This window comes from Ceratotherium simum, chromosome 3 (genome assembly GCF_057802395.1).
Source record: "Ceratotherium simum simum isolate JZ-2026a chromosome 3, ASM5780239v1, whole genome shotgun sequence".
Classification (NCBI taxonomy): domain Eukaryota; kingdom Metazoa; phylum Chordata; class Mammalia; order Perissodactyla; family Rhinocerotidae; genus Ceratotherium; species Ceratotherium simum.
The window spans coordinates 20,048,066-20,336,423 of NC_141902.1; the positions used below are offsets into that span (position 1 = coordinate 20,048,066).

Genomic DNA, 288,358 nt, shown 5'->3' on the forward strand with positions numbered 1-288,358 from the left:
CAATTACTATGGACTTGTTAACACTAAGCTATGTTTTAAAATTATTTTGGAAAAGCAAATTTTAAATTTGTGGGTTATTGAAAACCACTATTACGAACATAACGATGCACAGATTTGTAATGAAGATCACACAGACACACACACACGCACACACACATTTTTCCCCCAGAAAATTCAAGAAATGATGGAATAACAAAAGCCTATTTCATGAAACACATATTATTTTGGCATCAATGCTTTGGTAATTCCTGATGTTTCTCCTGACAATAACTCAGATTGTTACAATGAAGACTGTGTGTTTGATTATTTGGATACCTGTCATGCATAACTGGAGGGCGGCTGTAAAAAACAGGATTAATCAAAGTAGGATTATAATTTTCTGCAACACCTGTTTCGACCAGCTGCCTCTGATTGTAGATTCTATTCTTCTAGTCCTCCCAAATTACACAATAAAGCAATTTAGAAATCAGTGGAGAGTCCAGTGTCACTGTGCCAGAATAGAAGTCAAACGCTAGTGCAGAGGAACCTGTGAGCTACCTGATTTAATTTGTTTAGATTATTCCAGAAAGAGAAGAACAAGCAGATGATATTATATATTGGAATATCCCAAAAAAGTTTTTGTTTTAAAATTTTTATACCATTTGCTTCTTTTTTCTTTGTTGTTAAATTCAATTTGATTCAAGAAGTAATTGATCACTTGTGAAATACTATGAGTTCTATAAGTGAAGTGTGTGGCACAGTGTCAGTCCTGAAGCTTACAGTGTTGCTGGGGAAACAACAGTTTAACAGATAGACCAAATATTCCAGTTTACGCGAACCTAAAGATGTGAGAAGAGAACGATGAGTGAAGAGGATAGGTAAGTAAGATTTCTTATGTAAAGAGCACATTGTATGCATTGGATGGACCACACTGAAATGGAAGCAGCGCCACAAGGAGCATGTCTTTGCTCCTGACATATTGGCATAATTGAGGGTCCACTGTCACAAATAATTTAAAGTGTATTAAAATATATCGAAGACTTCTGCTATATGTATGAGATCTATGACATACATTATTCACTTTTCTGTGTATGTGTGTATGTAAAAGGAGAGATACATGTATATGAAAGTGGCAGAATTAATAGTCGTATATTTCAATTTAAAAAATTTGACCCCATCCATTAATATGCTTTTAAATGCCATAATGTTAAAATGTCAATCTTCAATTTATCTTGTTTACTGGTTTCTTTGTGCTTCATATCTTAATTTAATTTGGAAGTAAACAAATATTCTCAAGTGCCTAAACCTACTCTTCTTCTGTTCTGAAATGAACCACATTCATATTCTTCCCTATAGTTTGAAATATGAACTAATATAATTGACTCTTTTAATATAATAAAAATGCTAATTATCTAGTTAAGAAAAACAATGATTGGCAAAGAGATGGATATATTCAACAACTGAGCTAAGATTTTACTTTAGCTCACTAGATTAGTATTTGTTGTGACTTCTACTATAAAACTATCCCTCCTTTCTTTTATTAGCCTCAAAGGGTGAAAATGAAGTATTGTCCTTAGCATAAATGCATTTAGAATTCTTAGTTTCTACCTATAGTCACAAGTACTGTGGACTACGAATCCAGTTAGTTGTGAATTGAATGCATGGGGTTACAGTTAAAAATGTAATTTTGAACAAAATTCAGAAAACTCAATTTTCAGCTCTACTGTATTTTCAAAAAATTAAATTAATGATATAATTTTAGTTGTATAAATTTTCTTGTTTATCTTTAAGATGACTAACTCAGACTCCATCATATACTTCTTTCCCTTTTTTTTTTTTATGAGGAAGATCAGCCCTGAGCTAACATCCGTGCTAATCTTCCTCTTTTCTTTTTAGCTGAGGAAGACCGGCTCTGAGATAACATCTATTGGCAATCCTCCTCCTCTTTTTTCCCCAAAGCCCCAGTAGATAGTTGTATGTCATCGTTGCACATCCTGCTAGTTGCTGTATATGGGATGCGGCCTCAGCTTGGCCAGAGAAGCAGTGCGTTGGTGCGCACCCGGGATACGAACCCGGGCCGCCAGTAGGAGTGCACGCACTTCACCGCTAAGCCACGGGGCCGGCCCCATCATATACTTCTGATTTCCGGACACTTTTATAAATTAATTTTAAGTCCCAATATAAGTAACAGACTATAACTGAAAATAACTTTCTTCAACTAGAAATCAGTAACATAATATGTTTGGACCTGTTTAGGCAGCATATACTTAGCTTAGTTGTTAATTACATAATTAATTGCATTAGGGAAAATCCTGGGGTAGAGTGGAAAGATAACTGCACCCAAAGTTGTAAGACCTCTGTTGTTGGCTCCCACTTTTTACTTTGGTATTCGTTCCGCATACATTCTGCAAATATTTGCTGAGTGCCTTTCACATCCTTTCGTGTGCAGTGCACATAGTCAAAGCAATGTGTGTGCGTGTGCACACACACCCGTTAAGTTCTGTTTTCCTCACATGTGAAAAACGATTGGACTTGAATTGCTTTAAGATTCTCTGCATTGTATAATGGTGAACTCAGAAAAGGGTAATCTTTTAAATCTTGTTGACAAATTAAATAACAATAATGTATCTGGATGCATCTCACAAGAATGCTTATGCTCCACTCAAGGATCCATGAAAAGAGAGACAATGTTAAATGAGTTTCCAGAGTAATATATAAAGGAAATGAAATACAGAATATCGTGTGTGTGTGTGTGTGTGCGTGTGTGTGTAAGCAAATGCAGGGTACACTAAAGTTTAAAAACACATCATCATTTCACTGATATATTTTCTTATTCATTCGTTTCTTTATTCACTCGTACCATAGTGCTTGGTACTGCTAAATGAAAAGGACGAAGCCCAGCAGACTGGTGCCAGTACATAGAGCTCAAATAGGAGGATCTCAGCTGTGGTTGACACATCTATCAGTTAGCTCATTCCTACATTCTCCAAAAAGGTTTACTTCAAAATGTTTCTGCTTTCAAGTTTTTTACCAAAATATGCCATCACTTCCTCTTAGCACTCTCAGCAAATCACGTTTTTTTCTAGTTTCAGCCAAAATTAAGATCTGTTAGGTAAACATTTTCTCAAATTCTTAGGATATCATATCTATAATTTCTAGGTTTTTTGAATTTTTTCAAATTAATTTAGTATAGAATGCCTTTTTTGTAAAGGTACCCCTGATAATGGAAAAGATCAATCTTCTTCATTCCCTGAAAATTTTAGATCCTGGTCATGCTAACTCTCTCCAATACTTTCTTTTTTGTTGCTGTGTGCTTGTGCGTTTTAAAATTTTTTTTATTGTGGTAAAATATATATAACATAAAATTTACTATTTTAACCATTTGTAACTGTACAGTTCAGTGGCATTAAATATATTCACATTGCTGTACAGTCATCACCACCATTCAATCCATCTGCAGAACTATTTCATCTTCTCAAACTGAAATCCTGTACTCATTAAACAATAATTCCCCATTCTCTCCTCCTTTTAGCCCCTGGCAACCACCATTCTACTTGCTGTCTCTATGAATTTGACTACACTAGGTATCTCATATAAATGGAATCATACAATATTTGCTCCTTTGTATCTGGATTATTTCACTTGGCGTAATGTCTTCAAGGTTCATCCATGCTGTAACACGCGTCAAAATTTATTTCCTTTTTAAGGCTAAATATTATTCCATTGTATGTGCATACCACATTTTGTTTATTCATCCGTCAATGGACACTTGAGTTGATTCCACCTTTTGGCTATTGTGAATAATGCTGCTGCGAACATGAGTGTACAAATATCTGCTCAAGTCCCTGCTTTCAACTTTTTCAATATACCTAGAAGTGGAATTACTGGATCATACAGTAATTCTACCTTTAATTTTTTGAGGACCCTCCATATCATTTTCCATAGTAACTGTACCACTTTTCATTCCCACCACCAATGCCCAAAGCATTCCAATTTCTCCACATCCTTGCCAATATTTTTTATTTTAGGTTATTTTATTTTTAATAATAGCCCTCCTAATGGTTGTAAAGCGGTCTCTAACACTTTCTGCCATGAATTTTGTTTATTTCAATATCCACTAAGATGACCTTTTAAAATAATTGTCCTTCTAGTTCCTTCCGAAGATCTTGTTTATCCTCTTTCTTTAGCTGCTCATTTTTATGTTCCTAGTCATTACCAATGACTACAACCTCTATGTGGTCTTAATCTAAACATCCCAGTCTCTGCCTTCCACCTTCTACCTTTTCAGCTCACTCCTACTATTTCAAGTTTTAAAATCCTGTGACTCTACTGGATCTATAATTTATTGACTCTATCATCTTTTCCTGGCCTTAATCCCCTGGGTAGCCTCACTCTTCTTCTTTCCTATCTTCAGTTTCACAGATAATCATTTATATCATTTACAGTATATACTTTTCTATCTTGATCTCCATTTGCTTTGTAGTTCTCACTTGCCAAAGCCAAAATCCTGTAAAATCAAACTCTCTGCCTTTGTAACGTCATCTGGGAAGGTAAACGTGACTGAGTTAAAACATACAATCATGTTTACTGGTCTAACTTTAAATTTGCAAATTCTAGTTTCAAGTGGACCGTTAAAGGTACCTATCAAACTGCTTATTTTCTTTGTCCATTTATTCTTTTATTCTCCAAGATGACTATCTTATAACTTATCTTCTCTTACCTCAAATTTCCAATATTTGCCTATCTTCACTCTCAGTTCATGACTTTAATTCTTAGTTTACTAAAATCTAATAGAATATGAGTTCCTACAACCATAACCACCTCCTATGTGCATCTCTACCCATATATTCTATGTGATCCTATGGATAAATTCCCTTTGCTTCCAGCCCAAGTCAACATCTTCACCAGGGCACTAAATCTCATTCCTTCTCACCTCCTCCTGTTCACTGTTCCACCAAATATCCCATCTCTTTCTTCAGTTATTTTCCCCCACAGTAATCAATCATTCCCTACAAGACCTATCATTTCTCTCATCTTCAAGAGCAATGGCAACAAACGTTTCTCTGGTAACTCAACACTACTCCAATTACAATCCTGTTGCATCTTTTCTTCCCTTAAAACAACAACAAAAAAAAAACTGAAAAAATTTCCCATAAACTATGCGCCCAATTCACCTCCCATTCAGTTCTTAAAAACTCCAATCAGGCTTTTGCCCCACCACTCTTCTTATCAAGATCACTAGTGAATTTTTCATTGATAAATACACAATAGGTTTTCAATCCTCATCTTGCTTAGCCTAACAGTAACATTTGATGAAGTTGATCCTCCTTTCATTCTTGAAATACATTTTCACTTGGATTCTAGTAGACTTGCCAAGATTAAGAACTCCCTCTTTGGTTGCTCCTTATCAGTCTCCATTGATGATTCTTCCTAATCTTGATGATGTCGAAACATTGGTGTGACCCATACATTAGTTTTTGAATCTCTTCTTGCAGATACTCTCACTTTGTTTGCAATCTCATTCATACAATTGTTTTAAATACCACCTACATTCTGATGAATGCTATATATCTTTATACTTAACTTCTTCTCTAAACTCCAAACTTGCATGTTCAACTGTTGACTTGACATCTCTGGAAGTAAAATAAGTATTAAAACTTTATGTGCTCCAAATTGAGATACTAATAGTCATAAACACCTTAATCCCCATGTTTGATCCTCTTGCAGATTCCTCCATTACAGTAAATGAGAAGTCCATTCTTCCTGATGTTTGGGCATAAATCTTGGAGTTATCCTTTGAGTCTTTCTCTTGTACTGCATATCCATTCATCAGTAAACCCTTTAAAGATATCAGACTGTGACCACTTCTCACAATGTTGACTACAGTCCCCCTTGTGTAAACCAGCAATATTTATTGACTGGATTATTGCAATAGTCTTTTAACTGGTAAGCCTTCCCCAGCTTAAGATAAAAACATTCATAGTGATTATTTAAAACACAAGCCAAGTTTCTCCTCTACTCAATACCTTTTAGTGGGAGGTGGGATTCTGGTATACTGTAGTGAGGAGCTTAGCAAATACTCTCCCCAGATAACTATAAAGCTAGACAAAATTATCAAAAATAGTCATTTTTGATCTCTAGAGATTGACCAAAGTGAACAAGAAACTTAGAAGCATTTATTAATGAAAAACTTCTGATCTCCAGGTAATAACAATGAGTGTCTGTGGCTTTCTTACCTGGTGCTGCTCCCATCCTCACCAGCTTCTAGGATGGTAGTTCTACCAGGGTGAGGCATGCTGAGAAAGCCAGTAGCTTTATTTCTAGAAGGGTCTCACTTAATTTAGAACAGAATTTGGAAAAAAAACTGTGAAAAAGTTATGCCTGGTGGCATTGTCAGTAAAAGTAGCAATCTCAGTGGCAGGAAAACATGGAAGACTAGAAGTTATGTTAGCCTGAGATTGCATTACCACTTGGGACAAGAAATGGACCATCACACTAGCCAACTATTTAATAGGAACATCCTGAAAAAATGGCAGCTATATAGATAATGATAGACTTTCTACACATACATGTCTTCCTTCTGTATGGATATGCAGGGAAGAATGGAGAGAGTCAAAGCTGTCCACATATTCTTAGCTGAAGAAGAGGCTCCATACACAGGCAGAGGAGACACATACAATCCACACACAGATCCATCAGGAAATATTAGGTATTCTGTTGGCTTGAGATATTTAAGGACAATAACTCACCAATCATTGGTTGACTCTCAAGCTTTGCATACAGGGGGACAAATTATAAGAATCCAGACTTAAACAAATAAACGAAGTGGAGACATCAGTGGCTAATCCCTGCAAAGGAGACAGCCGCTGCAGAATTAGTCCTGATACATTTCTAAAGCAGCAAGCAAACAAAAAGCAACAAAAACAGTTCTTAACTGGAGGAGGAGTAGAATCCAGGGTTGTTACAATATATTATGTAAAACATCCACTTTTCAATAATAACTTACAAGACATGAAAAGAAATAGGAAAGTGTCATCCACACTCAGAAAAAAAGCAGTCAATACAAATACCCTTCGAGTTGGCCCAGATGGTGAACTTAGCAGACAAAGACTTAAAGAAGCTATTATAACATGTTCAGTGATGTAAAGGAAACCATGTGCACAGGAAAGCATGATGACATTGACTCAACACAAAGAGAATTTCAATGTAGAGATTGAAAGTATTAAAAAAAAAGTCAAATGGCAATTTTGGATGTGAAAAATATTTTGGATGTGAAATTTAAAAATTCAGATCTGTCTAAATAGCATATTTGAAATGGCAGAAGATGGAATAAAGTACTTGAAGACAAACCAATAAAAATAATCAAATGTCCTAGAGAAAAAAAAATGAAGAAAAATGAACAGATCCTTAGAGACCAGTGAGACGTGGTCAACATACGTGCATTAGGAATCCAGTAAAGGGAAGAGAAGCGGGGGAAGAAAACTACTCAAAGAAGTAATGGCAGAAAACTTCCCAAATTTGGTTTAAAAAAAAAAAAAGTGGTCTACAGATGCAAAAAGTGCAACAAACTCAAAGGATGATTATAAAAATAAAGATATCCGTATGTAGACACATTATGCTCAACTGTTTGGGAGAGAGGGAGCAGGCGTGGGAGAGAGGTTGAAAATCCTGAAAGCTACAAAAGGAAAACAACCTTTCAGGTAAGTGGAACAATATATTCAAATTACTGAAAAAAATGTTATTCTGGACTTCTGTATCCAGTAGAGCTGGTATGATTTCCTTCATTAAGTAGTAGATAATAACAACAATAAACAAACACATAGGGACAGAGATTGGATTGGTGGTTACCAGAGGGGAAGGGGGGAGGGAGGAGGGTGAAAGGGATAATTCGGTACATGTGTGTGGTGATGGGTTGTAATTAGTATTTTGGTGGTGAACATGATGTAGTCCATGCAGAAACAGAAGTAGAATGATGTACACCTGAAATTTTTGCAATGTTATAAACCAATGTTACTGCAATAAACAAAAAAATTAAAAAAAAAAAAAAGAAGTGAAGGTAAAATAAAGACATTCTCAGTTAAAGACAAGAGAATTTGTTACACACAAACTGCTTTACAAGAAATACTAAAGAAAGTCTCTTCTGAAATGTTTTTACGTTAGATATCTGCAGAGCTTCCTTTAAGTATTTTCTCAAATGCCATATTATCACTGAGGCCACGCCTGGAAAACCCATCTAAAATTGCAGTATCCAACCTCTGACATTTCCTATGCCCCTTCCTTACATCATTTATCTCCTGTGCAGTATCACTATGTGGGTGATACAGGGCTCCTGGTTATGGAGGAGGCAGAGAAAGGTAGAGAAGCAATCTAGGGGAACAAACCATGACTATATCTTTCCAGGGGATTAGCATTGGGCTTATTGGCCAATTATGACATTAAAAAATTGATTGTGAACATCTTGAACTTCTGATTTATTATTATTTTAAAATAAATGTGCCAGATTCTTAAAATAAATGTATCGGAAATTATCCATCTCAATGAATATTGATGGCTTCAAAGTAGTTGCCTTCCAAATCTATACATTTAATCTAACAATCACCTCTCTTACAATTTTTGAAAATTTCCTTTTTGCATTTAAAAAAAAATCTGTGTTTCTTTCATCTGAATGCATTAAAAGCATTGACTTGGAGGATAAATTACTTATTTTGTAAACAATGTCATTATAACAAAGCTAATTAATAAAGTGGGTGATCATTTTAGGAAATTTGTTTTTTTTGTGGCAAAAATCAGGGAACCTGTAATAATAAGACTGATTTTCCAAATCCCATGTAGAAGAGATCATTCTATTCATAATTAAACAACTTTATATTATATAGTCATATTACATGAGACAATATAGTATCCAGAAAAAAATAACTAAAATTTTAATTCACCATATATTGATATGGCAGAGAACTCTAAAGATTTAAAGTTTATTTGTGTTAATGTAAATTTTCACTTTCCATATCCATTAAATTTTAACCAGTATTCTGATTTGAAGTGTCTCTTGGTAGTTACAAGTATAAGTGCCTTATTAACCTTTTGGAACTCATTAATGAGATAACATAATTAAGCTGTGTTTTGATAATTAATTAAATGTGTATTCTCTTGGTGGTTTAACCAACAACCCTTTTAAAAGGTGAAATGTTACATCTCTATTGTAAAAATGCATTATTTCTTTGTACCATTCTTCTTGAGGTAAGAAATGATGTTGGTCATATGATAAAAACTTTTAAAAGGAGGAAGATTTGGGCTTGAATGTTGTTTCTTCCTCTTTGTAGCTGTATAATTTGGTTATGTACATAATCTTCCTTATACGTAAAATGAGGATAAATGAGATTCGATGTCTTAAAGAAAGTAGTGTGGGGATTAAAGTATATATTAAATGTAAAGCTCTTAGAGTACTGCCTGGTTTTAATTTTGTCTTCATTTTGTGAAAAGGACAGAACGGTAAATATTTCCAGACTCCACAGAGATTGAACTATATAGTCCAGTTGTGGAAATGCTGATATTTATTTTCTAAACATCCTTTCTCTCATAGTTCCAGTTGGATTAAATTTAAATGACTACTAGTTTTTTCCTAGTGGCATACATTTAATTGGGGAGAATGAGTGAATAAATTTAAATTGAGAGTAACAAATTTACTTTCTTCACTTGGAAGTAAGGGAAGAATAAGTAGATTTTATTTAGTTTATCTACTCTATTTCTAAATAATTTTTCTTTTAAATTTACTTTTCTAGATAAAAATATCTTAATGATAAAGTTGAGATCTCAAAATGAATCATTATATAAGCAATATAGCATTATTAAAATAGCCATAGACTAAGAAACCACTTGATTTAGAATCTAATTTTAGCTCTCCTCCTGCTTGACTTTGGACAAGTTATAAAACATCCTGGGATGCAGCTTCCTTATCTGTAAAATGGTAAGATAATTTCTAAGACCCTTTTCATGACTAACATGCATAGTCTTTAGGAACATGGGTTTTGGACTAAGAGACACCAAGATATTCTAGATCTGTTACTAATTTAAGTAACCTAAGGCAAGTGGCTCAACATACTTGTCTAAGCCTCAGGATCCTTATTTGTGAAATGTGATTAATAATATTTTCTATCACACAGGTTTTGAGGATTAAAAGAGATAATGTATGCGAAGCATTTAAAATGTTCTTAAAGAAACCTAAACTAAAAAACTTGTTTTAAAATACCCATTATGATAATGACAATACATTGATTCCATTAGCTGTAACTTTAGCCTTAATTTTTTATGTCCACAACATAGGATGAATAACAACAAAAATACTCATTTTTTTCAGATGACCTAAATGTGAACGAAGTTGGCAAGTTACCTATGGTGTAGAGTAGGTTGGACAATTATAATAGTTTTAGTAAGTATGGTATTAATGGCCCTGAAATCTTGATTTTTTTGGATGGTAATATTGATCAAACGTATTTTGGTTGATAAACGACCAGGTTTTAATTTCTTATTTCTAATGATGATATTTTTGGAATTAGTTACTTTTAACAAAGTCATTTCATAAAGACATGAGGAAAGCACTGGTAATAATAGCCACTCTCTCTTTGTGAAGCTGTGCATTTAGGAAAATATCCAGGTTCCCTCACAATGGACTGCAGAATTAGTAACTTGGATGATTCTGTTGAATGTATGATGTTCTAGTGTTCCTCTCTCTGTTTACAGACAATAAAGAAATTACCAAAGCTAATACAGAAAACAATAACTTATTTCCATGTAATACGTAATTTCACTTTAAATTCTCTAGAAATTTTATTATGCTTTTTTATTCTAACTACATTAATTATTGTTGCAAACCTATAGCAACATAATAAGTACATGGCTTTGTTTAAGACATGTATGTCACTTTCATTCATCATTCACATCCCTGAAAATCATGAATAGCAGTAAGCTAGTTTAGACACTTACCATGGTTCTAGAGACATGGTGTATATATTTTGATGTATATATTTATGTATAAAATTATGCATATGCATACATATATATTCCTTTCCTCCCACCATATCTACTATGATTATATCTAACAGAATCTGTTCAACTTACAAAGGAGAATTTTATGAGATTCACCATTCTTTATAAAAACAAAAATAATCAAATTTTAGAAGTTTGATTCCAAGGAACTATAAAGTTTCATTTGATTATACATTAGATGAGCATCACCTTTATTATGATTCCTACTTATTTTGTGCATCTTTCAATGTAACTTCTGGGAATCAAGCTTCCTCTATTTTCTGCTCTCACTTTGCAAATTAATATGAGGTTAATAAAGATGTTCACAAAATCCCAATTCTAATTATTTAGTTATCAGTACCACTGATTTCCTTGGAGGCTACCAAGCTAACTATTTCCTTTCTTTATTTTTTCATTAAATATCAATATAGTTTTTCTAAACTCTAAATTGTATTTTTAACAATATCTAGCACTTCATTTATTCTTTCAAAAAATTTGGAAGTTATATGTAGAGTTTAATGATTTATTATCTTATTTTAATATAGTCTCAATATTTTAGTTAGAAGCATATTATATGAATCTAAGAATAATCCATAACCTTGGAAGATATTTAACATTTTAACATAAAGAAACATTGTACCTAGATTTTTTTATATTGAAAGATTTATGTTGAAGGAAAATTATTCTAATTTGTAAACCCTATTATTAGTTGCTACCTCTCCAAAATAATATAAACGATTGTTAATCTAAGAATACATCAAGTCCATGCTTCGTGATTATTTATTGATATTGATTAAATTGGATAATTTAAGCTAACACTTCCAAGGTAAATTATTTCTTCTAATACATAAATGTGATATATTCATTATTTTACTAAAAATATCCTCACATTTTAAAAAGAAACTGATCCTCATAGTCATAAATATCTCTTCATTTCAAAAAGCATTATATTTAAAAGCAATATTTTTCTATAATACCACAATAAATAATTTAGCTGCAAATATAATATCTTTAATGTAATTTTTCAAAAGTAACTTCCATCATAATAACCAAGATGTTATTTTATATTATACAGGCATTCAAAAAATATAAACTAGAAGTTTGAAAATAGTGTTTTTAGTTCCTATACTTAGACTATATACCAAACTCATACCAAAATTTTACCAGTTTTTGTCAAACTTGTGGTTGAAAATATAGATAAAGAAATTTGAAGTTATCATTATAAACACAGGTATAATTAGATATTTCAATAAATAATCCTTTGGGGAATTAAATATAATTTTTGTAGATCCACTTTAATACACACTTTCTAATTCTAATCAATAGACATTAGTCCTTATTATTAATGGCAAATACAAATATTATTTGTATTACTTTTTAAAAGTCAGGTTTATTGAAGTATAATCCATATACAAAAGAATTCACGCTTTTATGGTGTATATTTCAATGAGTTTTGATAAATATATAAAATTGCAAAACCATCATCACAATAAAAATGCAGAACAGTTTCATTAAAACAAAAAGCACATACATGCCATGTTAGAGTCAAGACTGTCCCCCAAATCATAATCCTTGACAAGCTTTTTTTTTTTTTTTTTTTTTTGTGAGGAAGATCAGCCCTGAGCTAACATCCACGCCAATCCTCCTCTTTTTGCTGAGGAAGACTGGCCCTGAGCTAATGTCTATTGCCAATCCTCCTCCTTTTTTTTTTCTCCCTTTTTCTCCCCAAAGCCCCAGTAGATAGTTGTATGTCATAGTTGCACACCCTTCTAGTTGCTGTACGTGGGACGCCGCCTCAGCATGGCCAGACAAGCGGTGCAACAGTGTGCGCCTGGGGTCCGAATGCGGGCCCCCAGTAGCAGAGCCGTGCACTTAACCACTAAGCCACGGAGCCAGCGCTCCCTGACAAGCTTTGATCTCTTTTCCTCCCTTACAGATGTGTTGTTTATAAAATGTCAAATGAATAGAATCATACAGTATATAACCTATTGTATCTAGCTTCCCTCACTTAGCATAAGGCTCTTGAGATGTATCCACATTGTTGCACATGTCAGTTCATTCCTTTTTCTGGCTAAGTACTATGCTATTTTATCGAGGTCCTACCATTCTTTTATTCAAACAAATTGCATTTATGTTTATGATCCATATAAAGTTAATTTTTATATATGGTGTGAGATGGAGATTCATTCTTTTCCATATGATTATCTGTGGCAGCACAATTGTTTGTAAGACTATCATTTTTCCCCATAAACTTACACATTTTACCACACCATTTGATCATATATTTATTGGCCTACTTTTGAACTCTATTCTGTTCCATTTATCTAAATGTTTATATTCATGTCAATAACTCAGTCTTGATCATTGTATTAAAATCATAACAGGCAAGACCACCAAGTTTGTTCTTGTTCAGAATAGTCTGCGTTATTCTAATCCTTTACATTTCCACATAACTTTTGCAAACAGCGGCAATCTTTACAAAATGTTTGGTCTTATTTTGATCAGGATTGTGTTAAATCTCTCAATCACAATTGGGAAAATTGGCATCTTAATATGGAATATTCAGATTCTCTCTATTTAGGTCGTCTTTAATTTTTCTCAGCAATGATTTGTAGTTTTCAATATACAAGTCTTTCACATATTTTGTTAAATATTTGCTGAAATATGTTGAAATTTTATGTTACTATAAATGATAAATTTATTGTCATCTTGAAATGCTCATTGCTACTATTTAGAAATGCAATAGATATTTGTATATTGACATTGTATAGCAAATTGTACTAAACATATGTATTAGTTTTATTAGTTTAAAATTTCTTTTTGGATTCCTTGGGAATCCAAGGAATGTTGGAAATCATCTTTCTACAAGAGAGATTTATTTTTTTCTTATTCAATCTGTATGCTTTTTAATTCTTTTTCTTGCCTTTCTGAAATGACTAGAATCCATTATAGAGTGTTGAATAGAAGTAGTAAAAGCAGACATCCTTGTTATTCCCAATCTTAGGAGAAAACATTTTGTCTTTCAGTATTTTAATTATGATGTTAACTGTGGGTTTTTCATAGATGCCCTTATCAGGTTTAGGTTGAGCCCTCTAACTCCTAGTTTGTTGAAAGTCTTCCACTCCTTTTAATTAAGAATGCATGTTAAGGGGCCGGCCCCGTGGCTTAGCAGTTAAGTGCGCGCGCTCCGCTGCTGGCGGCCCGGGTTCGGATCCCGGGCGCGCACTGACACACTGCTTCTCCGGCCATGCTGAGGCCGCGTCCCACATACAGCAACTAGAAGGATGTGCAGCTATGACACACAACTATCTACTGGGGCTTTGGGGGGAAAATAAATAAATAAAATCTTTAAAAAAAAAAAAAAAGAATGCATGTTAATTTTTTACAAATGCTTTTTTGGCATCTTTTGAGCTACGCATACTTTTTAAAATTTTTAGTCAGTTGATACAGTAAATTACATTGATTTTCGAATGTTGACCCAACCTTACATTCCTAGGATAAGTCCTATTTTGTTTATTTATATCCTTTTTATATATTGACAGATGCATTTTTCAAATACTTTAAGACTTCTGTATCTGTATTCATTAGGAATTTTGGTGTGCTGTTACTTTTCTTTTAATTATTTGATTTTAGAATTAAGTTATGTTAAGATTCATAAAATGCATTGGAACAGGTTCTCCTATTTTTTGAAGGATATAAAATTGGTTTTATTTCTCTCCTAAATGTTTCCTAAAATTCACTGCTGAAGATATCTGACTCTGGAGTTTTCTTTGTTGAGAATGTTTTTAACTATGAATTTAATTCATACATATGGAGCTATTCAGAGTATCTCTTCTGGAATGAGTTTTGGTAATGTCTTTCAAAAATTAGTCCATTTAATTTTCATTCTTGAATTAATTGGCATAAAGTAGCTCATAGTATTCTATTATTATCTTTTTAATATCTGTAGAATCTGTAGTGATAGCACCTCTTTCATTCCTGATATTGGAAATTTGCGTCAACTTTCTTTTCTTATTAGTCAAGACAGAGAATTTGGTTTCATTGATTTTCTCTGTTGTTTTTTTCCCCATTGATTTCTGCTCTTATCTTTATTGTTTCCTTTCTTCTGCTTCCTTGAGTTTAATTTGCTTTTTCTTTTCTAGCCTCTTAAGTTGGAAACTTGGATCATTAACCTGAAACCTTTTTTACTTTTCCATTGATAGCATTTAATGCTTTATTTTTCCTTGTAAAAGTGATTTATCTGCAACCCACCCACTTTTATAAATTCTGTTTTAATTTTCATTCAGTTCATAATGCTTCAAATGGAATTTCCCAGATACATATTTGTTATTGACTTTGAGTTTTTTGTTTTGCTTCCATGTAAGAAATCATTTTATATATTTTTATTCCATTTGAGGTTGTAAGGATTTGTTTTAAAGCTCAGACTATAGTTTACTTAATGGATGTTCCATGTGCACTTAGAAATAATGTATATTCCTCTCTTATCAGATGACCATTCTACAATTATCAATATTATAAAGTTAGTTAATAATGCTGTTCATGTCTTCTATATCATTACTGAATATTTTATCTGTTTGTTCTATCAATTACTGAGGTGCGTTGAAATATACAATTATAATTATGGATTTGCATATTTCTCCTTTAATTTTGTAAATTTGAACCTCTGTCATTGTGTATATACACATTTACAGTTGTTTTGTGTGTTTGATGATCTCATCTCATTATCATTATGTTGTTGATACCTGGTAATTTTCTTTTTTATGAAGTCTACTTAGATATAAATGTAGTCACCAGCTTTTTTTGATGAGGGTTTGCATACTTTTGCCACCAAACAGGGTGTCTCTTAGTCGTCTCATCAGTACTTGGTGGAAGACCATTAACAACAGCTTATAAATTTTGTTTAGGGACTCCTCCTAGCTTTCACAATCGTCATGTTGGCCCATATTCTACTAAGGATTCTCTAAAATTTCAGTTGCTTTTGTCTTGCCTACGTTTGTGGCTTCCACCTCCTCCTTCCATGCTCTGATAAAGGTGAAATAGTTCTTAGGTCCCCTCTGTCCTCAGAGGGGCTTATCAATCTTTAGAATTCCATTCATTTGTCTGCCTCACTAGCTCATTTCTATAATGGGCTAACAAATGTCATAATTTTATAGATTATCTGGGATTTTTTTATTGTTAGAGAGAAAATAATGGCGTTTTTTTGTGTGTGGATTTTTACATCCATAGTGGAAGCAAAGAAACAAACAAAAATACTCTTTCAAAATAAAATTATCCTATTATGCAGTATATTTGAATCAAGTACGTTATCTTAGTAATTTTCTTTCTCATATATTAAAAGTTGAATATACTAGCAGTAAAACTCAAGAAACTGTATGTTCATAAAGAATTCTCCCATCAACACCTTTAATCTATTTGTTAATAATATTAACAGCTAACATGTCTCAAGTGCGTACTATTTGTGATATACTGTACGTATTACATTCACTATAAGTATGTTATCTCATTCTATTCCACTGAAGAAGTTCCTATCATTATCCTCACCTGATGTATAAGAAACTAATACTTATAGTTATCAAACCTTTTGCCTATGTAGTTATTAAACGGCAGAGTTAAGATCTGAACCTGGGCAGTCCATCTCCAGACTCTAAGTATAAAATAAAGACACTGTGCTGGCCTACAGAGGAAGAATTTAGAAAAGGAGGTTTTTGACTTGGGTTTAAGTAATATTAGTGTAGAGACACATTTTTGTAATTAGTTGAGACCCATGTCTTTCCAACAATACAAGATCTGAACATTTAACTTTGTGTCCCTTCTTCCCAGATGCCCTAAGCAGTGGCATAATAACACAGCATGTATTCCCATGGATAGAGGAAGAAAAGGAGCTGTAAGAGAGCTTACTGTTTATTTTAATTAATGTATTGGGACCTTGGATTATTATCCTTTGTTTTTGATTCCTTAGCTATCAAATTTGGCCAACTATTTTTTTTTAACAGTGACATTCAAACTTTTTTTGTCTACTATTTATGATAAGGCATACATTTTCACTCATGATCCATTTCGCCTCTAAATCAGTAAATACATATATAATAAAGGCTTCTGGAAATAGCAGTTCCTTTTCCACATGTAATGCATTATTCTGCGCCATTGTAGTTCATTTAAAAAATGCTGATTGCAACTTAGTTTATTTTTTTTTATTTTTCTGTTGAGATATAATTGACTCATTCTCTGTAACACTGTGTAAGTTTAAGCTGTACAATGTGTTGATTTGATACATTTATATACTGTTGCAATTTTGATTACTACTGTAGCATTAGCTAACACCTCTATCACATCACATAATTATTATTTCTTTTTTATGATGAGAACAATTAAGAGCTAATCTCTTATCAACTTTGAAGTTTATAATACAGCATTGTTGACTATAATCACTATGCTGTGCATTAGGTCTCCAAGACTTATTTATCTACCAGTTGCAAATTTGAATCCTTAAACAACACCTCCTTAATTCCCCCAGCCGCTGTCCCTGGAAACTACCATTCTATTCTCTGTTGTTATGAGTTTGGCTTTTTTAGATTCTACATATAAGTGATATCATACAGTATTTGTCTTTCTCTGTCTGACTTATCTCATTTAGCATATACCCTCAAAGTCCATCCTTGTTATCACAAATGGCAGGATTTGATTCTTTCTCATGGCTGAATAATATTCTATTGTATATATACACATCTTCTATATTCATTCATCCATTGACAGACACTTAAGTTGTTTCCATATCTTGGCTATTGTGAATAATGCTGCAATAAACATGGGAGTGAAGATATCTCTTCAATATCTTGTTGTCGTTTCCTTTGGATATGTATCTGGAAGTGGGATTGTTGGATGATATTGTAATTCTATTTTTATTTTTTTTAAGGAACTTCTATACTGTTTTACAAAATAGTGGCTGACCCAATTTACATTCCTACCAACAGTGTACAAAGGTTCAATTTTCTCCATATTCTCACCAACACTTGTGTCTTGTCTTCTTGAGGATAGCCATCCTAACAGGTGTGAGGTGATATCTATCGAATTGTGGATTTGATTTGCATTTCCCTGATTATTAGTGATGTTGAGTATCTTTTCATGTACCTGTTGGCCATTTGGATGTCTTCTTTGGAAAAATGTTTATTTAGTTCCTATGCTCATTTTTTAATAAGATTTATTTTCTTCTATTGAGTTGTATGAGTTCTTTATATGTTTTGGGTTTTAATCCCTTATCCAATACGTGGTTTACAAACCACTCTTTAGGATTCCTTTTTATGTTGTTGATTGTTTCTTTTGCTGTGTAGAAGCTTTTTAGTTCGAGGTAGTCCCACTTGTTTACTTTTGCTTTTGTTGCTTGGGCTTTTAATGTCATATGCAAAAAATCGTTGCTAAGACCAATGTCAAGAAGATTCTTCCCTATGTTTTCTTCTCGGAATTTTGTGGTATCAGGTCTTATGTTTAAGACTTTAAACCATTTTGAGTTCATTTTTCGTGAGTGGTGTAAGATAGGGATAACAGTTTCATTTCTCTGCATGTGCCGGCCTAGTATTCCCAACACCCTTTGTTGAAGAGACTATCCTTTCCCCATTGAGTGTTCTTGGATCCCTTGTAAATCAGTAGTTGACCATATATGCAGGGTTTATTTCTGGTCTCTCTGTTCTGTTCCAGTTTATGTTTATATTAGTTACATCATATAACTACGCTTATAAAGTGCCTCTCATATAGTCCGTATATAATAATTAACTTTCTTTCCTCCATTATTTCTTCTCTCCATCCCTCCTTTCCTTCCTATGTATACCGTATGTCTATTAATATGTTATCCAACTTATCAGCTTGGCTATTTTAGATGATCTGACTGGATAGAAAGGCAGCTTTTTTGCTCAGTTGTTTTTCCATCATTGTATCCTTCTCTCCAGCATCTTCCTTCTCTCAACTTCTGTTCGTATTGCTGAACATCATAGGAAAAAAATACTACTTTTTATGTGTTACGTGGCCATTCTTTGGTCAAAAATAAAGAGTATAAAAAATTGAGCGGCCAATCATGCTTTGTTTTGTTTGTATCACTAAGAAATATACTTTATTATAAAAAGTTTTTACTCCTCAAATGTCTGATTTATATTTTACTGAGCTATTCATAAAGATAAATTTCACAGAATAGAGTTTGCTGTAACTTTATAAAATTTTGGTGAACCATACTTATGTGTGACCTTCAATAATATGGTAATTTATTTAAATGTGCTTTACTAATTAAGAATATTTAAAATAGGAGTACACTTAAATTACTCTTACCAATTATCTATGTAAGAAATTATTGAAATGATCAATTACCATAATCAACAATCATTACTGAAATAAGATAATAAGCATCTTCAAAATACCATCTGCCTGAATTTTTTAAATGTTTTTTGGGGGGATTTAAATTTGTTTATTAAGCATTTTCCTTTAGAAGATTTATGGAATGTAATGTTTACACTGTAACGCAAACCAAATATTCTACTAATATCCCTAATGTTTTTGAGGTAAAAATGATAAGAATGTCAAAAAGGAATAGATGCATTTTCTATTTCAAGTATGAATTTTATCAACCTTGTGCTTGGAAATGGAAAGAATGTCAGGGGATCGTAGTCCCATACCCTCCATTCAGGCAGTTCTAATAATTAAAGGCAGATTGTTGGGAATTTTTCTCCAAGCTCTTCAGGGACCCAAATGTTGTGACCTATATCATTAGCCACTTAGCTATTTGTCCCTTAGTCAGTGAGTTGACGTTTTTCTTCTGACTATCTAGTGGAATCTCTCTCACTTTTAATGCATGATGTCCTCTTACTCAGTGACTATCATTACCATTATCATAATAAACATCCTCTTACTCAGTGACTATCATTACCATTATCATAATAAACAATCTTTCATATATTCCAAAGCAGCGATTATATCGCCAACTAGCCTCCTCTATTCTGAGCTAACCAATGTATTATTTATTTTCCTATCTTATGGACTTTACCCATTTACCCAAAGTATTTTTTTTAATTTTTTTCATATGTTTTAATGAGTAAAGTGACTCAGACTGAATAGTGTATAATTCATGGACAGTACAGCAAACAGGTATCATTCTATATATTTGAAACAATATATTGACTGCTATAATATAAAACATTTGGTGCTTCCAAAATTGTTGCAAAGGAGCAGAAGTCATGGGACATTACTGGAGAATACCACTTCATACAATCCAGAGCTCAAAAAATTTCCACAGCCCCCACACTACCATCAAAACCTCTCTCAAGAGCCTTGATCCTGAGTCTAGACAGGGATTTTGAATGTGCCTGCTGCAATGCCTCCTAGCCCTCACATGTCCACATCTTTGACAGCTGGCATCAAGAACAATAAGAATATGGCCTCGTTTCACTTCCTCCTTCTAAATCTCACATGAGTGCCTCTAATGGGTGAAATTTAATTTGCAAGTTAGGGTTAAGTCTCTTAATTTGTGAAGATAAGAAAAAAATATACAACAGTTGGAAAGAAGTGTACTGGCAAGGCAGAGCCATGGCTAAACTGAGACAAAATGAAGAACACAGAGTCAAGAGGTATGTGGTTAATGGACATTCCTCTGACATAACGCGTTTAGCTGAGTTATTATGTTCAGCAGCTACTATTTGATGTCATAGAATATTAATGGGCTAGAAAAATTCATGTAATGAACCAATGAGTCTCCTATATTATATTGACATCATTCTACCATTTGCCAATTGTATTAGCTAATTAATTTATCAGGAAAATAGACAGTGTACAATTAAGATGTTAGTGCAAATTAGTGGAAAATTAATTCCAGAAAGATAAAATGAAATAATAAAATATTAGAATAAAATATGAGCAAATATTTATGTAATCTTAAAGAAATAGGCCTTTCTAAGCACCTCATTAAAACTATAAAACACGGGGCCAGCCCAATGGCTTAGTGGTTAAATTCACATGCTCTGCTTCGGCAGCCCAGGGTTTGGAAGTTCAGATCCCAGGCACGGACCTACACACTGTTCATCAAGCCATGCTGTGGCAGCATCCCACATAAAAAATGGAGGAAGATTGGCACAGATGTCAGCTCATGGCCACTCTTCCTCACCAAAAACAAAAAACAAAAACAAAAAAACACCCTATAAAACACAAAGGCAAACACTGGAATTGATGGCATTATAAATTTCTCCTTAATATTGAAAGTGAATCAATTTTTGATTGTTATTAAAAGACAATCAACAAATTGTAAATGAGTTTTTGAAGTATAGTTGGAAAAGACTGACTACCCTTCATATATAAATCACTTTTCATATTAAAAAAGAGAATATTGCTCTTAAAAGACATAAAGTTACAAAGAAGAAATAAATGCACAAATATTTTGTATTTAAAACAGTTTAAATCTCAATAGTAATAACACATATACAAGTTAAAAAATAGAGATACTTTGATTATTTTTTGAAAAACACATATATTATATGGTGGGTGTTAGAATTGATAGAACGCAATTTTGTATTTATATGGAAATAATTTATAGATGAACTCTTTATGGAGGTATAGTTGACATTTAACATTCTATTAGTTTCAGGTATACAAAATAATGATTGTATATTTGTATATATTGCAAAATGATCACCACAATAAGTCTAGTTAACATTGATCACCTACATAATTACAAAATTGTTTTTCTTTTGATGAGAACTTTTGAGATCTACTCTCTTAGCAACTTTCAAATATATAGTATATTTATATTATTATAATATAGTGTTATTAACTATAGTCACCATGCTGTATATTACATCCCCATGACTTACTGATTTTATGACTGAAAGTTTGTACCTTTTGGCCACTTTTACCCATTTCATTCACCCCCCACCCCCCTGCCTCTGGCAATCACCAATCTGTTCTCTGTATCTACGAGCCCTTTTTTTTTTTTTTTTAGATTCCACATACAAGTGAGATTCAAGTCTTTAATCCATTTCGAGTTAATTTTTGTGTATGGTGTGAGATAGTGGTCCAGTTTCATTCTTTTACATGAGGCTGTTCAGTTTTCCCAATACCATTTATTGACGAGACTGTCCTTTCCCCATTGTATATTTTGACTCTTTTGTCATAAATTATTCGACCATATATGCATGAGTTTATTTCTGAGCTCTCTATGTGTTCCATTGATCTCTGTGTCTGGTTTTGTGCCAGTACCATACTTTTTTGATTACTATACCTTTGTAATATAACTTGAAGCCAGGAAGCATGATGCCTCCAGCTTTTTTTCTTCTATCTCAAGATTGGTTTGACTGTTCAGGGTCTCTTGTAGTTCTATACAAATTTTAGGATTATTTGTTCTATTTCTGTGAAAATGCCATTGGAATTTTGATAGAGTTTGCATTGAATCTGTAGATTGCTTTGGGTGGTATGGACATTTTAATGATATTATTTCTTCCAATCCATGAGAATGGAATATCTTTCCATTTGTGTCTTCTTCAATTTTCTTCATCAGTGTCATATAGTTTTTAGTGTACAGGTCTTTTACCTTCTTGGTTAAATTTCTTCCTAGGTGTTTTATTCTTTTTGATGCTGTTATAAATGGGAATATTTTCTTACTTTATCTTTCTGATACTTTACTATTAGTGTATAGAAATGCAATTGATTTTAGTTTATTGATTTTGTATCCTGGAACTTTAATGAATTTGTTTATTAGTTCTAATGGTGTTTTGGTGGAATCTTTAGGGTTTTCTATATATAATATCATGTCATCTGCGAATAGTGGTAGTTTTGCTTCTTCGTTTCCAATTTGGATGCCTTTTACTTCTTTTTCTTGCCTAATTGCTCTGGATAGGGCGTCCAATATTATGTTCAATAAAAGAGGCAAGGGTGGGCATCCTTGTCTTGTTCCTGAAGTCACAGGAAAATCTTTCAGCTTTTCATCATTGAGTATGATGTTAGCTGTAAGCTGTCATATATGGCCTTTATTGTGTTGAGGTATATTCCCTCTATACCCACTTTGTTGAGAATTTTATCACAAATCATTGTTGAATTTTGTCAAATGCTTTTTCTGCACCTATTGAGATAATCATATGACTTCTATTTTTCAGTTTTGTTAATATAGTGTACCACATTGATTGATTTGTTGATGCTGAACCATCCTTGCATCCCTGGAATAAATCCCACTTGATCATTATGTATGATTCTTTTAATGTATTATTAAATTCAGTTTGCTAATATTTGTTGAGGATATTTGTGTTTATGTTCATAAGGGATATTATGCTGTAATTTTGTTTTCTTGTGCTGTCCTTGACTGGTTTTGGTATCAGAGTAATGTTGGCATCATAAAATGAGTTTGGAAGTTCCCTCTTCAACTTTTTGGAAGAGTTTGAGAAGGATTGGTATTAATTCTTTGAATGTTTGGTAGAATTCACCAGTGAATCCATCTGGTCCTGGACTATTGTTTGTGGGAGACTTTTGATTACTGATTCAATCTCCTTACTACTAATCAGTCTGTTCAGATTTTCTACTTCTCCATGAAACAGTATTGGTAGGTTTATGTTTCTAGGAATTTACTCATTTTTTTCTAAATTGTCTAAAATATTGTCTTTCTCTCTGTATGGTTCTCTTTATCTCTCACTCCCTCTGCATATATACAAATACGCATAAACAAATAAATATGTGCTCAATACAAAGAGAGGAAGGCTGGAAGGCTGTACATCAAAGCATTAGTGGTGTTATTTCTGAGAGTTTGAGCCATTTCCTACTTTTTCTAATTTCTCTATTATTTTAACTTTTATTAATTTAATGTGTACTCCTTTGTCAATTAAAAAAAATAACTTCCATTTTAATGAAAGTTATTCTGGAATTATTGAATAGAAAAGAAAATAACCTAATCAATGAATAATTCTACAGGCCTATCCTTTGAAGAAACTAGTAGACAATATCAACAAATCCAATTAAATAAAAATAAGAGCAAAAAAATATCAAATGTAGGAGAAAGGAAATATAACAGATATGATAGACATTGCAAAAATATTAAAAAATAACACATTTTTAAGGTAATAAAGTAGAATATACCTATACATTTTCCCTTAAATTGATTCAATACAACATAAAAAACTTGAGCAATAACTGTAAATATTGATACAGACATTGTTAGATACACAAATGGTACATTACATTTATAGGAAATTATTTGAAAAATTTTATGGAATAGACTACATTTCCTTTTAACAGTATAGAAGAGCAGCACTAGGCAAACAGCTGTATGAACACTATTATAACCTGATTATTGAGCCTGACAAAGTTAGCAAACACATAAAAAAATAACATGGTAAATGTCATGTTGGAAATAGCATTTTAGGAAAATGGATTTGGTTGAAAGATGTGAAATTATGTGGGAGAGGTTAAATTAAGAGACTAACTAAGAGTCTCTGAAATAAAACTGAATTGTATGAAAAAGAGGAATAAGAGAGGCATTTTGAGAAAAGACACAGAACTGGAGAGTAAGACATTTGACTAAATTCTGCTGAATAAACCTGGACAAATCACACATCCTCTCCATGATCGGTTCAAATACAAATACAAAATCTGAGTTGCACTAAATGGTTGGTTTTACAGTTGAGTTCTCAGAGTTCCAAGAGCTCTATGGTTCTGGATTAGTATAATTACAACTGTCTTGGTGTTTGTGTTGGGTGGGGGACTAAGGTGAAGTTGAGGGGTGAGACAGAGTAACTGAGGTTTCCATTCCAACCTCAGCCAAAAAAGTCAACTTTTACTCATTTTATGTGATATATTTTTTTGTATATATAATGTTTTTGTTCTGTTTTGTTTTGTTTTTTTGATGGTCTATTCTTTCCTGCAATAGTCAAAAGTGCAATGATGGAGATACTGGCTACAGTTTTCACAGAAGAACAATTTTTATTCCCTCTTGAAAGCCCTCATTTCACCCCCACTCTGTCTAATAACTTACCCACAGCTTGCTGAACCTGCTGATACTGAGGCACTTATATTTTTGTATTTCTGTACCCTTTATGTTTTCTTGAGCTCTCTCCCTTTTCTGTCTCTTGCCTTTGCTCTCTTTCTTTTGGCACAGGTGAAATAATTGGACTGATGTGACTCCTTATTTTGTAACATAATAAAACCTGGAGTTCATGTATGACCTCACTTTGAATATATTTTATTAGTTTCTCCCTCATCCTCCATTCATTTCTTGTATCCTGTAAGCAACTGCTGTTTTGTTTTAATTTTATATTTTTATTATTTTTCCATTCATGTTTATAATTATTTCGTTACATTAATAGATAACCATGATTTTAAGGAAAAATGATACTCTAAAGCTAATAATCTACTTACATATTCCCACCTTTGTTTTCTTTTTATCTAATCTTTAATGTTTATTCTAATATCTACTTCTATATTTATAAAAAAATATTCTTCAAATACTCTTTTTGTTGATCAATTTCAGACTTTTTTAAATTGATTTCCTACTATAGTAATAAGAATTTAGCTTGTTGAACCACCACCCTGAAGTTCCTACTAACCTCCCTTCCTCCTGCCTATAAAGTATATTGCAATTTGTGACCTGTTCTATTTTCTCCAGCATTTTTTGTGATCTTCTCCATGTCCCTATTATCCTGAAATTTCGTGATGAAATGCCATAGTGTAGTAGTGTGGAACTTCAGGGGCACTTGAAAAATCCTTTTTATCTGAAAACTAATGTCCTAAGAAATTTATTTAAACTCTTTCCTTAATAATTTGCTCTCGTATATTTCTGTCTTCACATTTTCTGTTATTCAGCTTTTGATATTCCTGGCTGATGCTATAATTTCTTTAATTTTTCTCTATTTTCCATTGATTTAATTTTTCTTCGAATTTTAAATATTATTCCTCAACTGAACCTCCTTCTTAAATGTGCATAATAGGGCTTGTGAGTAGAAGGTTTTAGTATAGAAAATTCTCTCTGACTCTTTTCATTGGGAGTTCTACGATTTCAGTGTCATAGGTCTTTGTCTTGGGCCAGTCTGCTTCTTCAAAAAGGAGGATATAAACTTGGTTTGCAGAATTCTTGGAACGTCATGGCATAAGTGGCTAGGGGTGTTAATGCTGGGAAAAAAAAAGGGACTGGATGATCTTTAAATTCTAGAATTCTTTGTCTCCAAATATTAAAGCTAGGTGAATGATGGAATGAAGCCACCCTAACAGAAATATGGAAATTAGGGATTGAAACTATTTTGAGAGCAAGAATAACGCTCACTGTTGAATTTGAAGTGATGTTGAGAAATCAAGTGAGAATATCTGTCAGCTGGAAATAAGTATGGGTGCATGGGTGTTACTTCAGTAGGACTAAATTTAAAGTTAAAAAGATGCTATGTTTATCATTAATTACTTATGGCTATCTTAAGCTGTGTGTGACTTTTTTAACAGCTAACAGTTCATTTTCAGTACACGCTGATGTCTTAAAAAAACAAAAACAAAAACAAAAGCGTGACTGACGTATTTCTCCTCTTAAATACATGCATAATATTCTGATGGTCATTAATAGTAGATATTACCTCAAAGTACTATCTTTATCTAATTATAACAAAACAATGGAAATACTAGAAAACAAGGTTTAAAATAGAAAAGGCACTGGCAAATTAGTGCAAAGACTGATCCACTTAAGCTATTAATGTAAAGACTATGGAGCCTTATTTTCACGTGAAGTGTTTAGTAGACTCGGAACATCAGGGCGGCATGCACAGAGAACATTCTTCCTCAACAACGAGAATTATCCTCTGCATTTGGCCACTGTTACAGTTTAGATGTTCGCTGTGATGCCATCTGTTAAGGTTGATTGTGCAGTGACCTTAGGCAGTCTGAAACCTGTTCAATTGAGCCCATATATAGAGTTCTGAGTGGGAACCAGGAGGACAGATGGTAGGGTTGGAGATGAGGAACTTGTTTGTTACAGCTGATGAAAATCGTTCTTCTTGCCAAAGCCATTAAATGTGATATCCTTGGCACAGCATTTCTCAACAAATAGGGTGTCCCGCTTGGTGGGTTGGCTGCAGGTGAACTGAAGCATTCAACAGTCTCTGACTATTTAGGTTTGCCTAGTTCTTCACTTTTACATCCCTGATATCCTAAGATTAAGTCAACATTCAGCAATGGGACACTCGGTGCTCAGTTAAGTACAGCATTTCACATATATAGTTTTTAAAATATACATGTGCGATAGGTGGTAGAAACTAGACTATAATTCTGCAGCTAATTAAAAGAGTTTATAAATACCTTCAATTGAATGGAACCAAATAAAGAAGAAAAACTCTTATAACGAAACTGAATAAAAAGTTTAAATAAATCAACTCACTTTTCATATCCATATACATGTATCATTAAGACTTCTCAATCCTAGTTGTTTAAGAAAATGGATTAAAATCATTTTATAGGAAATAAATGCACATGATTGGCCAAAATAATTATTGCAAAGTGGTTTTTACAACTTAGCAGAAAATTTTGCCCACCACATAGACTTTCCCTCTCCATTTTGACAACCATAAAATGCTACTCCCTTATAGAATTCATATCTAAGCTTTGTAACTAAAGGGTAATTTTAAAGCATTTTCTTAAGCAAAAGGTATTTAAAAATTCAAAATTTAATATGAAAAAAGTGAACAATAGAGATTATATCAACTTTTAGAATTAAAAAGAAAACAAAATCTGGAAGTGCCTTTCAATAAACAAATCTGTTTCCTTAGAGGTTTCACCTAAAGCATATCAGACATATGTCTTATTTTAAATATAGTTAGGGAAGTAATATGACAACAGTCTAGGGGTAATATATTTCAGGAGTCTGTATTTAAAAACATACATATGCTACCAAAGAAATACATACTTAATTTTATTGTTTATATAAATACCTTTACATTATAATGTAACTTTTTTCCCCTTTAATGAGTATATCTTGGAGATCTTCCTGTTAGCCCTCTGAGTTCTTACCTCAGTCTTTTGAACTGCTGCATTCATAGTATCCGTAGGATGTATGTCATGTAATTTATTTAGCCAGGTGCATGTGAATGGACATGTTGCTTGTCTTCAGTAACTTTTCCTCTTCTTTTGGTTATTATTGACCATGTTGCAGAGATATTCTTATATATGCTTATTGTGCCTTATTTGAATATTTTCTATAAAAGATACATAGAAATGTGATTTTGCTGTAAAAGAATATGTGAACATTTAATACTGATGTTTTACTATCTCCTGCTCTATCAATTTTAAACTGCTAGCAGCTGTGTGTGAGATGACTATTTTCCTGCAAAGTTGCAAACAACTAATCTTAACAAAATGTTTTGATTTTTGCTAATTAAATGTATGAGAAAATATAATCATTGTTTTTATTTGTATTTCTTTATTAAGATGAATATGTTGGTTTTCCTTCTTTAACTGATTAATGTGAGAGAATACCCATTTATTCATTGTGTGTGCATATTCAAAAGTTATCTATTGACTATCTATTTCGTATTAGACATTGATTATATAATGGTGAGCAAAGTAGACAGTGCCTGACTTCTCAGAACTTATAATGCAATGAAAATGTTAAAAAATAAATCAGTTTTATTGACAATTAGTACCTTATTTATAATTATTTAATCTTCTCCAAGCCTATGGATAATTCTATTACTTATTCTGTGATAACTGTGACTTTGCTGTTTTCTGCCCTTAATTCTAAGATATTTTGTGATTTTATGGTTCTACTCAAAGAACAAGGTCTCTATTTTATATTTTATTAGCAAGCAAAACCTCTAATTAGTATGTTGTTTTAATATTCATTATTTTCCTAATTTGTTTCTGTATTTTATGTTTTTCTTTCTCTAGATCCCCTAATTGAATGCTTTATTAATTAATTTTTTCCCTGATTGTGTTTTTTATTTTAGGTTTATTGTTAAAAATTATTTTTGGGGCCGGCCCCGGGGCTTAGTGGTTAAGTGCATGTGCTCCGCTACTGGCGGCCTGGGTTCAGATCCCGGGCGCGCACCGACGCACCGCTTCTCCGGCCATGCTGAGGCCGCGTCCCACATACAGCAACTAGCAGGATGTGCAACTATGACATACAACTGTCTACTGCTGCTTTGGGGAAAAAAAGGAGGAGGATTGGCAATAGATGTTAGCTCAGGGCCGGTCTTCCTTAGCAAAAAGAGGAGGATTAGCATGGATGTTAGCTCAGGGCTGATCTTCCTCACAAAAAAAAAAAATTATTTTTGATTATAAATTTTCCATTGAAAGTTTGGTTATTTTGTCCTCTAAATTTTTATTCAATTTTCTGCTCAGGGTCTCTCTGGAGGTTATGCTCATTATATATGCGCATGCTGCAGTCTGAAGGGGCAGGAGGATCAATTCCAAGAAAAAGGAAGAGCCAGTAATGCCACACGGATTCTAATGACCTAGTCTTCAAGACATATACCATAACCCTGCCTTATTCTGCTCCTTAGAAGCAAATCACAAAATCCAGTCCCTGAAATACCAGGAGGCAGGGATCAGAAAGCCCCTCCTGGACACTAGCTCCCAAAGTGTATATGGAAATTTTGTTTTTCTGAATTTTGTGAGAATAAGTTGGAGACGGTGTGCTCCTTTACCCCTAAATATTTCAGCATGTAATTCCAAAGAACAAGGACATTCTCTCACATAATAACAGTACCTCCGTCAACATCAGGAAATTTGATATTGGTATAGTAGTATTATCGTATCAGCAACTCTAGCCAATATTTAGATTGCATCAATTGTCTTAATGATTTCCTTTACAGCTTTTTTAAAAAAATCTAAGATGCAATGAATAATAAAGAATGCAGAGGCTGGCCTGATGGCATAGCGGTTAAGTTCAGCATGCTCCGCTTCGGTGGCCCAGGGTCGCAGGTTCAGATCCAGGGCGTAGGCCTACACCACTCAACAAACCACGCTGTGGCAGCGACCCACATACAAAATAGAGGAAGATGGGCACACATGTTAGCTCAGGGCCACTCTTCCTCAAGCAAAAAGAGAAAGATGGGCAACAAGTGTTAGCTAAGGGTCAATCTTCCTCACCAAAAGAAAAAAAAAAGGAATAAAAAATGCAAAAATCTAAGATACAAAATTCATTTTAGTCATGTCGCTTTAGTCTCTTCTAACATAGAATACCCCTCAATTTTTCTTTGTTTTTCTTAGCCTTGACATTATGAAGAGTAAACGACAATTACTTTGTATACTGTCTCTCAGTTTGGTTTATCTTCTGTTTCTTCATTACTCCATTCAGGTTATGCATTTTGGCAAGAATACCACAGAAATGATGTTGTTTCCATTTGGAGACACATGATGTCAATTTGTCCCATTAAAATGATGTTAATTTTGATCACTTTCGTAAGGTGGATATTGCCAGGTTTCTCCTGAAATTTTATTATTTCTTTCTCTAATAAATAATTTGTGGGTAGCTATTTTGAGACTATGTAAATATACTGTTCCTCATTTATTAAACTGCCACACATTAGTTTTACTATCTTTGGACGGTTCTCTAACTTCATCTACTACTATATTTGTTACAGTAAGGAATAGTAAAGAAAAGTGTTCTCTTCTCCCACGTTTACTTGATTTTTCATGCATTTGTTTATATCAAGGTAGATTCATATCTTACCATTACTTATGTTGGGTTCTAATATGTTCTAATATTCATTAGTGCAATTTTTTATCCAATTTCTACAAATTTAGCCAGTGGAAGTCCCTTTAAGGTAACTTTTATGTCCTCTTTATATTTCTAGATCATCCTCGGAGCACTTTCTAATTTTCACATGCAAAAAGTTATTCCAAGCTCATCTTGTACTTACCCTCTCTCTTAGCCCTGAAATCAGCTATTTCTCCAAGGAATCCTGGTTCTTTTTGGTGAAATGCAGCATTTAGTAAACAAATGCTAGATAAGTTTAATGGTACTTATGTGTCATTTTCTCTAGACACTCAACAAACAGACCTAGGATATACACATATACATTACATGTATTAAAAACCATGATTTTATACTAACACATCACCTCTGATGCCAAACAGCACAGAGACATTCCAGTATTCTGCTTTTTCATATTTGTAACACTTTTTTCCAACTGCAAGAGACTTGGCTCCCATAATCCTTAGTATATGTAATTATTTGCTCAGCTGATAATACACAAAAAATAGTTTCAAAATTTTTAAACATACTACTCTGACAAGAAAACCTACTCAATGGAGTTCAATGTTTGTTTTCAGGGGTTTTGTTAGGTTAAAATTATATAAAGTGAAATGCACAATATTAAGCTTACAATTTGATAAATTTTACAAATGTATACATCAGTATAAACCACATCCTTTTCAATATTTTCATCATTCTAGAAAATTCCTCTTGTCCTTTCTGACTTAGTAACAACCACTGATATGTTTTAGAACTTCATATAAATGAAATCATACTATACTCTTTGGAGTCAGGTTTTTTAATTTTTCTCTCTAGCATGTGTTTGAAATTCATCTACGGTGTTTTGTGTTTCTTCTTTTTATTTTGAAGTAGTATTCTGTTGTACAAATATACTAAAATATGTTTATTTTTGGACTTTTGTGTTGTTTTCAGTTTTTCTATTGTGAATAAACCTGCTATGAATATGCTTTTACAAATCTTTTTTTTTGTGTGTGTGAGGAAGATTGGCCCTGAGCTAACATCCATTGCCAATCTTCTTTTTTTTTGCTGAGGAAGATTAGCACTGAGTTAACGTCTGTGCCCATCTTCCTCTATTTTGTATGTGGAATGCTGCCACAGCATGGCTTGATGAGCGGTCCATAGATCCGCGCCTGGGATTGAACCTGCAAACCCCAGACTGCCGAAGAGGAGGACATGAACTTAACCACTACATAACCAGACTGGCCCCTTACAAATCTTTTTTGTAGGTGTATGTTTTTATTTCTTTTGGAAATGTAACTAGGAGTAGAATTACATGGTCATAGAGTAGAGGCATGGTTAATTTTATAAGAAATTGCAAAAATGTTTTCTAAAGTCATTGTACTCTTTTACCCTCCCACCAATAATATATGAGGTCACTCTATATCTTTGCTAAAAATCGTTGCTGTCAGTCTCTTTAATTTAGCCATTCTTGAATGCATGCGGTTTTATGTCTTTTTTGTCCTAGTTTGACTTTCTCTGATGGCTAATGGTATTTAGCACATTTCTATGTGCTTATTGGACATTCATACATCTTTATTTATAAACAGTTTGTAGAAGTCATTTTTGCTTATTTTTAATGGGTTTATTTGCTTTTCATTATTGACTTGTAGGTGTTCTTCATATATTCTGACCCTAAGTCTTTTGTCAGAATATATGTTGTAAATATTTTCTCCTTCTCTATAGCTTGAGGTAGCAGTTGGAATTCTTAATAATAATAATTATAATAAGATAGTTTATCATTTAGTGAGGACTTGTTATGTACCAGATGCAACCAGGTATTTCTAATAAGTGCATTAGAAATACCATGTCATGTAATCTTCAAAGTATCAGAAAAATTCTGAAAATTTAATTGAGAATATTATTTTTCATTATTAATCCAAATTTGGTTTTATATTATTTTAGTTATCACTTCTATTTTCTCGTAATACTTTTTTTTGTTTAAAAAATTTTCAATTTATGTATTTTTGAAAGAATAGAATTCTTCTTTTGAGAATTTTTCTCTTTTTAGGAAATGGTAAGCACATGGAATTTTCATGCTCATAGTTTTTTAATCTTGTCTGTATTCTGAAATAATTTTTCATGCCAATCTTTACTGTTTCCATTAAGTATTGTTTGCGTTAAGTCCATTGAGTTTGTTTTCTCAACAATCATGTTTTTCATCTGTATGATTCTCTTTTCTTAGTTTTCTTCCCATAACTTCTCTTTTTATATTCATGTAATTTCCTTTTGAATCATGTTGAAAATGTGAACTCTAGGACAGTTTTTTTCACTTTTTTTGGTAAGTTCTTTTCAAAAAGGGGCAGTTGTTAAACTTTTTAAACTCCTGAATCAGCCTGCTCCTTCTGTTAGAAAAGGGTCTACGATTGCACAGAATTTGGAATTGATGTGGATTTAAGATTAAGAATCTTAATCTTGCACAGAGAAAAGGAAAATGCAATTTTCTAATGATTTTCCATCTGCTGACGGATTTTGTAGTCTGTACTGAGTAAGGAAGGATACATAGGCATGGAGAATATTTCTAAAGTATTTTATCTTGTCTTCCAAGATTACCATAGAAGCTTAAACTAAATAATGTGATAGTCCCCCTTTAACTGCCCTTAACAGGCAACATCCATGGGAAGGCTGAACATTTATAAGAATGTTGTTTATAGTATGTGAAAGATGTAAGTACTATTCAGAGTAGGGTTCAGAATCTATCCAAACTAGCGTGCTTAGAACAATTGTTATAGATTCAAATGCAACAGATTCCAACAGATCCAATATTTGCATCCCACTCCCTGCCTTTCTTTAGTATCCAGCTTCTTGCACCCTGTTCTGTAAGTCATGGGCTCTGTCATTATCTTAGGAATAGCAGAAAAACAAACTTATTCAGAGTTAGAAAAAGATGCTGTGGACAGACATCTCTCTGGGATGATAAGATCCTCCCCCTCAGGCACACGGGTTTCGAGTATAATCTGGATTTCAAAAACCTAGACTTCAGCACCCACTCTGACTCAAGTCAGCACTTTTATGTAAGCTATACTACGACCATTAGCGAGGGTTAAAACCATATTTAACCTTACAGTTAAATAGGAGATTTGTGTAGCTCGAATGCTTCAAATTTAAAGAGGAAAATAAATGGAAAATAATCTTGACAGTAATTTTGCTTTATTATTTCTGAGATCCAGATGGCTGAGAGAAGTGAGCAGACTGTAGGAACCACAGAAGTGTCTTTGTCTCCGTTTTCTGGGTTTGGTGGGAGTGCTTACTAAAAGAACAAGGCTTAGCAGGAATCGCTCTCTGCATGAGATGATCCTCAGTGGAAGACTAATTCCTGGCATCATAGACCCCTGGTGGGATCTAAATCTTATGAATTTCCAGAGACTAGGAGAATTGTGTGTCTCCAAAGGGTCCTCCAAAGGACCCTACAGCCTTAACCTAACCCTCTGAGTTATGGATTGTCAGCTAATCGCTACTAGAGTCTCTGTCCTTGACTGTAGCTATCTTGCTTTTTCATAGGAGGATGGTTTTGCATTAACCCATTATCTGTTGTTTGAATATAATCTCAGCTGCAACCAATTGTGCCAAAAATTCCTCAGAGGTTCTGACTTGTGGAAGGTACTCAGCCACAGTTTTTAGTTCTGGAACAGAGCTAGAAACTACTTGTGTATTTGGTTCCACTGGCAATAAAATATAGAGATTACACAGCACAAATTCTAAAATTTGACCCTCTACATTTGAATTCAATCTCTGCCAGTTATTTAGCTGTGTGGACTTGGGCAAATTGTTAAACTTCTCTAGTCTTTATTTTCTATATTTGTGAAATGGGGATAATAACTATATAATAGAGTTATTGTAGAGATTAAGTGAATCTACTGAAATATTTCATATATGTATATGTTTATATCTATCAGTGCCTAGCACATAGTATATGTTATGCATTTACTATTTTTATCATTCCCACTAGAATTTGAGTTAACAGAACATGTGGACCTCCACTTTCAGCTCCAACAGGTGAAGAGAGCTTGGAATAAATAAAAACATACACACACACACACCCACACCACCTAGGCATATCATATTCAGACTGCAGAAAACCAGAGAGAAAAAGAAAATCTTGACGGTAGCCAAGGCAAAACAAAATATGTTAACTATAGAGGAACAAGGATAAGAATTACATCAGAATTCTCTTCAGAAACCATGCAAGCAAGAAGAGAGTAAAGTAATATATTTGAAGTGTTGAAAGTAAAAAAACAAAATAAAATAACAAACACAAAAAATTCTAGAATTTTGTATCCGGTGAAATTATCCTGCAAAAGTGAAGGAGAAAGACTTTCCCTTTCAAACAAAAATTGGAGGAATTAATCACTAAGAGTCTTGCCCTGCAAGTAATGTTAAAACAAGTACTTTAGGGAGAAGGAAAATGATACAGATCAGAAATTTAGATCTGCATAAAGAAAGGAAGACTGTCAGAGAATAAATGAAGGTAAAATATAATCTTTTACTTTTCTTATTCTTAATTTTATCTAAAATATAACTGTTTAAAGCAATAACTGTTGCAATGTACTGTGTAATTATGTCATATGGATAAGTGCAATGAATGACACCAATGTCACAGGGATAAGAGGGAAGAATTGGGGATACTCTGTTATAAGGTGTGTATACTATATGTGAAGTCATAAAGTATGTTTGAAGGTGGACTTAATTTAAAATGCATATTGTAAACTCTAGGGGAAACAGAAAAAATTTAAAAGCATAAATGCCATGCTAAGAGAGCAGATACAATTGAATCATATCAAACTCTTAATTAAATCTAGATAAAATTGAAAAAAGAATCAAAGAAGAAATGCAACAAATAGAAAACAGTTACAAGATGGTAGATATTAATCTGACTATCTTAAAAAGCACTATAAATGTGAGTGATCTGAATGCAGCCATTCAAAGGCAGAAATTCTCAGATTGGATAAGCAGGTTCTCTACAAAAAATAAAAAGTCTATTAAAAACTCAGATAGGTTAAAAATAAAGAGATATAAAGATACATCATGCTAATACTAATCAAAAGAGAAGAATATGCCCTTACTGTTACCTTATCCAGAACTCTGGCATACCCTTCTTTCCTTTGACATCAGGGAAAAGTTACTGATGTATCTAGTATCATCTTTGAAGCTATGCTTCCTCCTTTTCTTTTTTTTTAATAACATCATCAGGATTACTCACAGTTGGTTTTCTGATCTGCTTTTAAGAAATTGCCACATTATTCTTCCTTGTTTTTTCTTAAGCTTAAAATTTCTGCCTTTTTGAAGTCTGATTTAACCACTTTCCATATGTAGACTAGCAAGAAGTTTTAATAACTGTGATTTCAATGAGAGTCAACAGTGCGACATGGCTGCCAAAAGACAGCTAATACATTATTAGGTTTTATTAAGAGAAATGTAGTGTTCAGAATAAAGAAGGAAATAGTTCTACTGTTTTGTCCATTAATCATATATCATCTGGAGTATCATTTTCAGTTCTGGGCACATTTGCTATTATTTGGATATATGAACATAAATAAAAAACACGAAAAAATAGAAAAAAAATGTTCATTTGATATTTATCTTCCAATATACTTGTATCAAGTATAGTTTTAGGATATAAAGTTTAGTATATAAAATCCAGTATACTTCTTATCAAGTATAGTTTTAGTATATAAGGTTTAGTATATAAAATAATAGTTTACAAGGTTTCAGAGATGAGTATGTTCATATGGGTAATTCTGAGATATGTAAACATTATATACAGCGCTGTAGAAAATCCCCAATTAACTTTCTTTTTTGATTTCTTCTTTGACCTATCGGTTATTCAGTAGCATGTTGTTTAGTCTCTATGTATTTGTGAATTTTCCAGTTTGCTTCTTGCATTTGACTTCTAGTTTCATACCACTGTGGTCAGAAAAGATGCTTGATGTGATTTCAATCTTCTTAAATTTATTAAGACTTGTTTTGTGGCCTAACATATGATCTATCTTGGAGAATGTGCACTCGGGAAGAATGTGTGTTCTGTTGTTTTTGGATGGAATGTTCTGTATATATCTGTTAAGTCTATCTGGACTAATGTGTTATTTAAACTCATTGTTTCCTTATTGATTTTCTGTCTGGATCATCTATCCATTGATGAAAGTCAGGTATTAAAGTCCACTACTATTATTGTATTGCTGTCTATTTCTCCCTTCATGTCTGTTAATATTTTTTTTATATATTTGGGTGCTCCTATGTTGGGTACACAGGTGTTTACAAATGTTGTATCCTGTTGTTGGATTGACCCCTTTATCACTACACAACCCCCTTCTTTGTCTCTTATTACAGTCTTTGTTTTAAAGCCCATTTTGTCTGATATAAACATAGCTACCCCAGGTTTCTTTTGGTTTCCATTTTCATGGAATATCTTTTTCCATCCCTTCATTTTAAGTCTGTGTGTCCTTACATCTGAAATGAGTCTCTTGCTGGCAGCGTATAGATAGAGTGGCTAAATGGATTTAAAAACAAAACAAAACAAGACCTATGTCTTTTGATTGAAGAATTTAGTCTGTGTACATTTATAGTAACTATTGATAGGTATGTACTTATTGCCATTTTGTTAATTGTTTTCCGGCAGTTTTGTAGTTCTTCTGTTTCTTTCTCCTTCTCTTGCACTCTTCCTTTATGGTTTGATGACTTTCTTTAGAGACATGCTTAGATTCCTTACTCTTTATCTTTTGTGAATCTACTATGGGTTTTTGCTTTGTGCTTACCATGAGGCTTACATATAACGCCTTATATTCATAATAGTCTAGGTTGATACCAATTTAAGTTTGAATGCATTCTAAAACTCTACTTTTTTCCTCTTCCCCCTCCCACATTTTATTTTATTTTTTTGCTGAGGAGGATTGGCCCTGAGCTAACATCTGTGCCCATCTTCCTCCATTTTGCACGTGGGATGCCACCACAGCATGGCTTGATGAGTGGTCCATGCCCGGGATCCAAACCTGCAAAGCCCGGGCTGCCAAAGCGGAGCACATGAACCCAATCACTACACCACCAGGCCAGCTCCTATATTTTTGATGTCACAATTTATATCTTTTTATCTGTGTATCCCTTAACTAACTACTTAGAGTTATAGTTATTTTTTACTATTTTTGTCCTTTAATTTTCATACTAGCTTCATAAGTGATTATTAGTCCATCACCTTTACTATATAATCACCTTCTCCTGTGAGATTTATACTTTTATATATTTTCCTTTTACTAATTAGCACCTTTTCTTTTTAGCTTAAAGAAATCTCTTTAACATTTCTTGCAAGGCTGGTCTAGTCTTGATGAACTCCTTTAGCTACTGCTTTTCTGGAAAACTATCTGTCCTTCAATTCTGAACGACAACTTTGCTGAGTAGAGTACTCTTGGTTGGAAGTTTTTTTCTTTCAGCATTTTGACTATATTGTGCCACTCTCTTCTAGCACGCAAAGTTTCTGCTGAAAAATCAGCTGATAAGTCTTATGAGGGTGCCCTTGTACATAATAAGTTGTTTTCTCTTGCTGCGTTTAAGATTCTCTCCTTGTCTTTAACTTTTGACCTTTTAGTATAATGTGTCTTGTGAGTCTCTTTGGGTTCCTCTTATTTGGAATTCTCTAGGGTTCCTGAATCTGGATGTCTGTTTCATTCCCCAGGTTAGGGAAGTTTTCAGCAATCATTTCTTCTGATAAGTTTTTTGCCCTTTTCTCTGTTCTCCTCCTTGGACCCCTATAATGCAAATATTGGTCTGCTTGGTGTTGTCCCATAAGTCCCTTAATCTATCTTTACTTTTTTTAATTCTTTATTCTTTTTGCTGCTCTGATTGGATGAGTTCCAGTGCCATGACTTAGTTTACTGATCCATTCTTCTGCTTTATATAGTCTGCTTTTGAATCCTCTAGTGCATTTTCCAGTTCGGTTATTGTATCCGTCAGCTCTGTGACTTCTATTTGATACTTTCTTCTATTTTCTGTCTCTTTGCTGTAGTTCTCGCTGTATTCATCCATTCTTCTCCGGCGTTTGGCGAGCATCTTTATGACCGTTATTTTGAACTCTTTATCAGGTAAATAACGTCTCCATTTCATCAAGGACTTTTTCTGAGATTTTATCTTGTTCTTTTGTTTGGAAAAAATTCCTCTTTTTTTTCATTTTCCTTGACTGTCTATGTTGGTTTCCACGCATTAGGTAAAACAGCCACCTCTCCCGTTAGTGAAGGATTAGCCTCATTTAGGAGATGAACATTGTCGTTTAACTCTACCCTAGCTCTTGGTTATCTCTCAAATCTTTGTGATTGTCCAAGCAGTCTATTTTATTTTTAGTGTCTCCCAGTAGTTGAAGGTGTGCCAATACCTGTCAAATGTACCAAAGGTGAGGATCTCAGTCAGCACCTAGATTTAGGCTGATTGGAAGGCATACCCTCGGGCAGCAGTTTTTTAAGTATGCGAGTATGTACAGTCCTGTGGGACAGCAAACATAAATACCACTGGCCATCAGATCCAGGCAATTTAGAGGTGTCTCCTGGGTGGCAGTTGTCAAAATTGGGGTGCCAATCATGTCTGCAAGTTCCTTTTTGGAAGATACCAGTAACCTGGAGCAAGGCACAGGGAGAGTGCAAAAATGGTTTTCTCAGCCTCTGTCTTTAAAGTGCACCTACGCAGTCTTCTACATGTGTGCCAAACCAAGGACTGCCCTCAGGCAAAAGTTCCTGGACAAGCAAATAGGCCTCTTTCACAGAAATACCTGGAATGTGTTTCAGTCTGCAGTGTTTCAGTCTATGCAGCGGCCTGGGGTGGGTAGTCTGTCGCGAACTGTCTCTCCCATTGTTACAATCCTATGGGACAAGCCCCCCTGGCCACCAGGGCCAGACAATCAAAGGGTATCCTCTGCATGGCAGCTGCAAAAATCAGGGCACCAGATACATGTAAAAGCTCCTTTCAGGAGATACTGGCACTCTGGAGCACAATAGAGGGAGAGTGCAAGGATAGTGCCCACCCGTCAAGGTGTCTGGAAAGGATTACAGTCAGCCCTTAGATGTGTGTTTTATTAGAAGCCTGCCACTCAGGCAATAGCTATGAAGACAAGCTAATAGGCCGCTTTCTCAGAAGGACTAGGTTTCCCCAACTGTTGCCTCTTGCTGAGCCCTGGTGGTGGTAGCCATTTAAAACTCTTTCTCCGTTGGTTACAGTCCTGTGGGACCCTTAAGCATAAGCTCCACTAGCCACCAGAACCAGGTGGTAATCTCCAGGTGTCCTCAGCGTGGCAGCAGCAAAAACTGGGGCACTAGAGGAGTTCACATGCTCAGTTCCGGGAGATAATGGTGAGCTGGACTGAGGCAGAGGGAGAGCACAATGATAGCATCTGCCAGTCTCCATCCCTGGAGAGTATCCCAGCAGCCCCCTAGATGTGCGTTAAATTAGATGCCTGCCCCTCGGGTCAATGCTTTAAGATAAGCAAATAGCCTCTTTCACATAAAGTCTGGGCACCTTTCAATCAGTTGCCACTCTGCTGGTACCTGGGGTAAGTGAGTTAAGGCACAGGAGCCCTTTAAGAGCTGTTTCTCAGTTAACTATAGCCTTGTGGGTCTCTTGGATGTGAGCCCTGCTGGTTTTCAAAGCTGGATGTTTTGGGGGCTTATCTCTCAAGTGCAGGTCTTAAAAGTTGGGTGCCTGATGTGAGGTTTGAACTCTGCACTCCACTCCTCAGGCAGAAACTCTGGGTTTTGAGTTTCCACTTAATGGTGGGTTGCCACAGCAGGGGTGAGTTTATGGCGAGATTGTGTCTAAGCTTCTCCTACCTGCTTTGAGGTGGATTTTTTCTTATTTGCATAATGTGTAGATGTCACTCATCTAGTTTTTAGCTTTTTTTCCTGAGGAAATTTTTCCATATATAGTTGTGGATTTATTGTGTCTGTGGGAGGAGGTGAATTCAGGATCTTCCTATCTCGCCATCTTGAACTGGAACTCTCCTCTATTTCCAATTTTGAGTAGATTATAAATTTATAAAAGCAAATACTAAAATAAAAATAATATTTTTGCTTGTGATACTTTTTTAGGTGAGGTAAAGATCTAATTTGCTTCTTTGACTGTCTTAAGTGTTTGAGGTACAAAATATAATAGAACTCTAAGGTGTTAGTGTAACAGACTTTAGTTTCAACAAATAAAAAGCTAATTTAAAACTTTCAACAATTAAAATAACATTATAAATAAATAATTTATAAAGAATTCTGAGCTTGATATAGCTATTTTAAATATATTCTTTTAACCTTGAAACAGAAATGCACAATTTCAATCACATAAATTGACCTATGTAGAAACATCTTAGAAGTAAGACAGAAGGCTGAGTAAGTGCAGGCTTGTAGGTAACCTGATAAAATAAATGAAATTTTATATATAATGAAACTAGGGAAAAACCATCCCATGCCATTGTTTCCAAAAACAGGTAAAATTCTATCCCGTTTTGACTTAATGGAAAGAAAACACTGAGACTTATCATAATCTTGTCTAATTGCAAACTCAGCACAGTGTGCAAAATGTGGTTAATAAAGTTAAAGACCTTAATAATAAATCTTCATATTGAGTGATAAGGGCTAAACGGCCACACATAAAATAGGAACTACCCATGTTTTGTTTCTACTAGTAGGGTGTACTAGGAGGGTGTACCAGGCTAAAGAAGGGATTGATTAGTCAGAATTAAATGATTTTTTTATGTGTAACATACATATGAATGAGTTCACAAGTCCTAAGTGCATACATCAACGAGTTATCATAAACTAAACATACCAAGGTAACCACCATCGTGTCAATAAATAGAACAACCAGCATGGTTGAAGACCCCTATTGCCTCTTCCCAAGTTCTGCATCGTCTGTCCTTCCAAAAGGAATCATCATCATTTTGACTTCCAGTCACAGATTATTTTCTTTGTTTTTTTGAATTATACACAAATTAAATTTTACCGAATATATTCTTTTATGTCTTTTTCAGTTAGTATTTGTGATATTTAATCATATATGTGATATTTATGCATGTATGAAGCTTGTTAACTTACATTAGTGTATGATATTCTATTGAATATAACAATTTTTTAATCCATTCTCCACTCAATAGAAATTTGGGTTTTCCCCAAATTTGGGCTACTATAAATAACAGCAGTTTTATATTGTATCTTGTATGTATTTCTAGGTATTTGATAATTTTGAAGCTATTTTAACATTAAAAAATTTTAACTTTTATGATTTTTGACTGAAATATATGAATACTATCAATTTGCTTATGGACCTTGTGTTCAGTAATCTTGCTGATCAATTCCTTGTATATTTATTTGGATTTTATACAAAAATAATCTTATTGGTCTGCAAATAATAGAAGGCTATTTAAAGTCATTATACATTTAAAAAAATTTTCTTTCCTTATTACCTGAGTATGACCTCAAATGCAATGTTGAATAGAAGTGGTGACAGGTAACATTCTTGTCTTATTCCCAAACTTGGAGGTAACATTTCAACATGATGCCATTATACATAAATTCTGATGTAATTGTTTTGTAAATACTCTATACAAGATAATAAATTTTCCTTCAGGCAGTCTATTTTTGTTATCCAGTCTGTTATTGGATATAATATATCTCCATTTCTCTGAATGATGCTGAGTGTCTTTTTATATTTTGTTATCCCAGTTTAACTGCGATGCTCCTCCTTGTGATTATTTTGTATTCATCCTGCAAGGAGTTCATGATACTTCTTTAATCTGTGGCTAAATTTTTCTTCAGTTTTGAAAAGAAATTTGTCATTGTCTTTTCAAATATTGTCTGTGTTCTATTCTGTCTCTATTGTCATTCTTTTTTAGTTCCCTGTGCTCTGCCAAAATTCACAATCCCGCCTTCTGTCTTCAAACATGTTAAACAGTTATTGTAAAGTTAATTCCTAATACATCCAAAGCATATCTAGAATATCCAAAGTAATATTTACATACCCAATATATAATATATACATATTCATTGCTAACATATGCAAAAATTTCTAATATACCCAGTTTCAAATAAAGTCAGTTTCTAATATACTTGGATTTTCTATGCACCTGTTTCTGTTGTTTGTTTGTTCTCTTTGTTTTCAGTATGTGATGTGTTCTTTTTTCCTCATCTGCCAAAAATTAGCAAATTTTTGATTCAACAAATAACATTGCGTAATAAAATGTAGAGAATTTGATCATGGATCATATGGATCCCTGTTCTGATCATGTTAGTTTTTTTCAAAACCAATTATTTAACTTTTGAATTGCATTAGCCTAGGAAACTAGCTATTCTAGATTACCTTAATCCAAAGCTAGTTTTTTTCCTTTCCTGTGAGAGCTTGTCTGTTTCTTGTCCAACCTTTCTCCTGTGCTATAGCCTTTATAGGGGCTCAAACCAAAAACAGATGGGGATTTTCCAGATTTCTTCCTTTACCCTTAACTCCTAGGATGAAGCCTTTACCTGAGAGTCTTCTAAATTACCTTTTCTCCTAGAGTGGAGAATTTGTAGGATACTTATTGTTCACTTATTGCCATGAGCCAGATAAAAGTTTTATTCAGTTTCTCAGTCTCTAAGTTGCCCATTCAAAATGAGCAATGGGTAAATGTGGAGTCAAAAGCCAGGCTTCTCTCTCTGGACTTCTTTTTTCTCTTCTAGATATTAGCCCCAGAATTCCTCACTGAATTGGTAGCTCTCATTTTCCTTCAAACGTATTAAAAATATATTTGCCTAGTGTTTCTAGTTATTTTCAGTGAGGAGGTTGGTTCAAACCACCGCTTAATCTACCATTATAGGCGAGTAGCTTATATAATTTTTTGTGGCAGTATTTCAGTCTCCTGAAGACCTAAAGATACACTTTCACCAGAGAAAAGCCTAAAGTTGATAACGCCAGCTCACAGCTAGAAGACATTCACTCACAAGACTACCGAGAAATAGGACTGCACTCTGTTCTACCTCTAGTCTGGTTAGCTTACTCACCTTGTTGCTTGGGAAAAAATAAGTCCCAAGGGAGATCTTTGATGAACCCAAATACTGTAAAAATCTGAACATACCTGAGGAGAAACTTCATGGAAAAAACATTGTGCATAGACTTTGATTGTCTTCTCTGATAGCTGCTTCCTCAAGTAGCTAAACAGATGAACAAAGAATTGCAAGCAATAGTAACAGATTTAGAAGACAGTAAAAGACAGATTTGTTGAAAGAAGAGTCTGCTGCCAGAGTACTGGTAATTAAATAAACATTTCCATATTTTTACTGAGTCATGTTATAAGCATATGTGCTAGTCTGAATGGCCTAAATTTAGCCACAGTAACAAATGACACCCGTATCCTCATAGCTTATTTTAAAAAAATAGTCATATGCCATGAATAGCTATATTCCTGTTGCATACCCAGCATGTGTCAGCTGGAGTCTTTTCTCCTAGTCACTTAGAAATTCAGACTGATTGTGACTTCATTTTGAAGCAAGCGTAAGAGGATATGTCTATTAATGTTTCCTTGGGGGGGCTGGCCCAGTGACATAGCGGTTAAGTTTGCACACTCTGCTTCAGCAGCCTGGGGTTCACCAGTCCGGATCCTGGGTGTGGACCTACACACCGCTCATTAAGTCATGCTGAGGCAGCATCCCACATAGAAGAACCAGAAGGATGTACCACTAGGATATACAACTATGTACTGGGGCTTTGGGGGCAAAAAAGGAAAAAAAAAAGAGGAAGATTGGCAACAGACGTTAGCTCAGGGCTAATCTTCCTCAAAAAAAAAAAAAAGAAAAAGTAAAATATTGCTGTTACAAAAAAAGGAAAAAACATGTTTCCTCGAAGAAATGGCATACATTAAGTCTCCTTAAATTTCATTGGCTAAATCAAAATCCCGTCATCACACACAAGTTAAAAGTGAGTAGAAGTTCCATCTTTCCATATGTTTGTAATGTAGTGTGATGAGAATATTTAGTGACTGGTGGGCGGACTGTGATAGTCACTAAAGCTTTATACCAAATATTTCACTCTCTCTGCTTTCCAGGCCCTAAATGGGGCCTCACTCTTTGAAATTAGATACCGTGGATGGCTTCAGTCAATGAACTATGAGTGGAAGTGATATTCAGGAAAATGCTTAAATGCTTTAATCCAGTAAGCAATTTTCTACTCTTTTCTTCTCTCTCCTACGATGTTCCAGGTAGATCCACCCACTTGCATCCAGGGGTGAGGATGACCGAGTTCAGAGCCTCAGCTCACATTTACTGGACCTGTAAGATGAGTTAGAAATTATTCTTTGTTTTTAATAGTTACTAAATAATTGTTTTGTGTTGACTGTTACTGCAGAATAATTTGCCTATCCTGACTGACTCAGCATATAGTGTAATATACCCTTGTATGGCATTAAGAGTATTTCAAACTGACAAAATGTAAATTGAAAAGTATAAACGTTAATTGTTATTTAATAATTTCCTTCTTTGATTTGGAAGTAAAAAGCTAAAGTCCTTTCTCCCATATTCAATAGTCAAATTTAGACCTTGCTTTCCTATTTTTCTAATTGCATTATGTAGTGTTGAAATAGATTCTTTTTTAAGGAGTGTTTTTTATTTTCCTTCAGTTTTATCATGAGAAGCAGCCGCTTACGGGGGCCGGCCCGGTGGCGCAGTGGGTAAGTTCGCGCTCTGCTGTGGCGGCCCGGGGTTCGCTGGTTCGGATCCCGGGCGTGCACCAACACACCGCTTGGCAAGCCATGCTGTGGCGGTGTCCCATATAAAGTGGAGGAAGATGGGCACGGATGTTAGCCCAGGGCCAGTCTTCCTCAACAAAATAAAAGAGGAGGATTGGCCGATGTTAGCTCAGGGCTGATCTTCCTCACAAAAAAAAAATAAAAGGCAGCAGCTTACTAAACTGGATACTTGCAAACAAGGATAGGATCTTAGCACAGTGATTTTTTAAAAAATAACAATGCACAGGACCTTTTTTTTTTTTTTGGTAGAATTACTATGATTCAATTTTATCACGTGGACCAAGACAGTCTTAACGTTTCCTTCAGTTTAGTTAAACTTCATACAGACTTCTTCATGACTCTGAGCCCTGAAATACCTAGTTTTAGGGTATTTATTTATAGACTTGTAATTGTAAACACTTTCTCCGTGCATTTAACATCTAGGTCCATCTTTTTAAAAGCCTTTTGCCAGTTTTAAAATCCAGGAACATCTTTCTCAAGGACCTGGGAGCCATTGTGTCGAAATGTAATCATCAGGGAAGATAGCTCCCTATCTCCCAGGCTCTGTTGGGAGGGTAGGAGTCTAACTTGTATGGGTGCCAATTAGCAAACACAGATGGCCAAACCCCAGAGAAAAATATTTGCAAGTTTGGGACTAACTCAATGTGCTTGACCTAATCCATTGAGAAACTTCCTCCCTAACATCCCCCAATACTTGTCCACTGGCCCATCCCAGCCGTTAAAACCCCTCCCATCAGTGGGCTTGAGTTTCAGTGGAGTTGGGTTCAGACTGCGTTCTGGCCTCTCTTCTCTATTGGAATAGCCTTGAATAATGTCTGACCGATGTAATTTTTGCTTTGACAATATGTATTATTTATTTACCCATTGCATTGCAGCCAATATCTTCCAATTGCAGCCCTATTTTCACGCTATCAATATTAATTTAGTAATATTTACAATTCCCCTGAGAAAGATTCCTCTTTTTTCCTCCTCTTATTTTAAACCATCAGCAAACATCAAGAAGAATGAGAAACAGAAACTCCATCATTTGCGAAAATGGGAAACACCCATAACCGTTAAACTCCGCATATATTAAGAAGAATTTCTAATTGCAATGAATATGTGACTGGGATGAGAAAGGGCACTCAGAAAAGTTGCCAGTGGCTGAACACCTAAGGCAGAAACAAAAGATGATGGTACTCTCTAGGGGAAAACTAAATTATCATTACCTGAAATAATAAGTGTGTGCCTATGTATGTGTGACCTAGTGTATATTTGTGCATCTGCCATACACATATAAACCTTGGACCATATTAGACTTTACTGTGAGTTAAAGGCACTGCCTTATTTGGCCTTTAGCAGGATTGTTCCAGTCCCACCCCCCAAACATTCTCCATAATATTTATTTTACATGAAAAATGTAAATAGCAGAAAGGTCTCTTTGGTATAACATGATTTTCTCAAATAAACTTAAAAGTAGATATATATTATAATAGACTACCTTAAAGTATGCATTAAGAAATAGCCTCAACTCTATTATTTTATGTCTGTATTTTGTAACTTTGTTTTCATTTCTGAAAACCAACGTCAGTTAAAAATCAGGCCAACTGTTATTTGTCAAACGGGATTTTCAAAACTCAGTCTCACTGTTTAACTACCAAATTTAATCATACATATGTAAAAATATTTTTGTACAAAAATAATTAAAGCATTTATATAAGTTGCAATGTCACTAAAAAAATTTTAAAAGCTTTTAGTCAATAATTTCAAATATTTCTTTTGCATCACACATTATTAAACCATTTAATCTATATGTAATATAGCAGACTACAGTTTGTGAATCTAATTCATCAAGCACAACTTTGAATTGTCTGTGGTAGTTAATTACTATAACCAAGATGTAGCAATTTTAATGTAAAGCAGTTCCCAATGAATAATGCAATTAATACCTTAAGGTAACAAGATATATAATTCAAGAACTTCATCTATGGTCAGGCTTACTAATTTTAAATAGACTACATGAAAATTTTCAGATGTGTCATAACAGAAATAAGACAAAAACTTTTATCATTGTCACAAATAGTCTAGTTAGTTAAGTGTATGCAGTTTGCATCTGGATTGTTTTTAGCTGTGAAAGAACTTGTGAGTCAATGTTTTTCTACAATTTGGTCTTTATGTTCCTAAACACAGCTTCAATAAATTAAGCAATGGTATATCTAGTTAGGTTTTTATTTGCATATACCTGTTTTCATATACTTATTTCTACTCTATTCAAGAGACTGTCTTTCATAAATTCATGTTGCTTGAAGAAATAAATGTTCCTAACTTTCCAATAGAAATATGTATCAGTCAGGGTTCAAAAAAACCCAACAAACAGAATCACTAAGAAATTAAATAGCTAGCTGGATAGTTAGCTAGATATGGATATAGATCTAATACAAATATAATATAAATACCTATAAGTATCTCTGTATATCATATTCAATGTCAAAATTTAAAGACAAGGAGAGAATCTTAAAAGCAGCAAGAGAAAACAGCTTGTTATGTACAAGAGAACCCCATAAATCTATCAGCAGATTTTGCAGCAGAAACTTTGCAGCCCAGAAGGGAGTGGCATTTTGTAGTCAAAGTGCTGAAAGTAAAAAACTTCCAACTAAGAATACTCTATCCAACAAAGTTGTCATTCAGAATTGAAGGACAGATAAACAGTTTTCCAGACAAGCAATAGCTAAAGGAATCATCATGACCAGACCAGCCTTACAAGAAATATTAAAGGAAATTTTTTAAGCTGAGAAGAAAAGGTGCTAATTAATGAAAGGAAAACATACAAAAGTATAAATTTCACTGGACAAGGTAAGTATATACTAAAGGTGATGGACTAATCACTTATGAAGCTAATATGAAGGTTAAAAGACAAAAGTAATAAATATAACTACAGTAATTAGTTAAGGAATACACAAGATAAAAAGATGTAAATTGTGACATTAAAAACTCAAAATGTATGGAGGAGAGTAAAAATGTAGAGCTTTAGAGTGCATTCACACTTAGATATCTACTTAAAATAGACCCATAAATATAAGTTGTTATATGTAAGCCTCATGATAACCACAAAGCAAAAATGTAAAGGAGATACACAAAAGGTAAAGAGAAAGTATTCTATGCATACTACTATAGAAAATCATCAAATCACAAAGGAAGACAGCAAAGAAGAGGAAAAGAAAAGAAGAATTACAAAACAACTACAAAAGAATGAACAAAATGGCAATAAGTGAATACCTATCAATAATTACTTTAAAAGAAAATGAACGAAATTCTCCAATCAAAAGACATAAAGTGGTTAAATGGATAAAAAAAAACAAGACGTATCTGTGTGCTGCCTCCAGGAGACTCAATTCAGCTGTAAGGACACAGCAAGACCAGAAGTGAAGGGATGGAAAATGATATTCCATGCAAACGGATACCAGAGAAAGATGGAGTGGCTATAATTATATCAGACCAAATATACTTTAAACAAATTCTGTAATAAGAGACATTACATAATAAGGGCATTACATAATGTTAAAGGGGTCAATCCAACAAGAGGATATAACATTTGTAAATATTTATCTGCCCAATATAGGAGCACTTAAATACAGAAAATATTTTTTTTTTTTTTGTGAGGAAAATCAACCCTGAGCTAACATCCATGCCAGTCCTCCTCTTTTTTTTGCTGAGGAGGACTAGCTCTGAGCTAACATCTATTGCCAATCCTCCTCCTTTTTCCTTTATTTTTTACCCCCCCAAAGTCTAGGTAGTTATATGCCATAGTTGCACATCCTTCTAGTTGCTGTATGTGGGACACCGCCTCAGCATGGCCGGAGAAGCAGTGCATCAGTGCACGTCCGGGATCCGAACCCAGGCTGCCAGTAGCGGAATGCATACACTTAACCGCTAAGCCATGGGGCTGGCCCTAGAAAATAAATATTAACAGACCTAAAGGGAGGAATAGACAGCAACAGAATAATAATAGAGGACAATTAATACCCCTTTTACATCAACGGATAGATCATCCAGATAGAAAATCAATAGGGAAACATCAGCCTTATGTGACACATTAGACAAGATGGACTTAATAGATATATACAGAACATTTCATCCAAAGCAAAGAAATACACATTCTTCTCAAGTGAACATTCTGAGGATAGATCACATGTTAGGCCGCAAAACAAGTCTTAATAAATTTGATAAGATTGAAATCACATCAAACATCTTTTCCAACCACAATGGTGTGAAACTAGAAATCAACTTCAAGAAGAAAACTGGAAAATTCACAAATATAGGGAGATTAAACAACATGCTACTGAACAACCAATGGGTCAAAGAAGAAATAAAAAATTACCTTGAGACAAATGAAAATGGAAATACAACATCCCAAAACTTATGGGATGCAGCTAAAGCAGTTCTAAAAGGGAAGTTCATAGTGATAAATGCCTACTTCACAAATGAAAAAAATCTCAAATAAATAACCTAAATTTACACCTAAGGAACTAGAAAAAGAAAAGAACAAAGAAAGCCCAAAGTTAATAGAAAGAAGGAAATAACAAAGATCAACATGGAAATACATGAAGTAGAGAGTAAAAGAATAGCAGAAAAAAGTCAATGAAACTAAGAGATGATTTTTTGAAAAGATAAACAAAATTGACAAACTTTTAGCTAGATTCACAAGAAAAAAAGAGAGAGTACTCAAATAAAATCAGAAATGAAAGAGGGGATGTTACAACTGATACCACAGAAATACAAAGGATCATAAGAGATTACTATGAACAATTATATGCCAAAATATTTGATACCTGAAGAAATAGATAAATTCCTAGAAACATACAACCTACTAAGTCTGTATCATGAAGAAATAGATATCTGAACAGACCAATTACTAATAAGAATACTGAATCAGTAATCAAAAACCTCCAACAAACAAAAGTCCAAGACCAGATGCCTTCACTGGTGAATTCTTCCAAAAATTTCAAGAATTAATACCAATCCTTCACAAACTCTTCTCAAAAATAGAAGAGGAAGTAACACTTCTAAACTCATTTTACAAGGCCAGCATTACCTGGATACCAAAACCAGACAAGGATGCCACAAGAAAGGAAAATTACAAGCAATTATCCCAGATGAACACAGATGCAAAAATCTTCAATGAGTATTAGCAAACCAAATTCAACAATACATTATAAAGGATCATACACCATGATCGATTGGGATTTATTCCAGGGATGTGAGGATGGTTCAACATTGACAAATCAATCAATGTGATATACCACATCTACAAAATGAGGTATAAAAATCATATGATCATCTCAATAGATGCAGAAAATGCATTAGACAAAATTAAACACCCTTTCATGATAAAAACTCTCAACAAATCAGGAGTATAAGATATTACCTCAACATAACTGAGGCCATATTTGACAAGCCCACAGCTAACATCATTCTCATGGGTGAAAAGCTGAAACCTATTCCTCTAAGACCAGGAACAAGGTAAGTGTGCTCATTCTCACCTCTTCTATTCAACATAGTGCTAGATATCCTACCCAGAGCAATTAGGCAACAAAAGGAAATAGAAGGCATCCAAATTGGAAAGGGAGGAGTAAAACTGTCACTATTTGCAGAGGACTTGATGTAATATATAGAAAACCCTAAAGACTATGAAAAACTGTTGGAATAAACAAATTCAGTAAAGTTGCAGGATACAAAATCAATATACAACAATCTGTTGCATTTCTGTACACTAATAAACTATCAGAAAGAGAAATTAAGAAAAAAATCCCATTTACTACTGCATCAAAAAGAATAAAATATTTAGAAATAAATTTTAGTAAAGAAGTGAAAGACCTATACACTGAAAAATAGAGAACTGATGAAAGAAGCTGAAGATGACCCAAATAAATGGAAAGATATTGCATACTCATGGATTGAAAAAACTAATATTCTGAAAATATCCATAGTATGCACAGATATCTACAGATTCAATGCAATCCCTATCATTCCAAAGGCATTTTTCACAGAAATAGGTAAAACAATCCTACAATTTATATGAAATCATAAAAGACCCTTAATAGCCAAACCAATCCTGACAAAGAAGAACAAAGCTGGAGACATCACTCTACCTGATTTCAAACTATATTACAAAGCTATAGTAATCAAAACAGTATAATTTTGGCATAAAAACAGACACATAGATCAATGGAACAAAATAGCCCAGAAATAAGTCCACACATACATGGTCACTCAATTTACAACAAAGGAGTCAAAACATACAATGGGGAAAGGACAGTCTTTTCAACAAATGGTGCTGGGAAAACTGGATAGCCACATGCAAAAGAATGCAACTGGACCAGTATCTTACACCATCCACAAAACTTGACTCTAAATGGATTAAAGACTTGAATGTAAGACATGAAATCATAAAATTTCTAGAAGAAAACATAGGTGGTACACTCCTTGACATCAGTCTTGGCGATGATTTTTTGGATTTGACAACAAAAGCAAAAATAAATAAGTAGACTATATCAAAATCTACTATGTTTCCATAGTCTGATAAATTAGATCTTTCATAGGCATTAATTACTAATACTTGTCTGCATATTGGTATGGAAACATAATTATAGCAAAAGAAACATAAAAGGAAAAGTTAATTGTGCATGTCACACCAAAATTATGTAGCTGTACACATTTCTAGCAGAAATGAATAGATTTCACAGTGACGTTTTATATGGGATTGATTTCCACGCGGAAGAGTCTTGCACAAAATTTTCAAGGGAAGGTTAAGGTAGGAATTTGCAGAAGAAGGATACAAAAATGGATGGTGTTAGGGCTTGTAGGAGGGAAAATACCCTTTGTTGGCTAAATAAAAACTTGGACTGGAGCTTGCAATTATATGCTAGAGAACTGTGAGTTTATGTATTTGCTTAACATACAACATTTGACTGAAATGCTATATACATTCTATCCATTCATAATTATTTTTCATCCCCATTGAGGGGTTCTGTCCTGGTTGACACAACCTGAGAACTAATTTTCTGTTTATAGGAAACAAACCAAGTTAAATCCGACTCTAAACAATAATGTAGAATTATTATTGTCTTTGTTTAGAGTAAAGTTGGAGCTGAAATTTCAGCTTAGCTTTTCAGCCTTTCAGATTTTCAGGTGCTTTCCACAGTGCTCCTTGGGGGCCCCCATGATTTCATATTTCAAAAGTCAGTCAAGAATTTGAGGTGAGTTTGTACGTCAATTTTGGAACTCCATTCTCTGAACTATCTTCCTCTCTGAGCATATTCTTCCTCAATTTTCAGGCCTTTTGGCAGCCCCAGATTCTTTCCTCTGATGCCTCAGCCAAAACGATTAGAGTTTTCTGCTTGAATTTAGCTGACCCATTCCATGTGGACTGAGGAATGCGCTCTACACCATATAAATATAACTCTCACTCTGTTTTGTTTCCTTCTTTCAAAGGTCAAATCAACTCCAATTTCTGCCAGAATTTAGTTGCTCTTCAATGTCTTCAAGTAGTTGAGTTTTAAAATATTTTGTCCAGAGTTTACAACTATCAGAGAAAGGTTTAGTCTGATATAACCTATTCTTCTATTACTAGAACCTGAAATGATTTTTAACTTTGAAGATATTATACAATTGCCTTCTGAATTCTATTTTTGCAAATGAGCAATAGATTTCAGTGTAATTATCATTTTTATAGGCAAGTTCTGATTGCTTTTTAATTGCTCTAATTTTCATTGGTTTTCTTCAATTCTCCTGTAATGTGTCTAGCTTTAAGGTGTGTGTGTGTGAGAGAGAATGGAGAGAGAGAGATATGACTCAGTATACTGCTTCAATCTCAGGACTAATTTCTTCAGTGTTCTTAATTATTCCTTTGAATATAATCTCTCCCAGTTATCACTGTTACCTGTTTTGAGAATCAAATTATAGCCTTATAACAGGTCTCCAAACTTCTACCTGCCTTTTCTCAATGGTCCACTCCCAGTATACCAGCTAGAATGATCCTTTAACATAAATCAGTTCTCAGATTTCATTTCTTTGCTTTTGGAGACCCTCAGATATCTCCATAAATAATTGAATTATTTTATAATCTTACAATTTATTACATGATATGGTATCTGACCCCATCTTCTATTCCTGTTTCTCACCATCCCTCTAATCCGACCTCCTTGCTCTTTGTGGAACGTACCATGTATGCCCCCAACATAGGGCATTTGCTCTCATGCTTCCTTCTGCCTGGAGTACAACTATAATAGCTATCCATTTGACTAAATCCCTTAGTCCTTTCAATATTGTTTTCAAATTTCTTCTCAATGAGTCCATTCCTGAACACCCTATTTAATACTGTAATTGGCCCCCGCTCTCACATCTGGTTAAGATACAAACTTCACACCGGTAGGACTTTGTCTGTTTTATTCACAGATGTATCCAAGTGCTTTGAATGGAGGCTAGCACATAGGGGAATATAAACATCTATTGAATAAATGAATGTGTGACAGATCTCCTCAATCTATCCACCATATCTCTTTACTGTTCTTCTATAGTTTTCATATCTATCTGTGTTGCATTCTGAGTGATTCCCAAAACTATCTACCAATGGTCTAATTCTTTCTTCTCCTGGATCTAGACTATTGTTTATATCATTAAAGATATCTAAAATATTTATAACTATTTTTACAGCAAGATTTTGTTTTTTTCTTCATGTTTTACTTTTGTTACTTACTCTTGGTTTCCATTGCATGTTATTTCTTCTTGTGGATGTTAAATATACTTAATTTATCTTTCAAACTGTTTTATTATATTTAGTTCTTGATGTGAGAATTATTCTCCTTTGTTTTTATAAAACGTTTCTTCTTAATAGTGGTATTTTTCATAATGTGGTTTGTCATTTTTGACTGTGAACGCATCTTTAGAGGAGTTATTTTGTGTGGAATTACTATGATTTCTGTGTTCTAGTGGCATTTTTATCACCCCTACATGATTGTGCTTACTTGCTACTGCCTGGATTCTGTGTTTTTACTCAATTTCTGAACTGATTTTAAATAAATTTATTTGCTTGAGATAACTAAAAAACACATCCTCGCTTTAAGCAAATATGAGGAAAGATCCTCTTTTACCTTTAAAATACCATCTCTTTGCTTCTGAGGTTAGGGCAAGTTTCGCTAGCACCCTTCTCTTAGAGGTTCAGTCTCTACTCAATTCTCTCACTTCCAGTCCTTGTAAGCCTATTTCTCCCTGATACGTGGTAATTCCTGTTTTTTGGTTTCACACTTGGCTATGTATTTTTGAAATAAAGTTTATTTTATTAAATATTTATATGTGCTTGAAGCTTGAGGAGAACTTTTCCTCATCAAAAGTATGCAAAAATTCTCTTCACAGTAAGTCGCCTATTTAGCTATATATTAAGTTGTAGCCCCTACTACATACCCTTGGCACAATATACTGCAATCACACTAAACTCATTCTCAAAAACATCATGAACATTCTTTCCTTTATGACTTTACATGTGTACTTTACTCGTCTTGTAATTGCTGTCTTTAATTATCTTTTCTAAATTCTTCCTGGAAAACTCATATGTATCATTAAATACCAAAGGAAAAGTCTCCTCTGTGGAGGCATCACTGAATCTCCAAAGTAGAGTTAATTGCTCTATACCTGCAGAGTCTACCCTCTAAATCAGACTGTCTATACCCTAAGAGCAGAAAAAAATGTTATGCTTTTTCCATAACTGCTCATCACAGTTACTCAATAAATAATGAAAAAAATATATATAAATCAATTTTTGGATGCAATTTTAGGAATAGCCCTTCTTCCTTCAAATTTTAACTATTAGGGAATATGTGCTGTTTCCAAAAAGAATGTTCTTTGGTATGCTCTAGCTGTTGTCATGTGTGCCTTTCTCTTTCTAGCAATTATAAGCATGAATTAACTCTCAAACATGAACTCAAACTTTAAATAAAGGATAAGATTTCTATATCTCCCCAAAACTAGAGACAAGAGATAGTTGCTGATTATTCTACCTCTATACTTGTTATGCACTGTGCAAATACACTAAAGAGAATCACAACTCTAATTTTATCCAATATTAGCAAAATTAAATGTCTGCTTTAAAAAAATCCCAAAAGGCTTAAATTTGGATGCAATGTAAATCTATAGAATTAGACTATATTGCCCCCAAATATAGAGACATGATATATAGGTTGCCATTTTCAAGTAACAGGAAAATCAAGCTCTTTTTGTTTTAAATACAAAAATATTAGCTACCTTCTCTAATGATAAATTTGTTTCATAGGAAATTTTAACTTCACTTTAAAGTCGTCTCTTGCTCCAGATGAAAAATGAAATAACTAGGTACAAAAGTTATGTTTTAAGAATTATTCCTGGGGCCGGCCCCGTGGCTTAGCGGTCGAGCCCGCGCGCGCGCTCTGCTACTGGCGGCCTGGGGTTCGGATCCCGGGTGCGCACCAACACACCGCTTCTCCGGACATGCTGAGGCGGCGTCCCACATACAGCAACTAGAAGGATGTGCAACTATGACATACAACTATCTACTGGGGCTTTGGGGAGAAAAAGGAGGAAGGTTGGCAATAGACGTTAGCTCAGAGCCAGTCTTCCTCAGCAAAAAGAGGAGGATTGGCATGGATGATAGCTCAGGGCTGATCTTCCTCCCCAAAAAAAAAAGAAGAATATTCTTAGGCCACCAATGTAAATGCACATTTCATTTTACATAGTAAACTCAGAGTGAGTTTGAAGAGAAGACTTTTGATTTCTTTGGACATATCTCAATGCATAATATCATACACATAATGAAGATTGACATGTAGGCTAATGATGATGAAAAGGGGTTATAACTACTGTGCACTCAGGCATTTCCATGGAGTAACATCAACTTAAATATCTATAAATGGACATTTTAATTTGTCAGTTTTTGTAAAATGACTAATATTCAATTTCTTGTCAATTAAAAGCTATCTTATTCAAATCACTACGTTTGTCACATACAGTCAAATTACTATATCTATGTGTTTGTGTGTGTGTATATCTACATACACACAGAATCAAATCAATAACTGAATTGTGAAAAGGAGGAGAAACAAATGTGGCTTTTTCCTACCCACTTTCAAACTGATTCTCAAGTTTATCACCACTGTAGGAAAGTGAGGTGCTAGACTGTTTTGAAGTCTAGTTTGGAGCACTTGTCTGGGGATTTCTCTCCAGGGCCCTGGGTCAGAACCTAGAGATAAGTGTCAGAGAGAACAGAGGAAAGATCAGAAAGCTGAAGATACTGGGAAGAAGTTGAACTACAGAGATCTTTGAAGCTGTGAGCAAGGGTTCTACAGACTCTACTGAAGGCCACCATTTTCCCTGGTCCCTCAGAGGCCAAGAGAGAATAGAATGGATGTACTGAGTTGTCCCTGTGAATGGGAATTAGTGGAAGTCAAGTAGTGGAAGAAATAGGATATTTTTATATTATGCTATAGGAATTTGTGCTTCATTGATGAGGGCAATACAAGAAAATGCTAATAACATAACAGTAGAATATGGGACTTCAAAAAATTAGAAAGAATATAGCATAATTACAATTTGATCAAACCATTATTTTTTTTAAAAAAGTGAAAAAATACTAAGAAAAAGTTTAAACATATATTTAGATGGTAGGAATAAATCTAATGTGTGTCATTATATCACGTGTGAAAGGTTTGAATTATTTTACTGAGAGAAAAAGTTGCATAGCATTAAAAAACAAACTGCCGTTCTGTACTCTTACCAAAAAAAAAAAAAGACAGGTACTAGAAAATGTTGAAAATGAGGAGATAGATGCACAAAAACTCCTAGCTGCCCTGATTTCAATTTTTGTAATATATTTTATAAACAATATCAGAAGAAGTAATGGTTGAATAATTCATGATATGTTGACACTGTAGAATATTGCACCCATTATAAAAATAATACGTGCTATATTACTGATTTTGGAGGATGTTACATAAATATTTTTAGTAAGAAATACAAGATTCAAAAAAGTATTCATATTTGGTCCTATTTGATACATAAAAAAAACTCCAGAAATACTAAAGATATTTACAGATTTTGTGGAAACATATGAAAGACATAATCACAGTTGTTAATATGGGGTACCTGGGGATGAGGTTAGTGAACCACTGAAATTAAAAAAAATAATAATAAATTTTTTAAAATTAAAATTCTGTCCTAAAAATTGACTAGCTAAACTATTTAAAAGAAATGCAATCACAAAAAAATTAAGATAGGAAATTTTAGGAGAGAAATAAAAAATACAAACAAGAATCAATGGAATTTTTAGAATGGAAAAACATAATATCAGAAATAAAAAATAAACTAGGTGAACTAAATAGCAGAAAAATAATACCTACTTTTTAATTAAAGTGTTTAATTCATTAACATTTAACACCAAAAATTATAAAGCAAATATTAACAGACCTAAAGGGAGAAATAGACATCAATACAATAATAGTAGAGGGCTTTAATACACCAATTTTATCAGTGGATAGATTATCAGACAGAAAAATCAATAAGGAGGCATTGACTTTTAATGACACCTTAGACCAGATGGACTTAACAGATATATACAGAACATTCCATCCAAAAGCAACAGAATATACATTATTCTCAAGTGCATATTCTCCAGGACAGATCATATGTTAGGCCACAAAACAAGTCAGTGAATTTCAATTATAATTATATCATGCATCTTTTCCAAGCAAATGGTATGAAACTAAAAATCAGTTACAAGAAAAACTAGAAAATGCACAAATATGTGGAGATTAAACAACATGGTACTAAACAACCAATGGGTCAAAGAAGAAATCAAAAAATACCCTGAGACAAATGAAAAGGGAAATACAACATCCTAAAACTTATGGGATGCAGCAAAAGCAGTTCTAAGAGGGAGCTTGATAGCAATAAATGCCTACCTCATGAAACAAGAAAAATCTCAAATAAACAACCTAACTTTACACCTCTAGGAACTAGAAAAAGAAGAATAAATGAAGCCCAAAGTTAGTAGAAGGAAGGAAATAACAGAGATCAGTGTGGAAATAAGTGAAATAGAAACTAAAAAGATAATAGAAAAAATAAATGAAACTAAGAGCCGGTTTCTTGTCAAGATAAACAAAATTGACAATTCATAGCTAGACTTATCAAGAGAAAAAGAGAGAGGACTCAAATAAAATCAGAAATGAAAGAGGAGACCTTACAACTGATACCACAAAAATATAAAGGATCATGAGAGACTACTGTGAACAATTATACACTAACAAAGTGCACAATCTAGAAGAATAATGGATAAATTCCTCAAAATATGCAACCTACTAAGACTGAATCATGAAGAAATAGATATCTGAAGACTGATTGCTAATAAGGACATTGAATCACTAATCAAAAACTTCCAACAAACAAAAATCAAGAAGCAGATGGCTTCACTGGTGAATTCTTCCAAACATTTCAAGAATCAATACCAATCCTTCTCCAACTCTTCCCAAAAATATAAGAGGAAGGAACACTTCTAAACTCATTTTACAAGGCCAGCATTAACCGGATACCAAAAAAGGACAAGGATGCCACAAGAAAAGAAAATTATAGGCAATTATCCCTGATGAACACAGATACAAAAATCCTCATTAAGTATTAGCAAATCAAATTCAACATTAAAAGGATCAGACACCACGATCGATTGGGATTTATTCCAGGGATGCAAGGATGGTTCAACATTGACAAATCAATCAATGTGATATACCACATCTACAAAATGAAGTATAAAAATCATATGATCATCTCAACAGATGCAGAAAATGCATTTGACAAAATTAAACACACTTTCATGATAAAAACTCTCAACCAACCAGGACTAGAAGATATTACCTCAACATAATTGAGGCCGTATATGACAAGCTCACAGCGAACATCACACTCAAGAATGAAAAGCTGAAACCTATTCCTCTAAAACCAGGAACAAGATAAATGTGCTCACTCTCACCTCCTCTATTCAACAGTACTAGATATCCACTGAGAGAAATTAGGTAACAAAAAGAAATAGAAGGCATCCAAATTGGAAAGGAAGAAGTAAAACTGTCACTATTTGCAGAGGACGTGATATAATATATAGAAAACCCTAAAGACTCTACCAAGAGACTTAAAATTCAGTAAAGTTGCAGGATACAAAATCAATATACAAAAATCTGTTGCATTTCTATACACTAATAAACTATCAGAAAGAGAAATTAAGAAAACAATCCCATTTACTATTAAAGTTTAGTAGTTTATTTTATCGAAAAGCATAAAATATCTAGAAATAAATTTTAGCAAGGAAGTGAAAGACCTATATACTGAAAACTATAAGACATTGATGAAAGAGCTTGCAGATGACCCAAATAAATGGAAAGATATTCTATGCTCATGGATTGGAACAATTAATATTATGAAAATGTCCATACTACCCAAAGAAATCAACAGATTCAGTGCAATCCCTATCAAAACGTCAATGCATTTTTCACAGAAATAGAACAAACATCCTAAAATTTTTATGGAATCACAAAAGACCCTGAGTAGCCAAAGCTGTCCTGAGAAAGAACAAAGCTGAAGGCATCACACTCCCTGATTTCAAACTGTATTACAAAGCTATAGTAATCAAAACAGTATGATTTTGGCATAAAACAGACACATAGATCAATGGAACAAATAGAAAGCCCAGAAATAAACCCACATATACATGATCAATTATTTTATGACAAAGGAGTCAAAAATATACAATGGAGAAAGGATGGTCTCTTCAATAATGGTATTGGGAAAACTAACCAGCCACACGCAAAAGTATGAAACTGGACCAGCATTTTACACTATAAACAAAAATTATCTCAAAATGGGTTAAAGACTTGAATGTAAGACCTGAAGCCATCAAACTCATAGAAGAAAACATAGTGGTAAACTCCTTGACATTGGTCTTGGTGATGATTTTTTGGATTTGACGCAAAAGCAAAGGCAACAAAAGCAAAAGTAAGCATCAAACTAAAAAGCTTATGCATAGCAAAGGTAACCATCCACAAAATGAAAAGGCAATCTACTGAATGGAAGACAATATTTGCATACCATATATCTCACAAAGGGGTAATATCTAAACTATATAAAGAACACATATAACTCAATAGCAAAAAATCTCCCAAGCAATCTTGTTAAAAAATGGTCAGAGGATCTGAATAGACATTTTTCCAAAGAAGACAAACAGATAGCCAACAGATTCACGAAAATAAGTTCAATGTTACTAGTCATCAGGGAAATGTAAATCAAAACGACAATGCTATATTACCTCATACCTGTTAGAATGGCTATTATCAAAAAGACAAGATATAACAAGTGCTGGCAAGGATGTGGTGCAAAGGGAACTCTTGTGCACTGTTGGTGAAGATGTAAATTGGTGAAGCCACTATGGAAAAAAGTATAGAGGTTCCTCAAAAATTAAAATTAGAAGTATCATATGATCCAGCAACTCTACTTCTGGGTATTTATCTGAAGAAAATGAAAACACTAACTCGAAAAGACATGTGCACCTCCATGTTCATTGCAGCATTATTTTCAATAGCCAAGTCATGTAAGAAATCTAATTGGTTCATTCATGGATCAATGGATAAAGATGTGGTGTGTATATACAATGGAATTGTATTCATCCATAGAAAAAATGAAATCTTGCCATTTGTGACCACAGAGATGGACCTTGAGGGCATTATGCTAAGTGAAATAAGTCAGAGAAATCTCACTTATATGTGGAATTGAAAACAACAACAATAAATCTCAAAGATACAGAGAACAGATTGGTGATAGCCAGAGGGGTAGGGGGTGGTGGGTAGTCAAAATGGGTGAAGACGGTCAAAAGGCACAAACTTCCAGTTATAAAATAAATAAGTACAGCATGGTGATGGTGGTTAATAATACTGTATTGCATATTTGAAAGTTGCCAAGAGAGTAGATCTTAGAAGTTCTCATCACAAACAAAAACTTTTTGTTAAGTATGTATGGTGACAGATGTTATCTAGACTTATTGTGGTGATCATTTCACAATATATACAAATATTGAATCATTATGTTGTACACTTGAAACTAATATAATATTATATGTCAATTATATCTCAACAAAAAAATGAAAAAAAATTAAATAATTCATTAACATTTAATATAATTATGACTCTGGATGAATTTAGTTTTAATTATTTTATTTTTTGTTTGCTATTTGGCCCCTTATTCTTATCATCCTCCTCTGTTTTGTTGATGTTTTCAAAAACTGGCTTTGCTAATTTTCTCTGTTGTTTGTTTTTGTTCTGCTCTTTATTATTTTCTTCCTTCTAATAGCTTTGGGTGTGATTCATTATTTTTCTACCTTTTAAAGTAATTTTAGGACTTTTTAATGACTTTTCTTCTTTTCTAATATAAGCAACTAAATCAATAAATATGGTCATTGAGCATAGTCACGAGAGTTCCTTCAAAGTACTTGCCTGGGTCACCTCACATGTGACCTTCATTGACGGTCTTTTTCCTTGAAAATTAATCATATTATTATGCCAAGTACTTTTGAATTGTATCATTTATATTTTGAACGCTTATTTGTGGAGACTCTAGCTTCCTAGTCCTCCAAAGAGTGTAGATGTTTTAGTTTTAGTAGACAATTAACTTTCTTAAATTCACTTGGCAACTTCTGTCTTTCCTTTGATGGGCAGCAGTTAAAGAATCAGCTCTATCATTTTTGCCTTAGGTTAAGCTGATTTGAGTCTGCTTCAACACTAAAGTATTCGGAGCTCAGCTAGAGAGTTAGGAAGAATTTATACATAACATTTGGGCTCTTCTCTTGATCTCTCTTTTTTCAAGTTACTCCCTCTTCCCTTTCTAACTATTCTAGTTGTTCTTGTCTCTGTCCTCTGGTCTTTTAGATCTGAAAATTTTAGGGTGTACTATCTGAGTTTTAGTACCCTGCATCATGCCACAATTATTGTCTACCCTCAAGAAAAAGTCATAACTTGGGAAACTCACCATGTGTCAGATCCTTCTTCAAAATTTAGACTCCCCTCCAAAATCTACCTGCTTTTTCTTTTAAGACATTGTGTAGTTTCATTTTGTATTTTTTCCAGAGTTTTTATTTGTTGTCTTTTAGAGAAGTTGCTCTGTTGGCAATACTCCGTGATACTAGAAACCAAAATCTGGGAGCAATTCTTTAAAACTACCTTTTGTGGAGAACATGGCATTTTCCCACATGAATTATATAGGAAATAATAATAATAAACTAATCTCATCATCTAACATCTAAACTTATTGACTTTTTTTTAATCTATTATAAGGTAATCTGAGTATTGATTTTTTTCCAAGTGGCAATAAGAGATATTAAAGCAATGTAATCTGGAAAGATGATGGGTTTGCTAATTCATTTGCTATTGGAAAAAATATAGTTATGGTCTCTGTAGTATAGAGCTACCTATATTTCTTTGGAACAATGTTGGAATTCTCATTTTTACCACAGGAGCTTAAATAGTAAGTTTTAAGATGAAACATCACAATTATATTGCAGTTTAGATATTCCAATCATTTGCATTAATACAAACCACATATAAAGTTGAATTGAATATATGTAATAAAATATATAGTCAATTAATATGTAAAGTGATATAAGAAAGGGAGTTCTTGGTATACTAACATATACTCTCATATTTAGACCCCTGTAATACTACTCAGTGTTATGTTCAAAGTTATCTAGAAGATAGATATAATTTGTAGTTATCATATGCAAATACATAATTGTTAATAGAATATTATTTGAGAATAGTTTTATTTTAGTGAATATTTATTTTTGTAAAATATTAAATTTTACCATTACATATGAAAGACTGAGTTTCTATTTCACATAGCTAATAATTTTCAGTTTTATGGCAAATTATTCCTTATCTTATAATAATAATTTCTTCATAATTTAAGATAATGAATCAAGATAAAAAAATGAAGAAACTATAAGCCATATTTGGGCATAAGGGATTAAATTGCATTACTAAATTTAAGCTATTTTAATAAAAACATTTTCAGGGGCATTTCATCTATTTTTATATTTAATTCTGTTCTAGTGGAATACAAAGTGGCATCATGGGAAAATCAGATGGTTTAAAGCCATTATGTGGGGAAAATAGTACATTCATCTTTATTTGAGATTGGAATTTTTTAAAACTTTATTTCTTTCAAACTAAGATTATTTATAGTATTGTGAGAATGGGAATGATTTACTTTCTCCTTAGGCAATATCGCAAATGGCAATGACAAAGTTGGGAGAAACATTGTTGCTTTTAGTAAGAGCTTTCCAAAGGACAGGCTTATGTCAACGACAGATCGGTGAACTAACTGAACGAAGCGCATTGTTACTTGCTCAGACATTGGTTGAATGTCAGCCAAAAATATTGACACATGTCCACTGAGTGCTAAGGACCAAGGGTTAAACACTCCGTACATAAAATGGCAGTATGTTGTTTTAAGACATAATTCGAGTGAATTGTACTATTTATAGCATCTTTCTTCAAGTGGTGGTTTTAGTCACATCCCAAATGTGGCTGTTGCATTCAAGTTTTTTTTGTTAATTGCATAAACAAACTCTTTCCCCTACCATTATGTATGAATTTTTCAGCTCACTAAGAATAGAAATTGAAAAACCTCAAAATTTGCCTTTTTGTTGTGGTTTCCGGCAGATGGCAAAAAAACAGCAATGAAAATAAATTGGGATGTTTGGCCACAAGATAACATCACCACAGGGGGAATAGAGAATATAAATTTCTGCTCAAATTGATATAATAAGAAAGGCTTAATAGGCAGATAGACTTCAGCTCCACTATAAGCATTCTTGCTAATTGGAAATGGAGTTTAAGTTGCCTGGAATAAGGTCAAGTTATGTGATCCAAACATAATGGTGTGTAACACTTGAAAAAAACAATCTGCTTTCTAACATGACAAGAATGATTTGCAGATAATAATAGAGGGGAAAAGGCCAGTCTTTTCAGATACCCTTGACTTCACCTAGGACAAAAAAGAAATCGCTTCTGCTGCTATGAGCTACTTACTTTCTTCCTGGTCATTATTGCTTAGTTATATTTTAGTGATGGAATCTATCATTACTGACTTTATTGACATTAAAGTTGATTTATTTGTGTGCCTGGTGAATAAAAACAGCATTATGCCTGCATTCACATTGCTGAGTACTTGAGAAAGCAACTGTAGACCAACTTAATTGTCTTTTGCTGGTTCACTTACCCTCTAATCTCAGTTTGAAAAAAAAGAAAAGTATTACTCCTTTACCAAATCAAGTGATAATGGAGAACTGCTAGCCCTAAAGTGTTTGCTTGTTGTTGTTGTTTGATGTTGTAGATCAAGGAATTTAAATTCATTTATAGTTTTAAAATATTACCACCAGAGAGCCATACTTATTTTAAACGGAATTCTGTATTTAACTCCTTGCCAATTGTTACTTGGATACCAGAATTTGGTAAAAGGTAAGTAATAATTTGTGGCCAAACATCCCAATTTACTTTCATTGTTTTTGTTTTCTTCCATCTGAAAACACATACAAAAAAGGTCAATTTTGAGGTTTTTCCATTTCTAATATTAGTACAAATAAACAAATATGTATTCACAACTAATTAGTGACATTGTTATTGTTTAGAATGAAATTATTAATCTGTCAATACTTGGCTTATTGGGTAACTGGATGTTTCATCTCCTACTGTTAGTTTTTTTGCGGGAAGAAAAATAAATTTCTAAGAATATGCTCAAAGAAAAACACCCCCAAGCTAGCCAGTTCTGAAAACATTGGTAGATTTCTTAATAGACTTGACAGTGAACACTGATATGATATAGAGAAGTTATTTTAAAGTTTTGTTTTAGATTAAAAGTGAGGCAGCTGGGATGACTGGGATAGCCATTAGACCATAGTGCAAGAGTGACTGCCCCTCTTCCTTGCTCGCTCCCATTTTCTTTCATAGACATTTCCTTTATTAAGATTTATTCAAATGTAATTCTGTCTTGGCATCTGCTTTTTGATGGACCAGGACCAACTTCTCTACTATGCAATATTGATTTCAAAATTCCTAAGGAAAATCATAAGACTAATAGTGATATTAAAAAATTATTTAACTAGCACAGTACATGCATAAGCAAGTTAAAGTGCATGCCAATCCATCAAAACAGCTGTAAAAGACTCTGATAGCTGAACTGGGGAAGAGTGCCTTAGATGGGAATACATATTACTGTGAGATTTTAGAGTAAAACTTAGCAGGAAATATGGAACTAGATGATTTCTAATATTCACTCAAGTGATAGAATTTTATGAGCAACACCAATGTTATTTTTGCATAGTATTAATACATTTCAAGGAAAGGCTACTTTGATGTAACTTGATTTTATTGTACATTCACTTTCTATTGTGCTTTAAAGGGTCTCATATTTAGTGACCTATCAGCCATTTCTCCATACACTCAAATATAAATCTTTTTATTACATAGAGAAAAAGGAGAAAGAAAAAAGAGAGAATGAGAATGAAGGAGAGAACTAAAACAACTGCTTAATTGATATTGAAATCCCATTTTCTTAAATCCTTGTTTAGTCCTCAGAACAAAGCTGTGTCTATTGTATAAATTTCTAACGTCATTTCAATTTTTTATGAAATTTCAATTTTCAGGTCATGACACCTGAGAATTAGGCATACACAACATTCTGTAATAACACAGAGTCCATGCTGTGAGATTAGACAGAACTGGTTTGAAATCTTCGCTCTGATTTAGTAGATATGTGGCCCATGGCAAGTTACTTAGCTTCTCTATGCCTCATGTTCCTATAACTAAAATGGGGAAATAATATTACATATTTTTAGATCTGTTTTGAAGACTAAATGAGGTATTACATGCAAAATGTAGAGCATAATAACATAATATGTGTTTAATGCTAGCTGTCATCATCATCATCAACATCAACATTATCATCTACAACATCATCATCATTGCATTATGCCATCTAGCTGAAATATAACAAAGAATATTAGTCATATTTGCCAGAAATCTGAAGGTCTGAGCAGGAAGCAACATTCTTGCCTGCATTTGAGACAGCTAAGGAGAATAGTTACTCTCAATTTATAATAGACAATATGTCAGGTTCATTTTTTCTATTTAATGAACACTTTTTTCTATTTAAAAGAATCCCTAGTCAATTTCCAAAGAAATGGTATTACAAATTTTTATTCTTGCTGGTTTAAACTTAAAAAAAATTTCCAAGTGATTTATGTCTGAGAAGGAGAAATGTAGGCTGGCTTTACAATGAACTTTCTTAGGTAATTCAAAAAACTTTGGCAAGTATATTAGTTCATGGCAGCCGGAACACTGGAAAATAGAATCTTCTGAAGAAAACGATTCATAGGAAATTATTTTTACAATCCTGGGGTTTTGTAATGCTTTCACCTATAAATAGTGTAAACATTATTGAGTGTCTAAGACACATAGGCTTTTAAGGAACAACATAACTAGAAAAAATACAAATTTGAATGAGGAATGTGGACTTTTCTATTCTATACTTATAAAGGTTATATCTATTATTTTTTGGAATACTACTTATGCTTTTATGTAAAAAAGTAGTCTTAATTACTTGACAAGCACTACCCTATGATCAAAACTCTGTTTAATCTTGAGCCAAACCCCCAAATTATGATTGTGTCCTAGATCTTCCTTTTAAACTTAAAAGAAGTTCTAAGGCTGTTATAGGTTACTTTGTTTATTCTGTTGTAGAATGGCATTGGGCTTGTAGACTCTAAACTCAACAGAACTGGTATTAGTCCATCAGAAGACTGCAAAATCTAGGGTGATTTAACTTTTTTGCTGGAGGTTCCCAGTACTGCAAACCAGACTGAACAGCTCCAAATTCCCAAAGGCTGACTTGATACTGCCTTAACCTGTAAGGAATAAATTACCATTCTCTTTGACATAGTTTCACACTTGGAAACTGAGAAGCTAGGCATGTCACTGAATAATTGACCTAAAAGGAAACATACATAACAAAACAACAATCAATATTCACATTTTTATTAATTTCTTCATTAAACATTTTTTGGATATTTCATATATGAAAGGCATGGTGTTAGGCAATGGGTATATTTTGTTGTTGAATTTGGCCTATTTTTTTCTGCTAAACTAACACATATGATAACATAATGTGTATGAAATAAAGATCAGTATGCATTTGACAAATATTTATCAAGTATCTTTCACATTAGGTCCATGGAATTGAAAAAATTTGTGAATCGTGCATAGATCTTGCCCTCAACTTAAAAACAAGTGAATGATGAGATAAGACACAAATATACTGAAAGCAACACAAAGTAGGCAATAATAATTGCTGTAAGAGAGGTACTTAACAGGATGAAGAGGCAGAATACACATGAAGAAGACTTTGTGGAAATGCATAAGAATGGTAAAAAAGTAGAGATGGAAGAAAGCATCAGCTAGTTTGTGAAATACGGATGGTATGGATGCTCATGGCATACGTGTGTACCAGAAATATCATTTAATTAGAGTACAGAATGCATGACACTATGTATGACTGATCATCAAGGATTTCATCCAAACTTCACCATCATCCTGAAATATCACAAAAGATATACTAAAAACTCTGTAAGAATTCTGTATTTTATTTTGTATACTAATAGGGAGACACAAAAGGTTTTTGTAGATAGTAATAGCATAATCCGAGATATGCTTTAGCAAGATTAATCTCGTAGCAGTGTGTTGGATGAAACTGGAGAGGGTAGAAATTAGAGGCAAGAAACACAAGGAAATAATTATTATTAAAACAAGGTTAAACTTGGGTGATGGTAGTTCCGTGTTTCATGGTTTCACATTTTAACATCTCTGAAGTAGATGTTTTCGAGGATGTATAAAACAATAATCCTCTTGTAAGTATTGGCATCTAGATTAATAGTTTACATGTCTGTATCTTCCAAAAGCAAGAAAGATATAGGCTCTAACCACTGATCCATTCTCAGCCACTTCACCTCGGTTACCAGGAGGAAAATATTCCACCAAATCTTTCAAAATCCTTCTAGGCAGTGATACCAACGGATAGAACTGGAGACACAATACTGACATGCAATTAACTATAAGACATAGATTAAAGTGCATTGGAGAAGCAATAGAGATCAGTTATCCTGAGGTGATATTATGCATGCAGACTAAATTTAAATCTTTTATACATAATTCAAATTATCGTCTCATCTTGTCTATGTGACACAAAATGCATCTGCCAATTCCTCTTGGATCTCCCCCCAGGTTGCCTCTAGGGAAACCTTGACAAAATGTTACCTGATTTTAATTATTCCATACTTATTCTCATTGTTATATCATAATTATGCAAGAGGTATTGCTAAGGTAATAGAATTCTACCTGCTTAGTCTAATCTTGGTTCAATTCTGTTCCATTGTGCCCAAGTCCGACTGTGTTTTTGTTTTATACAATTATTAAAGTATGAAGAATATAAACATTTATATTTTCCTCCTTATTTTTCTCTTTCTAGACATGGTCTTGGTCACTTGTATAATTCCCTGGAGTTCACTGATGTCAAAAAGACTAACCCTGACACATCCCCCCATTCTAATATAACAAATTCAAGTTTTGAATACTGTTTGCACCCAACATTCTCCTATTTTTAACATATCTTAAAGAATAGAGACAATTGTTACTTGGTTTCATTTATTTTTCATTGTATTATTTTACTGTCTTGTCTGATTACTAACACTAGAGTGATGTTAACCCTATTTTAAAATTATTCAAAATAAATTACAGAAAATGTCTTCCAAAGAATTCCCTTCACACCTCTGGAAACAATATCTTTTGATTACCATAAATAATTTTGATCTAATTTTTTCCTCTCATTGTTGTGAGAGTGCCAGTTACATTCTTTCTAAATTTCCTCTAAATTTAAACTTTCTTGCCACTTTGCTTTAGTAGATGGATTTTATCATTTACTTGTTGTTTTTGGTTACTCTGAAGTGTCAAAAAGAAGGTTTTAACCAGGACAACTAAAATGTCCTTATATTTCAAGATAAGAAGAAAAATAATTTTCAGTTTGAACACTTTGCAATTAATTGCATTATACACTCCAATTACCACTTACTAAGAATACCTAAGTAGATTTCAGTTAAACACATAGAAATGATATCCTGGGTCTAAAAACTAGGATTTTCAAACTGAAACATACAATAGACAAATTTGAGAAATGGAAGGTCTCTGCTAATTTCAAAGTTTATGTTTGAAAGATCAAATGTAAGAAGTAGTTCAAATCACAAAACAAAAATACAATTATACTTAAATAACAGTGGAAAAGATAAGACTTAGATATAGATACAGGAGACTTACCATGTTAAAAAGAAGAAACAGGAAACAAAAGAGGAAACCATATATAATAAGTAATAATTTCTTTGTGAAGAACTCTCTGTTGAAAAATGATCAAAAATTATCAAAATGATCATTAGATCAAAATGGCTTATCAAGATCTGGGAAACATTGGTAGATAAATATATATGCCTCAGCATTTTATGGTATAATTCTGGTGTGTGTGTATATGTATACATTATATGTATGTGTATGTCTCTATGTATATTACCAGTACAGATTTCCTACAAAGGAAAATTAATCAGATAGTATCAGACTTCTTATCTACAAATCTAGCAACTAGAAAACAGTTTGGAGCAATTACAGACTATTAAGACAAAACCATACATAGTCCATATATCATTCACTTGTCAGAATAAACATATTAACAGACATGAAAGGGTCCAGAGAGTACCCCAGCTACTTCATCTAAGAAAAATCTTGATAAAGAATTCTAAACAAACTACACATGAATTAGACCAGAGACCTTGAAGTAGAGAAGAAGAAGATGAGATAAAACACTGATGGACAATATAGTTCTACCTAAATCTATAAAAGTATACTCTCTTAAATAAGGATGCTTAAAAGGAAAGAAACATATTTTAAGAAAAATTCTAATAATAATAAGTAAATACCCTAAACTGTCTCAGGATCACAGGGAACAATGATATGCTTCAAATGTCTTATTTGCAAAGTAATGGGAGAAAAGGGGGAATGAGAACATATTCTAAAATGTGTATCTTATTTGAGAGGAAAGCAAAAAGAGCAAACAGATTAAAGACTTTGTGGGGGAAATAATCGGTATTTTCTTACTATGTAATAGTAGAGAAATATATATTTTATGATGAACATCATGTAGTTCTCTTGGTTAAAAAGGGAGAAATTCAAGGGAATAGCAACTTGATGAAATCAGTGAAGAATAAATTTAAGGGAATAAAAGGAAAAAAATCCTTAAAAAAGTGACAAACAGAGTAAGATGAAACAAAGAAATTCTTTTAAACTAAATAAGAGTGGCCTGAAATTTCCAATTGGAAGATGGAACTTATTGGGTTAAGTTTAAAAACAACTCAGCTATAAGCAACAGAATGAAAAGCTGGAGATACAGAAAGAGTGAAAATGAAGATACAGACAAAGAGATACCAGTTAAACGCAAACAAAAAAAGCAGCAGTGATATTAATATTGAATGAGATGACATTGAAAGATAAAAGTGATAAAAAGGTATATAAACCTTTTCCATTAGCAGTAAACATAATATTCATTCATTTATTCAGCAAATATTTACTGTGTACCTACTTTGTGCTAGGTAATGTTTCTGACACTGGAGGTACATCTGTGAAAAAGAACAATCAAACAAACAAAATCCCTGTCCTTAGGGAGTTTATATAATAATGAGTATCACCCGAAAGTGGATTAAAGATCAGATAGAAATTTATTTGGTTTAACAACAAAATAATCTGGGGGAAGGTAGAGCTGGTATTGCTTTAGTGGTTCATCATAAAAATCATGTGGTCATCTCAACAGATGCAGAAAAAGCATTTGACAACATTAAACACTGTTTCATGATAAAAACTCTCAATAAACTACAACTAGAAGAAACTACCTCAACTTCATACAGGCCATATCTGACAAGCCCAAAGCAAATCATACTCAGTGGTCAAATGATTAAAGCTTTTCCTCTAAGATGAGGAACAACATTAGGGTGACCACCCTCACCACTACTAGTCTACATAGTACTAGAAATCCTAGACAAAGCAATTAAGCAAGAAAAATACATAAAAGGCATCTCAATTGGAAAGGGGAAGTTAAATTGCCTGTTTGCAGATGACATGATTTTATACATAGAAAACCCTAAACATTCCGCCAGAAAAAAAACCTAGAACTAATGAATGAATTCAATAAAACTGCAGGACACAAAATCAATATTCAAAACTCTGTTGCATTTATATACACTAATTACGAGCTACTAGAAAGAGAAATTAAGAAAACAATTCCATTTATAATTGCATCAAAAAAAAAAAACCTAGGAATAAATTTAACCAAGGAAGTAATTGATCTGTACACTAAAAACCATAAGACTTTGATGAAAGAAATTGAAGACAGATAAATGGAAAGATATCCTATGTTCTTACTGGAAGAAATAACATTATTAAAATGTCCATACTATCCAAAGCCATCAATAGATTCAATGCAATCCCTATCAAAATTCCAATGATATTTTTCATAGAAATAAAAAAAGAATCCTGAAATTTGCATGGAACTATAAAAGATGCAGAATAGTTAAATCAATCTTGAGAAAAAAGATCAAAGCTGAAGGTACCACACTTCCTGATATAGACTACATTACAAAGTTGTAGTAATCAAAACAGTATGGTATTGGCATAAAAACAGACACATAGACAAATAGAAGAGAATAGCCCAGAAATAAACCCACCTTTATACAATTAGCTATTTTTTAACAATGTTGCCAAGAATACTCAATGGAGAAAGGATAGTCTCTTCAATAAATGGTGTTGGAAAAACTGGATAACCACAGGCAAAAGAATAAAAGTGGACACCTAAATATTCATAAATATCCTCAAAATGGATTAAAAAAGTAAACCATAATTAAACCATAGATTAAAGATGTAAACCATAAAATTCCTAGAAGAAAAAGTTCCTTGGCACTGGTCTTGGCAATGATTCTTTGGATACACCAAAAGCTCAGGCAACAAAAGCAAAAATAAATGATTGAGACTAATTCAAACTAAAAAGCTTCTGCACAGCAATGGAAACAATTAAATAAATGAAAACATTCCTATAGAACAGGATAATATTTGCAACCATATTTCTGATAAGGGGTTAATATCAAAATATATAGGAACTCAAACAACTCAGTAGCAAAGAAATAAATAACCCAATTAAAAAATGAGCAGAGAAACTGAATAGACATTTTTCCAAAGAAGACATACAAATGGCCAACAGGTATTTGAAAATGTGCTCAATATCACTAATCATTAGGGAAATGCAAATCAAAACCACAATGAGATATCACCTCACACATGTTAGGATGGCCATTATCAAAAAGAAGAGAAAACGAATGTTGCCAAGGATGTGGAGAAAAGGGTATCCTTCTACACTGTTGGTGGGAGTGTAAACTGGTGAAGCTATTATAGGAAACAGTATGAAGGTTTCTTAAAAAATTAAAAATAGAACTATCATGTGATCCAGCAATCCTACTTCTGGGCATATATCCAAAGGAAATAAAAATCAGTACCTCTAAGAGATATCTGCACTACCATGTCACTGCAGCATTATTCACAATAACCAAGACATGGAAACAACCTAAGTGGTCATTGATGGATAAATGGATAAAGAAAATGTGATATACATAATGGTATATTACTCAGTCATAAAAAAGAAGAAAATTCTGTCATTTGAACCAAAGTAAACTATGGTTGCCAGGGGCTGGGGGGTGGGGAAAATGGGGAGATACTGTTCAATAAGTACAAACTTTCAGTTACAAAATGAGTAAGTCCTGGGAATCTGATATAGAGCGTGGTGGTTATAGTTAATAATATTGTATTGTATGCTTGAAAGTTGCTAAGGGAGTAAATCTTAAGTGTTCTCACCACCCACAAAAAAATGTGGTAACTATGTGAGCTGATGGATGTGCTAATTCACTTGATTATAGTAATCATTTCACAATGTATACGTATGTTAAATCACCATGTTGTACACCCTTAAAAATCACATGGTACAACCTAAATAATATACAATTTTTGTTTGTCCATAATACCTCAATAAAGCTGGAAAAAAATAGAGTATCTTTCTTGTTACTTATTTATAGAAACATTTACAAAAATGGCAATAAGGAAAATTTTAATCATTTTTAAAGTAGAGATTTTATAGCCCCTTTCTTTGAACACCATCAAATATAATTAGAAATGCATAAAATAAGACATACAGAAGTCGTTACTGATTGGAAATTTTTTTTTTTAATTTTTTGTTTATTGCAGTAACATTGGTTTATAACATTGTAAAAATTTCAGGTGTACAACATTGTACTTCTATTTCTGCATAGATTACATCATGTTCACCACCAAAATACTAATTACAACCCATCACCACACACATGTACCGAATTATCCCTTTCACCCTCCTCCCTCCCCCCTTCCCCTCTGGTAACCACCAATCCAATCTCTGTCTCTATGTGTTTGTTTATTGTTGTTATTATCTACTACTTAATGAAGGAAATCATACGGTATTTGACCTTCTCCCTCTGACTTATTTCACTTTGCATTATACCCTCAATGTCCATCCATGTTGTCACAAATGGCTGGATTTCATCGTTTCTTATGGCTGAGTAGTATTCCATTGTGTATATATACCACATCCTCTTTATCCATTCGTCCCTTGATGGGCACTTAGGTTGCTTCCAAGTCTTGGCTATTGTGAATAACGCTGCAATGAACACAGGGGTGCATGTACCTTTACAAATTGGTGTTTTCAAGTTCTTTGGATAAATACCCAGCAGTGGGATAGCTGGATCATATGGTAGTTCTATCCTTGATTTTTTGAGGAATCTCCATACTGTTTTCCATAGTGGCTGCACCAGTTTGCACTCCCACCAGCAGTGTATGAGAGTTCCCTTCTCTCCACATCCTCTCCAACACACGTTGTTTCCTGTCTTGTTAATTACAACCATTCTGACGGGCGTCAGGTGATATCTCATTGTAGTTTTGATTTGCATTTCCCTGATAGATAGTGATTTTGAACATCTTTTCATGTGTCTGTTGGCCATCTGTATATCTTCTTTGGAGAAATGTCTGTTCAGGTCTTTTGCCCATTTTTTAATTGGGTTGGTAGTTTTTTTGTTGGTAAGATGCATGAGTTCTTTATATATTTTGGAGAGTAAGCCCTTATCAGAAGTATGGTTTGCAAATATCTTCTCCCAATTGTTAGAATGTCTTTTCGTTTTGTTGATAGTTTCCTTTGCTGTGCAGAAGCTTTTTAGTTTGATGTAGTCCCATTTGTTTATTTTTTCTATTGTTTCTCTTGCCCGGTCAGATGTGGTGTTTGAAAAGATGTTGCTAAGACTGATGTCGAAGAGCGTACTGCCTATGTTTTCTTCTAGAAGTTTCACAGTTTCAGGTCTTACATTCAAGTCTTTAATCCATTTGGAGTTAATTTTTGTGTATGGTGTAAGGTAAGGGTCTACTTTCACTTTTTTGCATGTGGCTATCCAGTTTTCCCAACACCATTTGTTGAAGAGACTTTCTTTTCCCCATTATATGTTCTTGGCTCCTTTGTCAAAGATTAGCTGTCCATAGATGTGTGGGTTTATTTCTGGGCTTTCGATTCCATTCCATTGATCTGTGTGTCTGTGTTTGTGCCAGTACCATGCTGTTTTGGTTACTACAGCTTTGTAGTATATTTTGAAATCAGGGAGTGTGATACCTCCAGCTTTGTTCTTTTTTCTCAGGATTCCTTTAGCTATTCGGGGTCTTTTGTTGTTCCATATAAATTTTAGGATTCTTTGTTCTATTTCTGTGAAAAATGTTGTTGGAACTTTGATAGGGATTGCATTGAATCTATAGATGGCTTTAGGAAGTATGGACATCTTAACTATGTTAATTCTTCCAATCCAAGAGCACGGAATATCTTTCCGAAATTAAAAGCAATCTCTTATGTAACACTCAGATCAAAGCAAAAATCGAATGAGAAATTAGCATATCTCTAGACAGCAATGGAATGAAGGAAAATTTCATGCCCAAAATTGTAAAACAAAGAAAAGCCTGTACTCAACTGGTAATCTTTAGTTTAAATGCCTTCATTATGAAAAAGGGGGAAGTCTCAACATAAAGAAAACTGATATTTGTCTTAAATTAGAATTAAAACAAACCGAAAATAACTAAGAAGGAAGATTTAATAAATTGTGAGTAAATAAAATAGAAACAGTAAAAGTGGTAGATGAAAATATCATGTATGAGAGATTAGTTGGAAAAGAGAAAATGGGGGACTGCAAATATTTTAGAAATCAAAGGAAAAGGAAGCGTCTGAGAAGGAACAGTCATGGAAATAAGAGCAAAAATTAGAGAGCCAAAGAAAGAAAAGGGAGAATGTGAGGACAAGAGAAGGGCAAGGATGTAGGAGAACATAGTTTCATGGGGGAGGTGGACGAGAGAGGTTAGGGCTATTTGAGAGGAAATTATAACCTAGTAGGAAGACTCTATATCATAAAATGTATAATAACTTATGAAATATATTTATACCAGTAGCTATTTTATGATGGATTAGAAATATATTTTTGAACAAAAGTATTAACATAATTTTCCAAATTAGAAAAGTTCGTAGGTAACCTTATATCCTCCTCCTCCCCCGATATATATTTTACTTCATGTATTGGCAAGAATTAGGATAATAGTTGTAGTGCCTTTACTTTGGAACAGAGAATATTGTATTAGAATGACTCGTTGAAAAATTATTATGATCATAATGGTAATGAAATTACATGAAATATGTATACTTCATAGAAATAGCATTCCCATCTCAATTCATCTTTTATAAATATTTGTCAATGTTTCAGAATAATCAGCACATTCCTGACTTAACTATAACTAGAGTGGTCAAGGGAGGAAGTGAAATTATCCTTAAACAGTCACTGACCAAAATCAACTAGCCCACCTACAACACTAATTAAATGGCTGGCCTTGTGCAGTCAGCAGCCCTTTGTATGCACCTAGGATGTCAGAAGAGTGAGATATAGTGAAAAAATATGAACTTTGGCATCCAGCTAAATTCCAGTAAAATGCTGGCTTACGCCCTGATAAATTGAACTTGAGCAATATGTATAATTTACAAGTCTTGTTTTCCTTATCTGTAAAAGAAAGATAATGACCATATCACAGAGCAACTGTGGAGATTTAAGTAACTGATCTCTGTTGTCTCTAGCACACAGTAGGTGACTGATAAATGGTAATGGCCTTTTTTCCCTCTGGTGTATGGGGAAGTGTAAGATGTTGTCATTGATACAGATTTGGGTTTTCATAGGGAAGGAATTTTACAGTGTAGAGGAATGACAATATTCCCCTTTATAAATATAGACCTCTATGAAAATATTGTAAATATTAATAAAACACAGTATCTGCATTTATGTAGGGTCATTAAGGAGAAAACAGATTTGGTTCTGTTTTCTTCATTGCCCTCCTCAGTTCTAAATTTTCTTTCTGATTTCTTCTACTCACTTATTTTAAAACTGTATTGCCAATTAAAGCCAAATTTCAGCCTTTTTGTCTTTGAAAGCCTTGTACAAGATTGCTCCAAATCCCTGCCTGCCTTAACTTGGTTTGGTGTCAGTGTCACCTTAGCATTGACTGTGCTGTGATTTCTCCTGCTTGTCTTACCAGAGAAGATGCATTTACCTGCATTTATTAGACACCTGCTAATTACATAATCTGTGGGAAAAGATCCTGCCTGACATTTTGTTCTCTGGCTTGGTTGAGTTTCTCTTGCGCCTTCTTTAAGCAGTCATTCAGTCACTCTTCTTTATCTCTTAAGAGTTGTATGGGGACTCTGCATAAGAGGAAGTCTATATAAAAGAAAACTTGTTTTAACTCAACTCCATAACTTCTGTTAGTCTTTCTAATCTCATTTTACAGGGAGAGTTTACTTTCTAATTCATGTGACCCTTTTAAATAATAATGTAAAAAGATCTGATCCAAAAACTGTTTTAAACTACAAAGTTGTGGAGTTTTCCAGAAAGTTGTAGTCTTAGTTCATTTCTGTAGGAGTTTACAATCACTCATGAAGATGCCAGGGAGGCAAAAGTAATTCTTTGCTAATAGCACAGTGATATTAACAGACAACTGTCACAAGGGTCAAATATAATCATCTTACAAATTCTGTCATTGTATTATATTGGCAGTGGTCCTATAGCAGAGGCTACCAACCTCATACCCCGCTTTGTAATCTCAGGTCTGTGATACTCACCAGGCATTATTCAGTGGCAAGTTAGGATGTTGGGTGAAGTGTTGATGAAAATCCACAGTAATAAAAATCTCACAGATGTGAAGTCAATTACAGTATCAAGTGAAGTTTGTTATGAAGAGATACTTGTTATTAAAGTATCCACGCCTCAACAAGGCTGACCTTCTCAAATGCTAGCATGTCACAAGACATGAGATTTAAAAAAAAATCCAATAACAAGTTTCCCCACTGTGGTTTCAATTGCCTTTTCAGATCTCCCACAGTGTTCTGTTTCAGTGTGAGATAATGCAGATGGTTCTGGTCCTCAGAGGGTCAAAGTGCCTTGTATCACACTAGAGTAATCATAGAAAAGATTTCTACCTTGATCAAATTATCCAGATGTGTTTTTACTCAAATCTTTACTCCATTTGGCTTGCATAGACAAAGTTTTAAACTGCAGAAATTGAAAACCTTTTCATTTTTGTATTTTTCCTAATAAAATGCCTCGTATATGGTAGGGGCTCAAAAAATAGTTGTGCCCTTTTATTGAGGAAGTTCACAAGAAGACTCGAGTCATTTGACACCTCATAGTATTGCGTGAAAATAAGCATACGTATACCTTAAAATGGATATGTTCTGTTCTTTCTCATGTTGGAAAAGAACTTTCTTTGAAAACTGAGAGAATTGGTGAGATGTCACCCAGAACACCAGGAACCTTACCCATCAGTGTCATTTACATGCTCCTCTTCAGTGCCACCCTAACAAACCAATGCATATCTTTATTGTAACCTTTTCATACTTTGTAATATTTATCAGTTTACTGTTGTGAGTCTCAACTATATTCTAACAATTTGGAACAGGGGAGATGTTTTATTTTCTTAAATTTTTGAAGTTACATGCCCAGCCCACAGTAGTCACTTCATAAATTTTGGTTAAAAACCAAAATATTATTAAACAAGAAAAATATTTTTTGAATAATGTTGAACAAGCCCAGGAAAAAAATTATATTTTAAACTATGAAATTCCATGTCTATTTCACTTATTTGCTGAATAAAATTATTTGTTTTATTATACAAAAAAGTGAGACTTTTAAAATATGCTAAATAGAAATTGAAGAAACTAAGACTATGACAAATCTGAAGGATTTTTAACATGGCATCTTAGCTCTTAAAATTTGGAATGCCACTCGTTTTAGTGAGTCCAGGCTGTGCTATAACACGATACCGTAGACTGGGTGTCTTATTAAACAACAGACATTTATTTTTCACAGTTCTGAAGGCTAGAAAGTCCAAGATCGGGGTGCCTGCAGATTAGGTATCTGATGAGAGCCCTCTTCCCTGGTTTACAACCAACTATCTTCTGGTCGTATCCCGCATGGTGGAGAGAGAGAGAGAAAGCTCTAGTCTCTTTCTCTTCTTTCAAGGACAGGAATCCCATCACGAGGGCTCCACCCTTGTGACTTCCTCTCAACCTAATTACTTCCCAAAGGCCCCACCTCCAAACATCATCACTCTGGGGGCTAGAGTTTTAATATATAAATTTTAGGGAGACACAACATGCAGTCCATAACAACACTAGATTAGAGTGAGATACATCTGGCTTTGAGCGTGTGTGTGTGTGCGTGTGTGTGCGTGTGTTTCTGTCTAACTCTTTCTTCTTAGTAGTTACTGTTATAAAGCCCGGAGTAGACCTCCCAGTAAACTCCATACGTGTAGCAGCTAGTTTGAAGTCATAGGATAATGAGACTCGATTCTCTTCCTCTTATAAATCCAAATACCTTATTCAATTCTGTCAGAGCCATGGATTCCAGAAGGCACTAACTAAGCCTGATAAAATTCCACCTACAATTGTTTACTATCACAGAACAATGCTTTTCTCTTGGCTATTGTTTCATTATTGTTGCTGTTCACTTCCTTGTGCTCATTCTCCAGTTTTTCTAAAATGACATGCTATATGTATAATCATAACAAATTGAAGGCAATACAATTACAGAGGCAAAACCTTCCAGTAATTGTCCTGAGTTATACAGTTACTATTGTCTATATAACCTGAGCACAAAAATTAAAAAAAATTAATTTTTAACTCACTGTGATTTTTTGAGTCTGAGCTCCCTGTCTCTGATGAGAAGTAAAGAACATATTCTTGCCATTTTGGAGTATGCACAGTCTGATCCAGAGATATTTTACTATTTGGATGTTTAGGAGATAAAAGACACTTTTGATTTACCGCAACTTCAGCATTTGTCAATCTTGTTGGGGCATTTTGATCCAAAGCAAAAGAAAAAAATTTTTTTCTAAATCTTCTTTGAGAATTACTAAGATTAAATTCTAAGTGGACAGAACAGTGTAGTAAATGGAAGAAACTTTCACAACGAAAGAAAAAATTTTAGGGCTAGAGAAAAAAAAGAAAAGATTGGAATGCAACCTTGCAAATACCTCCTTACCTAGGAAAACTAATGACTTGTGCCAGATGAGGAATAAAGAATTTCAACTTCATTTATTACTGCGATTTACCTCCTAAAAGGATGGCAGACTGGTTTAACATGCAGTCAGTTACGAATGCAACATCAATAAACAAAACTCAAATTCTCCCAGATGAGACATTCACATACGGATGCAGGTGGAGGGTGTGAAGAGATATACAGAGCTGACGGGTACCTCAAAGTAATAGTTTTGCAGAGAAAAAATCCCCCTCACATACAAAGGAAACAAGTGTTAAGGAAGAAAATAGGAGGTATATACTATTTTCTATCTCTACAGATGTTTAAAAGAAAAACTCTTCTATATGCTTTTAGGCATTGGGAAACAAGTTATATAAAAGTTATTACAAGTGAAATAAAGTAGATATTGGAGACTTCTGTACATCTATTTAATCTCTATACATCTTCAACTTAAAATGTTGAACAGCTATATGGCTGGCATTTTGAAATTAATGTCATCATTTGTAAACTTGGAAGGAGTATTTGGTAAAGCATTTTAAAATGCCTAGAATTGCTTTTAAAGAAATATTGAGATAATGATAATGATGAGAATGAATTATTTTTGAATTTAATAATATACTAAATGGTAGTGAATGATAATTAGGTAATAAAAAAACTCATCTCTTTCTATTACTTGTTTTTAAAGGGCAAAAAAAATTGTAGACACCTGAATGAAGAACAAAGTTTTATTATTTATTACATAGTCTTGACACTTTGAGAACTGAAATATACCAAAATCACAGCATTTTTGTCAGCCATGATCCTCAAAAATTGGGAAGAGCAAAAAAAATGTATATGTGTGTGTATATATACAAATATATATGAATGTATATTCATATTCGTATATACAAATCGTTTTATGTTCATTTATAGTCATTGAGTATCTCACAAATAATAAAAAATAGTAGATTTGTTTCTTGAGCGCTTTTTTTAAAAGGGAACATCCAATTTCAAATCAATTAGGAATTGTTTCATAAATTAGGCTAACTCCTTACTCATGCTTTCCTACATTTGTGAAACAATAAAACCCATTTGCCTCTATCTCCTTGAACTCAGTCTGATAAGTTTGAATGGAAAGGCAAGCCTCAGACACAGGCTGTTTGTTAGCTGTAAGTTGAAATGCACTGAGACCAGCACAGCTTTTGGTGGGGAGAGCCTGTGGAAAATATCAAGTTGCTTATCTCTAGACATTGCCAGGCCACGGTGAAACACAGGGCAGGGCTCCCAGATGCCTTTGCAGAAGCCCCGGCAGTAGTAAAGGAGAAAGAGTCCCTGGTTCCAAGGTTGTTTCATCCTGAAACTGAAATGTTTTCATTTTATTCTAGCTGAGAGAAACTGAGTGTTCTTTCTAATAAAGGTGGGTGTTAAACTCAATTAGGAAAATAGTAAAATCAATCTGGGAGAGAAAAATTTGACAGGTATAGCTTTGGCTGATAGTCTGAGGTAGTAAACTGGAATAAGCAGGAGTCTAAGGAAATAAAAACCATTCTCAGATCTATTTCTCTAACTTACCATCCAAAGGTATTCTTACATGCATTTCTCAATCCACAGAAATGAAAAGAAAAGGAGAGAAAGAAAATTGCATAAATGAGCATTTGAGTTTGGTTTTCTTTGTATTTCTGCAGAAAATTTAATTTACGTAGCACCTTTTTCAAGTTATCGTGCGTGTTTCTTTGTATATTTTTTTAACTAAAAGAAACCAGATGATAAGGTGTGCTTTTGTTAACACTCTAACTTCGGCTTGTGAAATAATTTTGATGTTTCAAAACATATTTGAATTTTGATGTACAAAGCTTGTTAGTGTAGTTGGCCAAAAAGAGGAGCCTGCAAAATTTCCTCAAATTCTACATCCAAGGTAGAGAAAGGAAGCCTATCTATTCTGTAGCACTGTTCCTGTCACTCTTTGCTGATTTGCATGCTGCAAAAGCCCTGCATACAGGCCTCCATATTTGGTGAATCACAAAGTCCCTGTCCTAATCAATCTTATTTTCATCAGTGGTTAAGATAATATGACAATAAGTCAAATTCTAGGTCTCCAATTTGGAAAACTAGCCATGCAGCACACTGCCACAAGGTGGGAGTAAAAGGTTTGATTGGCTTAAGAACCGGCCTTTGCTTTTTGTTTTTTTTTTTTTTGTCCCCTCCAGCTCAGTGTGAACAAAGACATAAAACAGGCTTGCTTTAACCTTGAATGAAATAACACTGGTTATTTATACCTTGTTGCTAATATGCATACCTTGAGAATTGGAATGCATTTCACTAAAATTTGAGGATCAAATGTAATAAATACAGATGAAGAAAGTGATTTAATAGCGATTTCTTTATTTCCTTTCTTTATTCCTTGCCAACCTTAGTGCCTTTTTCAAACTATATTTTAAGGACTATAAGTAAACGATTTGAACATAAGTGCTGCTAAAACATTCCCCATTTTATATAGATGATAATATTACTAATTCTCTGTACTAATGAATATTTTGAAGATAGCCTCCCCTCATAAATTTTTCGTATCATTTCATATCTGCATAGTAATGAAAGCAGCCATGTAAATGGTAACAATAAATTAAACAGTCCAAAAAAAATATATAATGATCTTGACCTTTCTGAGGAGTTGAATGATTAAAATGAGGTTTTAAATATTGCTTATTCTAGAATAAATACAACGCAGGGCCACTGCAGACGATTCTAGTGCTTTTGCTTGCTTTGTGTTTGAATAGATGCACTAGTTATGCTTTGTGTGGTGTGTGCTTATTCAATTCTCTTTGAAATACTGAATTCAAACTTTGCAATACAATGTGTTTATGTTGGAGTTGTAAATACACGTAAACACACACAAGGCATTTGAGATAGAATCCCTGACACTTAGGCTAGCAAGATGAGACATCTCAAGGCAGTTGAGACTCACCCAGGTGACAGTGACACACCCAAGGGATCCTGAGAAGTGCTAAATGGAAAGGGCTGCCATATCCCTTGAATAAAAAGACCTAAAAATTGAGAAAAGCCATAAATTGGCTTGCCAATTTCAATTCCTTGCCTCTTGCTGCATATGAATAAAGAGTGGGCTAAAGGATGGCACTCTTGTCACTACTACTGATGTTAAATTTTCTGGAAAGATTTACCCAAACAGGTCTTTTTAACCTACTGAGTTCTGAATATACAACAAATCTAAGGCCACTTTACTTATATAACTTTTTTCCATATTTCCCCCAGTGATAACAATGACAAAAAAGACAAAATAATGCCTTAAGGCCATGCAATTGATGCTTTGCTGGACCAATGTGCAGAAGCTCAAATAAAATAATACAAAGATCTCAAGCATAAATTTTGCTGTCTCAAGTCTAAAAAAATGTTACATTTATATATTAAAAAACTTTTCCTGACTGCATGGATATTTTTAAAGTTTAAGACACATGGAGAAAAATCGATTCACATAATGAAATACCACCTAGCATATACGAGGTGATTTGGGATGTTGTACTATAAAAATTCACTTGAGTATCTCATAGTTAATGTTCTACAAGTCACTGAGTACTGTGATCTCATGACCTAGCAGATATGATCTATTCCAGGGTCACTGTTTTCTCTCCTAAACATGTAATCTGGAGAATTGGCTGATTGAAGGAAAGAACAATCAGCTTTAAAATTTTAGTGAGTGGCTGGGATTGATTCTAGGTAACTCAGGAAAGATTAAGAGCATCAAGTGTTAACTGCTGCTTCAAAAGGAATATTATACATAATCTGACCACTGGATTCTCTCTAAATCTGACATATTCTTTAGTATCTACTTACCATGTTTATTGACCCTAAGATGTCATTAATGGTAAGATGTACCATTATTTTATGTTCACTAAGAAAGAAAAATATTATTTGTTAAAATATGATCTGTCATTAATTGCAAGATGTATATGCATTTCAGATATATGAAAATCTAAAAAGAAAGAAAGAAAGAAAGGCCTTAGAAACCATCCAATAAAGTCACTGCTAGAGCCTGAAGTAGAATCAGATTTCCTTGGATTGTTCTGAAGTCTCCCGTGTTTTGTCTGAAACACCTCATTGGATAGGAACCACAATGGTCTGTACTGACGTACGTGTGAAATGATGGGGGATAGATTCCACAATGGGATTAATTTCATTTTAATTCAAAAGTTTACCACGATGTCTTAAAAATTAAAATTTAAGAAAGTAATATAATGAAATGTCCAAGTGTTTAAACTTTCCATACAGGAATCTCATTTTATGTAACTAAATCAAAACTCATTTATAAAGCACAATTTTAATGTATTTGAAAAACTTAATGGTCTTGGAATCAGGGAATCTTGGAGCTAGAATTAGCCACAAAGGAGTACTACTTGTCATATTTTGGTTTCTACTAAATAGTCTCTTCTAGTTCTGCTTTTTACATGTGTGCATGACCTGTGTAAGCCATATCATTATCTCTTGCATGTCAATTAACATTTGTTGTCTACAACATTTTAATTCCAATTAATTATTAATCAAGTAACATATCACTTACTGAACAATATTTAGGAAAAAGGGAGCAAAAACATTTAGCTTTTAAATTCCATGCCCTGACATAAAATTGCATTATACATCCCAGAGAAAACTTATAGTAGATTAGCCATCATTTAATTGGTTTAACAAACTATAGATGATTTACTTATATGAATAAATTCTTTAACAAAATGCCTAAAACATCAGAGCACTTGTACCCACCTAGATATAGTTAAGTGCAAAGTCAAAAGTGGAAGAACCCAGGGAGCTGAGTTAATCTGAAAATTGGATTTTCCTATTGTGGTAAAAAAAGAACACAACATTTGCCTCAAGATGTCAGAGGAAAAATAGCCACCATTTTACATCATTGGTATTAGTGTTTTGATTTGTTATGTGAAGAAAAATATATTCTTTTTATTTATATAAATTCCTATAAAGATATTAGGTTATTTTCCCCAGTATCATAATTGATTCATCCACCAGAGGTTGCAATAGGGCTTTTTGCAGATGAAAGACAATTGGAAATAGCAGGACTGTGCAGAATATGAGAAAGCTAGCCATCTATATACTATCTGCTATATACCTACCTATATATATTCATATGTAGAACAGATCAACTATTAAGTGAAAGTGACAATTCCCTTAGATATTAGATTTGGCTTAATCTAATATTGAATGAAAAATGAATTAGCAAAACACAATCACCTCATACTTATTTTAAGTTCTTGTTCAGATGTCAGTTTTTTTTTAATCGCCAAGCCTGACTTTCTAAAATTCCTTTTAGATTTTTTCACCACTCTTTTGAATTTCCAGAGGGCTAATTTTTATGTGAACCACATTTTATCTCACCAGTAATTTCTGGCCCCTGTGGTCTGAACATGTGAGAAACATTATTTTTTGCAGCAAGAGGACAGAAGAGTATTCCAGCATACCCTGGGAAGACACATTTAAAAGAGATTCTTTTTTATTTCTTTTTATGCAAAGTATTTGTGAATAAGTACACATGCTTTTGCTGAAAAGAAAATAAAAATTTGGTCCCAGCCCATACTCTCAAGTCATTTCCTTATTGCGAATTATCATACAGATTGAGTTGTTGGTATCAAAGCACATTTGAATTTTTTTGATAAAAAGCTCACATCCAATTCAATAGGAGATATGAGATACATTTTGTGCTTAACAGCGTTTCTCTTTAAAAGTGCAACTGTAATGAGCAATGCGATGAGAAGACAAAAAAAAAAAAAAGCCTATCAAATGTTACAGCAACCAGACACAAATTACTCTAATCAGAAATTCTGCCCTGGACAAAGGAGAAACGCAACACCGGAAGCGTTAAGTTTATATGTGTACACAATAGCACTTTTGGATAGCTCCCAGAGGCATAGGGCTTACTACATCCAAAAAGTACCCACTATTAAGGTGACATAGGTCTTGTCCCTTGAGCCTCCTTAAAGAAACAACAACTGTTCAGTAGCAGTGTAACAGATGTTAAAAAGAATCATTAGCAATCTAAATGTTTTTCTGAGCAGATGTCCCACTTCCGCTGTGGCTAACTTTGGGGTGAGCGGAGTGGGAGGCAGTGAGAATGGTGGAAAGGATGAAAAGATGACAGGAATCAATAAAAAGCAGATTTTCATAAGAATTACTCACCTAATTATGTCAAAAAAAGGATTGAGGTGTTGTGTTTTTTTAATTGCTGCTGCTTGATAAAGAAGGAAGGTAAACAAGCCAAGGGAAGAATTAAAACCCACTTTGCTCCAATGACTTAGCCCATAGCTTTGGATCAATGAGAGGAAAAGAGACAAGCAGTGTATAGAGAAATTTAATGCTAAAATTGCAATTGTGCGCTTTTCAATAGATATCAATAGGGAATCAGAGGCTAAAAAAGAATGATTGAAAAGAATGAAAATGAGGAAAACCAGTCCACCTGTGAGATGAAAGGAATAAGAGAAGTTATTAGATTAGATGACTGTGGTTGTAACTTTATTTCCTTGGGGGCAAAGATGGGAAGATTTTTCTCAAGCATTTTTTTCCTTGAATTGCCTGAGCTGGGAAGGGTCCTCTATGTAGAGAATTTGCAACCTCAGAGTCCTCATTCAAGTCTTTCCTTATTTTGAAGTTAGCTTTCTTCCCAAAGAAACCAGAATGTAAAAATATATGTTAATTAATTATTCACACCTTCAAAGAACTTTTCTTTTAGTGTTTGAGAATAAAGGGGAAAAGGTACTGGAAGAATATAATCTTTCTTATAATTTTAGCTTTCAAATAAGTAAGCAAAATAATTATAGGCTATAGTAAACTCATGGTCATTAATAACATAGGAAACTCAGTGAAACTATAAATTCAGCATTTGATGTATTTTATGCACCATGAAATGCATTTAATAACAGTTTGACTTTGTGCATATGTTCCCAGATATCCGATTCAATCATTTTAAGAAAAGATTTTACAATACAAAATTATATGACAGCAACAGAAATTATTTCCATAATTAACCGAACATTTTTATACACTTAAAATGTGACTATATATTGGATTTGTGAAAGTCGAAGAACCTGAAAAGCAAATCCCAGTCTGAAACATAAATTCATATTTACTGGGTATATACTACCATTTCACTTTTTTCTGTCTCAATAATAAAAGGTGTGAGGACAGAGGATCATGCTAACGTCGTATTGGGGGAATAAGTAGTTTTAAACATCAACTTTGAGTGGCAAATGACATTTATTTATGCAATTACTCAACAAACATTTATTGGAAACCTACTCTACACCAAGAAGCATGTTAGATGCTAAGAATTATGAAGATTAAGAAAATGTTGTTACTACTCACAAGTGGTTCACATCTAATGAATGAGAGACTCAGTCCCTGAACAAGGTAATACAACAAAAGTCATGCACTTGGGGATTTAGTGAGCCCTGAGAATGCAATGGAAGCTATATTCCTACTCGAGCCAGTGAGGAAGGACTCAGAGAGGAAAGGAAGTTTCAGTTTTGGTAGTCAACTGAATTAAAATTAGCTGAAGGTTTTGTAATTCATCATAAATAATATATTGATTTAATTAAAACACATCCACCAAACACCTCAAGTTTGGCAAGATAACTTGCCAAGATATCTTGGCAAGAAAATTTCATTGTTTAAATTACAAAGTCCTCAGGGCCGGCCCCATGGCCTAGTGGTTAAGTTCGGTGTTGCTCCACTTCAGTGGCCTGGGTTCCGTTCCTGGGCGTGGACGTACACCACTCCGCGGTAGCCATTTGCCGGCGTGCCACATACAAAGTAGAGGAAGATTGGCACAGATGTTGCTCAAGGTGAATCTTCCTCAGAAAAAATAAATAAATAAATAAATTACAAAGTCCTCTACGATTTGCAACTTTCCTATCTCTCCAACGTTACCATCCTAATTTACAAAAGATAATGCAAAAACCACTCAATTACTCATCTAATGTGGAATCCTAATAAGGCATGGTTTCTGAAACTGATAATTTTTTTAAATGTAATTAACTGGAGAATAATTTAACATTCTTAAAAATGGTGCTTTAGTAAGAACTGCCACAATAATAACCATCATGCTAATAACAGCAACAGAAGCAAACATGTAAACAATACTTAGCATGTGCCAGGTATCCTTCTAAATGCTTTACGTATATTAATTCATTTTATCCTCACAACAGCCCCATAAGGTAGGTACTGCTATTATCTCCACTTTACAGAGAGATAAACTGAGGCAGAGAGGTGGGTGTTACTTGTCCAAGGTCACGTAGCTAATAGGTGGTGGAGTTACATTTAAAAGCCCGACCTGGTTCTAAAGTCTGTGCATTTAACCATTTCACTGTATCTCTGTGCCGACTAAAAGATATTGAAATAGAAGAGGAAAAATCCTCTATTGAAGGTAAATGTGGGTGTGAGGAGAAGAAAAAAGGGTGCAAGAGGAAGTCTTCACCCTATAATATTAAGCACTAGGAATGTCTCTTAACCATTGTCATTATTTAAAAAATAAATACAGCAATGCAATGTTTAAGTAAAGGAAGAATATTTTTAGACATTTTAAGCCACTTGACTAAAGAAAGAATATAATAAAATACAAGTTCTTTTAAAGTTAAAAATGTGTGGACAGGTCCTAAACACTGTTTCTGTTCTCTAATCACAATTCCTTGAAAAGAAACTTTGGATCTTGAGATGAAAAAAGATCTATTTGGTCATCTTGTCCATCTCACCGCCAGTAGAGAATTGCTCCCGACAGTAAAGAAGTTAACTTATTGACAGCACTCTTTAAGCAGCAATTTACCAGGTGAATCCCTAAAGGCAAGAATGACTTCTCTGGTTTATCTTTGCCTTCTTATCATCCGTATAGTTAGCAGACCCATTCAATCTTCTCTGCTGGATGAGGAAAGGGGACAGGATTCTTGAAAATGTTTCTAAACTACAGTAGATTAAAAAATGTAGCTTATAGCACTTTAGTTTAATCTAGGAGCATTGCTCTTCTTGCGTATTTAGGCCAGCGTGTGCACATGTGTGTGCACATTTACATATGAGGTACTTAATAAAATTCTGCAATATCAAAATTTATTTTATAAAATAAGTTCAGTATTCTATTTAGTGAATAGGAAAATAAAATGTGTAATGAGCTGACAAAGGAAATATGAGAAAATGAATGGCTCCAACACGTTCTGAGAAAAGAAGTCTCATATTCAAAATTGTTGATTAGTCCTTTAGAATGATAAAAAATCAGAAATTTACCCAGATTCCTTCTTTCAGTTCAACTTTGGTCCTGCTGTCATCGTTCTCTCTATGCATATTCTGTGGGATTATTTTACGTAAAGCAGTTGCAAAGAAGTAGATTTGTTATGAACTGTTCAACTAATACTAGTCTCTTTAAATTTCAAGACCCGCCCCCTATTTTTTTTTGGTGAGGAAGATTGGCCCTGAGCTAAAATCTGTTGCCAATCTTCCTCCTTTTGCTTGAGGAAGATTGTCCCTGAGCTCATATCTGTGCCAGGCTTCCTCTATTTTGTATGTGGAACGTCACCACAGCATGGCTTGATGAGTGATGTGTAGGTCTGCACTCAGGATCTGAACCCGCGAACCCTGGGCCACTGAAGTGGAACGTGTGAACCCAACCACTATGCCACTGGGCCTGCCAAGATCCTTTTTTTTTAAAAAGGTAAAAACAGTACCTCAGCCCTCTGACTGGATGGTCTAATCTCAATGTTATTGCTTAGATATGTCTGGTTTTAACTCCCACTCACTGCTCTTCAGAAAGTATGTTAATAAAAGAGTCATTAGTCTATACAGTGGAACGAGAAGCTATACATATACTATATGAACTAGCAAAAAGGCTTCTTGCTTCAAAATATATTCTACTCCTGCCTGTTTTTGAACTAGTGCATTATATCCAGACACCAGCAATATATGCAAATATTTTACATTGATCCTGTATCTTGTATATGGTAGACACCCAGGCTACTGTGTAACATTAGCAGAGAATGAAAGAATCTCAGAAATAATAGAAGAGAGATGGGGCAAGAGAAAGGCAATGGGCAAAGGGTTCTTCTGGAAAGGTATAGTTCAGATGAGTTTCAGAGGAACGAGAGGAATGATGAGTGGGGGAAAAGGAAGAAATGAGAGTGTTAAGAAGAAAAATAAAGGAGAAAAAATTTTTTACTTGTATTTCATTTAGTACTTGACATGAACGCCAGGAAGTACAGCCATGAGATGGTGGACATCAGTTACCGAAAGGTTCATACTGAGGTTGTGAACTTTTCATTTTTGGCTTTAAAATACTCAAGGACTTTGAATAAGACTGCAATGACTATAACCTGGGACATCTCCTTCTCTCCCTACCTTCACCTAGCATTTGGTTACTAGAATAGGATTGTCCCTGGCTTCACTGTAAATTGCTCTTGCATAACTACATAATAAACTTATAGTCTACAGCACTTATTAACAGTTTCATGCACTTAGGGAATCGTTTCAGAAGTAGCGTAAAGATTTTTATGCCATGGAAATATTTGTTTCCCAGTGGTTCTTTTTCCATTTCTTCCAGGGGTCATTGCAATAGCATCATCGTCTCTCTGTGGTCTCTGGACCATAATATAGGCTTGTCCAAAGCAGAAAGAGGGAGAAAAGGGGAGAAGTTGTAAATTGATTTCTGATGTCAATATTTGCTACCATTCATATTTTGGTAATAATCGAGAAGAAGGGAGCAAAGATGACTCCACTTTCTTGCCTTATGTTAAACCAGTGTCATTAAGTGAGGCAACACATAAAGAAGGAGAAAGAGGTGAAAAGTACTTAATTTCATTGTGTATATAGTGTGAGGTTCCTGGAAGATATCTAGAGATAGATTTCTTACGTATATTTTACTATGGTACTAAAAAAAGAGATGATGATACAAATTTAGGAGTCACCAGATGCAGGAAAGAACTGACAATCTGTGAGATATGAAGTAGTTTATAATGAACCATTACATTGAAAATATTTCAGATCAATTTTTATAGTGCGTTAGTAAGTATTCAGCTTCAAGAGAAGGACACATAGAGGCTGTATCTGGCAATTTTAATAACTGGAAGGTTTTCGTAATTGTTTTTTAAGAAGATTACCCATAACTCTTTTAAAAGTCACAAATTCAGTGGAATTTTCTCCAATGTTTACTTTTCAAAAAGGGAAAATGATAGTCGTGTTACTGATTTTGCTTTTAGTGACTACTAGGACTGGGGTGCACCTTTTTTATTTGGAAGAGTGATAGGACATGTCACTGTGCTTTATTTGGAGTCACTGAAAATTCATATTTGCCAATTCAGTATGTAAAAACCCCATGAGTAAATTCTCTATGTGATAAACTGAACGTGGGGAAGTGAAAGCAGCAATGATCAAAAACTCTTAGAATTATATGATTTCCTGTACTGTCTGCCATCCATTTGAAAGAGGGCCTCTGGAAGTGCACCAAGGTTAAATCTTAAGTGAGGCTATAAATCTAAGCCCTGGTGTGTACTCTATAACCTAATGAGGAGAAGAGATTTGTTTTTAAAATGATTCCTGTTTGGAGGAGATTGAGTTCAACATTAGACCTTGCTTTCTAGATAGGAAGTCAGATGCTGCTGCTGAGGTAACAATGTCAGCCCTGGTGACCTCCCCAAAACACTGAAGGAACAGAAGACTTCCTCTTTAACACTTGCTGTGTGATTGTGGGTTCAAATCTTTTTCTTTTTCAATCTTCTCGGAGGTTAAATTCCAGTTTTGAAATTGTCCTATCCCTTTGAATCAGAGAGCTGTCTTACCCTTGGTTGCTAAAAATGAAAGTCAAAGTCTTTACCAGATTGAATGATATGGCTATATCTGGTTCATCGTAGACAATATTTAGCTGATGCCATTGTATAGTGGTCATTGGTACCCTCTCTGTCCCACGTCTGGCTCCATTTTTAAGATTTCTATAAAATGCAACATTGTTCATGTTGATCCATTAAACTATATATCTGCATAACATCTACTAGTTTCAGCATGGAAAGGTGGTGAAGTCCTCACTAGCCAGTCATCCTCTTGAATTAGCCATAAACTAGCAACAGACAACCAGTATGGCTCATCTCGCCCAGAGTCCCATAGCCAACATTAGGGAGCCAACACCCACTTCCACACTTGGATTAATGGGTTTCTTAGCATTATTGAAAACTAGTTCATGGTAGCAAGTAGAAAGCTGTGCCCAGTAGTGTATGTGCTTAACAAGTGTTTGAGCAGAATAAAAGGTGGGCATCTTGAACCAGCGCTTCACCTTTGATAGCATATTATCACTAAAACAAAGAAAATGACATTTTACGCATTCACAGTTAGGCATTAGATTTGTATTTTGTCAACAAAATCAAAGAGTTATTATGCGATAATTTGGTATTTTTGGTCTTATGGTCCTTTTCCTTCTTAAAACAATTTTTTTTAAATATAAACTTTTGTAAACTCTAACAGGAGTACCTAACATATTAAATGTAAGCACACCATTTACGCTCTAGCATAATGTGTAGATACTAAACAGCACCTCAGCAGATGCGTGCCTGTATCTATTCCTTTCAAAGAGAAAGAAAAATACCTCTTTTAAAATTTATTTATTTCTTGTCCTTTTGAGAGAAGTAAAAATGTCATGTGAATTCTGAGTAGGAGAAAGAGCACCTGATGAGGAGTCAGGAAAACTGGGATCGAGCCAGGCTTCTCTTTGGATTGTGTGGCTTTGGCCCAGTCTCCCTCATGACTGAATTCATTCACCTATAAATTTTTAATCTCAGGAATCGTTCAATAGAAAATTATCAGGACCCCTTTTCTGTTACCTCTGATCTACACGTCTATTTTCATGGGGAGAGATTGTCTACTCTGAAGCCAAGTATTTATGATTCTGCCCAAAATAATTACCCAAGGCAAAACACCTCTATAAAAATTCTAGTTTTGGTCAATTTGCAAATACTGTGAGAAGGAAAGACAATCGCATTAAATTTTGTGCTTTGTGTCATAAATGGCTCCAGTTGGCAAATACACGTTAACAATCATTATAATCTAAAAACTCAGTTCCCTTTCAAATATGCTGATGATTAATTGAATTTGAATATCTGGAAAGTTTAAGGTTTACTAACTTAGTCCCCATTTAATTAAAGAGAACTTTGTATGCATAACCCTGGACATTAAGAGTGTGCAGACTGTACACTATTTTTTTTTTTTTACAAAAAACCTATTGTCTTTCTCCTCACTGATTTAATTTGACAGTTTGTATGGTGAACGTAAATCTTTTTTTCTATGCTCTTTATACATACGCTTTTTTGTTATAGACATTTTTCAAAGCAGATAGTTTTATATTTATTTCTTTTTATAAGGTGGGGATTGCTCTGCATGAGAGCCATTCCTGTCACTGAGCAAATGTATACCTGTGAATCCAATCTGGAGTGAGAGGGAGGAAAAACACAAAAGGGAGAGAATATAAAGCATATCTGTGTGGAGCAGAGGACAATCAATTAGATTCACTTTCTGTTCTACATTCCAGTCACTTCTTTAAAAGAAAAGAAGCACATAATACCATGGCAACAGTTAGACCTGCAGTCTGTTATGGTATATAATCATTAAGAGGTCTTCAGGCTCGCCTGAAAATAGATATGACAAAAATTCACAGTGGTTGCACAAACTCCCTACATTTATGCTGATTAAATGACAAGTTTGTAATGTACAGGTGTCTTATTGCCACGGGAATGCAATCATACAATTCCATTTTAGAATTCAAGGGCTTTTGAAACATGCTGCATGATCGTTAGCTGGGCTGCAAGCTAAGATTAAATTGAAAGGGTGGCATGTAGATTTTAGAACATGGTGTTGACATTTACTGGCCAATCACATTTGGCAACACTCCTGCCTGACAGCAGATGTTGACCTTTCAGCTTTCCCTATCTGCCTTCACGCATTACCTGCAGAAATTAACATATCTCTGCTTCTTGCTCTATGCTGCTATTAATGTCATCTGGGAATTGAGATTCATGAATTCAGTTATTACCCAGGCTTGAAACCCATTTTATACTCTAAGCACAGAACTAACAGCTCCTGGGAGCTGGTATTTTTGGATGTGGCTTCAACTACCTTTGTGGTTGAGGGATAGCTAGAAGCTATGGAGTGAAAAATGTCATAGGGAACAAGAGGAGAAATAGACAGAGGAGGATAGTTTCAAGGAGAATGCTAAGGGCCAAATAATTGCAAATATATGGGATAGAAGAGCTTAAAACACGAAAAGGGTACATTTTAAGTAAGTCAAATAATGGTGTGAGTTTCACTTCTCTTGTTAACTGAACCATGAAAATGATACCCCTTGGAGTCTGTGTGCAGTGAGCTTCAGGGTTTACTCCGCAATGCCTGGGGCCTCTATTATCTATGATTTAGGAGAGAAACAATCTGAGATAAAGATGTCATAGGTAGCCCTTAGGAGTTCTGTGCATAATTGTGAGCCACATTCTGTAGTGCTGCCTTCTAAATAAAAATCTTACCATTTTCTGTATCTTGTCAGATATTTTTTGTTCAGTTTTTCCTAAGCAGAGAAGCTCTGCTTCTTAAATATTTAGAGGGGACTATTCAATGGGGGAATGAAATTCTGATACATTATTTTCTGGGACAGGAATTAGCACTTCCTATAAGTCCTGTTAACACAGTTATCATTACAATGAATCATATCTCTAGAAATTGGAGGACAAAGTTATGACATTGTTTATCAACATTTGCAGACCGTAAAGGAGGACTCTGAATTTTGCTTAACCTTTTCTCGAGGTTAGCTATATGGATTTAGTAAATTTCCTGTCGTTCTGTCTTTTAAAGTCCTTGGAGAGCATCTATGAAATATCTTAGTCACGGTTCTGTGGAATCTAGTCTTTTGAGATACAAGCAGATGCATTTATCTCAAATAGGAATTGATTAACAGAGCTCAAGATGTCACCAATGAGATATGCATGTACAGGCTACTTCAATGGCATTGCTCTGACTTACAGCAAACATTCTGTGCTGATTTGAATGTTTCAGCCATGGTGAATTTTCCAGCAGTTTCTCTGAAACCAGCACCTCTTACCGCATAGATGAAATACTCAAGCAGCATGATTTGAAGGGCCAAGACCCACCCTTTAAAAATAACTTTCCAACTCAGTTCCACTGTGCTTAAGGTTCTATGTTTTGAAATTACTTTATATGTATGAATTAATATTTTCCCCAAATTGCTTAATGCAAAGAAGTGCTCCTGGGATGGGTGATAACAGAGTTACTAGTATTTTCATGTGAATAAATTGGCCTGGTTTCTTTCTTGTTTGAGAGGAAAGACCAGTGAAGATACATATATCCAAAGGCCAGATGGACATCTCCACCTGGATATCCCATAAACGCCTCAAATTAAGGATGTCCAAACCTGAACTGGTCATCTCCACCCCACCTCAATCATTGAATTTACTTTTCTTCCTATACCAGAGAATGTGAGGTGCACATTCATCTTTGTTCTACATAGACCATTTGGATCTTATCCTGAGAGAAATTGAGAAGGATGGTAAACAAGGGAGTCATATGATAAAACGAGCATTAAGAAATCATCCTGAATTATAGGCTGAAGGATTGGATGGAGATGAGCTGAGCGTGGGAAGGACACAAGTAATGGAGGGACATCTGGGATGTTATTGTAGTAACCCAGAGTGATGATTTTCTTAAACAATTTAGTAAAGTGGGATCCTGAGAAGTGTCCAGCTTGAGATTAAAGAAGTCTAAACGGAATTTGATGATATATCTAAAGGGTGATATGGGTAAGAGAGGAGTAAGGAATGATTTCCCAGATTTTGTTCCTAAAATGCAGTAGCTGCTGCTGTGTCTCATTGAGGAAGAGGACACACAGAAAAAAAAAAATGTGGGGAAATATGTTGACTTCATTTTTAGACATGCAATTTTGAAATCCTATAAGCTAACCAGCTGGACCTAATTCTTTAAGCTCCTCTACCCACATATGTTTTTCACAAAACACCACATAAAATGGAATCTCCAGCATTCTTTTTATTCATGGTCCAAATTGGAACTTGCTTATTCCAGGGCCTCCTAGAAGACAGCCAGTGTAGCAAAGAAGGGCTTGGTTTGTGAAATGCAAAGTAATTGCGCCCAAGTCCCTGCTCTGCCTTTTGCTTGTTGCGTGATCTTGGATGAAATACTTTACATTTAAATTTCTTTATCTTTAAAATGGAGTTGTTTAAACTCATATTGGCATATAACAAACACTCAGCTATGGTACCATATGTTTCTGTTTTTTAATACTCATTTTATTTTTACTCATGGATAAGACCATCTATGCTCCCACAGGTTGCCTGGGCAGTTCCGCTCCATTTTAGGGCCCTCCACCTTGCTGCTCCGCTACCCTCAATCCACAAAATAACACTTTAACAGGATTGCATGGGAACTAATCTATGCAACCAAAGGTCAAAGTAAGGAATACAGATACTGTAAATGTAGATTCTAGCCCATTAAAACTCGATTGCTTATTGAATCTATCCAAGTGAGAAAATTACTCTTCTGTATGCAAGTTTAAATTTTATTGTTGTCATTATTGTTTTTGTCCTATTTTTCCACTACATAGTACTAAGGAGAATAGAGATAACATAATTTTATAGCAGGAATGTAAAGACATTCTTACAATATATGGATCCCAACCAATTGTTGATTATATATGATACTATAGAGATGAACTGTAATCATATTAATTTGCCTTTAGAAGCTTCTACAATATTTCTTCTAACGAAAATGAGCCCCTCCTTACTTTTCTAGATCTCTTAATCAGGATGGTCCTACAAGAGGACCTGATTTTGGAAGACAAACAACAAAGCACGTCTATACTAAAGCAGGGCTTTAGATAGGTCAGTGTTTCCTAGGATAAGAAATTATTGGGTTTGCGCGATCTATGTCAGAGAGTAATTAATTAAGAAGCATTTATGAACAAATGCCCAAAGCGAGAAATGACATAAAAATAAAGTACTTGGGTTAAATTTTCAAATGTAATTTAATTAATTTTTGGAAGTGAATTTTCAAAGTGTCTAATCCATATAAATGTTGAAATATATAAAAATAAATTGTGTTTAACAAATATTTATTCAGTGCCTATTTTAAGCCAAGTGGTAGAGAAGGGAAAATCCCTTCCTTTCTTCCCACATTTCTTCATTCTTCAGCAGAAGACACGTTTCACATTTCTATTCTCTTTCGCGTGCTTCTTCCACACTGTCTACCCCCTTACTATGTTCACACAAAACCTGATTTCTAAGATCAACCACATTTTACTAGTGTGGTTACTTTGCCTTAGATGTTAAAGCCTATCTACAATCTCTCTCTTCTGCTTTGTGTCCCACAAAGAGCAAGCTGACTTGGGCAAAGCCTGATCATACCCTATCCTCTTCTATCTGTTCTCTGTTATTCACCCAAAACAGAGTGAAAAGGTGATGCCAGAGTTGCTTAGGAGACTTGGCTGTCTTAATTGTTAGAGGAAGGGGAAAGAAGGATAACATAGCCTAAACAGCAATCTCCTTTCCAAATTTACGGCAGCTCTGCATTAGGAGGAATGGAGTACTCCCCTAGCACTTAATAAAGAGGTATTTTGCTTCCATTTGATTACTGTTCTTTGAAAACAGCGTTCTCAGCAGAGAACTCCTAAAATAGAAGGGTTTAGTGGTAAGAACATGAAAATCTCTCCTGAAACTTGTTATCCACTGTGTTTTATCCATTGTTAGGAAGAGACGTCCAAATCCAGTGGAAACAGATCAGCAGCTTATTCCCAAATTTCTCTACTTTTTTGTCTGAAAATCATACAAAATCACAAAAAAACAGAGTGGAAAAATATAAACTAGTTCTTCAATGAGACTAGTACGTGGAGGAGATCCACACTTTAATTTAATTGTGGTCAAAAACAACTAAGCCCAGGACAACTGAGGCGGGCAGCCACAATTGTGTAGCAGTGTGCTAGGAAAATCAGGGTATATGTAGGGACCTAAGGTTGAGAACAAACATACTCTCCTAGAAAATATGTAATTTCTGAGTCTGAAGTGTTGTGAGACAGATTGAATTGAACAGTGTTCAATCTCTGGGGAAGTAGAAGCAGAGATAGAAGAGGTGGAAGGAGTCTGGGGTCCAAGGTTTGACTCTTGGAATAAAGGAGTGCCTTTAAAAGTAGAGGGAACACTTGAAAAAAGAGAGTATCCCCTTTCTTAGCCCAGAACTTGAGATAACTTAAGAATAGAAGGTCTCCCAGTCCAGATAAGATCCTGAGTGAGAGGTAAAGGTTACATGATCACACAGAGCAGCCATCTTTTAAAGAACGTGTCATTATAACAAAAGAAGAAAAAGACCTTGAACAGAGAAACTTGATAAAGTCTGTGGCCCCTTCACCATTTCAATGACATATATTAATATATGACCTAGGGAAATTCAACTAATTCAAATAATAAAAAGTATAAATACAGTATCTCTAAAAAAGATTTTACAAGAAAAATGGAAATAATAGCATTCAGACACCAATGAATAAAAGAAAAACTCACTAGAAGAGTATTTCATTGGAAAGGCATACAAAAAGTACAGGTCAAATATTCCAACATGACTTAAAAAAATACACTTTAGTCAAATCATTACTAAGAAGTAAGACTTCAAAACAGAAATACAAGCACTCAGGGAAGATATTGCTAGATAACAGAAAGAAGAAAACATTAAAATTTAGGGAAATAATTGAAAAAATAAAAAGGCAAAACTTTTTCAGAAATTAAGTCTAAATTGAAAGAGGGAAGATGGAAAATAGACTCCTGAAAAGCACAGAAAAGAATTTGAGAGGTAAAATCGAGAAAAACTGAAATGAAAGAAATGACATAAATGATTAATGATTAGGAATATGAATTTCAGAATATAGTCAAAGTCAAAGAAGATTGAGTTACACACAAGTGGAATCCACAAAGAAGAAAACTAAAACAATAAAAATAAATAAATGCAATTCAAACATTTTCCTTAAAAAATATGAATCTACATATGAAAAGGGCACAAACGTTAACCAAACTGAAATATATTCTAGTAAATTTAGTAGGTTTAGGAAAAAAAAAAGAATCCTTAGGGCAGCTAGAAAAATAATATAAAATTTACTTGTAAAGGAATGGAAATCATCCTAACATCAGATTTCCTCATAGCAACATTTAATATTATAAAACAGTGGTGCAACACCCACAAGATGCTAAGGAAAGAAAATGTGAGACAAAGGTTTCAGAACCAGCCAATCTCTCCCTCAGTCATACAAGTTATAGACAAGCAGTTTTGAACCTGAAACATAGCACATAGGAAAGTCTCTGTAGGATATTGGAACATCCTCTAGTATGTATGATTAAGTGAAAAAAGCAAGTTCAGAATAGTGTGTGTGCATAAAATATATTACATTTTCATAAGAAAGAGGAAGACTAGAAGTGTATATTCATATGTGTTCACATTTGCTTAAAGAGACTCCAGAAGGATGTACCCATAAACTAATGAAATGGTTATCTGTGGAGGTGGAGGATGAGTTGGAAACAAGGTAGAAGGGGCAGAATGAGACTAAGACTTTGCAGTATATACTTTTCTTACATTATTGTGCTTTTTGAATCAGATAATGTATTACTTGTTTTGAAATTAATCTAAATAAAAGCAAAAGCAAAATTAAAAGTTTTACACAATTTAGAGAGATAAATAGGACATACTCTGCTCTCAAATGGCATCTATGTAATAACAAAAAAAGAGGTGATTACAAATTATTATAATACATGGTGAAACAAAAGAACAAAATACTATGAGATTTCGTAGGATGGGTAGTCATATCAGGGTAAGGGTGATAAAAATATTCTTAAAAGAAAATTAGCATTTGAGGAGGATCAGCTTCACGAGTATAAGACCTCTGCTGTTATTTAGAAGGGCTCTGCACTTGATTTAATGCTCCATTGTTGTTATCTTGAAATTCTAAATAATTTTTGAACAAGTGGTCCTATATTTTCATTTTGAACTGGGCACCACAAATTCTGTAGCCAATCCAATGCTGGACTGGCTACAGAACATTTCCTCATTGTTCCTCATTGCTAACCAACATTTCCTCCTTAACATTTCCTCATTGTTATCCTCTGAACCCTAAAGTCTCTGAGAAGCCCTCTGGACTAATACATAGGTGTGATAAAAAGGAAAGCAAGAATATGAAATATTATGATTCATATTGCTTGGTAATTCTGATTATTATGATTTCTATTTTAATATGTGAAGCCTATTTTATTGTTTTTTTGTGAGGAAGATCGGCCCTGAGCTAACATCCAATGCCAGTCCTCCTCTTTTTCTTTTGCTGAGAAAGACTGGCCCTGGGCTAACATCCGTGTCCATCTTCCTCTACTTTATATGGGACGGAGGCACAGCATGGCTTGACAAGTGGTGAGTGGGTGCATGCCCAGGATCTGAACCTGCAAACCCCAGGCCACCAAAGCAGAGCGCGCACACTTAACTGCGGCACCATGGGGCCAGCCCCCCTGATTCCTATTTTAAAATCTTCGTTACCCATCCTATATAGAACTTGCACAATATGATGTGGTAAATGACTATAAACAAATACCCCAGAGGTATTTGTTATTCTAACAATGGAGATTAGAAAGCAGGGACTCCCAAATTTATATTTAGGTGAGACATAGGGGCAACAATAGGATTGGAAGGGGTGTCTCTGCTGGATTTCTTTCACACTTGTATTTGTTTAGTGACCAAGACCACCTTCAAGTCCCCTTCAAGGTTTAGTAAACCTCAGACCCTATTGCATCATCTTGAATAAAGTCTACCTTGCCTCCTTAACTTTGTCCTTTATCTGGACAATTATTGCTTTGATACTAGCATTTTACCGATGTTGAGAAAATGTCTGTTGTCCATGTCAAAAATGATGTGCTGACAAAGATTATGGTTTTGTAGAGGGGATGTGGAAATGGGGCTAAAACTTTATTCCCATATCTGATAAATCATGTCTTTGAGGACACTGTGGTGAAATGCAAATTTTAAAAGATTTACTATGCTAATAATTAATCAAATATTTTATTAATAATAATATCTAAGGCGTCTACAACATTTATGTTTCAAAGTAGATTGAAAGTGAAATGAGATTAGAAACCTTGTTCCGGCCTTTATATAGATGGTGCCTTTCCCGGTCCTTGTAGCCAAGATAGATCAATGAGTTTTGTTTCCTGGCCTGCTCTCTGCCAGCAGTTGCCTGGTGGTGATTTAGCTTTCCTTTTTGTGCTTGATGTGATGCCATATTTTTCTTAAGATCCTCTACATCTCAGATGTGATTTTTCAAAGCACTCGTTTTTCAGGTAGTGCTTTTTCCGCAGGTGCCCCCCTCCCCTTTCAAATGCTGGGTATTATCCTCACTGCTCCCAAGAAATGGACCTCATATTTCAACACCTCATCTAATAGGATTTTTGTTTCTGCTCTGATGAAATATAGCTTAGATATATTTATTTTCTGTACTCCTCTGCTTGCTAGGAAAGTGCATACCAAGTAATGTGAAGGCATTCTTTGTTTCTGGATTGAAGAGTGTTTACAAAGAAATAAGAGGGACTTTGTATGCAAATGAAATCTTTGGCGCAGAGTTCCACCTAGTTAAACACCTAAATATGCCCCCTGCAGAAAATTAGGTGCTGAATTGTGCACCAATGTCCTTAAAGGCATTAATTAGACCTTTAATTTTATCATGTGGGAAATGTGTGCCAGTCAAGAAACACCTGGCGAAGACAAATAGGAGAGGAAACAATCAAATTAAAGTGTCTGATAAACAGTACCGAAATATTAAACAAAATGCATTGTGTTTAAACAAACAAGGAGCTACAGACGTAGAGGAAAAGGAAAGAAAACCCATACAGAGGCTTCTAACTTCAAGTAAGAAATAACAATGTGAGTTGCATTATTAAAACGAATATTACCAGAAAGGAAAGAATTTGCCCTGTTTGTTGGGGCAAAAATCATCATGGATTCATTTAAAAATTTATTAATACCTGGTATTGAATGGATTTTGGTGTCCTCCCCAATTTAAATGGCCTTTTTTTCTTATTTACTTAATACAAGTAGATGAATTATTCCTACTGAACTTCACTAATATAGAAATTATTCAACTGAACTTCACTAATATAGAAATTTGAGAAATGCTTCAAGACAAAACAGTTATGGTAATTCAAAGTTTTTAAATACAGTAACTACTCAGGATAGAGTAATAGTAAAAATATTTTCTAATGATAAATATATGCAAATATATTCATATGTGTATGCATACATAATATACACACATATATGTATGCATTCACATTATTATTGGCTTTTGATGGGGAAAGAGATTATATTTCTGCATGTTATTTGATGTTCTAAATTGCTTCCCCTGCTACAATCTACAAATCATGTGAGTGGCATCCCGCTGAAGGGCAGAGGCAGTTCCAACATTGGGACTCCTTGAATTATCTTCAACAGACATTAGCAGAGAAAGAACATAGGGAGGAATTATCAAGTTCCTCCTCAGAACATACATTTATCACTCTGGCATTGTGAAATACAGTAACATCACGTGTCCTAGAAATCTAGAACTCCTTTTTGAACTTAAGATATAGTTTTCTTCATTCTTTTATTAATTTCCTTCATTCTTTCTTCCAGAAACCATTATTCATTTTGTTAATTTATCTATAATAGTGACTTCAGTATCCTCTTAGTATTGAGATTACTACAATAGCATTACAGAACAAATAAAGGTGGAAAACTAATATGCCTCATCTCAGCAAATAGAAGTTGAAACTCTATGTAAATGAAATATTCCGGCTACTTAGATATTAACAGGAAACCTTGTATTTTAATATAATTTTCACTATTTTGATTGCTGTGTCATTTCTAAGTAAAGGAAAAAAAATATATTTCTAAGGCAGGATCAGAGGCTTTTTCTTTAAGGGCCAGATAGTAAATACTTTGGGTTTTAAAACAAGCTTCCTGCCCAAGGCCTGCTGTTTGCCAACCTCTATTTGGCTAGGCTGGGGGTGTGATGACCAAGGGTGAGAGAAATAAACAAGCCCATGGAAAATCTAGCTTCTCAGGTGACTCATTGCTTTGGTCAAGTTGCTTTCCTGAAGACAAATCAAGCCAAGACAAAATGGCTTAAATCTCAATGGGTTGGATTTAGGGTTAAAAATAAGTATAATAAGCTTCTTATCAAAGGAGGCTGTAGTCGTGTTTTTGTTTTAACATTAAATACATTGTCTTCCCTAACAAAACTTAACTCAAAATCTGTAACATCAGGTCCTACATGACTTTGTTCTTTCGTACTCTCCCGCCTTTACTTAATACTCTCTCACTGAACCCTTTGTTTCACGATTCTGTTCATTTGCCATTATTTAGGTTGCCCTGGTTTAGCTCACACATGCCATCCCACGAGTTAATATTCTCTTTACCTGGAACAGCATCAGGACTGACTTAGTTTCCCTCTTTTCGTCCTATAATATTCTCTCTGTAAGCTAACTCCACTGGAAGGAGTTTATGTTTACAACCGTTCCAAATTGATTAGATGCTTCTCTTGGCTCCCCTAGCAGGGTACTTATGGCTTTACGCGTCACTTAAAAAAAATTTAGAACAGTTTTAGATATATGGAAAAATTGTGAAGACAGTACAAAGAGTTTCCACATTATCACACCAAATTTCCCCTATTACTAACATCTTACATTAGTATGGTATATTTGTTATAACTAATAAACCAATATTGATACACTTGTATAGACTAAAGCCCATACTTCATTCATATTTCCTTAGTTTTTCCTAGTGCCCCTTTTCTGTTCCAGGATTTCATCCAAGATGCACATTACATTTATTCATCACGTTTCCTCAACCTTCTCTTGACAGCTTCTCAGGCTTTCCTTGTTTTTGATGACCTTGGCATTTTTGAGAAGTACTGGTCAGGTATGGTGTAGAATGTCCCTCAGCTGAGATTTGTCTCACATTTTTCTTGTGATTAAATTGGGGTTATATATTTTTGGGAGAAAGACCACAGAGGTAAAATGCCGTTTTCATCACATCAAATAAAGGATACGTATTGTCAACATGATATCATTGTTGATGTTGACCTTTGTTGTGTGGCAGAGAAAATACGGATCAGATTTCTCTAACAGTAAAGTTGCTCTTTATCCTTCCTTTCAGACTGCACTCTTTGGAAGGAAGAAACTATGCACAGCCCACACTGAAGGACTGGGGATTTATGTTCCACCTCCTTGAAGGATGTGGTGGGTACAATAAGGCCTCCTACAGACATCCATGTCCTAATCTCCAGAATGTGTGAATACGTCATTTTACCTGGCAAAGAGGAATTAAAGTTTGAATGGATTTAAGGTCACTAATCAATTAACTTAAAAATAGGGAGGTTATCTAGGATGATCCAGCTGGGCTCAATTAATTACAAGTATCCTCAAAAGTGGTGGAGAGTCAGAATAAGAGATGTGACTGTGGAAGAATAATTATTGAGATGCGTTGTTGCTTGCTTGGATGATGGAGAAAGGAGTCATGAGCCAAGATATGTGGGGTGCCTTCTAAAAACTGGCAAAGGCAAGGAAAACAATTCATCCCTAGGACCTCCAAAAAGGAATGCATCCCTGTTTACACTGTAATTTTACGTCTTGAGACCTGTGTTGCACTTCTGCCCTGCAGGACTGTAAGAATGCTGGAGTATCTACATAAATCATTCGAAATTTTCCTGCATGAAAGAATGATCACTTCTCCATTTATTTATTTATTCAGTTACTTATATGAGTAGGGACTTTTAGGTGTTTTATATTTTAGGTTAGAATACAACACAATTTTATTTAATTTGTTTGTCCAACTGTTCCAGCTTTGATCATTGGGATTTCTTTCCATTGGCTCCTATGTACCTTTGACATCCTCCCATTAGTGTTTGTGTGTGTGTTTAGCACTTCCTATGTCAGACATTACAAGATGTTTCACACGTATCTTGTATATTTCCTGCCCAAATGCTAGGAACCCTGATTTCTTTTACTGTAGAACAGTATAAGAAGTCACGGTCTGGGAGGTAATGTGCTTGTGTCTACTGGAGAGTCCTTCTTTCTAACTTCTCTGCCTGACAAAGCAAGGATATATGTGTGTGTATACTAACCTGTGTATATGAACATATCTATGAATATTTCCATATGTAAGCATCTATAGCTATATTAAGGTGAACTTGAGTTCATACTGAGGTCTTTAACTTAGACATATTAGCACACAATCTTTCTAGCCTTCTCCCCTTACTTGTAATCTCTCACTCCAGTGGTGAGAAACCTGGCTCCCACCATCCGTCGTCATTCACTTACTTGTTTAATTCCAGTACATATGGATATTAGTATCTGATTTGTTAACCTATATCCTCATGGAAAACAACTTTACCTACTAGAGTATGGTGCTTACTACATGCAGTTTATTTTGCGTTGAGTCTTAGAGATTCCACTCATTTCCAAAGTTACTTAGCTCAGCAAGTTTTTTCCCCACCCTATTCAATGAGGTTGTTTCAGACATTTGTAACAGAATGGTTTTTTCACATCCCGTAATATATTTGCATCAAACATAGCATGGTAAAAATGTATGGGATATAGTATGACTCAAAGTCCTGCAGAACTAGACTTTTTAAAATGAAGAAATAAACAAAAAGTAACATACTCAATCATAGTTTCATCATAAATATAAGATATTTAAGAAGAAAATTAAATAACTGCTTTCTTGACCAGGAGATTTGCAAAGATGTAATATTGGTTGTGAAATTTCCCAAAAAGGATATAATAAATTAATGTTCCTAGGTGAAAATTAAACACAGCATAGGTTGTTAGAGTTAAAATCATTAAAATAACACAAAAGCTTTCAAAGCATAAGTTACTCAGTGGAAATATTCTCCCATTAAATAAGAGAGAAGACTAATAAAGTTCCAAAGGTTTTTTAGGCATGTTATTTCAGAAGTTTCTGAAATAAAATGATTAGAACATAAATCTCTATGAGAGAAAGTAAAGGAAGTCAATCTGGAATAGAGAAGGTTATTATAATTTTTTAAAATGGTCTTTTTAAATCAGCAGTCTCTGGTAGCTTTGCTATTGTTGTTTTAAGAAATTGGCTGATGTCATATGACTTCTAGATGTTATTTTTGACAATTTTATGAAGGTGGCCTGAGATTCCTAAGATTGAATGTGAGCGACTAAGAAAATATAGGATTGCTTACTAAATTTGGCTACAAAAAACTAAATTCAGTTAATCAGTGTATATACCCGGTCTGCAAAGCTCTAAGCAAAAGGCATTATAATTATCTGCATAAAAATTAGGAAAATGCAATGCAGTTGAGTAGCAGCGATGAAGCGAAGTTAGGAGGTGAGATGGTGAGGAAACAGAATTCATTCTGGTTGGGGTAGGGCAGGTGGATGAGTGGATGTTGTTTAATTCTCTGTTTCAAATATATTTGAAGCTAAATGGAATACCAGTAATGTGTCATAGATGTTCAAAAGTTTTACCCGACTATATACTTTCATTCTTTCTAATTATTTGCTCTTATCTAAAGGGGGTTATTTACTTTCCGTTGTTTTGAAATTACTCTTGTTTTTTTTAGATAACATCTAGAAATAATCAAATTGGGCAATCATATCCAAAGCTTTGAAAATGTTTTATTTAAAATAACCTCTTCAACAATTCACTTACTTATTTTGCCTGTAAAATTCTAATATCATGCAGAACAACCAACTGCTCATATATCTCTCCCGGATGCAAAAGTTGAGACAAATTATTATTTAATGGCAGTATAACAGTGCTTTAACTTTTCTCTTTGACCTCATTATCTGTGGTGAGTCAGTAAACAATTCTTTTTTTATATAGCCATGCTGTTGAAAAATGTTCACTTTCAAACATTAAGGGCGCTCACTAGATTTCTAGACTAGCCATATTCCTTAAATGTATTGAATGCATTAAGCAAATTTTAAAGAATTCTTTGACTGTTACTGTCATGAGTTGAATTGTGTCCCCCAAATATTCATATATTGAAGTTCTAAGTCCCAATATTTCAGACCTTCTTTGAAAATAGGATCATTTCAGATGTAATTTGGTAAGATGAGCTCATACTGGAGTAGGATGGGGCCCTAATCCAATATGACTGGTACCCTTATGTGAAGATGGTCATGTGAAGACAGAGAGACACCCCAGAGAGAATGCCAGGTGAAGCCAAAGGATTGGAGTGTTGTCTCTACAAACCAAAGAACACCAAAGCTTGCCAGCAAACCGTAGCAGCTAGGAAGAGTCAAGAAAGGATTCCTCTACAGGTTCTAGAGAGAGTGTGGCCCTGCCAACATCTTGATTTTAGATTTCCAGGCTCAAGAACTGTGAGATAATAAATTTCTATTTGTGGGGCTTTGTTACAGCAGCCCTAGGAAAGTAATGCATGTGTTAATATATGATGGGTGAGTTTCCAGATCTTCTAATCTTGTCCATTGATCTATTTGCTGTGTCTACATGAATAACATACTGGCTTAGTTATAGCCTTATAATAATTTTTTGTATCTATTTGGGTAAGTCCTCCAATCTCTTTTTTCTTCAAAAAAGAGATAAAAGTCTTGGCTATTCTTGGTCCTTGAGGATTTTACATAAATTTTAGAATCAACTTGTCAAGTCCACAAAAATAAACCTATTGAGATTTCCATTTAGATTGCATTGGCTCCATAGAAAATTTAGGGGAGAATTAATAACTATACAATATTAAGTCTTCCATAGTGAGAAAATAAGTTTTATTCTCTGTTTATATCTTCTTTAATGCTTTTATATATTTTTAAATAATTTTTCTCATGTGTGACTTTCGTTAAATTCACTTCTATGCAATTTATAAAGTTGATGCTAATTTAATAAAATCTATTTTTATGTTTATTATTGATAGGCTATAATTGAATTATAGGAATATGCATAGTTGGTTTTTATATATTGACTTTATATCTTAAAAATTGCTATATTCTAAGTTAAATTTTCTGTTCCAAAATTTTTAATATTAATTAAGTTTATAAATTTTTGTTCCAAGTGTATGTTGGATTTTCTGTAAACCTACTTATATTATCTGCAAATAATAGCAGATGGTTTCCTTTTTCCTAATTTCCTTCTTTTTCTTTTCTTAACGAGCTGGCTCCTCCTTCCATTACAATGTTTAACAGATGTGTGAATAAGCACCTTTGCTGTATTCCTGATTGCAAAAAGAAAGCTTTCAATGTATCAACATATATAAAGGAGTTTGTTTTAGGATTTTGAAGACATCTTTTTTTCAGGTGAAGTAAGTTCTCTTCTATTCTTAGTTTGCTAGGAGTTTTATTGAGTCAAAGTAGAATTATTTTCTTATATTTTGAAACTAATGTAATTTTTTCAAATTCCTCTCCTTAAAGTTGTAATAGTGGCATGTTACTGTTTCCTGCAGATGTTCTCACACTAATATTTCTTTTCAAACATTGTAAACTTATTTTACATTCTTTACATTATTATGATCATTTCAATATCTGAAGTTTTAGGGGATCTGGTTATGCTAGGTTAGGTGTTTTATTTGGTCTTATTCCTAGCTATTCTTTTGTGTTTGGTAATATCTGACTATGAACTGACCATTTCTCTTGAAAAATTATTTGTAGGCCTGCCCTTTTAGAGACCTAAATGAAGGTTCATCCTCTGGAAATGATTTGCGTTTGTTTCTCTCAGGCACCTGGGTACATCACTAGTCTAGAAACACTTTAAACTAGAAAAAAAATGGCTTAAAGTTTTTCTTGTATCATTTAAAAAATGCCGACTGGGGCTTCATGCAACTTCCTTTGGTCAATACAATGTAAGCAAAAGTGAGCTATCGCTTCTGAGCAAAAGATCTCAGAGCAAGATCATAGTTTTCCCATCTTCCTTTCCCTCTGTCACAATAACCAGCAGTGTTTCAGATTGACCCTGCTCTATCAGCCTGGGTTGTAGTAGGAAGAAAACTTGAATGCCAGCCACGTTTTACCTGAAATGCCCATGTAGTGTAAGAAATACATCTCCATTGACGGAAACCATGAAGAGTTTGAATTGATTTGGTACTACCATATAACCTAGCCTATTTGACTCATAGAGGCGATGACTAGGGTCGGTACAGAGACACAAGGAGATGAATCTGGTTATTCTCTGAGATGAGAGCGAATAGACCTCCTGCTATAATCTAGAATTTTTCCATCTAAGTATGGTTGTTTGTGAGAAGATTTCTCCCTGAGTCTTGATGCCCCAAGTCACGTAATGGAGCTCCCAGGCCCAGGGCATGATTCAGAGAGTCTAGGATACTTACATGTTGCTCACAGGAGGCTGCAGTGGCTTTTAAAGCTTGGAGAGCTGCACTCCCGTTCCCAGGCAGTAGCGCACCAAGCCTTACCTCAAGAAACCTTCTGAAGCTTCTCCTTGCATTCCTTAAGGCAGAGAATAAAGCGCGCAAAAAGTCAATTACTTTGCTATTAAACGAAAAAGCACACATAAGCATATTTTCTAACTTTTCATCTAAAGTCTCCCTAACGCTGATAATCATCCATGAAGAGTAATGTCTAAACTATAAAACATTCATTTTTCTTCATGTAAGTGTTCTATTTCCTAATACAATGCTCTTTAAGCCCCTAATTTAAATGAAAGACTTTGGGATAATTATTTTCATAAACATAAGCATAAAACATAAACATAATTTATGTTCAAGACATAAAGGGTCTTTCTGTATTTTGGCTCTTTCATTTTGATTCCTGTGTTTTCCGTTTCATCTATAATAATGGAAAAAATTCTGTCAATATAGATAATACAATTTTTTTTCTTTTGTCAGTGTCATGGCCTGCCCTTTATAAAAGGTGCACAATACCTAGAATCTGAAGGACTGTGCCAGTCTGTGATCTCCACTCAGGGCAGTTTCAGGGGAGCTTTATCCAGATGGGTTCTTTGAATTCCAACGGGCAGGTTGGCCCCTAGCCAGTATAGGTCTATAGAGCTGCAATATTAGGTGTTGTCACCAGCTGCAAAATCACAGTGCCTGTTTGCAGAAGCTGTCAACTGTCACCCGTTCCGAAGACCACTTCCCATCTTGTTTTTGTTAGCAAAAAATAATATTCTATGTCTGCCTGTTAAATATAAGTGAAATTCAACAAATGGCTGTGGTACTATAATAAAAATGTCTGCTCCATGGCCAGTATTTGAAAAGAAGAAAAACTACCTGAGAGATGAGTGCTGATTCCACGTGTGTGAAAACATCTCATCATCCCTTTGAATTTAATCTGTGTCAATGGGGTAATTAACCTAAAATTCACTAAACTGTAAGAAACAATTCTGAAGGAAATGGTTTAGTGTAAACAGGTACCCAACCTTATAGAAACAAATGTAGAAAAATCATTTGCCTTTTTTTTGTTTAGGTTATTTAAATAGGTACCACAATAGATGATGAAAGGAACAAAATCTGAACATAGCTAAATTGAATTTCTAAGCCTAGAATTTTATATATAGTTTCATGATTTCTTTATTAAAGACACATAGCTTTCTTAGTTCTAGATTCCTATAAAAAACAAGTGATACATGTATAGTCAAATATTGAGCATTAATAGCTACCAGTTACTCAGGTTTTATTGAGTGTCAGACATTGTAGTAAGCGCTTTATAGCTCTGTGTTGGTGTAGAGATTCTGAAGCCTATGTGCCCATCAGAGTTCTTGCTTAGTGTGATCATCATATGTGATACAGAGAAAAACATTGATCTCTCTTGTATGTTATGATAGCTGCTGTGAAAATTATAGAGAAAATAATTATCCCAAAGAGACAAAATACTTCATAAATGTGTTTTATTTTGTTACTATGTTAGACTATTTCCATATAGACACTTCATTATTATATTCATAATTGAAAATTCTTTTAAAAATACTTATTTTGAAGTCAAGATTTCCATGAGGAAAATCTCCCAAGTATACCTAATTTTTTGCTTACATGTTAGCAAACTCACTGCCTATGAATTCTCATTCTAATAATATCACCAGCTTCAGGACAAATTGAATTAAGGCAAAGTAATCAGATAAATTTAACTCTTTTCAGAATTTTTAATAATATAAAGAAGTAAAATTTTTTTCAGATCTCTCTAAAATGGAACAGATTTTGATAGGCTGAAGCTTATTCATGTGTGTTAGGGTTGTCACTCAAGATCACAGAGTACAAATCAAATCCTTGGATCAGTTACATACAAAGAAAGTACAAGACAAAGAGTTGGTCTTTGCAAAGAGAAACTGTGTTGCTTATAAATGTAAAAGTTCCAACTTACAGTGGCATGCAGCGACCACATGATACCTGTCAAGGCGATTGTAGTGAGACAAGAAGTTTTGTCTTATTCATAGTTCTAGCTCCATCATCCAACCCTGTTTTGGATGATGTTAATATCAGTAGCTGGTACATCTGCCAAGTGTACAGATGAAATAATGCCAGTAGTGGCTACATCTGTTAAAATGGCAACCGATATTCATTTGGCTATCATCACTAACTTTGCCAACTTGCGTTCCTGCCACTCTCCAGATTGCTGCAGCCTTCCTGGGAAATTTACTGCTCTGTCTGTTCCTGTGCTCAGTGGGCTGGAGCACAGTTAGTGGTGGGGAGCAGCACTAGAAGGACCACTTTAAGGCTCTAGCTCAAGAAGCGGAGCATAGATTAAAAAAAAAAAAAAATCCAGGCTTTGGAGTCTGTATTTGGGTTCAAATTCCTGCTCTTAACACTTTTTAACAAAATGTGTGACTCTGGATCTAGTTGTTTGAACTAGCGATACCTCAATTTCCTCATCTGTACAATGAGAAAACACATTTAACTCAGTGTTTCCATGAGGGTTGAAAAAGAATATGTACATAAAAGTGTTTGACATGCCAAACCAGGAAGCTCTTTCACAAATATCACAGCACCAATTCTCTAGTAGGTCCCACTCTTGACCTGAAACAATATCAACTAAGGGTAGACATTTTATTTTATAGGACACAGTTTTAGGAAACATTGTAAACTCACAAACAAAATAAAACAGGACTTTTGTGGGTTTTTTTGCTTTTTAAATTTTTTCTGGGAAGGAAGAGTGACAGAAGACAGGAAAGGCAGCTAACAACTGACAGGAGATCAGAGCCTGGATTGCAAAATAGATGAGGAAAAATAATAGTTTCTTTTTAAAGAAAGTTGTCAAATATTCATTTTTAAATTGTTATTTCTTTGCTATAAATCTTTACTATATGGGTAGATATTCAATAAAGTTTAATACATGAATGTCTTCTATGAGTACATATATTTATGTGTGTGCATGTGCATTCATGTGTTTATAAAAGAAGGAAAAGGATTTCATTCCACATCTGTATTTATGCAGTAAGGCACAATGATAACACATATGGGATGGTGAGATACACCTAAACTGAATTACTTCAGAGAAAGGAAGACCTTGGGACCAGAGGTAACTGTGAAAAAACTAAATTTCACAGAAATACTGAGTAGGTACTGGAATATCTATACTCTGTAGATAATAGAAAGGTTGAGGTGACATTATTTGACACTGGAATTACAATAGTTATTCCTAAACTAGTGGTTAACAAACATGGCTATCACTGGATCATTTGAGGAACTTTTTTTAATAAAAAATCCAGGTCTGAACTCAATTCTCACAGTTGCTTGCAAATGGAATCTGGGAATATATGGAAAAAAAAAATACATATATATATAGAGAGAGGACATATATATATGTCCTCTAATGATTCTATTGACTCAGCAGAATCGGGGATCACCAATCTAAATAAATTAATTAATTAACTTCCTTGGTACTTCTTTACATTAATATAATCTCAGTTTTACAACAAAAATAAATAAGTCATCTGTAAGGGAAAAAAAAAAAAAAGACCACAGGCCATATTCCAGATGGATGGGGTGGAGGGATGTAGCTACTCCTGATTAAGAATTGTGTAAATGTTCTATCTCTAAAATTTCAGAGGGCTGTTGTGCTAAAATGTATTCTAAACCTAAAAGCCAAACTGTCAGGGAAGTCCGTGTCAGATTGTGATATACTAAGAAAAAGACGCTGCTGCTGCTGCTAATAACTCTGGTGATGATAATTTGTCACCTAATGATGGCTTTGAAGTTGATACTGGGGCAAGAAAGGGGGATCCTAAGGAATAGTGATGATAATGAGGAGGCAGAGGGTAGACGATCGGTAAGCGAAGGCAGTTATAAACAGAGACGGAAAAAGCTACAAGATTCAAGAGCTCAAAAAGAAGAGACCGAGTTTTAGTCTATTACTGAAGTTTTGGTTTTCTACATTTAATGTGAAAATTGATGGAAAACCGGAGAATGGCTTGGCGAAAAGAGTGAACAGTGGCCTCTGTAGATAAGCATGTAGAAAATGATTCAGCTTGTCAAAGGAAAGGAACAAATGAATGAATGCTCCTCAGATTTTACAAATAAATATGGGAGAGATATAAAGATAACAGTGAGATTTTTCACAGTGAGTTAATTCATCGATTTACTATTCAAAGGAAAGAGCTGGTAGTTTAACCATTTAACCAATTCTGGCCTTTGAATCAAGATACTAAAGTTTTGTCCCTACTCAAACATACATATTTTACATATAAAAGTTAATTTCTCTATGCCTACTGCTGATTTATTGTTGGTCAAAATAGACGTTGAAGTAAGTGGTGTCCCAGAACCTTTTAGCTCTAACATTATAAATATAAAATGATAACAGGTAAAATTATAAGACAGAAAATTTTAGGTATGTTAAAAAGTAGATTTTAATTAATAATAATGCATTAACATTGTTTCATTAATTGTGTCAAATACCATACTAATATAAGAGGTTAATAATAGAGGAAACTGAGTGTGGGGTATACCAGAATTCTTTGTACTATCTTTGCAATAATCTTGTAAATCAAAAACTGTTCTAAAATAAAATGTTTACTTAAAAGTGATAGAGGGCCGGCCCCGTGGCTTAGCGGTTAAGTGCGCGCACTCCGCTGCTGGCGGCCCAGGTTCGGATCCCGGGCGCGCACAGACGCACGGCTTCTCCGGCCATGCTGGGGCCGCGTCCCACATACAGCAACTAGAAGGCTGTGCAACTATGACATACAACTATCTACTGGGGCTTTGGGGGGAAAATAAATAAATAAATAAAATCTTTAAAAGTGATAGAGAAGTTAAAGAAGAAAAATTTTCTGATTAATATTAAAATTTAGAACACTTCGTATCGAACCATGGGGTAACACACTGTATGCCAGAACTTTGCAAAAAGTGTTACACATTTTGTCTCATTCAACCATCATGAAATTCATAGGAGACTATATTACTCTGCTAGTGATGCCATTAAAAATACCATAGACTGGGTGGCTTAAACAACAGAAATTTATTTTCTCACAGTTTGGTAGGTTACAAGCCAAGATCGAGGTGTCAGTAGATTGGTTTTATTCTGAAGCCTTTCTCCTTGGTTTGGAGATGGCCATCTTACCCTTAGTCTTCACACAGTTTTCCCTTTGCGTATGTTTGCATCCTAATCTCCTCTTCTTATAAAGAAATCAGTTATATTGGATTAGAGTCCATCCAAAGACCTCATTTAACCTTAATTACCTCTTCAAAGACCCTATCTCCAAATGCAGACACATTCTGAGGTACTGAGGGTTAAGACTTCAACATACGAATTTTGGAGGGATGCAATTCAGCCATTAACAGAGACTAAGAAAAAGTAAGTTACTAGCTCAATGTTACAATGTTACCTCATGGTAGAGCCAAGAGTCAAATCTACTTCTGTATATCTTGAATGCCTATGGCCTTAAGAGGTACAGTTTTGTCTAATCTTTTTAAGGAGCTTACTGGTGAAATACAATGAAGGCTTTCTCTTAATGTGTTTTAAAATGTTTATAGAGTTCCAGAATCTTTTTTACATGCATATCATTCAAATATCTTTTCCCTTGAGTGGCTTGGTGTAGTTGGAAATGCAGACATATAAATAAACAATGGCTGTATTTTACTGTAAGTGCTATAACAGAAGTATGGGTAAGGTACTAAGTGGAGAAAAGAGAAAAAGTTGCCAACTTGATTTGAGAGATGGGTGAAAGCTAGATATGGGAAGAGTCAAGAAATCTTTAAAGAACTTGATATTTGAGCACTGTAGGAAATTAGTAAGTAATTCACAAAACAGACTGGAGTGGCTGTTGTAGGAAGGATATTTTAAGGCCTATTGTACATTATACGCGACTACTTGAAGACCTTAGGGCTCATGATGCATTTCATCTGTTGTAGTAGGAGTGAAGTAAAATAGAGTAGTTGTAGGCGATGGGTTTAAAAAATTAAGCAGAGCAGCTAGATGCTGCAAGTTCTGTAGGTTCTGCTACAGGTTTTGATTTTCATTCAGGGGTAATGGATTTCAAAGAAGGTTTTAAACATGGAAGCAAAATGATGTTTATTTTAGAAATAGTGTACAGCTACATGAAGAATTTTTGAAAGGTCTAAACTTATGACAAGATGAAAATTTAAAATAGTACTTCAAGTATTAGTTAGATGTGATAAAAACTTTAACTTTGACAAGTGAAAAGGAAAGCATGTTAATCATAAATGTTTGAGAGACATGTAGGTGATATTCTATTTCCCCACTTTGATGGAGTAACTTATCTCAGTACAATCCTCCCACTTCTCAGACGAAATAGACTTGAAGAAGAATTACTAATGATGAAGAGGTACAGTTCATAATTATAACATGCTAACTCAATAGGAAAATATAACAATTCTAAATTTATTTGAAATAGTGTGTGTGGCAAAAATAAACAATAACAGTAAACAAATAAAAATAAACAAAAAGGTAGAAATTGTTTGATATTTTAAAACAATTCTCATAGTAACTGGTAAAAGCAGAGAAAAAAATCCATAAGGCTTGAAAGAATTTGAACAATTCAATCAACCAAATTGAAAAAAGTGACATTTATAATACATGATATTCAACAGCTATAGAAGACCGATTATTTTCGAGTATACAAAATAAACCATATGCTGACCCATAAAGCTAGCCTCAATCAATTTCAAAGGAATGGAATCATACAAATTTGTTCTCTAACCATCATGCAATTAAAAATAAACCTTCCATGGTTTATTTTTTTAAAATGGAAATATTTTCCATTTTAATAGAATCGAAGCCATAAGGTCTTCCATTTTACTTCGTTTGTGAACTTACAATGTGTCTAAAGAAAGTGGAAGGAAGAAAGTAATAGCTATAAGAGAAAAAATCAGTATTAGTGAAATAAAAAGTCTGTATACAGTTAAGAAACTTAAGATATCTAAATATTTGTTCTTTGAAAAGATTGATAAATTTTATAAACCTCTAGCCAGATGCATCAAGCAAATAAAAATAGCAAATTACCAACATCAGGAATAAAAAAAGATTATAAACACTACACACACTTAAAACAAAATTTGAAGTTATTATGAAAAGTTTTATGTCAATATATTTTACAGTGTAGATGAAATGGACAAATTACGTGAAAAGTAAAAATAGTAAAACTGACACAAGAAGTAGAAAATCGAAATAGTCCTAAATCTCTCAAAGAAATTTTATCTTTAATTTAAACTATATCACAAAATCTCCCTCCCTGACCAGATTACTTCACTGCTGAATTCTTCCAAATATTTAAAAAAGTATTAATATCAATTTCAAACTAATTTTTTCGGAAAATTAAAGTAGAGTGAAAATGTCCTAACTCATTTTTTGAAGTCAGCATAATCTTCTACCTAAACCTGAAAAAACAACGCAAGAAAGGAAAATTAAAGGTAATATCTCTGTAAGCAACATGAAAAATTCTAAATACGATATTAGCAAATTGAATCTGGTGATGTACAAAAACGATAATATATCATGACAAAGTGAGATTTATCTTAGGAAAGAAGAGATTATAATATTTGAAAACCAGTAATTGTAATTCACTATATTAATAAAAAAAGAGAAAAGTAATATTTTCTGTGGAGCAGAAGAAGCATTTGAGATCACTAAGACCTCTTTTGTGATTAAAATGACAACAACAACAAAATTTTCTCAGCAGTATTGGAATAGAGAGGGACTGACTAAATCTGACAAAGATGTCCAAAAAAGAGCAAAAATTTTAAAAAAGGAACTAGCACTATACTTAGTGGTGAAATATTGAAAGCTTTCCCCATTGGAGTCTGGAAGAAGAGATTGTTCACTATTCTTTTTCTAGTCAACATTTTTCTGGAGGCAAGTAAAAGAAATGAAATGTTAATAGTTTGGAAGGAAGAAGGAAACTGTATTCAAGGTTGTCATGATTCTCATATGCAGAAAATTCCAAAGGAACTAAGCGTATGCTGTTAGAATTAATACGTAATAATAAGTAAAGATAATAAGGCCTCTTGATATAAGATAAAATAATCAATATAATGTCTGTATATCAGCAAAAAGGAATCGGAAATAAAATTAAATAAACATTTGCAATAGCACAAGTCATATCTAATTCCTGAGAATAAATCCAATGGAAGATGTGCAAGCCCTCTATCAAGAAAACCAATGAATATTGCAAGGAAAAATTAAGGAAAACCTAGATAAATGAAGAGATATGATATGTTAATGGTGAGAGTACTCTAAGATGTTGGTTCTCTCCAAACTGATCTATATATTCCATGCAATCCAAATAAAATATTCTACCAGGATTTACTTGTGGAAATTTATAAGGTGATTTACATTTATATGGAATTTAAAAAACCAAAAAATAGTCAAGATAAACTTAGAGAAGTGAGTTGGAGGATTTACACCACCAGGTGTCAAGACTTATTATAAATCTACACTAATTAATATGGTTTGGATATTTTTTCTTAATAATAAAGGCTAATCTTTATTTTATTTTTATTTTTATTTATTTTATTTTATTGGTGAGGAAGATTAGCCCTGAGCTAACATCTGTTGCCAATCGTCCTCTTTTTGCTGAGGAAGATTGGCCCTGGGCTAACATCTGTGCCCATCTTCCTCTACTTTATATGTGGGATGCCTGCCACAGCATGGCTTGACAAGTTGTGCGTAGGTCTATGCCTGGGATCTGAACCTGTGAACTCCGGGCCGCTGACGCAGTACACACAAACTGAATCACTACGTCACCGGGCCAGCCCGTATGGTTTGGATATTGACTCATCAATAAATACAAAGAATATTGGAGTAGAATCTAAAAAATATGATTCTATGTAAAGAGTCACTTTACTTATGAAAAAGATGTGCCTGGATTCAGTAGTCGAAGGATGGTCTTATTAACAAATATTTCTGTGTCAATTGAATACCGTGTTTTATAAAAGCATTTTGACCCTTACCTCACATAAGGCACAAATGAACACTGGGTGAATTTTAAATCTACATATGTACGGTAAAACAATAAAGATCGAATCTAAGTGATAATGTTGAAAAAAATAGCAATCTTGAGTTATGCAAATGTATTTTAAACTAATAACAACAGCAATAACCATAAAATAAAAGAAATACTAGACATTATTAAATTTATGAATTTCAGTTATCAAAAGATACATTAGAGTATAAAAAGACACAGAGCAACAGAAATTATTTGCATTACATATATTCACAAAGAGCTTGTATCCAAAATACATAAAGAATTCCCACAAAGCAATAAGATAAAAGCAAATGTTTAATTTAAAAAATGAACCAAAATCTCTAATAGGAAATTTGTCATAAGGATAACATATAAAGGCCTCATTGTTCATCAAGGGAATGCAAATTAAAAGCATATATCACTAATCATTATCAGAATGGCTAAATTAAGTTTTAAAAAATATAAAAATTTATTACACTAAATATTTGTTAGGGTGTGAAATAATTGAAATTCTCATACTTTCCCAATGAGAATCTAAACTAGTACAACAATTTTGGAAAAGTCTCTGTTGATGTCACTTAAGCTGAGCATGAACATGTCTCATGATCAATAATTCCCCTCAAGTATATTCTCAACAGAAATGCATTCATATGTTCATCAAAAGACATGTACTAAAATGCTCACAGCAACACTACTGAAAAGCACCAAAAACTGAGGGAAAAAATCAGATATCCACCAAGAGAACAATAAATAAATTCACTGTAGTGTATTTATTTAATGAAATAATATAAAGCAATGAGAATTAATAAACCACAACAGCAAGCAATATAGACGAATCTCATAAAATTAACTGTTAATTGAAATAATCCAGACAGAAAAATACTGTATGATTCAATTTACATAAATTTCAAATCAGGCAAACCAATCTATGATGAAAGAAGGATTGAAGGAAAGATGAGTATGATTAATTTTGTTGCTCCTGGTTTTAAGAGAAATATAACAGGAAACAATAGGTGAGAGGTATACTTTTCTATATCAATTTTCATATATTTCTATTTTCTTCCTAGCTACTCCCTAAGAGACAAGAAGTTACCAATCTGATTGATCAGAGTTCAGGATATTCATTGAGCTATACTTCACCAGTAAATTGGATAACAGAGAATAAAAAGGCCCTTTATTATGTGTGGCTTCTCTTCTCTTATAGTTCCTGCTTCTGTGCCATGTGTTAAGGATAACTAGGCAGGGCCTGGCAACTTGAGTTCACAATCGGTCAAGTGTCACCCTCTCTTCTTTATCAACTCCTCTTGTATACAGTGGTGGATAAATACTAAAGACCATATTTATTAGTTATGCCAAATGAAATATGATTTTGCTCAATGGACAATGTGCTCAGAGAAATATCCACTTCCTAGGCTGTCTTACAACTTGTAGTGGATCCTTGTGACAAGTGGTTAAATTATATATATATATTTTGAAGCTAGATCCAACAAGATTTCTACCAGATATGACATGGAATATGAGGGGAAAATAATAAAAGATGATGAAGTTGCTGAAACAGAGAAATTAGAAGGCTGATGCTGTCAGCAACTGTGATGAGAAGAAAATGACTGAGTAGATTTTGGAAAAATACTGGGTGTACTCTTTCAACATGTTAGGCTTGAGGTTTTTATTATCTAGCTAAATGGAAATGTTAGGTAGGCAGTCAGATATATGAATCTGGAGTTCAGGAGACAGGATTGAAACCTGGGGAATTTCATTATTAACAGGTTAAGGAGACGATGAAAATCCAGCAAAGGAGACTAAGAAGTGATTAATGAAATAGGGAAAAAAAACAAACAAAAAAAAAAACAACAAGAGATATGGTGTCCTCAAAGTCATATGAAGAAAGATGATCAAGAATCAGAAAATGATCAACTATGCCTAATGCTTTTGTTGGTAAAATAAGGTGAGAACAGAACATTTGTCACAGGAGTTAGCAAAATGGAAGCTATAGATGATCTTTTAAAGACAAATTTCAGTGGATTGGCAAAGGCAAATGGCTGACTAGAATTGAATTTAAAAGAAAATAGGAGATGAATTTGCAGAACAGTCCCAGCAACGTTTTTGAAAAACTGATTCCAAGGGGAAAATGGGTGGGAGAAGTTAGGGCAAGAGAAGTTTGTTGCTGTTCTTGAATGTATTTCAGATAGGATAAATAATAGTATGTCTGTATACTGATGAGATGATCCAGTAGACAAGGAAAATTTGATGAGGATGGAAAAACAGGAAAGCACTACTGAAGCATTGTCCTTGAGTAGCTGAAAGGGTAATGCACTAATAGGGAGATTAGTTTTAGATAAGAGCCAGAATACTTCTTTTATGGAAACAGACATCTGTGGATGTAGATGCTTGTAGCTAGGAGATAAGGTGGCAGAATCTGTGAAAGTTCTCTTTTGATTGATTTCTTACTCCTCCCTAGCGCAGTAGGGAACAAAATCATCAGCTGAGAGTCAGGGTGGAGGATGAGGTGTCAGAGATTTGAGGGCAATGGGAAAGGTGTCAGACAGTCATCTGGGTGGCAAGTATATTAGAGCATTAGTACCTGGGTACATCTGGAATGGATAGCATGATTGCCTGGTGCCACAAGGGGCTCCTCTGAGGTTTGTGTTCATGAATTTAACTCAAGTACAGTCAGTGTTCTCTCTAGCCCCATTTAACTGAATGAATGCAGAAACTCAATAGATGGATTTGGGTTGTGCTTTGTTCAGGTAAGTGGAATAGAGCAAGAGAAGTATAAAGAGTGTTTGCATTGAGTTTGGTGTTCAAGCTAGGAAAAAACGGGAGAGCAGAAATCAAGGGAGTGAGGGACTATGAAAAGGTGATAGAATCAGTGCATTGGATATGCTTGTGGATTAAATGACTGTTAGGAATGGGGTAAGAGAGTGACATGCTCATATATGAGGTGGTGATCTGAGAAAGGGATGCATGAATTTGAGATTACAGAGTGACTGAACTTATTGGGAAATGACAAGTCTAGGGTCTGAATATGGCTGAAGTGAGATGAAGAAAAGTCCTTGGAGGAGGAGAGTTCAAGACATTGATAAGAAAGCAATTTGTAATGGGAAATCCTCAGGAAAGGAGATAGAAACAATGTTGAAGAGAGGGAGACTGAACCAGGACCAGGCTGGTAGGTAGATGACAGTAAAAATGAGGTCCAGTCATTGATAACATCTGTTGATAGGATGTTTAGAAGTTGGAGGTGAGGGGTTGTAGTACCAAGACCCAAAACCCAGTGTGTGTGGGCTCCTTAGTTTCACTAGTGATGATTTGATGATTACAGCAAGAGGTCTGGCTTGACAATCCTTCAATTGTTTTATTGACCATTTTTATCTTCCACGCCAGAACACAGAAGTAAGTAATGTGATGTTCCAAGGCTATGTTATACCATTTAAAAGATTATAAAGTTTACAAGTGTCCTACACTACATCGTAATAACTATCCCATTGGTCTTCTGGGTCAGCTCCATTTCAGCATCCGAACATCATAGAGCTCATAATTAGCAGTGGAGTCTCCTATTCAGAGAACTGAATATTGTAACTTTTGTTGTTCACATTTTGGGGTCCTATACAGAATTCTCAAATTCCAGGGAATACAAACAACAACAAAAAAGAAACTATTGGGGGATGAAGAAAAATTTAGGCTAAATCAAGGAAGCAGCTTTAAGAAATTTAATGATGACCTCTGGGGAGAGAAGTCAAGATGGCGGCATAGGAAGACTCTGAACTCACCTCCTCCCGCAGACATAGCCAATTTACAAATACTCGTGGAAAAATTATCCCTGAGACAGAACTGAAAATTGGATAAGAGGAACTCTTGCAACAAAGGACAATCCTAATTGAGGTGGAAGAGGCAGAAACTCCATTCTGGAGAGAAAAAACCCTGCCTTCACAAGCCGCAGCGCGTCACGGCCACCCGGGAGCAGCCCACAGGTACGCAGCCCTCCCTGGAGGCATGGGGCCCTGAGCCAGGGAGCAGCCCCGCTGTGGGCATTTTGTGGATCCAGCACAATCAAGATGAGTGGCATAATATTTGACTTTGCCTGCTACTAAAATGTTGGGGACCACCCCCAGAAAAGCTGGTTCACAAAGAAATTAAAATCGGCTCTTAAAGGGCCCACATGCAAACTCACCCATTTCAGAAAGCAACCTAAAATCACCAGAAAGAAAGGTGCACAGTGCTTTGGTGAAAAGAGACTCACCTGAGAGGCCCTGAGTGCATCTCAGTGAGAGGTGAGACCTCTCCAGGGACTGGGACATTGGCGGCGGCCATTGTTGTGGCCTGGTGTGGGCGCACTGACACAGACATTGGAGATACTCCACTCAAATGGCAATGAAAAGAAAGCTGGGGTAGCAGTACTCATATCAGACAAAACAGACTTTAAAACAAAAACTGTAAAAAGAGACAAAGAAGGGCATTACATAATGATCAAGGGAACAATCCAACAAGAGGATATAACACTTGTAAATATCTACACAACCAATGTAGGTGCACCTAAATATATAAAGCAATTATTAACAGACATAAAAACAGAAATAGACAGTAACACAATAATAGTAGGGGACTTTAACACTCTACTTACACCAACGGTTAGATCATCCAAACAGAAGATCAATAAGGAAACATCGGCCTTAAATGACACAGTAGAACAGATGGACCTAGTAGATATATACCGAGCATTGCATCCAAAAACCGAAGAATACACGTTCTTTTCAAATGCACATGGAACATTCTCCAGGATTGATCACATATTAGGCCACAAAACAAGTCTCCATAAATTTAAGAAGATTGAAATAATACCAAGCATCTTTTCTGACCACAACGGTATGAAACTAGAAATCAACTATAGGAAGAAAATCAGAAAAGCCACAAATACGTGGAGATTAAACAAAATGCTACTGAACAATGACTGGGTCAACGAAGAAATCAAAGAAGAAATCAAAAAATACCTGGAGACAAATGAAAATGAAAATACGACATGCCAGAATTTATGGGATACAGCAAAAGTGGTTCTAAGAGGGAAGTGTATAGCAGTACAGGCCTATCTCAACAAACAAGAAAAATCTCAAATAAACAATCTAACAATGCACCTAAAGGAACTCGAAAAAGAAGAACAAACAAAGCCAAAAATCGGTAGAAGAAGGGAAATAATAAAAATCAGAGCAGAAATAAATGAAATAGAGACTAAAAATTCAATAGAAAAAATTAATAAAACCAAGAGCTGGTTCTTTGAAAAGATCAACAAAATTGACAAACCTTTAGCTAGACTCACCAAGAAAAAAAGTGAGAAGGCACAAATAAGTAAAATCAGAAATGAAAGAGGAGAAATTACAACAGACACCTCAGAAATACAAAAGATTATGAGAGAATACTATGAAAAGCTATTTGCCAAACAATTCAACAATCTGGAAGAAATGGATAAATTCTTAGAATCATATAACCTTCCAAAACTGGATCAAGAAGAAATAGAGAATTTGAATAGACCAATCACCAGTAAGGAGATCGAAACAGTAATCACAAACCTCCCCAAAAATAAAAGTCCAGGATCAGATGGCTTCCCTGGTGAATTCTACCAAACATTCAAAGAAGACTTAATACCTATCTTTCTCAAACTCTTCCAAAAAATTGAGGAAGGGGGGAACCTCCCTAACTCATTCTACGAAGCCGACTTTACCCTGATACCAAAACCAGACAAGGACAACACAAAAAAAGAAAATTACAGGCCAATATCACTGATGAACATTGATGCAAAAATCCTCAACAAAATACTAGCAAATTGCATACAACAATACGTTAAAAAGATTATATGCCATGATCAAGTGGGATTTATTCCAGGTATGCAGGGATGGTTCAACATTCGCAAATCAATCAACGTAATACACCACATTAATAAAACGAAGAACAAAAATCACATGATCATCTCAATAGATGCAGAGAAAGCATTTGACAAGATCCAGCATCCATTTATGATAAAAACTCTGAATAAAATGGGTATAGAAGGAAAGTACCTCAACATAATAAATACCATATATGAGAAACCCACAGCTAATATCATCCTCAATGGTGAAAAACTGAAACCTGTCCCTCTAAGAACAGGAACCAAACAGGGATGCCCACTGTCACCACTCCTATTTAACATAGTACTGGAAGTCCTAGCCAGAGCCATCAGGCAAGAAAAAGAAATAAATGGGATACAAATTGGAAAGAAAGAAGTGAAACTGTCACTATTTGCAGATGACATGATTTTATATATAGAAAATCCTAAAGAATCCACCAGAAAACTTTTAGAAGTAATAAATAAATATGGTAAAGTTGCAGGATACAAAATCAACATACAAAAATCAGTTGCATTTCTATACACTAACAACGAAGTAGCAGAAAGAGAAATTAAGAATACCATCCCATTTACAATTGCAACAAAAAGAATAAAATACCTAGGAATAAACTTAACCAAAGAGGTGAAAGATCTGTACACCAAAAACTATAAAACATTTCTGAAAGAAATTGAAGAAGACACAAAGAAATGGAAAGATATTCCATGCCCTTGGATTGGAAGAATTAACATAGTTAACATGTCCATACTTACTAAAGCAATCTATAGATTCAATGCAATCCCTATCAAAGTTCCAACAACATTTTTCACAGAACTAGGACAAAGAATCCTAAAATTTATATGGAACAACAAAAGACCCCGAATAGCTAAAGGAATCCTGAGAAAAAAGAACAAAGCTGGAGGTATCACACTCCCTGATTTCAAAATATACTACAAAGCTATAGTAACCAAAACAGCATGGTACTGGCACAAAAACAGACACACAGATCAATGGAATAGAATTGAAAGCCCAGAAATAAACCTACACATCTATGGACAGCTAATCTTTGACAAAGGAGACAAGAACATACAACGGAGAAAGGAAAGTCTCTTCAACAAATGGTGTTGGGAAAACTGGATAGCCACATGCAAAAAAATGAAAGTAGATCCTTACCTTACACCATACACAAAAATTAACTCCAAATGGATTAAAGACTTGAATGTAAGACCTGACACTATGAAACTTCTAGAAGAAAACATAGGCAGTACGCTCTTCAACATCAATCTTAGCAACATATTTTCAAGCACCATGTCTGACTGGGCAAGAGAAACAATAGAAAAAATAAACAAATGGGACTACATCAAACTAAAAAGCTTCTGCACAGCAAAGGAAACCATCAACAAAACGAAAAGACAACCTAACAGTTGGGAGAAGATATTTGCAAACCATACATCTGATAAGGGGTTAATCCAAAATATATAAAGAACTCATGCATCTCAACAACAAAAAAACCAACAACCCAAAAAATGAGCAAAAGACCTGAACAGACATTTCTCCAAAGAAGATATACAGATGGCCAACAGACACATGAAAAGATTATCAAAATCATTAACTATCAGGGAAATGCAAATCAAAACTACCTTGAGATATCACCTCATGCCCCTCAGAATGGCTATAATTAACAAGACAGGAAACAATAAGTGTTGGAGAGGATGTGGAGAGAAGGGAACTCTCATACACTGCTGGTGAGAGTGCAAACTGGTGCAGCCACTATGGAAAACAGTATGGAGATTCCTCAAAAAATCAAGGATAGAACTACCATATGATCCAGCTATTCCACTGCTGGGTATTTATCCAAAGGACTTGAAAACACCAATTTGTAAAGATACATGCACCCCTGTGTTCATTGCAGCGTTATCCACAATAGCCAAGACTTGGAAGCAACCTAAGTGCCCATCAAGGGACAAATGGATAAAGAAGATGTGGTATATATACACAATGGAATACTACTCAGCCATAAGAAAGGATGAAATCCAGTCATTTGTGACAACATGGATGAACATTGAGGGTATTATGCAAAGTGAAATAAGTCAGAGGGAGAAGGTCAAATACCGTATGATTTCCTTCATTAAGTAGTAGATAATAACAATAAACAAACACATAGAGACAGAGATTGGATTGGTGGTAACCAGAGGAGAAGGGGGGAGGGAGGAGGGGGAAAGAGATAATTCAGCACAAATGTGTGGTGATGGGTTGTAATTAGTATTTGGGTGGTGAACATGATGTAATCTATGCAGAAATAGAAGTATAACGATGTACACTTGAAATTTATACAATGTTATAAACCAATGTTGCTGCAATAAACAAAAAATAAAAAAAAAAATGACAATCTCTGAACTCTAGACAATAAGTGTCAAAAGAAATGAACAAACAAACCCGAATTTAAACTTCCATTGTAAGCATTCTCACCAGGCTTTACTCAGACATAAATCTCAACGTTTGGCATTTGCTGCTATGGACACCTTCCCCCCTAAGCCTTTCTTAAACTCCCTTTTTGCTTGACCTTCCTGGCACAGTACTCTCTCCATCCCTGTTTCCTTCGCTAACCATTTCTCCTTCTGATTTTCCATATATTAATGATTAGAGCTGGATCATGTTACTCAATCTCACTGAGCCAAAATTTTTGATATGTAAAATTATTTATTACATGGAAATGTGGGATGAATAAATGAAATAATGGAGGCACAGCAGCTAACACAAAGCTGACACATAACACATATTAGTTCTGTCTCCTTTCCTTTGCTTCCCTGGCTTATTTTCCTTTACAGACATTTAGTTGTAAATATTCACCATGTCCCTGTCCCACATCTCTCTCTTTCTTGGAGAACTGAGTTATTTGAACAGCTTAAGTATTACCTACATACAAATGATTCTTAAACCAACATCTCCAGTTTTGACACAGAAACTCTAGCCTCATAATCTCTCATTGTCCACAAAATTTTCACTTTCATGTGCCAGTCACCTTCATATCAGTATAAAAAAGTGAAATTAATTATATCATTTCAGCCCGTTCAAGTCAATCATCTCCCTTGTAAACTGCTTATTTTTCTCAGTGGCACTCTCATACTCGTCATAACTCAGGCTGAGGCTCCTAGGTAACTTTCAGTTCAAAAAATGTGATTATTTTAATTAAAAAGACAGAAGAGTTAGTAGAGTATTTAACTTTTATTTGTAGAATAGTTAAACTTCCATTCTGATGAACCTTGAATGTTCAGGTAAATCAACTACTGAATTAAAATTTAAATACAGAAGGGGTACCTCATTAGAAGTGTAAAAATAACTCGTTCTATATATTGCATTTTAAAATAAATGCTATCTCTTGAAGGGCAGAAAAAATGGTATCACAGAGCAAAACAGATACCCTGCTGAAAAGAATATCCAAATTCAGATATGCCAAGCTGTAGAGCAGTGAATACCCTGAAAAGACAATTACATGTAATTTAGAGGTATTTTCTAGTTTGTTGTGTAGATCACGCAATAACAAGAGGCTTTGTGTGCATTTATAACTGCCTGGAGAATAGACTAGAGCAGAATGGTAATGTGTGTATGTTATAACGAGCAATTCTTTTGATAAACCTGGGGAGGAAGATGGACAATTAGAGAGGCAAATGAGAGGGCCTTCTGTGTGCTGGGAATAGCCGATGAACGAAGCCACTATTGCTTCCATTTGGATAATGAGGCTATCTCTGACCACTGTTATCTACTCTCGGGGCAGCTGGATAACAGGACAAAGGTAAAACCACTCTATTTCTGCATGACAGAAAAGTCTCTCTAAGCTCTTTCTCTAACAGCCACTGAGTCTTTCCAAATTGCAGTGAGAAACATCACTCAGCTAGTACAAGCCTACTTGCCATACACAGTGGCTTTGAACAATTCCAATATATTCTCCTGAAACATACAGACATGTGCTCACTTCTTCACAATGCTCTATCATTAAAGGAAAGTCATGAAAGACAAAATGCAGAATAGCTGGACCTATAATGTATAATAGCAGGCATCTCTGTAATAGCCAAAGTGCTGCATGTATTAGAAGTCATTTTCTGTAAGAGCTCACAATGAAAAGGAAGGGAAATTATAACATGAAAACGAAGGTGCAAAGTGGACGATGCTTTAAAGCAGCGACGTGCTGTTACGTGTTGTTAGTTGACCTCACCTTTTTCTTTTTTAATGCAGAGTGAAAACTTAAAACATTTAATCAAAGTGACTGAAATGAATTCAAACTTTTTTCCTGTTACTCCCCCCCACCCCCACCTACCATTTCTTTTTCTACAATCATTTAGAGTTCCATATTTGGGAAGAAAGTAGAGAAGTACTAATTCTTGTCATTTCATATATACATATATTAAGTATGTGCACACACATTTATGCACACATTTATATATATGCACATCAATATTTCACATTTATTTCACACACATACATTTATTCTGAAAGAAAAATGTGTGTAATTTTAGGGAAAAGAATACCATGGAGTAAATTGAGCCTGGTTAATACAACTGGACATTAGTTCTTTTTATATTTTAACTGAAGCGCTAGTTTGGAATAATAAGGGAGAAGCTACTCATAGGAAAATAAATAGAAAGTACTTTATAAATCTGAAGATACTTGGTGTTACTTTTTTAGAAGAAGCAATGCAATCACAGGGCTGATTCAGACCCTGATATCTGAATGAGGTGACTAGTAATAGTAAATGTGGTGATGTCGATTGAACTGCATATGGAATTTTGCAAAGGAGCAATATTAGAAGGTACAAATAGGAATCTGTGAATCAATAATCTATAAAGGTCTCCTTTTATATCCATTTGTGTTGCTTAAATGTATTGTGATCACTTTTGATTTTATTTCTATGTAGAAAAAAGTGAGGACTATCACGGTATTAATCTGAAAATACGGAGAATTGAGGCCAGACACCATATATTTTGAATAACTACCTGTGACACTGTTTATATGTCATGGTCAACATCCTTCTGAAAATAAATTTTTAGGATTTTAAAGCAATATTGCTTTTAATTTATATTTATAAGGTATCAATCTATTGCCTGCTGCAAGAGAATCTGTTTTATATATTCCCTTCTATTTTTATCTATCTTCTCTTGTTTTAGGAAATAAAAAAGAATAGCCACAGCTCAGTTGCTTTTGTCATTGATCTGAACTGCATTTGAGATTGTTTGCCTCCTCCTTAATCAATAGAATTACTCCATATCTCATGGTTCCAGTGAGAACCGTGTCATAAAACAAGGCGGCGTGAGTGAAGCTTACAAATTAATTTTTCATCCAAAAGCTTTGTGGTACTTTGGAAAAACAACTATTTAAATACCACACAAGCTCTATACATTAAGAGCAGGTATTTGAAAATATATATTCTTTTATAAATTGGGAACTTACCTTATATTTTTATTGTTGTTTAAACTTTGGTAAAATATTAAGAAGCCTCTGTTATTAGAGAAGAGTCATGTTGTGGGCCCCTGATTCATCAAGGAATGAGTTAATTACAGTTCCTCAAGAAAAATCAGTCATTTCTGATCTATATAGTGGATCAGTATCTGGTTTATAGAGTTTAGGGAATGAGCTCAGAGGGTGGCTTGAGAGTGAAAACAGAGGTCCATTAGGTTAGCTAAGGAGAATCTACACCTTTTTAACAATTAGCCAATTTCATATCTTCACCCTGAAATCAACTAACCGACTCACAAATCTGTCGCCATCAGTAATACTTAACGAATCAGATTGCCTCTATCTTCTTCCACTTGTGCATATACTCACAGTATGCCCATGATATTTAAAAATGTCATCCCTGTAAAAATTGTTTAGTGACCTAGAGATGGTCAGGATCATGATCTTTTTGTGACCCAAAGACGACTAGGGCTTCTGATTAGTGCCCATTCATTCATTCATTCATTGTTTCTTAATCACTTATTATATTTTGGGGCCTGAACTAACTTAGAGCATAAAACAATGAATAGAACATGGTTGCCATCTTTCAGGACTACCATTTTAAAAGGAAAGACTCATTTTTAATCTCAACACTTTAATGCAGAGTCATAAGTAAGTGAAGAGATACGCGCAAAGTGCTATGAACACAAATAATTGGTGAACCATCCTGTAATTCTCAGGTAGAACTTCACTAAAGAGGGGACACTAACAGATTCTAGATGGAGAGAATGATACACCAGGCAAAAAAGCTGGAAGAGGATTTAGGCAGCGAACATTTCAAGAGGAGGGAACATTTTTACATACATGCACGCACGCATGCATGTTATGTGTGTGTGCATCATGCCTATATGCATTTTCCTATTCTGTCAGGAAACATGAGCTGATTGGATCAGAGTAAAGGCTGGTTATTCGTCACGGAGCACTTTAGCAGCAGTTCCTATGCTCCAGTGCCCCAAAGGGCAATGCAATGAGGGCCAGATATTCACCTCAGTATGCAGCAGGGTTGTACCACTGGAAAGGAACCCTAAAATTATGAAACCCAAAGCATATATCCGATGGCTAACATACCTCCTCCTGCTCGCCTCCAGACAGAGGAAGAAAGAATGAGAGGCATTTATTCTGGAACATAAACAAATATTTTCCTGTTAGGGGAGAGGGAGGTCTCTACTCTGGAATGTGAGCAAATGACTCTGGAGGAGATAAGTCTAAATCCCTTGGTGCAATACGTTATCTGTAACTTCTAAGGCATGTTTCAGTCAGTCTTTAATCTTGTTTTTCAGTGCTCTTTGCTCAGAAATACTGGACTGTGCAGGAATGTGAAAATATTTATGGAGAACTTCTCCCAACAGTTAACACATGGGAAAAGACGTGGAAGCTGGAAATGCTGTTTGTAACTAAGGAACACAGCATGTTTCAATACTGACACAAATGATCCATGTGGTTCTTATTCTATTGTGTAATAATATTTGAAAAAAAAGAAAGAAATATATTTGAATTCAAATTAGAGAACATTTCTAATAATGTCATGGTATTTTCTTATCCTTTCAAGTGAGTCAATTGCTGTATATAATATGCAATAAACACAATCAACCCAAATAATACCTTCACTTTTGTGTACCTAATAAGTCAATTTTAGATTTACTTTTTATCTAATGGCAATAATTCTCATAATATAAGACATTTGAAAAAATGTGATGTCATTTTAGTAAATGAAAATTTGAGAAGGGGAGAAATTCAGCCTGTGACCATTGGCTGCAATAGCTCTTTGCTATTAATTTAAATCAATAGGAATTGTATTCAGAAAGTCATAGTAAATGTGGATGCAAACTGTTAGCCTGGACTCCTTGATATTCTTTGATCCAGCTTTCTCAGAAGATAAGGGTAAGATGTTGCCTATGTTACCAGAGGTATTTTCTTGACCCAAGTCACATGTTAAGAAGGGAGTGATGTTAGAGGTAGCAGGCAGGGTGGAATTATGATGCTGAAAACTGGTAGACATAAAAGAGATTCTGACCTGGGGCATTATAACAGATAAGGTTATGTAGAGGAAGCCACATCTCTGAGCAAGAAGGCAAAGAGCAAAAGTTTAGTCTTCACATCTCCCATTTTTTCTTTTTTTTACCTATTCTCAATTTTCATTCGCAGAATCCATACACTATTGCTGTTTCCTTTTATACTGAGACGCAGCAACATTTGGGTAAAAAGAGCACAGACCTTGTCTTTGTACTTAAGACAGATTTCCTATCTGTGTGACATCAATGGAGGTATTAATCACTTCTTCACAGTATTGATATGAGAATCAAATGGGATAATAAATGTGTAACCAATATACTGAATGAACACAACTCATGTGGTACATTTATAAAGCACCTCATTTTTATCTCACAGTATAATTCTAAGTTTGTTCTCAGGGCACAGTCCTGTTTCCCTAGATGAAAACTCCAGCAAGGCCCATGATTTTGCTGTTTCTTTGAATTAGCGGTTCTCATTGTTAGATAAAAAGCAGAATCACAGAGGGAGCTCTTAAAAACATTGATGCCCAGGCCCGCCAACAGAACAATTAAGTCAGAATTTCTGTATGAGTTTTAAAAACTCCCAAGGTGTGGTTAAGGTTGAGAACCTCTATTTTTACATAATAAATCATCTTACTATGACTTTCATTCACAAAATACAATATTTATTCTGATGTTAGAATGTCCAATCCAATATGTCAATCAATATTCTTAACTAGATTTAAAGTTAAACCTTCTTTCCCCTTCTTGCTTGAGCTGGCTATGCGTGGGTAACCTAAGAAGGGAGAGGGATATGGTTGGCTTCTTGTTTCTTTGCATCCACCTTCTTCCTCACTCCTGAGGCACTGTCTCTGACTCCTTCAGAGCCAGAGGGCAAGAGAGGTGGTAGGGAAGGAACATTCTGAATAGACTGACACCATGGTACTGACCTAGCAGGAAGCATCACGTTATGGGCTTGGCAGGCATCCAAAGCTGGATCTTCCTCTGTCCGTGATGTCACCATTGGTCAGAGTGGACACATTTCTGTTCTATATGGTCATTTGCTAATTTTCTGTTTCGTCTCCTCCAGTCTCTATCAGTTGATGGTTAACCGCTTTCCAGACAAACCCCTTAGGCAAAACATAAAATGACTCCACACAGTTTCTGACTCATTTTTGGTTCTCACATATTTCCTGTGAAATACACAAGCATTGCTTGTCCTGACAAGACCCAAGGTGCCAGCCCATCCTCAATTCAGCTATTTGTGCTCCATCTGGTCCATTAGCATTGAGCCAGTTTGTCCCTTGACTTCAAATTTTCCAGGCAAGGGTCAAATACTAGGTCACTCTCTGTCTCAGCATCAGGAGACAGGGGTCAGGCTGAAGCTCCTTTCACAGGATTGAGGTGAGATCCAGTCAAACTCTACCCTTCCTCCTTGGGGATGCCTGTTACTGGGAACTGGAGCACACCAACTCCAAAAATCTGATTCACAAATCCTCCTGCTAATGATCACATCCACACACTTACATAGCCTCAATGTAGATGAGGGGTTTAAGAGTCAAGCTTTTGTTTTTGTTTTTTTTTATTTTATCTATTTATTTTTCCCCCAAAGCCCCAGTAGATAGTTGTATGTCATAGTTTCACAGTTTTTGTTTTTTTTAAGAGACACGTTTTTGAGCACCGATTTTTTTACGTCCTCACCTTTGTCTGGTACTCTATTATGGAAACTATGTAGATTTCTAAAGTTCTCACCAGAATTTTCATTTAAACTCTTGTTACATATGGAAATTGATTAGCAAATAATGTCATCAACAAATATTAATTATTGACAGTAACCATAATTAACATTATGTTTTATTAACTTCAGAGATACTGAAAACATCTGCATCATGAGTGAGACTATGTTATAAAAACATAGTGCCAGTGCCATCCAAGTAAAAGAGTGTATAAGATTTATCATTTATTGGAGACTTATAAAACTCAAGGCAAAGATCAAAGGGTTAATATTATGACACACTAGGCACAGTTCCTTGGAGATCTTTAAGGGTTTCTGGTTCTTTTTGAGTATTCCCACTGGATTCACAAGCAAAAGGGGATTGACTCAAGAAGCCACCAAACATCACTGCTGCCATGACATCCTCGTCTTGCCAAAATAACAGTAGCCTACCATTTTTATAAATAATCTTAATTCTTTAAAACATTTAAACATCTGTTCTAAGATGTGAAGGTGAATGGAGAGGAAATATCCACATGAGTTTTTATGGTGGAAAAAGGAAAATTAGCTTATGTACAAGTATTCCTCTGAAGCATGGATAGAGAAGTCTTCCAGGATTTACATAAATTTGTCTAATGAGCTGCCTCCTGTTCCTAACTAGTTGATCCAAAAGTAAATTAACGTTATGTGAAGAAAGAGTAAAGGAAATAAGAATCCATTACTGTATACTTTTGGCATGATAAGAAATCTTCCATATTAGTCACTTATGGAAGTGTACCAAGGGCAATTTGGTTTAATAATTTCCTTTTGTCCTTTCACAGCCTTTTTCAAAGAAAAATATTTTGTCTTTGAACTATTTTCCAATTTATATTTTAAAAAGACAAAAAGTATGTTAGCAAATAAATAAACAAGAACAAAGTTGATATCAATGCACGCTTAATTTTCTTTAAATGGTGTTTGCCAGTCTATTAGTGGGAGGTCATGATGGGGTGGGACAGATAGCAGAAAGCAGTGAGAGCAATAGAGAATAATTAGCACAACCACAACTGAGACTAAAAACTAACTCCAAAACTCGTCATCATGCAACCACCCCTGCCTCATTTTCCAGACATTTAGTTTGTAGCATTTGTTTATAAATGTAAGTTAGCTCAAGGAGAATAAAATAAAAAAGTAGAAATAATGTCTAAGAACTGGTGACAAATACATAGATCTTGTAAATATTTGCACAATTTATTTAAGAGAGTCCTTATTATGCCATCCTGGATTACAAGGAGGTCCATAGATATGTAAATTATTTAACTATTTATCTTACAATTTCTTTTTCCTTAAACCTCACCTCCTCCCAAAATAAGGGTGCTTTACAGACTACCAAGAACTTATTTCTATTTTCATTGCTCTTGAAAGCACTGAATCTTTGTATATGTTAATAAGTACAGTGAGTTAATAAGCACATGTCATTGTATCCTATTAACTATTCATATTGTCACTTTACAATTTTCTATTGTCAATATTACAAGAATTTCTCATTTAATTGGTTGGTTTTCCTTTGGTGGATTTTTGCTGTCAAGGGTATTATGAGACAAAGTGAATGGTTATTCAATTCATCACTTGAAATGTCGTGGATGTATAATTAACTATTGAAATTACACTGAGATAATAAGTAAACTCAGATACATTTTTTTCACTTTCTCTTCAGCAAACAGGAAAAAAGACACATCTGAAAGCTAAGCACCCTGTCAAGTTTGTATCAGCATCACTTTAAGTACGGAAATCTTTGGCTAGTGTTATCCTCACATTATTTTTTAACTTGAAGATCAACAATCAATAACATAACTAGCCAGTGGAGAGATGTCATGAGTATGTGGAGTGACACTTATTGTGAAGATAAGCACCCATCTCCCCCCTCTGAGGATGTCTCACTGCTGTCCAAGCAGAAAGTGGGCACATCAGTGCAGAACTTTCAGTCTCAGGACTCAACTCTCTGTTATGCTCTCCTTTGGCCTAAGAAAGAGCTTTGCCTACCTCAGAGTAGTGCATTTTCTTTTGTTAAAAGTAGCCATGGTGAGGAAATATAACCTTGTTCAGTCTTTGTAACCACCTTTAAAAAGAGACTAGGAGGGGCTAGCCCAGTGGTGTAGAGGTTAATTTCACACGCTCTGCTTTGGCAGCCTGGGGTTCGTGGGTTCAGATCCAGGTGCAGACCTACACACCGCTCATCAAGCTATGCTGTGACGGTGTCCCATATACAAAATAGAGGAAGATTGACACAGATGTTAGCTCAGGGACAGTCTTCCTCACCAAAAAAAAAAGAGAATAGGAGGTCCTATTCTGTTTATTACTCTATCACCACTGCTTTACAGACATATATGGCATTTAATAATGTAAAACTTTTTAAATGTCTGTGAAATATTCATTATTTATAGAATTAATTGACATATGGGCAGTTTGTTTAAAGAATCCATTCTATCATTTATCTTTTGGATAAGCTAAACATAAATAGAATCATATGAATGCTAATAAGAATTTTGTTATATATAAAATGGGGCTGAAAAAATATATTCAGTTTTAAATATTAAAACAATGTGGTTGATTATTACCCATTTGACTCTTAGAAGATAAAGAAAAGTGAAAGATAAGTCTAAACTCATGTTTTAAATATTCCATTAAATGTTTTCATTTTCTACAGTATTTCATAATAATTGACACATCTTTGGAATGCATTTTCGTTGCTCATATCATCTTACCTTCCTTGATGTAAATGTCCCAAACAGACAACATCTTTTTTCCTGTAGGATCAGTTTAATCTCAAAGAAATAGGGATGTTTATATGAAGAAAAGAATAATTTAATAAGTTAATATTAACTTCCTATCATAACACATATCTTCACCAGAAATTACTGAAAGGCATATGAAGAAGGCAAAATTTTATAAACACAATTCCCCAGTGGGATTCATGCAGATAGTGTGAATTTATATAAATATATATATATAATGACTACTGTGTTTCAACTTATGTTTAGGGGACACAGCAGCGAACAAAACAAATCTAATGTGACAGTTAAAATAAGCTTTTACTGCTAATAGTAGAGAATAGAAATAATAGTGGCTTAAATAGGACAATCCTAGTTTCAAAATAAATCTGTGAAATATGAATTTTTTTATCTTCATTTTACAGATGAGAAACGGAGTCTTAGAGAAATGCATTTGGCTCTCCATGATCGCAGCACCACTCCAAAAATTGGAGGTGTTGATTTTTATCACAGAACAAGAGGTCAGGCAGCACACAGTTGAGGGGTTCACGCTCTTGCTTGAGGCAGTCCTCAGGACTCAGCCTCCTTGTATTTCTCTTCTCCACACTTTTCTTGGCATTCAGGTTCATCTTCATAGTTGCAAGACTTTGTTCCTCCCTTAGATATAAGGCCAACATCATAGGCAGGAAGAGATACATGAGAGGAGGTAGAAGCAGAGCCTCTATCAAGAATGTAAACATTTTCCAGAAATCACCCAGCTGACTTCTGCCATTGGTTTCATTGACTATAAATGCATTACACAGTCGCTCCTACCTGCAACGGAGTCTGGGAAATGGAGTTTTAAGTTGAGTGTATTGATGCTTTAATCAAAATCAAAATCAGAATTCTATTAGCAAAAAATGGGGAATGATGTTTGGTATGCAACAGTAATGTATGCTTCAGGAGATTAGGAAATATGCCTCTGGCACAAAACCATGGAGCTTAAAAGCTGTCAGCAGCCAAACATTAAAAAATAGAGTCAAATTCCTTATGACAATGAGGATCCAGTTTCTCCAGCATTTGGTGTTATCACTATTATTTTTATTTTTATTATTCTGACAGGTTTGTACTGAGATCTCATTCCAGTTTTAATTTGCATTTTAATAATGGCACATGATGTCAAACATCTTTGTATGGACTTACTTGCCATCTATAATTTTTGTTGTTGTTGAAATATCTGTCCGTGTCTTTTGCCCATTTTAATTGGATTGTTTGGGCACGTATTTTTTAATTTATTTAAAATCTGCAAGAAAACACAGGATACACTTGCAGAGCCAAATACAATGAGAAAATTAGAAATCCATTCATCACTATCTCCCAACTTTAAATATTTAATGTTCCAGTTTTGGTGATATGCTCAATAATTCAGGGAGCATTGAATAGTCTTCAGTGCAGAAAGCTTCCATACTATCAGTCTAAAAAGTTAAAGTAGTTCTATAGAACTAAGCATTCTTGGTATTCTTGTGATCACTAGTCCTCTTACTAGAGCTTCTGGTTTGGCTGGATTTCTTTTCATGGAGTAATTTTTTTTTTGCAGCTTTCTTGGGTGCTATATTCCTTGATAGTTTCTACATTTGGAAATGAGTGCTTATTCCCTGTCTACTTTATTGACAACTTGGCTGGACACAGTACGCTGGAATCATACTTTCTTTCAGCACTTGGTAGATATTGATCTATTAACTTCAGACAATGAATGTGGCTGCAGAAAAGCTTCATATTACCCTAAGTTTTTTCCTATTTTGCATTTCTCAGCCTGGATACTTGAAAATTTTATATTTTTTAAATTGAATCACATGACTAGGATATATCTTAAAGTTGATCATTTTGATGCAATATTTTCCAGCAATATTGAAGGCATTTTATTATCTGATATTTCTGTTCTGTTGAATTCAGGAAAATTATCTTCTATTTTAACTTGGGATTCATTTTCAGTTTTAATTTGTTGGACTCTCCTCTTCAGAGATTCCAATAAACCTTTTGTGAATCTCCGCTTTCGTGCTACATATCAGTTATCTTCTCGTTCATTATTTTAAAAATCTTTTACTACTGTGTTATGCTATGTGCCTCAAAACTTTTTTCATTGTCAGTAATTTGCTTTTGAGTTACGTCTATTTTTTTTACTGTTTTTCATTCTCAGTCTTTTAATTTTTTTATTTCTCTATTTGTTTACATAATGTTTTAAACCATCCATAGGCATCCATTCTTCATTCCATATTCTTTCATTTAATTTTGAATTATTTTAATTGAAAACATTTTCATAAATTCTTTTATAGCACTTAAAATTCTTGGAGATGCTTTTTCTTTTCTTTGGGTTATATTTGCTTTCATAATATATTCATAATTAATTGAAAATTTCTCTATTTGGCCTACTCTGTTACTTCTTTTTCTCTTTAGTATGTTTGTATAGATACCACGCCACGTTTCCCTCCATATTGCTCATGCTTAAAATGAACGGCCTTTTCTGAGATTTTCTTTTTGTTGACATACCATCTGAGAATTTTCACTGGCTTCACCTGCTCTTTCTGAATTATTCATTTTCTCTTAAAGATTAAAGCTGGAGCGAAGGATACCTGGGCCCTGAGAGCATGATGCATGAGTCTGGTGAGGAAGAAAACTCAGCTCAGACAGCTTTGGTGGTCATGCACGGCCTCTGTCCTTTCCTTCTCCTTCTCCAATATTTTTCTGTGCCTAAGCTCATGCCTCTCTGTGTGTCTTTTTCTCCAATATGGAATATGGTTGGGCTTCAAGACTTCCTAACTATCTCTGTAGAGACCCAGAGCCCCAGGTTTGCCTGTGGTGCTATACCGGTCTGCTCCTCCCCTCCTTTTCACACTTCCACTTCTCTCACCTCTTTTTAACAGCAACTTCCACATACCAAGTAAAAGAGGGAAAATGTTAATGAGAGGTTACTTTTAACGTTATGTTAAAACTTTAGAAAAGGTTAACACATAAAGGTAAATGACCTGCTGCGTGCACACCAGGGATGAACAGTGTGTATTTTAAAGCACAGAGACAAGCGCAGTGGCTAGTATGTAGTTTCCTTCTCTACCTTTCATTCCAGCATTCAGTATTCACTTGCTTTATTATTTGGGTAGGAAGGAGGGGGAAGAAAGAAGGTCTAGGTGCTTCCATTTGTCTCTAACTCTGTTAATAGCCCTCACTCAGTGGGTCCGGGAAACAATGTAGGGATTCCATCAGTCATCAAGTAAATCTCATGCACTACATATCCTGGGAGTGGGTGTGCATGCACACACATGTACATGCAGGCACACACGCACGCACACACACACACACACAGATAAATTGCATGGGCTTTTGGTCCTACTGGACCTAATATAAGGCAGACTCATGTCAAGACTTTATATATCCCCTGACTTCTGTAAGCCTCTACTCTGATTAGTGGACCATGCTGGTGTTTTGTTTCTCTAAGAGTTAGCATCAATGCAGAGCCAATATTTAATAACTGCTCAAAGATGTGGATATTTAACTTATCCTAGTAAAAGTCATATGTCTTTTTGGGGAAGCCTGGGGGAAGACTCAGGATTATACCTGTATCTGCATTGAAGATCCTTTCCTTAAAGGGACAAGTCTCCCCCTATGTTTGGATTTGTAAGTAGTTTAGGTTTAGAAACCGGGTAAAAGACCATAAATCCCCATTCTGGCAACTGAGCTAAGTGTCCATCAGGTCTAGAAGTTTTCTGCTTATGTGTGTTAAACTAAACTTTAGTGGTCTGCCCATCTATTTTATTTCTATGTACCCCTTGATCAAAAGTCATTGCTATAGAGACTTTCAGGTCAGAGTTTCTCAGCCTCAACACTATTAACATATTGGACCAGATAACTCTTTGTTGTGGAGGGCTGTCCTGTGCATTGCAAGATGTTCAGCAACGTTACAGGCATCTATTTACTAGATGCTAATAGCGCCTCTCCCCCAAGTTGTGATAACCAAAAATGTCTCCAGACATTGCCAAATGTTTCATGAAGGCAAAAATCTCCAGCTGAGAACCACCACTTTAGGTCAAAACACTGATTAATGCCCCATTCTTTAGTAAGTATACCTTCCTTGCCTCTGAGAGTGAACAGTCACCAGTTGGCCTCTTCCCTTCTGGTATTACACCATTTCCATAGAAATGTGGGAACCCAATTAAACTTCAGACTCTCCCACTGACATCTCTTGCCCAGAAGAATACCACCAGAAAGATTTTCCAGGATGCTTGTGCTCTCCTTTCTTTTACATTTCTTAATAAGTTGGTGAAGGGAGTTTACTCTGATCCATCTCTAATGGCGGAGGGTAGTTTGGTTAGGAGGGATCTAAGTAAATTGCAATGGCTATATTCCAATATTCCCATCTCTCTGAGTCTCCAAACTCCTTTGTCTACAGCCCACCAGGGAAGTCCTCACATTCCAACTTCTCTAATTGTTGCAATCATGGAGGCTGGGCTTCAGTTAGATAGCCGAGTGAATACGGAGGGTCAAAGGACAATATCCAACACAATAAATCGAAAGAAATATTATCTTAAAAGGACCTGACCTAATCAGCTGAGCCCTGAAAAAAGATAAGGAGCAGCAACAGGCACTCTCCTCTTGGCCTGGTAGAAAGCAAACAGCCATGTAGCAACCTGCCTATGGAGTATGCCCTGTAGCTAGACCCTGAGAGCAGCCTTAAGAGCTGAGTGCTACTCCTGCCAACTGCCATCAAGAAAACAGGGTTCAGTCCTACAACCATGAGGAACTGAATTCTGCCAACAACCTGAATGAGTGTGGAAGAGAACCTGCGCTCCAGATGAGAATGCAGCCCTGCTAACAACATAATTTCAGCTTTGTGGAGCCCCTGATCAGAGAACCCAGTTCTTCTGTGCTCAGACTTGTAACCTATAGAAACTATGAGATAATAAATGAGTGTTGTTTCAAGCCACACACACAGAAAAGAATCACCTTGGATAAATTGTTAAAAATGTAGATTCCTAAGCCATTTCTGTGGAGATTCTATGACCTTGGGTTTCTTAGGTTTGAGAGAGGCCCAGGAATCTCTATTTTTAATAAACATGCCACATGATTCTGATACACATGGTCTAAAAACCACATTTTCAACAAATACTTATTTTATCACTTTAATATTCAATATGTTGTTTCCGGAAAAAAAAATGCATGGAGTTCACATTTAAATTAGGGATTTTGGAGTTCAGGAAACTGAGATTGAATTAAGGAAACATAAGATACACACTAGACATAAAGGGTAAAGCAACAGCTCTCTCTCTGTTGTCTTACTCTCTCTACTTCACAAACTAGTACATGTGCTAGACCACGGCTGGCATTGATGCTGACATTGCATTTTCTCTATGAATATATTTTATCCCCTCTGCTGTCATTTCTGGGTCATACCGCACTAATAATATTGCATTACCACTAGACCTCACACTCTCAGAGCCTGGGAAACTGGTGGGAAATAGAAGAAGGTGATCCCTGGGAATATACTGCCTTCTGAGGTTTTGGTATGACTTTTGAAGCTGAACATCCAGGCCTCATCTATTATTCTTACTCTACAACTCTTCTTCTCTCCCTCTTTTGCCATTTCTTTTTTTAAGGGCCTTTCATCTACAGCTACCATGTCTAGTTGCCTTATTCTCTCCGTGGTTTTAATTCAGATTTCATAGAGAAATAGAGATTGATCAAAGTCATGTTTTGTTTTGTTTTGTTTTTCTCCAGGCAACATCAGTTCATTCTCCTGCCTATTGTTTGTTATCTCTGTGGCAAGAACCCAGGACTAATCTAATAAACTGTGGCTGGGGCAAAGCATTCACATAGGGTCCACCCTTTTAGAAGGGGACATGGATGGAGACCTTTTACCTAGAAACCACCAGCATACAAAGACCATGACTGAAACTCTAATTTACTCATGAAATAATAGGAAAAGAATATACAATATGCCATCAATTTTCTTTATCAGTTTTTTTCCCAGTTCATTCTTGAGGCCAAGGTCTAATGTCAGAAGAACATTCTGAACTAAATTCAAACAGAATGACAAATTCTGTTAGCTATTGACAGGGTCTGAAAGTTTCCCATGAAACTTTCAGGGAGGAAGACTATCGTCTACCCACTCTGGGTCCTTTATGGCTGGGCTACAAATTAAATTGACATGAGACCAAATAGCAGGAGAAAATCAAACAAAGCTTTATAACATGTGTACGTGGGAGAGACCCAGGGAAACTGAGTATCTTGAGAAAATGGCGGAGAGTCTCTTCTTAAATAGATTTGGGTAAAGACAAAGGAGGATGTTGGGGGTGGGGGGAGTCAGTTATGGGAGATTACCAGAAAAGCACAGTAAGGTTATTATGCAGCCTCGCCTTCTGCCTTGATAAGTTTCTAGAAATTAGGTCATCCCTCTTTCTTCCTGGTACACAGAGGGAGATTTCTTTACAAATGGAGATTTCCCTTACAAATGTAAATGTTTCTTACAAAGGATAACTTCTTTTTTTTTTTTTTTTTTTTGTTTGTTTGTGAGGAGATCAGCCCTGTGCTAACATCCGCCAATCCTCCTCTTTTTTTTTTTTTGCTGAGGAAGACGGCTGTGGGCTAACATCTGTGCCCATCTTCTTCCACTTTATATGGGACGCCGCCACAGCATGGCTTGCCAAGCAGTGCGTCGGTGCATGCCCGGGATCCGAACCAGCGAACCCCGGGCCGCCGCAGCGGAGCGCGCGCACTTAACCGCTTGCGCCACCAGGCCGGCCCCTAAAGGATAACTTCTACTTTTACTTGGAACAGGCTTAGCAAGGACCTTCCCAGTCTATCCAGGCCCAGAGTTAAATTCTTTTAGGCAGTAAATTGGGGTGGGCGGAGGTCAAATTTTCTTTCAGAGAAATAATCAAGGTAAAAAAACTTTTTTTGAGGTAGCGAATTCTGATCTCCCACACCCACAAACTGAGGAGCCAAAAGCAGATAAACTACAGTATATCAATCTGGAACCAAGCAAGGTGAAAGCAAGTGTGGCACTGCCTGATACAATTACCAGGCATTTTTCTTTTATGTCCATTCAAAATTGGCAGACGAGAGGGACAATTGAGTTTCAGATGAATATTAAGTAAGACATCTTTAATTTTTTCACTAAAGAAAAGAAAGTGTAAGCTCACCAACATGGTAAGTAGGAAAAAAGAAGAAAAACAAAAACAAAAACCAGAAGCAAAGAGAAATGGAATGTCTTGTAACAGCTTTTTTTCAGATAGGACTAATATAAAGTATGCTTTTGTTATGCTGATTAGAATATGAAACTAAATTATATTTGAAATAATTGAGAATAAACCTTTACAGTAACAGTTTATTTTACCACATTTAAGAGATTCCACCCATTTGTGATTAAATTCTGCTTTTAGTAGTCAATGTAATTTATGCACAATTATATGCGGAGAGCATTTATATGAAAGCATTTAAAATCTTCAGTGACACCTTGTGGCCTATTTCAAAACAGAACAAATCAACATTTAAAATTTTACAAGCATTCCCACTGATAACATTTCTCAGTTCAAATGCAAGAGAATTAATGAGTTTGACAAGCTCCTCCTTCATTGATAAGGGACGAGCAGGAGAAAGAGATTAGAAATGAAGTCTCCAAAGGGGAAATATTTTCATCTATAGATTAGATGATGACCTTGATACAGTGTTACTCTACAACATGGGTTTGGCTGATGGGCCAGGGGAATCTTTTGAGTCCAGAGCCTTTGGGAATGAAATTCAGGAAAGTGGCTATGACAACTATCTTTCCCTTTTGTAATCTGTTCTTTGTTATTGTGTTTAGATTAATAGGATGGTTTCTGCTAGACGAGTGGCCTATGTCAATAGGCCAGGGAGATAATACTAAAGTGAGATTTTGAAGACAGGCAAACAAAATGTGTAGCAGATGAAAATGACAAGGCAGTGCTGATAACTGGCATAGTAAAATGAAATCTGTTCCCAGTGTCCCTTAACAATAAATGTAGTATCAGAATGCTCTGTTCCACAGGCACGTTGGTCAAAGTTGATGAGAAACTCCAAAGCTCTGCTAATCTTTCCACCAATAACAAATTCATAGGTGACCTTACAGCCCTAAATGAGGTTATCTTTTTTCCTCCATAAATCATATTTCTCTTTTTCACCATAATTTATATGAATGCTGATTAAGTGTTTCAGCAAAATAAATTTCAGATTTATGATATGTGACATATATGTTAATACAAGAGTGTTGCATATTGATAAGAATTTTGCTGCAAATGTTTTAGCAAGCCTTTCAAAATTCACACTTTCAGTTACGTAAGCTTCTCAATTTTAATCATAATGGAAAATCATTCTGCAGTTATTAATTAAGCAACTACTGTGTGTATATGAATACCATACTTGCTACTGTGAAGGTTATAAAGACGGTGTCAGGAAATTAACCCCTGTAGGGTCTAATAACTCATAGGATTATTCATTTTGTTAAAAAGTAAAAACTTGTCAGTGCACTTCAATATACCTGCCATACTTGCGTATTTAAGATAGATTGCTAGTATGTAGATAAGTAACATAGCAATGATTTGAGAAAATTATCTAGATAATCCAGGTTTAAAAATAAGCAATTGTGAAGAAAATAGAGAGAAAAGGGAAAATCCAACTTAATAGTTTGTACTGATTTTCAACTGAATTTGAAGTAATGATCTTATAGTACAAATCTAAATTTTCATTTGCTTATGTAGAAGAGAGAACTGGTCCTATTTTTTTAACATAATATTTTATTATGACAGAAACTATGATGCTTGATTTTTTGTTTTAATTAGAAGACCTTTGAAAATGTTCAGTTATGGAGAAGTTGATTTCAAGTTTCTAAATATTCTTTAAGTATCATCTTCTATTAAATGTAAAATTGTCAAAAATAAATAGTCTGAGCAACTCTTGGTTGTGAAATGCTCCTTGAAGTGAGTCGTGTTCTAATTCTTCCTTCAGAAGGAGGAATTCCTCTTCCCTGTATTGAAATGTGCACAGAGTGTAAATTTTTTTTCTATTCTCCTGTTCTTTCCTCTTTTGCTATTTCCACTAATACTTCTAACACCAAAGAAAGTTTGTTTTCCACTTTTTAGGTTACACTGGGGACTTCTGTGATTCCATGTGCAATGAATCTTTGTGTTTTTTTCAGGATTAGGGAAAAAGTTTGTGGGGATTGAAGGAAAGGAAGACAATCCATTGTTTATTCTCTCTTTCCCCAGCTACCCGATCTATTACACATATGCCTGAGCCTCTGAACTAGAGATTTATAAAACTATATAATTAGAACAAACAACCATCTTTTAACAGCAACATACATCCTGCAAAATGAAATCTAAAATGAAGAGTATTTTTGTGCTGAATTTGTAGCCAAAGTCAATACATAGAAAAACTGAAGTGATTTGATATTATCATGTCTTAAAAATAAATGTAAGCAGCCAGAGCAATAGAAAGGCAGAGTTTAGAATATAAGATTAAAAAATCTTCAAAAACTTTAGAATAATCACCTCCATGGGCCTATATGCCTTAGACTGTAGGAAAATATTCATTGCTGTACTGCCCTCATTTTATGACTGACTCATTCCCATATTCTTAATTCTGACTGAGAATAATCTGATCCTGATTTTGATCATGCTTCAATCTCTGTAGACTTGACATTTGAATATGTTCCCATTACCATTTGAACCTAGATTCTGACTTCCTTTACCTGCACCGTCAACTCTCTTGGCATAGCATGTCATTGCTTGAGCTACAGTTTCAAAGCACATTGAGCAAAATCTGTTGACCACAACCCCCAAAACACACATACGAAGAGAGTTTAAAACATTCATTGCCAAAGGAACTAACGAATAAGTATGCAGCTTTTCCCATAAATATACAGCAAATATTTATTGAATGCTTCCTGTCCTAGGTGCTAGGATCAAAAAGATTAATACTTCTATCAGTTAAAATAATTTTGATTGAAAATAAAACTCACAAAAGTATTTTTTTTTTAATAATAAGGGGAAATTATTGGCTCACTTATCTTGTAAGGTCTGTATGTAGAAATAACTGATGGGGAGAGTTGATCTTATGTCTCAAGATGGATTAACTTTATCTCTCTTGCTTCTTTGAAATCTTAGTATTAGATACCTTCATACTTTGACTTCCTTCCTAATTTCAAGACAGCTTTCAGGGGTAAATGTTCCCTTTTCCTGGCAGAAGAAGAAAGGGTTTTTAAGCCAGCACTGCTAGCAAAAGTCCTGAGTCTGCTGACAACGGCTTGGGTCATATTTCTTTACAGGGAATCACCAAACTACAGCCCTTGGATAAAATCCAACCAGTGATCTGTTTTTCAATGGGGAAGTTAAGACTGATTATTACATTTTTAAATGGTTGTAAATAAAAATCAAGAAGGATATGCAACAGAGAACTTTGTGGTCTGCAAAGCCTAAAATATTTATTATGTGCCCCTTTTCAGAAGAAGTTTGCTGACTGTTGCCTTGAACAATCAAAGTGGTTAGGTAATGTGTTAAACTAATGTGCTTAAGGTTGGGGCATATGCCAATCCTTCAATAACTTATGTTGATCAAAGGGTTGAGTTATGCTGATGGGGATTGGGGATCAATTCCATGGACACTGAATGGCTGAATTAGGGGGACAGGTACATTTCTAGGCTAAAGGCAAGCACATGGATGATGGACAGAAAATGAAAAGTTGTCCACCATGCCACCCTTGGGGAGGTCTTGTAGTGTTAGAGACAAATAAATAAACATAACAAGTATAACATGACAAACACCATGCTAGAAATAAAAATAAGGTGCATAGTTTTAAACTATAGATGAAGGAAGAACCAATTTCATTCAGATAAGACAAGCAGATTTCATTTAGGGAGAGAGGTAGCTCAGAATGCAGCCTGAATAGATAAAGATACAGAAAATTCAAAGGAAATCTTGAGAGACACAGAAGACAGAATGTGGAGGGAGGTCTAACATATATACAGCTAACTACACTGTAGTTGCAATAAACAAACTTCCACGACATCAAATCCAAAAGCTGCAACCTGTTTCTGCTTTTATAGGGGGATCAAAGGAGACATCCAAAATAATCTGGACTGTCTCTTTGGTATCTTTGGAATCTGGGTAGGCAACTGAATCTTGTGCACAAGAATCTGTGCATACACTTATTTAATCTCTTCCTTAAGACTTTTTATGGAAATGAGGAATTAAATCACATGTTATATTAATGATGTCAAATAACATGTTTTGTGTATCAAGGCTTAAGTGACTGAGATCATGGTTTCTATCAAGAAATAGAGTATTCTTCATAAGAATTAATAGGAATATCTAGAAATAGAAGGGACTTTCCTCAATATGATGAAGGACATTCTTGAAAAACCCACAGCTAACATCATATTCAACGGTGAAAGACTGAAAGCTTCTCTCCTATATCAGGAACAAGATAAAGTTGCCCACTCTCACCACTGCTGTTCAACACTGTACTGGGAGTTCTAGCCAGAACAATTAGATAAAAAAGAGATATAAAGCAACCATATTAGAAAGGAAAAAATAAAATTATCTCCATTCACTGATGACATGATTCTATATTTAGAAAACTCTGAAGAATCCATAAGAAATCTACTAAAGCTAATAAATTAAAAGCTGCAGGGTACAAAACCAACAAACACACATCAATTGTGTTTCTATACACCTGTAATTGAACAATCCAAAAAGAAAATTAAGAAAGTAATTTCATTTACAATAGCATTTAAAGAATAAAATACCTAGGAATAAATTTAATGAAGGATAAGAAAGACTTATACACCAAAAACTAGAAAACACGGCTAAAAGAAATTAAAGAAGATGTAAACAAATGGAAAGATATCCATATTTACGGGTAGGAAGACTTAATATTGTTAAGATGTCAATACTATTCAAAGCAATCTACAGTTTCAATGCAATTCCTATCAAAATTCCAACAGCCTTTTTCAGAGAAATGAAAAAGCCAATCTTCACATTCATTTGGAATCCAAAGGGGCCTCAAATAGACAAAACAATCTTGACAAAGAAGAACAAAGTTGGAGGATTCAAACTTCCTGATTTCAAAACTACAAAGACACAGTAATAAGGATAGTATGGTACTGGAATAGAATTGAGAGTCCAGAAAAAGATCCATATGTGTATAGCCAATTATTTTTCACAATGGTGCCTAGTCCATTCAATGTGGGAAAGAATATCTCTTCAATACACGGTGCTGGGACAACAGAATTTCCACATGCAAAAGAATAAAGTTAGAACCCTAGCTGTTACCATATACAAAAATTAATTCAAAATGGATCAACAACCTAAATATATGAGCTAAAATGATAAAGCTCTTAGAAGAAACATATAGGAAAATCTAAAATTTGGCAATGGATTAGATATGACACCAAAAGCACTAGCAATAAAAGAAAAAATAGATAAATAGAACTTCATCAAAATTAAAATCTTTTGTGCGAAGTATATTATAAGGAAGTGAAAGACAACCTACATACAGAATGGGAGAAAATACTTGCAAATCATATATCTGATAAGGACTCAATATTTAGAATATATAAAGAACTATAATTCAACAAGACAAACAACCCAATTAAAAATGGGCAAAGGACTTCAAAAGACATTTCCCCTAAGAAAATGTACAAATATACAATAAGCACATGAAAGATGCTCAATATTCTTAGCCATTAAGGAAATGCAAATAAAACTCACAATGAGACACCACTTCACACCTACTAGGATGGCTATAATATAAAAAACAATATAACAAGTGTTGATGAGGATGTGGAGAAATTGGAACGCTCATGCATTGCTAGTGAGAATGTAAAATGATGCAGCTGCTGTTGACAATAGTTTAGTGGTTCCTCAAAAAGCTAAATATAGAATTACCATAAGACCCAGCATTCTACTCCTAGGCACATACACAAATGAATTGGAAATTAGGACTCAAAGAGATATTTGCATGCCAATGCTTGTAGCATTTACACAATAGTGAAAAGGTGGAAGCAACATAATTGTATATCCACAGATGAATAGATAAGCAAAATGTGGTATATAAATATCATGAAATATCATTCAGCCATAAAAAAGAATGAAGTTCTGATACATATTACAATGGATAAGCCTTGAAAACATTATGCTAAATGAAATGAACCAGACACAAAAGGATAAATGTTGTATGATGCCACTTATATGAAATATCTAGAACAGGAAAATTCCAAGAGACAGAAAGTAAGTTAGAGGTTACCAGGAGCTGGGGAGGGGAGGAAATGGGAGTTTTTACTTAGTGGGTACAGATTTTCTGTTGGGGGTGATGAAAAAGTTTTGAAAATGAATATTGGTGATGTTTATACAACAGTGTGAAGCTAATTAATACCATTGAATTGTACACTTAAAAATAGTAAAAGTGGCAAATTTTATGTTTTATATACTTTACTATAAATAAAATGTAGGGATGTGTTGGCAGAATCAATGCAGACCTGATCAAGACATTTTCAAAAGTACTTTTTCTCAATTTATCATTATATATTATATAATATATGCATTATCATTGCAAGACAAATAGAAAAAACAGCTAAGGAAGAAGGTATAAAGTCACTTGGAATCTATTTCCATAAATAACCACATCTGTGCAGGCTTGTTCTTTTTTATTTGTCTGTGCATGCAAACACACACAACTATATAAAATGAACCTAATAAATCCCGGGACTCCAGAAGACCTAGTTAATGGACAGATCAATATTTAATGAAAAAATAAGGTGGATTTCATGATCCACAAACTTTGAAGAATTATGTAGCCCTTTACTGATTTTATTCTTAAAATGTCCTGTCTGGGGGATTTTCAGAGAGAAACAGAGAGCTTCCTATAAATCCTCAATAAGTTGTTTTCTATTTCTGGTGTCTCCCAGTCAGGAAAACTGCTGTAAGTCTCTTCTGTGCTCTCTTGTCCATGAGGTTGCCATATTAATCTACTATTCCATTCTTTAATTCCAAATTTGCCCTCACGTGCCATACCATCCTCCTCCTGGCTGGATGTGGCTGCTGAGACTTTTGGTTCCCATAACCTCTCTACCCCAGCCAGACTCTTCTAACAACTCTAGGATTTCTCTATACTCTCTGTATCGCCTTATTCTTCCTGGAGTGAAATGGGGGAAACTTCAAGGAACATAGCCTTGTCACTTTTGAATTTTATTCTTTTTTTTTTTTTATTTTTTTTATTTTATTTTTTTCCCCCCAAAGCCCCAGTAGATAGTTGTATGTCATAGCTGCACATCCTTCTAGTTGCTATATGTGGGACTCGGCCTCAGGATGGACGGAGAAGTGGTGCCTCGATGCACGCCCGGGATCAGAACCCGGGCCTCCAGCATTGCAGCGCGCGCACTTAACCACCAAGCCACAGGGCCGGCCCCTTGAATTTTATTCTTGATTAAAAAAAAAAAAAAATTATCATAGAGGCTGGCCCCGTGGCATAGCGGTTGAGTTGGGCACACTCTGCTTCAGCGACTTGGGTTCGAGGGTTCAAATCCTGGTGGGGACCTACACCACTAGTCAGCCATGCTATGGCGGCAACCCACAAATAAAGTAGAGGGAGATTGGCATGGATGTTAGCCCAAGGTTAATCTTCCTCAGGCAAAAAAAGAGGAAGATTGACAACAGATGTTAGCTCAGGGCTAATCTTCCTTAGCAGAAAAAAAAACAATTATCATAGAATAAATCACTTGGAAAGAAATGGCCATATAACAGCTTTTTCCAGTGAAAACTTGGTGGCATCTGCAGCAGCGAGCATCATACCTATTTAGGACTTCCAGGGGCTCTTCTATTTAAAGTACACCTGATTATTTCTTTACATTCTTCACAATGGGTTGCTAAAGACAGTGGTGAGCTAAGCTTTATTGTGTCATTTACATTTCCTTCTTGAAATTTTTGGAGCTGGGGAATGAAAACAAAAACCTAGGGTGCAAATATGTTAGTATTAAAATCTATCACCTCTATATCACAGATTTGTGTTTCCTGTAAGTTGAGGAATATGCTGCAACCACCGATTTCTTTCTATCAGGAAAAGAATTACATTATTTTAAGTCCCCTCATGGAACTTGTGTGTAATATTTTTATTTAGGTGGTTATCCCTAGTGGCACAGTAGGGAGAAAATTGAGAAAGAGAACATAGAAAGACAATAAAATATGTATTAATAATCAAGTTGCCACTGTTGGCCACTAAGAAAGAATCCCACTGGAAACCTTTAGAGAAGCCTCGTAGAGTAGGTCCCATAATTTTCCTACAAAGCAAAAAGGTAGCTGACTTATTTTTCATTTTTCCACTGACTCCCAATCCTCACTAGTTGAGGATTGTGCCTGAGGATATTAAATACCTGGCTTTTCTGTGATGTCATGAATATGAGCTGACCAAGCTCTTCTGGCACTGGAGAAATCCCCCAGATGGACAAGCAGAGAGACACAGGGATTTGAACTGGGAAGCTGTCAGAGTATTCTGGCAATGTTTACCACATTTGTTGGTTAACTCAGGGAGAGGAGTGTGCTATCAATAGAGAAGTATCTCTACATAGTCTACTCCAAAATGTCTTTCACTGCCACACTTATGCTAAGTTTGGACTTCTCTCCAAAGCCAAAGTTTGAAAATTTCAGGAGTGATCATTATATTGGTCCCAATTATGTGTGTGGCCCATGAAAACTTAGGGATAATTATCTAAGCAACTAAAATAATTTGGTTTATGAACAACTATGTTACCCAGAACCTGAAAATTAGCAACCTTAGTTTCCAACTTAAACTCATGGCTGTTTCTTGGGGCTTCCAGACTGAGTTTTTCGCCACCCACTCAACAGCATCTCACTTGTCTACTTCCAGTCTAAAGGGATTGGGGCAGACATTCATTTTCTTATGTTCCCATCACTGCTTTGACACTATAGGTAGGAGCTCCATCTGCTGGTTTGGTCATAGATGGCAGCCAGTGTTCCTTTGTTCTCTTCCTCCAACTTGATCAAAAAACATCAGTATTAATCACAAGTAGGAAGTTCACATTTTGAGACTATCTGATCTACCATTACAGAGCAATATTATATATTTTTATTTGCATAGCTGAGCTCAAAAGAGAGTAAAAGAAGTATTCACCAAGATAAAGTCTTATATTTTAACCTCTTGAGAAGTTACTGGGAAAATAATCCATTCAAAATACTGAAATAGAAGAAAATGGGACTTCTACTTTCAGCTCCAACATGTAAAGAGCTTGGAAGTTGTCACTCCTATCCTTACAACAAAAAACGCTGAACAAAGTAAAAATAAATGACTTTCTTGTATCCATAAGAAAACTAAAGTCTCCAGGAAAACTACCACCCTAATAATCTAGAGTGATAGGCAGATCCAGAGAGATATAGAAAGGAAATCTGCTTTCATGGAGCAGAAACCACTGTAGTGAAAATCACTGGTAAGAACACTAAAATTGTAATTTTGAAGAATTGCTGGAGGCTGAGTGTAAACTACCATGAGAGTGAGAAATTCCTAGGGACCACAGTCTTAGGGGTGCAACCACATGTCTATGGGTATTACCTCCTGGAATCTCACCAACTTCAAACAGTGGGATTTAAAAAAATCACATGTGATCCTGGCAGGGTAAAGAGAAGATTATCATTATGAAATAGGCCCAGGGCATTCTCTATAAGAAAGGCTTACTATCTGGGTAAAATACTTTAGCAGAGCCTTACAGAGCTAGGAAAAAGGTCCATTCACCAAAGGTTTCCTGTCTTACCCAGAGGAAGAAGAAAAAAAATAGTCAGCAAGAGTCAAGACTTCACATAAATAGATTGGGAACATTGAAGCCAGGGAAGAGAGTAGGGGTCAGTAGAGAAAACAAGCTAAACCACTTGTGTATGTCACAGCCCCAAGACTTAAGCCCACAAAAACACTGAGCTTTAATCAAAAGATTATAAAATATTTCTCTTCTCCAAACATTACCACCACACCAACTAGGTCTCATTATAATAACAGAGAATTATAACTGACAGAGCTGCAAAACATAGTCTGTCTCTGCAGAAGAGTAGTTATAGAAGCAACAAGTTAAAAGGGGAGACAAAAACACAGACAGTAGAAGTGTCTGAAGCCTCTGCCACCTCTAGTTACAGAAAATATTAAACACAGCCCAACTCCTAACAAGATTAATATAAAATTTCACATAAGAGGCCTATTTGCCTCAGTTTCTATTACCTGATACAACAGGTCTGGCTTTCAATAAATAATTATAAAGAATGCCAAAAGATAAGGAGAAAAACAGGCTAAAGATACAAACAAGTGTCAGAACTAAACTCAGATGACATAGATATCAGAATTATTAGATAGGGAATTTAAAATGACTATGATTAATATGTTAAGAACAATAATAAAAAAAAGTAGATAACATGTAAGAACAGATAGGTAATATAAACTAAGACATGGAAACAATAAGGAAGGAATAAAAAGAAATGCTAAAAATAAAAAAGAAAGAAAACAACCCACAGTAATGGAAATGAAGGGAGCCTCAGATGAGCTCATAAGTAGATTAGATGAAGCCAAGAAAAGAACCAATGAATTTGAAGATATGTCGTTAGAAACTTCCTAAACTGAAAGACAAGGAGAAAAAAAAAGTTGGGGATGTGACAGAACATCCAAGGACTGTGGAACAATTTCAAAAAGTGGAACATACATGCAATAGGAATACCAGAAAGAGTTGAAAAAGAAAATAGAGCAGAAGAAATATTAAAAGTAATAATGAGAGAGAACTTTCCAAAATTGACAGACACCAAACCACAGATCCAAGAGGCCTAGAGAAGACCAAGCAAGATAAACAACAAACAAAACAAAGCTAAAAAATAGGCACAACATATTCAAATACAGAAACTAAAAAAAAAAAAAAAAAAAAAAAGATAAATTTGAAAGAATTCAGAGAAAAAGAAGAAAACCTTACCTATGGAGAAAAAAAGAATAGGAATTACAGTGGACTTCTCACTAGGACTTATGAAAGCAAGCATAAAGAGAAGTTAAATATTTATAGTGTTGAAAGATAAAAACTTACCAATCTAGAATTCTATATGCAGTAAAATTATCCTTCAAAAACAAAGGAAAACTACTTTCTTAAACAAACAAAAGCTAAGGAATTCATCACCAGATATCTGCAAGAAATATTTAAAGGTCATGAATCAGAAGGAAAATAATATGTTAGAAATTTGGATCCATATAGAGAAAAGAAGAACATCAGAAATGGAATAAAAGAAGGTGAAATAATGTTTTTATTTTTAATTGATCTAAAGATGATTCTGTTCATAGTAATAATAGTAATCATTTATTGGGTGATTTTAGCATATGGGTAAGTGAAGTGAATGACTCAGTGTCACATGGGACAGTTGAGAGGAATCGAAAATACTTGTTATAAGGTAACTGCACTACATATAAAGTGGTATAGTGTTATTTGAAGGTAGACTTAGATTAGATAAAAAAGTATATTGGGAAATCCAGTGTACCCACCAAAAATTAATAAAATAAGTATAATTGATAGGCTAAAAGAGTAGGTAAGTAGAATCTTCTAAAATTCTCAATAGAATCTGAGAAGGCAAAATAAAAAGTGGGAAAAAGAAAAAAATAACAAATGCATATACCAGAAAACACAAACATAGTAGATATTAATCCAACTATATCAATAATCACTTTAAATGTGAATGGCCTCAACCCACCAATTAAAAGAAAGAATTACCAGAGCAAATAGAGAAAGCATGCCTCAATTATATGTTGTCTACAAGAAACCCACTTTATTAAATACAAAGATATAGATAGGTTAAATAAAAAAGGATGAAAAAGATATAACATGCTAACACTAATTAAAAACAATCAAGAGTAGCTATATTAATTTCAGAGAAAGCAGACTTTGGAACAAGGATGATTATCTGGGATAAAGAAAGGCATTACATAATGATAAACGGGTCAGTTTTCCAAGAAGAGATAATAATCCTTAACGTGAATGTACCAAACCAACGAGAGTCAAAATACATGAGGCAAATCTTGATAAAACTGAATGGAAAATTCACTATTATATTTAGAGACTTCAACATCACTCTGTCAGTAAGTGATAGATCAGGCAGGCAAGAAAATCAGCAGAGATATAAATGATCCATTGGCACAGTCAACTTGCATCTAATTGATATTTTTAGAATACTCCATCTAAGAACAGCAGAATGCACATTCTTCTCAAGCTTGCATGTTTCATTTACCAAGGTATATCATAAAGCACACCACGAAACCTTAAATAAATAGAAAGCTTAAATAGTATGTTCTCAGACCACAAAGGAATTAAACTAGAAATCGATAACAGAAAGATAGCTGTAAAAATCCCCAAGTCTCTAGAAATTGAACAACACAGTTTAAAATAATCTAGGGGTTAAATAAGAAATCTCAAGGGAAATTAAATGAATGTTTTGAACTAAATAAAAATGAAAACATAACTCCTAAAAATTTGGGAATGTAGAGAAAGTAGTCCCTAGTGAAAAATTTATATCAATAAATAAACCTATTAGAAAAGAAGATCTAAAATCAATAACTAAGCTTCCACATTAGGAAATTAGAGAAAGAAGACCAATTTCAGTCTACACTAAGCAGAAGAATACAAATAATAAAAATTAGAGCAGAAACCAATAAAATTGAAAACAGGAAAACAAGGGAGAAAATCAATGAAACCAAAAGCTGGCTCTCTGAAAATATCAATAAAATTAATAAGCCTCTGTTATGGACCAAATTATGTCCTCTGCCCCACCCCCCCATTCATATGTTGAAGCCCTAACTCCTAATGTGACAGTATTTGAAGATAAGGACTTTAAGGAGGTATTTAAGGTTAAAGGAGGTCATAAGAGTGGGGCCCTAATCCAACAGGACTAGACTCCTTATAAGAAAAGAAAAAGACACTAGGAGTGCACATGCACAGAGAAAAGACCACTTGAGGATGCAGTGAGAAAGCAGCCATCTGCAAGCCACGGAGAGACTTCACCAGAAACCAAGCCTGCTTAGACCTTGATCTTAGACTTCCAGCCTCTAGAACTGTGAGAAAATAAATTTCTGTTGTTTTAGCCACCCAGTCTGTACTATTCTGTTATGGCAGCACTAGCAGACTAATATCTCCAGCCAGGCTATTGAAGAAAAAAGACACAAATTACTATAATCAGAAATGAAGGAAGGTCATCTCTACTGATCACATGGACTTTAAAAGGATAATAAAGAAGCTCTACAAACAACTATACCCCTACATATTTGATAATTTAGATGAAATGGACCAATTCCTTGAAAGACAAAAAATACTAAAATTCATATAAGGAGAAAAATAGATAGTCTGAGTAGAACTATATATATTAGAGACACTTATCAATAATTAATGACCTGAAAGAAAGCATCAAGCTCAGATGGCTTCACTGCTAAATTCTATCAAACATTTCAAGAAGAAATTATACTATTCTCCAGAAAATAGAAAAGAAAATACACTTCCTAACTCACTTTACTCATTACCCTAACACCAAAACCAGATAAAGACATTGCACAAAAGGAAAACTACAGACCAATAACTCTCATGAATTAATATAGATGCAAAAATTATCAAGAAATATTAGCAAATTGAATCCAACAATGTATAAAAAGAATTTTACCCCACAACAAAATGGGATTTATTCTACATGCAAGACTAGTTTAGCATTTGAAAATCAATCAATATAATCCACAACAAGCTAACAAATAAAAATTTTATGATCTTATCAATGGATGAAGAAAGAGCATTTCATAAAATCCAGCAACCGTTCATAATAAAGACTCAGGAAACTAAGAACAGAGGGAAACTTCCACAACTAGATAAAGAACATATACAAAACAACCTACAGCTAACATCATAAGTAATGTTGAAGGACTGTATGCTTTTCTCCTGAAATAGAAAAAAAGGCAAAAAAAAAAAAAACTCTCTCACCATTCCTATTCAATATCATACTGAAAGTTCTGGCTAGTAAATAAGACAAGAAAAATAAATAAAAGAAAAAAGATTATAAAGAAGAAACAGAACTTCCTTTATTCTCAGAAGTCATGATTGTATAGGTAGAAAATTCCAATGCATCAATACACAATCTACTGGAAGCAATAAACGAGTGTAACAAAGTCTCAATATACAAGGTTAACGTACGAAACTCAATTGATTTACCATATACCAGCAATGAACAACTAGAACTTGATTTTTTTAAAGAAATATCTTTTACAAAAATACATACAAAAATCAAATACTTAGGTATAAATCTAACAATATAAGTATAGTGTTAATATGCAGAAAACTATAAAACACTCCCGAAAGAAATCAAAGGTATACATAAAAGAAGAGCTATTTCATGCCCATGGATTGAAAGTCTCAATATTGTGAGGAAGTCAATTCTTCTCATCTTGATCTATGCACTTAGTGATTGATTCAAAAATTTACAGATTTTCAATAAAAATCCCAGCAAGATTGATTGTAGATATAGACAAATTGATTCCAAATTTTAAATTTAAAGGCAAAAGATCTTGAATAACCAATATAATACTGAAGGAAAAAAGGAAAAAGAAGAGGGGCCGGCCCAGTGGTGTAGTGGTTAAGTGCGCGTGCTCCACTTTGGTGGCCTGGGGTTCGCATGTTCAAATCCCAGGCGTGAACAGACACATCACTCGTCAAGCAGTGCTGTGGCGGCATCCCACATACATAATAGAGGAAGATGGGTACAGATGTTAGCTCAGAGACAATCTTCCTCACCAAAAAAAAAAAAAAAAGAAAGAAAGAAAGAAAGAAAGAAAGAAAGAAAAAGACGAGGATGAGGAGAGAGGAGAGGAAAGAAGGTGGTGGTGGCTAGAGGACCCATACGACACCTACTTCTAGGTGGGGGAAAAGGTGGTGTTCTATGCAACTTTGAAAATGACTGAAGTCAGTAAGACTAACAGCAAGTAATCAAGACAGCATAGTATTGGTGAAAGGATAGACACAAGGATGAAGGGAACAAAACAGAGAGACCAGAAATAGACTCACGTAAATATAGCCAACTGATCTTTGACAAAATGGCAAAGGCAATTCAATGGGGGAAAAGATAGTCTTTTATTTTTTTTATTTTTTGTGAGGAAGATTAGCCCTGAGCTAATGTCTATTGCCAATCCTCCTTCTTTTCGAGGAAGATTGGCCCTGGGCTAACATCTGTGCCCATCTCCCTTACTTTGTGTGGGACACTGCCACAGCATGACTTGACAAGCGGTGTGTCAGTGCATGCCCAGGACCCGAACCTGCGAACCCTGGGCTGCCGAAGTGCAGCACGGACGCTTAACCGCTATGCCACCAGGCCAGCCCCAATATAGTCTTTTAAACAAGAGGTCTGGACAACTGGACATCCACATGCAAAAAAATGAACCTAGACCAAAACCTCACCCATTTGATTAAAAAAAACTCAAAATGAATTATACTGAAATATATAATACAAAACCATAAAACTTCTAGAAGAAAAGTAGGAGGAAGTTTATGTGACCTTGGGTTTAGTGATGAAGTTTTAGGTACAACATCAAAAGTACAATTCATTAAATAAAAATTGATAATTTGAATTTTATCCAAATTAAAAACTTTCGTTCCATGAAAGAAACTGCTAAGGGTGTGAGAAGACAAATCATGCAATAGGAGAAAATATTTGCAAAACATATCTGCTGAAAGCTGTGTATCTAAAATATACAAGGAACTCTTAAAACTCAACCAAAAAAGCAAAAAACAATTAAAAATGGACAAAAGTTTGAAATAGGCACCTCACAAAGGATATACAAACGGCAAATAAGCACATGAAAGATGATCACGATCATTTGTCATTAGGAATTGCTAATTAAACCAATAAAAAAAAAACACTATACACCATCAGAATGGCTAAAAAAATGGACAATACCAAATGCTGACAATGATGTGGTGCAAAAGCAACACTCACACATGCCAGTGGCAATGCAAAATGGTACCAACCCCTTTGGAAGACAGTTTGGCAGTTTCTTACAAAGCTCAACATAGGCTTGCCATGTGATCCAGCAATCAGACTTCTAGATATTTACCCAATTTATTTGAAAACTCATGCCCACACAAAACTAGCACACAAATGTTTATAGTAGCTTCATTTATAGGCACTATAAACTGGAAGCAACAAAGATGTCTTTCAACAGGTGGATGGATAACCAAACCGTGATACACTCATACAATGCAATACTATTCAGAGATTTAAAAATGAGTATTTTTTTGTGAACCTAAAACTGCTCTAAAAAATAAAGTATATTAAAAATAAAAATAAATATAAATAAAATAAATTATTTTTATACATATTTTTTTCTGTGAGGAAGATCAGCCCTGAGCTAACATCTGCCAATCCTCCTCTTTTTGCTGAGGAAGACTGGCCCTGGGCTAACATCCATGCCCATCTTCCTCCACTCTATATGGGACACCTGGCACAGCATGGCCTGACAAGTGGTGCATTGGTGCTCGCCGGAGATCCGAACTGGAGAACCCCAGGCCACCGCAGTGGAGCACATGCACCTAACTGCTTGCGCCACCAGGCCAGCCCCTAAAATAAATTATTTTAACCAAAATAAATAAATAAATAAAATACCAAGCCATGAAAAGACGTGAATGAATCTTAAGTGACTATTGCTAAATGGATGAAGCCAGTCTGTTAAGGCTACATACTGTGTGATTCCAAATATATGATATTCTGGAAAAAGCAAATCTATAGAGAGAGTAAAAAAGATCAGTGACTGCCAAGGGCTTAGGGAGGAGGAGTTGAATAAATGACACATAGGAGATTTTCCAGGAAAATGAAACTATTCCAGATGATGTCTTAACTGTGGCTACATGACACCATGCATTTGTCAAAATCAAAACACACAGCACTAAGAATGCACCTTAATTTGTGTAAATTAAAAAAAAAAAATTAGATGATGGTAGTACACCAGGATGAAATTCATACTGTTACAAATAATCTAATTGTATTACAGGTGTATGAAACAACTTCACTGAAGAGGTGGGGGAAAGGGTATTCTATGAAATTTGGAAAATGACTGGTCAATAAGACTAAAAGCAAAACGAATTGAACATAAGCACTTCATTCTCTTTGATAAATTGTTTCCTACAAGGGTATGTATGGGTTAACAATTCTGACACCACTATACATGTATACTTGAATTGAAAATTAAATAAATGAATGATGATGGCGGGATCCAGGCTTTTCGTTGTTGGAGTGCGAGATTATAGACAAACAAGGGGAGAAGACTGGAATGATCCATACGGTAATGGATTAAAATTGAATCTATCATTATGGACTCATGCTTAATATAAATATTGATGGCTACATATAGAAATATTTATAGATAAGTGTACATATATGGGTTAGTACACACATATTATTTCCCTGCCGTGTCCACTGAGAAGGCCTAGAAGGAAAGATACCCCAATAGCAACACATACACCCAGCAACCAAATCTTGGTTTTGAATACCATGCTCCGATTAAAGGAACTAAGGATCTCTGGAGAAATGGCGATTTCTAGGAGTAGAGCAAGAAATATACAAGATGAGCTTGGAGCGTCTTCTAATACCAGAAAGTAAAGAAGTGCTCAAAAAATTAAAAAAAAAACACCCACGATTATCTCCATGTTAAAGGGACACAGGATTCAAGTGAAAGAGCTCAACAGCTGATGGCCAAAGCTGGAATAATTTGAGAGACAAAATAAATAAAGTAGTATTGGGTTATAACCTTAAATATAAAACTATTTTCTGTGAGACCATACTTATATAAATTAATCATTAAACAAATTCATAGGGTGAAGAAAAAAATCTCACATGCAGAGGAATTCCAAGTAACTTACATTGATACTCTGCTCTCAGTGAGGCAGAGCATAACTCCCTTCAGTGTGGACTGCCCATAATGACTTCCTTCCAAAGACTGTGGCGGGATTAGCCCCAGGGGGTCTCCTAGGTTCCACATGGAGCTAGTAAAGCCTGTGCATGGGGATTCAGACATAAGTGAGCTATCCTTTCTTCTGCCTCCAATTTCAGGAGGCCACCCAGTGAAGAGAATCCAAACAGAAATTGTGGGATGCACTGATTATAGGAACAGAGTATATAAACAGTCATAACTTGGTAAGATCCCTAATATTAAGAAGCTAGAGAGGGCAGTCCCAGCAAATTTCCCAAAGGTTATCCAGGATTTCAGCAATACAGGCGATCACGATTGTCAGGTACCAGACCAAGTACGCTCACCAGCAGCCAGAGCCAACACACTGCGGCTTACATGTTTCAGCAGCCACATGCTTCGGTGAGAGCACAGAAAAAGTTTAGATAAAAGCAGATGACATCTCTCAAACAGCGACTAATGAGGTTCAAGAGGACACACCTGGATCTGAGTTCTCTCTCCGTCAGGCTGATGCATAAGCTTTCACCCATGTTTGCATACCCATTTGGGTAGGAGAGTAGACAGGAAGATAGGAACTGTGAGGAAACTGCATATTTAACCATAGTCAACTTTGTTAACTTGAACAAGATTGCTTTAAAGAAGGAGACTGAGATATCTTTATGGGAATTTTAAGGCCCATATAGCTCCTACTTGAATATCTGGTAAGAGGATAATTGTATGAATAAAGATAAAGGCAGTTATAGAAAAAAAATACAGTCATGCGTCACATAATGACGTTTTGGACAGCATACACAACAATGGTCCCAAAAGATTAGTACCGTACAGCCTATGTGTGTCGTAGGCTATAACACCTAGGTTTGTGTAAGTACATTCTATGATGTTTGCACAACAACAAAATCGCCTAACAATGCATTTCTCAGAATGTATCCCCATCATTAAGTGATGCGAGACTGTACAGTGTATGTATTCAAAGCTTCAGTTTTAGTGTGTAAAATTTTGACCTCATTATAAATCGTTCTCACATGAACTTTATTCAGATACCTCTAAGGTACCATGTACTTTCAAACAACCTCTAATGGACAGTTAAAGAGTAATTTTTTTCAAAATGACTACAGTGCCTAAGGCTTTTTTACCCTGGGGGTGATGTCAATTCATGAATTTGATCCATGAATTCCAGCCACTGTCCATTCTTCATAGACAATCTAATTTAGGGAGGCAGTGCCCTAAAGAAACAAAATTTTATATGGGTTTGGGTCTATAAATTACGCTAAGTAGCCAAATCTGCAGCCCCAAAATGACTAACTAAGGGACTATTTGCAGATCAGCTTTGGTCTACAAAAGTGTTTTTTTGCAAACCTACTATTTTAATAAATTTGTTTAGTTGCCAATATGTAAAGATTCAAATATTTCTCATAAAATCTGGATTACTAATTTTAGATTTTAGATTTTATTAGAAAAGATGTCAAAACTGGGCATGTATTCCTTCATAGCAATAAAATCTGTTTCACAGCAACTTCCTCTTTAGCGGTGTCAAGAAATATTGAGTTCACTACTATCTCCACCACTCCTTATTCTATTAGATGGTCTTTTCACTTATTTACATTACCTGCCTGGCCCTTGTAGAAGTATAAATTTGTGGACCCTTGACATAGACCCTCAGTTATATGTCAGTGTATCTCTGAACAATTTTTAGTCAAGTCCTGATGATAAATCAAAATCCTATACTGAGTTCCACGGCATGATACTTCCCATTAATTTCTCAAGTTTCTGAGAGAAATTTATTCTGTACCATATTCCCATAGCCTCATTTATCACAGGTCCTAGAGTAGCTGCTAGATACTCAGGAGTACTCAGTCTCAGGTGGGGAATCTGTTTAGCAGTCTTGACCTATTATGAGAGTATTTGATAAAGACTTTTCTTACTATCAAAAGCAACAATTTTTTTTCCCCTGATAAAATTTGTCATTTGAGGTGTGGGTGAGAAACAACTTCATAACATAGCTGAACCTGAATCTTTGATCTGAAACGTCCTATTCTAGACCACAATATCACCAACATGTATTTATTTCTGGAATAATTCTAACTGCATCATCACCAACTCTATGAAGTCTCTTTGACTTTTCATTTCCATTTACAAGAACCACAATAGCATGTATCTCATCAACCTATACTCCTTTTACCTTGAGTCTTCCAATTGGAAACACAATCAAAGACACTCTTAGCTTCAGTATAAGGTTAAACATTTACCCTACAAGGTATCTGAGCCTACTTATGAGGTGCTAAATCCAGCATCAGCCCTCCAAACACAACTCTAATACATTATAGGATCCTTTTCCTAGTTTAGAGACACATTCAGAGGAAACACATATCTGACTAAAATGTACCTTGAAGATTAATGCAGATCTTAACAGGTTTTATTTAGGGGTCTAATTAACTTGTATGCTCAGCACCCCAGAAAAATTTCCTAGATATCACATCTAAACCTAGTTTCCTCTCCCATTCTTGGCAGCTGCTTATCTATTTCACTCTTGGGCAACCATGAAATTTTCTCACCATCTCTGGACCATCTTCTCAATTTTACGTCCTCTATTCTTCATGTCACACTGCACCCTTCCAGACCCTCATCTCCTTGCCACCAGCTTTTCTAGGCCACTGTGGTGTGACAGAAGGGTGTGTCTGTATCACTGGGTCTTATCCTCTCATAATTGATACTTGACCCAAGGGCAACTAATCTAAATTCTAGGGCTACAACAGTTGACGGTGAGAGTAGAACTGCTAGATCCATTACTTAGAAAAAAGAACCACATAGAAACCAGAGGGAAGCCAAAGAAGGCTAAGCAAAAGACTATGTTATGAGGGAGTAAAATTATGGAAAAGAAAATGGCACCAATTAGTAAAGAAAAGAGTGTGGACCATAAAGACAGAGAAAAAAATCAATATAGGTAATTATAAAAGATAGCTGAGGAGTTGCTTTACTTTCTGTAAATTTTTCTGTATTTTTGTGTTTGCAGCTTTATCCTCTATGTGTCCTTCGAGTTGTAGATGGAGAAATATTTTGAGATGTTCGTATTTTTTCTCTCTCTGTCTGTTTCCCTTTCCCTTATCTCTATTCAAGCAAATATACAGGTCAGTGCACATTACTTCAAGAGAGGTATGGGTCTCAATAGAGCAGAAGGAAGATATAGCTTAGAGGTATATTTGTTTTTTTGTTTTTGTTTTTAGTTCCCCAAACCATAGATTAGGAGAACTTACTGAGTGTGTTGGAGGAGTTAAGGGGAAAGGAATATATGGGCATGAGTGAAGCATCGTGGCCACAAAAGAGAAATAATATGGATTTACCAAAAAAAGTAAAATAAATCTACCTCTCCTAATACTCCAGATTGTACAAGTGAGAGAGAGAGAAGTAAATTTGTTCCTTGGCTCGTAGATAGCTATCTTCTCTCTCTGTCTTCACAGTGTCTTCCCTCTATACCTGTGTCCTCATCTCCTCTTACAAGGACACCAGTCATGTTGGATTAGGGCCCACCCATATGATCTCATTTTAATTACCTCTATAAAGGCCCTATCTCCAAATATAGTTACACTCTGAGGTACTAAAGATTAGAACTTCAACATATGCATTGGCGGGGACAGAATTCAGCCCCAAAATGAGAGTTCTATGGATCCTAAGAGTAGAGGAGCATGTGTGTTAAAAACAGGCAGTGCCGCCAGGAAGTTTGTAGAGCAAGCACCAGAGAGGATATAACTATGTAGTATGTCTTGACAGACAGGTCCATTGGTACAAAAAGTCTCCTGCCCCAAGAGTGGTTTGCAATCAGCAGAAAGACAAGATCTGAAGGGATCTAAGCATCAGTGACAGCAGACATCCCAGTGGTAACTAGATGACTGATGACTGAGGGCCTGATCGGTTCCCTGTCTCCAACATCTGACACGACAGAGGATCCTGGACTGTGTGACACAAACTTGGGGAAGTGGAAGAACTGATGTTACAAACATGATATTAGTTTTACTTTTCCCCAGGTGAAAGGCAGCATGGAGTCAAAATTTAAGTTATTTTTAGAAAATAAAGACAGTTATAGTTCTTTTAGGCCTAAGTTCAAAGACTGAAATTAAAATCTGCTAACATAATAAACGCCTTTAATATTTTTGAGTAACTTAAGTAGGCTTCTATCCTTACAACCAAATGAGTCTAACTAAAATAGAAAATGAAATTTACTAAAAGTTGCTGACTATGTTCGGTGATGAAGTGTACTATCAGGACATATCCCTCTCAATCCTGTGCTGATATATGTGGTGCAGTAACTAGTAATTAAACTGCCCACCTATAGTGTAAGGATCGTGTGCCCATTGAGTGTAAGGTTCTGAAGGATCTTGTAGCTAATGTTTTAGAGAAGTTCCAAGAGAATAAGGCATGCACTGGTGAGAAAGGGATTAACTGCAGATCATGTTGCCCGCTGAAAGCAGATAAGAAAAGGCAGAGATAGCTTCTGACTATTACTGCAAACATTTTCTGCCTGTAGGCAAATTCTGAAATCATTAAAAATTCACACTAGAAACAAATTATGAATTCAAACAAATTTCTACTTCTGCTGCAATGGTTAAAATTGAATTCCTGGTTATGTTGAAGGCTATAATCTTGGTAAAGAGGTTCATGGGAGGGGTTAGACTCCCCAAAACTCCAGCCTTTTTGAAACCTTTCTATCCCAATGTATCTGTTGTGTTAGGGAGGAGGAGCACAGTGAATGAAAACCTTTCTTTTCCCACCAATTCAGCCACCAACGCACCCCTGATAAATATAAGTATTTCCAAATTTATCAGTTAGGACCTAAGACTTCAATATAGTGAGACCCAAGGAGCAAAAGTCAAATACAAAGAAAAGCTCTCTGATGCTGTCTGTCCAAATCCCTCTTCTTAAGAATCCTGGATTATTTACATTATTAGAAAGATGGAGTTTTGAGGACTGAGTTGTCCCTAAGCAACATGAAACTTGCAGATATAATACTCCAGGCCCCTTAGCTTCAGTTACGTTTCAATAGTCAAATGAACATGGTTATGTGATGAATATTTTACCACACTGAAAGATTGACTCAAATCTTTACCCAAATCTTTATTAAATCTTATATGCTCAGCAATTTCTTGACCAGGTTACAAGAGATACTTTGAGTAGTCAAAGGTCGCTGCTGGCTATAGAGACCCCTTGGGGGAAATCAATCCCCCAAGAGGGTGGAACTTGGGAGAATTAGCACTGTGGACCAAAAGACAGACTCCACTGTCACAGAAGAGAGACAATGATCTGATACCCATGGTATTCACCAGTCTTATACTGTGCCTCGACATTCAACAATGTTAATGTATTAAATGGGGGCTCACATTACAAGGCAGGTTACTGACCTTTGGGACAGAAATTCAGGAGGTTTCCTTTATATATTTTCTAAATGGCATTGTGCTTTATTTGAAAGGCATATTAGCAGTGGTTAGATTTGCAATTTAAACATCTTCTTTAGACAAACTGTGGGAAATGTATAAGATGATTGTGCCAGAAAAAGAAGATGGACAGCCTTTGGAGAGTGTGGAGCCAGAGACTGATAGCAGATATTCACTTAGCCTGTGACTCTGCCTCTGATATCACATTTTTAGCCTTAGACTTTTTCTCTTTGGTGAAGAGAGGGCGTTTCAGTGAGAGGTAGATCCTGTTGAGCAGGGATATATATGGGTTTATTGTTGTGAGGCTGATAATGTGTATATATGGACAGAACAAAGGAGAATCAATCAATACCCACCTAGGTCATGCCACCTTCAAAGGGAATCATCATCTGCCTGCTTTCCCTGATGCCTAAGCAAACATATTCTTCACCACGTGACTGAGTCTCCCCTGGGCCACAGCTGCTTGGACTAAGGGTTGGGTACATGAACCAAGGAGATTCAATCTGTAAGTTGCCTTGTGACCTCTTTGTGTAAAATGTGCAAAGATGAGGTGGGTCCACCAGATTCTTTCTTCAGACTTTGGACTTGGGGTACTAAGAACCTGTCAGTAGCAGAGAAACTGGAAGAAAAAAGATTACGATGTAGAAAGGGTACCAAAGAAAAGACTAGATGCAGCTATTCAAGGCTATGTGAAGCCAAATACAAGGAAGAGGAATCTATGGGTGAGCAGAGAGAAGCAATTGGTGAAGAGAGGAGAACGTAGCAGGAGGACAAACTAAAGCAAAGGGACATTAGAGGGACTGAGCCACACAACTGCTGAGCTTCTCGAGCTTTCCATTGCCATTCCTGGTCCACGTTTCCTTTGAATACCTGCATGTCTCCCCTGTCTCCACCCATCTTTCTTGTGGTAGTTTTTTTTTTTCCTTTTTTCTGATCTATTCCAAAAACTAAAGCATATCAGTCAATGATCTGTTTTTTCTCATGTAACCATGTATAGTAAATCTGTCTTCATGTCAATATATACATCTTTACTACTCATTAAATGGTTGTTTCTTACCCAAACTTAAGGTTGAAAATATTCCTGTCAAATTTAAATTTGGAGCTGAGAGAAAATTGCCTATATCCAACTGTGCAATTGGACACTCTGAATGGAAACATGCTATTTAAAGAGAAACAACAGATGAGGAGTCCAATGATTGAAAGAAATATATTATATGACAGAAGATCCAGAAAGGTACTTATAGACTCAAGTCTCTACAAGCCACTGTGCAGCAACATTGCAATAAATCCAGAAAGTTTTTTTTTCTTAAAGAGGCAAATGTAATCCTCTATTTACCACTATGACTTAGTGATAGAGATCCATGGGTCAAATTGCATGATGTGAAGGATCTCATGTTCCAATAAAATACAGCAACCAGAGAGGCTGAGGGTGGAGTCTTATATAAGAAAAATATCAACCCTATGTTGCCTAGGGTTATAATACTTAAGTTAGAATAAAAGGAAAAAAAAAAAAACAGGAGTAAGTATTTTGGAGAATAGAATATAGAACGCTTGACCAGATGATGGGTATGGATGATTATTTCCTAATCAATATAACAAAATTTCAACAGATGGCATATAGACATTATATCAGTGTTAAACTTCTAAATATTATTAGAATTATTATTCTGGAAAAAGTAAAACAAAAGTACATATATTTTTTAACTTGCTCTTGATGACAATTTACTTTCATAAGATATAGTAAACAGCAAAAAAACCTGCCAATCTGAATTTTCAATAAAATTAAGAAAAACTTCTTGGTAAATTGGTATATAGAACATAGAACACCAGCAAAAAAATGATCATGAAATTTTAGTACGCATTAACTTAGTAAAGGACCTCTGAGCATAACAGGGCATTTAAGCTCCACTATAGGAAAGCATTTTTTTTTGATATGAGTAGGTAGCTAAGATTCCATGGTTGAAAAAGTATAAGAGTATACCAGTACTCTGGAGATTCTCAAAAATAGATTTCTAACACTACATTTAAAAAGAGCATAAGGGGTAGACTCACAAGATGGCGGCGTAGGCAGACTCTGAACTCACCTCCTCCCGTGGACACAGCCAATTTACAACTACTCGTGGAAAAATTACCCCTGAGACAGAACTGAAAACTGGATAAGAGGAACTCCTGCAACAACGGACAATCCTAACTGAGGTGGAGGAGGCAGAAACCCCCTTCTGGAGAGGAAAAACGCCGCCTTCACAAGCCGCCAGCATCACGGCCGCCGGGAGCAGCTCACAGGTACGCAGCCTCCCTGGAGGCGCGGGGTCCTGAGCCGGGGAGCGCCCCCGCTGTGGGCATTATGTGGACCCAGCACAATCGAGACCAGCGGCATAATATCTGACTGTGCCTGCTACTAAAACATTGGGGAGCACCCCCAGAAAACCCGGTTCACAAAGAAACTAAAACTGGCTCTTAAAGGGCCCGCGCACAAACTCACCCGTTCCAGAAAGCATCCTAAAATCACCAGAAAGAAAGGTGCACAGTGCTTCGGTGACAAGAGACTCACCTAATAGGCCCTGAGTGCATCTCCGTGAGGGGTGAGACCTCTCCAGGGACTGGGACATTGGCGGCGGCCATTGTTGTGGCCTGGTGTGAGCGTGCTGCCACAGATGCCATTGGAGTTCTCCCTGAGGCCTGCTAGCCCAGGGTCTGCTCCACCCGCTAGAGCACCGATTTAATCCAGCTCAGCCAGGGCAGGTAGCCCACCCTAGAGACTGGCCCCACCCAACAACAAGCCCTCAGGCAACGTGTGGGCCTGCATAGATTGGTGACTGGATTCTCTGCAGCCTGGCAACTGAGCTGACTTGAGCGGGGCAGGGTGTGCACAAGGAGCGGGTGGAGAGTGTGGGGTGGTGGCGGAGTGTGTGGGGCTCCCGCCGTGGAGAGACTGGGTCCGCTTGGGGAGGTCGGGGCACTCACACGGGGCAGGACTGTGTTGACTGTGTGTGTGGACCTGTGGGCAACAGGGCTTGTCAGCTGCAGAAGACTTGTGCTTCTCAAAGACCCACATAGGAGGTTTGCCCCACCTTCCAAAGCCTGAAACAATTGGGTGCTCCTGTGCCTAAGGGCAGCCCCACCCAGCTGCAATCCTCAGAGAGCTGACAAGAGACCTAATAGGCTAGAGGTTTACAGCAATTGTAAGGCCCTGAGCCTAACAACCTGCCACACTGGGGGCCTACTCACTTAAAAGAAATACTGCAACACAGATGTGGTATTAGAACTTGCAGCCAACTGTGCTGGGGCTCCCCACACCTGATAAAGAGACTGAAGGGCCCACAACAACTACAAGCAGCTGAGCATTACAACAGCTGGCCAGGAGCATAACTCAGCCTCCCTGGGCGCCTATAGGGAGAGCTAACAGGCCACAATAGAAGGACACACGTAGCCCACATAGGGGCCACCCCTGGAACATTGAGAACTGAGGGAAGCACACTGGAAGCCTCCTAAGCCATCACTTACATAAGGTCACCTATCCAAGAGCAGGAGACGTAGCTGACCTACCTAATACATAGACACAAGCACAGGGAAAGAGGCAAAATGAGGAGGCAAAAGAATACATTCCAAGTAAGGGAACAGGACAAAACCCCAGAAAAGGAACTAAGTGAAACAGAAATGAGCAACCTACCTGACAGAGAGTTCAAACTAAGAGTGTTAAGGATGCTCACTGATCTGGGGAGAAGAATAGATGAACTCAGTGAGAATGTCAACAAAGAAATGGAAGATATAAAAAAGAACCAATCAGAAATGAAGAATACAATACTGGAAATGAAAAACTCATTAGAGGGACTCAAAAGCAGAGTAGAGGATACAGAAGAACGGATCTGTGAGCTGGAAGAAAGACTAGAAGAAATTACCCAAGCTGAACAGGTAAAAGAGAAAAGAATTAAAAAGAGTGAGGACAGTCTAAGGGACCTTTGGGACAACATCAAGCGCACTAACATCCGTGTTATAGGTGTCCCGGAAGGAGAAGAGCGAGACAAGGGGGCAGAGAATCTATTTCAAGAAATAATAGATGAAAACTTCCCTAACCTAAGGAAGGAAACAGACATCCAGGTACAGGAGGCACAGAGAGCCCCAAACAAGATAAACCCAAAGAGGCCCACACCAAGACACATCATAATCAAAATGTCCAGAATTAAAGATAAAGAGAGAATCCTAAAAGCAGCAAGAGAATGTCAAGTTACATACAAAGGAAACCCCATAAGGCTATCAGCTGACTTCTCAGCAGAAACCTTACAGGCTAGAAGAGAAAGGCACGATATATTTAAAGTGCTAAAAGGAAAAAACTTACAGCCAAGAATACTCTACCCAGCAAGGTTATCGTTCAAAATGGAAGGAGAGATCAAAATTTTCCCAGATAAGCAAAAATTAAAGGAGTTTGTCACCAAGAAACCAGTGTTACAAGAAATGTTAAAGGGACTGATTTAAGGGGAAAAGAGAAGACCACAAATAGGAAAAATTATCTATTTCCACGATGAGAACGTAATGGATACAAATGCACAAAAAAGAAGTTGGATATGATATCAAAAACATAAAAGGAGGGAGGAGGGTAGTTAAAGAGTACAGCTTTCAGACAGAGGTCACACTAAAGTGACCATCAATTCTGTATAGAAGAAGTAAGGAACAGAGAAGGACTACTAAAACACTGAGGGGAAAAAAAAAAAAAAAAAGTTAAAAAATGGCAGTAAGTACATACTTATCAATAGCTACTTTAAACGTCAATGGACTAAATGCTCCAATTAAAAGGCATAGGGTGGCTGACTGGATAAAAAAACAAGAGCCATATATATGCTGCATACAAGAGACACACTTCAGACCTAAAGACACTCACAAACTGAAAGTGAAGGGATGGAAAAAGATACTCCACGCAAATGGCAATGAAAAGAAAGCTGGGGTAGCAGTACTCATATCAGACAAAATAGACTTTAAAACAAAAACTGTAAAACGAGACAAAGAAGGGCATTACATAATGATCAAGGGAACAATCCAACAAGAGGATATAACACTTGTAAATAGCTACGCACCCAATGTAGGTGCACCTAAATATATAAAGCAATTATTAACAGACATAAAAACAGAAATAGACAGTAACACAATAATAGTAGGGGACTTTAACACTCCACTTACACCAACGGATAGATCATCCAAACAGAAGATCAATAAGGAAACATTGGCCTTAAACGACACACTAGAACAGATGGACCTAGTAGATATATACAGAGCATTCCATCCAAAAACCGAAGAATACACGTTCTTTTCAAATGCACATGGAACATTCTCCAGGATAGATCACATATTAGGCCACAAAACAAGTCTCCATAAATTTAAGAAGATTGAAATAATACCAACCATCTTTTCTGACCACAGGGGTATGAAACTAGAAATCAACTATAGGAAGAAAATCAGAAAAGCCACAAATACATGGAGATTAAACAAAATGCTACTGAACAACGATTGGGTTAACGAAGAAATCAAAGAAGAAATCAAAAAATACCTGGAGACAAATGAAAATGAAAATACGACATGCCAGAATTTATGGGATACAGCAAAAGCGGTTCTAAGAGGGAAGTTTATAGCAATACAGGCCAATCTCAACAAACAAGAAAAATCTCAAATAAACAATCTAACAATGCACCTAAAGGAACTGGAAAAAGAAGAACAAACAAAGCCCAAAATCAGTAGAAGAAGGGAAATAATAAAAATCAGAGCAGAAATAAATGAAATAGAGACCAAAAAAACACTAGAAAAAATTAATAAAACCAAGAGCTGGTTCTTTGAAAAGATCAACAAAATTGACAAAACTTTAGCTTGACTCACCAAGAAAAAAAGAGAGAAGGCACAAATAAGTAAAATCAGACATGAAAGAGGAGAGGTTACAACAGACACCTCAGAAATACAAAAGATTATAAGAGAATACTATGAAAAGCTATATGCCAAACAATTCAACAATTTGGAAGAAATGGATAAATTCTTAGAATCATACAACCTTCCAAAACTGGATCAAGAAGAAGTAGAGAATTTGAATAGACCAATCACCAGTAAGGAGATCGAAACAGTAATCAAAAACCTCCCCAAAAATAAAAGTCCAGGACCAGACGGCTTCCCTGGTGAATTCTACCAAACATTCAAAGAAGACTTAGTACCTATCCTTCTCAAACTCTTCCAAAAAATTGAGGAGGGGGGGAAGCTCCCTAACTCATTCTACGAAGCTGACATTACCCTGATACCAAAACCAGACAAGGACAACACAAAAAAAGAAAATTACAGGCCAATATCACTGATGAACATCAATGCGAAAATCCTCAACAAAATACTAGCAAATCGCATACAACAATACGTTAAAAAGATTATACACCATGATCAAGTGGGATTTATTCCAGGTGTGCAGGGATGGTTTAACATTCGCAAATCAATCAACGTAATACACCACATTAATAAAATGAAGAATAAAAATCACATGATCATCTCAATAGATGCAGAGAAAGCATTTGACAAGATACAGCATCCATTTACGATAAAAACTCTGAATAAAATGGGTATAGAAGGAAAGTACCTCAACATAATAAAGACCATATATGAGAAACCCACAGCTAATATCATCCTCAATGGTGAAAAACTGAAAGCTATCCCTCTAAGAACAGGAACCAGACAAGGATGCCCACTGTCACCACTCCTATTTAACATAGTACTGGAAGTCCTAGCCAGAGCAATCAGGCAAGAGAAAGAAATAAAAGGGATCCAAATTGGAAAGGAAGAAGTGAAACTGTCACTATTTGCAGATGACATGATTTTATATATAGAAAACCCTGAAGAATCCACCAGAAAACTTTTAGAAGTAATAAACGAGTATGGTAAAGTTGCAGGATACAAAATCAACATACAAAAATCAGTTGCATTTCTGTACACTAACAACGAAGTAGCAGAAAGAGAAATTAAGAATACCATCCCATTTACAATTGCAACAAAAAGAATAAAATACCTAGGAATAAACTTAACCAAAGAGGTGAGAGATCTGTACACCAAAAACTATAAAATATTACTGAAAGAAATTGAAGAAGACACAAAGAAATGGAAAGATATTCCGTGCTCTTGGATTGGAAGAATTAACATAGTTAAGATGTCCATACTTCCTAAAGCCATCTATAGATTCAATGCAATCCCTATCAAAGTTCCAACAACATTTTTCACAGAAATAGAACAAAGAATCCTAAAATTTATATGGAACAACAAAAGACCCCGAATAGCTAAAGGAATCCTGACAAAAAAGAACAAAGCTGGAGGTATCACACTCCCTGCTTTCAAAATATACTACAAAGCTATAGTAACCAAAACAGCATGGTACTGGCACAAAAACAGACACACAGATCAATGGAATAGAATCGAAAGCCCAGAAATAAACCCACACATCTATGGACAGCTAATCTTCGACAAAGGAGCCAAGAACATACAATGGGGAAAAGAAAGTCTCTTCAACAAATGGTGTTGGGAAAACTGGATAGCCATATGCAAAAAAATGAAAGTAGACCCTTACCTTACACCATACACAACAATTAACTCCAAATGGATTAAAGACTTGAATGTAAGACCTGAAACTGTGAAACTTCTAGAAGAAAACATAGGCAGTACGCTCTTCCACATCAGTCTTAGCAACATCTTTTCAAACACCACATCTGACCAGGCAAGAGAAACAATAGAAAAAATAAACAAATGGGACTACATCAGAATTACAAAGCTTCTGCACAGCAAAGGAAACCATCAACAAAACGAAAAGACAACCTAACAATTGGGAGAAGATATTTGCAAACCATACATCTGATAAGGGCTTAATCTCCAAAATATATAAAGAACTCATGCATCTCAACAACAAAAAAACTACCAACCCAATTAAATAATGGGCAAAAGACCTGAACAGACATTTCTCCAAAGAAGATATACAGATGGCCAACAGACACATGAAAAGATGTTCAAAATCACTAACTATCAGGGAAATGCAAATCAAAACTACAATGAGATATCACCTCACGCCCGTCACAATGGCTATAATTAACAAGACAGGAAACAACATGTGTTGGAGAGGATGTGGAGAGAAGGGAACTCTCATACACTGCTGGTGGGAGTGCAAACTGGTGCAGCCACTATGGAAAACAGTATGGAGATTCCTCAAAAAATCAAGGATAGAACTACCATATGATCCAGCTATTCCACTGTTGGGTATTTATCCAAAGAACTTGAAAACACCAATTTGCAAAGGTACATGCACCCCTGTGTTCATTGCAGCCTTATTCACGATAGCCAAGACTTGGAAGCAGCCTAAGTGCCCATCAAGGGACGAATGGATAAAGAAGCTGTGGTATATATACACAATGGAATACTACTCAGCCATAAGAAACGACGAAATCCAGCCATTTGTGACAACATGGATGGACATTGAGGGTATAATGCAAAGTGAAATAAGTCAGAGGGAGAAGCTCAAATACCATATGATTTCCTTCATTAAGTAGTAGATAATAACAACAATAAACAAACACATAGGGACAGAGATTGGATTGGTGGTTACCAGAGGGGAAGGGGGGAGGGAGGAGGGTGAAAGGGATAATTCGGTACATGTGTGTGGTGATGGGTTGTAATTAGTATTTTGGTGGTGAACATGATGTAGTCCATGCATAAATAGAAGTACAATGATGTACACCTGAAATTTTTACAATGTTATAAACCAATGTTACTGCAATAAACAAAAAATTAAAAAAAAAAAAAAAAGAGCATAAGGAAGGTAAAGAAGATGGGGACTAAAAAAATAAAACCAACTCACCAACCAAAAACTAGTGAATTCCCTGAACTTAGATTTAAAAGTACATATATACCAATTTTATTTGAGAATGTGCACTTAACCAAAAGAGAATCCAAGACTGACACGGAAAGTATGAGTATGGTGGTAGGAAAATAAAAGGCCAGAATAATCTGACGACAATAAAACAGTGCTCTTTAAAAGCAGAGCCCAAGGCAAAGGGCAAATAAAGGGTAAAACACACTTTTTTTTGATGATGAGATAAAGATGATCAGTGGCAGAATGAAAAGAGAATTACGCACTACTGTTTCAGAGAGAATAAATTTCAAAATTGGAAAGGGTAGAATAAGTTTGTTTCAGAAGCTATTAAACCCAGGAGAAGTGAGTAAATAATACGAAGGTTCCAAACTGACTTCAGATTCAGATGAATTCTATCCTAGACAGAATATACTCTTATGAGAGTTAAACGATTGTCAGCCATTCTTCAAGAATCACAAAAAACAGCACAGTGTTTGACGATAGAGAGTAGAAAGAAGTTGCCTTTCATTCCAAAATTAATGAAAAAAAATAAATTCTGAAAACTCTAAAATAATGAACTGCTGTCAATCACTACAGAATATTTCAATGGAACTTGAAGAGTGTGTGGTTTAGCATAAAACAAAGCAGCAAAACAAACACAAAAGTAAGCCCTGGAGAGAGAATACCTGCCCTCAAGAACTGGCCACTCCAAATATTATTTGCCCTGGAACAAATTTAACTCCTTTTGCCCAAGTTCTGTCATCTGTAAAACAGAGAAAATAATAGTACATAAGTCTTAGTTTTGTGGAAAGTATTCAGCAAAATAATCAAGGTAAAGTTCCTGGAACAATGCTTTGTATGCAATAAAACGTTGAATAATTTAAGCCATGACTACAAGTACTGTAACTATCACTTCCAATACCACTATGACCATCACTACTATTACTGTTAGTACTACCACTACTATGGTTTGAAAAAGTATTAAATATTTGGTACTAACCTAGATTTTTAAAGTAATATCCATAGCAAACAAATTTTTTTTATTTGGGTAGTGATTCCAGTATGGGAAGTAAGAAATATACTATCCTAAATGCACAATATATGTAGATTTTAGCAAGGCATATGACAAAATTTCTCAAGATATCCTTTGTGAAGAAGTGTACATGTAGCTTGGATGATAGTATGGCTAAGTTGATTTGTAGTACACTGAATCTACCTACAGGCCAAAGAATGCTAACTAATGTATAGTGTCCATTTTAAGATGCTGTGAGTGCTATGTATAGCAAAAGGAAGCTGTTGTTACAGGGAGAGTTTCCTCAAAAGTATGCATAAAATTCAATCAGTGGTGTGTTCATAAGAAAAATAGAGAAAGAGAGAAAAATGGGTCAAAGGGAGAAAAAAGAGAGAAAGGAAAGAAAAGAAGAAAAGAAAGGTCTTAGCATTTGGAGCGCTTGACAATTATCATTGTTGTAAATATTCTCCCCTGGCCACTTTCAAACTACCAAACTACCAACAGGACCTCACTGAATGGGGAGTTGGTAAGAGATGCTCACAACTGGCTCTCATAAGCCAATGTGAACCGGCAACAGCACACCACTAGATTCGGTCCTCTACAATAAAATTAATAGTTTTATTAATAGCATTTAGAATAAACTTACTGTATGTCACATACTCTGTATTATCTCATTTAATGCTCATAATAACATTAGGAAGTATAATTATTAACACGTTCATTTTACAAACATGGAAACTAGAGATATCCACATTAAGTATCTTGCCTCAGGTCACTCAGTTAGTCAGGAGAAGAGTCAACAGCTTTCACATTCAGGCCCACGCTTTTGAGCACACCACTCTAAGTTTTTCCATGCTTATCACAATTTGGAGTTGTCAGAACCAGTCAGATGCTAATATATTGTATTATATAATCAAGTAGTCTTCATAGGTTGCAATTATGGACCACCAAAAGATAAGTTATAAGAGTGACAAATGTAAGGCAAACATAGATCAAAAAGAAAAGTCATACAAATAAGGAATGAGAAAGATATCTTTTAGAAATTCATGTGAAAAATTTGAGTTTTCTTTTCCTTCACCTCAATATGAATCAACCATATGATTAGACAATTTAACAAAATCATTATCATTTTAGCGCTTTTAATATAAGTTAGACAAAGGAGTCATTTGCTATTCAGTACATTTGGGGCATAGTGACATATTTTGGTTGCCATATTTAAAATTTGACAAAAGTGCAACAGAAATAGGAGGGATGGTAGTCTGGATAATTGTGTCATGTAAAGAACAGTTGAAGGAAATCAAGATATCTATCATGAAAACAAACAAACACAAAAGCCTTATGAGATCATGAGAGTCATCCTCAAATGTGAGATTCTAGCATATAGAAGAGGAAAATAGATCTATTCTGCATGGGTTAATGAAGTAAAGAAAAAATGGATGTCACAGGAAGGGTGTTTTAGGCTTAATATAATGAAGAGTTGAATATATACATTTATCCAAAAATTATAAAGAATTGTCTTAGGGTAACAAAAATCACCATTCCTGTCTGGGTTCAAACAAAAGCTGAGATCAACACCGTGTATTAAGTATTCTTGCAACAGAAAGGAGGATCAGAGAAATCTGATCCTCCCAATGGTTAGTAGAATTGGTATATTTTCAATGGGTTATTAGTAAATGTATAAATGACTCTGAAATGGATAAGTGTGATTGCTGTATATTTAATGAACTAAGGAAAATATGATCCACTCATGCTTGGAAGAGTCAGATGTGACCATTCAGGCAGAAATTGGTGGCATCTGTTGCCAGTTCAGAATTTCACAAGTACTGAATATTATCGCTTATGTGACACATTAAATGAATGTGCAATGCTTACTGGTTAAAGTGATGAGAACTGTTATATATCAAATTTCTCCCTCTGTTAAGCTATAAAATATAGTCGATGATCAGTTGATCATTAAGGTGCTCTTAATGAGAACTTAAAATTTTGCATGAGGCTCAAACGAACACTGTAAAGTTGATTTCCTAATTATTTTTACATATATAAAGGATGAACAAGCCTTATATACAATAATAATTTCTGGTGGGTAAGTGTAGGTGTCAATATGATTCAAAACACATAATTCCTGGGGCTGGCCCCGTGGCATAATAGTTAAGCTCTGCACGCTCTGCTTCAGCAACCTGGGTTCGTGGGTTCAAATCCCAGGCACAGATCTATACCACTCCTCAGCCGTGCTGTGGAGGTGTCCCACATACAAAATAGAGGAAGATGGGCACAGATGTTAGCTCAGGGCCACTCTTCCTCAAGCAAAAAAGAGGAAGATTGACAACAGGTACTAGCTCAGGGCCAATCTTCCTCATCAAAAACAAAACAAAACAAAACACATAATTCTTAATTTTTTTTATTAAAACCAGAAACTTTTATAAAAGTTTTCCAGCCATGACTTGAACGACAACCTTGTTTAAGGTACTTTGTTATGTTCCTGGGGCACAAGGAATCTATGATGGTATGATTCAGTAACAGCAAGAAATTATTAAGAATTGTAATGCAAACAGAATATACACAGACTACTTGCTGTGGAGAATGAAGTGGCCATAATTCGGGATCTTACAGTCGTTTTCTAAACTTTTGGGTGGAGCAATAAACACATTTGAAAATAATATTGAAAAATAGCTGTTTACAAAGAATGGTGATCCTCTTTTTTAAAAGTGGCAGAATTAGTAGTCTTTGCCACATTCTCTTCTTGGAAATAATCTTCAAACAAGCAAGAAAACAAGAAACAGAAAGAAAAATCTCATCTTTGAAGAAATTACATCTAGAGTCCCAAACCAAAATACTTATAGGTTGCCAAATACAGGGAAAAATCAAATGAGTGAGGAAAATGTCAAGAAAGAATGATAGCAGGTGATTTCAGATACAGATGGCAGAGCACAATTCCCCAAAGAAAGGGCTATATCCTGAGGACCAAAATAAACATAGTGTGCATAGGCTGGTGGTGAACGCTTCCCTGCAGCCTGTTGGGAATGACTGAGTAATAGGAGAAGTGGTGCTGAATGAGTGAATACGAAGCCACAATCTTTTTAGGATGCAGCACATCAGCAAGGTCATGTTTAGTTGGTAGACTAAACAATGAGCAACCCTACAAATGCTAATCTCTTGTAGGTGGAAGAAACAGCGACTAAAATGACTTCCCCACATACACAAAAACACATTTATGTTTCATAGGGAGAGCAGTGTGTAGTACAAACTAGTGTTAATGTCTATAAGCTATATCCATAAGAACTCACTTTATTCAAAAAGAACATATTGAAAAACAGATCTACACACATATGATATAAGATAAGCTGAGCAAAACCTCAGGAAAGAAAAAACAGATAAAGAACACTGATCAGAAAAGAATATTGCCATTGAGCAAATGGAAAGTGTATACAAGCTTGTCACCGTGAACAAAGTTATTAAGGAAACCACTAAAGAAGTCAAAGCAAGGAGAGAAGAATTAATGGAAATATTCAAGTGTTTTGCCCATTTTTTGGCGGGGGAGGGGGAAGATCAGCCCTGAGCTAACATCCATGCCCATCTGCCTCATTTTTTGCTGAGGAAGATTGGCCCTGGGCTAACATCCATGCCCATCTTCCTCCACCTTACATGGGACGTGGCCACAGCATGGCCTGACAAGTGGTGCCTCGGTGTGCGCCCAGGATCCGAACCCAGGCCGCCAGCAGCAGAGAGCGTGCACTTAACCACTACGCCATGGGGCGGGCCCTGTGTTTTGCCCGTTTTGTTAAAAACCAGGCTGTTTAGTTTTTTGTTCTTGAGTTCTAGGAATTCCTTCTATAGTTTGGATATTAACCCATGATCAGATACATGATTTGAAAATATTTTCTCCCATTCTGTGGGTTGCTTTTTCACTCTGTTGATTGATTGCATCCTTTGATGTATGAAAGTTTTAAATTTGTGTAAACTCTAATTTGTCTAATTTTTTCTTTTGTTGCTTGTGTTTTTTGGTATCACATCCAAGAAATCGTTGCCAAAGCCAACGTCATGAAGCTTTTACCATATATTTCCTTCTAAGAATTTTATAGTTTTATCTCTTATGTTTAGATCTTTGATCCATTTTGAGTCAATTTTTGTATATGGTGTAAGGGTTCAACTTTATTCTATTGCATGTGGATATCCAGTTTTCCCAACATCATTTGTTGAAAAGGCTGTCCTTTCTCCATTGAATGGTATTGGGACCCTTGTCAAAAATCATTTGACTATATATGTCAGGGTTTATTTATGGCTTTCTTGTCTATTCCATTGGTCTGTATGATTATCTTTATGCCAGTATCACATTGTTTTGATTACTATAGCTTTGCAATAAGTTTTGAAATCAAGAAGTGTGAGACTTCCAATTTTGTTCTTCTTTTTCAAATTGTTTTGGCTATCTGAAGTCCTTTGAGATTCCATATAAATTTTTTGATGTATTTTTTTATTTCTGCAAAAAACACCATTGCTATTTTGATAGAGATTACATTTTGAATCTGTAGGTCACCGATCTTGGGTAATATTTACATCCTAATATTAAATCTTTAAATCTATGTGCACAGACGTCTTTCTATTTACTTGTGTCCTTTTAAATTTCTTTCAGTAATACCTTTTAGTTTTCATTGTACAAGTGTTTCACCTCCTTGGTTAAGTTTATTCCTTAGTATTTTATTCTTTTTGATGCTGTTGTAAATGGAATTGTTTTCTTAATTTCCTTTTTGGATCATTCATTGTTAGTGTATAGAAACACCGCTGATTTTTTTTTTTTTTTTTGTGAGGAAGATCAGCCCTGAGCTAACATCCTTGCTAATCCTCCTCTTTTTGCTGAGGAAGACCGGCTCTGAGCTAACATCTATTGCCAATCCTCCTCCTTTTTTGTTCCCCCAAAGCCCCAGTAGATAGTTGTATGTCATAGTTGCACATCCTTCTAGTTGCTGTATGTGGGACGCAGCCTCAGCATGGCCACTGCCCACCCGGGATCCGAACCCGGGCCGCCAGTAACAGAGCACGTGCACTTAACCGCTAAGCCACTGGGCTGACCCACACCACTGATTTTTTTATGTGTGTGTGTGAGGAAGATTAGCCCTGAGCTAACATTCATTGCCAATCTTCCACTTTTTGCTGAGGAAGATTGGCCCAGGGCTAACATCCGTCCCTATCTTCCTCTACCTTATATGTGGGACACCTGCCACAGCACAGCTTGATAAGCGGTGCATAGGTCCGCGCACGGATCCGAACCTGCAAACCCCGGGACGCCCAAGCGGAGCACGCGAACTTAACCACTATGCCGCTAGGCCGGCCCTGAAACGCCACTAATTTCTGTGTGTTGATTTTGTATTCTGCCATTGTGCTGAATTAATTTATTAGTTCTAACAGTTTTTTTGTGGAATCTTTAGGGTATTTCCACATATAAAATCATGTCTTCTACTAACAGAGATAATTTTATTTCTTCCTTTACTATTTGGATGTCTTTTATAACTTTTTCCTGCATAGGTTTTCTGACTAGGACTTCTAGCACTATGTTGAACAGAAGTGATGAAAGTAAGCATCCTTGTTGTTCTTGATGTTTAAATCTCTGAAAGAATATATTTATATAGAATAATCTTAAGGGAAATATAATGATCTAAATCTAGGACAAAAAACAAAATTGAAATAGGATAGAAGTAGTTTTTGTATTAATGAAGAGATCATTAGTCCAGTTGGACAGAGGTCTCTAAAAGCTAAAGGAGTACAATAAAGCAAATTTCAAGCGGCTTTTACATAAGCACCCAGGATCTTACCTTAGAATAAATTTTATAAATATCTACCTTCATAATTTATTTGGCATAATACTGGGTTACTTAGAAGTTATACATTTTGTTGTTGTTGTTATCATTAACTTTGAAATAGTGCTCAATGGGATTAAGACTTTGGTAAAATATGGCCTCCCAGCCAGGCTGTGTACAGATATTGCATTTGCTGCACCATTCTTATGTATCCTGAGATTCATTTTACTTCCTTGGGGGTAGGCTCTTATTTTAGTCAGAACTTTTTTTGACTTCTGTGAAAAGCCTTGTGAGCCTGGCTAGATAATACACAATTGGGGAGGGATCATATGAAATACTATTGAAATGCATACCTAATCATTGTTATCAATATGATTTTGTTTTATATTTTCATAAACTTTAATAGGTATGTGTGTGTGCATATGCATACAATACCTCAGCATCACCACTGACATGTCTCGGGATAAATCTGAGCAATTTTATTTAGAAAGGTCATTATTAAAAACATCTTTCTTTGAGGAAGGGTTAAAATTTAAAGTTGATGTGATTAAATTTTTAGAATTGAATGAAAATTAAATTCTGGAGTTAGCAAAGAATGTTGAAAAGATGATTTGACTTAGCATATTATAAGTGCCAGTTGACCTTATTAACACACTTGAATCCATACTTTATTATTCTCAGAAGGATGCCTGTGTTGCAAGAATGTTTCACTGGCCGAAGACTGTTTCAAAGTATTAGGCTTTTTCTCCGTTGGAATAGTTTATGAGAGACCTTCACTTCATGTGGTTATCTGAAAGAGAAAAATCATACCAAGTTTCTTTTTATTTATTTAGAGAGTTCTTGCCAGCGCAATATAATTCATTTTAGATAGTATTTTCTCAGCTGATTTAGGCAATTGAATATGTCCCTTAAACACTCATGAAATTTACCAATGGAGTCCCTCTTCTCCCAAAAGAAACTAACAGGAAAGCTTTTCTCATTAAATTATCCAAAATCTTATCCTCAAAGAAAATGCTACTATTCGGTTAAATTTAATTCAACATATATTTGTTAAGCACCAACAATCATTTAGATACTGGACAAACTGACACAGAGGTAATAACATTGATAAGGCAATAAACATACTCAAAGTCAATAGTAGGGAAGTTAAATAAAGCATACAAAAGAAAATATTAAAAAGATCAAATTAATATTGCGAGAGAAGAACAGAAGTGCCATTTTACCAAAACATCCTGAGACATAGATGTACTACTTAGACATTTGTATAAGGTAAAATTCAACTCCCAGAGAAGTCATTGGGCTTTGAGGTCAATACTATATTCACCTGCCAGTAACAACAAATGCAAGCATGTAGATAAAATCTTGGTCAATAGTAAATCATCTTACAAAGATGGTCACTTATGATTATGGTTATGATTATTATTATGATAATCTTCCCTTAATGGATACATCATATACCTCTCAAACACAGCAAGGAAATAAAAGATAGCATTTCTCAATTTCTTAATGGCCCATGGAATATTATTTTTTTAAATAAAATGACAGTAATAATCTGGGACTTTTTTTTTCCTATCCACAGAATGGAAGTCAATAGTATTTGTCCACCAGAAAGAGAACACTGAGAGATGTTAAATCAGCCTCTCCTCCAACATTATAATTTCCAAGATAATTTGTAAGGTTCCTTTTTTTCCATTTTGATTCCTCAAGATGAGTACTTTTTCAACAAGGGAGATTAAAAAGGATCTTAGTGGAAAACCATAAAATAGCATAAACTCTTGTTCATGACATGTGTCAGAACAGTTATAAGGAGAAATTCATTAAGTGCAAAGATTACTTTAATCCAGGAAAAATCTACCATGAGAATAGGGCCTAGTATCAGCTTGCTACTCTGAAGAGGCATGATGCATCAAAATGCCATTGTTGTATGCTATTATGAAGTGATAAAGAAATGGGTCTAATAAATCGACTTAAATGTATGCATTGTCATACATAACTAGCTCAGCATGAGGCACTGTAAGAGTCTATACCTTTACTTTACATTAACATGCCTAAAATTAGCACTTTTTGTCATGTCCACATTTTCAGATCTATATGTTGTTATTCTTTCCCAACATTTAGAGTTCTTGATGATTATACTTTTACTATTCCTTATAAAGGTCAAAATATTTTTCCACTTTTTCTCTTCCCTTTTTCCAAATATTGCTTTTATATCTTTATTTTCCCTCATAGGTCATGACCAGAGCCACATCACATGCAGTCCATTTTAAACTAGTTTTCCCAAGTACTAAAAATAAATAAATAAATACAAAAAAGTAAAAATATAAAATTGTGATATACCCTTTGCACGCTGAAAAATCCCATTGTCTATGGCAACTTAGTGACCTATGTAGAGAAAATAACAAAAATAATAACAAATTAATTAAGAAATCAATGAAATGGATATTTAAGCTCTTGATCTTCACATGCATTAGAGGTACAGTGCAGAACAAGATGCTAAGTGTTATTTTCTCAAAATGACCTAAAGACTGTTAAAATAACCACCACAACTTGGCTTTTAGAGCTGACAGTGCAAAATTTCTAAACTTTCCATTTACATAAGATCTGATCTCATTCATACAGATTCTATAAAATTGTAATTGCGTATGAGTGCACTTGTTTCTTACACAGATTCATCATATGTTCAGTTGATTTTGATCACATAAATTAGACTTTGAAATACATGTTCTATCTACCGTATGTGACACCCTTGAATCTCAGTTCCATAGAAACAAAATCTTCTTACCAACATTTACAGTATAGACAGCCACTTTTTTTTTTTTTAAAGATTTTATTTATTTATTTTTCCCCCCAAAGCCCCAGTAGATAGTTGTATGTCATAGCTGCACATCCTTCTAGTTGCTGTATGTGGGACTCGGCCTCAGGATGGACGGAGAAGTGGTGCCTCGGTGCGCATCCGGGATCGAACCCGGGCCACCAGCATCGGAGCGCGTGCACTTAACCACCAAGCCACGGGGCCGGCCCTAGACAGCCACTTTTTGCAAAAGAGATAATACAATACTTCAGATTGCTCTGGAACAAGATTTAACAATGGGAGCAACATATACGTGAGCCAGTAGTTTTTTCTGCACTTCTCCATTTGACAATTGCTGCAAAACTTTAAGAGGTATTCCCTCAAATAGTATAATAAAATAATCAAAGCTATGTAAAAACCTTGAGATGTTAATCCTTTTTCTCCATTAGGAATTATTATCACCTTTTGCTATTTGATAGAAAATCTTGACAACTGCTCATTCGAGTAAATTTTAGTTTTAGCTTTACTATAAATAATAAGCCATGCTCATGCTGGTATCTTTTAAAGTACTGTCTACAATAATTCTCAAAGACTCTGCTTTAGATAATAGGTTGTAAATTCCTGTACTTCCCTCAAACCCTTGTCTTTGTCCTACCATAGTGGCCCTATAACTAGAAGCCTAATTGCCTTGTGTTGTTATTTCTTTATCATCTTATATGAGTGTTAAAATCCTATTGCAGTTTCATAATTCATTAGCATTTAGCTTCACTTTAATAATTACAGAATTCCCCAACTATCTAAGCTAAATAGAGCAAGAAAACTTGCCCGTTGTGGATTGGTTGGTAATGTAGGGTACCAGAACGGTGGGAGCTGCTGGGACTAGCTAGGTCCACTGGGACATGTGTAGAGTTGCTAGGCACCAGGTAACCTGTAGACATTGTAGTATATGTGGTTGCAGGCAGAGCACAGCTTAGGGAAATAGATAATAGGAATTCACTCCAACCTGGCAGTAATTCAAGAGATTGGACTCCATTTTTATTTATTTATTTATTTTTAATTTATTTTTTGTGTGTGTGAGAAGATCAGCCCTGTGCTAACATCTGCCAATCCTCCTCTTTTTTTGCTGAGGAAGACTGGCCCTGGGCTAACCTCCGTGCCCATCTTCCTCCACTTTATATGGGACGCCACTACAGCATGGCTTGCCAAGCAGTTTGTCGGTGAGCGCCTGGGATCCGAACTGGCGAACCCCCGGCCACCGCAGTGGAGCACGCGCACCCAACCGCTTGCGCCACGGGGCTGGCCCCAGGACTCCATTTTTAGAAGAAGACAAATCAAAATCTGACTGTTGGTTGGAAGGATGGATGAGAGGTGGCATGACCTGCTTATACTTGACTTTCACAGATACCGAAAAAAATCACCTAGCATCTAGGAAACAACCACAGGCATGCATTTAAAAGTGTTCAGAAAGTAGATTAGCATAATATTTGCATTTATGATAGGAAGCAGAGACAATTGATTGCTTTATCTGTCTGTCAGTAATTAAATATAAGAGCATGTATTTAAAAAATTGAGCTATTGTCCTTTGCAATTAATTGAGCAAAATGTCACTTAGACATTGTATTTAAATTATGTCATATTAACAACTTCAAACCACTAATTGTCCCTATACAAATTATTTTAAATCCGTAAGGATGTTCATTTAAACATGTATATTCAAGAATTCAGCACTTAAAAAATTAGACATTTTTAGAAAGCTGGATTGAGCAATATTAATTTTTGGATTTGTATCAAAAAGGATGGCAAGTATTTTTTTTTAAATAGACAATTTAACTGAACCGTATTTAGACAGATTTAGATCGAAAATGAATCAGCATTTCTTAAGAATAGTTAGTTTAGCAACTGATGTGTAATTGATAAGTAAACTATTAGAACTGCATTTTATATTGTTATATGAACTTGAAATATAATCTAAGTAGGTTACACTGAAACTCTCTGCTAATTGGATTTAATAAAATATTTTGAAGTTAAGTAGGCTTAACATTGACCAGAAAATAAAAGAAAATTAAAATACTCTGAATAATAGTGTGGTTTCACATAAGCTTGAGTAATTGTATGGTAGAACTCACCCAGTATAGTTCCATACCATTTAACCCTGCAGTCCACAGAGAATGCCACTGAAATTGGTTTGGTAAATGCTTCCATGAAAGGCATATCAACTGGTTATTAATTAGCTAATGAAGGGAAGAGAATGGAATTGTACTGGGATTCTATAATTGTTCTGTACTGCATTGGGTGGCCAACAACTTGATGCTGCTGTCATGGGATTTTTGTTGCTGTTAGTATTTCAAGAGGGTATGATATCTGGAGTTTGTCACTGCAATATCTCATTTATATGCCTTTAGTTATACTATCCCTTTTCAGTTTGCAATGGGTAGTTTCTGGGGATATAGGGTAAATTGTAGACGCTCACATTTGCAAACTAAGCTTTCTTTTCTTGAACTAGTGCACTCCTTAGATCTTCTTTAAGGAGCCCACTATTTGAAGAAACTGAATATTCAGGATTAAAATACTTATTTATTTCAGAAAAACATGATTTAACTTCATGGATATTGAGACTTATCTGATGCCTGGTTTTATTTAATCCTCCCCAAGTATGGCAGGCATGAACATTTGCAGTGTTGCGTCTTTGTTATCAGCTGTAAAGGTGGTTTAAACACTTGCATTAAAAATGTCAAGCAACTCAAAGTCATTGAATAGATTAAATCTTTATTTCTGTTAAACAACAAAAAGGTCTTTGTTTTTGCTATCGTGGGCAGATACTTTCATAGATATTCAAATGAAATTCAGTGTCTTTCCCAGAACATTCAATAGAAGACTATATTAGTCTTACCTCATGGGATGTATCATTTTTTCAATAAAGATTGTGCCAACTGTACAGGTCATCACTGTCTTCATTCTCAGAGATGTTTTTTCTTCTATTTTATTGAGTGAATTGAGGTCAATAGGCGTGAGCTTCCTGATTTCTGCCTCTTGAAGTTTTCTGCCTTCCTCTCTCATACTTGCTTTCATTCAGTCACAGCTTTAGAATATGAGCCTTTACTTCTGTTCAAGGCCAACTCTCTAACTAAGCTCTCTGCTTCTCTCCCTTTCATCCCCTCTAGGATCACACCAGCACTCAGCCCCTCTCTTTTCTCCTCTTAGACCTCTTCTCTGCTGGTTCTCTAAACATGACCCACCATCTTAAAACAAAAACAAGCAAAACACACACACCCAAACCCTCTATACCATATCCCCACTTAGTTGTTATTCAAGTATTTTCAGACTTATACACATACATATAAATGTGTGCAGGGAAAAAAGAAAACCAATATAATGTTTGTTTACAGTTCTTGTTTTCTTTAGCCTTAGAGAATCAACTCAAAACAACTGTTTTCCAAAGTTAATTAGGTCAATTCTATTCTCTCCCATACCTTCTTCAGAGTTGCTTCATGGTCCATTTGTAATACAAGTAGATTCATTTGTCACCGTCTGCAGCCCCTGTTGGATTCCCCTGACATCCTTGTTGATTTTTTTTTTAATTTGCATACAGTAAAACTCACGGTGTTCAGTTCTGGGGTATTTGACAAATCTTGGAGTCATTTTTCTATCACCACAGTAACACACAGAACCGTTGTATCACTCCCAACTTTTCCCCATGCTAACTTTTTGTAATCAACCCCTCTCCCACTGCATACCCCGGCAACCACTAATCTATTTTCCATCCTTACACTTTTGCTTTTCCAGAATGTCATATAAATGGAATCATACAACCTGTACTCTTTTGTGTTTGAGTCATTTCATTTAGCAAAATGCATTTAAGATTCATCCATGTTTTTATGTTAAACAATAATCTGTTCCTTTTATACTGATGAATAGTATTCAATTGTGTGGATATAACATGGTTTGTTTATCCATTTACCTGATGAAGGGCATCTGGGTTGTTTCAATTTATTGGCAATAATGAATAAAGCTGCTGTACATATGTGTACAACTTTTTGTATGACCATAAGTTTTGACTTCACTTGTGTAAATACCTTGAAGTGGAACTCCTGGTAATATGGTAAGTATATGTTTAACTTTTTGAAAACAGCTAAATGGTTTTCTAAAATGGTATTCCATTTTGCATTCTCACTAGCAATGTATGAGAACGCCAGTGGTTTCGCATCCTCTCCAACACTTGGTATTATCTTTTTTTTTAGCCATTCTAATAGATGTGGTTTAATTTACATTTTCTTAACGAATAGAGATGTTGTGTATCTCTTCATAAGCTTATTTGCCATCTGTATATCTTATTCGGTGAAATCTGTTTGCCAGAGAAGATTCTGTGGTAATCCTTTATTCTTTTAATGTAATGTGTCTTTTTTGTCCAATTGCCTTCAAGATGTTATTTTTATCTTAGGTTTTCCATTTCTTTTAATATAATATGCCTAGATGGGTTCTTTAAAATCCTGTTTTTTGTATTTATTTTGTTTTGTTTTCTGTGAGGTTTTGGGTTTGTAGTTTGGATCTGCTGTTATCTTGGGAAAATTCTCATTATTTCTTCTGCCTCATTTTCTCTCTCTTCTACTGGGATTCCAACTTCACATATGAGAAACCATTTGATACTGTCCCAAAAGCTTTGGGTTTACTCCCTCCCCCTTCTCTCTCTCTCTGTTTCTGTTCGCATAATTTCAACAGACATTTTAAATTCTCTGACTCTGTCCTCTACTGAGGCTAATGATGAGCCATCAAAGGCATTTTTCATCTCTGTTACTGTATTTTTCATTTCCAGCTTTATCATTTTATTCTTCACATAGCTTTCTTCTGTCTGCTTAAATTACCTATATGATCTTGCATGTTGTCTATCTTTTCCATTAGCTCCTTTAACATATTAATCATATTTATTTAAATTCTCTGTCAGACAGATCTAATATCTTTGTCATATCTGAATCTAGTGTTGATAATTGCTTTGTCTCTTGGGAGTGTGTTTTTTAATGCTTTGTTATTTTTTGTTGAAAGATGGGAAACAGTATGGAAGTTCCTCAAAAAATTACAAATGGAACTATGGTATGAGCCAGCAATCTGAGGAAAATAAAAACACTAACTTGAATATGCACCTCCATGTTCATTGCAGCACTATTTACAATAGCCAAGACATGGAAGCAAACTAAGTGCCCATCGATGGATGAATGGATAAAGAAAATGTGATATATATATATATACATATATATGTATATACACGCACACATACACACACACATATACATAAAATGAAATATTATTTTACCATAAAAAAGAAAGAAATCTTGCTATTTGTGACAACATGGATGGAACTTGAGGGCATTATGATAAGTGAAATAAGTCAGACAGGAAAAGACAAATGCCATATGATCTCATTTATATGAAGAATATAAAACAAACAAACAAAGAAAAACCAAGCTTATAGATACAGAAAACAGATTGGTGGTTGCCAGAGGTGGGAGGTTGTGGGGTAGACGAAATGGGTGAAGGGGGTCAAAAGGTACAAACTTCCAGTTATAAAATAAGTAAATCCTGGGGATGTAATTTACAGTGTGGTGACTGTAGTTAATAATACTGCACTGTGTATTTGAAAGTTGCTAAGAGAGTAGATCTTAAAAGTTCTCATCACAAGAAAAAAAAGTTTGTAACTATGTATGGTGATGGATGTTAACTACATTTATTGTGGTGATCATCACACGATATATATAAATATCAAATAATTATGTCGTATATCTGAAACTAATATAATGTTATATGTCAGTTATATCTCAACCATAAATAAATAAACAAAATTTTAAAAAAGAAAATTGTAGGCATCAACCAATTTCTACATAAAAGCTTCATTTCCACCTTTACTTCTTTCTTTTGATGTAAAATTTATATACAATGAAATTTAAAACCTTAAGTGTATATTTTCTGAGTCTTGACAAATATATACCTCTCTACCCAAACCCCTATCAAGATACAGAACATTACTGTCATCCCAGCAAGTTATTTAAAAAAAAAAAGAAAGATGGACATCTTGTGTAAGATAGTAGAGGCTGAGACAAATAGCTTTTGTAACTAGAAATGGGCATGCCATTTCTCCTGCTAGGCCTTTAGTGTGGGAGGTTAGAGTTCACCTAATTAGGAGTTTGGGGTCTATTGTTGGTATATTTACCCTCGGTATACCATAGGTTTTAAATTCCTTTAACTATTCCTGGCGTGGTAGGAGCTGGTTTGCTAGAGTATTTTTCGTTCCCCTCCAATGTCTGTTCTACTCTCAGCTTTAGGTCTCTCCTTTATGCCACACTTCAGAGGAGTATCTTGCGAGGTACATGGTACAAGGTGATTTTTAGCCTGAAGATGAGGATGTGGGTGAGTAGTGTGTTCTCTCTTGTTTTTATTGAGTCTCTGTTTTAGGTAGGAACCAGATCCTATCGTTTGGGAACTTGATATTCTTAGCGCTCCTGCTACTCCTCTGGCATAGTTCTGAGCCCAGAAAGGGAGAGAAAGTTTTGTTTCCTGTTTCCTTTGCCAGCTGCAATGGGCTTTCATATGTGTCCTAAAGGCACCAGTGTTTGTTGCCCTTATTCCCACAGATTAAGGATTTTGTTCCATAAGTGAGATAGTGGAGAAGGTTTCCAGGTGCAATTTCTTCCCTCTCCCCCCACTGCTTCTCCAGCAGCTGTTCCCCTCACCCAATTCTGCAGCAGGGAAGAGACTTTCTCAGTACTTGCCTGTCATCCATCCATCCATCCATCCATCCATCCATCCATCCATCCATCCATCCACCCATTTATCAAACCAATCATCCATCCATCTATTCATCCGTTCATCCATCCATCTACCTACCTACCTACCTAACTACTTATCTATCTACCTACCTATATCTATCTATCACTGTGTGTATTCATTCGTTTGTATGTATCATCATTATTTTAAGCACCTGATAGGTTTCAGAGAATGCAAACTCATATTGCCATCACCAGGACCTTCTCCTTCTCTTGCCATTACATACTTGGATATTCTCCACTATTTTGCTAATCACCTTAACTGAACATTTCTTACCAGTATCTGGTTACATCTTGCCCAGGTGAGCCAGCGCTCACGTCTTATGTCTCCCTGCAATGGCTTGTATCTCCCTAAATTCGGAGCTAGTTCCTTAGAACTCTGTGATGGGTTCAAGAAAGTTGTGAACAAAGTTTTGTCTGGCATTATTATTATTATTAGGCTGTAAGCAATGTTTTTTTCCAGTTTTCTTCTATTGTCAGCGGAAACCAACTCCCTGATTTTAAGACATATTTAAATACATATTTTTTCCCGATCTGATATTACTGTAATAGAACCAATGTCTCTTGTTACTGCGTTGACTTTACATCCAGTCTGCTGGGATTTCTAGTAAGGTTCCATTATTTATCAGCTGTGTGGCCTTAGATCACTTCATGCCATTGGGTCTCAATTTCGTTAAGTGAAAAATTAGGCTTATAATAGTTCTTCTGACATAGAATTATTATGAGCATTGAATAAACTATATATGTAAAGCACTTTAAATATTAATAGCTGTATAAATGTTAGGTATTATTACTTACCATATTGTAGTATAATTACCTGTGTATATATGCCCAGGTAGAATGCATGCTTTTTAAGAACAGATATTTTATTCATGTTACCAATGTCCAGCACAACACTAGAATATAAGAGATGATTGATATATATGTCATTAACATATTAATATATCATGTTATTTCAAACTGCTGTTCTGTTGTTATGGTATATTGAGATGAGAGAAGCTAGAAACTGACTGTCCACATAGCTATCTTGGCTCCATCTCTTACCACTATGTGACCTTGGGAAAGTTGCATAACTTTTTAGCACCTTAATTTTTTTATCATTAAAATGAGAATAATTATAATTCCTATAAATAATTATAGTTCTTATCCCTTGGTTGAAGATTAGATGAGTTAATATATAGCATGGTACTAATACAAATTAAGTGTTCCATAAATATTAGATATTATAATAATGATTATCAATAACAATAGTATTACTAGTCATATAATAATAATTTGAATGTATTAAACATTTATTAATGTTAATATATTATCAATATTAATCATTAATCATAATAATTAATATTATTTGCCCTTGTTCACTTTGGTTCTAGTGTTTCTCTCCTGCATCTGGGTTAGCTGAAACGCTTTTCACCCTTTAAATACCAAATTAGTGTCATTTGACCTCTTTTCTTCCAAGGCAAAATTAATTACTTCTGGTCTTCCAAAAAACCTTTATCTAATTTTAAAACAACCACTTATCCCATTCATCAGCTACAGGTTTGTATGTCTTCTTTTCCACTACACTGAGTAGACCTGAGGGATGGGCTGGTCTTTGTGTTCTAATTGTTTATTGCTTTATCTAGAGTAATGTGATGCTCAATTATTTTTTCTTTTATTAGTTAATAAAGTGCCTTACATTGGTGTCTCTCAACTATTTTTTTAACAGAACACATTTAAATAATTTTGTACATACCCTCTCTTCTTATTCAATAGAGTTTAATTGAGGCAGATGGCTTGGATCCACACCTAATCCTCACTGGACCCTACAATAGATCTTGAAATACTTCTGCAGACCTCACAAAGCTCTGTATGGCCACACAGTAGGAAAATCTTTTTCAATAGAGATATAAGATACCATTCTCTATATTTAAGGGATCAAAATTTACATTATTACCCATAGGATGTTTTTTTCTCATTTGCTGAGGAAATGACTATCTCAGCGAATGTGGAAGTGATTATCAGCAAGCTTTGTGATCCTGAGCTCTGGATCGACCTGGGCTAAAACAATGGAAAAAAAAAAAGATATTAAAATCTTGATTTTTATTCATTGTATTGCTGGCAGTTTCTTTTAATAAATCCCATCAACTGTATGGACCACTTTGAAAATATTATTTAAAATAATTCTAAACAATCAAATCTAAAATCACTAATTATAAAACATAAGAAGTCTTTTATTCCTGATGGCTCATGGTACATGCCAAAGCCATAATGTCACCTTTGAGTTGCAGAAAATATGATACTGGGGCCGGCCCCTTGACTTAGCAGTTAAGAGCGTGCGCCCCGCTACTGGAGGCCCAGGTTCGGATCCGGGCGTGCACCAATGCACTGCTTGTCCGGCCATGCTGGGTCAATGTCCCAGATACAGCAACTAGGAGGATGTGCAACTATGACGTACAACGATCTACTGGGGCTTTGGGGAGAAAAAGGGAAAAAAAGGAGGAGAATTGGCAATAGATGTTAGCTCAGGGCTGGTCTTCCTCAGCAAAAAGAGGAGGATTGGCATGGAAGTTAGCTCAGGGCTGATCTTCCTCACAAAAAAAAAAAAAAAAGAAAATGTGATACCCTTTTGAATGTTTTCATGATTAGGTCCAAGGCCTAAGGTCCATGACACTATTTCACAGTGCTACTTTAGATATTATTATGTTGAACAGAATAGAATGCATGTTACCATCAAGACTAAAATTCTTCTATTTTTCCTCAGTTATATACTCCTGTCCCATATACTTATCTCAACAATTGAATGTGGCATTAATAAGTAGAGTACAATAGCCTAAAGAACATTACATGGTCATAATAACTATTCTAAAACACATCTTGTTCACAAAATCATTCAAGAGCTTGTTAATGTATTTTAAAGTATTAGTTATTGTTTCTTTAGTCCCTGAATCAACGATTAAACTAGAGATATCTTTATGTCTGTACTTAGCTATATTTTGAATGGGTATAGAAATTCAATTACAACTGAAATGGAAATATGTATCACTTTAAACCATTGCTCTTTGCTGCTATATATCTATGTTCTAGCCCTGGAACTTTATTTTCCCTGTCCCTCATCAACTCCTTTAATTTTTTAAGATGGTTCTTGCATTATAAAACAAATGTTAAGTCAATTATACCCCACTTAAAAAAAAAACATAATGTTAATACTTTGCTGCTGTCAGAGTGGAATCACTGAATCTAAAGATACAGAACTCATTAGACTAATGGTCTGGTAACTATTTGAACAAAAAACTGAACAAAACAACAACAAACCATATCAAAAGCAAACGTATAAAATCACTGCACATTGCTACACCATGCAAAATTATAAACTATCTATTTCATCACCATCTGATACAAACGTTTGTATCTTTATGATTGCTTGTTAAAACTTCTTTCATTTCTTTAAAATTGTGGCAGTTTATATTCTACTTCAATCCAAAAATGACTTGCAATAACTAATATCTCTCTTTACCAATCTTTCTAGCCACACACATTCATCTTTATATTCTAAGATAAGTTCCCATAATTTTATAGATATTTTTCTTTGAAGTAACTCTGCTTTTGAGCATTTCTCTCCAATCCCTGCACAAAAAAATAGTGCTGGGAATGATGGTATTATACACCTGCAAAATGACAATTCCCAGTTTTCTTCCATCAATACTTACAGCATGATTCTATCCACCACTGTGCAGAAAAATGCCTTTGGACGATCAAGTCTTGCATCATATTATCGCACTAGAACGTAGGTTTTCTACAACTACGGCATTACAGAATGAGTGGCAATAGTTGCACTATTGAGCATTGCAGATTCAGAACTATTACCCATGGCCTGCTACTTGAGGGTTAAAGTTTTATGGGGTAAAAATGGAGCTATAGGAAAAGAAACAAAAAGTTTTCATAGACAAGAACTACAAATGCCTTCCGGGAATAATGTTAAACACTTTCCCACGCTATCAGATGTCAACATTTTGACAGCATAGGAAAAAGTATTAAACATTTTCCACCTCGTCAAAATTTTGACATTTTTTCAAAAGACACATTCACTAGACGTACTAGTTTTGCCTATGGAAAGACACTGTGCATATTATATACCAAGGGAAGATTTAGTCAAGAAAGAACAAAAATAGAAGAAACAGATGACACCTGATGTCATTACAGAGTGTTACAGAGTACAAGTAGTACATAGAATGTGACAATTTAGAGACTGTGTGACAATCGCGTGTGAATATCTTAAGGGAGAGATATATTATATAATTAACTCTTAATCATCCATGGTAATGAGAAATAGTGAAAGCAGGAAAAATGACCACAAAAATTAAATCCTACTCTCCTACTTTTATAGATAGTTTTAATTGCATTAATTATTATATGCAGAACAACAAAAAAAAGGAAAACATTAATTTTGAAGGTTTTTTCATTTTCCTGTTTCCTCTTCTAATAAATTATAAAACAAAAAAAAAATAAGTGGTAGCAAAAGTACGAGTAATAATAATCAGCCTTTAAATCATCAAGTGTATCTCTGTTTTGTTTCTTTCATTTTTAACCAATGAACCCTATAATACCAAAATAATATTTTTTAAGCAATAGTAATATACAACCTTTCTTTATTGTAAATATTCAGTAGCTTTCTGGGAAAGTAATAGCAGAAAATTTCTGACTAAAACTTTTCAAAAGTTTCTCATTGTCTGTGCGATTTTTATGCCCAGAAGAATCACTTGAAAGAAACAGTATTCTAATGCAGAAACATTAGCAGTGCCTAAAACTATTTTCAGATCTCCATAAGGAAACTAAATTAAAACTGTCATTTTAGGCTCCAAATGACTCATCACAATAGTTTGTTACTGGCAAAGTATGTTTTATTCAACCTCTTTAATATAGAACCAAAATATAAGAATATAAATATTAAAGTAAATATATCTAAATTTAAACTTAAATTTTAAGTAAACATCTAACTATTGTATCTCTCTTGTACGCAGTCTGACTCATGTGCTCCTATGTTGTTTTAATACAATATGGCATGTTTTATCATAAATTAATATTTCTATTTTGCATATAAAATATTCCTAAAGATATTTCCTTTTACATTAACCAAGGCAAGCATATTTCACATCCTTTAGTTTCGAATTACAATTGAAATATTCAAGTAAATTACTCAAACTTAAACAACCACTTAGATTTGTAGAGAAAATTGAAAATGAGGATTAATAACTGAAATTTCATTTAGACAAGGTATTAAGAAAACTGGTTGTAAAGCAACAAAAGACAATATTTTAATTCATATTTTCCTTGTAGAGAGGAAAAAGAAAAAGATCTATTCAGGTTTGTGCATTTCAAGATGGATTTTGTAAATGGAATAATTTAGATGAGGAATAACTTTAAGAGTAGAGAATGGAATATTTGAAAACCATTATTGAAACCAGGAAGGAAATACAATGCAAAGGTACTTAAGAGATCCCAATGGGCAGTGAATTTAGGTTAATTACGGAGGAAAATTTTCTAAGAAACACCTGGGAAAAAGTATAGGATACCCTTCTTTAGAAGCCCTTAAAACAAAATGTTGATTTAATTTGCATGGTTGTGATTACTCATAGGTTAGAATGTTGAATAAAGGACCCCTTATCTGATCTTTAATGTAGTTGTCTTGTTTATATGTGGGTATAATAGGAAACAGAGCTTTAGATACTTCCCAGTAGGCATTTCTATTCTCACCTCAACACATAGTAATCATGATCCAAATGGTGCTTTGTCATGCAACCTCCAAGACTATTTTCTGTGTTTTCTAACTCCCTGTGCAGGTATGTTCTGATGTGCTGAACATGACTATCTGTTGCCTCCTAAAAACATGTAACACAGTTTCTTGAAATTCCCTCATACTTAAATCTATTTACATATGGCCTAAACAAGAGGGGTGTGTGTGTGTGTGTGTGTGTATACACATGTGTAAACACACATATATATATGTATAAAGGCTCTATCAGGAAGAAAAGATTTACCAAACCTGAAAACAAAGCATATGGTCTATGAAGGCTGAAATTCTCTCCCGTTATATGTGTATAGATAGATAGATTTCCTTATGTTATGAATGATCTCATCACCAATAACAACACAAGATGTCATATCCCCTTCATGGGTTTTAGAAGAAAACGGTATCAGTAGGAGGATTTTCAGATGGGGAAAAATAACTGTAGAAATGGATTAGACTCATTTTGTGTGGCTTTTACTTTGCCCTTAGTTTTCTCTAACAGTCAGCCAAAAGAAATATATTGTGCATTCATTTTTCATTAAAATCCTGGCCTTCTCATGGTAATAAAATTTGGAAGAAGTTTTCCAGAGGCCAACTGACAAGACAGGCAAAAATTCTTATAATGTGCATGCCTTTTTACCTTGAATTCTGTTTTTAAGAATTCATCCTAATGAAATTATCTGAGGTCCATGCAAGTAATAAACTGAGTATGTTTGTCATATTATTCATTGCAACAAAATTAATTAGAAAAATATAAATGTCCAACAATAGGTGGATATGTATGTCATATGCACAAAATAGAATACTATGCAACCTTGAAAATTATGTTCTAAGTCACAAAACACTTCTGACGAACAGAAGAGAAAAGAATTGCATTCATGATCATTTTGAAATGTTAGGATGACAAAAATATATTTAAAAACTGTATTTAAATTTCCCTTATTATGTCTCTTTCCACCTACACAAATAAAATAATTTCCATTTGAATTGCTTCACTCTTTTTTTCTACTTCTGTATTTTCTGGGAACTGACTTTGAATCTTAACAGGAATTTGTGTCTACAAGATTCTTGGGCATTCTCATAACATACCTTTACTTCTGTTCCAACAGGTATCTTCTCATGAATAAGGACAGATAACTTTAACTGACTTAGAGAAACTGTAAAAGGGGTCCCTAGGCCCACTGCCTTGCATGATTCCTAGAAAAGAATATATTCTTAATGAAAACAATCCAACATCCAACTTCCTTTTAAAAAACATATAAATACAAAAAGATTTTCAACATTTCTAGGTAAATGATCAAAGCAGGAAGTACATCTTGATCTCATACATTTGTCAATATCTGCATAGCGTTTCTGGAAGGATATTGATCAAGGCACGAAAGTAGCTCTCTGCTGATTTAGGTGATTGTTATTTGCTTCTATTTGCTTTTCTTTTTTTTTAAATAATGTATAAATAAATATACAAATTTAAAAACTTGTTCAACTATGGATTTAAAAATAATTTCCTTAGTTTTTTTCAGCATTACTGACACAGTTATCATTTTTTAAACAAACTGTTCAAATATGAAGGAATAATAAGAAATCAGCAAAGAAAATTTTAAATTATGAAAACAGTCAATCTTATGAAATAAGACTATTATATATGAATTGACATAGAGAAAATTAGGAATCTAGAAATTGTCAGAGGGGTCCTTGGAGCTCTAATTCTGATGAAAGTATGATAATAACAAATGCTTCTGGGTAACAAAGAGGAAGACACAGAAATAAAGAAAAACAAGATGGTGACCATTGTTAAATGAAAGGGATTTCCAACTCCTTTGGAGAAATTAGAGTCTTTAAGCTTATAGAGGTTGCAGTCACTAACTGCTATTTGCATTCCAAGAAGGTAGATATAAAATATATCTCAATAGAGTTAGGATGCAGGAACAGAGACAGCGGTGAGAGAAGTGGATGACAACCTACTGGGAACAAGACTGTGAGTATTTTTCTGGCTGATAAATGCTTTGAGTAGGGGCTAAAGAGAGCAAGGGTGAGCCACATAGACCACTAAGCTATCTCAAGGAGAGTCTAAAGACAGATGGCAAGTTGCACATGAAAATGATTGCCAGGATAAATTGCAAGGATGTGACCCAAGCAGGAAAGGCAGTGCAGGTCAAGCTTCAAATGCTGCCCCTGAGGAAGGCATCAAACCTTTTTTGCTACAAGTGCGAGTGACGGACATGGCATTATAATTATTGATATTCAAGAACCTACAGTGCTGTTGGCTAATAATAATGTTTGATATGTGTTGCCTACTATATTGAGCTACTTAAAACTTTCAAACTACTGAAAGTTAGGTAATTGACTTTCTGCATTTAAAAGAAATACATTTCATCTAAAGAAAATTTGAGAACTTTGAAAATTATGAAAATAAAAGTTATTGCTGTCATGGAACCCTGCCCCCAGACATTTTAGATTCCATGCTTCATCGTTTTTTTTTTTTGTTTTTTTTTATTTTATTTTATTTTTTTCTGTTTATTGCAGTAACATTGGTTTATAACATTGTAAAAATTTCAGGTGTACATCATGTACTTCTATTTCTGCATGGACTACGTCATGTTCACCACCAAAATACTAATTACAACCCATCACCACACACATGTACCAAATTATCCCTTTCACCCTCCTCCCTCTCCCCTTCCCCTCTGGTAACCACCAATCCAATCTCTGTCCCTATGTATTTGTTTATTGTTGTTATTATCTACTACTTAATGAAGGAAATCATACGGTATTTGACCTTCTCTCTCTGACTTATTTCAATTTGCATTATACCCTCAATGTCCATCCATGTTCTCACAAATGGCTGGATTTCATCGTTTCTTATGGCTGAGTAGTATTCCATTGCGTATATATACCACAGCTTCTTTATCCATTCGTCCCTTGATGGGCACTTAGGTTGCTTCCAAGTCTTGGCTATCGTGAATAAGGCTGCAATGAACACAGGGGTTCATGTACCTTTGCAAATTGGTGTTTTCAAGTTCTTTGGATAAATACCCAACAGTGGAATAGCTGGATCATATGGTAGTTCTATCCTTGATTTTTTGAGGAATCTCCATACTGTTTTCCATAGTGGCTGCACCAGTTTGCACTCCCACCAGCAGTGTATGAGAGTTCCCTTCTCTCCACATCCTCTCCAACACATGTTGTTTCCTGTCTTGTTAATTATAGCCATTCTGACAGGCGTGAGGTGATATCTCATTGTAGTTTTGATTTGCATTTCCCTGATAGTTAGTGATTTTGAACATCTTTTCATGTGTCTGTTGACCATCTGTATATCTTTGGAGAAATGTCTGTTCAGGTCTTCTGCCCATTTTTTAATTGGGTTGGTAGTTTTTTTGTTGTTGAGATGCATGACTTCTTTATATATTTTGGAGATTAAGCCCTTATCAGATGTATGGTTTGCAAATATCTTCTCCCAATTGTTAGGTTGTCTTTTAGTTTTGTTGATGGTTTCCTTTGCTGTGCAGAAGCTTTTTAGTTTGATGTAGCCCCATTTGTTTATTTTTTCTATTGTTTCTCTTGCCCGGTCAGATGTGGTGTTTGAAAAGATGTTGCTAAGACCGATGTCGAAGAGCGTACTGCCTATGTTTTCTTCTAGAACTTTCACAGTTTCAGGTCTTACATTCAAGTCTTTAATCCATTTGGAGTTAATTTTTGTGTATGGTGTAAGGTAAGGATCTACTTCCATTTTTTTCCATATGGCTATCCAGTTTTCCCAACACCATTTGTTGAAGAGACTTTCTTTTCCCCATTGTATGTTCTTGGCTCCTTTGTCAAAGATTAGCTGTCCATAGATGTGTGGGTTTATTTCTGGGCTTTCGATTCTATTCCATTGATCTGTGTGTCTGTTTTTGTGCCAGTACCATGCTGTTTTGGTTACTATAGCTTTGTAGTATATTTTGAAATCAGGGAGTGTGATACCTCCAGCTTTGTTCTTTTTTCTCAGGATTCCTTTAGCTATTCGGGGTCTTTTGTTGTTCCATATAAATTTTAGGATTCTTTGTTCTATTTCTGTGAAAAATGTTGTTGGAACTTTGATAGGGATTGCATTGAATCTATAGATGGCTTTAGGAAGTATGGACATCTTAACTATGTTAATTCTTCCAATCCAAGAGCACGGAATATCTTTCCATTTCTTTGTGTCTTCTTCAATTTCTTTCAGAAATGTTTTATAGTTTTCAGTGTACAGATCTTTCACCTCTTTGGTTAAGTTTATTCCTAGGTATTTTATTCTTTTTGTTGCAATTGTAAATGGGATTGTATTCTTAATTTCTCTTTCTGCTACTTCGTTGTTAGTGTACAGAAATGCAACTGATTTTTGTATGTTGATTTTGTATCCTGCAACTTTACCATATTCGTTTATTACTTCTAAAAGTTTTCTGGTGGATTCTTTAGGGTTTTCTATATATAAAATCATGTCATCTGCAAATAGTGACAGTTTCACTTCTTCCTTTCCAATTTGAATCCCTTTTATTTCTTTCTCTTGCCTGATTGCTCTGGCTAGGACTTCCAATACTATGTTAAATAGGAGTGGTGACAGTGGGCATCCTTGTCTGGTTCCTGTTCTTAGAGGGATAGCTTTCAGTTTTTCACCATTGAGGATGATATTAGCTGTGGGTTTCTCATATATGGTCTTTATTATGTTGAGGTACTTTCCTTCTATACCCATTTTATTCAGAGTTTTTATCATAAATGGATGCTGTATCTTGTCAAATGCTTTCTCTGCATCTATTGAGATGATCATGTGATTTTTGTTCTTCATTTTATTAATGTGGTGTATTACGTTGATTGATTTGCGAATGTTGAACCATCCCTGCATCCCTGGAATAAATCCCACTTGATCATGGCATATAATCTTTTTAACGTATTGTTGTATGCGATTTGCTAGTACTTTGTTGAGGATTTTCGCATCGATGTTCATCAGTGATATTGGCCTGTAATTTTCTTTTTTTGTGTTGTCCTTGTCTGGTTTTGGTATCAGGGTAATGTCAGCTTCGTAGAATGAGTTAGGGAGCTTCCCCCGCTCCTCAACTTTTTGGAAGAGTTTGAGAAGAATAGGTATTAAGTCTTCTTTGAATGTTTGGTAGAATTCACCAGGGAAGCCGTCTGGTCCTGGACTTTTATTTTTGGGGAGGTTTGTGATTACTGTTTCGATCTCCTTACTGGTGATTGGTCTATTCAAATTCTGTACTTCTTCTTGATCCAGTTTTGGAAGGTTGTATGATTCTAAGAATTTATCCATTTCTTCCAGATTGTCGAATTGGTTGGCATATAGTTTTTCATAGTATTCTCTTATAATCTTTTGTATTTCTGAGGTGTCTGTTGTAACCTCTCCTCTTTCATTTCTGATTTTACTTATTTGTGCCTTCTCTCTTTTTTTCTTGGTGAGTCTAGCTAAAGGTTTGTCTATTTTGTTGATCTTTTCAAAGAACCAGCTCTTGGTTTTATTAATTTTTTCTATTGTTTTTTGGTCTCCATTTCATTTATTTCTGCTCTGATTTATATTATTTCCCTTCTTCTACTGATTTTTGGCTTTGTTTGTTCTTCTTTTTCCAGTTCCTTTAGGTGCATTGTTAGATTGTTTATTTGAGATTTTTCTTGTTTGTTGAGATAGCCCTGTATTGCTATAAACTTCCCTCTTAGAACCACTTTTGCTGTATCCCATAAATTCTGGCATGTCGTATTTTCATTTTCATTTGTCTCCAGGTATTTTTTGATTTCTTCTTTGATTTCTTCGTTAACCCAGTCGTTGTTCAGTAGCATTTTGTTTAATCTCCATGTATTTGTGGCTTTTCTGATTTTCTTCCTATAGTTGATTTCTAGTTTCATACCGTTGTGGTCAGAAAAGATGCTTGGTATTATTTCAATCTTCTTAAATTTATGGAGACTTGTTTTGTGGCCTAATATGTGATCAATCCTGGAGAATGTTCCATGTGCAGTTGAAAAGAACGTGTATTCTTTGGTTTTTGGATGGAATGCTCGGTATATATCTACTAGGTCCATCTGTTCTAGTGTGTCGTTTAAGGCCAATGTTTCCTTATTGATCTTCTGTTTGGATGATCTATCCGTTGGTGTAAGTAGAGTGTTAAAGTCCCCTACTATTATTGTGTTACTGTCTATTTCTGTTTTTATGTCTGTCAATAATTGCTTTATATATTTAGGTGCACCTACATTGGGTGCGTAGATATTTACAAGTGTTATATCCTCTTGTTGGATTGTTCCCTTGATCATTATGTAATGCCCTTCTTTGTCTCTTTTTACAGTTTTTGTTTTAAAGTCTATTTTGTCTGATATGAGTACTGCTACCCCAGCTTTCTTTTCATTGTCATTTGCGTGGAGTATCTTTTTCCATCCCTTCACTTTCAGTTTGTGAGTGTCTTTAGGTCTGAAGTGTGTCTCTTGTATGCAGCATATATATGGGTCTTGTTTTTTTATCCAGTCAGCCACCCTATGCCTTTTAATTGGAGCATTTAGTCCATTGACGTTTAAAGTAGCTATTGATAAGTATGTACTTACTGCCATTTTTTAACTTTTTTTTTTTCCCTCAGTGTTTTAGTAGTCCTTCTCTGTTCCTTACTTCTTCTATACAGAATTGATGGTCACTTTAGTTTGACCTCTGTCTGAAAGCTGTATTCTTTAACTACCCTCCTCCCTCCTTTTATGTTTTTTATATCATGCTTCATCGTTTTAACCACGATCTGCAAAATTTATAATGTCTGTTGTGCCTTTGTCCTTTCTACACACCTGCCTGGCACAACCACAGAGCTGGACAAATCCAATTATCTGCCTCCTCTAAGCTTGCACCTGGGCAGTCATACCCAGCTGCCAACGTAAATTTAAGGTTCAACATCAACCAGATTTTCAAACTTTCTGGCAACCATTCTATTTCTCCTAGTCAGGTGTTTCTTTCGTTCTTCAAAATAACTATGTCAAACCTCTTCTACTTTCTTCAATCCTCCATCCTCTCTTCTGTTCGGAAGATGACACTGCCTCCACTTCAGGAAGAAAACAAGCCAGAACAAGGTGGGGAAACTCACACGCTCCATGTCATATTTGCAAAGCAGACTGCCTCTGCCCTTATCCTATCCTCTTTTATCTTTGTCTTGCCGTGCCCATACCTGGGCTGTCCCTCCACTGCCTAACTGGCCTTCCTCAGCCTTTACACACACACAATTCTCTGAACTCATAAAAAGCAGATACATATTTTTCCTCAAGCCCACACACTTTCCTTCTACTCTTTTCTCACTTTTACAATGAAATGTATCAAAAAGATGCCTTTTCCCTTCCCTGCCCTCCTCCAGAAAAAATTACAACACAATATGGATCATTATTCAACTGAAATCTCTCCTGCTAAGATATCACTGATGCTAAGGTATGCTTTTCTATCTCTGATCTTCCATTGATTTCTTTACATCTCAATAACATTTGGCATGCTGATCACATCTTTCTTTCCAGCTCACTCACTTTATTTGGTTTCTGTGGAACCCACTGTCCTGTTTTTCTTCTACTCTTTGCATTCTCTCTCATTTTCTTTTTTTTTAAATTATTTATTTATTTATTTATTTTTTCCCCCAAAGCCCCAGTAAATAGTTGTATGTCATAGTTGCACATCCTTCTAGTTGCTGTATGTGGGACGCGGCCTCAGAATGGCCGGAGAAGTGGTACCTCGGTGTGCGCCCGGGATCCGAACCCGGGCCGCCAGCAGGGGAGCATGCGCACTTAACCACTAAGCCACGGGGCCAGCCCTCTCTCATTTTCTTTTGTTGACTTGTCCACTAACCACTTTTTTATTGTTGATGTTTCTTAAGGCTCTTTCTGAGGTTCTCTTCTTATGCATGCGTCCAACCCCGTATGGTGCATTTATAGATGTAAATCTGTCAAGCTCTCCTTTGAATTCCAATTCCAAATAGCTCTCTAATTGGACATTTTTCGTACACTCAAACTCAATAACTCAAAAGAAGTCTATATTCTCTACTCCTCAAAACTATTTTCCATTCAGCTCTGGTTCCTATCTCAATGCACAGCACTGACGTCCACTCAAATGTTCAAGCAGAAGACCTGATAATCATTCACCTCATCTCTTTCACTCTTAAAATCCAATCAGTCTTTATTCCTTGGTGATGCTATTTCCTAAATATCTCTTCTATTATCAACTCATGTTCATCTTACCTTCATCATCTACCCCATCCCACCTTTATCTCTCCTCTGAACTTCTGCAATAATAACCTTTCCAAAAATATCCCATATTTTGTAATCCTCATGCATAGAAATTTTTAATAATATCTCTTTATTTCTCTTAAGGATAAAGACTTAAGTCCTTAACAGGAAATACAAGTCCTCCAGGATCAAGCCTCAGCCTTCTTTTTTGTGGCAGACATTGTGGTTTGGATAACCCACAACTCTTTCCAACGATTCCTTCTTGCTGGAAAAGCTACTCACTTTACCAGCCTCTCTTGCAGCTGGGAAGCTTATCAACATGGACATTTTTCTATACATGTAGATATACGTATATATAAAGTAAAACTACAATGACCAATGTGACATATGCTGTTTGCGGGGGTAGGTTCTTAACATGTCAGTTAGGTATTTAAGGAACAATAAGATTGTTTTGCTTTACTGATTAAAAGAGGCTCGCCACTCCCTTTTTCTTGCTTTGAATGTGGAAATGATGGTTGGAGTTACAGTGACCATCTTGAGACCAGGAAGCATTAAAAGGAGGGCAAAAGCCAAACATTAAGAATGGTCAAGGTGGAAAGACGGAAATAGCCCAGGTAACTCATGACGTATTTGAGTAGATAAACCATTGAGGGAGTAATTTCTTTTTGTGTGAGAACAATGAGCCTCTTTTTATAAAAAAACTTTAAAAGTTACTTGCTATAAACATAGTCCCAACAAGACATTATCAGACCTCACAGCACTTTCTCCTAGCCTTTCAGCTTCAGACATATGGTATTTGATTAAAATATACATAGTAATTTGTAAATCTAATTTTAATTTGTTTTTATTTTTTTTTAATTCTAAAACATAATACTTCCTCTCCCCTCAGGGCCTTCATGCGTGAACTTACTTGTGACTGGGACACTCTCCTACTTCATCACTCATACTTTTGCTAAGTCTTTAAAGTATCTTTTGAACAAATTGCTACAGAAAGACCTTCCTCGACCCTAAAACCAGGATAGCTCACCTGAAATGCACTATTTGTGGACTTCATACTTTCTCTTTCTACGTCATCATCACACTTATGATTATAACCCTCATCCTTACCTTATACCTGGACACTGTGATCTCTGATGGCAGAAACTAGATTTCTCCATTCTACACTTGATTCTTAGCACCTAGCAGGACACCTAGTATCTTGCAGGCCTCAACACCTACTGGTTACATGCGTTACTTAATTTAGCATTTTGATTGACAATTAATATTGCTATATGATTACAATCTTATTGTTCCTTAAACACCTAACTGATGTCTCATAAATACTTTTGACTAAGTTTTTTCTCACTGATTTGTGTTCTCACCTTTATTATATTTCAAATACTGGAATATGATCCCACACTATTCACCCGTTCTACTGACCTTTCTGTCTAGTCTTACGCTAGTACCACTCTCTTTTGGTTATAGCGTTAAAATAACCGTTTATTTTTTTTTCTTTAAGTTTGTAATTGAGGCAAATTTAATAGAGGTAAATGCACAGATCCTACATGTACTACTTGGCCTGTGATCCGAGCCACTTCCGCCTTCCCAGACTCTCCGCTGTCTCAACCGAGGGAGAGCCTTCCGTTCTGCTTAGGTTCCTGTAGTCTAGTCAGTCTCTCCAGACAGTAACCCGGAGCAATTGTAGGCCTCATTTTCTTTCTTTGTCTCAGAAATCACGGTTCTTCCCTATCTGATGCCCAATGTCTGAAACCTATTATTTTTTCGACTTTCAGTTGTTTCAGGTGGGAGGGTAAATCCAGTTCCTATTGCTTCTTATTGCCCAGAAGTGGAGGTCGCATTCAACACCATTTAAGTCTACCGTCTTGCTATTTGATTTCCAATTCTCTCACTTGCTTTTTGTTTCCTCCCTGAGTGTGATGAGGATATCGAGAGTTTCCCTGATCCTACACTGGGCAGTTGACAGACATATTTATACAGTAAAAGAATAAACTACTATCAGGTGTGTCGTGGGCCTGTGCCTCCTAAGACTGGAACACTCTTGCATGTTATAGAAAGGTGCAGAGTATTAAAGTCTATTGACTATTTCTTCTGGCCTAAATCAACATACCACAAGATTGACAGTCTCAAATCCACAGGGGCTCACGTGCAAGAACAGAGAGGAAATGGCAGGATAATTTTTAACTTTGTTAAAAGACACGTTTTCCCTTGTGGTATAGGATTCGAAATCAGTACTTGAGAAACAGATTATCATGTATGAGGCCAGATTTCCTTGCAACCTCCATTTCGTGTGCTAACAATGAAATGGGAGCCCATGGCCATTGGAGTGGAGACAGAGTAGCTAAAAATTTCAGTCAAATCTGATAACTCCACATATCAACACTTGCTGTTCCCATCCTTTTGGGATGATGTATCTCTTTTTAAAGTGAAATCAAATCTAACACACCCACAAGGGTCTGAGTTAACATCACAGAGTATATGAGCTTGAAAATGCTGGACTTTCCCAGGCTTAGATTCCCAATTATGCCCGGGGAGGGCAACTGTTAGAAATTTAAGATTAAGTAAGTACAGCCTCAGATAATCCATTTAAAAAAAAGTGCATGATTCCACGAGATTTCTAGTTTTATTTTTCAAACAAAACTCGCAGAAATGAAAATTATAGACAACTGACAGAAGTTTTATGGGAGTTATACTGTCAAAAAAAGAATCAGTCTTGGTAAATAAGCTACATTCTCTTACAATAAAGTCTTGAAGTACCCAACCCCTAGGGAGAAGCTTTCTGACCTGAAGGCCCTGCATTTAGTTTGTCTTGAGGCTCAACTTCATCCCTGCCATTTCAAAATCTTGTTTATTTTTTGCAATTTTCTATGATATACTCCAATAACAGCAATTAGTCACCTATTTCACTTTAAAGAAGTTGGAAGGCTGACCTCATGGCTTAGCAGTTAAGTGCACACCCTCCGCTACTGGCAGCCCGGGTTCGGATCCCGGCGCACACCCACACACTGCTTGTCCAGCCATGCTGAGGCCGCGTCCCACATACAGCAACTAGAAGGATGTGCAACTACCACATACAACTATCTACTGGGGCTTTGGGGAGGAAAAAAAAAGAGAAAAAAAAAGAGGAGGATCGGCAATACATGTTAGCTCAGGGCTGGTCTTCCTCAGCAAAAAGAGGAGGATTGGCATGGATGTTAGCTCAGGGCTGATCTTCCTCACAAAAAAAAAAAAATAAAAGTTGGAAATGGGTTCCAGTTTCTTTCTACTAAAAAAAACATTTTCCATTTCTAATTTTCATTTGTGTATTGTTTCTTAAATTTACATTTACTAGAATTTTGTCTATTAGATTTGCTTAAAGTAGCTCTCAGACTTATCAATTCTAATTTTTCCCCTCTATTTTCTCTTGTAGTGTAATTTTTCCCTCATATTTGCATTGTATTTCCTTCCTTATATACTTATTTGGTCTCTAATTACGACAGCTAAAAGTAGTTAGTTTCTTTTCTTTTTTTTTAAATAACTAAAGCATGTAAGACTGTGATTTTACTTCTAAGTGAAGCTTTGGTTGTTCAATTTTGACATGATTGGTTTGATTTTCTTTCCAAAGTATCTTTCATTGCATATTTGATCTCTTAATGTTTCAGAAAAACATTTTCTAATTTAAAAGATTTTCTTGTTTGTATTTTTTTAGATAAACTGCTGACAAAATATGTGGATTTTATGCATTCCTTTTTTGTATTTAATTGATGTTTAATCTAAGAAAAAGTGTATGTTCAACATTAAGTTTGATTCTTGAAATTGCTAAGTTATGGAATTTACTAAAAATATGATTGTCTTCTATTATTTATGCTCTTCATGATTTCTATTTCCCTTTTGTATCTTTGTCTACTTAAGATTCCACAGACTAACATTGAGATACTAATATTTTCCCCAATGATTTATTTCCTACCAGTTCACCATGAATTTTGTGTCAGTGTCTTTCATGTAGGTGACATACTGTAGCAAAAGGAACCTCTCTTTAACCCTGATGACTCTTAGGCTGGGTTTATAAGTTTGTATTCTAGGGTAATAATTTATATAACTTGATATTACATAATCTTACTTTACATTCTCTATATATTGTGCTTCTTTTTCAGTTTCCATTTTTTGAATGTGGAGATTTTTTTACTTTTCCATGGATGGAATATATCCAGAATTCCATGGTTTTGATTTCTTACATTTGACCCATCATTTTTAGTCCCTCTTTTCTTTTTTCCTAAGATTTCACAATTTTCTTTGTTATGTTGTTGAACACAAAAAAATACTTTAAAAAAGTTTATTCTGATTCAAATAATAATGAATTTATCTTTTCTTCTTAGTTTTATAATAACATTCTTCTTTATGTTGTAGAGGAATTCTTTCTTTCTTTTTTTTAGGAAAGCCATAAACTGCCTTTTTTCTCTTCTTCATCTTTTACTCAGCCTTGACTGAAAAAAATGTTTCTGGGCCTTGTTTTGGTCACCAGACAATATATAGATTTTGGTTTTTTTTGGTGAGGAAGAATGCCCTGAGCTAACATCCACTGCCAATCTTCCTCTTTTTTTTTTTTCTGTGAGGAAGATCAGCCCTGAGCTAACATCCACGCCAATCCTCCTCTTTTTGCTGAGGAAGACCAGCCCTGAGCTAACATCTATTGCCCATCCTCCTCCTTTTTTTTCTCTTTTTTTTTTTCCTCCCCAAAGCCCCAGTAGATAGTTGTATGTGGTATTTGCACATCCTGCTAGTTGCTGTATGTGGGACGCCGCCTCAGCATGGCTGGACAAGCGGTGTGTAGGTGCGCGCCAGGATCGGAACCCAGGCCGCCAGTAGCGGAGTGCGTGCACTTAACTGCTAAGCCATGGGCCAGCCCTGAATCTTCCTCTTTATTTATTTGTTTATTTTGCTTGAGGAAGATTAGCCCTGAGCTAACCTCTGTGCCAATCTTCCTCTACTTTGTATGTGGGATACCTCCACAGCATGGCTGATGAGTGGAGTAATGTCCACGCCCGGGATCCGAACCCGTGAACCTGGGCCGTCGAAGCAGAGTGCCCAGAACTTTAACCACTCGGCCATGGGGCCAGCCCCCTAGACTATACAGAGATTTTATTTCCTTCTCCTCACTGCCCTACTCCTACTGATAATAGAGATTCCACCTCTCAGTTGTTGACCATGAGGCTAAGTGGATGTACACCAACCCAAACCAAATTATTGGTGCCCAACAGACAATGATAGATCCAGGAGCCTGAAGCATATACAATTTTAAGAGCCCTCTTTAAGAAAAAGAAGACAAGGGCTGGCCCCGTGGCTTAGTGGTTAAGTGAGAGCGCTCTGCTACTGGCGGCCCCGGTTCGGATCCCGGGCGCGCACCGACGTACCGCTTCTCTGGCCATTCTGAGGCCGCATCCCACACACAGCAACTAGAAGGATGTGCAGCTATGACATACAACTATCTACTGGGGCTTTGGGGGAAAAATAAATAAATAAAATTATTTAAAAAAAAGAAAAAAAGGAAAGAATACGAAATTGCAAATATAAAATTAGTCACAAAATTGATTTAGAATATTTAGAATGAGTTGGTAAAGAAATAAAAACGTATTACTGGCACCTTGGAAATCGGAGTATCTTTCCCTTTAGTTACCTTATCAGAAACTACATAGAAATAGATTCTGATTGCAAGTTGCTATCCTTTCCCTCTCATTCTTTCACCACCACCACCATTAGAACACTCTCCCTGCTACTCAGCGTGATCCATGCACCAGAAGCATGGGAATTTGTTCAAAATGCAGAACCTTAGGCCACAGCTCAGAGCTACTAAATTAGACTCTGCATTTTGACAAAATCCTCGGCTGATTGACGTACACATTAAAGGCTGAGAAACACTGCATGACCCAGCCAACTCCCTGCACCTAGGGGGCCTCTGCAAGTGAGGGGCCTGAACCCAATGAAGCAAGCTTTTGTGCAAATCAGCTTTGCAGTAAAGATAACTTCAGCTCACTCACATGGCTCGGTCTTCTTGCTATGAGGGGAGTTTATTTCTCAATAACACAGGACAGTTGTTCTGCATAGGCTCTATACAGTACAAGAAATTATATCTACTTACGCACGTTCTGTACTGAGCACTCTTCCAGCCTCTGTCCTAACAACTGCTTATTTCCCATTCCAGGACACAAACATAATGACAAACAAAACTGAGTAGTCTTAGCTGCAGATTCCCTCTAGGCAGTTAGAGGAGTTCATTAGATAAATGATTTGATAAAGCTGCTCTGAATTGGGCCTGTAGGGCCTGTAAGTCCTCAAATAGCTCTAGTTAGAAAGAGCAAATCTAGGAGTATTGTCTTGTGGCTAATACTCTGGAAAGAAAGAAAGGGGCTTAGTGGCTACTAAGTAAAAGACGAATGCGGGGAGAAATATAAATCTCGAATGAGATGTTTTGCTAGATTGCTTTCTAGCGTGTGGCATAAATCCTCTTTTCTGTGTCTCCAAGAATCTTCTGTAAAATCTACTTTGCACGCTAGGGCTCATTTGGAGTGGATTTTCTTTTTCAGGAGAAAAAGTGCTGGGCCTGCTGTGAAGTTGGCATAAAGCAAAACCACGGGCGGCACACAGGAGGGCAGCTGCCTGTGGGTAACTCCACGCACTGTGGCCTCTCCCCTCCATCCCTGCCTTTGTTAGAGGACTGAGGACTATGTAATTGGATGCACAGTGTCCTACTGATGCGGCTGGGGACCGATGAGCTCTCACCGTGTCAAAAAGCACTCTCCTCTGTGGGAGGAGCTAGACGCGCTGGGATTTTGAGTGTTTCAGTCATGGAAGCCTCATCCTTCTTATCTTGTTTGCCCTTAATTTAGTATTTCAGGGATTAAAACTTGGTAGATTGTTGTAAGAGTCTGGCAGAAGCTGGAATATGGACCGCTATTTCTGTTCCTGTTAATCTTTGTATCTCCGGTGCCTTCATGGTTATATCAGTGGATGATTCAGGAAGGATAATCAGGAGTATCTTACAGGAGTATCTTTCTTTGAACTTTTTTGAAATATTCTATAGCGTTCTTTGGTAGAAATATTCTAATACTCCCCGGTATTGCAAGAATTTTCTGGAATTTTTGTCAAAAGGAATACATCAATTTATAATATTTTCTGAAACTATATAGGGAAATTTCACAAAGAATAATCAGCTCTGATAAAAATAGTTAAAAAGAGAGAAACATTTTACGTCCGTCGATTGTGTATTGGGTCACAGAGGGCATTTCATTGTCTGTAGCTGAAGAATCTGCTTTGTTCATCTGTTCTTTTAATTCGTTGAACTATTTCTTCTCTTGCTGTCCTAGCAGTGCTAACTTTCCAATGAAAAATGAGAAAAAATTTCATTTCATTTCCAATGAAAAACAAAATCGATGACCATTCTCTAACTCCCTCACACTTTCCGATGTGCCCCTCAACAGCGGAGAGAAGATTCATGATGCAGAATATCTTCTCTGTCACACATCAGGGAGAAGGTTCATGGTCATTTCTTCATTGAGTGGTGGCAGAAGTTAATATGAATTCACCGATTAGACGGAGAAAACGAATCATTGAAATACATATTTTTGAAGTTGCTTCTCAAAAGGTGGTTTATTTTAGCATGGTTACTGGGTGTGCTTTTTCTCCTAGGTATGATAATCTAAATTAATTTTTTAAGATAAGAGTAAATTAATTTTTTAATATTGAATATATTTCTATAAATGTGAAGCTTCACTTTTTCTTGTCTTTACTGGTTTCAGATGGAAGTTATCTGTTACCAAAAAAAGCATAATAATAGTTCGGTACTATTGTGTATATACTTTTTTTGAAAAATAAGATATAAACAAATTTTATATCTGTGTTAACACTAATGGGGGGAAAACAGCTCTCCAATTGTTACATCCTTTCTTTCTTCCTAGTCCATAATAATTTAACAAAATTGCATTTTATAATCAAAACAAGAGTCCTGAATGAGGTCTTTTGAATGTTATTTGTATAATGTCTAGATAGTGTCTTCAAAGATCATTTTCAGATGGCACATAACCATTGATGCTAAATAGTGTAGCCGGGTCTTAGCAGCAGGTTACAAAAGAATGTCCATTTACATAAACAATATTTTGAACACTATGAGGAAATGGTTCCTTATTCTCTCAGAATAGAGGTTTATCTTTCCCTCAAGTCTTTTATTATTTTTTTAAATTTTACCCCAGAAAATTTTAAGTATCTACAAAATGAGAGAGAGCAGTATAATGAACTCTGATATACTTATTACACAGTTCCAATAAATATCATGTTTTGCCAATTTTATTTTATCTATAATCTCTGTATCATTGTTGTGATTTGCTGTTTTAAAGCAAATCCCACACAACCATTCTTTTACCTTTAATTCTCAATATTTCTGAAGAAACATTTAAAAATGCAACAATAATGTTATTATTATACTTATTAAATCAGTTCAGTAATATCATCAAATACCCAGACTATATTCAAATTTCCAAGATTGTCTCACAAATGTCTCTTTATAGTTGATTTGTTTAAATCAGGATCAAACAAGGTATACACATTGCCTTTTGTTTGCTTATTTTTTTAAGTCTCTTTTACTCCATAATAATCCTCTCTTTTTTTTCCTTGCCATATCTTTTTTTTTATGCCATATTTTTTAAGAACCCAATTTTAAGACCATTTGAACTCAAGAATGTGCCACATTCTGGATTTGGCTGACTGCTCATTGTGTTGTTCAAATTGTCCTTTTCTCTTCCATTCACCTTATCATTGAGGGGATAGTGAGAACAAAGTTCACTTATTACTATTTTTTAACTTACTATACAGACAGTGCTATGTACTTTCTACTCCATCACATCAGGAGGCAGGTCATGTTGGGGCCGCCCATTGGTTGATTGAGCAATATATGTGGATATTATCCATCTCCTCTACCCTTTCTCTGTCACATTGGCCTTTAAAAATACTATCATAGCAACTAGGACATTAAATTGCATTTGGCCTCATGTGTGTTTTTCACTAACTGACTGTAAGTTCCTTGCAGTCAAGAACAGCATTATCTTACTCTTTGTATTTCTGATACCTAACCTAATTGTAACATATTTTATGAATAATTAAATGTAAGAATGAATTAATTAATGGAAAAACCAGTGAGCCCTGTTAGTTTTCTTGTGAATTGCTTTACACACCAAAGGAATCATAGAAAAAAAATCAGGATATGTAAACAGTTCCAAAATATAGAAAAGAGATATTACTAAGTCATTCCACAAATAAATAAGAACAAACTGATACTCAAAACAGATAATAGGGCCGGCCCCGTGGCTTAGCGGTTAAGTGCACGCGCTCCGCTACTGGCGGCCAGGGTTCGGATCCCGGCGTGCATGACGCACCGCTTCTCCAGCCATGCTGAGGCCGAGTCCCACATATAGCAACTAGAAGGATGTGCAACTATGACATACAACTATCTACTGGGGCTTTGGGGAACAAAAAGGAGGAAGATTGGCAATAGATATTAGCTCAGAGCCAGTCTTCCTCAGCAAAAAGAGGAGGATTAGCATGGATGTTAGCTCAGGGCTGATCTTCCTCAAAAAATAAAAATAAAAAAATAAATAAACCAGGTAATAAATACACACAATTGAACTAAAAGTCAATTTATATATATATTCACACACAAATATAAATATGTATATATTTATAAAAATCATAAACAAAATACTAGTAAATTTAAATTAGCAACAAATTAGGAAAATAAACCATTGTTAAATTATATTTATCCTGACAATGAAAAAAAGGATCAATATAAAAAAAATCTATTGATGTATAACAGCATACCAATTAAATAGAAAAAAACTACTAGATCATCTTTTGTTAGATGCACAAAAAAGACATTTGATAAAACTTACATTCTCGCAGTATTTAAAAATACTTTTAAATAATAGTCTCTTCCATAAATGGTGCAGGGAAAACTGGACAGCAACATACAAGAAAAATGAAACTGGTCCACTATCTTACACCATACATAAAAAACAACTCAAAATGGGTTAAAGACTTAAATGTAAAACCTCAAGTCATAAAAATCCTAGGAGAAAACATAGAGGGTAAGCTCCGTGACATCAGTCTTGGCAATGACATTTTGGATTAGCCACCAAAAGCAAAAGTAACAAAAGCAAAAATTAACAAGTGGGACTATATCAAACTAAAAAGCTTCTGCACAGCAAAGGAAACCATCAACAAAATGAAAAGGCAACCTACTGAATGGGACAAAATATTTGCAAATCATGTATCTGATAAAGGGTTAGTATCCAAAGTATATAAAGAACACATACAACTCAATAGCAAAAAAAAAAAAAAAAAACTTCTTAAAAAATGGACAGAGGATCTGAATAGACATTTTTCCAAAGAAGACATATAAATGGCCAACAGGCACAGGAAAAGGTGCTTAACATTACTTATCAGGGAAAAGCAAATCAAAACCACAATGAGATATCGTCTCACACTTGTTAGAATGGCTGTTATCAACAAGATGAGTCATAAGTACTGGTGAAGATGTGGAGAAAAGGAAACCCTCATGCACTGTCGGTGGGAATGTAAACTGGCACAGCCACTGTGGAAAACAATATGAAGGTTCTTCAAAAAATTAAAAATAGAACTACCATATGATCCAGCAATTCCATTTCAGGGTATTTATCCAAAGGAAACAAAAACACTAACTCAAAAAGTTATGTACACCCCCATGTTCACTCAGCATTCTTTACAACAGTCAAGACTTGGAAATAACCTAATTGTCCATTGACGCATGAATGGATAAAGAAACTGTGTTATATGTGTAAACTGGAATGTTATTCAGTCATAAAAAAGAAGGAAAGCCTGCCAGTTGCAACAACATGGCTGGACCTTGAGGCCTTTATGACAAATGAAATAAGTCATACAGAGAAAGACAAATACCATATTATCTTATTTATATGTGGAATCTAAAACAATAAAAATAAAAACCAAACTCATAAATGCACAAAACAGACTGGTGGCTGCCAGAGGTGAGGGGTTGGGGTGTGGACGAAATGGGTGAAGGTGAAAAGGTACAAACTTCCAGTTATAAAATCAATAAGTCCAGGGATATAATGTACAGCATGGTGACTATAGTTAATAACACTGTGTTGTATATTTGAAATTCGCTAATACAGTTGATCTTACAATTTCTCATCACAAGAAGAAAAAAAATTGTAACTATGTGTGGTGATTGTTGTTAATTAGACTTACTGTGGTGATTATTTTGCAATGTATACATAAATCAAAGCATTATGTTGTACACCTAAACTAATATAATGCTATATGCCAATTATATCTCAATAGAAAAAATACAGAAATCACGTTTTGAAAGTCTTCAATATGCGACCATTAATTTTCTTTGTCATAAAGGAATTGATAAGTGAAAAACACTCTGAATTTCTCCTTACTATCTTGAGACTTTCCAGTTCCAACAGATTTAATAAATGCTGAACATACAGTGAGGCAGAGTGATTTAACTAAACCTTTTAAGACACATCTATCACTAAGGAGCCTTAAAGATATATCCCAAATAGTTTCTTATGCCACAGATTTTACTAAATGTGCTGAGTAATTAAAAAACAAAATATCAATCTTGATGACAGTCTGAATTTTTGCATTTTAACAAATAATAACATTATCTCATAATATTGAGTCAAATATTTATGCTTTAATTTCTTAACATGTTAATTATATTTGCTAAATAATTGACCTCAAAAGTTTTACTTGTAATAAACCCCTAGACCTTGACTATAATCTGCTTATAACTCTGCAGGTGTTATTTATTGTGATCTCAAAATATGTTTGAACATACAAGATGTTTAACCAAGTCATCATAGGGCATACACAAATTAAAACTATCCTGGAATTCCATTTCTCACCTATTGGATTGGCAAAAATCCTAAATTTGGCCACATACACTGGAGAACCGTGACTAATGCAGTTTTGAAATAAAGTTGTGAATAAATCATTATAACTTAAATATAAGCAAAAAAAAATTCCTTCAAATTTCTCAAGACCCGTTGTCTCCATCTCACTTCTATCACAACCCTTCTTTTTGCATTCCTAGATTTATCCAAGCCCTATGCCTGGTAGCTTTCTGTGCCTTGTCATAGAAATTAACCTAGCCTTTCTGACTTCTCCTTTATCTCTCACATTAAGATAAATTCTGTTGTAAACAAGAGTAAAAGCAGAAATTATGCTGCACCACTTCTCTTACCTACCAGACAATGTGTCTAATCATTTCCACCACATGAATATTTCAGCAAACTCTGTCATTCAATTTAATTAAGAATCTGGTATATCAAATCCATATTTCACATCAACGTGATTTTTGATGTGGTTTTAGCTTCTTATTTTATCCAGAACTTCTGTTAATGAAAAAATAGCTATTATTTCTCCTTTTATTTTTCTTTTTTATCTCATTGGAGGAATCAAATGAGTTTTAAGCTGTTTAAGGTTGGGATGCCAGAGTTAGAATCTGGGTAATCGACAAACGGGATAATCATTTGCCCAACATCTCACCCCTCAACTGGCAAAATGTTGCCGACTTTAAAGCTAGTCATTTGTTCTCACCAGATATCTGATAAGAAGCCTCAAATCCCTACATAACAGATTTGTGGTTCCTAGGAGGCCTCATCAGCTATCAAGAATGTTCCCTCTTGCGTCTGCCTGACTTAGCTTTAGGACTCCTGCTGTTGCCAGACAAGATTATTCAAGGCACTATGAGTGCCAGGGCAGAGAGGAGTGAGACCTTAACAGTAACAGAGAAAGTTTTCAACATCAGAAACAAGAGTAAGTCACTCTAGACATGTTTTTAGGAAAATGACACAAACTGCAATTCTAATCACTGCTGTGAAGATCTGCTAAGTGGAAGCACAACAATGCTATGTAAAGTTTTTCATTATACAAGTTTTCTTTTCTGATCTCACTTTTATTTTGGTATGATATACATGTATCTTTGCATCCCTATATTGTTCCTGCTTTCTTCCCTGTGCACTGCCATGACTGAAAAGATACCCCAAATGATGATATGAAAAGGGTCAGTTATGAAAAGCGTGAGTACAAGGTAATAGAAAATATTGGATTGCACAATGGGCAGAAAAAAGTACAAACTGGTACAATATCAAGGACTGAGTGTTTTTATATGGGAAGTGTTCCTGACTTTGGTGGCCCGAGTAATTTCATTAACAGAAAGTATAGAAATAAAAGGCAGAAATTAGAGAAGGTATAGCCACCTACACGCTCTTTATATCAGACATGTAGGCAGGACTCTGAACATGACTGTTAATAGTTTTCGACAGACCTCTCTCTTTTTGGGGCTTCCATTACTGCCATGATCTTGATAGTCAAATAAATATGAAGGAAGACCCTCATTTCTTATCACATAATCCCTAAATTCAATTATTGATATATCTTGCAAAGCATATGTGCCAAGCAAATAGCTCACTGTGCCATAACGATAAAACCACTTGAAACTGTTCTGTGCCACCCAATAGTGTGGTTGGGGCTAACACCTCTTAGCTTCAGTTAACACAAATGAAAATAGGAAGAATAACATCAGCCTTCAGCATATGCAGATGAAACAGATAAACCACAGGGCCTGGCAAATAAGAGATCTTAAACTTTAGCAACTGTTGCCTTCTATTCTCCTTTCTTCTGTCTTACCCTGAACTATTTTGAGCTGCTGCTGAGGGTATGATCTGTGATGACACTTTGTTAGCTGCCAGTTCTGTATAAACTTCAACAGTGTGGCACCTCCTCAAGAAGGAGGCCTGAAATACAGATAGTATACAATAATCAAAAAATTCACTTCTCTTCACTCACCACCACTTTATCTTCAGAGCTCAGTTTGGTCAAAATATAAAAAATTAATCAATCAATGATGTCTGTGATTAAAAACAAACCAACCAAATGATATTAATTATCGTGACTTTCCATTTTCCATAAACAGACAAAAAAGACACAGAGTTAACAAATCTGTGTTCATTTACCTATCTTTAATGTCCTATTTGATATTTCTACAAGTATCTGACTTTTGATAGTTCATATATATACACATATATATATATAGCATACTCTTTATTTTTATACTGCACTATTCTCCTCCCTTGTACATAAAGAAAGCCAATGGAACAAAAAAAGAGAAAGTTTATGTAGTTTGGAGTTTATTATTAGTTTAGAAATTAATCTTGTGAATTGGTTTAATAATTTTCTTTCAAATTTTACTTAGGTTAAATTAATACCCAAATACAAAATTTGGCATGATATGCTTCAGATTTTTCACGGAAAGAGTTTTAGAAGGAAAACATTTGCTTTCATGATTTCTCTTTTTTTAACATCTTTACCCAAAAATGAGTTTCAGTAGGGTGAATGCAGAAAGGACTTGGCTGAATTTGGACTAAAATTCTATTTCTGAGACCTCCTCTGGTAAAAAAGGCATAGCTAAAAATGAATAAGACAGCTTTGGTTTAGATTGCTTGGAAATCCTCCCCTCTGCTGCAATTACCAGATGAAATAGACATTAAGCTCAGAGGAGTTCTTCACTCAGTCTCTTTTGCTTCTTGCCTCTGTGAGGGACTGTTTTTCTGATGCCGTTATTGGCAGATCGCCACATCGCACCTGCTGATCCACCTGCCTCTCACTGGCGTGCAGTATTTAAAATGTTACCCAATTAAAGTAAATGAGTTTAAAGGGCTGGATTTGCACTACACCTCCCGGGGAGTTGTTGTTCATCCTTAAAAGTGCCTGATGAGGGTTTGGGAAGCACTGCTGCTGGCCTGGCCCTGGGGTGCTCAATTGCTCCCCTTTGAAGAACTCTGTGGTGAATCCCCTCATAAGGATGCTAAATGGTGAGGAAGCATAAAGAGAGACATTTTGTACCCCAGGAATCCAGTCTTTATAGATTGAGACTAGGCAGCAAAAGAAAGATTGCAAACTAACTAGAACCATTTAACTGTTTCTTGATAAAATATAACTATCTCCACCTATTTTAATTTGTATTTATGATTTCAGTTTTTATTATTTCCTGCAAAGCTGTGTACAATATGTTAAGTAGAGACATCTCAAAACAAAAAAGTTATCTGCTTATCAGAACACCTTTTAATGTCTCATCATTTTTATGGTGGTCATTAATTATTATCTGGTACCTATCTTTCTACTAGGTATGATGTGAAGTAAACTAAAATGAGGTGGTTTATTTTAGTGCATTCTGTTCTTTTGCACAAGACGTTTGAGCATATCTATAGGCATTGTTTCAGACCACAAAGCCATGCTTTTAAAGCAAGTTAAATTATTTATTCACCATAAATGCCTCTAGATGCTGAGCACTGGCATATAAGAGATATATAAAAAAAAAAAATTGCTCCAGATCTTAAGGGATTTAATCTGACATTAGTGATTAGTGGTCACAGAGAATTGCTTCCTTCACTCCACATACATTTTGTGTGTTTCTGGTCCTTCAAAGGTGCTAGACACTAATTATAAGAGAAGCACATAAAAAGATACATACAAGACTTCTGATTTCCAGTCTGGTACCTAAGGAGCTTAGAAATCATCACCTCAATTCTCACAAGAAATCAGCTGGACTGAAAATCAACAACTCTTCTTAGATCCACTAGAAAATTAAGGTCACAAGGCAAACCACTGCCCTCCAAATTGGAGAGACAGACAGGCAGATAACCAGACTGAAAACTTAGCAGAACAGAAACTCAGGTGCAGAAATTTCCATAGGAACTTGCACTGGGCTAAACAACCCCAAACTGTGATTGACAGATGGCTGGAGGTTCAGTGTGGGCATGTTTGAGAGTTAAAAATTCAGGAGGGGGGTCAGTCTTAGGGAAGTTCTGTACTTTTTTATGAGTTTTACCTTCAGGAGCCCCTCAGGTTCTCACAGTGAAGATCAAAGAAACATCTCCTTATGCTTCCAGCACGGGAAGATAAAAGTAGCCATTTTGAAATACTCCCAGAACATTCTATTCTTCTTAACAAAGGATGCTTTCCAGATAAATTATTTTACCAGATCATAGCTGACCTCGGGGAAGGAAAATAAACAACTCCAGCCACTTCCTGCTTCCAAGTGAGGGAGAGGAAATATCCACCTCCGGTCCCTTCTGTCCTTCCTGTCTCACTTAAGTGTGTCAGGAGTAGGGAGGTTAGACTGAGAAGCACTTGTGAAAGTCAGAGCCCAGGGGCACAGGCTCACTAAAAGACTGAGACCTAAGCATAGGACTATAGAATGCCTCTCCTTCTTCCATACCTTAACCACCACATCAGTAGAGTTCCTGTATAATGACAGGGGAATATAGCCAGAAGAACTGCATATCTTAGACCTTATTTTAAAAGTCTCTAGGGAACCCCACACACAACAAGGGAGGCAAAAACAAAGACATCAGAAAAATTCTAGCCTCTGACACCTATAGCTACCGTAAACAGTAAATACAGCCTAACCCCTAGCCAGAAACGCATAAAACCTCACATGAAAGACATATTTACCTCAGTTCCTTTTAGTTAGTACATGTTCCACTTTCAACAAAAAATTGCAAAGTATACTAAATCATACACACAAAAAAAAAACAGTTTGAAGAGAGAGAACAAGCATCAGAACCAGCCTCAGATACGGCAAACATTCCCGATTTATCATATCAGGAATTTAAAACAATTATGATTAATATGCTAAGGGATCTAATGGAAAAAGTGAACAGCATGTGAGAATATATGGGTAATGTAAGCAGAGAGATGGAAACTTTAGAAAGAATCAAAAGGAAATGCTAGAAATTAAAAACCCTGTAACAGAAATGAAGAATGCCTTTGATAGGCTCATTATTATACTGGACATGGCTAAGGAAGAATCAGTGAGCTTGAAGAAATGTTGGTAGACACTCTCAAATGTAAAAGCAAAGAGAAACATAAAATGAAAAAGATGGAACAGAATATCCAAAAACTGGGATAATTACAGAAATTGTAACATACACATAATGGAAATACCAGAAGGAAAAAAAAGAAAGGAACAGAAGAAATATTTGAAGCAATAATGACTGAAAATTTTCCAAAATTGATGTTAGACACTAAACTATAGACCTGGAAGTCTGAGAACACCAAGCAGAAAAAATTCCATAAAATCTACATATAAGCATATTATATTAAAGCTGCAGAAACTCAAAGACAAGGAGAAAATCTTTAAGAAGCTGGGGATGGGGAGGTGGGGATGGACCTTGCCTATAAAGGACCAAAGGTAAGAATTACACTGGACTTCTTTTCAGAAATTATACAAACAAGAAGTGAGTGGAGTGAAACATTTAAAATGTCAAAAGAAAAAAACTCTACCAACCTAGAATTCTGTATCCTCAGACAATCAAAAATTGAGGACATTTGTCACCAGTAGATCTGTGTTACAGAAAACATTAAAAGAAATTCTTCAGAAATAAGGAAAATGTTATGTTACAAACTTACATCTACTTAAAGAAATAAAGAACATGAGAGAAGATATAAATGTAGGTAAAAGAAAATATTTCATTATTCTTATTCTTGATTAGTATATAACAGACTAATATATATCAGAATAATAATAGCAACAATGTATTTAGTGATTATAGTCAATGGATAAGTGAAATGAATGACAGCAATGATATAAGGGATGGATGAAAGGAAGGAACCTCGAATATTCTGTTGTAAGATACTTGTACTACCTGTGAAATGGTTTGGAGTAATTTAAAAGAGAGCTTGGATTATTTGTGAATGTATATTGAAAACTCAAGGGCAGCCACTCAAAAAGTAAAAGAAGTAAAACTGGTATGCTAAGAGGAGAGGGGAAAATGGAATCCTTCAAAATGTTCAAAATCAGAGAAGGCAGAAAAAAAGAGTGGAAGATTAAAAAAAAAGGAACACAGGCAATGAATAGAAAAGAATAACATCTATGATATATATTAATCTAGCTATATCAATAATTTTTTAAATATCAATGGTCTAAATACACTAATTAAAAGACAGAGATAGAATGAATAAAAGACACAGACCCAACTGCATGTCATTTATAAGAAACCTGTTTTAAATGTAAATACACAGATTAAAAGTAAAGGGGTAAAGAAAGATATACCATGCTACCACTAATCAAAAGAAAGCTATATTAATTTCAAACAAAGCAGAATTCAGGGTTAACAAAATTATCAGGAATAAAGAGGGGCATTACATAATGATAAAGGGATCAATTCTCCAAAGAAACATAATAATCCTTAATTTGTACACACCTAATGACAGAGCATCAAAATATGTGAGGAAAAACTGATGGAACTGCGAGGAGAAATAGATCAATCCATTAATATAGTTAGAGACTTCAACAACCCTGTATAAGTAATTGACAGATTTAGCAGAAGAAAATCATTAAGGACATAGTTCAACTGAACAGCCCATCAATCAACTGGATTCTATTGACAACTGTAGGATATTTTTCATCTGACAACAGCAGAATACATGTTCATTCCAAGGTCACACTAAACATTTACTAATATAAATAACAATCTGGGCCATAAAACACTCCTTAGCAAATTTTTTAAAAATAGAAATCATACAAAGTATGCTCTCAGACCAGAATAGAATAAACTAGAAATCAATAATAGAATGATAGATGGGAAAACCCCCAAAATACTTGGAGATTAAACAACACACTTCTAAATAATAGAGAGAAGTGTCAAGAAAGATTAAAAAATATTTCAAAGTAAATAAAACAAAACTGGTGAGATGCATAAAAATCAGTGGTTAGAGGAATATTTTTAGCAACAAATGCATGTATTGGAAAAGAAGATCTAAAATCCATCATTAAAGCTTAAACCTTAGAAAACTAGAAAAAGTAGAGTAAATAATGTCAAAGTAAGCAGAAGAAAAGTAATAAAAATTGGAACAGAAATCAATGAAATTGAAAACAAGAAAAGAATAGTGAAAACCGGTGAAACCAAAATCTAGTATTTGGAAAAGATCAGTAAAATTGATAAACCTCTAGTTAGGTTAACTAAGGAAAGAGAGAAGACGCAAATTACTAATATCAGAAATGAAAGAGTGGCCATCACTTCCAATATCATGGACACTAAAAGGAAAACGAAAGAATATTATGAAAACTCTATGCCCACAGATTTGATAACCTGGATAAAATGGACCAAGTCCTTGAAAGACACACTCTACCAAAACTCACACAAGGAGAAATAGAAAATCTGAATAGAGCCATATCTATTAAAAAAATTGAATAAATAGTTAATAAACTTTCAAAACAGAAAGCAGCAGACCCAGATGGGTTCACTGGTGAATTCTACTAAACATATAAGGATGAAATTATACCTAATCTCTACAATCACTTCCAGAAAATGGAAGCAGAGGAAATATTTCCAGCTCATTTTACGCAGCCAGAATTACCTTATTATCAAAACCAAAGATGTTACAAAAGAAAAAAAAAACAAAACTACAGACTAATGTCTCTCATAAACATAGATGCAAAAATCCTCAACAAAATATTAGCAAATTGAATCTAACCATGTATACAAAGAATTATACACCAAACCAAGTGGTATTTATTCCAAGTATGCAAAGCTGGTTCAACATTCAAAAATCAATTAATGTAATCCATCACATCAACAAACTGAAGAGGAAAAAGCATATGATCATATCAATAGATGCAAAAAAAGCATTTGAAAAAATCCAACATCCATTCATGATAAAAATTCTTAGCAAACTAAAAATAGAGGGGAATTTCCTCAATTCATTAAATAACATCTACAAGAAACCTAAAATAAATATCAAACTTAACAGTGAGAAACTAGATGTTTTAAACTAAGTTTTACACTTCTCAGCACTGCTTTTCAACATTGTACTAGAAGCTCTGGCAAATGCGATAAGACAAGAAAAGAAAATAAAAGGGAGAAATAAATGGGTTTTTTTCCAGATGACATGGTTGTGCAGAAATTCCAAAGATTCAACGAAAAAAAATTTACTTGAACTAATTAGCAATTATAGCAAGGTTGAAGCATACAAGTTTGATATACAAAATCAATTGTTTTCTTATATACTAGAAATGAACTCTTGGAATTTGAAATTAAAAACATAATAATATTCACATTAGCACAAAAAATAAAATGCTTAGATATAAACCTAACAAAATATGTACAAAATCTATATGAGGAAATTTACAAAAAAACTCTGATGAAAGAAAACCCAAAGAAATGAAGGATATTCCATGTATATCGATAGGCAGATTCCATATTATCAAGATATCAGTTCTTCCTAACTTGGTCTAAAGAGTCAATGAAATCCCAATCCAAATCCCAACAATTAATTTTGTAGATATTGACAAACTGATTCTAACGTCTTATGTAAAGGCAAAAGACCCAGAAAAGCCAAAACAATATTGAAGGAGAAGAACAAAGTTGGATCACTAACACTACCCAACTTTGAGACTTAGTTTAAAACTATGTTAATCAAGCCTATGTGGTATTGGTGAAAGAATAGACAAATAGATTGATGGAAAATAAAATGAGCCCAGAAATAGACCCACACAGATATAGTCAACTGATCCTTGACAAAGGAGCAAAGGTAATTCAATGGAGAAAAAACAGTCTTTTCAACAAGTGTTGCTGGAACAACTGGATACCCACAAGCAAAAAAATGAATCTAGACACAGACCTTACACCTTAACAAACGTTAACTCAAAATATCCTAGATCTAAATGCAAAACCACAAAATTCCTGGAAGATGACAGGACAAAATCTAGGTGGCCTTGGGTGTAGCAATGACGTAAGTACAACACGTAAAGCATGATCTATGAAAGAAAAATTGGTAAGTTGCATTTCATTAAAAATAAAAAAGTTCAGCTCTATGAAAGACACTGTTAAGGGAATGAAAAAAACAGGCTACAATGTGGGAGAAAATCTTTGCAAAACACATATCTGATAAAGGACTGGTATCTGAAATACATGAAGAACTCTTAAAACTCATCAATAACAGCCAACCCAATTAAAAAATAGGCAAAAGATCTGAACAGATACCTTAGTAAAGAAGATACACAGATGGCAATTAAGTATATAAAAAGATGCTCATCATTGTATGTCATTTGGGAATTGCAAATTGAAACTACAATGGGATACCACTACACAGTGATTAGAATAGCTAAAATCAAAGACACTAACACCAAATGCTGGTGAAGACGTGGATCAACAGGAATTCTCATTCATTGTTGATGGGAGTGCAAAATGGTACAGCCACTCGGAAGAGTTTGGCAATTTCTTACAAAACTTATACTCTTACCATATGACCCAGTGATTACACTTGGTATTTACTTAAATGAGTTGAAAATTATGTCCACACAAAAACCTGCACATGAATGTTTATAGGCATTTTATTCATAATTGCCAAAACTCAGAAGCAATCAAAATGTCCTTCAATAGATGAATAGATAAAGGAATTGTGGTACATCCATAAAATAGAACATTATTCACCAATAAAAAGAAATGAGCCACGAAAAGATGTGGAAGAAACTTAAATGCATATCGTTAAGTGCAAGAAGCCAATCTGAAAAGGCAACATACTGTATGATTCCAAACATATGATATTCTGGAAAAGTTATAATTATAGAGATAGTGAAAAGATCGCTGACTACCAGGGGCTTGTGTAGAGGCAGAGATGGATCAATAAGTTCAGCACAGGTGATTTTTAGGACAATTTGATTATTCTATATTATCTTGTAAATACATATCATTATACATTTGTCAAAACCCATGGAATGTGTAATAATGTACAAAGAATAAACCTAATGTAACCATGGACAATGTTGGTAATGTATCAATATTGGCACATCACATGTAACAGATGTACTACACTAATGAAAGATATTAATCATAAGGGAAACGGGGGGAGGGAGGGTAAGAGAGTATATGAGGACTCTCTGTACTTTCCACTCAATTTTTTTGTAAACCTAAACTGTTCAATAAAGAGTATATGAATGAAAAAGAAATACATGTACTGTATTCTGGGTAGTAAAATGCTAGCAACATATACAGGACATTATGAGAGCAGAGGATAAAGCAAGCAGAGATACGTGCTGAGACAAAGATATTAGCAAATGTCTCTGGAGGAGATTATACCTGAATTTATTCACAACAATGAAATGAGTTTATTCATGGGGAGGAAATTCCAGGTGGAGCGAACAGTATGAGCAAAGATAGAAACATGAGATCATCTCGATGGTTGGTCTTCCTGTGGTGTGTGGGGAACCTCCATGTGGAGTGGTGGGGAACTGTAGTCGGAGATGTTGGCAGACACCACTTTCCTCAGAGCTTTATTTGTCTTATAAAGAAGGCTAGGCCACCTATAGGTAATGGAGGCAATGTCTGAGTTTGTTCAGGAAAGTGGCATGGAATATTAAAGGCATTCAAGTTATGTGGGCTCTCTACCAGGATTCCTGGAAATTTCTTGGGTTAATATTTTTTAGAAGGAAGCATAGGTATAAGGAAGAGAGTGATGAGTTAAAGAGTCTCTAGAGATTTGCACTATCAAATATAAAGAATGGAATATTTTGAAGGCCATCTTACTGGGTTTTGTTCAATGCATTCCTGCATTGTTTTTGCTTTTTAGCATTTTAAAGTAGTGTTGTAAATGACTTTCTGGAATTGCCTGAGTTTTTTAAAACAAAAGTTTCTAATACAAATAACAAATATTTGGAGAAAGACACTTTCTAAGACTCTTAAGACTAGTAGCATGGGGCCCGGCCCCGTGGCACAAGTGGTGAAGTGCACGCAATCCGCTGCCGTGGCCTGGGGTTCGCCGGCTCGGATCCCGGGCGCGCACCGACGCACCACTTGTCAAGCCATGCTGTGGCAGCGTCCCATATAAAGTAGAGGAAGATGGGCATGGATGTTAGCCCCTGGCCAGTCTTCCTCAACAAAAAGAGGAGGATTGGCAGATGTTAGCTCAGGGCCAATCTTCCTCACACACACAAAAAATAGAATAGTAGCATGAATAACTATATATGTAGGCAAACATATGCCTACACATATTATATAAACATCTACATAGAAAAATTGTATCTACATATAGCTATTAGATTTTACCCCTTCCCGGCTTTTGTTACTCTAAGCTAGTTGTACAGTATATAATGCACAATTTATTTCACAGCTTGTAGAATAGAACAAATATCAATTAGCATTTTACTCTTTATTCATCCAGGAAAAATAATATAGACTATTGAAAATTTCCTCCTGGGCTTGTCTGTGTGCATTCTAATGAGGTGGCACACAAAAAAATTTGAACTGATATTAGAAAAATACACAATATATACATAAATTATTACCCTTGGGAGTGAAAATAAAGATAATTTTAGCTGATTAAAAAGTATTAAAGAAATATGTTAAATAAAAGGTCTACACAGTTTCTAATTTTAAGTTAACACTGTTATTTTAATCTCAATTTAAAAAATTATATTTTAAGCTTTAACATATCTGAATAGAAAAGGCTTAAGAAAAACTCTACTTTTTGAATTACGCAAATTTAGTAAAATATTATTAAATGATCACCACATAACAGTTGATGAATTCAAATTGCAATGATTTGAAATTGGTTTTAATTCAGAGGACACTTGGAAAATATTATTTACCTAGTTTAATAATAAATAAGCTTATTGTTGCTTTGTGTATTCATTTGGGAGTGAATATTTACCATTTATATAAAACTTGTTTTTCTCATGCACTTGGAAATAATTTAAATTCAAAAATGTCTGCCAATAGTGCTATGTGCTATTTACATAAAATTATCCTTTTCAACTAACTAAACACATTTTGGGGGTACAGTATATAGCAAATTTTTGTTATTATTTAAATAGTTTTATGCACAATAAAGTAATATAATTTTACCTTAAAAAGTAATTTTTTGTGGATTTTTATTAATTCAGATCAGTCATCTCTCAGTTAAGTCACATTAGAGGTAATTTATAATAATATTAAAATTATAATCATATAATCATAATCATACAACCATGCTGCAAAAGTGTACATTTTGTTTTCCAGCAACAATTTCAGTATTTTAGGAAAAAATATTTTCTGAAAGCTCAATGAAGTGTTGTTTGCCAATTTATTGATATACATATTGTATTAATTGCCTTCAGAAATCATGTCTACAAATCCCCAACTTAATATCAGAGAGTAAATCTCAACCGTTAATCCTGAATCTTTCACAGACTTGCTCAAGGTATGTGATTTCTTTCCACTAACATTCAAGGAAAGACTAAATCTATCATTTGGTTCAGAAACTAAATCTGTCTAGTGCTTGATCAGGTGTATCTCCTTATTTATCCTCTCTTAAGATTAAGGAAACAGACAGTCAGCTGAAGGGGAATGACTTTGCAAAGGTTAAACTTGCTGAAGGACTGTAGATAAATCATTAATCCTCTGAGTAAATGATTGGGAAGAAATTGTTGGTAACTTTTCCTGGAACTTTTTTTAAGACATTTCTCTAAGAGCCATTCTTTCTACAGAGTTCCCACTTCTACCCACAGTCTTGATCCAGGTCCATCTTCTCAAATACTTTTGCTGTAAAAACTTCCTTTTAAGTTTTTCTGAATCTCTACTCCCTTCTTTTAATATTTGGTGTACTACCTCCAGTAACATCTTCCTCTGTGTGTATGTGTGTTTATTTTAAAGTCTCTTAAAAGGTCTAGAATTGTTCAAAAGTAGTCACTATATATCTCCTCCTTTGCAGTAAATGTTAACAGCCAACAGTCACTCAGTTACTAAACTTCAAAACCTGCAAATTATTCTTGATTTTTCCTCCTTCACCTTCCATTCAAATCACTGAGCTCTGTTGATTTACTTAAAACATCTATCAGCAATCTATCCACTGTTTTTACTATGTGTTGTCAGGGCTCTTGCCCAGCCCATTTGCATCTTTCTCTAGGACTGTAGCATTGGCCTTCAAGCTGACCCCATTTGCACTCTTTCACTCTTTGATCAATTCTTTGTTCAGTAAACAGAGTAAGCTTTTTAGAAAGTAAATAAGATCATGTTATGCCTTGCTTCATATTCTCCAATGCCTTCCTATTGCACTTAAAATAGGATCCCAAATTTTATTATGCCTATAGCCCTGCTCAATTTCACCCTTGATTTTCTCTCTAAACCTCTCTCATGATCCCACCTCCTCCTCCTCACTGTTCTCTGGTTACCATGTTATGTCACTAAACATTTCCAAGCCCTTTCCATTGGCTGGATGTTTGTGGATCAGCTCTTGCATTCTTCAAAGCAACCCATTCAGGACTCCCATGCAACACTTAAGGAAGTGATATCTTGTACATTGTTAATTTAGTCAAATTCTCAAAGTGAATAAATGAACCCAGGTATTTTATTCCAAGTAAAGAAAAAGGTGTTATTTGTTAGTTTGTTCCCTGGTGACATACATTAGCTTACACAGCAGCAACCTCAGGCAGATCTGACTTCTCGTTCTCTTCTCTACGAGTCATAGTCATTCAGATCCCATGCTCTCTTCAGCTGTTGTACTCAGTCACCCTTGCATCTCATCTTTGCTTATTTAAATCTTCCTTTTAAATGTGGTTACCTTCTATTTCTTTCTCTTTAGGTTCTTCTATGTATCATTGATCTCGACGTCTATAAACTCTATTTCCTCTTCCAGTCGATTCTATACAATGTGGCATTTAAATATTCTAAGTGGATTCACATATATCTGTTTTCTTTCTCCAAGTAAGTTCTTTGATGGCAGTGATTTATTTTCATCTCTACACAATCCAAGAAACCTAATCATCCTGTCATTTGCCAAATCTAAATATTTATCAATTCTTAACACACACATACATTTTCAAGATGCTTTATGACTATTTCCTCTAATTGATAACATCTATCACAGATTGTTATAATTTCTCCTGCTATTCTTGCATCCATTCTCTCATCTTTCATCAATATTTAATACACTCTTCTAAAACTAAGGTTTTTGATCCTTCTTAAATGAAGAATTATTACTTTTTAAACTTATAATAGTAAACTTGCTTATTATATAAAATTTGAAAAGTTTGGAAAAATAGATTGTACAAAATTTTCATGTATGCTGTCATCATCTAGCAAAAAAATGTACTGCAACTTTAAGTGATTAATACCATGATGTATATCTAATTGTATAAGGCTTCTCAGAATAATCATCCTTCGGTACAAATCTGAAAGTGTCACGACCAATCCTAAACCTTTTAATAACTTTATTTTACAGAAAAACAAAATGTAAAGTATTTGGCGTAAATTCAAGGCTATGAATAAGTTGACTGCAAATGATTCTCCTAGTCCTGATGCCACTACAGTTTTTCATGCAACCCTCTCATTAATCAAATGTTTCCCAAAGTACACCCTTTGTGACATTCCATGAAAAAAAAAGTGCTGTGGTCAGTTCTTGGATATTCAAAAAGTCTTAACCATTTTTAGATGTAATTTAATAAAGAAAGCTGTTTGATAGAGTAGAACTTAGAATTTGTCAAGATCATTTATTCATTTGACCCTTTTTTCATGTTATATCCAGGAAATAAATTTTGAAAAATCACATATTTTGCTCCCACTTTCCCATATCTATGCTGTAAAAATGTAAAAGAAATATCATTTTAAAATCATGTTCAGATAGCTCAGGCGTGCCTACTTTTCCGAATTAAGGTTGGTAAGTTCATATCCGTACAGGAGTCACAGTAAGAATGGGAAGTAGGAAGGTAATCATTATATAATGAATCTGCCATGTCACAGAGTTGGTCCTTAAAACACTGATCAGAAACTTGATGTTGTTCTATTGATCTAATAGAAAGGTGTCTTCCAGTGGTATATAACCATAAATTTTGCTCATAGGAGTAATTTATAAAAACAGAATTCCAATTTATTAATGGAATTAACTTCCTATGATAGTTCTTCTGTGTACCAGCATGTATGTGTGTGTGTGATATCATAGCCAGCATATCCTCTGCCTTATAGACCCACTCGGAAAGTCAATACAAAAATGGAATGCTAGTTTAGTAATTTACAAAGATATATACAACATTGAAAATATCTGTTAAGAGTATAAACAACCAATCTTAACACAAATCTATAAGGAAATCCAGACCATTATCTGAAGAGGGAATGGATCAATAGAAAAGAAAAAAGGTGAATTAAATTGAGTATCTAATAACATTAGCTGCTGAATTCATTCTAAAATAGAAATGACGTGTTATTTAAAAGTCTTTCTGTTGCAAATTAAAAGTCTCAATCTAGCTTAAGTGTTTTTGTTGCTGTTATTGTATTTTAAAGAATGCATTGGCTCACGTAAATTAGAAATCTAAGGGATAGTGCTAGCTTCAAGAATAGCTTGATCCAGAAATTCAAACAATTGTATCAAGCTGAGAGAGATCACACAATTCCATCAATTTAACACAACTAGTTAGCAGAGAAGATAAGAGGCATCTCTATGTTGTTAGATTTCTTGGCTTGTACTTTCTTTTTGCTATTTCCCTGTCTTTTATTTTTGAGAGACTTCACATTAATGAAAGCATATTTATATACACAGTTTTATTAGCACAACATGATATGCAGACCACTGAAATACTAACTGTAGTGTTTTTATAATCTTATCTGTTATTTATAGAATACCAGACACCAGCAAGCTATTTTACCCATTTTCTCTGTGGCAGAAATGCCACTAAATTTGCAGAGACATTATTTTAAGAGGATAAAGTTGATATTTCTGGCACCACAAAATTTTTAACTTTTTACGTCTCTGAAATGTCAAAAACAAAAAGTTGTCTCCAGTCCTATATGGGGAGTCACGAATTATTGAACAAAGAGCCAAAATAAAGATGTGAGGGTCTCAAAAAAAACTCAAAGCCAATCAATATGTGCATTTTTTTCTGTACTGCCCATGTTAAGACACAAAATATATATCGCTCTGTTTGTATACATATAACGTCTTTCCTAAGTACCATCTTTTCTTTCAAGGCATAGCTGCATTATGATTTGGAGGAGGGGGAAAAGGAACACAGTCAATATTCTTAAAACTCCGTTTAACCTGTCAAATATACTTCAATCTGCATGATATTTTGTGTCCAGGGGGATCAAACAAAATATAGCAAATATAGCAAGATAAGCATACATTAAAAGAATTCTGACCTCCATACTCAAAACTCTTTTTAGAAAAAGTAATTGTCTTTTATCACTTGTTCTATTTTTTGAGTAAATGATACATAAATTACAATCTGAGCTACAAAGAGAACAGTCTCAGTACTGATTTGAAATTCAGCAAACACACCAGATTATGCTTTCAGGTGGCGAAAGCTCCGGGGTTCCCTGGCTGCTTTTGTGTTTCTAGGCTTGTAGAAACACAAGGAGCTGACAGATGCTTATCAAACATTCATGTAAATACTGCTATCAAAGATGTGCTCTCCAGCTCTGCCTTCACACTAGAGGGTCAGCATGGAACATCATTAACACTGGGCAGAAGATAGAAATGTCATGCCACAAGGTTTGTAATGCAAGAGAATGCCTACACTGCTGTTCTAAGATACAGCACCCAAATTGTTAACTTCGCTGACATGAAAGATGAATACAGAGGCAAAATTTAAAACGTTGCTGAGTGTTTATTTAAGCATGAATTCTGTTAGGCATTTTCATCTTTGTTTTCTCAAGTTAAAATAGAGATTGGAGTTTTTCTTTGTTTTTTTGTTTTTATCTGAGAGGATGTAGAAATGTGGTTCAAATCCGAGAACTATATAATAATGCCTTCATAAACAAAGAAAATATGTCAATGACTTAACGACATTGGTAGCAATAATACAGGAAGCATAAAGTTGAATTTTCTAGGTCTAGGATTACTTAGTGCATCTTGAAGGACTCTTTTCCTTCTTCAGTTTCTCCAGGACTACAGGCTGATAGCGTTCCTCATGTGCAGAGATCACACTACTTTTGGGGATCACTCCTTACCACGTGACAGAAAGGTCATAAAGTCATAGTCTGGAAAGGACCCTCACTCTTTCACCAAAGACCTAGGAGGTGGATTTCCTCCATTATTGGTTTAGGGCCGAATTTTCACCTGAGAAAAACTGTTATTTACCCCAGTTACTTACCAGCTTCACATACTTAACAGCTTCCCTTTCCTTTGTAGCGCGAATCAGATATTCTCTCGATTGCCTATAATTGCATCAGGGTGGCAGTTTCCAAAGTGTGGTCCCCAGGGCAGCAGCATGAGCATCATCTGGGACTTGTTAGAAATGTAAAATTTGGGGTCTATCAAAGACAAAAAAAAAATCTAGTAAGGAGATTGATTTTATTCAGACTAATGTAATAGGGCAAGCACTGAAAATCGAAGATCAGAGTGTCTCAGCAGATTGGTTTTGCCTTCAACTTTGTAGAGAAAGGAAAACAAGTTGCAGAAGGAATGAATGGTTTACATTTGTGATCATTTTGCCATCAGGGGACATCTCAGTCAGCCAAACACTAGTTTATCTCTGTGTATAGTTAGTTTCGGGAAGACAAGCAGTTCTAATCTTAGCTAATCATTCATGAGACAAAGAATAGAAAGTTGGAGGATCTGTGTTTGGCCTTGTCACAAGTAAACGAGTCAACTGCAAGTCTATGTGAGTTACGAGAAAGTGTGGACAGTGAGTCTTATCTAAGTTATATGGAAAAGAGTGGTTCTTTGCAAGAAGCCATTTCTCAGAACACAAAATAGCGGGGGCAGTTTGGAAAACAAAAGTTTGGGAGTATTTCTTAACCATCACTGTTTTCTGGAAGCACAGAGCTGACCTAATGTTCAATATTTTCAGACGCTACCCCAGACCTACTGAATCAGAAACTCTGGGATCATGACAGAGCACCTACAGTGTAACAAGCTGTCCAAGTGATTCTCATGCAAGTTGAAGTTTGAGAACCACAGCATTAGGCTTTGCCCCCCCAAACCGACCTATCTATCTGTCTATCTGGCTTATTTCAACTCTTTGCAGATGATTTTTTCCACCTGCTTCTTTGCCTTCTACTTGTAGTCCTGCCTTGACTATAAAGAGGTGCCAGTTCCCTACAATCCACTATGTGGATCCTAAGACCTCATCATAATTGGTCAGAGAAGCCTTTTCCCGACACTACCAATGCTTCTGTGTTCTATCTGTCTTCCTCCCCAGTTATAACTGTTATCAGACAACCATTATACAATGGTATTTTCCCAACTATATGTCCAAGTCAGATTCATAAAAAAAAAAAATAAATTCTCCCAGAGGATTTAGTAGCTGAGATATTGCCTGTGACTTCAGATATTAATGCATAGTACATTTGAAACTAAACGGTTCAATTGTGCTCAAAAATGCTACACTACACCTTATAGATATTTGAGCTTATTCAAAGATATTAATATATATGAATACATATATAGTGTGTATATATATGTATATATACTAATTAGTTTTTGTTTTATGAGCATACCATGAAATAAGCATCTCAGCCTTGATCTGTTTTGCATTGCTGGCTAAAAATAAAATGAATAATACACTAAGAATGATTATAGCCCATGTTTTTAGTTTGTTTTTTCCTTTCTTCTCTCATGGTCTACAATTTTTTTGCAAAGGGCAGTGTGCTATTTCCAGTTATGAAATAACATACTTCTATTTATTTCACTTGATTTTCTTAAAATATACTCGTTGTCTCTGGGTCTCTGAGTCTATGGACAGAATACAAATTCACTATTTTAACTAACCACACAAGTCTTATTTCTTTGTAATGTAAAAAAAATAGCCTTGGGCTCTCCTCTAAGGAACGGGGCAACAAGAAAGTGGACATTTCTAAAGTCTCTGTTTTGGTTTTTAATCCTATCATTTGTTGTGATTCTTAAGCTTAAATGCAGATGGTTTTGCTCAATGGACCAAATCTACTTCTATTACTCAGACTGATATGGGAAAGCAGTATTTAAAATTTATTTTGCTTTACAACAAGAAAGTATATTTATTTCCTTTTTATTCAGAAAATAGAAATGTGAAACACTGACACTAATTTAAAATTACTTTAAAAATATCTCCTTCAGATACTCCAATTAGATCATATGTAGAATTATATCATAATGTTTTCAGCTTGGGGAACTCCAGGCATGATTACAGGGTCTGTAACAAAGAAGGCAAAAGAAAACTAAATATGAACAAAAAGACAAACATAAGCCAGTTATTGCTTATAAAGTTTAAGAATAAGAATATTAGAAAATATTAGAAATATTGGAAAAATATCCTAATGACTTTTCTTTTTTTTGTGAGGAAGATCAGCCCTGAGCTAACATCAGTGCTAATCCTCCTCTTTTTGCTGAGGAAGACGAGCTCTGAGCTAACATCTATTGCTAATCCTCCTCCTTTTTTTTTTCCCCCCAAAGTCCCAGTAGATAGTTGTATGTCATAGTTGCACATCCTTCTAGTTGCTGTATGTGGGACGCGGCCTCAGCATGGCCGGAGAAGTGGTGTGTCGATGCACGCCCGGGATCCAAACCCGGGCCGCCAGTAGCGGAGCGCACGCACTTAACCACTAAGCCACAGGGCCTGCCCCACAATGACTTTAAAAAGTGACTTGGCTAGGTATGTTGCCATTTTACTGAAAGTGGAAATGCTTTTGTTTTTTGAGTTTGTACTCCAACTATTACACAAACGTTCTCAATTCTTTTAGCTGTTTCTTCTGATATTTGTCTCCCTATTTCTATATAATGGCCGTAGAATGATATTTCTTGGTTTATCAAATTTTCTTCTGAATTCCTTTTACTATGTTCGAGGTTTCTATTCTTACCCCCCTATTTGTCCTCCTTCCATCTTCCTAGTGTAGTTATATCTATTGGCTATTGGTTAAATAGCCAATGTTATATTAATCCTTATATGTGAATATTGTTGCAACTGAATCAAGAATTGTAATTTGATTTTTCTTATAAAATTTTTTCCTAGTTAATTATTGTTTTATTTCTTTTATTTGCTTCACTTTTTCTTACCTCTTCCTCTTCTTCCTGCTCCAACAGACCTGTCAATAAACTAACAAAATATTTTCCAAAGATTGTATCACATCATTACCCCATCCTCCCCTGTCCCGGAAACTGCCCTCCCACAGCTCCTGGTCCTTCTTCCATCCTGACAAGCCGTTCTCTAGTTTTATTTTATAGATGTCACCTCGCACTTCTCTTCACCAGTCTCCTGGGTTAGACTCCACTTTTCCAGAACCCTCTGTCTTTCTGTCTTGGTCTTACTCATTTTGTGACACATATCCTCTACTCACTTCCTAAGGTAGAGTGCACACAAGTAAAGTTTATAGATTATATATCGTTTAAAAGGTTTTAAGATTCTTTTGATGGCAGGATAATACCACATAATGACACTTGAATAAAGGAAAGACAGAAATCTTTCTTATGTATAGCTCCAAGAGAAGGCTGCCATGCAGGGCCACACCCAAAGGGGTGCATCTGGTGGCAGGATACCATCAAGCCGGAGCTGTAGGGGGCAGTTTATGTATAGCAAGCAGGGTAGGGTTAACTAAATTTTACAGGCTCCCTGTGGATTGGCTAATTTGAATAATTTCTTAGGCTCTGGGGCATAGAAGCTGTGGCTAGTTGTCTGGTACATGCCCCTGGAGCAATTAGGACAGGTGCATAGTGGTCCCAGGGTTTGAGAACCAGATAACGGAAGTGGTTGGGTGTGGAGTTAATCATCTGCTCAAAAAGGGGACCTGAACAGCATCTAGCCAGAAAAACACACTATACAAAAATATGTTAACAAATTATTTTATAGCGAATACCTTTCATAGGCCTATTCTCAATCACAGCTTCTTTCTTCTCTCCAAAAGTATCCACTTTCTTGACTATTTTAGTAAATTATTTCCTTGGATTTCTTAGATTTTGCTACACAAATGTACATTCTTTGACATAGTTTAGTCTTGCCCAATCTTAAACTTGATATGTATTTCAGATTTCTTATAATCAATCTACAGGTTCTCCCTCCATTGCTTTCTTGTCTTTAGAATTCATGTATTGAAAAATTGGGCCATTTGACCTGTAGAGTTTTCTACAGTCTGAATTTTGCTGATTTCCATCTCACAGTGCAGTTCGACATGTTTTTCTCTTCTCTCTATCACTTGCAAGTCATGAGCTAGATCCAGAGCTCTGATCATACTCAAGTTTAATCACTTTGGCAAGATTATAGATGGTATTGCATCCTATCACTAGGAGGTGCATGGTAGTTAGTTTTCGTTATTTTGACCTATCTTGGTTCTTTTCTCAGATGACTTTTTCTATTCTATGAACATCCCATACTTTTTTTGTCTTTTATCTTTATTTTGATTCTGCCTAATGCTGGACTCTTTTTGAGTACAAGATGCCATGGGATGAATCATGAAATAGAGAATTGTTTTTCAAGAATGAGGGATTCATAGAAGAGGTATCATTTGAGATTAGAGTTGGGCAAAAAATAAAAATTAACCAGATGGAGAAGGCAAGATATTTCAAGCAGCAGGAACAGCACTGTCAATGATACAAAAGTATGAAAAAATGAGGCAAGAAGCCTCAGTAGAATTAGAGTGTATAGACATAGGAGGCTGAAGATGATACTGATGTGTGTGTATGGGCCATGTAATAAAGACCTTTGTACGTCATGAAATGAAATAGACAGGGCTTTTCAAATGTCCCTTGGACAATACTGTAAGGTCAGGGGAGAGTGGAAGCATAACCTTTTATAAAGTGAAGGCAGAGGGAGGCAAAGATAAAGGGAAGTAAACTTAAAACTCTCCTTCAAGAATAAAATTTCCATGAAGCAATATGTCATTAGTTAAGAGGTAGGGTCCCGAATCGAATCTACAGTTTGCTGACAGTGTGTCCTTGTGGAATTTTATTTCTTTATCATGTATTTTACCTGTGGACCAGTGAAGGGTGTGTTTGGAATATTCATTAAATGATTATAAAGAAGGAAATAAAAGACACAAACTCCCCTCCCTAGCAGCTCCTCCCCCGTCTCCTGTCTCTCAGTTTTCTCCTTCCAGTTTATCCCCTCCTCCTTGCCCCAATGATCCCCTCCCCCTCCTCTGCTGCTCCCTGCCCCCACCACCACTGGTCTCCATTACCTTGTTTATAACATGAGCAGAATAGTAGTAGTTAACATATAGAACTTTTTAAATGAATAATAGGAATATGTAAAACCCATCATCCACATGGTTAGCCCAATGTAAATCTTGAATTTATAGCCACCTTTAAATAAATGCCCATTTTACATTGTCTTTCATATATATTAGTATAATTTCAATATCATAATATTTTTCTACACCAAATACTAAACAGCAAGCAAGCAATGACAACAAAACCCGTGACACTCAATAGCTGTGTGCCATAAGTATTCTTTGGCTTTCAAGTGTCTCTTGGCCCATTTTAGAGTATATAGTACTCCAGTTTGAGAGACACAGAGATAAGGAGGGATTAACATGTTTTAAGAACAAGGTAAATCTGATAATAAGTATGCATGAAAAGACTAAATTATTAAAGTGTGTGAAAGATATAGGTAGGTGAGGGAAGAGGAACCTATTAGAGTAATCCACAAAATGAATGATGTGTGACTGAACTAAGGCAGTGGCGGTGGGCTAGTGATGAAAGAATGGAAACAAGAGGTCTAGAGGCCAACATTAGCTGGTCAGGAAGGTGATATGTGCAAGTACAGAAAAAGTTCCAAGGATCTCTGTAGTAAGCATATTTTTAGAGACATAGCCAAAAAATTGGCCATCTTGTGTATTCATGTTAGTGTTCAAACATAAATTAAAAGAAGATGCCCAGGAGGAGGATAGACACTTCCCTAACCTCCATTGGCTACACGTTTTCACCAGCCCCTACTGTGAAAATCTGGTCACTAAACAAGCATTGTGCTTGTATTAATTTAATGCAATTCAACATGCAGTTCTCCAGAGTTAAGTCTTGGTGCCGTTTGCCTCCTGATCCCTTTGACTCCAAGGTTCCGTGTTGAAAAACTCACTGCAGGTGTTATAAATTAGGAATATGTGAACCATTCAGCCATCAAGTCATAACCTAAACTGGCTAACCCCTTGCTTTTCTATTGCTCCAAAAAGGTATTTAATCTGGTGCACATGCAATGCAGTAAAGAGTTGAAAACGAAAGCAGAGTGTATTGAAGAAATGTACTCCAAAAAGGGCCACAAAGTAATCATATGGGTTAACTTGCTAAACTGCAAACATTCTGAGAAACTTAAAGTCCAGTGTCATTGCTAAGATGCTCACAAAAAGGGAAGTATATGCTTGCTGAGATTTGTAAGTTACTCAGACTAATGTCTCCTAGTGCCATCACATATGGTGTATGATGAGACAGATGATAGCATAAAGAGGCAGTGTTTCTAGGAAGGATCTCAGTCTCTTCCCCATTTTAAAGAAGAATAGATTTTCCTTTTAACGTCTATGCCCTGTCCACAGGGATTATAGCTTTGCAAGGTAGGATGAATGTATTTGTAGTGAAGGATGAAGGTCATAATGTGTTAAGTGCTGAAGCACTGAAATAAATTATTTTTTCCTCTTACAAGGAGAATTGAATTGGGAACTAATAAAAAATACTATCAATAAAATTATGGGCAACAGGGTCATGTGACACAGGAAACTATTCTTCATTCAGGCATACTAAGTTTTACATTTTCCATATACAAGAGAGTTGTTACCTTTCCTCTTAAAAAATGAGAGTTATTTATAATTTTATTGGTTAGGAAAAATCACACTCATTTGCCACCGAGATTCGATAGTTTACCAGCTGCTACTTGTTGTACAATGTTAGACATCTTTGCCCCTGTAAAGATTTTTGCTCTTGCCACGGCTTCACAAGAATAATATATTATTACTCTTCATTGGCCATGCCAATTAGATGTTTTGCTTTAGTTTTAATATGAAATTCTCTAGACTTCTCTACTGTACTACAAACCATGATATTTCACAATATTGATGTTTCTATAGTTACTTCTTATGTTATCTTTTTTTTCCTAAAACAAGCCTGAGTTTCACAGAAATCATAACCAAGCATTTGTTTTTCAATAAAAGCTGCTTTGCACGTCCCTTTAAAACTGTAAAATTTGTGTTTCGGAGGTAGAGTTATCCAACAGGCCAAATAGCCTGAGATCTGTCCTTCAGGCTACATGTAAACCAAAGAATATTTTACGTCCTCTTTCCCCACAGTTTTTTTTTTTTTGTTCCTTTCCATACTAGCTCTTCCCAAGGATAGAGATATTTTGGAGATGGATTTAATATTTTCTTTTTTTTTTCCCAGCTCTACCATCAAATGTAGATTTTATAGGCAGCATTGGCTCTGCAAATCTGTACAATGTCAATTTCAAGATGGAAGTCTAAATTTCCTCTAGTTAAGAGGTTTGTTACATTCTTAAATCTAGCTTTTTTCTTCAGAAAATTAAAAAGAGTAGCACAAACAATTTTATTAGAAAAATAAAGTTAATTAAATTAAGCAGCAGACTAAAGGCAAAATAATGAGTATAAAAGAAAACACTGTTTCTTCATTTATTCATATATTCAACAAATATTAGTTCAGTATTACTGTGCATTAGGCATTGTGTGAGGTGGTAGATATAACAAACATATGTGCTCCCTGCCTTCAAGGAGCTTATAGTGTTGTGATAGAGGCAGAAAACAGAGAGATAAACATGTAAATAAATTAAAAAGTAAACTTACAGGAGAAAATTTTTTTAAATCCGTATTAGCTATATTTTTGTATTTTCTCTATTCTTGATGTGCTAACATCTGGGGCCTTGCTGACTCAGGAAGGACTGCCCCTCCCAGGGTTAGCTAATTGCTAGAAATGGTAAATGGCTTGCTGGGGAGCATGCCCTTAATATGCAAACCAACCAATCCGGGGCCCTTTCCCCCAACCACCTCCTTTATGGGGTTCTCACACTCTGGGACACTAGTCCCCTGCCCTGATCACTCCAGGGCCAGGTACCTGACATTTAGGGACCATTCCTATATCCCAGAGCCCACCAAAATTATTCAAATTATTCAATCCTATATCTGTTTAGCTGTATTGCCTTGCCACGCCCATTCCTTCCCATGAAAACCACAATAAAGGTGCCAGTCAGCAGTTCCTTTCTCTTTCTCTGCCTGCTTATCACCCCCTGTGCTTCCCCATGTAGCCCTGCATAGTGTGCTTTGCCTCCTGTTTCTAGGGGACTGTGAGTATAATGAAAACTTCCCCATGACAGTCATTTCCATGTCTATGTGTCTTACCATACCTGATTAAAACAAATTTTGGGTATCATTCAAACAAAATCACAAGTGAATATTTAAAATCAATGTTATCTATTTTATCTAAGAAGATAATTTCCTAGAAAAACAATTTTAAAAATATATTTGACAAGAAATAGAAAACCAGAAGACTCAAGACCAGTAAAGAAAATAAATCACTAGTCAAAAATCTTCCACAAAGCCTGGCGCTCTCCTTCCATCAACACTCCCAGATGTTTTTACAAGAAAACTTGCAAGAAAAATTTTGTTTTCTTGACTTGCTTTTCTTGCACATATGCAAGAAGACTCATCTGCACATATACGAGGATCTTCACTCCTAAGCTGTGATAATGAGGAAGGAGAGACAACATAGCCTTAGTAGGTGAACGGATAAAGAAATGTTCTTTCCCACAAAGAAATATTATACAATAGTTAAAAATAATCTACATATATAAATGTTGCTGCTTTAAAAAAAATAATGTAAAGTGAAAAAAGAAAGATACATATAATATGTGTGTCATACGCCCCCCAAAAATACTATATTCTTATGGATAAATATTGGAGTCATAATAGAGTTTTCACATAGGAAGGGAGAAAGGATAAAGAGATGTGGACTTTACCAGTGAAGAGAGACTAGGTTATTCTGCAGAGTATTCTCCCAATTGTTAGTGTCTTTTAACAAGAAAGACTTCTTTTTTCATACGCTGCTACCATTTGTGGATCAGGAGAGGTGAGGGTATGATTCTGCTTATGCTACTCTTTCAGGGACTCAAGCTAAATTGAGCAGCTACCATCTCAAATGTCACTGTTCACTGTGCCAGAGGGAAAGAGAGATTACATGGGCAATTAAATTCTCAAATCCAGAAGTGATAGCCATGTGTTAAATTCACAACTCATTGGCCAGAACCATGCACATGACTCCATCAAACAAGAAGGAGGCCAGGAAGTGCAATCCTGCTACAGGTTCAGAGAGGTCAGATATTTGGTGAACAGCACTAATAACCACCAAGTAGGTAACAGACTTTACCTTTACTTGTACATTTTTATTTTTAAAAAGAGAGACAGAGAAAGAGAGAGAACTGTAGCAAATATGGCTAAATGTTAATCTTTCTTTTACCTTGTTAATTTGATATATAGACGTGTAATGCATTATTTCCTGGAATCTTCTGTGTATTTTAAATGTTTAATACTAAATTTAAATATAAATATTTACTCTATGTGATAAAAACTAAAAAGGAGGGTTTTGAGTATTTTAAAATAGAATAAGAGTGGAATCTAATTTAAGTGGTGAAGAGAGTTATGGAAGTCCTGCCAGAGAAAGTGACATTTAAAATAAAAAGTGGAAGATGAATGGGTTGGCCAGGCAAAGAATTAGGGTTAAACTATTCTAGGTAATAAGTACATTAGCTATAGAAACCCTGATGTAGGAAAGCACTGTGCTTATTTGGGAAATGAAAGTGGTCAACTTTATTCATTAATTCCATAGATATTTAACAGGTGTCTACCATATGATAAATATTATTCTTTATAATGGAATTTCTCTGAAGACAAATCTATGTGATGTACCAAATAATAGGAAATTTGTCTTCATATTGGAGAGGTACACTTGATACAGATAGGAGTTTGCATTTTATTTGAAATGCAATGAAAATCTATGGAATGGATGTAAACAGGTGTTTTTATGACCTCATTTACACTTTCCAAATATCTGCCTTGTTGATATACTGAGAATGGTTTTAAATGGGCCAAGCAAACAATCAGGAAGACCAAATTGAGGACTATAATTTCAGAAAGAGAGATGACGGCTAGAATTAGAGTGGATACCAAAGAGGTATAGCAACAGGATTAGATGTGAAAAACACACCAATTTGAAATTCTCTATTTGTTGAGTCGTTGTCATCATATTTTCCATTAATTCTTTGAACACATTTTAGATGTAAAAAATAAAGGATAGAAAAATATCAAGAATAGCCTACAGGTTTCTGACTAGAGGATACATACACGATATCTAAAATAGATAAGATAGATAGATACAGTACCATTAATAGAGATGGTAAAAGCTGGAGGGAAACATAAACTGATATTTTGTTTGTTTGATTTTGAGATAGTAAGTTTAAGAATACTGTTAGATATTGAAATTGATAAGTCAAAGAGGAAAGTACATGATTCAGAGTCCAAAAGAGAAATCAAGGCTTAAGCCATAATTTAGTAGTTGGTTTCTACATAATTTTTGAAACCATGAGGATGGATGAGATTGCGTAGGCTTTTCTCTCTCTCTCTCTCTTTTTTTTTTTTTGAGGAAGATTGGCCCTGAGCTAGCATCTGTTGTCAATCTCCCTCTTTTCTTCTTTTTTATCCCCAAAGCCCCCAGTACATAGTTGTATATCCTAGTTGTATGTCCCTCTAGTTCTTATATGTGGGACACCACCTCAGCATGGCTTGATGACCGGTGAGTAGGTCTGTACCCAGGATCTCAACCAGCGAACCCCTGGCCGCCAAAGCAGAATGCATGGACTTAACCGCTGCACCATCAGGCCAGCCCAACTTTTCTCTTTAAAGCTCATTATGGAGGTGTGATTTCCATAAAATAGAGTGCACACACCTTAAGTATACAGTTTGCTCAACAACAACCAAATTAAGATATAAAACATTTCCATCATGCAGAATTTTTCCCTCATGCCCCTTCCCAGTCAAACTCCCATGCCTCACCCTAGACAACTACTGATCTGATATATTACTATTGTTTTGCTGTTCTATGGCCCATGTAAATTAATTCACACAGTTTAAACTCCTTTTTTGTATGGTTTGTTTCATTCACATAATATTTTTATCCATGTTGTTGCATGCTAGAAATTCATTCCTGTTTATTGTTGAGCAATACTCCATTTATGAATATACTACAATTTTTAAAGTCTGATTACCTTATCTGTTGATGGACATTTGGGTTGTGCCCAATTTTGGCTATCAGAAATAAAATTGCTATGCACAATTTTGTACAAATTTTAGTGTGAATATTTATGTTGAATAAATTCATTTTTAAATTTTTTTTCTCATATGTCTAGTCTGTGTGTGTGACCTTCTAAAACACTTTGCCTACCCAAAGTGTCCAAGACATTGTCCTATAATTCTTCCAAGAAATAGTTGCAGCTTTTACTTTTACTTTTACATTTCAAATTAATTTGTTGTGTATGGTGTGAAGAAGGAATCGAGGTTCATTTTTTTTCCTTTCATAAGTCCGTCTACTTTTTCCAGCAGCATTTGTTGAAAATTCACTATTGAATTACCATAGTGCTTTTGATAAAAATTAATTGATCATATACGTGTGGATCTATTTTTAGATTTTATTTTGTTGCATTTATCTACGTGTCTAATATAATGTTATATTCATTTCTGTACCTTTATAGAAAGTCCTGAAGTCAGTAAACATATGTCTAGCAACATGTATTCTTCAAAATTGTACTTTTTAACTCCAAAATTTCCATTATTTTATGTTTTTATTTCTCTATTAAAACTCTTCCTTTGCAGAGTCATTGACATTATACTCTCCTTTAATTTTTTAAACATTATTGTCTCTAGCTTTTTAAATATATAGAGAGAATAGCTGCTTTCCCGTCTTTGCTAAATCCTACATGTGCGTACACTAAAAAACAGTTTTATTGACTTTCCCTGAGTATATGCTACAGTTTCCTGTTTTTTTGCATATCTCATGATTCTTTGTTGAAAACTGTACACTTAGATAATATACAGTCAGGCATGGCTTAACGACGGGGATATGACGTTTTGAGAAATGTGTCGTTAGGTGATTTTGTCATTGTGGGAACGTCATAGAGTGTACTTACACAAACCTAGATTGTAGAGCCTACTACACACCTATGCTATATGGTACTAATCTTATGGAACCACTGTCATATATGTGGTCTGTCATTGACTGAAACGTCGTTATTCTGTGCATGACTGCACTCAGGTAATATATTTTAGCAACTTTAGATTCTGACTTCTCCCCATTGCTTTGCTGTTGCTGTTTTTGTTTATTATTTAATGATTTTCCTGTAATAGATCAGTAAAATGTGTCTCCACCGTATGTGGCTATTCATGTCTCTGCTCAGTTTTATTTATTTATTTTTTTGAACCTGGCATTTTAGGGGTCGCTCTTTAGTCTGCATTGCTTAGTGGTCAAGCAATGATTTGTCAGAAGCCATGCTTAAGTTAACTGGGGAGTGTTTTGATCTGGTGGTTTTCCCATCTGTCAGGCTTTTCTCAGGCCCTTTTGCATCTCTTCTGCAGACATGAGCAGTCTCTGGTCATCCAGGGATGTGTGTGTATCTTGGAGCCCCTCTAGTCTCCTGCATATGCATGCAGAAGGTGGCCAGGGACGTGCAGACACCTCACATAAGGCTGTTTCATTTTCAGGATTTCCTGGTTAAAATTCTTGTTAGTTCACTGATCCCTTGCTTGCTCTAGCCAGAACTTCAACCTCAGGCCATCAGAGCTGCTGATATTCTCCATTCACTTGCCACTAGGATTGCAACTTTTACTGACAACCTGAGCATGTCTTCCACTGCAATTTGAGTGAGTCACCTCAGGCACTGAAGCTGAGGGTTTTTGTGTCTTGCTCCATCCCGGTAGAACTACAGCCCTGCTGGGCTGGGTAGATGGGAGTAGCCTCAGGCAAGTATGCCACAGACTTCCATTGTTCTTACTCAAAGTTCAATAATTTTTCAAGAATGCACTTGTTTGTATTTGGTCAATTTCTAGAGCTTTTGAATGTTTGTTTTTGACAATTTTGTATGGTATTTATAGTGGGTTTGGGAAGGGGATTTGCCAACCTCCTCATATCACCGTATTGGGCATTCTACGTCTGTCATATTTTTAAATCAGATCAAACAGCTGAAGAGACAGCTGAAAATAAGCATTCAAATAACTAAAAAAATAACTTTGTGACATTTTCATAGATTATATTTTTGAACTGAATTAAAACAGCACCATGAAGTATTTTTATCTTATTTTCTATTAAAGAAAATTCCATAAGTAACGTAAGGAGCTGACTAGGAAATGGGCCGGAAGTAGATAGGTAAATCCTTTCCTCTTTTTTCAAAGTTTATCTCTAACCAACAAAACATTCAGTGTTAAAGTGTGGATGTGGAATTCTTAGCCCACTAATCTTACATTAAACATAAAGATATTTTGCTTAAATTTGGACTATCCCAGTAGAACTGGGCATTTAGTCATTTATTTAGTGGCCAATACAGTTGTGCTGTATTTTATAGTAAAAGCAGAGGAAAATCTTGAGGTATAGCCCTTGAACCTCATGCTTAGTTTTGAGATGTTGTCAAGAATAATTTCTATTTACTCTCTTGACAAGGAACTCCATTTAATAGCCAGGTGAACATAAGTTTTCCCAGGTCAGAGTACAGGTTATCTGATTCTATTTACATTGGTCCAAGCACAACTTAAGATATAATTTCTGTTGTATGTGATCTGAAATTCAAGAATACTTTTAATATTTTAAGATTTTATTTATTTTATTTTTTCCCCCCAAAGCCCCAGTGGATAGTTGTATGTCGTAGCTGCACATCCTTCTAGTTGCTGCATGTGGGACTCGGCCTCAGGATGAACGGAGAAGTGGTGCCTCGATGCGCACCCGGGATCCGAACCCGGGCCACCAGCATCGCAGCGCGCGCACTTAACCACCAAGCCACAGGGCCAGCCCTTTAATATTTGGTGGTAGATTTTCAGCATTTTCCCACATACATATTAATCACAGATTGCTCTGTTCATTGTAGATTATTCTTAGTGATGCTTCGTATTTTAAAAAAAACAATAGAGATATAAAGATAGTGAATTTCAGAAATCAAAATTAAAATTTTATTTTAATAAAATTAGCTTACAGGGGCCAGCCCAGTGGCACAGCAGTTAGGTGTGCACGCTCCGCTTCGACGGCCCGGGGTTTGTGGATTCAGATCCTGGGCGCACACGGACACACTGCTTATCAAGGCATGCTGTGGCAACATCCCATATAAGGTGGAGGAAGATGGGCATGGATGTTAGCCCAAGGCCAATCTTCCTCAGCAAAGGAAAAAAAAAAAAGAGGAGGATTGGCATCGGATATTAGCTCAGGGCTGATCTTCCTCTCCAAAAAAAAAAAAAAAATAGCTTACATGTCACTGAGTATAAGCAAGTTATAATCAAATGTCTATGGACCAAAGATAAGTTCAAAATTTTGGCCAAGCGGTCAGAGGTTTATATAAGGAGTAGAAACTTTCGCTTTGCAGCATATTTATATAAACTTGTTTTTAAAGTTTCCATGATTAAGGAGAAAAAAATAGTTCAGTTCAGTTAATCTAAACTCTTCGTGATTCATCAGGAACTGATCAAATTTATGCAAAAGAGAAAAGCCACATTTGGATGGCATTGAATTAAGAGTATTAACTGATAATTTAAAATGTAAACTAAATACATATAATAAGATACAAAAAGGCATATTTCTCCACCCGCCCATAATTATATATGAAAATATTATGCTGATATATCTTTTGCAAAATGTCTTAGCATTTTAGGAGTACATTAAAATTTGCTGACACTGTCAAACTAAAAATTTGCTAATTTTTGTATTAATTATTCACCCAAAGTCTTTTCATTTTCTATCTGTCATACACAGACATTTTTACATAAAACATAATTGATAAAAAAGTACAGTGATGCACTTTATACTAAATGCAGCTAAGCTGTAATAAGTTTCCACATCTCAGAAATTCAATAAAATTATCATTTATCTTCTTATAACAAATCTTGTAATTAGAGGAAATGTACTTTCACTGTTTTAATGTATTCAGAGTTAAATAATGGGTTAAATCAAATAACTGTGATCCAAGAATTTTACCCTCATGGGGTGGCAGTTCCTTCTCTATTTTTTAAGTGGGATAATGCATGAAAATGTCTTTCTGGGATGCTTCAAGTAGGAATACCACAACAAAACCTGTCCTTAATAGAAATCCATTGATCATATACAGAAGCAGACATTATATAACAGTAGATGCATCGCTCAAATTGATAATATAATAGCAAACACTAAAAGAGATTCTCTATAGGTCAGGCCCTCTACTAAGTACCTACATCGGTTGACTCATTTAAGCTTTTCATTAACACTGTAATACTGTAATTAATATAGCAGTTATCATTTTTATCCATATTTTAAACATGACAAAATAGAGACACAGAAGGGTCACACAACAAGCAACTGACAAAAGCAAGATTCAAATCCAGGCAATTTATCTCCAGTGTCTATGCTTCACTATAGTGTACAGTATTTATGTACACTTGACTAGCCCCTCAAATAATGAGAGAAATTATGTTATCAAGAAATAAATTTTTATTAATAGTGCACAATTTCTTTCTAGTTTTCTTGGGATTGATAGCAGAAGAGCCCATTTCACAGTTGAAGCTCCTGGGGAAATATGTGGAGAGGGTGGATGGTGGAAAAATTAATTAATTTTTGATTCCATGGAATTAAATGATAAATGCTTATATCAAATTCTCCATGCAGTGAGGTGGACGAGCAAGACAAAGCTGAAAGTAATTAAAGCTATTTCACTGGCAGGTAAATTGGCTCCTCTCTCCCTATCTTATATCAAATAATTAAGTCTTGCATATATAAAAAATGTAAGACTAAAATTCATGAAGACTAGGAGGGAGGAAAAATTCTCTCATAAAAATTGCAATAGGATATCCATGATTTTTTATTCTGATATATATTAGCGTCTTTCTCAATAAAGAAATGTGTCTTGATGTTTGACACATAAGACAATTCCCTGAGTTCAAAATCAATCACATTTTTTTTTCCTAAAAATCTGATAAAGACAAAAAATGTTTAATCATAATTGCAAGAAATCCTCTATGGAATTTTGCAATGAATTAATCATGATCTGCTTTGAAGCAGAACATAGAAATAAATGAACATCATAAATGGCAAGAAATATTTCAAATCTTTATATTTTTGACCATTTATAAAAATTTTTTAAATTATAAATCTTCTAATTTAATACATGCATTTTGGAACATCAATATTTAATTATACACTCTCCTCTAGAAAGCTATAAAATTGATGTGTATAAACATCTTTTAAGAAAAATCAATGGATCTAATGTCAAAGGGAATGAAATTTCAATGCAGGAGAACTTTCATCTTTCCAATAGAATTGGCCCTAACGATGTCTACTTAACAACGCAAAAATGCTTTGATTAATGAAAAATATTTGCAACGCTAGATAATGTTCCATTAAATAGAGTTAAAGTATTAAAATCAGAGTGAAGAATAGAAACTTAAAAATGAAGCTAGACTGGAGACGTTATTTATTACACTGATCTCTCATTTATGCGTAGTTTAAACTTTCGATAATATTTCTAAGGAGTGAGAACTGTTAATCTCACCACAGTTTCTGTTTGCTATATTTTTGTTTTCTCTGCATGTTGAAGCCAACTTTGGCTTTTCATTCCTTCCTTTCTTCTTTCCTTTTTTCCTTCCTTCCCATCTGTATCTAGCTATCCATCTATTTATCTATCTGCAAGGGTTAATTTTACGTGTCAACTTGACTAGGCCACGAGGTGCTCAGATATTTGGTCAAACATTATTCTGGGTGTTTCTATGAGGGTGTTTTTGGATGAGTTTAATATTTAAATAAGTAAATAGACTCCTAAGTAAATGATTGAATAAAGCAGATTGCCTGCCCTAATGTGGGTGGGCCACATTCAATCAATCTAAGACTTGAATAGAACAAAAGGCTAATCCTCCACTGAACAAAAGGGAATTCCTTCCACCTGACTGCCTTCTGGCTGGGCTGTAGGTTTTTTCCTCCATTCAGACTAAAACTGAAACATTGGCTCTTCCTGGTCTCAAGCTTGCTGGACTTGGGACCAGAACTATGTCATTGGCTCTTCTGGTTCTCCTTTTTGTGAACTGTAGATCTTGGGGCTTGTCAGCCTTCGTAATTGCATAAGCCAATTTCTTATAATAAATATATATAGAAGAATATAAATAAATATTAATATATTGTATATTTGTGTATATATGTGTGTGTGTATATATATGGATATATACATATATATATATATATATCTTATTGGTTCTAACTCTCTGGAGAACCTTGACTAATCTCCCTCCCCTTCAATTAACTATATATACATATATATGGGTGGATATATATATGTGTGTGTGTATGTGAGTGCGTATTGTTTAAGTAAGAATCACTGTACGTGTACAGCACTATGTAGAGAGACTAACCTTTCTCGGCCTTTTTTAGTACAACTGAAAAGAGGAGTTTGAGAATATTCAAGAAAACTGCCTTTCCCTAAGTAAAAATAAACCTTTTGTTTATGATATGTTGGCTAATTTTTACATTTTGTTCATGATATGTTGGCTAATTTTTACTAAAATCATTTTTTATTTATTTTCTTCAGATTTAGACTGAAACAACGTTAAAAACCTTAGCTCCGAAGTCTGACAAACCCAGCTTTCAATTCAGGTCCTCCAATCTAGGTCCTAACTCGTATTGCTTGCATGTCCTTAGGTAAATTATTCATCCCATTATGATTCAGTTTTCTCATCTATGAAATATTGCCAAAATATTGTCAGGTGTTGGATACAGTGCCTTGCACATGATAAGAGCTCAAGAAATGGCATTTTCATTTATCAATTATCTCTTATTATGCATATGTAGTTATCTTGTGTAAGTCTGCAAAATCATGATAAAGTGTTCTGTTAGATATTTCATCCAGTGAGCTGTCAGATAATCTATTATATTATTTTTTTGCTCCTGATTCTCTATTATTATTGTATCAGAATTTCATTTTAAATCTTATTGTTTTAAGCTACCACCACTTTTTAAAAAATGATTTAACATATACGTAAGTGGCAATATATGACAAGCATACCAATGTATTGATGATGGAGGTGCTATGTTCTTCCTTTGTGTTCAAAATCTACATATGATTTGAGACATAGACACACAAATTCCTCCTTAGATAAGTCATCTTTGTTGGATGTCTCTAAACTCATCTTTCCACTTGCACTAACAAAAGGCTTTTAGAGGTTAGTATCTCTAAATAGTGCTGTATCTGTAGAGTTAAAGATACATTGCCTAAAGTTGTAATGGGTCATTGCTATTGGCTTCTGTCCCAGAGACCTAGATAACTCTTCAAAAAGACCTACTGGTATTCATTGGTCCAGATTGTAAGGCTCTCAAATGTCTTATCCTTCTCAAGGGTCCCATATGATCATACAATAACCAGTGAACAGAGATTGAACTAACTTTAAATTAGCATTGTATCATGATGTGTTTGATCTTATTTTTTTGTCTTTAGTTTGCCTTGATCTTTCCTTTCCAGAGAAGAGCACAGCCAACTTAATACAGTCTGTTTGTACAATATACACTAAAAAATTATTCCTTATTTAAACAAAAAAAATAATCTATGGCAAGATGAGTATTTTTAGAAAATCATTGTTGCTTACTACTTTCCTTTGTCTTTTCACAAGAAAAAGTCATGTTATAAATAAAGGATATCCTTCCATGGCGTATTTCCTAGTCTCCCAGACATAGCACTGTGTTGTTGAAGGTGCTGATGGGCAATAAAGGCAAAGTATTCCATATGTCAAATTTATGTTCTCATCTCTTGGAGACCTGGGGGGATACACTTTACTAAACTCAAATATCAGAGCTCTGTTCTGCATCCCAGCATGACGGCTCAGCAGCGTGCAGTTGCACACTTAAGCAGAAATGTCTGCCTGGCCAGATTAATGGTATCTGTTTATTTTAAATAAATCTATCTTAAGGCAATGTCTCAAGGTGTTAGCCTGGTTAATACACAAGGCTCCCTGGAGGGCCCTAGGGTAAGCATAAAAGAAATAAAATATATTTTAGAGGTAATTATCTCTAGTCAATAATCATTAGTCAATGAGTAGATTGATTGGACAAATGAAAAATCGTGTCTTTAACTTTTTTCAAAACCTGAAAAAGTTAAGATTAGATTACTTTCTACTTGTTTTTCAGCTCATAAGCTTTTGGAATGCTTAACAATGTTCAGATATAATGTTTTGATAAATGATGAAGTATTTGTTTCTAGCTAGTAATTATAGAAGATAATAAGAAATAGCTTTGTGGATCCTTATTTAACTCTTTCATGCCTCTTTGATTCCATGTTTAAGACTATACCAAACTTACCTCTTTAATTTCATGATCAACTCAGAGATGTGATTTCAGATCCTTTCAGAAAGGTTACCAGTTGGTTCTGAAATGATAAATATAATTATTTCTTTGGTTTGCTTCCTATTTTCCTTCTCTGCAGGTTTGACACAGTTGAACATCTTTACCTATAAACTTACTGGCTATTGAGTTTTTCAGATATACTGGGCATTCTTCATCTCAGGCTTTTTCTTTTGAAAGAGGAGGGAAGATTAGAGAGGGAAAAGTAACTAAAACTGATTGATCATCTTTTATATGCCAAGTGGTTTACATATATAATCCTGTTTAATCATCATGTTAACTCTATGCTCTAGAAGGTATGTTAGTTTGCAAGGGCTGCCATAACCAAGTACCACAGATGGGGTAGCTTAAACAACAGAAATTTATTTCCTCATAGTTCTGAAGACTAGAAGTCTAAGATCAAGGTTTTGGCAGGGTTAGTTTCTCCTAAGGCCCTCTCTCCTTGGCTTGTAGATGGCTGTCTTCTTCCTGTGTCTTTACATGGTTTCCTTCTGTGTGTCTTCGTCCTAACCTCCTCTTCTTACAAGGACACCAGTCATATGGGATTATGGCCCAACTCATATAACCTAATTTGACCCTAATTACCTCTTTAAAAGCCCTAATTGTACCTTAATTGCTTCTTTAAAAGTCCTATCTCCAAATACAGTCACATTCTGAGGTACTAGGGGTTAGAATTTTAACACATGAATTTTGGAGGAGACACAATTTAGACCAAAACAGGAGGATTATGTACGAGGCAACTGAGGGTCAGAGAGATTAAGAGTGAGTCATACTCCTATGAAGTGAAGTGATCGTTTCAGAAATTTTCTGACCATGAAGGCAATAACATTGCCTGCCACACTCTGCCTCCCACCTGGGTCATTGGCTGCTAATTTCTGAATGACTTTGAGAGAGTTCCTAAACATTTGTTTTTTTCTTTTGCTCCTATTCACTGTGCAAAATAATTAGAACAATACTGAGTTTATGATTAATTAATCAAATTCAGGCTTTTTAGTTCTCTATTACAATGAAGAAATAAAAGATTTTCACAGCAAAATATATTATATGCTGATTTTGTAAAAGCATCTAATGATTCAGTCTAAATTAGCAATAGAGCCGCAGCCTCAAAAGTAGAAAATTAGGAAAAATTATTGTGAACTGAAGAATTGTCCTGTGATTACAATCATTCAAATGCTTTCAATTCTGCATTGGATATGACCTACTACTCTTCTTTCTGTTTTTTTAATGATTCCACACATTAATAAGTGTACAACATACAGCAAGCATGGCTTAGAGGGCCTACGATTGATTTATTAAACAGATTCAGTTTTCAGGTTATGGAATATAATTATCCCAGTTGGCACAGGCCCAATTTAAATTTCACTGTCATGTCATCTGTGAATTCTTGAGGTTGGGAAAATTTGAGGATATGGTTGTAGTGCTACACATATGTTATGCCTGTGTAAGTATTGGCTTCCTAAATTTCATTTATTTTAAAATATTAATTTATTTCTTTGAAGATACTTCATTAAAGGTTTTCTTTAGGTTAAATGATGAATATATATTCAAATATATTCCACCTTCATATTTCACAGTTAGAATTTATGTTGATACTAGATACGACATCAAATCAGTCACCTTTTGTATCATCTATTTTCTTTGCTAGTAACCAAACTTAAGTTTTCATTCTCTCTCTGTGGAAAACACAAATGTATTCTGGAACAGAAGTGTATTAGAGTTTTAGGTTTTAACTTTCTTTTTTAATGCATCCTATGGTCTGAATGTGCTCCTCTAAAATTCATATGTTGAAATCCTAACCCCCAAAGATGATGAGATTAGGAGGGTGGGCCTTTGGGTGGTGCTTCCGCCTTGAGTGTGAGCTCTCATGAATGAGATTAGTGCTCTTATAGAAGGGGCTCCAGAGAGATCCCTTACCTCTTTCACCATGTGAAGACACAGAGAAGGCTCTGGCTATGAACCAGGAAGGGGGTCTTCACCAAAAGTTTGCCATGCTAGCACTTTTATCTTGAACTTTTCAGCCCTTGGAACTGTGAGCAAGAAATTCTGCTGTTAATAAGCTACCCAGTCTGTGGTATTTTATTATAGCAGCCTGAACAAACTAACCACAACCCTTTTACCATCAATATACTCTTCAGATCCCCTACATGAATCTCAACAATTGTTTTGCCTCAAGTATTATGCCTGTAATACTGCTCAACAGAAACAACTTTTTTGTCAGTGTTAAATAAACTAGTTTATTTATCTGTCTGAGTATTAGGCATTTTAAGACTGACTGCACAACCGTTTTATGGTTCTGTAAAGGAATATGTTACTCTTAACCTTGACCTATAGTGTAGAGATCTTCTATATAGCAAAGGCACAATTCCTCTGTAAGGAACTCCTAAATGATGTATGTCCCAAAACCATCATGCACCATTATAAAGAAATTAAGTGTAAAGTTAAGTATATTATGCGATTATGAGAACACATCAATGAAAGTGTGACTCTACTAAAACTCATTTTGTTACTTTTATAAAGATGGATATCATTTTTTTCTCATAATGCAATAGTGTGTCTGTAATATTTGGATTACTTTTCATTGTTTAAAGTGTATTCTATGCAAAATATATGATTGACATTCCAGATGACATCATAATTGTAGATGAAACTACTTGGCATGACAATCAAGAAAATAAAAATTATTTGCAATTCAAAATTAGCTCCGTTTTCTTTTGCTATTTATTCTGCCTGACCTATAATTGGCTTCTTTGAATACATGATGTAACACAATCTCTAACCATCTCAGATATGGCAAATCTCCCATAGGATAAAAATGTTTTAATAACATCAATATGACAGTGCTGGATACTGAGCACTTTCTTTGTTAATTACCTATAGAAGGGATTTTCTACCAGAGTCTGCTTGGTTCATTGTTTTCTTTTTTGTTGTTATTGCTATTGTTTGTTTTTTGCTTTGAAAACTGTCTTAAAATTCTTCCTTATACTAGACTAATATCCATCTCATTACTTCTATATTATTTTTCTTTCTTTACTTTGAATAAAGAGCAAGTATAATTCTCTTCCAAGTATCTCCAAATAGTTGTTATTAAATTAATGAGATATTTACCCTAGAAAATAATGATTTCCAATTTTTTCAACAATTCATCTCCTCACTCCCCCCAAAATGTGTTAGAATATCTTTCATTCAATCTCAGTCTGGGATATTTTTATACCCCTTACAATGGGGTTCTCAGGAATGGCAGGAATGCCTCAGAAATGTGTAAGAATAAGGGATAACTTTTCTTTTTTAAAGATAATATATTATTAAGAATTGAATTTTTTTTTTTTAAGTAGCAGAGTATTCTGGTTTTTATTTTGTTTGTTTTTAATTAAAACTGCTTTGTATGTTTGGTTTGTTAGTTGCTTTCTTGTGCAGGTTGTTGAGAACTTGAAGAGTTGGTTTGGGGTGAACTAAATGTAGAATTTTATTTGTATCCCTCTTGAATTTTATACTTGTAATCCAGCTTATCTTTGTAGCTTGTAAATACTTTCAGATCTTATAATTGACATTCATTATCTCTTTGAGTTTCATGCCACTGTGGCAATAACTAAGAATATTATTAAATATTCTAGCTCATTTTCTCTTCCAGGCTCATCATAGAATTACACTTCGTGCATTCTGGAAGGTAAGTGCATTTTGATGATTTGCTTTGTCCAGTAAAATTTAGCCAACATGTCCTATGTCATTTCTAGAAAAAAACAATAAGAACCAGCTATTTTTTCCTCTGTCACTTTGATTGGTAATATTAAATATGACGGCTGTTTCATTAGCTTAGAGTCTGGAGCGGGGATAACACGAAACAGAGACCCCTCATGAACCTGAGATTAACACGATGTAAAATAGCAATAAATAATCCCCTCCTGCTTTAAGCCACAGAGATTGTGGTTGTTTGTGGGTGGGTGGTGTGCAAATATGTGGTGAGATTCTATTGTTGTTATGTATAAGTCAGGATAGTCAGGTATCATAATAAAATATCAGTAGCTTCATGTGACAAAATTTAATTTCTTGCTCATACAACGTGTCCAGTGTGGGTTTGCAGGGCAGCTTTGTTCATTATATTCACTCAGAGACCCAGGCTGATGGTGGTCCATCTTGACACATGCTTTCATCATCTTGTGTCAGGGAAAGTGAATGTGGGGGAAGCCTCACCTACTCTTAGATTAGCACGTTGCCCAGAAGTGACACAACACTTTTCATATTTCATTGGCCAAAAGAAATCATACAGCTACATCTAACTTCAATTTGGTAGGATGTCTGAATTATCTCTTAGCAATTCAGTATAATCACCATATCCTTTTAAAATCTCCTCTACCTAACAGTGGAGAAGCTTGGAACTATATTTTCTAGAATCCTCTTTTAGAAGGCAGGAGAGAAGCAGATGTCATTATTCCCTGGAAGTGGTTACAAGCTCACAAGTGAGCAGATGTGAGATTCACAGCTGCTTCTGGGTGAGAATTGAGAACAACCACTGCACTGCTGCCAACTGAGGTAAGTGGAGGGAGATTTTCTAGAAATTCTTTTTAAAAGGCAATAATTTTCAGCTAGCTTTTGACAAACACCTTCTTCAATATATCATGCCGAGGTGTTCAGCTCTGCTTCCCTAACTTTACTGTAGCAGCTTCTCTGCGTTTCACAAGGACTTCCCCGTGCTTTGCTTCTCAATCTCCTCCACATTCATAATAAATCTCAGTTTCTATTCTATATTCAGAATACTTGGAGTGACTCTGTTCTCCTAACAAAACACATACTGACACAGCAGAAACATGCAAACTTACCATTTTCTCAGAAAGACGAAAACCAAAATATTTGCAATTAGTCCTAATAACTACCACATATGCTGTGTTCCCACAGGTAAACTATATTCTTTTATTTCAAAAACTAACACGCAAATGATTTTTGACAAGTGTACCAAGGCCATTCAATGGGGAAAGGAGAGTTTTGTTAACAAATGGTACGGGAATACTAAATATCCACATGTCAAAGAATGAAGTTGTACACTTACCTAACACCATATGCAAAAATTAACTCAAAATAGATCAAAGACTTAAATGTAAGATCTAAAACTATAAAACTTTTAGAAGAAAACTTGGTACAAAAGCTTCATGACATTGGATTTGGCAATGATTTCTTGAATATGACACCAAAAGCACAAGAAACAAAATAAAAAATGGGACAAATTGGACTTGATGAAAATTTTAAAAAATTGTGCATCAAAAGACAATATCAACAGAGTAAAAAGGCAACCCACAGAAGGGGAGAAAATATTTGCAAATCTTATACCTGATAAAGGATTAATATCCAGAATATGTAGAGAAATCCTAAAATTCAACAATAACAAAAACAATCTGATTCAAAAATGGCCAAAGGACTTAAGTAGACATTTCTCTAAAGAAGACACACAAATGACGAATAAGCACATGAAAAGATCCTCAACATCACTAACAATTAGGTAAACGTAATTCAAAACTACAATGACATGCTACCTCACACCAGTAGGATGGCTACTTTCCAAAAAAAAAAAACAAAAATAAACCCTGAAAATAATAAGTGTTAATGAGTATGTGGAGGAATTGGAAGCTTTGTTCACTGTTAGTGGAAAAGTAAAATAGTTCAGTTGCTGTGGAAAATAGTACAGTGGTTTTTCAAGAAATTAAAAATAGAATTACCATATGGTCCAGCAATCCGACTTCACTGGGATTGAAAGCAGAGTCTCAAAAACATATTTGTATACCCATGCTTATAGCAAAATTATTCACAATAGTAACACATGCAAGTAACCCAAGTATCCATAAACAGGAATGGACAAGCAAAATGTGGTATATGCATACAATGAGATATTATTTAGACTTAAAAAGGAAGGAAATTCTGACATATGCTGCAACATGGATGAACCCTGAGGACGTAATACTAAGTGAAATAAGAAAGTCAAAAAAAGACAAATACTGTATGATTCCACTTACATGAGGTACTTAGTCAAAATCATAGAGACAGAAAGTAGAATGGTGGTTGCCAGGGATTGGGGTAAGAAGGAAGTACTGTTTAATGGGTACAGAGTTTCAGTTTTACAAGGTAAAAAGAGTTCTGGAGATAGATGGTGATAGCAGTAGCACAACATTATGAGTGTAATTAATAGCATTGAACTGTACACTTAAAAATGTTTAAGATGTAAATTTTATTTATCTGTATTTTACCATAGGAAAAAAAATTGGGAAAACAAACACCAAACCTCATGAAGTCAAACTACAAGCTCACAAACCTGGTTCTTTGAGTGATACGTAATAGTAACAACTTGAGCCAGGGATGAATAATGCAGATATATTTATATCAGATACAGATGTGCCTACTCTTGATCTATACATTTATGTACTGAAACATGAAATAAAAGCAATATAAAACAAAAACATAAGTGATCTTCCCTACACACATCTATACACAAATGTGGGATAGGGGCAGGATTACCATGACTTTTCTTCCTAGCCCTTAATCCTTGTTCATTCTTCTCCATGGTCTATGGTTTTCCTCTGGACACCATCTCAGCCTATTGACCACGTGATTATATGATTTCCCTTAACAATAATATGTCAGAACTTCTTTTAGGCAGAAGTTTAAGAGCCAGTGAATAAATCATTGTACTCTCTTTCCTCATCTTCCTCTCCTGGCTCATCTTCCTCTGCCAGGGTAACCAATTATGTTCCAGACAATATACTCTCCATCATTCTGGATCCTGGAGAAAGGAAACTAGAAGCAGAAGCCCCTAGATCTAGACATTGGATAGATACATACCTTTATATTGTAAGCCATTAATGTTTGTAGAGGGGTTATTTATTATTGCAGCATAACAAAGATTATCTTATACACACTTTTGAAGATATATGGCAACGGGCTGTTTGTGTTCCCCTGAAATTCATATGTTGAAACTCTAATCCCAATGTGATGGTATTTGGAGGTGGGACCTTTAGGAGGTAATTGGGTCATGAGGTTGGAAGTCTCATGAACGGGATTAGTGATCTTATAAGAAAAGGCTAGGTAGCTCTTTTTCCACCATGTGAGGATACAACAAGAAGACGGCCCTCTGTCAACCAGGGAGATGGCACTCACCAAGAACCCAACTATCCTGGCACACTGATTGTAGATTTCCAGCCTCCAGAACTGTGAGAAATAAATGTTTGTTGTTTAAGCCCCCCAGTCCATGGCAATTTGTTATAGTAGCCCAACTGACTAAGACGGAAATTGGTACTGAGAAGTTGGGTGTGACTAAAAAAACACCTAAAAATGTGGAAGCGGCTTTGGAACTGAGTAATGAGTGGAGGCTGGAATTCATGCTAGAAGAAATGGAGATTGTCATGAAAGGATGTTAAAGACGATTCTGGTAAGAGCTCAGAAAGGTAAAAGGAAAGCTGTAGAGAAAGCTTGCCTCTTCTTAGAGAATACATAATCATGTACAGAATGTGGGTAGAAATATAGACAGTAAAGGCCATTCTGAGGAGGTCTCGGATCAAAATGAGGAAAGGGTTATGGGACAATGGAGAAAAGGCAATCTTTGTTATAAAGTAGCAAAGAACTTGGCTGAATTGTGTTTGTGATCTAGACTTTAGTGAAAGTTAAAACTTGGAAGTGATGAAATTGGGTATTTACAAGTGTATTAGACCTTTTGACTAGGCTGAAATTAAGAATTCAATATATTTAGTTTGATAATACTGTTTGTGGGATTTAGAATATATGTAGAAATATGTTTTATGACAATTATAGTACAAAAAGGAAGAGTGGGGAGAAAGTTTTTTAAACTATTTTAAGGTTTTTGCAATGTTTGGAAGTAATAACAATTATAATTTAAGTTAGACTCTAATGCAAGTTGTAAATTCTAGAGTAACCATTAAAATGATTTTTTTAAAAAAGATCATATAAATTAAAGAGATAAATCCATTGGGAAACACACTATGTTCATCAATTAGAAGTCTCAATACTGTTAAGACGAAAATTTCCCCCAAATTGATCTATTGATTTAATGCAATTCCAATCAAAATTTCAGCAGCTTTTTCATGGAAATTGACCGGTTGATTATAAAATGTATATGGCAATGGAAAGCCAAAAAAAGAATTAAAGACGTATATGAGGAAGAACAAAGTTGGAGGACATATACCACCAAATATCAAGACTTATCTTAAAGCAAATTAAACAGTGAGATTTTGGTGCAAGGAGAGGCAAACAGACTAATACAACAGAATAGAGAGTCCAGAAAGAGACCCATATGATCACCAGAATTATGATAAAGATATTACTACAGTACAAGGGAGAAAGGATAATCTTTTTAATAAGCTTACCAGATCAATCGGTTCTCCATACAAAAATAACTTTGGGGGATGGCCTGGCAGCGTGGTGGTTAAGTTCTCACGCTCCGCTTCAGCGGCCCGGTGTTCACGGGTTCAGATCCTGGGTGCAGACCCAAACACCGCTCATCAAGCCGTGCTGTGGTGGCATCCCACATATAGAATAAGGGAAGATTGGCAACAGATGTTAGGTCTGGGCCAATCTTCCTCACCAAAAAAAGAAAAAATAAACAAATAAATAACTTTGACTCTATCTAATGCCCTCCACAAAAAAATAAATTCATATGGATTATAAAATTATTTGAAGAGTAAGACAAGTTTCTAGAAGACGGATGGAATATTTTTCTAATATTGAACTAGGTAAAGATTTTTTAAATAGGCTAGAAAAACACTAAAAACATTAATCATAAAAGAACTAACCGATAAATTGTACTTTGTTAAAATGAAATTTCTGTTCCTCAAAGACGCTATTAAGAAAGTGAGAATGCAAAGCAACAAATGGGGGAAGATATTTTCAATAAATATATCAGAAAAAGGACTTATATCCAGAACATATATAAGGAGCTCCTATTAATCAATAAAAACATCAACAACCTAATTTTTGAAATGGACAAACTGCCAATAAGCATATGAAATGGTGTTCAATATCTTCAGTTATCAGTAGATATAGACATGCTTATTTTAAAAGTAACCATTATTTACTTACTACTTAGGTACATAATCTGTTCATATTTAAAATATGATCTAAACCTTAAAAATCAATAAAAATAAAAGTATCCAAAATTAATATACTTTATTTGTATCTCTTCAAATATTTTATTACGATTTACATATTTTAAAATTTTGTAATTATATACGTGAACTCTTTCAAATATTTGAAACATAAATGCATTATTCCTCTGAAGTTATGGCCTAACTATTAAAATTGATAACACATGTACTAGTTAAGAACTAATTATCTGGAAGGTTAAGGACAAAACCATTTGCATTAGGATGAATTTGGCAAACATTTTGTTTTCAGATATCTTCTGAACGTATTTTGGATCACTACCATTCTTACAGTTAAAATCAAATGAATGGAGACAATCTTGGGTTTTTATTTTAAAAGTATATATTAACATTACAGAAGAAATGCTATTCCAAATATTAAAATTGCACTTATGTCTAGGATTTCTTAGTATTTTTAAGACCAAGAAAATGCACACAACAATATCAAAATAGCCAGGGCCACACAAGTTTTTTTTAATCTTAACAACTATGCAATGTAGGTGAAGGAAGTACCAAGAGTATGTGTAGTAAGGGGCGTGTTTTATGTTGAAAACTTTAAAATAATAATAAAATCAATTAAAAGACAGTCTGCTTGACAATTTTAAACAATGTCTTTGGTAAAACAATGCTCCTCTGCACCTGGCGGACTGCTTACCTTGACCTTCCCTTGGGTTGCCACTGCTGGGTGAAATCCATTCTGCAGGAAAAATGGAGATAATAAATATATGATAAATCTACACCAATTTAAACTATCAGATCTAAACTAGATTATTTGTTTTCTTTGTATAAAACAATAAAAGTGGTTACTTTGAAAAAGCCTACTACAACTCTGATTTAATTATTTTTCCTTAACCAAAATCATATGCATCATAAATATAGACTTTCCAATTGAAATCATCAAAATCCGTGAGTGTAACAGCTGAGTAACTAAAAATTCAATTTAGAATTATTTCATAGTGGTTTGTTGGCCCGTTTGTTTACTCTTCACTGAAAACATTTTTAACTGTATGAGAAGATGTCATGAGAATGACTGTGCTGAATGCATGGTGGTTTACAATGGATTGATATTTATTTATGTTCAAAATGTTTTTGAGCTTAAAGTCCACCCAACCCATTAGAAGAAAAAGTTAAACTTGAAAGAGTTGTTATGAAAATATAATTCATCAATCATGTGTGCATATGCATTAATCTGACAAACTCATAATATCACTCAGCCTTCTGAAACGTTAATAATGAAAAATTCTAAAACTTTGAATTCATGAATTGCAAATGTGTATGTGTGTGTTTTTTTGCTTGTTTGTTTGGATGCTGAAAGAGATGACTTGAAGGCTTGATATTGCAAAGAATTTTAGTGATCTATTAGAAATATACTTAGTAGTAAGACTCAGTTGTTAAGACATATTAAAACGTTAAATTCTACCTATATGTCATTGATATCCACGGCTGGATTGTTCATAATCCTTATTAATATTTTGCTTAATGGAAAATTCATTTTATATCAGGTCAGTATTTAAACCCATAAGGAGTTTATATATCTGATTCAAATACCACTCACTGAAGCTTCATCTTTGAAAAATACTGTTTTCCTGGGGCCAGCACCGTGGTGTAGTGGTTAAGTGCGCACGCTCTGCTGCTGGCTGCCCCGGTTCGGATCCCGGGTGCACACCGATGCACCGCTTGTCAGGCCATGCTGTGGTGGCGTCCCACATAAAGTGGAGGAAGATGGGCACGGATGTTAGCTCAGGGCCAGTCTTCCTCAGCAAAAAGAGGAGGATTGGCAGGGATGTTAGCTCAGGGCTGATCTTCCTCACCAAAAACAAAAAAATAATTACTGTTTTCCTGCCAAAGAATATATTAAATTACAATATTATCAAAGTATAAGGATATTCAATTCATTAGACAATTTATAAGAAGTCATTTTTTTCTTAGCAACTTTCTAAAAAAAAACTTTTCAGTTTTAATTTAATTGATGAATTATACTTGCTTTATGAGGGCAATAGTTAAGTGAATAACTTATTTGTAAATATTATGATATAACACTTTCAATGATTTTATATCAGTTGACTCTGTACCACTAATGTTGCCTTTTTATTTTTTGCCTTTTGTTGTTTGTTTTATTCACTGAAGTAAATGTCAACAATGCATTACTTAAACTAATTAACATGGAAAGAATTATATTTCCTACCAGTGAAAATGCTGGGATTATCTTGTCCTATAATTCATTTTCAGATGCTGAAAGATACAATTATACTGCAGATAGGTTGAATATTTCTATCATATGAAAAGGTCTCCGGTTAAATTCACAGAAATGATTACATAACGTTGACATCAAGTCTAGATCCTGGAAATAACCACTTAAAAAAATATCAACCCAGAAATTTCAGGTGGAAGACAGAACATTTACAACCCAAGAGACCTGAAGAATAGACCACAAGAAACCACATTCACCAGCTCCTGACACAAATTTACAAACCCTGGAAGTCAAATGGGAATTTAAAAAAAAAACACAAAAGGTAAACCAAGGCTATCAAATTCAAAGAATTGGAAATGGAAAGTCTATTGCCAGCTTAGTTTATATTTTGAAATACACTAATCTTTATATGAGAGGTGCTGTTTTAACTAAGAGTAGGTCAGTGTATTCATTACCAAAATTTACTTCAAGGATTCATCTTTAAAAATGAAAATCTAAAGTTGGTGGAAAGATGAAAAATGCAAGTTACTAATTGATGGAGCCAAGGATCTACAACCGAATAAGACAGAAAAGAGAATCTTGACATCAAATCTACTTAATTTTATTCATTGATATGTTATTTCTTTTTATAAATCTGTTATTTCTATTTTTTTAAACCCCTACTTTTAACACTTAATTGATATTTTTTCAGACACATTTTGCTCTATTTTGTCTTTCTAGTTTCTTTTAGGTTAACTTCCATTTTTCTGTTCTGATCATTGCTTCCCTGTCCCTGGAAGCATTCCGACCACAATCAATGTCTAGTAAAGATATTGTTGAGGAAACTCATGAATCAGAGGAATAGTTGTCTTCTCAGGTGCCCCAAAACTCTGACATTCTGTGAAATACAGACTACAGAATCTCTACAATACTGATTTCCTGAGAAGGAAGTATTTATTAGCAAAATAAATAGATGTAAGTACTTTACGTAAATTAAGTTGCTGAGAATAGCAAATAACCAAGGGAATGAAGATTATTGGTGAGTAAGAAAATCATAATCTCTTTGAGAATATAAATCTGATCATTTGTGGGTAACGTAGTACAATATTTACAGAATAAAATCTCAGAGAGTATAAACTAATATATATTTGTAGTGCCCCAGTCCTCAGCAAAACCAGGACAAAACTAAACCTTCTGTTTCATCATCAAATAAATTTACATTTCCCTGAGAGGACTTCCTGAACAATAAGTAGCAAGTAAAAACAAAGTCATTACATAGAAAATGACTCTTGAGTGGTCACTGAAGTCTATGACCAATAGTCAAAATGCAAGTCAAACACATTTGTGGGCCAATTTAGTGAATTTTTATCAATAATTTAAAAAATCATCATAGAATCGAATAAAATAGTATAGAAGAATTGAATCAGGGTAATATATTTTGGGTAATTAGTATAATTAGGGTAATATATTTTGTATATGTATAGTTCAGTAAAACATATATGTAGGTACTATAACAATGTAAATGGCATTCTTATTGTGAGTCATAGTCACAGCATTTGAAAGCTACTGTGCTAATCTATGTATAATCACTTTAACAGTAAAGTAGTTCAACAAATAATAAATAAGTTTAAGAATTATTTTAATAGCAATATTCATAATGTATCGACATGGAGCAAAATGGAATAGGAAAGTCAACTAGGTAAGTGCTGTAGTTATATAAGCACAAAAAGAAAGAGATAATAAATTAAACAAAAGTTATTTTAAGGAGAGATGGAGCAGTTTTGAGAAAGACTAGAGGAAGAAAGGATAAAATGAAATAAACTGTTTAGTCAAATTCAGAAGAATTGAAAATATGACGATGGTATTAAAGACAATAAGGATATTTGAAAGTGTTGCCATTGTAATGAAAAACAAACCTCCAAATGTGTTTTTGTAAAGTGTAGCAGAATCACATAAGCAGTGACGATTAAATGCAAAGTCTGGGAACTCCTGCCAAAGTATTTAATCCAAATCTCTAGAGGTGCAGCTCAGGAATATATATTTTTAATAAATACCTCAGATGATCCTTATGCACACCAAAATTGAAGAATAGCTTCTTAACATTCTAACTTACAAATATCCCCTTTTATCAACTCTTTGAGAATTTTCACTGAGAGAATGATTTAACTACGAGCCAGCTCACAATTCTCTCACAAAGCCCGTTATGTCTTTAGCATTGCGAGAGAAAAAATAAAATGGCATGAAATGCATTCTGATGAATTCTGAAGATTATAATGAGAGTACATTCATATCAAATGTATCTAGTATTGGAATTTTTATGAGTACATAGGGTAACACTATGTTCCTGCATTCTAATGTAAGAATAGAATATGGAAGAAAATTAATTCCAGCAATTGTCAATTTCATGCTTCTTGTAAAGCACACACTTTGACGTTTACTTATTGGGATGCGAGAAGAACTATGGAAGCATTGAGAGCCACTTGGTATTTCAAAAGAGAATTAGACATCATCTAGTTAGAAGTTCCAGTTGATTATTTGTAGGCAATGCACTGCAATTAGCATTTAAATAATTCAATGTTAGAAACCATTTTCTCTGAGATTAACAATGATGCATTCTTACATGCTGTGTTTTTAATCAAAGAGGTGAAAGGTATAGAGCATGAGACAGGAACAAAGATGTCTAGTTACAAACTCACTCTTGGAATTTGCTAGTAATGTGTTTGCCTGCATGTTTAAAAGCACCTCAAATGTGGTATGCTGTTATTCAGAACTTAATGAAAATATAAATGAAGGATTATTGGTTCCACCAGCAGATGATATTTCTTTAGAAATATTGCCTGAACAGTACTCCATCATTTCCCAACTTCCAAAAAATCTGTACAATAATGCACCTCATTAATGATATTGTCATTGTCATTTAGGAAACACGTGGAGAACTGCAAAGTCATTATTAATTATAACCAATGCATCAAAGCGGAAACACTCAAATTCATCACTGTATTTGTTAATTAGCTGAAAAATCAGTCCCATTTTATCAGTATTTCCCTGAAAATAACCCTATTATTTTTTTGATTAAGGATAAATTATTTTTTTTCAAAATGAACATTGATCAGAAGAATCATAATATACCTTTCAACAGAAACTATTCAATTTATTTCACTTCAAATTGTCTCATCCAAAAGAAAATGGTAAATATCACAATAGCAAGGAGCTTCCCCCCCCCCACTCTGCCTCCATTAAAATGGTCTGATTGCCCCTTGTCCATTTCTAAATGATAGATAATATTCTCTTCGCTTTTGCTTTTCTTGTCTATTATGTCCTTTATAGAAAACCTAAAATGAGGCATTTCCCGCAATCCTGCAGAGAGAGAAGACTGAATAGGAAGCTGAAGGAGGGAGTATAGAGACCAGGATAAAAGGCAGTTATTAAATTTGTGAACTCTATCAGAAGACGAAAAAATAAACTGTACCACTGGCTAAAAGGGTAGTGAAGTATGACATTTCATTTTTATGCAGGTCTCAGCATGATAGAAGTAACACAGCGAAGAACACTGTAAAAAAGCAGTTAGTGCATTCATTGAATGCCAGCACGGCTCTCCTGCTGCTCTTTGGTGGATCCTTTTCTGTGCCTTTGTGCAAGAGTAGTTCAGAGATTCATATATACGAGATCAGATCCACCATCAACCCTTTGCGAATTTTTATGGTGAGAGGCCGATAGCTAATTCTACGTAACACCATGAGATTCAGCTCCTGGTGGCTTTATATGCTTCCACATTTGTGCTCCTTCAGTGTATGAATGCAGTCTCATGTAGTCTCAGTCTCTCTCTCTGACACACACATGGCCTCATATAACAGAAGACAGGTGTAGATAATGTTATGTTAAGAATTCCTAAACATATAATGGGTATTTAATTTTTCACCTTAGTCCATGAAAATAATATTAAAACTAAATATTTCTCATTCTCTTTAGTTCTTTTAGATATTACATAAATAAATACTAGACAGATAAGCAAGTGTGATATCTTTTTACTTATATATTTGTAACATTATAAAAATTTTTAAATGAGCTGTGCTCAAGACAGTGAATACAACACAATTTCACTTTTTCCCTTTTCCTTTTTATAGATGTGATTTCTAGTCTCCACGTCTACCAAACTTAGATGACAGCTTGAGCAGGATTTATTGCTTTTTAGACGCTATTCAGTCGCAAAAATAGCTTCAGGTTAATAAATGAAAAGCACGGTCCTGTGTAAATTTAATACTTGAAACATGGAAACTTGAAACTTTTCCCCTTCTGCAGCTCAAGCCTCACCTTAGCTTGAAGGCCTAAAGTGGAAAGAGGGTTTTATAAGCTGGTTACCATGCTTTAACTCCAAGACACCATACCAGCCATACCTGGCCCCTCTTGGATGGATTCAGAAAGCAGCAGAAAAGGTCTTCCCATCTGGGTGTTGGTGCCCTGTAAGTGCCGGATGTTCAGTCGTGGAGTCTTTTTCTCCAGGCATTTTTTTGTGTGGATTCTTGACAAAGCTCCTGACTATAGTTCTTTCTATACTCTCGTAGTCCTGGGTGTTTAGCAGTTCCCATTTCACTGAGATCTCCTTGCCTTCCAGGAGATCCTCCTGGATAGAATTCCTTGTAGTATCTCCAGGCAGATTCACATCTGGTCCTCGGTAAATAGGCAGGTCTGTCGCTCACTGGGGTGGAGGGGGGTGGGGGGGTGGGGGGTGGCTGAGTATTATCAGTGCCAGTCATTTTTTTGGCCACCTCAAGCCATTATAGCCATAGCCGTTTATATTTAGAATCGTCCCTGCAGAGTCTGAAATCAGTCCATATGTCTCATAAACTTCAACCAGCACTGGCCAGTATCTCCTAATTTTGCCTTAAAGATCTTCACTTGGTTTGAGAAGAAGGGAAAGTACATCTCTCTTCTCCCCACTTCTAAGGGAAGCACTACACGTACCACCAATTCATTCTAAAGCTGTTACTCCGGGCTGGCCCTGTGGCTTCGTGGTTAAGTGCGCGCGCTTCGATGCTGGCGACCCGGGTTCGGATCCCCGCTTCGATGCTGGCGACCCGGGTTCGGATCCCGGGTGCGCGAGGCACCACTTCTCTGTCCAGCCTGAGGCCGAGTCCCACATACAGCAACTAGAAGGGTGTGCAGCTGTGACATACAACTATCTACTGGGGCTTTGGGGGCAAAAAATAAATAAAATCTTTAAAAAAAAAAAGAAGCTGTTACTCCTTAATTTTTCCTCGCTACACAGAATTCTCAATTTTCTTAAAAAGCCCTGAGAAGAATAGTGAGTTCAGGTTTGTAAAACTGATTTTGGCTCAATTACTTCATAGATGCCAAAAAACAACTTTATTTGGAAGCTATTGCTTTGTTATCAGCTTTGAGTGTCTTTGAAAAAAAAAACCTCACACAACAGAGAAGGTCTTATTTAATATTTGTATGGCAAAGAAAGCTATAGTGTCAAACTTGCTCACATCAACAGATGTGTTAGAGTTGTGTGTGGTCACTTGAACCCTGGCCACTTTGTTGTTCCTTAGCAGTGGTCCTTAACTCTGCCTGAACATTTAAATTACCTGGGAACTCGTAAAACACTTCAACACTCAGGCCCCACTTCTAAGGATACTGATTCAATTGGTTGTTTTGTTGTTTGATCTGTTTGTTTGTTTTCCAGCATTCAATAGTTTGTTTACTTATTTATTTTTAACTTTTCATCATGAAAACTTTCAAACATGCACGCGTGAATAGAAAGGATAGTATAATAACGCCCGGGACCCTTCTCCGTCAGCCATTAACATATGGCCATACTTATTTTATCTTTACCTCTTCCTTCTCTCTCTGCCCACGCCTCGCACCCCACCCACACACTTACTGGGTAATTCTAAAGCAAATCTTAGAAACGGCATTATTTCATCTGTAAATAATTTGATACATTTTGTTAAATGAAGATGCTTTTAAAAACACTGCCATAATAACAGAATCACACCTAAATTTTTAACAACAATGTTTTAATAGCATCAAATATCCTACCAAGGTCGTAGAGGATAGACCTTCTTAGAAATGCAATTCAGAGGTTTTTTCAAATCATTAAGTCAAACATGTTTCAAATATTGCACGCGTTTTTAAACCTCTTTTGTTAGACATTTGCTTTTTTGTTTTTCTTCTTATTTGTCTTATAGAATATCCCATATTCAGATGTTCCTGATTGTATACCTGTGGTGTTATTTAACATTTTCTTCTACCTGGATTCTGTAAACTGATTTATCTAGAAACTAGATCATATTTTGTTTTTTGGCAAAAATACTCCATAGATGGTTTTATGGTCTTCATATTGCAACACTAATGGCTGGTGGAAACCTCTTCACTTCGGCATCTATCTCCTTATGGCACAATACTAGTAGCGTTTAATAGCTTCCTTGATTTCTAGTTTATCAAGAAGTTCCAGTCTCGTATTAGACATGTCCTACTATATCTCTAAGGAACCTTGTTTCTTTGGATAAAGAAACGGTAAGGTAATTAGAGATCATAATCTAAGCACTAAAGGCATTTATTGCTAAAAGGTTAATCACTGCCTCTAGGCCTTTAAAGGAAACAGAGATAAGAATTACAAATTTTTTGAAAGAGAAAAATACTGCATGAATGCATACTAATATGTCCAAAGCAAATTTAAGATTACAGTGTTGGGCTTAAATAATCTGATTACAAATTTATCAAATTTTTACTTTATGCTTAAAAATCTTTGCTTTGACAATATACATAATTACTTATTTATTTATGTACAAGCAATGCTCATATATGTATATATATATACACACATATATATAGTATTAGGGTTCTCTAGAGAAACAGAACCTATAGGATATATATAGATATACACAGAGGAGATTTATTATAGGAATTGGCTCACGTGGTAATGGAGACAGAAGTCCCACGAACTGCCATCTGCAAGCTGGAGAACCAGAAAAGCCAGCGGTGTAATTCAGTCCTAGTTCAAAGGCCTGAGAATTATGGGGCTGATGGTGTAAGTCCCCATCTGAGTCCAAAAACCCAAGACCCAGAAGTGCTGATGTCCAAGGGCAGAAGATGGATGTCTCAGCTCCAGCAGAGAGAGCAAATTTGCCCTTCCTCCACCTTTTTGTTCTATTCAGGCACTCAACAGATTGAATGATGCCCCCCTATATTGGGGAGGGCCATCAGCTTTACCCAGTTTACTAATTCAAATGCTGATCTCTTCTGGAAACACCCTCACAGAAACACCCAGAAATAATGTTTTACCAGACATCTGGGCATCCCTTAGCTCAGGCAAGTTGACACATAAAATTAACCATCACATATAGCTATATCTATATCTATATCATCTATATCTATATCTATATACACACACATACACACAGTGGATATCTACTATATATTATGCACATACATACGTATATTAATGAACATAAAAATATCAATATTATTATTAAAATATGAGTTATGAATACAGGCTAAGATTATTTGCAGTTAATTTTTCTTAGGATATATCTCACCAGGGATGTTCAATCAAATTATTATATTTTAAAGATACAGAAGATAATTCTCTGTGTAGTTAAGCCACTATTTCAATACAAAGAGTTGCTTTATTCATCCTTTTGCTTTAATATTTTTTAATATGGAAAATATTTGCCTGATCTTAAGGTCAATATTATACAAGATACATTTAGAGAGTCTAGCTTCCAAAATATCCCTTCCAGCCTATTCCTTCCACCTTCTTAATTAACTATTTTTATTAATGTTGTTCCTCTCTCAACTCACTTGTTTGAACTTGTAAACAAATACATATGTATATATATATATATATATATATATTGGTATTCCATCAGTTTCTGTTAAAAAGTATTATACTATTTACATTTTTTTGGAACAATATATCCTGGAGATTAACACAAAGCATTATCTAGAGATGACCATTTTTAAAGCTGGTACCATAGTGTGTATATATAATAATTGATATATAATTGATATTCTATAATTATATAATATATAATTGATGAACATTTGAGTTCTTTCCAGTCTTTTAATATTTTAAATAGCACTGCAATGAATAGCCTTCAGCATGTGCCATTTTGAATTTTCACAGTGTATCTTTGGAATACATTCTTAAAGGTAGGATTACTGGGTTGAAAGGTAAATACGGTTGTAATTTTGTTAGATATAGCCAAATTCACCTCCATAGAAGGTTTTAACATTTTGTATTACCACCAATACTGTAGAGGTCGACTTGTTTCCTATTAGCTCATCAAGAAAGTATGTTGTCAAATGTCTCAATGGGTGAAATGTAGTATTTCATGTAATATTAATTTACATTTCTCCTAATTATAAATGAGAATAGTTTCTGTAAACTGATTCTATATTTTGTCTATTTTCTATAAGTGATGGTCTTTTTCATATCACTTTTAGAAGATTTTTTTAATATTTTCAGGATATTAACTCTGTGATATCATTGCAATTTTCCCTCGGTGCTCCATTTATTTTTTACCTTTATCTTGGTGCATTTCTATATGTAATTTTTTTCATTTCTATTTACTCACGTGTGTTATTCTTTTGTATTATTACTCCTGAATTCAATCCTTATTTACAAATATTCCCCTACATTCACTATGTAGAGAAATTACTCAAATCTTTCTAGTAATTATAAATTTTTACTTTTATCTGTACATCTCTAATCCACTTATAAATCATCTATTTTCTTGTATGTGGCATCTGAATCAGATCAAATTTTAATTTCTCTATATGATTATCCAATTATCCAACACCTCTTCTCAAAATATCCTTCATTTCCCACTGATATATTTCCTACCTTTTCAGATGCAAAATGTTGAAATGTACTTTAACCTCTTTTTGAATTTTCTATTCTTATCCATCTGATCTATTAATGAATTGATGTATACAATTTTTATTGAAGGGATTTTAAAAAATATTTTAATATCTGTTATAGCTATCCTTATCCAAGAACAGCATAGGTTTTTTCACTTTTGAAGTCTAGATTTTTATCTATCAGGAATGTTTTATAGTTTTTCCTTATAATATATTTTAGACATTTCTTGTTAAGTTTGTCCTGCAATATTTTTAAGGGCTCTCTGGGTGAATCTGATTTTACAGCCTAGGTAGAGACCCACTCACCCACTAGTCTACAGTGTTTCTGCTGAGTTTGTGCTTAATGTTGAGATATTTAATAAATATTAAAGTCCAGTGTGAGTTAAAGTGTAAAATTAGTGGGATCTTTAAACATGCTAATACGAGGAAGTATAAAATTTTAATAAAGCAAAAAATTGAGTGAATTGTGAAATGAGACTGTTGCTTTTGACAACACGGTGAACTACAAGTTCAGAAAACAACGAAAAGCCTGATAGCACCCTCTAGATTATGAACACTATGAAGGCAGGGTTGGGTCTTATTCATGAGTACTATAATTGGCACAAATAGGCATTCAATAAATTTTTAAAAATCAGTTGTACAATATGTGCAGCTGCTGTGCCTATATGACCAACACTAATCATAAAAAGAGTAGGAAATTGATAAAATTGAGGAGAAGGAGGCAAAATTTTTGAGTATATGACTATAAGAGTCTCATATTCCTGGACCTGTAAGCCTTATGGTGATTAACTAAAGGCCAGAATACAAACCCCAAAGCATCATGAAAATGACATCATAAAATATTTGTTATAAGCCAGGGGTGGTTCTACATATTTTGTGAAATTAAAAAGAGAAATCAAGAGTTTGACCTTTCCATTGATCATAGAACTCTTGTTTCTACAATAAAAAAATCATATGGCAGTGTATTTCTGTCCTAACCTCCTTTGTCACTGCTATATTCTCCCATAATTAAGCTTAGATGCCACTCTAAATAAGAGAAGACTGAGTTTAATATAACATTAATTTGATCTAATAAGATATTTCTTATTTTCATATGATGCAGCACGAAGAAGCAATGATTTAGCAAATAACTACTTACCAGCAGTTATGCTAGGCTCTGAGGGTCCAAACATGAATAAAATAAAAATCCCCTAGGAAGATCATAATCTAGTGTCAAGGCAGATATATTTTTTCTGCATATTTATTTTTAATAACATGAAACACTTCTATCCCCCTAGCCTCAATAAATTCACTAAAAGGAAAGCTGTCTTCATTAAAAATATCAATGTTTACATAATTCCTCATTAATGCTTCGCAAATAATGGAGAGAATTAATGGTGTGTTTTTCTGCATATTTCAACTGTGAATGATAATCACATAAAACAAAGCAAACCAAAATAAACAAACAAGAGCAGCCAGTATGAAAAGTACGGATGAAATCAATTCACAGTGTGATAGCACTAGCTTTCCTTGCAGTCGTTTTGCGTGTCCTATAATATATTTATGGTAAGCACTTGTGATAACGCCAGCAAAATTTTTCCATCTTGCTGCATGCTTAATTTCATCTAACTTGTTTTATGGCAGTGTACTGAAACACAGAAGGAAGTTCTGTTTAAACCATTTGTCTCTGTTTCTCTTTGCAGAATGCCAACAGATTTGTTTAAACCAAAACAAAATGCATAAACAGTCACGTCTTCTTCAAGCTAACGATACAACCTAAATTCCAGAACTTATTTTTATAACATACTGAGGTTTAGGAACTCAAATTCTGATTCTGGTGCTAGCAACTTCTTTTTTTGTTCTCAAGGTGAAGACTGTTTACTTATTTATTATCCTTTAGGTTCCTGTGCTGCATAGTATTTTGGTTTTACAAATTACACTATAAAAATACTCACTTTATTGAAAATAGGGTAATTTCAAGTCAATAGACAGTTAAATATAGTGTTTTTACTGGTTTCTGGAATTTCAGACCTCAGATGTGGTGACAGCTCCCTGATATATTTTTCAACCTGGAGAGCACCTGTAAAATTCTTCCTGCTCGGGTAGCTAACATCAGATGATTTCCCCCAACATTTAGTTGAGTCTAATCCTTTTCACGTTTGATTTGCAGACAAGCAGTATTAGCATCACTCTGTAAGAAATGCAGACTCTCAGACCCTCCATCACTGCTGAATAAGAAACTGCATTTTAACAAGATCCTAAGGTGATTAATATGCACACGAAAGTGGGAGAAGCATGGTCTTACTGAGAACCAGGTGATGAAGGAGATATGGTACAAGGATGGTTTATTCCTGTCTTAGGTCTTATTGACAGTGGACAGCGGATGTGGATGGAAAGGACTGGGTAATTGTTGGTATTGCTTAAGATGAAGAGTTCAAAGAGTCTTATATTATTTGAGCTTAAAAAAGACCTTAGATATTATATAATCGATAATCCTATCTTTACATGAGGAAACTGAAGATATATTATTTTATTACTTTGGTATTTTGAGAAAGCAGCTAAAGATGTATATGGATTCATGTCAGAATTGTAAAGATATGTATTTCTACACTGATGCTATAATTTGCCCAGAAAGGTTTTAAAGGATTTACAATGATATATAAAATATAACATGATAAATAAAATTAAAATAAAAGAAACAAAGAACAAGCAAGAATATAATGACATAGAAGTATGGGGAAAATATGGCTAAGAAAAATCAATGCCAAATTTAGCTGTAAGATTTTTGGCTTTGAAGAAAGATAAGGAACCTCGTTAGTTGGACAAATTTACTGCAAAGATTAGATCAAAACAAACCGTTTGCTAATGAGAAGTATATTATTCTTTTTCCAAATTGCAGACAGAGATTTCTCTGCTGTGTAATAAACAACATCTTCAAATTATTCTTAAAAGAGACACAGGTAGAATGAGTTTCACGAGGCTATATTTTTTTCTTATAATGGCACTTAATATCAATTGGCAATATCATGTAGAATTACACTTTGGGTAAACAGTTCTGTTAGAGGGCCAGTGAGATCTGAACAACCAGTTTTTGCTGATCTGACTGCAACCAATGAGTAAGTAAATTTCAACTACAGAATGTTTTATGGAAAACACTGTCACTGAATATTGTTTGAATATTACTGTTCTTTTTGTCATTCCAAGCAAAACCGGTGTGCATAAAAGTTTTGTTTACACACTTGCTCATTCAATTCCTGAGGGTTGCAGGGAAGGATAGATATTTCTTACAACAAATCTTGCTACACATCCTAAAAGAGATAACAGAATCATACGATCCTTATTCTCTACAATGATCTAAACTACAAAATTTCCAGTAAACATTTCGTCATCTATTTTCAAATTTCTCCCTACTATAGTATAATTGCAAGTTCATATTCTTTACCTGTAAAGGCAGAATCAGTCCTGTCTAAGCATAATAGATAGTAGGTCTCATTACGTATGCATTTATTTAAAATATTGATGAAAGAGTTGCTGGACACTTAATGAAGCTTAGAGTTAAATGGAATACACGTTTTCAACTTTCGCAGTAGTACAAAAAAAGAAAAAAACCCATAATCTCATTGGTTTACAAAACAAACTTTTATTTCTTACTCATATTATATGAAAGCTTCTCATTGGCTGTGGTTCCAACAGCCAATCCATCAGGATCCATATGTCTTCTCACCTGAGACCCAGACTGAAAGAGCAACTGCTCTTTAGGTCATGCTAGGCTGGTGGTAGAGGAGAGGAGCACAAGACAGCCAGAGGAGACCACACAATCATATTTAAAGCATTCGCTGTGATGAGACAATGCTGTTCTATGCTCCTCTCTTTAGCCAAAGCATGTCATCCAGCCAAGCCTAAAGACAATGAGACAGGAATTCACACAGCTCTTATAGGATGAATTACAAGTTGGGAAGAAATAATTCCACCTAACTTAACAGGGTAAAATATTTTCTATTAAAAAGAACAATAAATCGTAAGGGAAATAAAGCAAGGCTGGCTGGGGAGTCAGGATGTACGGGTTTGAATCCCAGATCATTCACTGTGCTAACTTGGGAAACTTATTCAAAGTATCTGAAGCTTAGATTTCCCTCACAAAATGAGGATAATATCCATCCTTTTGATTATTTATGATGACAGTAAATCATTGATTTTGATTCCCTTCTTAACTCTTCATTCAAAAGTGACGAGAAGGATGGAGTCTAAGTTCGTTGTTTTAGACTTGTTTTAAGTGTATTGCAAATGAAAACAATGTTTTTCTCAAAGATGTGCCAAATTGTGAAAGGACATTTTTCTCTGTAAGTACTCTGTGATAATCATTTTGTTAATCACCAATTACTGATTTTTGTTATTGTAGAAAGTTGGCTAGTGAATGTCAATTTCCCCAATGTAAATCAGTGTTTTTTTTAAACTAATTAGAAAGTGTTGGATTTTTTTATACTTAGAAAAATAATTTAAAACTGGCAGAATCTCCTTGCTTAGAACATTTTTTAAAGATTAGAAAATATTTTCTATGTCTTTCAAATGTTCAATTTTAGATTCTCTAAAATGGTGGCATCCATATATTTCCTTGGGCCATGTTAACACATAATAATGAAGATATTTCCAAAATATTTCTAAAATATCTTTTGTATAATATGAGGATTATTCTTTGAAAAATAATTTCCAATCTCTCTTGTTAAGATGTCACATAGTCAGTACTATGTTAAGATGTCACATAGTCAGTACTATAGTCAGTTGTAGGTTTTATATTTTCTAATGTTATGTTGCATCCTCATCGTTTATACTTGATAATCCTGGCTAACCAAGAGCTCTTTCTAGGGATAGCAATGTCCAGCTTACCTTTTCTCAATGTTTCTTTTCAATTGCACTGTTAATATTTTCTCTAATCCATGTTTTTGTGCAGAGACATTTTTATGCTACTTTTCTATTCGGTAATGTTTAGTTAAAATTAGATAATATAATTTATGACTCTGTCTCTCTCTACATTACATTACATCAGAAAGCTTTGAAAGCAAAATAAAAACTTGAAATGTCACCATAAGCTTCTCCTCTTTGCAGAAATATCACTTAGATATTTAGACATGCAGAGGGTTTCTCAGACATAGCATAAGAAGGGTGAGAGCGTTGCCCCATGTCTTAGTTCGAGCTGCTATAACAAAATATCAAAATAACAAAATGGCTTAAACAACAGACATTTATTTCTTACATTTCTGGAGACTGGGAAGTCCAAGATCAAGGTACTGGCCAATTCAGTTCCCAGTGAGGGCCCTCTTTCTGGTAGAGATGGACTCCTACTTGTAACTTCACATGGCTGAGAGATGTCATCTCTCTCATGTCTCTTCCTATAAGGTCAGTAATCTCCTTCACCAAGACTTCCATCTCATGACCTAATTATTTCCCAAAGGCCCCAGCTCCAAATACCATCACATTGGGGATTTGATCTTCAACATATGAATGACACAAACATTTAGCCACACAGACATAGCACCCACACATTAAAATATTATTAAATCTTAATTTATAATTTTAATTAATCACACAAAAATAGATTGTCTAACTTTATCTTTCTATTGTGTATTATAGTATGCTCTTCTAGAGTGCAAACACCCATGTAAGAGACCAGTAGTTAAAGTATAAATGCAAAGTGCTATGAGAAAAAAAACAAAACAAGGACAGTCAACAGTGTGAAGATGATCTGGAGACAGCTCCATTGCAAGAGCCTGGTTATGCAACATAGTTTAGTTTGGCCCAGTTTCCTGATTCACAAGAATTTCTTAGATGTATTGATTTCCAAATTCTCAGGAGGACTTCTACACGCCTATGCTAACTGTAAGGTAGGTCAACATCTCTTAAAAATTAAAAAATTATTTGGTCAACTAGCTCAACAACTTTCATTTCCAAAATCATTCTTTTCTATTTTTTATAACAGTTTTATTGAGATAAAATACACATCCATAAAACACACCTGTTTAAAATATACAATTCAGTGGTTTTTAGTATACTCACAGAGATGTGCACTCATCACCACTGTCTACTTTTCGAACATTTTCATCACCCCATATTCATTAGAAGTCACTCTCCATTATTCCCTTTCCCAGCCCTTGACTATCACTAATCTATTTTTGTCTCTATTGATTTCCCTATTCTAGATATGATATCAATGGAATCATACAAAAATGGTTTTTTGTATCTGGCTTTTTCCACTTGGCATAATGTTTTCCAGGTTCATTCATGCTATAGCACATATTATTACTACATTCTTTTTTAACTGAATAATATTCCATTGTATGGATATACTGCATTTTTTAAAATCAATTCATTAGTTGATGGAAATTTGGGATTTTTCCACTTTTTGGCTATTACTAATAATGCTGCTATGAACATTTGTGTACAAATTTTCATGTGGACATGTTTTTAGGTCTCTTGTGTATATTCCTAGGAGCACAACTGCTGTTATGGCAACTCTATGTATAATTCTTTGAGGAGCTGCCAAACTGTTTTCCAAAGTGGCTGCATCATTTAACATTCCAACCAACTATTTATGAGGGTAATGATTTCTCCATATCCTTGTCAACACTTGTTATTATCCAACTTGTTTATTATAGCAATACTAGTGGGTTTGAATTATATCTCATTATGGTTTTGATTTGCAATTCCATAATTAATTAACTAATTAATTACTAATGATATTGAACATCTTTCCATGCGCTCATTGGCCATTTGTATATGTTCTTTGGAGAAATGTCTGTTGAAATCTTTGCCCAATTTTTAACGTTCAGCTGTAAACTTTTTTGTATATTCTGGGTACAAGTTATTTATCAGATGTATGATTTGCAAATATTGTCTCCCATTCTGTGGGTTGTCTTTTCACTTTCTTGGTAGTATCTTTTAAAGAACAAAGATTTTAAACTTTCATGAAGTTCAACTTGTCTGCCTTTTTTTTCTTCTGTTGGTTTTGCTTTTGGTATCATATCTAAGAAACCGTTGCCTAATCCAATGTCTCAAAGATTTACTCCTATGCTTTCTTCTAAGATATTTGTAGTTTTAGATACTAAATATGAGTTTATGATTCACTTTGATTATATTTTGCATATGACAGGAGGTGGTCATCTGATTTCATTCTTTTGCATGTAGATACCCAATTGTCCCAGCAACATTTGTTGAAGAGACTTTTCTTTCCCTCATTGAATTGTCTTGACTCCCTGTCTAAAATCAATTGACCATGAATATAAAGGTTTATTTCTGAAATCTTGATTATTTTTCATTGCTATATATGTCGTCCTTAAGCGAGTACCTCACTGGCTTGGTTACCGTTGCTTTGTAGAAATGTTGAAATCACAGTGAGTGAGTCCTCAACTTTGTTCTTCTTTTTCAAGATCTTTTTGACGATTCTGAGTTCTTTGAATTTCTATCTGAAGTTTTGGATCAGCTAGGAAATTTCTGCAAAAAAATGTACTTGGGATTTTGATAGAGATTGTATTGATTCTGTAGATTAATTTGGGGGGTACTGCCATCTTAATAATATTAAGTCTTCTAGTCTATGGGGAAAAAAATGGATATCAATCAATTTTTTAGGTCTTTTTAAATTTCTTTCAACGCTGGTAAAAATTGTCAAAATTCAAGTACTTTTTCCTATATTGATTTACATAATAAATAAATAAATTTTACATAAAATTATATTTAAAGGCTTCAACAATCACATTATTGATGTTCTAGTGGGATATTACCTTTTAGAACATTACGTATTTTTAAGAGTCTAATTTGGAAGGCCATTTTAAAACCATGGTAAGTGATTATATTTCTCTTCATTAACAATAGATCCAAAAAATTCAATTTTTTTTGTAGTTAAATGCTCTTGGTTCAGAACTCTTAATGAAGAAACCTCCAAACTAGTATATTACTACTTAACAAATTGTTGTAATATTTAAGCTTAGCCTTATGCTGCTTTTAAAATAAGGGGATTATAAGGCAGTAAATCACATGTCTGATATTTGAAATTAATATTTTAATTACATTTTACAGAATTTTAGATTCCCAAACTCAGTCAAGACACAGTCATTGACAAATAATTTTTGAATTACCGTACTCTTTATGGTAAATAATGTGAACATGACCCAGATAATTTAAGTCATTCCACTAATAGCAGGAGGAAAAAGAGGAATCGTCAATCAGATCCACCCACTGCCTGCAATATTATAGCTATTCTGCAACACTGTCTTGCATTTATTGTTTCTAAAACTTTACAGTTAAGGCTGCCAGATTTAGCAAATATACATACATGAGACCCAGTTAAATTTGAATTTCAGATAAACAAAGAATAATTTTTTAGCTTACCTAGGCTAAACTGTATTAGCAAACATATACTAAAAAAATTGAAATGTCTGAAATTGTAATGTCTGAAATTCAAACATAACTGGTTGCTCTGCATATGATCTGGGAATTCGATATATGCTCTGTGTCTAAACTGTGCTCTAACGTAGACTTGATTAGTAATTGGATAATAGATTTAAAAAAAGCAAACAGTTAAATTCGAGAATATTCTTTAATAACACATACTGACCTCCATTTATTGACTTCAAGACACATGGAAAGAGTTTGTCAACTCCTATAGACCAAGATTTTATCTACATAGTTCCTTTAGGAAAATGTTCTACAAGAGAAACTATAAAGTCATTTTGAATTCAAAGACCAACATCCATGCCAACCCTCCTCTATTTCACATGTGGGACGCCGCCACAGCCCCACCCAACAAGCAGTGTGCATGTCCCCTGGGATCTGAAACCCACGAACCCCAGGCCACGGAAGCGGTGCGCGTGAACTCAACCACTACACCACCTAGCGGCCCCCAACAATTTTTAATGCTTTCCAATTTACAAGACACATACTTTCTTAGTTAATTCTAGTCAATCTTCACAATTTACTTTATCTTCACTTAACTTAGAGATATGTGTTATTTTTCCCCCATTAATCACAGATGAGGAAACTGAAACTCAGATAAGATAATTGCTCAAGGTCTTTTGGTGATGATAGTACAACTAGATATTGATCTGTTTGTTTTAAATCCTGTATTCTTCCCTTACATACTTTTTATGCTTTTAAATGTTTGCATATGGCTACCTATGTTATCCAAATATAGTAAATATTCACTATTTACTTCACTTTATGCATGCACAACTGCACTTTAAGATATTAAGTATTTAAAACCAAAATATACTGATTAATTTAACATTCAAGATTTTTATTATTACTAAGCCCAGAAAAATTCTGTACATATTTTATAATCCATTGATAACGATTCATTCAATTTTATCAAGTAAGATGAACAGTATAGAATTAAATTGTCTTGTTTATTATTTTATCCTTTCTAGAGACATTTCCAATGAGAAATTTTCATTATTTATGTTCTTTTATGCAGTTATTCCTTGAGATAAAAACATTTTAAATGATGCCGGATCAATAATTAAAGTAGAACCTCATATTTTATTGTATTTAGTGCTTTGGAAACTTTATAGTCCTCAGTGTTGCCCCAGGGTAAAAGAAACATTTATATTTAGGACAATTTATAGATTACCAGATCTTTGGTACACAGCAAAGTGAAATATAAGCACTGCTTGTCATTTATTGGGAACAGGGTTAGGTTTCACTGGGGTGACACAAACTGCTTTTCTAACATAATTCCCCTGAGGTGATGTAACCAACCAAAAATGTCAATAAATCATAAATGGAATTTTGCTTTAGGCTGAATCTAGTTTAATCATATTCTTACCTAAAAAAAATCTTACTTATAAGATTCAGGGTTATCTACTATGCATATGTTATCGGAAAGCATCACCTACTAACATTCCTAAATCTATGATACATTTTGAAAGTATCAAAGCGGAAAATAAAGGCTTTTATTATCTCTTTAAGAAATTGGCAGGTAACTAACATGGCACATATATTATACATAGAAAAACTACAATAATCTATAACAATGTAGGCTTCTAGTAATTTATATTCCAAAATTTCAATACTTGCTATCTTTTTTTGCTAAATCTAACAGTCTCAGCCCCAGGTTTAGCCAAAGGCAAAGCTGTGAGATGTTTGAAATTTGTCTTTACAATTTTCAGCCTCCCTCTTTTAACCTTTTCTCCCAGAGCAGCACATCTTCATTCAGCTCTGTCATGTGTCGTAGGCCATTAAGCTCTTAAGACATTTTACATACTATTATAAGTTCTTCATTCAAAAATATGTGCTACGCCTTCTAGAGTTATTTATAATTTGACATTTGCTTTTTTATTTATTCAACATAAATTGAGTGTCTACTGTGTGCAAGTCACTAATGCTAAGTTCAAGGAACCAAAGCTCCCTTAAGGAGCTCATAGCCAGTTGGCTAAATAGAAACAAAGATAAACAAGAAATAGGAGCCATCCAAGAGTGAAACAAACACCATATTTTTACTCAGCCCACAGGGTGCCAAGCCCTCTTGGCTTTATTGCTACATTTCTAGTAACAATTTCTCAAGGCTGTGCTATTGTTTCTTGTCGTCCAACAATTTTGAGAGTCCAGGGATCCATCATGAGCTTTTTCTCATCTCTATCTACATCCACCCTTGGTGATCTCACGCTGTCCAATGGGTTTAAATACATTGGCGATCCTCCAGATTATTATCTCCAGCCTTGACCACCCCTGTGAGTTCCAGACTAAGATATTAACCTCTTGCTTGACATCTTCCCTCTGAGGATTAATAAACATCTCACATTTAACAGGTAAAACACAACTCTTACTTCCTCCTTTGCCTCCTCAAATCTGCTCCTGCACCAGGCTTTCCCATCAAAGCTATTGTCCTTGCCTTTGTCTTGGATGCTCACAGCAAAAAGCTTTTCTTCTCTTTACGTCCTACTTTTCAACCAATCATTCAGCAGATACTATCTTTAGCTATACTTTAATTCTATCAAGTTTACTTCTTCCCTTTCTGATTTTTTTCTGAGCCATAATGATCTTTTCCTGGACTATATTTAATAGCATCTAACCCAGCTTCTCTGCTTCCACTCTTTGTGTGTCTCCCCATAATATATTTTCTACCACCTAGGAAGCCAGGTACTTTAAAAGGAAAAAGATGATGAGTTGCTTTCAACTCTCTAATGATGTTAGGTCACACTCGCGTTAACATTTGAAGTCTGTAACATAACCAAAGCCAGCCCTCGTGGGCTAGTGTTTAAGATTAGGTGCTTTAGCCATGTGGCATGGGTTCGTTTCCTGGTAAGGAAACCACACTATCCATCTGTCGGTTGTCATATTGTGGCAGCTGTGTGTTGCTGTGATGCTGAAAGCCATGCCACTGGTATTTCAAATACCAACAGGGTCACCCATGGTGGACAATTTTCAGCAGAGCTTCCAGACTAGACTAAGGAAGAGGCTACTCACTTCCAAAAATAATTGCCCATGAAAACCCTATGAAAATCAATGGAGCATTGTCTGAGATAGCACTGGAAGTTCAGAGGATGATGCAAAAAGATTGGGCAGGGCTCAGCTCTTCTGTCCACTGGGTCTCTGGGAGTAGGAATCGACTTGACAGCACTAACAACAAAACATATCCAAAGGACCCTATACGATCAGGCTTCTGCCAAAGTGTTAAACTTCACTTTCTAAGGCCATCTACCCTGCTCACTCCAATCCAGCCACAATGGTCTTTTTGTTAAGCCTTGAACACATCAATCATGTTTCTGCCTTAAAGCCTTTCATGCGTTGTTACTTCTCCCTAGAATATCCTATCTATAGTCACCTGGCTTATATTCTCCACCATTTAGGGATGTGTTTTTCCTCACGTATCACCTCCTCACTGAGATCTTACTGGACCATCCTATCACCCGTATCTATGCCTCATCTGTAAATCATCCTTACCCCCATGTCCATCTACATCTTTTACTCCACTCATCTCTATCTCCTTATCTGATTTTATTCCTCTTTATAGTACTTACACTCAATGTTATACTATATATTTATTTGATTATGTTCTGTCTCCCTGACAATAAAGTAAACTGCAAAAAGGCAGAAACTTGCCTGTTCTGTCCACTGTTATTATCTCAATGCCTAGAAAATAATTGATAATATAATTGACTTTCTCCCCTCTCCTATGGCATCCATCATAAAATAGATATTCATGTTCACTGTTTCTATATTTCCTCTCCCACTTTCTCTTTTTCAAATTCCAATCTGCATTTCTTCCCCCCTAATCCATTAAAACACCTCTTGTTTGCATATAAGAGAACAGGAGCTTTCAATCACTCTCAGTTATGGACACAATTAGTAAAATCCTTTTGGAGATCAATTTTGCAATATCTAATCAAGTTTTCACTGCACCTGTGCTATAGCCAAGAAACTCCATATCTAGTTATATGCCTCAGAGAACAAATAACGAATCATGTGCAAAGATATTCATGGCAGCATTATTTGTAATGGAAAAGTATCGGATATAAGTGAGATGCCAATAATTAGAAGAATGAGCAAATACATTGTGGTATATTTCTATATTTATATTCAGCAGTTATAATCCATGAACTAGGTCTGTATATATCCCCATAGGTATCTAGGAAATGTAAGGATGAGTGAAAAAGTCAAATATCATAACACATTATTATATTTATAGAAACTGATAAAAATTGAAGAACACTCATAGTATATTTGTGTGGTATATGTGCATGTGTGTGCGTGTGTGTGTAGTTAAGATATAAAGACATGAACTGGATAATATTTTCTTGGTTAAACCACTGAGCAAAGCAAATGACAAAACTCAAAGTCTCTTTCTTTCTCTGCCTCTCTGTCTCCCTCTATCCCTCTCTCTCTGTCTCAGCAGCAATTCATAAATCAACATCCAACTTCCAAGTCATTTTTAAATTTATTAACCTAGAACTTGAATAATGACTTTCTAAATCTTTGTAATTCGTATTAGATGCAATGTTTCAAATGTCTTTGTTCTGATTTTTTGCCTTTTTGTATATAATCCTAAGGGATTTCTACTTAGAACGAGTGATTGGCATATAATATCCCATGTTGTGATTTCCTTTTAAGGTTTTGATGTAAATATAATGTGGGTCTCATAAAATGATTTAGATAATGTCCCCTTTGTTTTTATTAATTTTTTATTAAATATTGTGGTAGAAAGAACTGGTAAAGCTATATGATCCCCAAAGTTTCATTGGGGGGAGATTTTAAACCAGTATCTCAACTACTTAATAGTTATAAAACTAATTGTCTGCTACTTTTTATGTGTCTATTTCAAAATGCTGTATTTTTCTAATATGATGATTCAATTTAATTAGTAAATTTGTTTTCACAAAGTTAATAGTAATCTGTATATTTTAAAATATTTCTTTGTTAAATGATATAAGATTTACATACAGTAAGATGGACAAAATTCGATGTATAGCGACACGTTTTACACAGGCATACACCCACATAAGCACCTCAGAGACTAAGACATTGAGCACTGCCGTCACTCCCAGAAG

The 288,358-nt window shown here is 34.9% G+C and overlaps 1 long non-coding RNA gene across 2 annotated transcripts; it reads right to left on the reverse strand.

Moving 5' to 3' along the window:
• Positions 1 to 44,446: 44,446 nt before the first annotated feature.
• Positions 44,447 to 169,695, reverse strand: LOC147917445 (uncharacterized). 2 transcript variants are annotated; one of them, XR_015549761.1, is made up of 3 exons: positions 169,463 to 169,695; positions 109,661 to 109,778; positions 44,447 to 44,949 (listed from the first exon to the last, which is right to left on the reverse strand). It is a non-coding gene; the product is annotated as an uncharacterized LOC147917445 (long non-coding RNA). The 2 variants fall into 2 exon arrangements; XR_015549760.1 differs by lacking the exon at positions 44,447 to 44,949 and adding an exon at positions 87,273 to 88,118.
• Between the last annotated feature and the right edge of the window lie 118,663 nt (positions 169,696 to 288,358).